This window comes from Chaetodon trifascialis, chromosome 22, assembly GCF_039877785.1.
Source record: "Chaetodon trifascialis isolate fChaTrf1 chromosome 22, fChaTrf1.hap1, whole genome shotgun sequence".
Classification (NCBI taxonomy): Eukaryota; Metazoa; Chordata; class Actinopteri; order Chaetodontiformes; family Chaetodontidae; genus Chaetodon; species Chaetodon trifascialis.
Genome location: NC_092077.1, coordinates 18,821,536 through 19,109,893, shown reverse-complemented (window position 1 = coordinate 19,109,893; position 288,358 = coordinate 18,821,536). Strand labels below are relative to the sequence as shown.

The following is a 288,358-nucleotide window of genomic DNA, read 5'->3' as shown; positions in this document are numbered from 1 at the left end:
TTGAAATGGTCCGCAGACACCACGGCGCGCTGTCTGTTTCATGCCGTCTCAATCTGCGCGCTTCCCAGATCACAGCCTTTAAAAGTCTAAACGCTACGCTGTCATACGTCCACGTAGAAACATGATTCAAACATTTTTCGGGTCTCAAAGACTTCAGAGTTCTCCGGTGAAATCTGTATTTTGATATCTAGTAGGGTTCTGACAATATCGCAATTTAAAAAGTCCCCTCATTTCCGTGTTCAGGCAGTGTTTCGCAGCTGCAGTTTGAATGGCTGTCTATGGGCCTGGTGGTCGGCACTCTCTGCAGACAGAGGCGATGTATTCCAAAACCGTAATTCGTATCACAATGACAACAACACTGTGTGACAGAAGACAAATTTCTCTACGTTTTTATGTAGAAATTGCGCATGAGGATTGACAAATGAGGGAAATACAAGAGATTGAAAGAGATTTTTTCAAGCCTGACAGCGTTAGAGCGTAGGTCACGTGATACGCTCTAGCTGGGCGCAATACACACCAATGGGACAGATCTGAAAGGCTCGGAAAACAGCAGTAAACTTAAATTATGATATCGCCGAAACTATGACACATACCAAAACGATGTGTACAACATGTAAAGTACAACTTCTTCTGACCCGTTTAAAAGTTGAATGAAATTTCTAGCTGAAAGTATGAGGGAGTAGTTAGAGTTCAAAGAGGGCTGGGTTTGAGCTTTTCCAAACGTGTGTTCCATAGACTTCAATGTTAAAAATATTGTGGAAAAAAATTAATAATTGGAAGAGTACAGGACATATCACAAAGTTGAATTGTAGAAAAATTCTGCTAGGTAAGATGAATAGTTTAGATTTTAACTGAAATTTCTGGCTGGAATTATGAAGGAGTTAAAAATCTGGAAATATTGCTGATTTTTTAACTTCCAGTCCAATGTTTTTTAATGGAGAAAAAAGAGGACATACTGTAGAATATTTCCAAGACTATGACAGATATCAAGACTCAAATTAATAGCATACTGAATCAAAGGAGGCTTCATTTTTTAAACTTTGTTTGAAATTTTTAGGTTCAGAATTGAAGGAGGAGTTAGGGGTCAAGAAACTGAGAGAATAATAATAATAAGAACTAGAAATGCATTTCCTGAAGAAAATGCGTGGGCAAGCTGGTAGATGCAGGAACTATAAGCCAAAAGCACAGCAACACACCGAATACAGAAGACGCCGTCAGTCACGTAGTCAAGCCACATACACATCCACACTTCACTTCCTTTACCCGGCATTACTTTCAAAATAAAGGTCCCTTCAGAATAAATGAAACATGTACGTGTGTTTTCCTCACGCATTTCCATTAATTTCACACGGCATTCTATGCCTCCCTTTGTTTCTGTCACACACACACACACACACACACACACACACACACACACACACACACACACACACACACACACACAGGTTTGCAAATCTGCGCGATTCCCAGATCACACCCTTTAAATGTGTAAACGCTACGCTGAAACTACGCTGGAACTGAAGCTATTTAAAAACTCACCTCTTCTCTGCGCTATAAAATAACAGCACCACAGTGTGACAGAAGACAAATTTCTCTACGTTTGTATTTTAACATTGTACATGAAGGTTGAACAATGAGGGAAATACAAGACGTTGAAAGACGTTTGACGAGCAGAGCTGAAGCTCGAGCACGGGTCACATGACACGCGCTGTCTGTTTGATGCCGTCCCACAGCGGACGCGATCTAAGTTGGTTTTCTATTAATACATAAGGAAATTGGAACTTCCTGAAGCACTGTCGTTACTTAATAATTCCAGCATTAATTTTGGTTGAGAAGGAGAGAGCAGACACACACACACACACACACACACACACACACACACACACACACACACACACACAGGTTTGCAAATCTGCGCGATTCCCAGATCACACCCCTTAAAAGTATAAACGCTACGCTGAAACTACGCTGGAACTGAAGCTATTTAAAAACTCACCTCTTCTCTGGGCTATAAAATAACAGCACCACAGTGTGACAGAAGACAGATTTCTCTACGTTTGTATTTTAACAGAAGGAAAGAGCGCGCACACACACACACACACACACACACACACACACACACACACACACATCACTCCTCATCATACTGTCTTCATTTCCACGGGGAAAATGATGTATGGCACGCTGGTATCGAACCCGTGTTTTTTGTTTCTTAGCGCTAATTCTTATCCGTTACGCCATGGAAAAACAACACGCAGCCACGGAGATCACAGCATGATAACAAAAACCTGACGTCGTTAGCTGGCGCGTAGAAACATGATTGAAACCACAGACTTCAGAGTTTTACTATACTTTTCCTATATCTCTGGTTAAAAACTCACCTCTTCTTTGGGCTTAGTCCTGTTTTGAAATAGTCCGCAGACACCACGGCGCGCTGTCTGTTTCATGCCGTCTCAATCTGCGCGCTTCCCAGATCACAGCCTTTAAAAGTCTAAACGCTACGCTGTCATACGTCCACGTAGAAACGTGATTGAAACATTTTTCGGGTCTCAAAGACTTCAGAGTTCTTCGGTGAAATCTGTATTTTGATATCTAGTAGGGTTCTGACAATATCGCAATTTAAAAAGTCCCCTCATTTCCGTGTTCAGGCAGTGTTTCGCAGCTGCAGTTTGAATGGCTGTCTATGGGCCTGGTGGTCGGCACTCTCTGCAGACAGAGGCGATGTATTCCAAAACCGTAATTCGTATCACAATGACAACAACACTGTGTGACAGAAGACAAATTTCTCTACGTTTTTATGTAGAAATTGCGCATGAGGGTTGACAAATGAGGGAAATACAAGAGGTTGAAAGAGATTTTTTCAAGCCTGACAGCGTTAGAGCGTAGGTCACGTGATACGCTCTAGCTGGGCGCAATACACACCAATGGGACAGATCTGAAAGGCTCGGAAAACAGCAGTAAACTTAAATTATGATATCGCCGAAACTATGACACATACCAAAACGATGTGTACAACATGTAAAGTACAACGTCTTCTGACCCGTTTAAAAGTTGAATGAAATTTCTAGCTGAAAGTATGAAGGAGTAGTTAGAGTTGAAAGAGGGCTGGGTTTGAGCTTTTCCAAACGTGTGTTCCATAGACTTCAATGTTAAAAATATTGTGGAAAAAAATTAATTATTGGAAGAGTACAGGACATATCACAAAGTTGAATTGTAGAAAAATTCTGCTAGGTAAGATGAATAGTTTAGATTTTAAATGAAATTTCTGGCTGGAATTATGAAGGAGTTAAAAATCTGGAAATATTGCTGATTTTTTAACTTCCAGTCCAATGTTTTTTAATGGAGAAAAAAGAGGACATACTGTAGAATATTTCCAAGACTATGACAGATATCAAGACTCAAATTAATAGCATACTGAATCAAAGGAGGCTTCATTTTTTAAACTTTGTTTGAAATTTTTAGGTTCAGAATTGAAGGAGGAGTTAGGGGTCAAGAAACTGAGAGAATAATAATAATAAGAACTAGAAATGCATTTCCTGAAGAAAATGCGTGGGCAAGCTGGTAGATGCAGGAACTATAAGCCAAAAGCACAGCAACACACCGAATACATACGACGCTGTCACTCAGGTAGTCAAGCCACATACACATCCACACTTCACTTCCTTTACCCGGCATTACTTTCAAAATAAAGGTCCCTTCAGAATAAAAGAAACATGTACGTGTGTTTTCCTCACGCATTTCCATTACTTATCACACTTCATTCTCTGTCTTCCTGTCTCTCTGTCACACACACACACACACACACACACACACACACACACACACACACACACACACACACACACACACACAGACACACACACACACACACACACACACACACACACACACACACACACAGGTTTGCAAATCTGCGCGATTCCCAGATCACACCCCTTAAAAGTATAAACGCTACGCTGAAACTACGCTGGAACTGAAGCTATTTAAAAACGCACCTCTTCTCTGGGCTATAAAATAACAGCACCACAGTGTGACAGAAGACAGATTTCTCTACGTTTGTATTTTAACATTGTACATGAAGGTTGAACAATGAGGGAAATACAAGACGTTAAAAGACGTTTGACGAGCGGAGCTGAAGCTCGAGCACGGGTCACATGACACGCGCTGTCTGTTTGATGCCGTCCCACAGCGGACGCGATCTAAGGTGGTTTTCTATTAATACATAAGGAAATTGGAATTTCCTGAAGCACTGTCGTTATTTAATAATTCCAGCATTAATTGTGGTTGAGAAGGAGAGAGCACACACACACACACACACACACACACACACACACACACACACACACACACACACACACACACACACACATCACTCCTCATCATACTGTCATCATGCTTAATTCACCCACACGGGGAAAATGAAAAAAGCAAAGTATTTCACGTCGGTTTCGAACCGGGGTTACTTGATTCACAGCGCTGCTCCTTATCCCCTAAGCCACAGACAAGTGAAACTCTCACGCCTCGATCACGTCTTTTATCCATATACGCCGCGCTGTCTTTTGACGATGTCCCACAGCGGACGTGTCATTTGTTTTTACAGCACTGTCGTTACTTAATAATTCCAACATGAATTTTGGTTGAGAGAGAGAAAGTGACAGAGCGTGGACACGTTAAGAGATCAGTGAAAGTCAAACCCAGCCGCCTCGATCACGTATTTTATCCGCGGAGAACACAGCATGATAGCAAGAACCTGACGTCGTTAGCTGGCGCGTAGAAACATGATTGAAACCACAGACTTCAGAGTTTTACTATACTTTTCCTATATCTCTGGTTAAAAACTCACCTTTTCTTTGGGCTTAGTCCTGTTTTGAAATAGTCCGCAGACACCACGGCGCGCTGTCTGTTTCATGCCGTCTCAATCTGCGCGCTTCCCAGATCACAGCCTTTAAAAGTCCAAACGCTACGCTGTCATACGTCCACGTAGAAACGTGATTGAAACATTTTTTGGGTCTCAAAGACTTCAGAGTTCTTCGGTGAAATCTGTATTATGATATCTAGTAGGGTTCTGACAATATCGCAATTTAAAAAGTCCCCTCATTTCCGTGTTCAGGCAGTGTTTCGCAGCTGCAGTTTGAATGGCTCTCTATGGGCCTGGTGGTCGGCACTCTCTGCAGACAGAGGCGATGTATTCCAAAACCGTAAGTCGTATCACAATGACAACAACACAGTGTGACAGAAGACAACTTTCTCTACGTTTTTATGTAGAAATTGCGCATGAGGGTTGACAAATGAGGGAAATACAAGAGGTTGAAAGAGATTTTTTCAAGCCAGACAGCGTTAGAGCGTAGGTCACGTGATACGCTCTAGCTGGGCGCAATACACACCAATGGGACAGATCTGAAAGGCTCGGAAAACAGCAGTAAACTTAAATTATGATATCGCCGAAACTATGACACATACCAAAACGATGTGTACAACATGTCAAGTACAACTTCTTCTGACCCGTTTAAAGGTTGAATGAAATTTCTAGCTGAAAGTATGAAGGAGTAGTTAGAGTTGAAAGAGGGCTGGGTTTGAGCTTTTCCAAACGTGTGTTCCATAGACTTCAATGTTAAAAATATTGTGGAAAAAAATTAATTATTGGAAGAGTACAGGACATATCACAAAGTTGAATTGTAGAAAAATTCTGCTACGTAAGATGAATAGTTTAGATTTTAACTGAAATTTCTGGCTGGAATTATGAAGGAGTTAAAAATCTGGAAATATTGCTGATTTTTTAACTTCCACTCCAATGTTTTTTAATGGAGAAAAAAGAGGACATACTGTAGAATATTTCCAAGACTATGACAGATATCAAGACTCAAATTAATAGCATACTGAATCAAAGGAGGCTTCATTTTTTAAACTTTGTTTGAAATTTTTAGGTTCAGAATTGAAGGAGGAGTTAGGGGTCAAGAAACTGAGAGAATAATAATAATAATAAGAATAATAAATAGTGGGAAGAACATAAGTGAGCAAGCGGCTTTGCCAGCTTGCCCACTAATTACAATGAATCAATACGATAACCATCCGCAGTCAATACCTCCGCAATGCCGGAAGCCAAAGAGTGTGTGCGTGTATATGTCTGTGTGTGTGTGTGTGTGTGTGTGTGTGTGTGTGTGTGTGTGTGTGTGTGCGCGCGCGCGCACACACACGTGTCAGAGGCGTGTCAAAGAGGATGATGAGACAGAGAAGGAGGATGAAGGAGACATCACATTTTCATCATGATTTATTGAATTAATCATTCAGCAGTAATACAAAAGTCTTTTTCAACAACACAAGCTTTTGAATGAAAGTTGCCGTGTCTAACATATGAGAGAACCTCTGAAGGTAATTGAAGCCTTTTCACCAGCACACCTGTGGGCATATTCGTAATCAAGAGGCTACCGCCCTCTAGTGATATTCTCGGGAAGCTGCAACAACACTGATTTTAACAATTAATTCAAGTGTGCTCACATTATTTACCAACAGCTCTCCTCCAGCCTCTTAAATCTAAAGGAGGTGGAAATATAAATATAATTCAACAGAAAATACCTTTGTTTTACCAAAACAATACATGATCTCACACATGTGCATGCATTTTAAATATAAATTCCTCAACATTTCCATGACTCCACATTGAATTGGAGCTGCTGACCAAACCATTTCAGCCAGTTTCCTTGCTTTCCCCTTAAGGATGCAGATCCTGGACATGCAAATAGCCTACACCAATGAGCTTTGATCACAGACTGTTTACATGAGGACGTTTTTTTTTGCTATTGATGGGATTAAATTGAAAATGGCAGAATTATTTTAAAAATAGTTTAATAGTAATTTCGTGTTATTGAGTCGTTCTTTAATGCATGACTGAATGACATTTTTTATCACTGGTGTCATATTTGAGCAACCTGAGAGGGTGACTGCAGTATATTTGACATAAGATCAGATATTCCTTTATTAGTCCCACAGTGGGGAAATTTCCGAGATTTTTTGGCCAATCAAACGAATAAATTAGGTAAATATTTCCCTGGACATTTTTTTCATTGTGGGCAGTTTGGATGGACTGAGTATTAAACTGGTTGATTCCTGTGTTTTTAGACTCATAACGGCTTATTCTGTGAATTTCTGCCTTAATGTCTTGTGAAACCAATAAAACTGTAATTTAACCTAAATTTTTGACATGATTTCCCTATGCATAAAAATCACGATTTCAGTTGCTTCTAAGAAAATGTAATTTCATCTGCTTTTATGTGTGTATTTTCGCCTGTTTGGAAGCTAATGGTTTCGTTTTAAAATTGTGAGATTTTATTTTGAAGACCACTACGTCCTACTTCCTTCCTGTGTTGTATTGCCGGGAAAAAACAAAGCCACTTGACAACGGAGTGAATGAGTTAGAGGTAAAATGCTAAAAGTTAAGGTAAAACAAAGGAACCCCCGAGGAGGCACAAGGTCGGTGTGTTGTGGTCATTACTTGGTTATTTGATGATTTGTGTCAGAAAAATATGTTAACTCTGTTACCCGCTTATTTGGTGAATTGACGGTGTTTTGCGTGGTATAATGCTGAGTTGTCTTAGAAAGTTACTTACTAAATCAAGGGGACGTTAAAGGCTTGTCGGGGCGGGAATTAAAGGAGCTAACTGAAACCACCTCTTCTCTTCACTTCTCTGAAACAACAGTCAAGGCTGCAAAGGAGGCTCAATGTAAACTAATGGAGGGAGAAAGAAAGCAGAAAGAAAACATGAGGATGATGGAGTCTGCGTGTTTGCAAGCAGAGAAATCAGGCAGGAAACAGACAGTCAGCCCTTACAGCAACTAGACAGTAGATACAACCATAGACATATATACATAGACGCCTCATTACGTGCTGGAGCGTAATCCAGCGTCGCCGCCATATTGGGTGGGTCTCCTCACTCTAGGCTAGCACCAGAGCCAACCGAACCGTGTTTGTGTACATGTGTTAATCGAGCTGATGATGAAGCATACAGAGATGCATGGAATAAGCTCAACCAACGCTATGGGCAGCCATTTGTGGTCCAAAGGGCCTTCGGGGACAAAATGGCCAAAGGTGCAGGCCAAAGATGCTGAAGGGTTAAGGGCCTCTCTGATTTCCTAAATGCCTGTCACCAAGCCATGCCTCGTGTGAAAGGTTTAGAAATATTGAATGATTGTGAGGCGAACCAAAAGCTGACACAGAAGGTTCCAGATTGGCCAGCAGCCCACTGGAACCATCAGGTCTAAATGGCCCTCATGGAAGCTAGAGACTTCCCCACTTTCGAGGATTTTGCCACATTTGTGTCAGTAGAAGCAGAGATAGCATGTAACCCAGTCACTTCCCTGCATGCCCTGCCCTCATCTCGCTCATCCTATGTCAAAAGAAACACAAATAAAACAAAGGGAAGTAAAGTGTCTTCAGCACTCAAACAAATGTAAACACTGAAAACTTAAGGTCAAACAATGGAAAAGAAAAGCCTCCCTGCATGTGGTGCACAGACGACAAGCATCAACTGTCCAAGTGCACAAATTTCAATGAAAAGTCCCTTGAAGAACTACGAACATTCATAAAAGACAATAAGCTGTGTTATGGATGCACACCTGGATGTATGAAATGATTCAATAACGTACTGAGTAAATCAGAGATGTTGGTGGTGATGTTGGTCTCACGCTCTTGTGTTTCAGATAATGACTGATACAGGACATACCTGATCGCCATGGTGAACGGTGTTGCCACGGCAGCTGGTTGTCAGCTGGTCGCCAGCTGTGACGTTGCCATGGTGTCGGAGAAGTCCACCTTCGCCACTCCGGGCGTCAACGTGGGTCTGTTCTGCTCGACGCCGGCGGTGGCCATCGGCAGAGCTGTGCCGAGGAAGGTAAGAGCTGAAGGCAAGAGAGACGCACTCGTCTGCTTCAGGTGTGTTTTTAACTGACGTTCAAGCCATATTTCATAAACCTGTGCTCTCCTTGTTTTTAACAGGTGGCCATGGAGATGCTGTTCACAGGAACTCCCATCTCATCCCATGATGCATTGCTGCACGGTCTGGTCAGTAAGGTGGTGCCAGAAGAGCGACTGGAGGAGGAGACATTAGCCATCGCCCGGCGGGTGTGTCAGGCCAGCCGACCTGTCGTAGCGCTCGGAAAGGCCGCTTTCCAAAGGTGAGAGTCCTCAGAGGTCAGACAGACCCCTCCTCACCTTTCCCTTGTGGTTATCAGTGCGGTTATCTGGAAGCTCAAGCAACCTAAAGCGCTGAGGAGTAAGCTGCAAATGTTAGCCTGTCTGGCTAGCTAGCTTACTACCTCCAGTGGTATGCGTTACATCTGAAGACAATGTGCATGTTATCGTCTTTCTGCATTATTTTGTGGCGTTACAGGTTACATTAGAAAACTACCTGTTCAGGACCGACACATCCGCTGTTTGTGGGTCTGTCTGTGACCGAGATGCAGCTATGTCAGAATTTTCCACAACAATCAGGATTCCTCATGTGAAAACCATTGAAACATTGTGATGAATACATGAATGTTTCACACGTTGTGTTCTCTGTTTCCTCTGAAGACAAATGGCTCAAGGTCGAGATGCAGCGTATGCCACCGCCTCCAAGGTGATGGTAGACAACCTGGCTCTGAGAGACAGACAGGAGGGGATCCAGGCTTTTATAGAGAAATGCAAGCCAGTGTGGAGCCATAAAGCAGAAAACGCCCATGACTGATGGCCTGCTGAAGAGGCTTTTATCACTAGATCACTGCAGTGATCTAGTGATAATCAGACTGGTACATATGGTTTTCATTGACTGGTGTGGAGTAATTGGCACCAGTCCCGAGCCAATGTATGAATTACACTACATTAAAATGTATATGTGTAATTTACAAGATGACAATGATTGAAGTTTGAATTGTTGACATCTTCCCTGAGGACTTCCTCCTTTCTGCTCAGATTAAAGACAAGCAGATTAACCTTTATGTGTCTTAAAAGCTGCAGTGTGGAGATGAGATGGAAACACACTGTGACCACCCAGAGGACGCAAGATGTTTAATGCCATAACAGACTCATAAAGCTAATGGAGAATAAATGCTTCGTTCGTTTGTTATAATGTGAAAAGCAATAAATGGGCGTACAAATCAGTGGGAGTTATTTATATTTATGTTAAATGTCCAGGGTTCTGGAAGTAGAAATCAACATTATTATCTGCATTGACAATGTTAAAGTTAAAGCATGGCTAGACAGGAGTCATCAGCACTAAGATTAACTACTGTGTTAGAAAATGTTAGGTTCTTTGATTAAATGAAGCATGTCTAGATAAAAAGGATGGAGAGATGTTCAGAGCAGTTGACTCTATTGCTGTGAGAGAGCGTTGAGGAGTTTTTAGTTCAGGCAGAGCTTTAAGTGCTAAAAGCTGACAAGAACAGTCAAACATACATGAGTCACCACTGAAATTGTTTTGAATTAATTTTATTGTAAGGTACAGTTATTATAATATGCATTACATTATATTGTGTGTATGTTGTTTATTATTATTATTATTATTATTTTTAATTTATGTTTTTAAAAACGCGTTTGCGTTTTTTTTGCGTTTGTGTATCGAGGAGTTATGTCACATCCGGCCGCCATCTTTGATTCATGGTAACTTGGAACGCGGGGTAGAGGTAACTTTAGGACGGAATAAGTTTTAGCTAACCCAGTCAGACAGTAACGTGAATGAGGCTCAGGAAGTACTTCCCAAACAACGTTAAGTATTGTTTCGCGGCCTTCTGGTTTTACGGAAAATAACCAGTGAGTTAAATTTAAGAAAGATTCAGAAGCTAGCGCGTAGTCGACCGTTTGTCCCGCTGAAGTTAGCTAACTTAGCGTTAGCCGTTAGCATGCTACGCAAGTTTCCGTCCTGCTGAACGACCGCAACAATTGACGCACTTTTCACCGCTTCTCCACCTGCCACACTGCGACCAGGAATCGTAGGTAAGCACCTGCTGCTTGTGCCTACATGTTTAATGTCTTGCCTCAGTTCCTCAGTGTTTTTCTCTCGTACAATATCAGTGGATTTGTACCGTTAGCTTGTTCGTCGTCTCTCAGCTGCTGGTGGATGATTGCTTTGGTTAGCAAGTTTGCCTCATAACACTGCTGGCTGTGTCTTTTGTTCTTTATTTAGCTTATGTGTTTTGGTGTTGAATGTTAAATAATGTCATGTAGCAGAGACACTCACCTCATAGTAATGAAAGCCCAGTGTCCATGTTAATGAATATGAATATAAATATGAATACTCATGTTTGTATTGGGTGAATTGGTTTAATTGCTCCTTGTGTTGTAGCAGCTGCTGTTTGTTTTGATGAATATTTAACCCCAGAGCTGAAATTGATAGTGTTAATTGATCAACAGGAAAGAAATTGTTGAACTGTGGTGGTCTGACGACTCCAATGCTTGATTGTATGGTGTTTGTCAGTACTTTCTGCCATTTATTTGATCTAAATGATAAACCAAATAAATTTTGGAAAGATAAATTGACAGAATTTGTAGTAATATTGTCCGTAGACCTTTGCTCACCATAGATGAGGATGGCATCACTAGTTTTTGAGGGAAATAGAAACCTGTTAGTTGTATAGATTTTGGGTGGCAGGGTTTGTTTCTACACTCCCCAAAATCATGAAAATTGCTTGGAGAAAAATTTCCTCAAGAAGAAATCTGTTGAACCATTTGCAATTATTAGCTTTAAATAATTAGTAATTTAAACAACAATTGTAATTGTCATTTATCATCATTTAGCTTGTGTGCAAATTTGCCGTTTCACATCATTATAAATTGAACGTTTTGGTGTTTTGAGCTGTTGGATCTACCAAATTGAAGACATGTCTTTGAGTATTTAATCAAGAAAATTTTGAGCACGTTACTCAGATGATTGTTAGTTAGCTCTACCTAACAGAACCAACATTGATGTATGAGGTTGTGCTTTTACTGACTGGCCACATGATGGTGTGATTGTATTGATCTGAGAGGTGGAAACCAGGAAGCTGTACAACACCATCAATTCTATTCTCAAAATAAAAGCCTATAAGAGATGGAAGGCTTTGTCAGTGTTAGCACTTGGTTTTGAGGGCACAGACTGTCTGCAGACAATATGAGTGTCATTGTTGCACAAGAAACAAATACTCTGAGCACAGATATGCCAGTACCTTCCAGATGTATAAGGATGGAAAAACGAGTTCAGAAGGTGTTCTGTTAAAAGTATTAGTATTAGGATCTCACGATTAACAGCAATGTTACTGTCTGTAACCTACAATCATTATGTTCAAGTAATTGAAATCTGTTTCTTTGGAGTAAGAAGAAGAAGAAACGTACTTTATTGATCACACATTACATGCACATGCCATGCTTCGTGAAATTATTTCTCCGCATTTGACCCATCCTTCGTCCTTCCTTCCGCGGCAGACTAGGAGCGGTGGGCTGGATATCCCAGGTGAACACGGGGAGAACATGCAAACTCCACACAGAAAGGCTCCCTTTTTCCTCGAGCAGGCACTGAAGGCATGGAGGAGGACACGCCACCAGCGCCCACAGCGGGATTCGAACCAGGACCTTCTAGGTGTAAGGCGACAGTGTTACCGGTGTACAGTCAACAGCTAACACTTACTTTCAATGTGCCCTGTTATTTTTTTCCATTAATGGATTAATTGTTTAGTAAAAAAACACATTTTTGGGAAAATTAATGGGGAAAAAAATATTTGATCATAGGAAATAGCTTATCTAAATATCACGTTGAAATCAAATATATCTGATAAAATACACCAACCTTTCTCGTCTGACAAGCCTTGTTTTCCTAGTAAAAAATATTAATTGGTTTAAGATACAGCTGTCAATCATTTGAACTCAATTAAAAACGCCACCTCTACTTTCAAAATAAATCCTTAAGTTGTTGGTTTGTATGTCCTGCAGGATTATTCCAAAGTTATGCCCCCCCACTAGGGGGCAGAGTTTCATTATTAATGGAAACAGACAAGCAACAGAAAGAATATGTATGCATGCCTATGATAGGATTTTGATTTACAACAAGCCAGAGACAGAGCCAAGGATTCATTTTCACCCCACCTCATTTTATTAAGCAAAGTATCAGAATGGTCTGCAATTAGTCGTTAAACAAAAAAACAAAGATAACTTAGGGAATGTAATGAACAGTACGGCAATACTGTTTGAGAGTAACTGCTTCAAAACCAGAGCATGAGGAATACTAATGGGGAATGTGACTGATTTAAATGTGTGTGTGTGTGTGTGTGTGTCAGATGACTCTGTATGCCCGTGGAAGTGCCAGCAGCTGAACAGTAGTTGATATGACAGTGTTGAGAATAATAAGACATAATCAAGTAAAGCAAACTTGTACTGAAACTAGTTCACATCCATCTCTGGCTGTATGTGCTCAATATGTGGTAACAACAGTACAGCAATTAAAAAAACATGTTACCTATGGTTACATAGCAAATCAGAGGGCTTAAAGCCATCAAACAAAAATACATATATATATATATATATATATATTAGCCCTCACAAATTAGCTGTCTTTTTTCGAGTTTCTAATCAGGTTGGAATTGAGTCAATAACTTCACTGGCCATATATGTAAATACCCAATGTACTGTACTTCATGTGTAAAAGAGAAATGGATTGCACATCAGTTATTCAGGAAGGACTATTATCACTGAAACTAGAAAATAAACAAGAAACCCTGCTCTCTCTACAGTGGAGGTGCTTCAAAATTGAAATGGAAATCAAAACATACAGTGATCCGTTCCTCACTGCTTTCTAATTCTGTCGATGGTATTATTTCGTCTGTTTGAAAAACATTCGCAAGCATATAGAGTAAATCCATCTCTAATGTAAATATCTGGAAGTAACATATAAAAAAATAAAAGATGAAAATAAATCAGTTTCGCTGTCTCAGGAGAATGTTCCCCTGCTACTGATAACAACTCAGCATATTAACAAAAAACACTGTACATATCAGACGCTAAAAGATATATACTGTCACCTCTCGTTAATGATTTACATCCAAAAATAAAATAAAATCTTCAGTCAGTTTTTTTTTCTCTTTTTAAAGTGATCAGTAAAAAATGTCAGAGGCTGGTGTGTCCTGCAGCATTACGCTGCAGTGCGACAGTCAGAAGGTCAGTACTTGAGACATAAAGAACAACCGAGCAGAAACAAAACCAGGTTCCTAACAAAGATCGGACTACTGCTCGTCTTTATCACAGTGCCATTGACTACACCTCAGTTTTTTACAGTGTTTCGCCATTTCTCTATCTGCTGATCACAGTAGCATGGACTCCTGCATGGCAAACGCCTCCTGTGCGTGCCTGTAGTGTGGTCCTCCAAACAGCTGGGGGAGCTGGTGCCTTATGACGGGCTGCTGCTCCTGGAACTGTGTCCTGTAGTGAAGCAGGCTGGCTGGGTCGTCTGGGAAAGTGAACTCTTGAACCGGAGACATTTGGGCTCGCTGGAAGCTGGGTGAGCGAGGCATCCCACCGGGGGATTTAGGGGGCAGCTCATCCTCCAGTGCCCACGGCAGCCCATCTACAGGCCGCCGAGGCCCGCCCTCTGGCAGGTAGTGTGGGCTCACCTCGCCTCTCTGATGCCCCTCAAACCTATAGTCCACTGGAGCATAGACCTGTGTGGTGGAGGTGAGCTGTTGCAGGTAGATGGGGGTGGAGCTCCCCTGGGTCTCCAGCTGTAGGGAGTGTTCTGGTGGAGCCCTGGCGTTACGGGGGTTGTGGGTGGAGCTAGGTGGAGGCTGCCTGTGGTAGGTGCTGAAGGAGTTGTTCATGAGAGCCTTCTCTGGGGATAGGCTGTTGGTCTGCCGCTGGGTGGTGGCATACGCTCGTTCCCCGTACACCACGCTGGAGGGTGGGGTAAAACGGGAGGGTGGAGCATAGAGTCTGTCCTCTCCTCTGTTGTCCAGGCTCACACTGTAGGCGGGATGAAGGATGGGAACCTCGGTTGTAGTTCTGCCTGGGGAGTGCTGCTGGGGAGGGGTGTGGTACTGGCTATGGCTGCCAGGGTAGCTGGCCTGGACCCCTGCTGGACTGTTGTGGGAAAATGGAGGTGGCAGAGGGTGTTTGACCATCCTGGGCCCTGATGCAACCGAGACGACGCTCCCTGTCAGGCTGGGTCCACGGTTGGGGCTGCCCTGATGGAGGGACGAAACGCTGAAGGGCGTCTCACTGCGAGGGGTCCTCATTCTGGACGGAGGTCTCTCAAGTTCCAGGATCTCGAAACTCTGCTCCGGCAGCCCCGGTACATTGTCATACTGAGAAGCGTTGGATCCCCGGTTAGAGCCGGGGATGAAGCCCTTGGAGCGGGGCCGGTGGTGGGGCAGAGCACTGTCTTCTGGGCTGGAAGGGGCTGGTGACGCCCCTCGGCTCATGTGGACCTCTCGGGCCGCTGCCGCTTTGGCTGCTTCCAGCTTCGTCTCGGAGGGTTTGAACCAGCGGGGAGTGATGTCTCTGTGAGAGCTGGAAGCCGCGTTGGAGTTGTGGTTGGCGGTGGCGTGGCTCTGAGGCTTCCTTCTATCCACTGTGCTGGGCTGTGGTGTCGGGGTCGGGGCTGAGGGTGGCGTTGCTCCCCTCTCTGGCGTGGTGGAGGTGGACTGCCTTTGCTGCTCATTGGGGATCTCCCCAGATCCCCTGGAGCGGGCATCTCTCCTGTCAGCCTTGTGGTGGCGGATCGGTTTGTCTAGTGAGTCCCGGCGTGCCCGGCTGGGGGGCCGACTGTCCCGCTGGCGGTCTGGTACAAGACTCGGATCCCTGGGAGGCTCGGCAGGCTCGGCGTGGCTTTGACCATTGGCCACATGGTTCACCCCTGCTACCACCAGCTCAGGAGGAAGCTGCCCGAGAGGCTTCTTGGGAAACTCTTCCTCTTTACCTGCAAGACCAGAAGAGAGGAAACGCATTAGAACACCAGCAGAACACACAACAGTACGGTGATGGTTTGACACACTGTGTGGCGCTGATTCACATCAGATGAGGAGTCACAACAAGGACATGGATTCATGCAACACCACTGCCATAGAGAGGTCAAAATAAAGGAGAATTACATTCATGACGACACATAATCACATCCCCACAGGCGAAGAGCAAAGGACGGAAAAAAGCATCAGAAGTACTGTTTGATATCAACTCCCAGCTTGCTGGAGGGGCTCAATTAGGAAGTGACACTCAATTGAGTGGTCTCTGAAATTATGAGTTTCACTTCATTTCATTAAACTGTACTTGGCTGCAGCAGTAGCCCCAGACTCGAAAGGTCATACGGAAATAGTTCATGATTAATGAACCTTGTTAAATGTACTGAGACTCGTAAGAACAAGCGTTAAAGCCACAGGAACTGTTCTTCATTTAGACTACTCACCACCAGTACATGTTGCAAGTATTCAACATTAATACCTAAACTTACTGCATTGTCAAAAAGAAATGAAAGGTACAGTGGACAGCAACGTACACAGTGTGCAGACAGTGATGGTGACGCTGGGTGTTGTTGAGGACTGGAAAGGGAAAGTGTGATCACCAGAGTCAGGAGACTGCAGCTGGAGGAAGATGAAGTGCTGAGGGAGTGATCCAGGAAGTGAATTTTTTTGGCTCTGAATGCACTAAAATGTCTGTCCGTAAAGAGTTTATCCACTGACCTTGGCCCTTTTCCTCCTGTGCGCGTGGGTTAAATCAGCAGAGGAAACTAACCTAAACTACCTCATCTTCCTCATCCAGTTCTTCATCAGTCTTTGTGTGAATTAGAGCAGTTTATGTGAAAAATCTTCAGTCAGTTGGCTAAAACGATTTCTTTTAATCTGAACGAGCAGTGTTGCTTCAAGCACTAAATGAATACAGTTTTTTGTCTTCTTTCAGACATCCTCCTTCACTGTCCACAGTCAGGTGAGTAGACCCAGTCTCAGTCCCTGAACGCACTTTAATAAATAGCACATACATAGTTTACTCTTCCTCTGAATCTTGCAAATGTTATTCTGAAAGCCTTTCATGAGTGAACCTCAGCAGCTCCCCCACTAAGATTTTAGTCCATTATCATTACTGAGATATGCAATATAGTCGACCTGCAGCTACAACCTGAATACATGCAGCGTGGCATTTAGCCGGTTAGGCCTCACAGTGTACAGATTTTTATAAAAAATAGAAATACAAACAATTTTCCTGTTCTGTTCAATAGAAAATGTAATTTCAATTTGAAGCTTAAACTATTTACATTTTTAATGAAAACCGGAAAAGGAAACGGCTGTATCCAGGAAGATTAGCCTTACGACCATCGGAACTTAAAATGCATTACATGTTGAATGTGTTTAAGATGCTGCTTAATGTTTTTTCATAATGTAATAACTAAAAAGGCAGAATTATTGCAATTTTCAATGACATGTAGGTTTAAAGACTGCAGCAGGACAAGAAATTCTGATCATTTCTAACTGAAGCAAATAGTGTGGGGTGTTTCTACTTTTCCCACAGTATTTATTGAACTTACTGATTTAAAGAAGACTTTCCTGTAGTGTAGTCGAAAATAATAATCTAATTGCCTTCATTTTAAATCTATTTTAAACTTTGCACAAATGATTTCAAATCATATTCTGGGTGATCCGTTCACACAGGCGTGTACGCATGTGTTCTGGCTGGTTTAGGTGAACATTGCTGAAGCAGACACATTTTATTTTGTCCTCCATCTTCCTTTAGTTCATCACTAAGCTGTCCAAGGCCGCCATATTGGCAGTCATTAGTACTGTTTATATTTGACACAGCTGGAACGAGGAAGTGATTTCAGTGTAGTGAGGGAGCGTTTCACACCACCGGGGGGTGCAGTCTGTAAAACAAAGACCTTGCCTCAAGGAGCTGCTTTTACACCGTGATAGTATAACTGAGGCTGTAAACGCCTTTCTGAGGTCTGAGGAGGATAAAACCGCAGTGATGTGTTGTTGGATTTTAAGGGTCATAATATTACAGATGTAATTCTTCCTTTTCTACAAAAGTCTTCAGGGGGTAGTGAGTTGAACAAGCCGCCATCGGTGTAAAACATGAGAAAAGGCTGGTTTGACAGGAGTCTTCCCCCAAAACAGTCTGTGTGCTCATAATACAGTGTTTTAGTTTCAAGCTTTAGACAGTGTGCAGCAGCTCAGTGCCATATCAGGCTAAACTCAGGGTCTGGATTCAGTTCTTCTGTCATGAACCCTGCAAAAACTGATTCCTTATTTGATGAACTGCTCAGTAAAGACAGGAGAGAAACAGTCCAGACCAGAGACTCATCCAGCTGGCGTTTGCACAGAGTCAAATGTACTGTGCGATGGCTAGCTCCAACTAGACCTAGTGAAGTTCAGAACTACAAAACCATAAAACCACTGTCATTTCTCACAGCTCAGCCAGCGCAGATAGAAAAATGCAGATTAAAGCATAACCCCCTGCACACAAGCAAACGTGGTCGCAGATGGTTGTTAGAGTAGACGTGAAACAAAAGCCTGCAGTGTTGGGAAAGTGGCTCATTATCTTGTCAGCGGGCAGGGAAACGAACAGACAGCTACTGTTATAGTTGTGTGGGCTCTGGAAGAAAGAAAGGAAAGTTCTGGTGCCTTCCTTCTTCAGCTACACTTTTAAATTCAGAAATACTTCCAAAAAAAGTGGGGACAAACTGACTAAATACAGCAGGAAAGCGACAGAGATAAACCTAAAAACATCGGTGAGGACACGTGTAGATCCATTCAGTAAAATTCTAATTATATTTCTGACACAGTAGTTTGTCCTCACAAATTTAAGTGCATTTTTTTAAGTGTATGAGCTGCAAGCTGAATCTGAGAAAGTCAGGTGAATTGAGGAGAGTAACCATTTTTCATAATAAGCTGCAGGATTAGTCAATCTACAGATCAGCTGTCAATTAAAACTGTGATAGACAGCTAACAAAACACTAGCCAGCAAACAGCAAAACTAAACAACGTGTTTGTTCCCTGTTGAAACAGTATCCTGCAGTGCCATTAGTTCCCCACCAGAGGGCACATTATGTCAGCTGGAGGACCTTAATGGGCAGAGGTGAAATTTTACAACTGCAACCACTCTGGAATCCAAACATGGGAATAAAAGGTAAAACAAAGATAGAAGAGGAGAGCCAGCCACTGCAGGACTCCACTGAAGCAATGCCTCTGAACTTAACCCAAAAATATCATGTGGGGGGCAAAAACTGCTGCAGGACTAGTTTGTGAAGGAAAAACCGCAGTGCTGCTGGACAGGCGGGAGACAGACAGGACGGACGGACTGAGGGACAGATGGACAGAGACATGGAGGGGGAAGACCAGTCAGGATAGCCCACCGGTTACTGTTGTAGGAGGGAATGTGGCCCCCACTCACGGCCACACTTTTGTTGTTGCTGGCTAACATCGTTTGAGAGGAGAAGGAGAGAAGGCAGATTAATGAGGAGACAGAGCAAGATTAGAAAGACATACTGCTAAACAGCTACGAGCTAAAGGACAGCAGGGAGACACGGCGTGCTGCGGGACCGCCATGACGTCTGCAGGGCCGCCTGCTTCACTCACAGCTTCATTAACAACCGGTGCTTTCTCCAAAATTTCAGGATTACTTCTTTTCTCGATTAACAGACTAATCACTTCTAAAACCTCATTAATTAGTTAAAATCACAGCTTCATTAAGTCAGTGGAGATGACTGTCAATAGCTTTTTTTTGTCTGAACAGTTGTCAAAACCCCAAAAGATTCAGTTTACAGTGATAGAGAAATTGATGGTGTATTATTCAAAGTAATTAGGGGTACTGAAAAGCTAATAATGACTCGTACTTGTGTGACTGTGGTAGAGCTTCCTCTCTGCTCTGCGTGTTCTTTAACTCGCCTCGTGCTTTAGGTCAGATTTGTTAGTAGCTCATAGCTGTATCTGTGTTGCAGCCTCGTCACCTCTGGACCAAAAACAGTGAAAACTGTCCCTTTTCGTGTCCCGGCTGGTTTTGTGTTGCAGTACCTGGTGCGGGCAGATCCAGCTTCGCCCTCCTGAGCTCCGCCATGGACGCCTGGAGCTGCTCGATCACAAAGTCGTCCTCGAAGAAGAAGTTTTTGGACAAAGTCTCCTGCAGAAACTCCACCAGTTCCTCCATGGACAACTTCATCAGGTGCTCTGTAAGTCACACACACACACACACACACACACACACACACACACACACACACACACACACACACACACACACACACACACACACACACACACACACACACACACATACATCAGAGCTCTTCAGTGTTCAGGAGGTGGATGCTGCTGGTGTTACTGTGTGGAGTTAACGGTCTTACTCTTGTGCAGTTTGAGGGTAGTGTAGGACATGGCGGGCAGCAATCTTTCACCCTCCAAGATGTAGATGTCCCAGATCCTGAGGGTGAGGGTGAAGGGGGTCTGGACACGAATAGAACAGAGGGTCAGGAGATCATCTCGCTGGGTTCCCTGTAGGCTTCTTGTAGACTGATGCTCTGCTTTCGGATTCGACTGGCTGAACACAGACTGTGCTAACTGTTGTTTTTCCAAAGCGAACGGGAGGACAGAGTACATTTGTTGTGGATTTGCTGTTAGTAGCCGTCAGTTCATTGTTAATTTGGGTCTTTTCATGGAAATTTATGACAATAAAAACACAGACTTCTGTTTTAAAAGTGTCAGTTATCACATGTCCTTCGGTGCAGTTGTTTTCTTGCTGATTGCAGCTGGACAGAACGCTTCTGTCCAAATAACTGACCAGAGAACAGGACTCCAGAGTGAGGACACATGAGGGAGGAAGCACTTGACACTGAGCATTAAATATGTCAGCCTGTGGGAAGCTCAGAGAAATGTTCCCATCGGCTTAAGAAAACAAACTGGTGCAGCAGCTCTGTGTTCTGTACTCACTCTGTCCAGGAAGCACTGGAAGAACCACTTCATGGTGTAGAGGCTGGTGAACACCTCCTGGCTGTCCTGCAGCAGCACAAACAAACCAACAGAAAGTCTTTTCAGTGCTCTCAGTGGAAGGTGGACGTGTGCCATGTAAGACTATGGCAACAGGTAAGGGACAAAAGCAGCAGCAGCTGTGGTGCTGATGATAAAAAGAGTGAAAATGTGAGGCTTGTTTGTCTTCTGTGACGTCACATTGTTGACGAAGTTATTACTCCCTGGTGTATTAAGTAATGCTGCTGAAAGTACAGGAAGTGTTTTGATGTGATAGCAGGATCTGGGTAGATGTCTTATTTGTGGTATTATGAGCAGCGGCTGCATTATTCAGCACGTGTTGCATTATTAACTGCTGCAGCAGCGTTGCGTGTCTCACCAGGTGCTGTTTCAGTTTGGGCATCGTCTTCTTCAGGATGCGGTCGTGGTGCTCCTGGAAGCGCATCAGCTTCGGGAAGCCGGGGACAAAAAACCCTACGAGCGAGGACAGAGGGGACGGTCAGGTGGACTGGTCTGACTCACATCTTAATACATTAGTACATGCTGTGTTAATGATAACAATGTTCATATCCTCCAGTTGAGCGTCTGGAGCCACCTGGTGTTAATCTCTTATGGTCTGTAAGGCTCATTCCTGAGTGCACTGATCTTATGGAGGTTTCAGTGTCAGACGCTGAAGACGTACGAGGTCATTGCTAATTTGTCCTCCTCACTGACGCCTTGTCATTGATCATTACATCATGTGCTTGATGAGACCAGCGAAGGTCCTGAGGCACAGGTCTCACAGGGTTTCAGTGTGACCGTCTCGTGTCGAAGGCTGCGCCGACAGATCTTCTCTGGTGTCTTAAACGCACCGCCGGTGTTCACTGGACGCAGCTCTGTCGGGTTTTGCTTGTGCCATGTTTTCAGTGTTTTTTTGTTGATGTATTTTGTGTTTTAAAAGCTTACTAAAAACAGCTTTTCAGCACTGTGTACTAAACTGTGCAGTAATGTGAATTCAACAACTGTCTGCTTTATGATATCACTTTCTCATTGATCCCCTTCGCTGCTGTAACGCTGCATGTTTCCCTGCTGTGGATTAATAAAGGATTATCTTCGGCTTTATGAAAACTATTGATGTCTCTCCGCCTCCTTTAGAGATAAAAAGTCTTTTTTTTGTTGTTACCGTGCATGGCGTGCTTGTGCCCGGACAGCAGTTTGACCAGAGCCCAGAAGGCGTCCTCTTCATTCATGTAGATGAGCAGCAGCGCTGTGATCTGACTCATGCCCTGGCAGTAACCCACCTCCTGCAAACACACAGTCAGGCTGATGATGAGGAGTTGATCACCTAAAGTAACAGCTACTGAAGATCTGCATAGGGCGGCACATGGACAGACGTGTCCTTCAAAGACAGTAACGTCCACAGCTCTCTGCAGTGTGAATGACTCACCGTGTTGTACATGGAGTAGGCTGTGAGGACGTGGAAGAGCGCCTGCTGCCTGCGAACACAAACACAAAACCACAGTTACCACAAAACCCTGAAAATAACCCCGAGAGTGGAGCCAGGAGCATCACTCAGATCTGTATTCTAACAGCTCAGGCGTCCACGTGGAAGCTGCTGGTGTCAGTGTTTGTACAGTAACTAAAGACAGAAAATTCAGAACATTTCAGAGCAGCAGAGTGAAAAAGCATCTTATGCTGGCGTTAAAACAGGTGGACTTCCTGTAGCGTGAGTCCCTTTGGCTTTAAAAGTCATCAGACTTTGTCAAATCGACGTAACAAAGCAGAAGTCCAAACTCAGAAAAGGGACCTGAGTCCTCTCACTTCCACATCAGTTTCCTCTTAACGAGCAGTTCTTTCTACAGGACAGCACAGGGCGGCGCTGGATCCTGGAAGTACGCACTTGACGTCGTAGCGGTGCATGAACATGATGTGGTCCCTGTAGGTCCGGTTCACATCCAGGTCGATCTGCCGGATGTCGGGGGAGAGTCCTCTGGCTCTGGCCTTTAGCTTCTGCAGACAAACGCAGAAAGAGTAAGAGGAGACATCAGGGACAGAGGAGACAAGTCCACATTTAAAGTGTCAGAAAAGTCCTGCGCCATGATCCATCCAACAAAAACGAGTCTAAAGCTGAGTCTCCAAACCAATGAAAGCTTGTTTCCCTCCTCTGCTGTTATGTGATTATTAGGAGTTTGTTCATCGACGTGAGCAGCAGGGGGCGCCAACTGCAGAAGAAGAGAGCGCAGCGTGAGCTGAAGGGCGGCGCTCGAAGCTCGAACGGAGAAAAAAAAAGTAAAACTACGATGGAAACGTGACATTTCAGCTTGTTTCATGTAGTAAAAACCTCCTGAAGCGAGCGGGAGACTTTCTGAATTTGTCCGTTTTCATCCAAATTTTCAAAATGTTGAACTATACACTGATGTTTCCGTCAGCGTTTGAGCGGAAATACAACAAAAATCTCACATGCAGCAAAACGTTTTTATGACCAAATACCATGAAAACCATCGGCTGAGAGGAACAATCATGTTGCTATTGTTCAAAACAAAGCACATCTTTCTTTCTGTATGTGCTCTGTCCTACTGTGAAAACTCTTTTTATCATCTATTTTTGCTTTTGTCTATGTGTATACTTACAGTTCTCAGTATATATATTTAATTTTTTAAAAGAAACTTATGCAGGTGGTGCTGTGTGTGTGCGTGTGTGTGTGTGTGTGTGTGTTTTCTTTTCTAATTTTATTCTTGTAAGGAGCACCTGTAACGAAAACAATTTCCCCTCGGGATCAATAAAGTAATTCTGATTCTGATGTGATTATTAGGAGTTTGTTCATCGACATGAGCAGCAGGGGGCGCCAACTGCAGAAGAAGAGAGCGCAGCGTGAGACGAAGAGCGGCGGTCGAAGCTCGAATGGTGGAAAAAAAAAAAGAAGTAAAACCACGATGGAAACGTGACATTTCAGCTTGTTTCATGTAGTAAAAACCTTCTGAAGCGAGCGGGAGACTTTCTGAATTTGTCCGTTTTCATCCAAATTTTCAAAATGTTGAACTATACACTGATGTTTCCGTCAGCGTTTGAGTGGAAATATAACAGAAATCTCTCACGCAGCAAAACGTTTTTATGACCAAATACCATGAAAACCATCGACTGAGAGGAACAAATAAACTACAGAAACTGATTTTTACCAACTTTGAGTTACTGCATCGTTAGTGTGTGAACGTCTGTTCAGCTCAGCCTGCAGAGCTGAAACTGAACTAAACCAAAACTTCACAGCAAGTTTTCTACCTGAAGTGTAATTCAGCAACAGTTTAGATGAAGTTTTAGGTTTCACAAAGAGTTTGTAGTTTGAGAAAGTTTGAGGATTTCTCTGCTGCTCGCCTTCTCCTGAACTTTACACGCTGCTGTATGTTTGTATGATGTTAGTTTGGGGTGAAAAGTTGAAAAAGTCTCCAAACGTATGAAAGCTTGTTTCCCTCCTCTGCTGTTATGTGATTATTAGGAGTTTGTTCATCGACGTGAGCAGCAGGGGGCGCCAACTGCAGAAGAAGAGAGCGCAGCGTGAGCCGAAGGGCGGCGCTCGAAGCTCGAACGGAGAAAAAAAAAGTAAAACTACGATGGAAACGTGACATTTCAGCTTGTTTCATGTAGTAAAAACCTTCTGAAGCGAGCGGGAGACTTTCTGAATTTGTCCATTTTCATCCAAATTTTCAAAATGTTGAACTATACACTGATGTTTCCGTCAGCGTTTGAGCGGAAATACAACAAAAATCTCACATGCAGCAAAACGTTTTTATGACCAAATACCATGAAAACCATTGACTGAGAGGAACAATCATGTTGCTATTGTTCAAAACAAAGCACATCTTTCTTTCTGTATGTGCTCTGTCCTACTGTGAAAACTCTTTTTATCATCTATTTTTGCTTTTGTCTATGTGTATACTTACAGTTCTCAGTATATATATTTAATTTTTTAAAAGAAACTTATGCAGGTGGCGCTGTGTGTGTGCGTGTGTGTGTGTGTTTTCTTTTCTAATTTTATTCTTGTAAGGAGCACCTGTAACGAAAACAATTTCCCCTCGGGATCAATAAAGTAATTCTGATTCTGATGTGATTATTAGGAGTTTGTTCATCGACATGAGCAGCAGGGGGCGCCAACTGCAGAAGAAGAGAGCGCAGCGTGAGACGAAGAGCGGCGGTCGAAGCTCGAATGGTGGAAAAAAAAAAAAAGAAGTAAAACCACGATGGAAACGTGACATTTCAGCTTGTTTCATGTAGTAAAAACCTTCTGAAGCGAGCGGGAGACTTTCTGAATTTGTCCGTTTTCATCCAAATTTTCAAAATGTTGAACTATACACTGATGTTTCCGTCAGCGTTTGAGCGGAAATATAACAGAAATCTCTCACGCAGCAAAATGTTTTTATGACCAAATACCATGAAAACCATCGACTGAGAGGAACAAATAAACTACAGAAACTGATTTTTACCAACTTTGAGTTACTGCATCGTTAGTGTGTGAACGACTGTTCAGCTCAGCCTGCAGAGCTGAAACTGAACTAAACCAAAACTTCACAGCAAGTTTTCTACCTGAAGTGTAATTCAGCAACAGTTTAGATGAAGTTTTAGGTTTCACAAAGAGTTTGTAGTTTGAGAAAGTTTGAGGATTTCTCTGCTGCTCGCCTTCTCCTGAACTTTACACGCTGCTGTATGTTTGTATGATGTTAGTTTGGGGTGAAAAGTTGAAAAAGTCTCCAAACGTATGAAAGCTTGTTTCCCTTCTCTGCTGTTATGTGATTATTAGGAGTTTGTTCATCGACGTGAGCAGCAGGGGGCGCCAACTGCAGAAGAAGAGAGCGCAGCGTGAGCCGAAGGGCGGCGCTCGAAGCTCGAACGGAGAAAAAAAAAGTAAAACTACGATGGAAACGTGACATTTCAGCTTGTTTCATGTAGTAAAAACCTTCTGAAGCGAGCGGGAGACTTTCTGAATTTGTCCGTTTTCATCCAAATTTTCAAAATGTTGAACTATACACTGATGTTTCCATCAGCGTTTGAGCGGAAATATAATAAAAATCTCACATGCAGCAAAACGTTTTTATGACCAAATACCATGAAAACCATTGACTGAGAGGAACAATCATGTTGCTATTGTTCAAAACAAAGCACATCTTTCTTTCTGTATGTGCTCTGTCCTACTGTGAAAACTCTTTTTATCATCTATTTTTGCTTTTGTCTATGTGTATACTTACAGTTCTCAGTATATATATTTAATTTTTTAAAAGAAACTTATGCAGGTGGCGCTGTGTGTGTGTGTGTGTGTGTGTGTGTGTGTGTGTGTGTGTGTGTGTTTTCTTTTCTAATTTTATTCTTGTAAGGAGCACCTGTAACGAAAACAATTTCCCCTCGGGATCAATAAAGTAATTCTGATTCTGATGTGATTATTAGGAGTTTGTTCATCGACATGAGCAGCAGGGGGCGCCAACTGCAGAAGAAGAGAGCGCAGCGTGAGACGAAGAGCGGCGGTCGAAGCTCGAATGGTGGAAAAAAAAAAGTAAAACCACGATGGAAACGTGACATTTCAGCTTGTTTCATGTAGTAAAAACCTTCTGAAGCGAGCGGGAGACTTTCTGAATTTGTCCGTTTTCATCCAAATTTTCAAAATGTTGAACTATACACTGATGTTTCCGTCAGCGTTTGAGCGGAAATAAAACAGAAATCTCTCACGCAACAAAACATTTCTACGAACAAATAGCATGAAAACCATCGACTGAGAGAACAAATAAACTACAGAAACTGATTTTTACCAACTTTGAGTTACTGCATCGTTAGTGTGTGAACGTCTGTTCAGCTCAGCCTGCAGAGCTGAAACTGAACTAAACCCAAAAAACACAACGGAAACGTGACATTTCTGCTTGTTTCATGTAGTAAAAACCTTCTGAAGCGAGTGGGAGACTTTCTGAATTTGTCCATTTTCATCCAAATTTTCAAAATGTTGAACTATACACTGATGTTTCGTATGAATTTCGGGTGAAAAGTTTAAAAAGAAAAAGTCGAATTTGGCCCTCAGAGTGGATGAAACGGATTCTTATAGGCCAGAAAACGTCTTTCGTGGCTCATATTTCCACTGTTTGCTGCACCCTCCACTCATACCTCCATGCAGCGACGTATTGATCTGAGAGCTGAACCTCTAATGAGATCCAAAGTTTGAGGGAACAGAAAAGGACTTCACGCTGCAGAAACTTTCCTGCAGTAACTCAGAGAAGTCAAATCAGGCCGAGGCGGCGGCTGGCGAGAGGGGCGTGAGCTGCGACGTCGTACCTCATAGAAGTCTTTCTTCTCCTCCTTTATTTTGGGAATGTCGAGCAGCAGACACCACACCTCCCCCCGGAGCTGCAGCGGGATTCCCTTATAGATCCTCCTGTTCAGCTGGAAGCAAACACACAACAGGAGGTCACTGTTAGAGGAGGCCTCAGAGAGGAGCAGACGAACATCACACCTGCGACAGGTGAGCCCGCTCCGACCCTGAAAACAAGCCCTGCGGAGCGCGAGCGTCCCGTGAAGCTGCTTCAGAGGCTCAATCAACAATTCACACATCATCAATCATTAAAGATGTACACATAAATACAGCTTCATCACTTATTAACACTTGTTTACATGATTCATACTGCAACTACTTTCTATCTAAACCGTCGTTTGTTTACATCATGTTTGGTTTGCTATTGTAAGAAATGAACTGATTTCATGAACGTATGAGACAACTTGACTTTCATATTAAATCAGTTTCCAGGTGTTTTACCTGCAGACTCATAAAAAGCTAATTGAGCATCGTTGACCGTCTCTGCCTTTGACTCGTGATCCACTGAATGTGTCTCCACTGATCCTGGTTGCAAATTATCGATATGAACTAACATCAATAAGTTGTGAAGATCCTCTTCAAACCAAACTACGGAGCGCTCTGAGGTCACAGTGAGCAAAAAGACATGATCGTCCTGTGAAGAAGTGAAGTCTGATGAGTTCAAAGGTCGTCGCTGCAGGCCGCAGTCGGAACCTGTGGCAGCTGCCAGGAGTGACTGCGAATAGAGGAACCGTCGACCGAGCCGCTCTCGTCCTGTCAGAGATACAAACGGCGTCGGCGTGAATGTACTCGCCGCTCTCCTCGAGCTAAAGCAAAGGGCTCTGGAAGGTGAACCGCGGCCATCTGGCTGGACGAGCGCCAGCAGAGAGACTGCCTCGCATGCAGAACAGTCCAAAGTAATTCAGCGTCCACAAAGAGACGGAGCATCAGCCCGACTGCAGCTGAGGAAGATTAAGGCCTGAAACTCAAACTGCTGGAGCAGCAAAGCCAATCGCAGCGGCCAATTCTGCGTCGGCAGCCATTAAAACCCGACCGGCCGGAACGGTTACACAGCAGATACGGGAGGTGTTGGACTGTAAACGGGGGGTGTTGGGGTGACTGACGGAGGATGCGAATGAAAAGGACAGTCCTGATCTGAGGGTTCTGTCCTCAAAACCTCCTGTGGCTGAAAGAAGCTGCTGGAGTTCAAAAAGAAGGATGAACCTCAGGAGAAAACTGATGAAACTACAGACGACAGCAAAACTACCTCCAACGTGTGTTGGTGTGTTAATGCACCCACCTCTGTGCGGTAACCGCCAAAAACACCAGAAGAAGAGCTTATGCACATTTGCAGGTTAGCTACAGCAGCTTAGCTAACATTAGCTAACAACTGTCTGTAACATAAAAAAAACCCCAACTTGAATTAACTTGATTTACGACCTGCGTCCTCACGGGCTGAAGCTCGAGCCGCTTCCTTGATGTTCAACAGTTCATTAAACAGCTGCATTAAATCCACAAACGAAGCTGGTTTGACCTGTCTTCCTCAGGTTTTGGACGGTTGGTGGGACAAATGAAGACGTCTCGCCGAGCTGAGAGCAGAGCGTGTGATGCTCATGATGGATGTGTGTGTGGTCGCCGTGGCGTTTCTCTATTGAAAGGCAGAGAGTTGTGTGTGTGTCATCTCAGAATTAATGACATTTGCGTGTGTGTGTGTGTGTGTGTGTGTGTGTGTGTGTGTGTGTGTGTGTGGTATCTAAAGCCTACACTCCATCAACCTCCACCGCCACACGTGGGACTCACTAGTTTCTAGTGCAACAGCCTTGTAATTAAGCTCTGATGAGCGAGTCAATGAGAGCATCTGTTAGACTAATCATCCTTTCAGTGTGAGTGTGTGTGTGTGTGTGTGTGTGTGTGTGTGTGTGTGTGCGTGCACTCGAACACGTGTGTCAACATTTCCATTCCTGTGAATGTGCAGTTCTGCTCTGTGTGTTTACAGCGTACAGAAACACAGCTCAGCGTTTTTAAAGCAAAGCTAAGCTTGACCTAAAGTCTGTAAGTAAGTAAATAAATAAATACAAATTCTTGTTGTTAAAGCTCAGAGTCTGGTGGAGGTCCAGGAGGGAGGGGCCTGTCGAGCCCACAGGTGAGTGAACTTTGCTAGCGTGGAAGCTAACTTCAGGTAAAGCTCTTTATTCACTAGCCTAGCCGCGATTAGTCTTGCACAGCCACTGTGCTGCAGCGTGGCTGCACCCTAATCACTCTGATAAGGCTTAAAGAAATAAATACAAGCCAATCACAGTCATCATGGGCGGGGCTAAGTGCAGGATGCAGCGACAGATTGGTGAAACATCTGCACGTTGACATTAAAACAGCTAAATCCCTGCAGCTGCTAACCATTAGCGAGCAGGTTAGGGTAACTTGGCATGCTGTTAGCGCTTTTCACAGACCGGCTGCAGGTCTGACCGTGTCAAGGTTTCAGATGCATTACGCAGCTTTATTATCACTGTTGTGCTAAACACCACAACCTCCAGCTGAATTCGTCATGTGCGGTGCGAGGAGGGAAAACAAAAGGCAGCTTTTGGTCTGCTCAGCTCTTGTTCTTGTCCTACTGCGGGCTAAATGTTCTCAGCAGCCAGCAAACAAAAGGAGAGACAGATCGAGTGCGACCGACCCGTTTCCTCTGACAAAGAGGAAAAGAAACATCCCTGAAGCCTTAAAGAAGAAAGAAGGTGGAGGAGGAGATGGAGCGATGTGACGGAGGGAAGGTCTAAGCGCTCCTCAGCGTCCTTGGCTGTGAACATTTCTTTGAAAACAAAGAGGAGGCGATGCCAAAGAATGAGTCTCTGTGCTCTCAGTGCCAGCCATGAGTGGATTTCACATTTCAAAGCACACACACACACACACACACACACACACACACACACACACACACACACACACACACACACACACACACACACACACACACACACACACACACACACACACACACCAAATCCCTGCAGAAACCAGACATACAAATGAAGGACGTGGTGAAGCGCTCCAGGCGACGCCACACAGCCTGGACCCTGATGGGGGCGGCCATAACTGATACCTGCCCCACGCTGATGGTGCATCTGGGAGGTGGAGGAGAGAGACTCTACGTCTGACGTAGACGACTGCAGCAGAGGACACACAGACTCTGATATGAACTCTAAGACTGTCAGCGCTGCGCGATTGATCCGATCACTTATTGATTTTCACTGGGTGGTTTTGTCTAATTTATAAAAGCTGCAAATAACTTAGTGGAAGAATTGAAATAAGACATTTTGAAATGTGATCCTGTAGCTTTGATTACGTGTGAAGTGATTGTTTTGGACTGTTTTGGATGTGTTTAGTGTCTGGAGGTCTGATTGATCACCAAACAAAGGTTTTTTGGAGCCTTTCAGCCTCGTTCAGCTCTTTGTTTTGGTCTTCTGGCTCATCAGCGTTGTGTTCAATATGTCAACGTAAAAACGTGAACTGTATGTTTGGCATTTAGATGCTGAATGTGGAATCTGTTTTGATTCTAAATAATTGTTTCAGTCATTTTTTTAAGCAGAAATATTAAACATTTTTTGGCTCCAGGTTCATAAATGTGAGAGTTTGATGCCTTCATGACAGAAAACTGACTGTTTTTGGATTCTGGACTGTTGATCGAACATTTGAAGACTTTGTTTTTGGTAAAATCTGACAATATTTTCACATTTTTCTATCATTAATCGAGAAAACAATGAGCAGATTAATCAATAATGGAAACGGTTGCAGCCTCGGCTCAACATGTGTCACCAGAGCCATTTGATTTTGCCGTTCCGCTGCCCCCTAGTGGCCAAAAACATCCAAACATAGCTTTAACAACAGTCTGCAGAGTATTCAGTGTTGGGCTGACCGTTGAGCCTCAGTATGTTGTGTCAAAGCGTAAAGATGGAGGAAACAGAAGCTCACCTTGTCGCTGTTCTTGTATTTGTCCCAGCTCTTCAGCATCTTCAGCCACTTGGTGGTCCTCTCCACCTCCGTGTGTTTTTGCTGGAAAAAACGACAAGCGACACGTGAGCGACTTCCTCCCTCTTCAGTTTCTCTGTTTGAGCGTTGGCGTCCGATGGGAATCTGTCAGAGCGGCTCGCCAGCGATCGCACGCCGCGTTCAAAGGCCTTTGAAGCCGGCGAGCTGCTCCACTTTCAGCCGTCTGCAGATGTCGATCAGCTTCTCCTCATTTGAGGCTGAACTCATGTTTCACAGCGAAGAAAAGCACGTTTGTCGCGTGAGAGCACAAATTCAGACACTTTGTGCTGCTTTGGGACCATAAATCAGATTTTAATTATTATTTCATAATGTCTCATTCAGGATCTTTTCCCAAAGTAAAGTCAAGTCTGAAAGCTCCCATTTCCCATGGCACACGAATGCAACATTTGATGTGCTACAACCTGTTTTCAGTCAGAAGGCAAAGAGTCCAGAGTTCGAGCTCACCTTCTCCTCCAGCGAGTCTGAGGATGGAAGCTCCGTCTTACTGAGGAGAGAAGAAGAAAGAAAAGGAACGAATGAGAGACAGACAGACGGACGAAGAGACCAACGGTCCAGCTCTGATCTCTTCACCTCTGGTTTATTTTTGTCCACATTCAGTGAGAGAGCCACAGTTTAGTCAACCCTGATGGAACCGCCGGGCGATATCCGGGTCAGCCTCCCCGACGGGAACGTCAAACATGTCAGCGGTCGCACAAACAGGAAGTGACAGATTAGATGTTCCTCAGTTTCTGCCCTTTATCTGTGCTTTTTCTGGTTTCATCTGCACCGAAATCCACCAGAAACACTGAAGGCCGGCCGCCTTTAACGAGCTTCAAGCACGTTTCTTCCCTCGTTCAAGAATGTGGCCTCTAAGATATCAAGATATTGATCCATCTTTGATTGATCAACATGTCTCACTACAAGAAAAAGCTACATTTTCTCATTTGCGGCAGCTGAATTAATGTTTTTTTTTTCTCTTTAATTAGCAGAAAAACTAAGTATTTCTTTCCAGGAAATAAAGGTTATGAAGGAATGAGAGACCCATGAACTCAAGTGTCAGTGAACGCATCCATCCCACAAAGTACGGTAATGAAAATGACCAATGAAGTCCTGTAAACCAGGTCTCTACAGGACCACATGAGACCACAGACCCCCTTTGTTCAGCTCCAGCCTGAAGCCTGTCTGCTCCAGTCTGCCCAGTCGCTGACCTCCACCTCAGGCTACGTCTGTCCCCGTCTTAAACAATCTCATAACCCAGATGTTTTTTTTTTCCCTCCCATCATCCTCCATCTCACGCTGCCTATGGTCTGGATCCTCCACCGCATCCTCACACTGATGCCCTGTGATTGTGGCTAACCGGGCGGCTTCCTGCCTCCGTGTGCCAGCCTATATATAACGCTGCAGCTCGGGGCTGTCGAAGAGGCTCGAGGCCGCAGACACGCTCTTCCCTCGCTGACACTCGTCTTCGCGGCCTCTCATTTTCTCGGTGCGGTGCTGCTGTTCAAACTGGGCTCTGGAGGTCATTCATTTAGTTATCAGGAGTAATTACAGACGAGTCCTTACTGAACGAAGCCGAAGCGGTCGACTGATTTGTACAGGTGGAAGTTGGTGTCCTCCCAGGGCTCCACGGTGGCCTCCTTACCCTGGAATCAGCGAGACAGATGGAAACAGCATGAACGACACTGAGGACTGAAACCTGTTTCAGATACAAACTGCAGCATATAAAGACCGACAGCAGCTTCTCACTGTCCTCACGTCTCTCGTTTTGGTCGGTTTCAGCTGGTTTTCAGAGTCCATGAAGGCCTCTCATGTGACCAAGTGATGCTACTCAGTAAGAGATGAACATAACAGTCAGCCTTTATTATGGTTTGACTCTCAAACTCAACATTTCTGTGAATCTCCATGAACAGATTTCTGTGATTGAATGGAGTTAAATTTTGAAAAAAAGAGCTAATAAAAAGCTAAATCATGTCAGATGACTGAAGACTGAAGAGCGGAATTAAAATGTTCAATTTTTATTATTTTAGATGGAAAATTAAATTGATTAAATGTTAAATGGACTTCAGTTTCAATAAGTGGGAACATTGTTTGAAACACTGGTGCAATATGCAAATATTTGGTGAAAGAACATATTTCATAGAAATTAAGTATTAAAAAAAAACATTTTTTGTACATTTTTGAACATTTTCTGACATTTTATAGACACAACGATGATCCAGTTAATCTGAAAAATAATCAGCAGAAGACACGACGCCGTGCATCATCATTAGCTGCAGCCCTGCAGCTCGTCTGATGCTGCTTATCAAATGAAATAAACTGAACGCTGAGCTCCAAATTACATGCCACCCACGTTCCTCAGTGCCAGAGAATCATGTTTTGATTGGCTGCTAGATTACGAGCCACGACTCCGGCGCCCTTGGGAAAGTGTGTTGGCGTGAGTGTGTGTTTACGAGACGCAGAGAAACTGTGTGTGTGTGTGTGAGAGAGCAGCGATTAACAGGTGTGAAATGAACAGCCAGACGCCCACCTGCGTCACCGTCTGACTCCAGGCCTCCGAAAAACCAGTTCTAGTTAATTCACCATCATGCACTAATGCAACAAAAAAGCCACAATGAGAGTGTGAGGGAGAATTATGCAGGAGAGCAGGGAGAGAATATCAAACAACCGGAGTGTGTGAGGAAAAGGGTCGTTTCCACAGCAGAGGACAAAAAGTTCCACATCTCACCTCATGTTCCCACAATGCTTTGGAGGACGGACACAGGAAGTTTAACGTGGCTAATATCAAGCCTATATTTGTTTACATTTTGGCAAAAAGTTTGCCGAATTAGCTGTTAGCACTTCCTGTTTGCAGGGCAAACACCTGCCGGCGGATCACTTCGATATGAAGAAAACTTAAAAATGTGACGATTCTCAGGCAAGTTGTGCACTGACAAAGAGCGTCTTTTTCTATGATTTGTAAGGACGTTTATTTAAGATGAAGGTCAGCCTTGGGAGGTTTAACTACAGATCATTTCGGTAAAATTAGCCACCAAACTACAATGCTGACATGCAGAATCCCTTTAGTCCAATGCGGGATGTTTAGACGCCTCCCCCTGCGCCCCCGCCTCACACTTTGAATGCTTTTGGGTGAACTGACCCTTTAAAAGCAAACTGGGTCTTATTATTTTTATTTGCACACAGAGTTTTACAACAAGTCCTACTTCATTTAGAAAGTAATTTATGCCTCACGGTGCTCAACAACTGCCGATTAAGAGCTCCGCCAGCTTTCATTTATTCTATTAATCAAATTATGAGCTGCTCGTTGAACAAACATGAAAATGTCAAACGATAATAAGAATCTCAGATAACAAAAGCAAAGAAACTGATCTGGAGTCACTGGAAAATATGTTAACAGATGATTTATATAAGAGTTTATATAGAAAAGACAACGGTCTTTTTGACCTGTGACCTCATTTTAAAGTCATTTTAAAGTCTCCACCTTTCTTCTGCCTTTAATACGAAGCTCTGCGATCGCTCCTCGGAGGTTAAACGTCTACTCAGGTGAATCATTTTCATTTCATTTCTGATATTAAATGCAGAACATCTGAGAAGCTTCAGTATTTAGATGAGTTTCCTCGCCTGATATTCATGATTCAGTATATTTAAATTTATAACATCGAGGCTGAATAATAAAAAAATCAAGTGCCATTGGTCATTGAAATTAAAAATCATTATTAAATCATTAAAAATGTATGATACCACTTCTTCAAAGGGTGAATGTTTCAGGTTAGCCTGTAATATGAGGGCAAAATACATTTATGATGACGGATTTTTTTAATTCTTAGAACTTTATTGATCACAAAGATGAAGTGTTCGCAGCAAAATCACAGATATTTGGAGGTAAAGCGAGAAAACAGCCGTGTTAGCAGCGCGCGCACAGTGACGATGCTAACATGCTGACGTTTAGCAGGAAACAGTTAGTGTGCTAGCAAGCTAACGTTCGCTAATTAGCACAAAACGCAAAGTGCAGCTGAGGCTGGTGGGAATGTCATTTGTTCTGCAGGTATTTGTCCAGCTGGTGATGCTGATGGCGCAAAAATTAAGTTCAGATTATTCAGTCTTTGTCGCCCTCGGAGCCGCGCTGCTAGCAGGCCTTAGGAAACTAATTAGCATAATTTAGCAAAGAACTAAATTTCAAATCGGATGTCTGTTCTGACGACAGAGCGACGGCGCGTGATAACCGACTCCATTAAACTCCTCCCATCCCTACAGCGACACTGATTTAGCTCTGATTGTACAACACACACACACACACACACACACACACACACACACACACACACACACACACACACACACACACACACACACACACACACACACACACTCTCTCCTCCATCATCTCTCTCCATGGTGTCTTCACTCCTAATGAGGCAGCTTGATTATGCAGCCTGCTGGACTAAATTAAAAAGACTAATTTACAAGCTGAGCGTGGTGGGCTGGTCTGGCTGATACCGCCGGGCGTCACTCAGGAAACATCCACATGCATGCTGCACGCACACGCACGCACGCACACACACATACATACACACACACACACACACACACACACACACACACACACAGTGGAGTGTATCACTGTGCACAAACAGACTCCTTCCTGTCCTCTTCAAACCACAGTCCTGCAGCTCGTCCACTGAACACGCACGCCGTGAAGCATCGAGGTGGCGTTTAAAGGCGCAATGCTTCATTTACATGTTAATTTCCACCGGCGCTTAACGAGCTTTGGCCGAGGACACTGCAGCTCTTGCGCGGTAATCACAGCCTTGCTCGCTTTGCAAAAACGTTTAAAACACAGAGCGGCAGATTGTGCCTGCAGCTCGCTGTTATTACTGCGCTTCACGGGCAATGAAGCAGTGATTTACAGGAGGCGTCCACCGCAGCGTTATGAAGTTAGTGGAGTCTCAGCATGAGGGAGCGGCTGGAATTTGGCTGTGGGTGACCACGAGAGAAAACTATTGTTGTTCAGTCGCAGCTTCACCCAAAACCGTTTCAGGACAGCGGAGGCTCGCTGCTGGACTTCTGACCGTACCTTGTCATATTTGGCGACGATCTCCGCCCGCTCCTGGTCGAGTTTCACCGCCGCATCCTGCTCGGTATCAGACGCTGGAAGCAGAGAGAGAAGAGATGAATGAGTTTCAGGGCAAACTGTGACAGCTGTGTCGCAGCGAGCTGCAGCAAACGGTGAACACGCTCTCTGTGTTTGTGGTGATGTTTTCAGGCTTTTACACAAAGATGTCAACACGGCGGCGTTCAGAGATTCAACAGCAAAAACATCAGCTTGTTGTTTTTCTGGTAAATTACAGGTGAGCTGCACATCGTGCTGAAGGTGTTTTCGGGTGTCAACCATCAGTGTTATTCATTTCAAACAGGAAACTAAACTCTTTCAAAATAGGAAAAATGTTCCAGGCTGACAGACGACAAATGAGGCTAAGGAGCAATTTATGCTAAAGTACAAGCTAAAGTATTAACACAGCAAATAAAGACACATGACTACAAGTAGAAATAAACACACTATTAGCATGTTCACCTTAGCATGCTAACTTAGCTATGCTAAGTTTAAGCATGTAGCATTTAGCATGTTAGCTGCTACCTTGTTCACTATATTTACTCGCCAAACTTTTAGTTTAAAGTTTGAAATGAACGCACAAGATACAACAAACTTCAACCAGGAAGTAAAGCATTTTTATTCTGCAGGAAACAGTGAATAACAAAGTTATGCTAACATCCTACCGCTTAGCTTGTTAGCATGCTGTGTTAGCGCTTATCTGCAGTCTTGCTCAGTCCTCCTGATCAGTCATTACTTTCAGATTGTAAATTCAACGTTGAACAAGTTCAGATTTTGAACAGTTGGTGGCGCTACATGAGAAGACTTATTTCCCCTCAGACTAAAGTATTTTGACAGACATTTTGACATTACCGCCCCTGTAGCTAACGTTAGCATGACCGCAAAACAAATAAATCCTCAACGGCTTCATCACAGGCTGCGCTAGCTTGACTTTAAAAGTAAGAACATGGGAAGATGCTGCAGCTCTTAACCTAAATGTTTAAGATTTCAGATAAGAAAAGAAACACTTTTTAAATCCCACCCTGGGGAAATTAAGTTGTTACAGACAGCAAATAATAAAAGAGACACAGAAAAGAACAAAAACAACAACAAAAGATAAAAATCAGCAGTAAAAATCTGTAATACTGCACAAGATTTTTGCACAGATGTGATGAATTGAGCGAACATCAACATAAATAACAGCAGTGCAAACAGAGAAACATCAACACAGGCGCCGCTAAACGAGTTCGACATCATTTAATGGAGCTGAAGTTTGGTAAAAATCATCCAAAAAGCTCCGTTAAAGGACTTCCTGTAAGTGTTCTGAAGCGTTAAAGGGGCTGTTACTCACACATGAGATTATCCTGTCAACACAGACCGGCTTTGTGTTACTCAGTGTGTCAGAGCCAAGAGCCGGCGTGGAGAGCACACACTCGTCTGAACACACACTCGTCTGAACACACACTCGTCTGAACACACACTCTTCAGACCGGTCAGAGAGAGCCGGCGGGACGCTTCGGCGCAGGACGGCCGGCGCGTCAGCCTGACCTCAGCCGGGCAGAATAATGTGCGTTTCTGTGTTTGTGTCCATATGAAGCTGCTTTAACTGACAGCTGAGCGGCGGCACAGAAAGCTTTCTGTTTGCTGAGCCAGCGCACCACACTGTGCGAGTATGCTGCTGCTACACACACCGCTAACACACACTCACAGTGAACACACACCTCTCACCTCCCTGTGCACCTCAGGATTGTAAATCAGCATTCCCCACAACTCAGCGTTCATTACACACTTCCTGATTCGGCCGACCAGCAGAGGCTCCAAACATCGGATGTGTGCTAACAAAGCTGGCACACACTCCCTTAAGTGGGGTCGTGTTGTGTTTATGTTGAATGTAGTGTGCGGCACGTAGTAATGGAGGCGGGCGATGAATCATACCTACGAGCTGAGACGAGACGTGCCAGTGAAAGCATCATATTAAACAAACAATACCCGTCTTCAGGGGATGCTGATGGGACTGTCATGTTAGATGATTTAACTCTGTCGATCGTATCTTAATTCTTATTGATGGAATTAGACTTTTGTTTCAGTCCTGCTCGCCTGCATGAAGGAACACAGGAAGTTCACGGAGCCTCTCTGCATGTTCAGTCTTCTACAACAGTAAATACATAATAACGTGTTTGTTTCCAGCTCGTGTTTCTCTCCATGTCAGACTTCACTGAAGCTTCGCTGCTGTTTTCCCAGACCTCAGGGATTACTTTGGTGAGAACAATATTACTATCACCACCGCAAAAACTCCAAAAATAAGTCCCAGGTCGTAATAAACCACAATTATCCTTTTGAGGGAACCATGCCAGCTGAAAACTGTGGTTATATGATTGAAAACAAGAGCCCACAGCTGTGCTAAAGGCCGGCGAGGCTGCACTTTGGCACAGCTGTGCTACGAGCTAAACGCTAATGTCTGCTAGCTAACATGCTCATTCTAGCAACAATAAGATGCTGATGCTCAGCAGGGATGACGTCTAATTCAGTCTGAAAATGGCTGAAGTTCATTGAATGCTTCGCAGAGAAACGCTCCTCCTCTACATCTGTGGAGCACCAAGAGTCATGATGAACGTATGCTGAACATCAGCCTCCCATTGATGCTAATATGAGCACGTTAGCTAGCACACATTAGCGTTCAGCTCGTGCAGCCTCGCGGACCTTTAGCACAGCTGTGGGCTCTTCTTTTGGCATGGCTCCCCACGACCTGGGACTTATTTTGAAGTTTTTGCATGAGAAAATCTTGTATTTCATCGTGTAAAATGACTTTCTAACAGAAAACACGTCTAAAGAAAACAGCTGATGCTTCTCAGCCGAAGACGCCTTCGACTCTGAACAGTGTAAAAGTCGAGATCTTTGGCCTCCCCGCTGTTGTGAAACTCCTTTCTCCCTGACAGTTTTTCAGCTCCTCACAGGAAGTATTTGGCTCCTCTCATTCTCCGGCTTCCTCTCCGGGTCTCCGGGCTTCGCTGGAATTCCAAAAGGCTCCCAACAAACACGCTCCTTATTAAGCCGGCTGGCGTTTTTATGACAGGATGGTGTGTGTCGGTGAAAGGCATGTCGCCGTGGGCTGCCGTGGGGGGGGGGGGGGGGGGGGCAAACAACAAGGCAAACTGTCGGGGGCAAATAAATAAATACAGTAAAGTCTTTCTGCTGGGAGTCCCACCCGGGGGGCCCTGTGGTTCCCATAGTGAGGGGAAATGGGATTCGGTCTTTTCTTCGCTCTGACGTCCAGCCCCTCACGGCCCCCTCAAGGCCCCCTCACGGCCATATTAGTATTCCTCAGCGTCCTGACTTAAACTAAATGCAATCAGACCCTTTTCACGCTTCAAAGATCACACTGGCATCCATGACGGAGATTGGGGGGGTGTTTTTATTTGTGGTGAGGAGTCCTCGTCGGACTCGTAGCAGGTCCGGGGAGTTTAGCAGAAGACCCCCGTGCGACAGGCTGTGCTCACAAAGAGGACTCACGACACGCAGAGACTCGACCAAAGCAGAAATATCACAACATCTAACAGTTAAGCAGGAACTCAGGATTACTCCTTTAAAAGACCCCCCCCCCATGATTAAAATGTCCCCGCTGGTCACCTACCGGACCAGCTGGACCCCGGCCCGTCCCCATCTCTGCCCTTCACTCCTCCTGCTCCTCGCACTGCATTCAGGGCACGTGGGAATTTACTGTCAGCGCTGAGGTCAAAAGGAGTCAGAAGTGTTGGTGTGTGACACCTCATCAGAAACCATCACGACACGTCAACAATTCAGGAAGTGAGGCGCAGACTTCCTCAGCGGCGTTCACCACTTCACAGGTGAACACATTTTCATTTTCATCCAGCGGCCTCGAAGCTGAGACGGACGAAGACGTGTGGAGAGCAGAGGACTGAGGAAGATGTGTCAGTCCAAAGCTTTTAAAGAGCTTTTCTTTTCTTTATTTCTCTTATTATCTGATATCAACTGCAGACCTCAACGAGGTGAAACGAATAAAAATACATTTATTTTGAAGGACACTGGGAGAAAAAAACCTGGCTGACGACTGATCCCATTTTAAAATGTCTAAATAATAGAAACAACATAATAATATACTTTAGATTTCATCCTGAAAACAGCAACTGAATGCTGAATCTCACTTTACATTTGGAGGTTTGTCATATGGGAAACGTTCCTCTGTGGCGTGGGAGGATTTTACAGCGTCAGACTAATGCTGCCTTCAGGTGCTGCTCAGACTTCTGACAGAACACGGCCGGTGAGTCGGGGGCAAAAATGACTGGATAAACAGCCACTAAATATAATGAAAATTAGGAGAGCTGAAATTGAAATTCAGAGTTTGTATAATGTTATACTGAAGAGAAGATGCTGCCGGCAATACTATCAGATCTATTGATCCTGGTCCTGTTCTATCAACGTGACCCTTGCAGATCTCTCTGACGCCCCCCAGGACACAATGAGACAATGTCATGTTAATCCCAAGACCCCCTGACATATAAATACTGCAGCCAACCGGAAACATGCAAACACAGCTGAGAGTACAGATGAAATACTACCTCTACAGTACTTCTTGTACTCCTTCCTTTCTCTGCTGCATCCTTGCTAAGCTAAGCTACGCTATGCTAACAGCGGCCTGCTGCCACCGACAAAACAAGCTTCATCGAGAGGACGAGCTGCAGAATTTGCAGCCGTTGTCGCGTTTCCATGATGATTTTCTCAGGGTTTCATACAAAGACAGGACTATTTACTTGAAGGAAACAATTTCAAAGCCTCCCACGGAGAGTAAAACCTTCTCATCTCTGCTTCATTCCTTCGCTGCGACATCACGCCTGGTCCTTGAATGTCAAACAGCTCAGCAGAGTCCTGAACGCTGTGGGGTGCAAAGGGCAATCAAACACCAGCTTTTCTCAGTCTGTCTTCCTCTTGCTCAGTTGGACTCTGCAGGTCAAAGCTTCTAAAGACTGGAAACGTGCGGCAGATGAGCCGCTTCACAGTCAAATCTAAATCTGCTGGCGACCACGACAACACGGGCCATGTGACAGGAAGCTTTGCGGGGTGTGTTTGTGTGTTTGTTCCTCATTATCATTGCTGTTAATGACTAGCGCTGACAATGAACCAGCTTAATAACAGCCTTTTCTCACTTCCTCTGCTCCCCTCCAGCCTCTTCTGGCTGCTGTAATGAGCCCTCTATGTTCTTTATGTTACCGAGTCGTCGCTCGTTATAGCTTCTCGCTCCCTCTTTGTGGATCCGCCGTCACCTCGCAGACGCACAGAAAGACGAATAATAACGATAATAACTGATGATAGTGGAGAGGCTGATTGGAGGCTTTGCTTGGTTCAGCTGTGGTGTTCAGGGCACACACACGTTCAGATATGTGATGATTCAATACGCTGGATGAAACTCTGCACGCACACACACACACACACACACACACACACACACACACACACACACACACACACACACACACACACACAAAGACCAGATGATGTCACCCACCTCACAACAAACACCTGATGAGGCAGACACTTCACAGCACTCTATTATATGTCATTACCGCGCTTCCAAAACAATCATCTGTCTGTGCCGTCTGTGCTTCCAGCCCAAACTCCAGCACATGAACGCGACGTGACACAAAGTGACACCCCGCCCTGATCTGAAATGTGCTTCATAGACAAATAATTAACCTCCACGGTGTCTGCACTCTGCACCCGCTCTGTTAATCCTGCATCCAAAATGTTTGTGCAGAACACAGCGGAACAAAGTTCACACCACTTGTTACCTTTGCGGTACCACCACTGCAAACTTTGAGCTAAATGCTAATGTTAGCATGCTAACACGTAGCGCACTCAGGCTAGACAGGTCACCATTCATTAAACGGCCAATGAAGCAACTGCAGACACTTCACAGTGCATCATTATGTGCGTGCTTGTGTTAGCATATATTATTAGCATTCTAATGTTATATTTGGCGGCAGGGTGTTAGCATGTGCTAGTTTACAGCGGAGCGTCTGCACTTGCCTCATCGCCTGTCTGCTGCTGAGTGACATCATGTGGTGTTTTTGTAACATTACATCACAGCGGCTAAAGTTTAGCATGTTAGCATTCGTGTAAAAAGAGCTACAGGCTGACAGAAACTCGTCATTTTAGAGGTAAATTTGTCCTGCTGGCGGCGCTAGCATGCATGTTTCCCCAAAATTCATCCCATAAATGAATATTTAAAATCATTCCTCTGTGCAGGTCGTCCAGTGTGCAGAAACTGGTGGGTATATCCATCTTCTCCACATAGGTATCATGCATATTAGGAGCTACGTACTGTTTATGCACTGGAGTTCTGGACACCTGACACCTTTACATCTGCAAAGACATGCATTAACGGAAATTCACCACATTCCTGGAGCATTTTGGTCGTTTTTGGAACGATTTCTATACGTTTTCCTCACTAGCTAGCCTGCATTAATCTCACAGGGCTCAGAGCACTGCAGCACAAACCATCACTTGAGCTTTCCTCTTAAATAAACCCATTTAAATCCAATTATAGAAATCCATTAAGACAAAAAAAAAAACCCTCACACTGTCTGTCGCCTGAGTCGTCAAACAGCAGCTCCAACCGGACAGAATCTGTCCATTTTCTACCTCTTTTCAAGCGGTCCAGTGGAACCTCCGAGCGAGTCAGAGCCTTCGTCCGCATCGGTCACAGTTCAGCCGGGTCCAGCACACCAGGAGAGCGCCTGAACTACCTCATCCCATCGCTGTCACCGCGCACTGCTTCACGCCGGCAGCCAGAGAGGAAATATGAGCGAGAGGCAAAGAGAAGTGAGATCAGAGACGCTTTGTTCACAATGCGGCCGCTTGTTTCTGAAGCTACAGACGGACAGAAATGTGACTTCAGGAGCGAGTCAGTCCCACTCGCAGCATTCTCCACCCAAACACAACAACAACACAACAAGCAGCTCTGTTCCACACGGCGGAGGGAGGAGAGAGGAAGGACAGAGGGAAGGACTGTTTACAGCCAACTTTTCAAAATGTCACACAGATAAAATGTGACCGACGGGACGAGTTTAAGTTTGCTCATTTCAAAACCAAGAAGGAAGGGGGCGGGCCGCTGGAGCATCGAGCTGCTCGTAAAACAGCGATGTGATTATTTATGTAACCAATTCAGCAATTAAAGCATTTCCCAACGGCCCATAAAACCCTCTTTGGAAAGGTCTTTCCAGTAAGAGTGGAAGTTTGGAAAGAGGATCTGACGAGGCCAGATGACGACAGCGTGATGATGAACGGCTTCCATTAAAACTTCATTATGAAATGGACGTGAAGGGTCTCATGATGTGGCGTATCAGAGACGAGAAGGAGGGTGGAGCGGCCGAAACCAGCGTCCTATCATCTCTACAGTATCTCCACCCTCCATCGCCACAGGAAATATCTGCGTTTGCGAGGGGAGGGTTGGCGGATGGGACTTAAGTGCTGTTATCACTTCTGAAGCTCCAGGGTCACAGCGGGGGGGGGGGCAGGGTTTCCCGCTCTCAGACGTCCACTTTCTGGAAGCCCTTTAAATCCACCTTTCTGCTGGTGCATCTCTGCCTTCAGAAGTGACCACGTTTCATCATGTCCAAATGTCTTCAGCCTCTGCTGACGAGCCTCCTTCACCGGTCGAAGAGACAAACGAGGCGTCAGCTAAAGCTAATTAATGTTAATTCATGAATAATTTGGCAGAAAGTCAAAATGAAACTCTTGGCTCGCGGACTACTTTTTGTTCTATTGGCAGCCACATCTGCAGCCAATGATCCTGTCAGCCGAGCTCACAACTGTGTAAAGCAGCTGTTTGCATACAGAAAAGGTTCACTGACAAACGCTGTTTGGAAGATCTCGCTTTAATACAGACGTCTGCAGTCCGCATGAGACCAGATGAGTTTACCTCATTATCTGCAAGCAGGACCTCTCTCTAAAAAACCTGATTTTATGGCCCAGACCTGGAAACGAGGTGGGAAAAGGAGCTGCAGATCACTTCAGCAGCAAATCCCTCCATCTCAGCCCGTCGCATCACCTTCAGGAGTCATCAGCTCCCATGCAAACTTTCCTGCCTATCAGATCAGTAATTCATGCCTATTAACTTCATAATTGTGAATCACGAGTCAGATACATGTTTAATCACGGCTTCATGTCTTCTGCTGCTCGTCTCACTTCAGGACTTCGTCACGCTTTCGTTTCCGCCTTCACACGCAACGAAATCTAGATGTCAACCGAACCAAGCCATTTAACTTCAGTGACTTAGAAATGCTGAAAGCTAAATTTCATTTGACAGCATGCTCGTGAAAAAGAAGATTCAGACCAAGACGATCACATTAATCTCTGCATCTCAACATCAGACCACCAGAATACACTCAACACAATAATGTTCCAATATTAAGACATCATATCATGAAAATGTGGTTCTCCTTCGTCTCATTAACTTTTAGCTTTATAACTTTTAGCATCAGCAACATTAGCATGCATATTAATCACACACTGGCTCTTTATTACTTATTATAAAGCACTTATTAATGCATTATCTTGCATGAGCATATTCTGCAACTACTCGGCCATTAACTAAGAGTTCTCCCTCAATAACCTCCTAATTTCTGCATATTGATATTAATAAAGAGCCAATATGCTGCTAATGTGCAGGCTAATAAGCAGCTGAACATTAGCATAGAATGGACCAACTGCAGCTTGAGTGTTTGGCTGTTTGTGGCCTTTCTTCATGTCCGTTTACAGTCAACTCTAAAGGTCATTAGGAAGTGAAAATGAGTGAAAGAGCCTCCCAGTGTCTGTGCTGCAGAAACAGACCAGGACAGGTTAACGTAATGTTAGAGCAGCGATGAGCAGAGCGCTGCAGCGCCGATACACATTCCCACAAGGCAAATATTCATCAATATCACAGTGTGCGTCAGAGGGTGAAAACAGCAGCCTGGGAGATAATTAGATGCAGTCAGATCGCTCAAAGTGGCTAAATGTGGGTACAGATCAGAGGAGCTAAATACAGGTACACCGAGTCCTCCCAGGAGAGGCATGATGGTCAGACCCCTCCTCCTCCTCGCTGCAGCTGATTTCAGATCTCTAACTGCTGTTTAGCTGATCCGCTTTCTTTGAACTTGCTATCAGCTGTTGACTCTTAACGTAGAGCACGCGGCGCTGCATTTCTGGGATGACAGGAAGTGTGTTATTATCTTCAGCAGATAGCTGGGAGATAGACGAAGCTGTGCAGCTCTGACACAAAGTGAGAAAAGTCGCCGATCTTCATCTGTTTACGGCTCTGAAGTCATTTCCTCGTTTCTCTGGCATGCAAACAACGCGCGCCCACATCTGCAGCGATCGCACTGTGATTAAACCCAGACTGACTTCTGTGCTGTAAGAATATTATTACCCTGTCAAAATGAAAGACTGAGCCTGATTTAGAGGCCATATCCCAACAAGTGGACTTAATTAACTGTCATCCTGTCACACTGAGCATGTGCAGATGACAAACGGCGGACGAGACGCCTCTGTGGTTGGATGGATTCAAATTTCAGGGCGAGACTTGAGACAACAGCTCCTGTAATGAACGACCGCCTGCGGGAGCAACGTGCAACATATTTCAGCTGTGAGTAAGCAGCCTGAAACACACATGCACAGACAACACACACACTCCAACGGGGTTTGATCAGCTGATCGTCCCAGCAACCAGCGATGCAGCAGAGGAACCGGTGCCAACATCATGACCGTCACCAGTTTGTCATTAACAAGACCGGACAAGTCGAGGCGGGTGGCAGCGGAAAAGCAGGTTTTTTAAGGCACATACGGATGTTTGAGACCCTTTTTAGTTCGTCTTTTTAAGGGAATCTGTTTGCTAAGATGTAAAAATCTGTTTATTTTGTGAACCGCAGACCAGAAGTAAGGAAACCGCCTGATGAATCTTATGAAGATTTGTTGGGATTCAGTGTGTTTCTGAGTCCTCTGCTGGGCAATAACTAATGACCATCATCTATCAGCTGCAGTGAACCCTGTCAGCGTGTTCAAGGGTGGGAAACATCACAAATCATCCTCACAATTTGATTCAAAAGGCTTATTTTGGGCAGTTTTTTCCAGCTCCTGTGCAGCGTGTGCCAAACCATTCATTAGTGCGTCTGCTCCACTGAATATGTGAAATGTATGCAATATAAAAAATAAGTAGCGGTTAAGCTAACAGGTCACGATGGAGGTCACTGCATCACAAAGGTTCAGAGCCATAAGTTTGATCCTTTTGTAGAAGCAGAGCTCGTCATTATTTATTCAGCAGTGGAGAAAAGTGATCAGAGTTGGTCGAAAGTTTTGTAAAAAGGCACATCTGTCAGTGGTGGAGGGTAAAGTTCGACTCGAGGGAAGCAACTTCTTATTAGCGACAGACAAGAACCTTTAATCTGAACGGATTCAGGATCACAGAAGCCTGTTTTCGAAATCATTAATCCAGAACTGATCAGTTCCGTTCTTGCCTGACAAATCCCACCATGCACACTGTTATTAGCAGGGTGATATTTAAACTACAGCAAACAACAGAGGCAAGTTCACTTCTCTGCATCCTCTGCAGACGCTGTGATGTTTGAGGGCTGCAGAGAGTCGGTGTAAGCAGCTCGCAGCGATCAATGCGTTCTGCTCAACCCGACACGAGCACTGGAAGATACCAAACAAGCCCAGATGCTGAAGTGAAGCTGAACCACTGCAGGAAAAGCAGCACTTTGAGATCAAACTGAAATGTTCTGCCGCGAAGGCCGACAGCAGCAGCATGATGAGCATCGCGGCTTCGCCCTTTAGGGAGGACAGACAGGCAATTAGCCCGGCCGCCACAGCGTGGAAGTCAGCGGGCGGCGTCAGCCTGACACCCGCTGGGCCCGGACTGTCTGCCGGTCCCTCCTCAACGAACCGGCATGCGGCCTTCCCTTCGACCTGCATCCACACAGGAACACGTACGAGCCTGCGCACCCACACGATGCCGACAGATGGTTCACAAGTTGGCACGCAGAATGCAAAAAGGTGTTCTTGTGCGGAGCTTCTGGCGCAGTACTACAGTTCTTAAATCTGTCGTTTTGCTGGAAATATTTTAACTTTATATCACGTTTCACGTCTGTCAGCTCATAATATTTTGTGAAATTATAATAAAACTTGCAGTAGCCTCTGACCAAATGCAGGCAGCATGTAATAATGTTCTGTAAATAATTCAACAACAGCATTCACACACAAAACAATGTGATAAGTGTGCCATTGCCACTGGAAGAATCCACTTCATGCCACCTCTGCTCGCACTGATAATTCAATTTTCCCCCTTCTGTTAAAACCCGGCGTATCGGGTCAGAGTGAGGGCGACGCCTCCGGCTGAGTCCATTAAAATGATCGCAGAGTCGTCTGGTATCAGTTCAGAGGTTAAGCTCTAACATTAAACTGCTCTGATCACGGCTCCTGGAGTAAGATGAAGACATATCTGAGCTCGTTCGCTGTCCACAGAATGAAAGGCCTGAACGAAACATCTGCCTCCATCCATCATTTACCAGCAATGATTCAGGGTAAAAGCCATTTCCACCCAAAATATTGTCTTCCCAATGGAATGCAAACTGCAGCGCATACTTGGATGGTTTAATTGGTCCTCCATGAGTGCACTAGTGGGGTTAGTTGATAAATTAAAGCTGTTATCAAAGCCAGATGGCGAGAGACAACAGGCGTTTTGTACCTGCATAAAAGCCTTTAAAAGTGAATCCTTTCTGGCGTTTAGAGGAGCCACATTCAGCTTTTTTTACACTGGCTCACATTAATGCTTCCACTTCAGAGGGCTGGGACCTGGCAGCAGGTTGCTTTATTACCGGGACACGACTGCCTTATGGAGCAAATCAGGACGAGACCACTGCAGCACAAACAGAGCTAAAGCCAACGTGAAACTTTATTCATGTTCAGTGAAGCCAATGCAGGTGAAAACCCAGAACGCACAGACACACACACCCTATGCAAATTTAAGCAGACACAGGCCCAGCAATGTGACAGAGAATGAAGGTGCTCAGGAAAAATTATCATAAATTATCATCAGTGTCCTATTTACAACACGTTTTAGGCGAAATCTGCAAGAAGCACCAATTCACCTGCCCATCAACCCCTCGTTAAATTCATGCAAATTGCCCCTCTGGAGGTACGGGGGCTCCGGTTTTATCTGAAAGGCACTGAAGCAAGAAGTCAACAAGCTGTGGCTTTCTTCCGCCTGCAGGGCCAAAAAGTCTGACAAGCTTGTGGCTACGACAATAAAAACAGCGGCGGTTTTGCGTAATAGACAAGGATCGAGGCCATCGCACACAGGCTGATCCAATCAGGAGGCAGGACGAGGGGTCAGGGGTCACAGAGTGCTCCATTACCTCAGGCACCATGCTTCATTATTCATTGCACACCAGAGAAAAGCAGCTCCAGGACACACACACACACACACACTTCCACCATCATGTCCCACAGCAACAGAGCTATTACAGCGGTGACTCGAGGGGGCCGTCCCTCCCGTTCAGAGAAACGCCACACAGGCACAGCGAGTTTAACCTCACCCACAATGACAATGACAACAAAATCATTAGCTTCATTCGTAAAAAGGAACATTTCAAAGCCAAATCTTCAAGTATCAAAAGTGTCTTTGAGTGCTGTCCAACAGCTGACGCCTGCCTGGAAAACACTGAGCAGTACGAACCCCCCTCAGCCCTCTGCTCTCTCCAGAGAGTTCTTCCTTCTTGTGCAATATGGATGTTCCAGCTTTGTAATTTGTTGATGTGTGAAGCAACAGCAGATCAAATATTCAGAGCGGTTACTGCTGCCACTAAAAACTCTTTGCCGTTTCACGGCTCCGACCACAACTTTGCCAGCGAGCATCAAAATGAGCTACAGGTTGTTTTGCTTTTGTGGGCAGATGATGTTGATTTTCAGTCGCCAGCAGACGTCATAATCACTGTTGATTAGAGCAAGATCTCCAAGCTCTAGATGGTCAACAGGAAGTCAGATTCAATGGACAACCTGACAAGTTCACCAGCGTCCTGCAGGAATTGGCCAGATGTGTGAAGGTGATGGAGGGTTAGACTAACGTGTTCGTCTATGGCTGCAGGTTTTTCAGCCCACGTTTGAGCCATTTGGAAAGGCTGGAAACACCTCTTCCTTCAGATGAGTCGACTAAATCTTTAGGGATCAGACCCCAGAGCAGAAGATCCTCAGATGCAGAACTCAGACCATCAGCGTCTCCACTGAAACCTACATTAAACTAATGAAGACGCTGTGGATTAACAGCTCCTGACAGCGAGGCGGGGTAGCTTTCATTCTTGGTTTAAGAGACTGACACTCATGAACAGCACAACAGCAGACTCTTCACTGTACCGGGGGAGGACTGGCCAATAACCAGTTTTAATAAAAGGGCCCTGATATTGGTTGAACCTCCTGCAAACATTCAAGGCTCATAAATCTGCTGCCCTGGCCTCACATTGAGCTTTTCCCCCACAGTTTTCCACAGTATGTATGTGGACAGCACTGACTTCTCGTGATGCTTTGAGTCAAATCTTTGTGCTTTATCTGTCTGACTTTACAGAGAAATACAACCAGTGAACAAATGTGACATGCTGCACATGCACACACCTCCAAACCTGGCCGCTGCCCTGCGTCTGGACGGCGACACCAGCTCCTTGACGATCTGTAGGACCTGCATGCTCACGGGGAGGCAGCCGGACGTGCCACAGGGCAGGGGCAGCCCACTCTCGCCCTCTCATCCCCCACGACCTCATCCCTCCCGGGCTCCTCCTCAGGACTCATGTCCTAATCCACATCACAACTCCAGGCTCCTGGGGATCTTGACTTCAGCATCCCAAAGGAGAAGGAGGAACCACGTTTCTGCTCTGAGACCTGGAGCTCGTTTCTGGGTGGTGCTGGCTGTTCCAAAAAAAGAAAACAGCCTTCTCTTTAAATCTTCTGCTCCTCTTTTATCTTTTTGATGTTCTCCCTCCAGATTTCAACACACACAAACTCGCTGCCACTCAAATGTCCTCGGGTACTCTTTGTCGGCGTTCCTCCATGAAACAGCTGCTCTCCACAAACGCACACTACCTGACTGAAGTGCTTCACCTGCTTCCCACGTCGCCTCTGGTCCACATCAGCCTGCAAATCTCAACTCAACAACTGGCAGCTGCTGAAAGTCGCGGAGGATGTTCGCCGTCTTCACCTCAGCTGGAGCGCTCTCACACACTCTTCATTCGGCGATCAGCGGCGCACAAGCAGAGCAGAGCGATCCTCTTATTTCTTCTTCTGTGGCTCCAGCAGACAAACCACCTGGCTGCAGTGGATCAATGCATGCACCGCTGACCGGTGACGATGCCTCTCAACTGTCCAACTCTCTCATCTCCTCCTCGGACTCCCGTTTCCTCTCCCATCGCCCTCTCCTCCCTCAGTCCTGTGAGCGCTGGCTGCTTTGCTCGCTGTCCTCCCTTCACATCCTTTAAATTCCTTTTAATGACCGCTTCCACTCACTCACCCACAGCATCTCCTTCCCTCCCTTCCTCTCTCTGAGTCCCTGCACTCCTCCCTCCTCCTCCTCATTGTGTCGCTTTCTGTCTGTCACCCACCGCCTTCTTCTCGTGTTCATTTACTGGGAGGCTGAGGACATGAGCGGAATGCAAAGGGGGTAATTCACGGCAGGAGATGCGTCCCGGTGATGATTTGTACCCGGCGACATCAGTAACGCTGCTCTCCTCAGGTTACGCCCTCTCACATCTTCAACTGTTTTTGTCACAACTGCCACTCCCTCAGCATGTCTGTTACTGTACTGATGTTCTTAATAGCTGCTACAACACAGAAAAAGCTCATTTACAGAGAAAATCCAGATGTAACATCACATTGTTGTTTTACAATACGCCAAAAGATGTTCACGCTACCAAAACAACCACCCATCAGGAACAATTATCCCGTTCTGTTCATAAATCATTTACTCTGACACTGGAGGCAGGCGCTGTCTCACTTCTTCTGGACCTCGTGGCCTTTTGTACTGTACATCACACTGTCAGAAATAATTGCCTTCTCGGTGTGCTTGGTATTCATGTTGCAGCTCGACACTGATTTAACTTTTACAGGTCTTTTCTGTCAATTTCTCCTCCTTTATGGCTCCTGTGGGGTTCCTCAGGGATCAATCCAAGGCCCTGCTATCTTTTCCCTGTTAACGATGCATGGTACTTTCACATTTTTTGCATATTTGATGTGTGTGCACCTGCAAGCATCTGCAATTACATAAATGTGGGCTGGATTCAGATCTGATTGTGCTTCTTGTGCTTTGAAACATTGCAGGTTGTGGCTGCAACTCCTTGTCGATCATTGACTTGCTGGTTTGTGGTGCCTGCAGACAGCTGATGCATTTTTAAAGGCGTAAAAAAACGAGAAAGCAAGCAGAAAAGAAAGTGAAAGTTTTATCAAAAAACACATCAAATGCAGCTTTTCCTGCTTTTCGTGACATCTCCACAACGCCCTCTACAGTGCTAAAGAGCAAAGGCGACTCCTGAAGATGCTGCATTATGTTTGAATGTTGGTTGCAGACAGCGCACACAGTCGCAGAGGAGATGGGGTGTTCTGCATGTGACCAGCGTGATCGATATCTGTGATGCTGGTTCTTGTAAAACAACCTTTAAATGTGCTTTTAAGAGATCCAACTTAAAAACTGACTTTCTGAAACCAAGTTAAATGACACTGGCAGTGCAGTGAAACCTCAACCTGTCCGCAATAAGCATCAACTTTCTAAAAATACCAAAAAGTCATTTTTCATGAGGCTAAATTTACAGCCGAGATATCGACAGAAGCAACAAACAGTGACTAACTAATGTGGTTGCAATGACCTCAAACATCATGAGATGTGACTCATCACCACAGGCCGAGGTCGTCTTCTTTCTCATGAACATACATGAGTGACCCTTCAAACAAATAAAAGCTTTACCAATACATGAATCTCCAGATACTGACACTCACTTCTGGAAAATCACTGAAGTGACTCTTTACAGACGACACAGGTTGAAACGACCTTCATTCAGCGGCAGATTTCTACTCGCTCGCTGTCAGAAATAAAGACTATCAGGGCTCCGTTATGGAAACTCTCCACCTCTCTCGTTAGCTGTGAGTTCATTTATCCTGCTTTCATCTGTTCCCTCGTTCGCCCTCCACCCCCGTCCGTCATTACTCCACCTCTAATCAGTCCACATACAGTCTCCCTCCCTGTTTCTCTCCAACTGCATCATCTCGCTGCACTCAGTCAATGCATGTATCTCTGATCTGATGTCGACCTTTCACTTTAAATGACATCCAGCTGGTGTTTGACGGTGCTTCGTGAAACAATATTCAGATTTAATGTAGAATTGATCAGCAGTTCACAGGGTTTCAATGGGAAACACGACTCCAATCAATACAAGCAATCATGAATATTAGAAAAATGGAGACTTTCATTGTTCTGAATGCTAATTCAAAGCTTTTCCATCCCAACATCTGCACATTTATCTGGTTAGAGGCTGAACTTTTACTTACTGCGTGCAATTCATTTGAACTGATCTGGAACAATATTCTGGAGTTATGTTAAATAAAGGAATAAAAATTGAAGAAAAAACAAACAAACCACTGTCTCTATCACCTCCTCCTCCTCCTCTTCTTCTTCTCTAGTTTCAAACCCAAACTGGATTCCCAGCAGCCCCTGCGGTCAGCGATGTTCTCCTATATCTGTACCGGAGCCCGTCAGAAGACGACCTGAAGACCAAGCGACCTTGAGCAGCGGCACTTCGCACACCTTCAGGGCACCCGAATGCATCGCGCCATTACTGCTCACTGCCATGTTGAACAGGAAGACGCACACACATCAACACAGAGACCGCACATACGGCGTGTGCTGGTAAACACACACACACACACACAGAGCACAGCATGCAGAGAGAGCAGCAGCGGTGTGTAACACCAGCAGCCAGGTTCATTTTTCACACTAATGGAGTCACTATAAAACACTGTTCATATAATCCGCCTGTGCCACACGATGCACATGTCCTTGTGATGAAATGCGTCTGCACGTTGGCGCGTCGATCCTCCGGCTCCGACTTAAGAGGTCCAATTACTGCATTGCTGGACTGACTCTGCGGCTGCTGTTGCTAAGCCTCAGACCCACTGTTGCTAGGCTGTGACCCCACTACATGAGGTGAGAATGTGGCCTTTTACGCACATAATGGTGGTCACCTTTCAGCGACTGCAGCCTTCAAACATCTGCTCCCAGCTGCAGCAGCAACACTCCGAAACAGACCAGTTGTGCCTGACATGCATCAACACAACCACATGTATTGTTTTCTATGTTGAGGTGCACACAGGCTGCAGCTGGCTGCACATTCCTGCAGGTGGATGCATGTTTCCCCATCGCCGCCGCTGCTGCTGCTGCTGCTGCTGCTGGCTGGCGGTGGCAGCACGTCTCAGCCCTTCACAACACAACAGCTGCCATCAGTTCAACCGGAGGTTCAGAGGCCTGAAGTGGTCAGTGAAGTGTGCAGTGTGTCACCAAAAAAAGCAAAGATTTGTGAAGAATCATGACAAAAATAAAGAACTTTCCACTAGACTTTGGCTGAGTGCTACCTGAATAATCATAGACAGTTTTTAATTATAATCACTTAAATGATCCTTTTCAAAGTTGTGGTCGTCATTCTACTCGTGTTTCACGGCCTCGTTAAGCTGCTGCAGAGTGTCCGAATGACACAGGTCATATAAAACCCTGCGGCGCCGCTTCTCAACGCCCTCCTACCACTTCCTCGCCTCACAAGCGCTCACAGGGAAGAACTTTCCCAGGGATCAATATGTAATCTCTGAAAACTTTGGTGGTTTCACATTCTGCATTTCAATAGGGCTTATCAAAAGAGTCCCACATGTGAGGGAGAGAGGAAGTAAGGTGAGGGGGGGAGCACCTACGCTGACATGGATTGAGCTGATATCAGTGTGGATGAGTTGTGGGGAAGCAGGAGGATATTGATGGAGCCCTCAGCCTCCTCCTGGAAGAGCTCTTTGGTCCCATCATACAAGCACCGGATCAATAGGCCCTCCACCTGTTTGCCCGAGAGACAGATACTGTAAGACGCATCGTCGCTTTAATCTACGGTTCAGGTAAGCGCTCGGCCTGGTGGCAGCCCGCTTCACTCAAAGTGGCGACCGGGACGCCGTCAATACCGTGATTGGCTCTTCGATCTTGCACAGGCTGAAGAAACACGGCGACGACTGCGGAGAGCTGGAATGATCTGAAACAGGTCGGTCGATATGGACGCCGATACAGGTGCTTCTGCAGAGCGGTTAATTAGAGCTGCAGCCTGTTCTCTCATTTAATTGCTTCCTTTATAAAACACTAAAACTCTCATGAGTAAAAACAGCAGATTTGATCCCTACAGGATGGCTAGGTCTCAGACTTCAGTCTTTGAGCTGCAGAAAGCCAGTTTTTATCATTTTTGTATATTTCTGCAGAGTAAGAAAGTCTGTGAAACAGCATTTAAAGCTGTTAGCAGCTCCTAATACGGGGAAATTTGGCACTTTTCAGATTCCAGATGTGAGATTTGAGGGTTTTTCTGGCGCTTTGAGAAGCACGAGGAATTTACAATAAAAGGAAATGTGCAAAAGGCAGAGTTTCGCTAGATTACATGGAAGAGACTCAAAAAGAAGAAGCTTTTACCGTAAGGCCTTATCGTCAGAGCTCAGAATTAGCCGAGAAGTGTCTTCAGTTATCACGTGAATGAATGAATCTCTGCCTGTCAGGAAACACAGTCTGAAGGTTTTTCTGCCTGACGCCACTTTTTTTGCTTCTGCTTTAATTCCCTCCACAGAAAATGACAGCAGCAGCTCCGCCGTCGTCTTTCAGGCAACTCGCCTCTGCGTGATGCTCTCCTCTTCCCACTCCAGCTCGCTGAAGGGGTTTGCTTCAGGCCGCCACACACAAATCATGCAGACGTAACGCACGCTCCTCCGCTGGCCTAATGGCAGCGTTCTGTCGGAGGGGTGATTGAATCAGGCCGGGTGCTGATTGCTCGGCACATTGATTAACGCTGCCTGCTGCGCTTCAGTGCGTCGCGGGGGTCCTGCCGCTGAATGCCAATGAGACAACACGCACGGGAACAACATGAACATGAACATCCACCCGCACTTCAGCATGTCAGCTCGTAATTTAGCCCCACGCTCAAACATAGCTCGGTGCAAACTGCAGGGAGAGAACATCAGTCGCTCATGAAGCTAAGTTTGCAGCTAACCTGTTACAGACTGTCATGATCCCCAGAGGATGAATCCCAATGACTGACTTTTCATCTGACCAGTCAACAATTTCACCTGCACGACTCTTAGACTTAATTTTATGACAGGTTTGCTTTAAAACTGATACACAAATTACCACCAGCCTCAGCTGTATTTTTAGATTAATGCTAATATAGCAGCGTTAGCAAGCTAGCACACAAAACTCCTGCAAACTACATGAAACATGCAAAAGTTACCATGCTAACATGCTAAATTTGAAAATGCTCATGTATAAAATGACATACTAGCACCCTCTAGTAGTTTCATACACATTGATACTGCATCTTTGAAAAATGCTATCATGCTATCAAACCATCTCCCACTTACACTTCCAACAGACATGCAGCAGCATTATCCCAGCGGAGACATGTTTCTGTCCACCCAGTGAAAGACGTCCAGCAGCAGAGGAGCTGAAGAGTCACATACTATTCTAAAATCCAGTGTTTTGCACACTGACAACAATAAAACAGCGAACATCTGTCGACAGCTGGCAGCCTCAGAAACCAAAGTGTCTGAGGTGAAACGTCACAGCAGTCCGACACAGCATGGAGACACTGAAGCACAGTCAGCAGTTTGAGAGCAGTTTAATGTGGATGGAGCCACCACGGGGACGGGGACGGGGACGGGGGGGGGGATTCCCCAGAACGCCCTCCCCTCTCCTTCCTCTCTCGGCCTGGTGCCGTGCCACGGCGAGCGAGGGAATGGGAACGGACGGGAAAGAAAACACAGTGGAACAACATCACCGCTCTGCCTCACACTTCCTGTTTGCCCTGCCCGTGTCATTTCCTGTTTGAAGTGTGCAGCTTTTTGAGTGTCCTTCATGGCTGCTTTCATGGCGTGTTGTGAAATTTTCCAGCACCACCTGTCCGGCTTTATTCACGTCACTGCCTCTAAGAGCTGTTCACTGAGATGTGCTACTAAAAAACTCCCCAAAACGACTCACTTAAAGCAAACATGCCTGATGAATTCATGAGTTTTCAGACGTTGTTACTACTCTTGTCCTCAAGCCTGGCTGATGATAAACATATTTATTAAAAAACAAACTCAAACCAAAGCTCACTGAACAGAAAACATTTTCCCTGTTGTCCGGCTTTGTGTGTTTTGTCTGCTTTGAGCCGCATTGGTTCAGTTTAATTTGCTGCATGTTTGCATGCGGTTTGGTTTGGGTTGCACTGGCCCATAAACTACAAACCAGGATTTGTAAAACACAAGTCAGACGCTCACATGCGGCACTTTCACGAGGTCAGCTGCAAACCGCTCTTTCATAACATTTGTACTTCATTTTGACCGGATACTCTCATTCAAACTTTACTGTTGCTCCTTCTGTCCATCCTGCAGGAGGTCCCCTTCCCCCTCCTGAGGCTTGGAGTTTTATTTGAAGAGTGTCAGGACGGAGGATGTCGTAAAAATACTAATGGAAAACTCGAGCATACATTAGCATAGATAACAGTGTGTTTACGAGGTAGAAATGGGAAAAACAGCGTGAACACAGAGCTGCATTAAATGATGCTGGAGTTAGCAGCGTGACAGCTGCTGGGATGAAGGACTTGTCGAAGCGTTCTTTCTCACACAATGGATGCAGCCGTCTGTTACTGAAGGAGCAGTCGAGCTGAATAAAGTCATCAATCCAAACAGCAGTTTGCCTTCATAACAACCGATGGCAATCAAGTGTGTCTTAAAATAGCCATAAAAACATGCTAAATTCCAATAGAGCCTGCCACTCGTCTTGTAAAGGAGGAAATAAGTAAGGTCAAGTCCGATCAATGGTATTTGTAAAAGCCCCAAACACAAATTTGTCTCAGAGGCCTTTACGGCTGAACGCCATACAGCCCCCTCAGGGCTGCAGATATATGGCAGAAAAGCAGCAGTAGGAGAATTACAGTGCCTCTTTTTCACCCATTTGTACACACCCACACACACCATGCACATCGCAGGCATGACCAGCACTAGCTCTATGGGGCTCAGTGTCTGGTCACAGCATATTAAGTTAATAAATAATTCATTTTCAAAGCAAAAATGCCAGAAACGTGCTGGTCCCATCTTCAAAAATGAGAATATTTGCTTCTTTTCTTACTCTTCACGGCAATGAAGTGAATATCTGGTTTACATAAAGTCCCTCCTACTGAGATCTGAAAGGCAAGATAAACAGAAAATAAATAAAAGGCTCCAAACACGGCCTTCACCAAGGGCCGATAAATCAAAGGCCAATAAAGCAGAACGACTGCGACTCCCTCAGCTAACCTCTCCCAGGCCTGCGTGACCGGCCTCACAGCAAACAGCCATGATGTTTACCACAGAGGTGGCACATTCAAGAGCCTCTATGGAGAGAGCGAGTGTGTGTGTGTGTGTGTGTGTGTGTGTGTGTGTGTGTGTGTGTGTGCGTGTGTGTGTGCGGTACTGTTTACAAGTCGACAGTAAAGTAAACAGCAGAGGAGCGGGGGTTTGACGCACGCAGAGGCAGACCGCCGAAGATCTATGACGACACAGCCCAGGTGACTGCGGCAAGAGTGTGGGAGTCAACAAATATTATCCACAATGCCCCCGTGCTCGCCCTCGCGGTCTCGCGCTCTCACACACATGCACACTCACGCGTTCATACATCACACAGTCGATCAGGTGTATCCCTCCTGACATTGGTCGATAGGGTGTGAGTCGTTTATCACGGGTTGACGGGCGGTGAGATGTTTGTCACCGGCTGTGTGTGTGTGTGTGTGTGTGTGTGTGTGTGTGTGTGTATGTGTGTGTGTGTGTGTGTGGTGTTTCTCTCCAGTCACTGGTTGACTGTAAGTGGACTCAGGAGGTTACGAATGTGGTTTCTTGAGGGCTGATAAGATATTCTGTTGGTCGTAATGACCTGATGAGGCTGAATCACGTTTTGGCAGGTTTGTGTGTTACGTGTGTGTGTTTCTAATCTTCATAAACGAGACCGCTCGAGCACGATGAACAATGGGAGAATAAAAGTTCAGGTACTCATGCTACATTTGGTTTGGACATACGGTGCTTGTTTCAGCTTAGTACGCACTATAAACCAAAGACCTGGTCTAACTACGCTCCATGTATGTCTTAGCATTTGTGCTACATGCTGGAGGTAAAATAACAGGTTTAAAAACTACCAAAACACACTTTAATAGCCTTTTCCAGTGAGAAACGATAGCTAGCTTACCCAGATAAGATCAGGAAGCTAGCAAGTTAGCATTGTTAAAAAATTAAAAGACAAAATATAAATGTTTTCCTTATTTAACTGAAAACACAGAACCACATCTCTTTTATAGTCTGTTAGCTTAACTATGCTAGCGCAGTTAGCCTAGCCCATGTAGAAGAGTTATACATCTACCACTCACAGCTAGTAAACTGAAAACACATCAGCTAATCTGGACATTTTCAATGCCAACAAATAGCAGAGCTAGCATGAAAACAATCAAATTATTTTGTAAAAAATGGTTTTCGCACGTCACAACTTCCAGCTCTAGCTAACATTACCCACAAGCCTCCGGTGAGAAAAGTTAGCTTGTATCAGTAGGAGCGCTAACACCAGTAAATCACCGTTAGCATGAATCGTGGCAAAAGCAACAGTTAGTGGATTAATCAGTGTTGTGCAGTATCTATCCAAAGAGCTCTTCTTTCTTCTTCCGGTGTTTGCAAACTGGAGTCTGCAGCAGCACAGAGCAGCTTCTGCTCTTTGGAAATCTTCATTTCTGGGAAAACACCATCTAACAGCATTTCTGAAGTGAAATCGTGCTCCACGGTCAAATCAGGCTCCGGCTCCTCAAACAAACTTATATGTGGTCTGCTGGCTGGCTGCTGTTGTCAAGAGCAAAGAAAAGCCACGCCGACCGTCTGATGAACCCCAAGGTCCACCCTGTGTAATGTAGCTGGGAAACTTGATGAAAGTGCAGCAGTGAAGTAACCAGGTGGCTTCGCAAACCTTTCTCAGCTGCAGCCAGAGGCGGCATGAGCAATGAAAACGGTGTGAAAACTCCTCCACGCTCCAATCACCCAGAGAAATCCATCCAGCCTATCAAAATCCATTATTAAAGGCCTGAAACTGCACGCTTTGCATAGAGGCGCTGGTCTGTTTGAAAGGACTATTCGAAGCTCACTGAAATCTATCATTGTTCTTAAGACGCCGTGAAGCAGACTCTTCACCTTCTTCATGAGACGCAGCTTCATGTTTAAACTGGATTTTTATCGAATCCATGTTCCAGGTACTTTTACAGGTCGTGGGCACAACAAGGAAACCAGAACAAGTGCTAGTCCGTTACATGTTGCTCTAGAAATGCTAGTCGGTAAAATTTATGACAGTTGAAACTGCTAACAGTCATCAACTTTCACATGGATCAATAACCTTCACTTCCATACTAATCCTGCTTTAATAATTCACTTTTCATACGTGACAGCATCTGAGAAAAAAACTGTGGTTATTGCGGCAGGAAAAAGAAATCAATCAAGGCGTCACTGGAGGGTTAATTTAGCTTTTTAAATGCTGGCATACCAGGTAGCAACGTTAGCTTTTGTATAGCTAGCTCCAGAGCGCTAAAAGAAGCCGTTTGCTTAATATCCACTTTGGCCATGAGGTTTTACCGCCACCTGCTGGACTGGAGGAGCAGAACGACAGACTGTGTGTAGCATACTGTATAAAGAAAAATATATGTTCAGACAACGTTTAACCTTAAATTAATACTATTAAAATTGCTGAATTGTGCTCAATTTTGCCTGATTTCTGAGAGTTTTCTCAATTTTAGACTTCTCAATTAGTGTAAGTTTAAACTTTTAAACATGAGGGAAATTAGTCATTAGGAACATCCCTAGTTCACACCCATTGGTGCAGGATGAGGTCATCGTTAAAGATTCACAGTTTTCCAGGAAAAGACAGTTTTCCAGGAAGTGACGGTGTCATTTCACTGTGTCTTTAACACTCAAAGATCCCAACAAGGATCTTATTGCCTTTCAAATATGAAGACAACAATTCTGTCGCAAACACCAACAAAACACCCCATCAGGGTCCTTCTGGTTTGAGGTTTTGACACAGAACCACCAAACTGTACCTGCACCTCGTCAGACCTGAAGGGACCAGATCGAGTTTTAAATGAAAACCTGACAAATAAGCAAGTTATGTCAAGTATGTTATGAGCGGGTGAGGATGTGTTCAGGTATGCGATCCACCTGTGTGTGTGTGTGTGTGTGCGCGTGTGTGTGTGCGTCTCAGTAACATTAGTCTTTAAACGTCTCACTGGTGGCTTCAGCGTGGGGAGGCTGATGCCCTGAGGACGAGGTCTGAGGATCCATTTCCTACTGCTGCCCTGTTTACTGGGAGATGTAATCATATTCTAGCAGGGCTTCCTTCCTGTAACCCCCCTCCATAACTCAACACACACACACACACACACACACACACACACACACACACACACACACACACACACACACACACACACACACACACACACACACACACACACACACACACACACACACACACACACACACACACACACACACACACAGAGCCTCTCTGTCACCACAGACATGACATCCGACCATCATTCAACTCTGCAAGGAAAGGACAGAAAATGCTGAGAGGGAGGGAGGAAGAGCTGCATTCCAGCACACGACTGGCATCCCATCACATCACACACACACTCGCTAACCTTCAAACGCCAGGGAACACACACTGACGAGGACTGAAATAAAACAGGGAGGCCGAGCAGGGTGGAAAAATAAAGGGACGGGAGGACGGAGGGGACTGTGAAGTGGAGAGAGAGATGATGGAGGCGAGCAGCAGAGGAATGAGCATCAACTGCCTTCAGGTGAAACAGTCCCAGTTTGATAAAACGTGTAAATCAAAGCGACAGAAGGAGAAGTTTTGTTTCTGTGAAAGTTCATTAATGGATGCACACACACACAGCATCGCATCCAGACAGAGAGAGCTGATTTCAGATCAGTTCTGGCACCGGTTAGTCATTCGACCTCGACCAATCCAAGAGCCAAACTGAGCCAAGTTTCTGCATCGCTCGACCCAAAGTTCAAAACAAGCTGGAAATCATCTGCAAACAAACTGTTTTTACTGACAGCAGCTTTCCGAAGTGTCTCCTTCATCCAATCATGTGTTCACAAAGCGGCGAATCTCCCTCCATCCTTGCATCACGCCAATAAAGCAGTGAGTGAAATAAACTGTGGGTTAAAATGGGGGAAAAAACACTTCCTGGGAGCGAACGTCACTTGCAGACTTGATGACCACTTTGCTGCAGCAGGGAAAACGCAGCGTCTCCGGTGTGAATGTCACAGCAGAGACAGCCTCCACCACCACAGCGCTGCCTCATTTCCTTCCTGTGGGAGAGCTCAGATGTGGATCTGACACAGTGGCATTAATGAAAACAGCATGTCATCTGCCGTAAAATCTGGACCAACTTTAATCCTTAACCTCTATTCAAGTTCACATTCACAGCGCGCTCGGGGTGACGAGTCCTTGAAGTGGAGGAAGCACGGCGGGCTAATAAACCTGCCCGACCTGTGGAACAACATCAAACCCAAGCGGCGCTCTCTCCTCAGGTGCTTTCTGAACAAACAAGCTTTCTAGAAATGAGCCTTGAGTCGTTCTGTGGGCAGACAGATTCAGAAATCTGCAGCCTGGGTGAAGCAAGAAGGCACATTTCACACCAGCAGGTGTGTCATCAGCGCTTCATGGCTTAAAGGTTTAACGGGAAAAACAACCACGGATGCTGCCTTCAAGTGCTGTCAGGAATGTGAGCAAACACAAAACAAAAACAGCAGCTGTGATCTTCAGAGGGACTCCATCGCAACACCTCTGCTGCTTTATGGATGCAGTTACGGCTTCCAGACTCAAACAGAAAAGGCGCCTGCAACAAAATGTTCAGCCCATCAAATACAAGCTACAGCCTGGCCGCTGGTTAGCTTAGCTTAGCTTAGCTTAGCACAGACAAACAAGGGGAAACAGCTTGTATCTCAATTATTACACACTGCTTCCAGTCTTGTGCTAAGCTAAGCTAACCGGCCTCATATTCAACAGACAGACATGAGAGTGATATCAAACTTCTTGTCTAGCGTTCCCAAAAAAAAGTAAAACCTTTGCTTTAATACTGCATGAAAAATGACGCGTTTATATGAATGATGTACTTTGCAGCTCTTGCACAGTGAGCCGTGTACACCTGAAGCTAACTGCTGCTGCTGGCTCTTGTACATAAATTACAGCATCTGTGTGTTGAAGTATTCTTCTATGTGAATCTACATGAAGTACTCCTTCACTGAAATAGGACGCACCGGGAGCAGCGCCTCCACCAAAGCAGTGCTTTAGCACGGTGCTATTTTCAGGCCGAACACCCGCTAAGAGCTATTTGGAACGGCAACGTCTTGGGCGGAGAACGACACGCAGCGCAGGGAGACATTAGCACCGCTAGCTGTCATCCACCCTCTGTGATTGTGGGAATCAGTAGCTTCCAGGCCGTGTTCACAAGGATCTGCGGCTTGGAAAATGTGGTCGAGTTAATAACCGTCTCCGAGGTGTCGTGTGTGCTCAGGCGAACGTCTCCAACAGAGCTGCTCTGTGGCTAACTATAGGAAGTGTGAGCAGCTTCCAGGTGTGAAAGCATGCGACTGTGAACCAGGAGGAACCTGCGTGCTAAGCCGACTTTTAATAGATATCACAGGTCCAGCAGGACGGTTAGCCGTGGCTAAGCTAACCGTGCTCGGGTCCAGCAGATGGAGGCCAGATGAGGCTTTGAAGAGGTAATTACCCTGCACCACACCCAGACACTGTGCCCAGCAGGCCGCCCAGTGACATCAGTCTTCTCTGACAGGGAGATGAGAGTGTGTGTGTGTGTGTGTGTGTGTGTGTGTGTGTGAAGGGCAGGTGAACAGATTGAAGCCAACCATCCATGCCTGCACCATCATGCTGCTTTAAAGCGCTCCTCCAAACCTGCTACTGGTGAGTTCAAAGGTCGTCTAGCATGTTGGCGTCACAACAACACGGATCAAGAACAAGGTCATTTGAGGGTTTGTTGTCTTATTCTAGAAACAGGCTGGCAGCGATATGGATAAGATGAAGAAAAGTTTTTTTTTCTAAAATGTCAAATGTAAACTGTTGCAGTCCAGGCCAAATGTTGAAATTTCTGACTGACACTGAAAGCATCATAATGACAAAAACAGTTTTAATTTCTACCAAAAAAAAAGTTTTGTGAAGCCATTTTAACGTGACTGTCCCTTTAAGGAAAGTCTTCTGCTTTTAATGAACTTCACTTATTGATCGGTGAGGTTTGCTCACGTGAGGCGTCCACAGGAAGAGACAGAATCTAAACAGGAAGTCAACTACATTCGAGCTTCTTCCTCTTCACGCCTGGATGACACGCTGAACCGTCTTTGCAGAACCATTATCCTCCGGTTTATAGAGCACCAATAAAACATCACACAGCACTCGTCTCTTCCTCGCTCGTCGTCAGTCTCCTCTTCCTCCGCTGTTATTGCTCAGCTGGTCTGCGGGGACGAGCCGGGAGCTGCCGCGCTGCAGCGTGTTATTAGCAGACATAATGACGGCGTTCTTCTTCTTCTAACTGATAATATGATTTGTCACATCAGGCCTGAAGGGATGTGGGCATGTTGTGATTGGACGGTCTCATAAAGTTTTGTCCCTGAGACGTCTGGATGGACGGTTTGTTTGTTTTCGGTGCCGAACAAGAAGATAAACATGAGGACGAATCAGGGTTTGTGCTCTTTGATGTTTGGCACATTTGAGGAAGTAAAAAGGCAAAAAAAGTTACTTTTTATACACAAACATGAAGTCACGCAGGCCGACAGGTAATTCATTTTTTTAAGACTATGGCAAGGAAGTGGGAAAAATACTCCAAAATAAAAGCACTGATCTGTAAATTCACCACATTTCAAACCAAACATGCACATGAGCCTCTCAGAGTCGACTTACGGGTCACCTCTGGTGTTCACGTCTTCTGTGACAGTTAGCATGATTAGCATGTGAAGATTTAGCAGTTAGCATTGAGTTCATGCTAAAATCACACGTTCACGCTTCGAGCCTGCACCGCAGACAAACCTCGCCGGAGCTTCAGGAGGTCTCAGCTGCTTCACACCCCCAGCAAGAGCAACAGAACGATGAGTCTAATTCTTTCCTCTGTGTCTCTCTCCACCCCGTTTTCTCTTCTTCCTCTAAAATTCGGACCATCCAGAGGAAGCCATCCATCCTCGTTAGCTGACCCCGCCCTGCCCCGGGCCGCCGGCTGTGTGTGTGTGTGTGTGTGTGTGTGTGTGTGTGTGTGTTGTCGGGGGGTAATTAAGGTAATTAGCTCAGGATATCAACATCGTCAACCATCTCCAGGCGAGAGAGCGAGTCCATCAAAGGTTGAGATAAATCATGAAAGCTTTTCTCCCTGACGAGGAGCGTTCAGGTCATGTCAGGACGCCGACCAGCACGCCGACCAGCACGCCGACCAGCACGCCGAGGTTTCATCTGATTATTTTCAGGCCATTTTGATCCATTTCAGCGGTTTCTGAGGAGATTAGGCTGCCAGAACAACTTTAGTTGCTGTTTTTGCTTCTTTTTCATTTTGTTTGACTTGTTCTGATTTATTTCATGTTGATGATATTTGATTTGGTTTGACTTTCAACACTCTCAGCTGCAGGTTTTGCAAAGAGCAGCACAGTCATCATTTTTCCAGCATTTTCACCATTTTTCTTTTTGCCACTCTTTCAAAACAACAATGTATCGATTTCATGTATCAAAAGCACCAAGGCCTTTGAAGCGCACGCACACACACACACACACACACACACACACACACACACACACACACACACACACACACACACACACACACACACACACACACACACACACACACACACACACACACACACATTGAAAGAAGCATATAAACCACCAACCTGCTGGTGGGCTTTTCCCGCTGTTACACGACTCATCAATCATGCTTCCCTCCATTTTCATCACTCACAATCAATCAGATCAACCACCTAACCCCCCCGACACACACACACACACACACACACACACACACACACACACACACACACACCTGGTTGTGTGTATGGCTGGTGGAGCGTGCAAAAGAAAAGGCAGTAATCGGGTTAAACCTCTCAGCGCTCCTCTTCAGCAGCGTCTGCTTAATCCAATCGCCTTCCAGTAAACGCCTCACATGCGCTGGGTTGCCCCGGTAACCCAGTCCCACCCCCCCCCACCCCCCGGTACACAGATCTACAGCCTCACAGCTCTGCGGCGCGGAGCGGAGCGGGTTAACTCGGCTGGCTCCCTTTCAGTCCTTATCTGTGAAGTGAGCTAAACAACAAGGAGGTCTGACAGGGTGGAGCGCCGAATGTGGAGGCCTGATATCAAACAGCAAAACCATCTTTCCGCTTCACGCAGCTGAACTATGTACCAACACTCAACACTGCCTGCTATCATTGAGACTAGCTGCTTTCCACCTGCACACATGGTGTCAGACTCGGACACTTCTGAAGACAGAGAGATTAAAGACGTCTCGTTCGGCTCATTAAGACGCATTTCTGACTCAGTTATCATTTGCTCTGCACAGAAGTCGGTTTAATAAATATTACAAATGAGCCAAATTGAGCTGAGGACTGTTCTCACGTCAGATCAGCTGATGAAAACCATTCGTCTCCACTTCCCCTCGCTGCACCCACAGCGCTCATTCATTAAGGCTCCGGCAGCGAAATGAGATTTTAAAATCCACTTTTCTTGATGCAGAAAACTCTCATATTACTGTTCAGCTCTCGCGCACCAGGTGCCAAACATCTGCCTTCATTCTGCTGCAGGCTGGTAAAAAACCACGAGGAGCTTTTCTGTGAACGCCACACAGCAGCAGAGTTATACGATGCGTTCAATGTCTCAAAACAGGCTTTACATCAACCCACACGGCTCAGCCACGACTCAACAAAGACTCAATGTTATCATTTATTTAGCAAAAATCTCTCTGCAAATGGAGGATTTCAAGCTAATTATAATGAATCTTTACATTAACGCTGATTTTATGAGTATTAAACATGTGACTTTGCATGTATTTACATATCAGGTCTTAGAAAAATGGACACAGGACGCAGGACACACCCCCTGATGGAGCAAATGATCAGCTGCTCTGCTGCAGAGTGAGTGTGTGTGTGTGTGTGTGTGTGTGTGTGTGTGTGTGTGTGTGTGTGTGTGTGTGTGACGTGTGCACATGTATGAGTGTTCGAGGCGTTTCAGAGAACACGCCGCAGCCTGGATGAGTCACGCCGAGCCGACATGTGAGGCCATGCCTTTACGCCGTAACGCACACGCAGCACACAGCGCTGATGGAGTGCACATCTCGCAACATTTGCCCTCCCATCATGCTTTGCAGTGTGATTGATGAGCGATGAAGTGGAGAGGGTTGCAGCACTTGCTCCGCCGTGTCATATGTTTGTGCCGTCAGGGAGGAGCAGGCTGAAAATACATGTGTGACTTCTGCAGGAGCATCCTCCTCTGAGATATCCCCGGATCGTAAACACTCATATTAGATGTTAGGGTCTAAGGAGGGGCTTTCCCTGTGTCTCAGCCAATCACAGTAAGCCATGGTGGCTGTCAGCGCCACCCACAATTCCACCTCTTTGCACAAACATCGATTTTCATGGTTCCAACAAGCAAAAAATCTGCAGTTTCATGGTTTAAAAAACAGAATTCAGACACTTCACAAAGGCTGCAGTGTGCTCGAGTGTGTTTGAGCTGTTTTAGGCCTCCTGATATGAAGAGAACAGGTACAGCACAGGTGTGTGGAACGAGAATGGCACCACAGAAACGCACAATGGACGCATCGCAACGACAAAGCCAGAAGAGACATGAAGAATCAGCTTACTCATGGTGGGAGTGCAGGGGCGGGGGGCAGGGTGAGGCCCAGGTAGGGCGGGGCTTTGGACAGGTGAGGTTATTCTCCGCTGGGTCTTTCCTCGAGGCACTCATGACCTGAGGAGGAAACACAGAGACACATGAAACCACCTCTGTACAAAAAAACTAAAACAAACAAACAAACGAACAAACAAACAAACAGCGTCTGTGGATCAGCGACTCATCAGTGACGTCATCGTCCTGCGCTTCAGCAACATTTATCACTGTTTTCTCACACTGAACAGATGAAACGATCAATTACACACACACACACACACACACACACACACACACACACACACACACACACACACACACACACACACACACACACACAGCTGACTGTGAGCTGCTCATTAACATCTTCACTGGGATATAAACGTCAGGTGAATAAAGAGCTTTTTGTCTTTTGTTGGTGTGTGCGTGTGTACATGTGCGTGCGTGCGTGCGTGCGTGCGTGCGTGCGTGCGTGCGTCCAAACGAGCCCAGCCATTGGACTAAATAAGCGTAATCTGATGACTGTATGCAGTAATAATGGGTAATTTGATCGCTCTGCAGATGCCTGCTGGATGGGGAGGGAGGAAGGGGTGGGCAGGAAGGTGGAGGGAGGAAATGATGCAGGTGATGTAGAAATTAAGTCCCCCCCCCGCGCCCCCAGATGCTGGAGGATCCAATATCCTCCCGGGCTGCGAGTAAAACCAGCAGCGGTCAGCAGAACGCGTCTGCAGCAGCACAGTGACGAATAAGCAGCAGAGCGGCGATCTGTGCAGAGAAGCATCCACAGAAAGGTGGAGAGAGAGCTGACGCTGCCCCACGGGCGCCGTCCTCTCCGCCGTTACCGTCCACGCTGAACTCTCGGTTTGTTTTAGGCTCTGTGAAAACTCCTCAGCGGAGTTAAGGTGCAGCTGCGGTTTGACTGCGGCTGCAAACATCGTCATCAATGCGTCTGCGTCAGCGTTTTTTAATCAATTACTTAATAAAATGACAGAAATCATTCCCCAGAACCCAAAGTAATGTCTTCAAATGTCCAAAACTCAGAGATCTTCAGTTTAACAATGAACCATGAAGGAGAAATCCTCACTTTGGAAAAGCAGGAAGTAGAAAATCTTCCTGCTTCATGAATAAATAAGACAGATTTCAGTGTAATTAGTAAAAACAGAAACAGCCAGCAAGCAGATCTGAGAGCAGAATGTGTGAAGGTTTGAGGACTTTATAACACTCGAGGGTGGCTGTGAAAAACCCTATTAGCTGCGAGGCTGTGACCTGGGATTAGACGCACCATATGTCCACCAGCCAGTTATTAAGCCTGAAACCAGCAGAGCTGCTGTGCGACAGCCAATCGACCACGAGCTCGTGAAACCTGTGTTTTTTGCTCCACTCTGGAGCCCCACAACAACGCCGTCGATGTGAAAGCCTAAAGCTGAGACAGAGGCCTGGTTGGCAGACGTTAGCGCCGGCGTGGAGTCGTGTTTCCGCCTCCTCTTCGCTCTGTCCCCAGCTGAACGCTAACTCTGTCGTCACCGCTTGGTGCTCATCAGGTGGTGTTCAGGCTCCATCAGAGCTGTAAAAGCACGTCTGGACTCTCCAAAGCCTTCAAGCCGCCTCAGCTGATCCAATATTTAACTCCAGATATTATGATCTTCATCCTCGGTGCAATAAAACTCAATATTTTAGAATATTTTGGCACCAAGGTGAGACTGTGAGACGATGAATAACAGTGAAGAAGAACTTGAGTTTTATGCCCTCGTCGACCATGCAGGTCACCAGCTGAGCTCACCTTGACCTTTGACCTTAGAGCACCAAAATGTAATCACTTCATCCTTGAGTCTGAGTGAACGTTTTTTGTGCCACATGTGAAGCAGCTCCCTCCAGGTGCTCCTGAGCTCCGGCCGCAGCCGTCATAAACACCGAAAGGTGAATAAGGCGAATCCGTGAAAAGGGCGAATTTCGCCAAACCGTAGCGCCGCTCGGGTGGCGAGCCTCTTCTGTTCTGAGCTGTAAACAGGCCAGCAGCTGAGAGGGAGCCACTGCGACGGCGTGTTAACGAGTAACCACGTAACCTCACGCCGGTCAGACCTCTCTGCGGCGCTTTAACTACCCACTGACACCAACGTTCAGCCAAAATCATCTGCATCGCCTTCACGAGCCCACGCTGGCCAAACGGCGGCGCGTTTGTTGGACGGGAGGTTAGTTACATCTGATGCAGGGTCAGGAGCCAATGCACGCACGCACACACACACAAACACAGGCCAGAGGGCGGCTCAGCATCTGGTGGTGTGTTGTGTTGCCGCTCTGAAGCCGGGCATTAAAAGAGAGAGCGGCGCTCTGAGCCAGCGGGGATCAGCGGCCAATAAAGACGGGCAGCGGCAGCACCTCGGTGCCAAGGCCTGGACGGCAGTGAGGGAATGTGGAGGCCCTGTGTGTGTGCGCGTGTGTGTGTGTGTGCATGCTGGGAGACTACATCTGGTATGTGGGTGGGCCGCCTGCCTCGTGACGCCGGGTGAATTCTGCTGCTCTGTGCTGAAATCCTGATCGGACGCCGGCTGACCTGCAGCTTCAGGGACCCTGCAGGTTTCACAAAGCACCATGAGAGACTTTTAAAGGCTGTTTAAAGGAGCAGTCTGACATTTTTTTTGGAAATGCACTCATTCACTTTCTTGCCAAGAGTCAGATAAGAGCATCAAGACCGCTTTGGTGTCTGTGCAGCAGCTGCAAAGCTCCACCCGAGCAAGTTAGCCTAGCTTAGTTTAGCTTGCACCTTCCAACAGTTCTAGAACCACAACCTGCTGCTGCAGTTGTTGTCAAACCGTCTTAAAGCCTGTTTCTGGACTGCAGGTGTGTTTATGTGTGACGGACGTTTAGTCTGAAGGTATAAAACGGAGAGAGAAGAGAAACCCATGAAGTCTCTGTTGCTACGTTACAGACGTTCAGTCAGACAAAACCTGCTTTTGAGTCGAGAAGCCACCTGATGCCGAGCAGCCTGGTAAACAGACAGGCCTTTCAACGCCACACACGCACGCACGCACGCACGCACGCACGCACGCACGCACGCACGCACGCACGCACGCACGCACGCACACACACACACACACACACACACACACACACACACACACACAGAGGCTCTAACACAGACAGAAAGAGAACAGAAGGAGGAGATGAACTAATTTGTGCTTGTTGACCCTGACGACGGCGGGGCTTTTCCATTTCCTCTCTGTGGCCGAGCCACACATCCTCCAGAGCCTCGATGGGCCCCGCGGACCAGTTTCTGGTTTCTGTCACCCAGCGTGGCCATTGTGCTAAGATCCGTACTTTAACACAGCGAAGGCAGCTGTGTGCACATGCAGCGCTGCGTTCACTGCAGGCTGGGAGAGCAGAGTCAGCAGAGGTTCACGCTGATTTAACAGGCCGTCTGTGGAGAAGCTGAGCCTGAAATAACTGGAAACACTCAATTTGACGCAGCTGATGGAGGATTAGCCCATCAGTTGATCAAATCAACACTTTTTGGTCATTTATTAGGAAACATGTCAAACATCGGCTTGTTAAATGTGAAGATTTGCTGCTTTTCCGTCTGCAGGTTGAGGCTTTTCAGATAAAATACAGGACTTAAACATAAAAACAAGCGTAGCTCAAGCTGGAAACACATGTAGGCCTTGTGAATGTGAGCTTGTGATGTCCAAATGTTGCATTACAGACTTAAACGGAGTCAAATCAGACTGTGTGGGGAAATCCATAGCTGTGGTTCAGAGCGATCAGCAGGGTGCAAAACAGTCGCTCTGAGGCTGAAATGCCACACAGGGCAGCAGCTCCGTCTAAAAGTCGGCGGGGGGCCGTGTGTATAAAGATCAAGCGTTGACAATGGCGGCGTGACGGCGAGTCAGACCTTTAAGTCCAACCTGCTGCAGCAGCAGCTCGTCCTGCCGCAGAGCCCACGAGCAAGACGATGATACTGAACTGCAGCTACGTCTGTCTGAGCTTTTACTTTGAAGGTCAGCTCGACAAACACACAAAAATCTACATTTTACCACCAGATTCTTGTACTGACTCTCCAGTGTTTGCATCGACAAAATCTGGACTAACTTTTGTTCACACAACCTGAACGCACATTGTACATATTGAGCTTTGCAGTTAATGAGGAAGAAACATGAAGACTAGCAGAGGCAGACTTCCTGCTGCATGTGTTCGGTGTCTGACGGTCTAACATGAAGTCTGCAGGGCGTCCAGACAAATCGAAAGTTTGTGAAATGGTCATTTATCGCTCTTAGATTGAAATGCATGTTTGCAGTTTATATTCAGACTTTTTTAGGTGCATCAGAGCTGGAAAGGCCTGATCGCAGAGACGCGACTGAGCAGCGCAGCAGTCACACAATGGTTGCACATGAAAGCTGATAAGGCGAATACTCTGACCCTGACACATCCTGACATGCTGCTGGTTTCATGGCAGCCTGTGCTGAACCCCACAGACGCAGCTCCGTCCAGGAAGAGGCAACCCGAGCTCTTTAAGATGACAACAATGATACGACGGCAGGGGCCCGCGGGAGAGGAAAACACACTTTTCTGATTAAACAGCTGATTATGGTCTCAGTTTGTGGTACTTTTGCTTGATGCTGGAGGTCAAATATGACCCTCCGCTTAATCAAACACCCCAGTACTGCAAACCTGACAAGGTTTCAGGTCTTAAAAACACCTCACAGGAAGCAGGGGACGTACTACCGCTGCATGCCTTGTGTTTCCAAACAGTAAAGCCCCTGACTGGTTAAGCCGCATTATCCTGAAGCGGGATAGGAAGGATTGAAAGACGCACCACTGTTAAGTCCGCAGCATTAAAATACATCATTGCCTGCCATGAATTTCACAATAAAATCAGCATTTGTTTTTGTTTCGGGGAGGATTATTCCCCTCCTGTGAAGTGCTGCTGACTTGGATGTGTTTCACAGAGCAATGAATTGGTGAAATAGATGTTTAGAAACATTCAGATGTGCTTAATTCTTCATTCAAGCCTTGAAATGCTCTAATTAAAGTGCACAAGCCTCATGATGAACACATGTAATGATGCTCTTTTATTCATTTTTACAACGTGTGGGTTTACTCGTGATATTTCATTATGTACACTGGTAAAATAACAAGGTTGTTCTGTATATTTTATAGCTTATATTCATGCAAAATGATATGGAACTGACACGTTTCATGCTCTTATTTTGAAAATGACTTCGCCTCATATCCGTTTTCAATCCAGTTCTATGTAACTTCACGCACCTTGCTACCAAGGTATCTATCCCTGCTCTCGCGAGGCAGGAAAAAACGCACCGCGCTAAACTTTCTCAAAGAAAAGCGCAGAAAAACCCGCATCCACGCGCCCACCTTCATGTCCGCGTGTTTTTCTTATTTTACAACGTCAACAACTGAGCTCCTCGAGTCATTTCAACGCTACAGACGCAGCAGCTGCAGCTCCGAGCTCATCAAAGTGAGTGACAGGCCCTCGCAGCCAATCAGGAGCCGCAGAGCTCGCGGCCGCAGCCAATCGGAGACCATGATTGGTGCACTGGCCTCATTGATTCCGTTGCGGGAGGCAGCCTTGGGGGTTTCGATCGCGTCAAGTTCTTAACAATCAGCCACAACACGACCGGAATTAAGGCGACTTGAAAATCAAAATAAAAGACTTCGTGGGTACTGAAGACTCACTTTGGCACACTAACAGAAGTTAATTTAAATGAAGTTATTAGTTCTCCTGTACACCTTAAGACATCGATGTTAGCATTTCAAAGAAAATGTTCACTAAGATCAAATTTTGATTCAGGTATTTTAGAATTACTCTATTTCTACATTTTAAACAAATGTTTAATTAAATTTACTTTCTTCTGGTTACTTTGGCAGTACATATTATGTTCTTTTAATGTGAAATTCACTGAAGTTACACCTCTTCTAAATGTTAACACTTGTGCTGCTGATAATAGGTCTGCTGGTAGCCTGACTAAAAATAATAATAACAATAAGAGGAGACAGCAAATAAAACTGTAAACAATGACAGTATACTTCCAGGGATGAATCTGTTTTCATTCCTTCATTAATATGGGGGTATTTTGTATGCTTTATGCCGACGATAACAAGCTAGATCCCGCGCCGAACCAGTTTGACAATATGCTTGTAAATAAGAGTTTTAATTTGTAGGACGATACCGGAAGTCATCTTGTTCCACTCTGCTAGCTCAACAGCGGTGGGCTTGGCTAGGTAGGCCTCGGTGAATACAAATAAGCACAAACTTTACAATGATAAAACACAATAAAGCCTCTTTCGTAAACGTAAAACAACACGAACGAATTCACACAGGCGCCCAACAAAGTCCCAAAAGCCGCGGCGCCATGTTCCGCTTCACTTTGAAAAGCTACCGTTAATGAGCTACCGTCATTCAGCCCCGCAGTAACGCCACCGTTTCCACTGACAGATGCATTTCAGGAGCTCGACAAGTTCCCAATCTGCCCCAACACGAGCGAACAACACCGGAGCGAACAAACTCACGGAGCCTCACCTTGCTCTCAACTCGACGGTCCTCCCGGATCACATCGCTGCAGGTATTTCCCTGGCCGAACTGGAGCGGAAAATGTCCATGGTCCCGTACCAGGAAGTCCAGAGCACTTCTGAAACTCCGTGCAGGATCCCAGCCAGGTAGCAATGCGCCGCCCGCCGGGCTGATCTGACCTCACCGGGTGGATGCTGCCGCCGCTGCCGCCGCTGCCGCTGACGCCGCTGCCGCTGCCGCAGCTGCCGCTCAGTCCGGCCTGCGACGTCCCTCTCACGCACGAAGTGACCGGAAAAATGTTTGTTTTTTGTCTTTTTATGTCCGTTTCGTTGAGCTTAGAGTTACAGAAATATAGATCCTGACTCCAACCACACTTCCACGGTTATAATCCCCATTAAACAAACAGCAAACACAGTTTTAGTTCTTTTAGGCATTTTTCCAACATGCATCACTTTCAGTAAATTAAATAATTCATGTGGAACAAACACATCGGCTCAGCTTCCAGCAGTCTGATAAAAGGCTCAAATAAGACTCATATCACTTCAATACTACTATAATACTATCAAATATCCAACAGAAGTTCATAAGAGCGTAAGCCTTGTGGATATATTCTCTAATGATGAATTACACACAAAATTAATCAAATAAATGCACGATTAAATAACTATATTAACAAATCTGGGCTAAAAAAGGTGGCTGAGCTGCAGATTCACCAAGATAACGACTGAAAACAAATGTAGAAATATATTTTAGGTTTTTTTCTGTCCCAAAATCACAAAACTCACGTGACTTTTCAGAGTGTCATGCAACGTCCGAGGCCTAAAACCTTCAATCTTCCAACAAAAAGCAAATAATAATGTCAGTTAACCTGCGGGAAATGTTAAATGTTCATATTTTCCTGCAAGAATAACAACTGAAAAAAATATTCCAGGATATAGTTTTGTTAGTTTTCATCATTTGAAAGGCTGTCACAGTTAAATCCAGCATGTGTGCCATCAAACTGCATGCGAGCTAAAGCTGAGAAGCACATTAAAACAAAAAAAACAGTTAAATAATCCAGTAAATGTGATAGAAAATCTAAGCTGCAGGCTGAAGTGGAAGTAAAGCTGAATTAGCCTGTCGGGCACGCTCAGGCTTGACCTGCCCTCCATCTATCTGATGTAAATCAAAGCTTCACATGACGTCAGCTGTCTGACGCGACGTTTCAGATGAACTCAGTAACTTCTTTTTACGGCCTCCACTTTCATGTCTGTGAACGCAGGGTGTGTTTGGAAAGTCTCGTGTTAGCCTCAGCGGTGAGCGCGTTATCACTACACGAGTTATTTTCTCATAAAACAACAGTTTATTTGCTGATTCAGCTGCCTTTTAATACATCTGCTCTCCAGTAGCATAAACATGTAATCTAATCTGTCATGTGACCGCAGCTTTCATTTGTAAATGACGTATTACATCACCGCAACATGTACGTGTGTTTGAGGCCGCCGGTGCTCCGAGTGTGTAAGTTCACACTGACCTCTGTAGGCAGAAAAGCTCCACGTCGAGAGTCTGCAGGGGGAGAGGACACATTCATGCAGAAATAATGGAAGAAGAAAAGGACGAGGACGAGCATGACGGGGCTGCAGGTTTCTGACTAAAAAAGGCCGGGAAAAGTCTGAAATGTGACTTCCTGTTACCTGCACACAACTAAGAAAGGAAAGGAAAGGAAAGGAAAGGAAAGGAAAGGAAAGGAAAGGAAAGGACGGGAACAAAGCAAGCAAAAGAAAGGAAAGGAAAGGACAGGACAGCGAAAGATAGGAAAGGACAGGAAACAAAGAAAAGAAAAGAAAAGAAAAGAAAAGAAAAGAAAAGAAAAGAAAAGAAAAGAAAAGAAAAGAAAAGAAAGGGAAAGCATAGGAAAGAAGAGGAAAGGAATGGACAGAACAGGAAAGGAAAGGAAAGGAAAGGAAAGGAAAGGAAAGGAAAGGAAAGGAAAGGAAAGGAAAGGAAAGGAACAAAGCAAACAAAAGGAAAGAAGAGGAAAGGAAAGGACAGGACAGGACAGGGAAAGATAGGAAAGGACAGGAAACAAAGAAAAGAAAAGAAAAGAAAAGAAAAGAAAAGAAAAGAAAAGAAAAGAAAAGAAAAGAAAAGAAAAGAAAAGAAAAGAAAGGGAAAGCATAGGAAAGAAGAGGAAAGGAATGGACAGAACAGGATATGAAAGGAAAGGAAAGGAAAAGATAGGAAAGGATAGAAAAGGACAGGAGACAAAGCAAAGAAGAGGAAAGGAAAGGAAAGGAAAGGAAAGGAAAGGAAAGGAAAGGAAAGGAAAGGAAAGGAAAGGAAAGGAAAGGAAAGGAAGAGCTGGGACGGTCTGGACATGTCTGTCTCTGGCAGATTTCTGCTGAAAAAGGTCTTTCAGGTCTTAAATCTGTCCAAGCGTCCTGCTGACGTCCTCCAGACTTCCTCTGCAGCTGAGTTCAGGCTCAGTCGGTGGTTTTGTGTCTCTCTTCTGTTTTGGCGGCTCCGGGGGCCCCCAGGAGCCCGAAGCACACAGACAGAGTGTATAATGAGGGCCGGGCCGGGGGCCGCTCTGTTTACATTAGAGAGCATACTGTTGATAGAGAGGAGGCCCCCCCCCCCCCCCCCCAGACCACGTTATTGACTGCACAGTGTGCCGACTGGAGCCGCACCTGATGCCTTGAGCGGTCATGTGGCTTGACCTCTGGGATCAAACAGCTTCCTCTACCTGCTCACCTGTTCGTGATGACATCGTTCAAAACGCCTCGAGGCCCGACGGACGACCTCGACTCCCTCCTCATGAAACATTCACAGAGCTGACTTTCTGAATATTTTAAACCCTGAATTGTTTGCATCCAGCACTGCCAGCTTGCAGTCTTCTTCCTCCCTTTAGCTGAGACACAACTGTGCATCTTTGCACATCACCACCACCTACTGTCGGTCAGCAGAACAGCAGCAGCAGCAGCAGCAGCAGCCGTGTGTGTGTGTGTGTGTGTGTGTGTGTGTGTGTGTGTGTGTGTGTGTGTGTGTGTGTGTGTGTGTGTGTGTGTGTGTGTGTGTGTGTGTGTGCTGCATGTGTGGATGATAGAAACTCATTAAACGCTGCTCCACAGCACAAACCTGCAGGAGGCTCCTTTAATGCAAGACTCTTTGGAAAAAACTTGAAGTGAGACGTTTTTGGTGACATTTTGCAGATTTTTTTAACTGTTAAATTCACTTTTTTTTACTTTCCCAACATGAAGGTGTGCAGTAAATGCTGCTGAAGAGACGTCTCCAAGGCCACAAATACAATTCAGGCGGGAAAATAATGATTCAATTCCATTTGTAGCCTTTGGAAAACGTATGTGTTATAGTTATTCATTTTGGTCATCAAATTTAATGTCCAGAGTCTGAAAATAGAGAAATCTGCCCAAACGTTTGTGTTTATCTACTGCATAGATTGTGCTTCTGTGTTTGCTGTAGAATAAGTTTCCCTCGGAGTAAAGTCCAGTGAAGGACGTGTTTGACGCTTCTGTTGGCTTTAAAAGGTGAACAAACTGTTTTCAGTCTGGTTTAAATTCCACCACTTTCAACGTTACGCGCAGGACACACATCTGTGTGTGTCTGTGGCCCTGAAAGCCCTCAAAGATTCAATCAGACGCGCAGAAATCAAGTGAACAAAGATGACAAACATCTCTAAAAAGGCTCATAAATTGAGTTAAGTTTGGTTTAGCAGCTGCGGCGTCGCTGAGCCGAGTATCGACTTTCTCCAACAATGCCAGTCTCAGTCCAAGTCAGCCATTGATTTATTCATTTGCAGCGTGCTGCATTCATTTATTGGACATGTCCGTCAGCTGTCAAGGACGCAGGATGTGAGGAAGAGCAAACAGTGGCGCGCACAAACAAGCGGTTCAGTGGATGTGAGGTCTGATGAATCAGTGTGTCGAGGGCTTCCAGCTCAGAGGGGAAGCAGCATCGCAGCCTGCAGCTGATCCGAGGACGGTGATGGAAGATGCTTTACAGGCCGGGATGTGGCAGCGCTGCAGACCTGCACCGCTTACCTTGTTAGCGTCAGGTGTTACGGCCTATTTGTTATCCTAATGCATCATGTGACCATGTTAAGGGGGCAATGAGAGGGACACGATTCTGGCTTCGCCCTGCTGCGAGTGTTGATTTCACGGCTTATTAAGCTGCTGATTGCGGCGCTGCTGTCTGCAACAAATTCGACATCGGTTCCACCTACGAGTGCTCACCGTGGAGAGGAAGGTGAGGGAAGTGTGTCATTTCCCAGAGGTCCCTGAAGGAGGCCGGGAGGTCAAACACGCTGGCCACTTCACAGACAGGCCTGTTCACACGTGATGCAGAAGGTAACCTACCTGTGCGTGCTGTCTGAACGTGCTGAAAACATGGCTGATGTCACGTGCTGCAGCGTTTCTAAAAGTGTTTCTATATCTGGCAGTTATGTACAAGTACACACAGATTTCATGTTATAGAGAAAAACAAATGAAGCACTGATTTAAATCTGGTGTGGAAGAAGTATTCAGAGCGTATACTTAAAAGTAAAACATCAATACCAGACTGTGAAAGTACTCTACTGTTTGATTTGAAGTAAAAGTACATACATATGCATATAAAGTACTCATAATGTTAAAAAATGACCCCCTGTGAGTGTTTTTTAAATATATATTGTATTATTGTGGTATTATTAGTAATACATTCTGTGCATTTAGCATTTCTGTAGCAGGTTGAGCTTATTTGTCAGATATATTTTTTAAAGTAAATAAACTTGGAAAACATGATGCATTGACATATTTTGTGTGTAAAATCTGCAAAGTAGCTGTCAGACAGATGAGTGAAAAATACAATATTTCCCTCTGAACTGTGCAGTAAAAGTATGAGGTAGCGTGAACATACTCGAGTAAAGTACTTGAGTAGATGCAGTCAGTTACATTCCACCTCTGGTTAGAGTCTAATCGTACATTTCAGATCTGTGGGTTGTTGTAATTCATGCCGTGTGTGTAAAAATGTTCGTGCTTGTGCAACATTTGCAGGATTTGAGCAGTAAGTCTGAAGTTCTTGACTCAGAGCACGAGCCGGACCGGATGCAGGCGAGCTGGCTGTCTGCACTGCAAACATACCTGCAGTGTTTGCAGTGCCTCACCTGACACTCACCTGTTTCCTCCTCTTTGTACACATACAGTGAAGTGGTGCCACAGGTGGTGCCACAGGTGGTGCCACAGGTGGTGCTGGGTAAATAAGTCAGTCATGCTGCAGGTGGTGTCACAGTAAATGTCCACTGCAGGCCAACATGCAGCCCAGAACTGAATGAAGTTAATACTGAACTGAAACTGTTTCCACCAGAACTCAAAAAACCTCATTTGGCTTCAACTCCTGCATCGAACATTCTGGGATTATTTCATAATATTTGCACAAAACTTGGTAGAAAAGCTGAAAATGGAGAGAGAAGGAAGCGAGCAGCGGTGGAAGAAGAGCTCGGGTCGTTTAATGAAGTCAAAGTAGTAAAACCACAGTACTGCAAGTAAAACTCCTGCATCCAAAATTTCATTAGAGTTAAAATCAAAAACACATTTAAAGCACTTGTGATGCAGAGAGTCCCGTTTTATTTAATGGGATTATAATCACTTCGACGCTGCAGCTGGTGAAAGCTGTGAAGCTTTAAGCTGTGAGAAAACATCAACTTTTATTTGCTGATGAAATCTTTCTGTGAAATGTAGTGAAGTAGAAATACAGTAAGACTAACTTAAACTACTTTAATAAATGAATAAGTAATCAGATGCAGTGAAGCCTCTGCGTCAGCGTCTGCTTTGTCAGCACCAGATGGCAGCATCGCCTCATCGAGCCGAGCGGCCCAACGCCTGAAGTCCTCCAGCGGCTGTTTTCTATGTTCCTCTGCCTCTTCAGCGCTCTGCCAACAAGCTTAAGCATTGCATAAGCAGAACGATTCGCTGAATATTCTGTCTAACAAAGGGGAATGAGTCACTTCAGCGCTTCAAAGGAACGCGTAAGAAATGGTGGGAAAATGTGAAAAAGACAAAAAAGACAAAACCTCTCCCAGGCCTCCCTTTGATCAACGCTGTAATTTAATTACCTGCATACCAAAGAGAGCCTTTATTTGGGATTTCAGCCTCTCGCTCGTCTTATTTGCTCCGGCGGATTCAAAGAGAAGTTTCAAAAGTGGAACAAAAAAAATGTTTTGCTGTCGCCTCCTTCAAAGTTGAAATAGATGTTAATGATAACGTGATCAGCTCGACGAGAACAAAACGGACGCGCGGGCAGTGAACGCAGCGCCGAAGGAGCTCGCATGTGACTTTTTATTTTAGAATAATGCTAATGCTAATGCTAATGCTAATAATGCTTCCTCCATTTAATTTTGGCTTTTTGTGTTAAACTCTCTGCATGGTGGAGTTATCGTGCTGTAATTCAGTTTTCTTTGCCTTTGTCTCAAAGACACAGAATCAAAACAAAGACGTCTTCTTCTCCATCTTCGACGTTGCTGAATAGTTTCTAATCACCTGAATGATTCATTCATGAGGCCATGCAGCCGGTGACACCATCAGGACCTGTCTATCCTGAGGTTAAACCGCTTTATGCCTCTTTATTTCAGCATTTCACCGGCGCTGCTGTGGATGTTCCTGCCGATCAGGTCGAGAATGTGAGAACACGCTGGCTGAAATGCGTCCTCGTGTGACGGACGCTCGTCCTGCTCGTGACCTTGGCGTCTTCTGTCGTTGTCGTGGCCTTGATGTGGTCATGAGCAGGTGAAATTGCGCTCCTGAACCATATTATCCTGTAAAAAAAAAAACCTTTGTATGAACTCTGGTGACCTTTGACCTCCTCTCTAACGCCATCGGGGACGTCTGGCTTCCTGCTCGGCGCTCTGGCGTAGCATCGCAGCTAAACTTCATTAGCTCTAATCAAACAGTTCACTTCCTTTCATCCTCTTTCCACCATCTACCACCAACTTCCTGCTCTCAGCTTCTCCCAGAGTTCCTCTCAGGAAGGAAGCTTCCAGCCTTCCGTCAGGAACGCGACGGATCGAAGGCCGACGCGTCCTCAGACCCCGCGGCGCGTCTTCTCTCTGCCTCTGAATAATAGACTGGCTGTGTGGCTACGAGCTGCTAACAAATAACCTGCTGATGAGCTGCGTGACGCGTTCATGTGTTTCAGCTGCATCCAAACCGCTGCACAATATGACCCGAGTTACTTCGAAAAGCGTCACCGACTACAACGTCTTTGTGTTCGGTGAACTGATCCGGTATCACTGCTGTCTGCTCACTAGAAACAGTCTCATTCTGATGGTGCGATTTATTCATGTGTTATTCAAGCACCGAGAGGCTTCATGTCGGGTGTTTTTTAAGGTTTTCAGCTCTGAGAAATCAGCAAAATGGGAAAAGTAGCAGCTCAGAGTTACTGGACACGGTTAATTTTCTGCGATTACACTAAGAAAAATGTCCGTCGTCGAGGCGATAGCGTCCATCAGGAGTGCAAATACCCGTCTGGAAAGCAGCATTGTGATGTCACTCGGCCTAAAAGCTGCTCCAAAGGCTTTTCAGCTCTGAGGGAACCAAACTTTGCTGAATCCTTGAAACATCCCGGATTTAAAAATGGTGAAATTGAAAGAACTGAAGTGTTGACGGAGGCGAAGTCGGCCTTCAAACAGCCACTCTTGTCAAATCTGTGTGTGTTTAGGAGATTGTGTCAGACTGTGTGGACCCTTACCTTGAATCTGGGAACATCCTGGGCGGCAGCTGATGGAGGGTCATCTTCAGAAACTCACCTTTTCCACAGGCGGACATTCATGCGCGTGTAAAATCAGCATTTATTGCTTGCAAACACACACGTCGTCGAACACATTCCCTTCCTGCTGCTTTTGCTTTTTAGAAGATGGAGTAAAACCCAAAGAGCAAAAATTAAAGAAGAAAAACACCTCGGAAAGAATAAAAGCCCGAGCTGCAGACAGGTTCTGGAATTAGAGGCCACACGCCGACAATAATGGAGGTGTAATATTATCTATCCATGGGCTGGATCCACAGGCTGAGGGCAGTTTATTGTATGCCTCGCCTGAACCTCACAATCAATATTTAATAACAGACTTCGCGGACTGGTGCAGTGATGAAAGCAAAAGATGCCATAATGTGCCAGAGAGCACATAATGCACAGCAACGTGGATATTTGTCGGGTGAAGTAATAAAGATTAAGAATTTAGAGCGTTGCAGGTTGCAGCTTTGGTTTAAAGTGAAGGAATCTGTGGACACATTCAGCCTCTGCTGTCCACGTTTTTAAGACTTCTTCTATCCCAGTGACTCTGAGGTAACCTTCAACGCGTGGCGCCGACGCCACAACCTCAGATCCTTCGCATCTGTGAATGAAAGGTGAACACTTTGACCTCTGACCTCTCTTTCCTCTCTACTGGGGATGCAGTTGTGACGGTGAGACAGTACGGGAGTGGATCGGACACAAAGTGGACATACAGAGGACAGGCCTCGCCCAGGACAGCGGACAGCTCGGGCCGATCCCCGATGAGGAGCTGTTCCCCGATCAGAGTCGGCCCTCTCATTCAAAGAATCAGCCAATTCCAGAGTGAAGCTTTTATCACAGCGGCGGCGAGACGTCGAATTGAAGCGTTTCTCAGCTGGATTTAAGCTTTTTTGATCAAACGGAAGGAAAAAAAGCAGAACTTTGTGGGTATAATTCGACATTTTGGGGAAATATGCTAATTCGCTTTCTTGCCAGGAGTTAGATGAGACCGTCCTCGTGTCTGTGCGGCAGTCAGTTAGATTAGCTTAGCTTAGCACAAAGAATGTGTGGTGTTATTTCCTCACTGAGTCTCTGCTGTTAAACTTTGAGCTGTGAATCTGCACATCTGAGGGAAGGCAGAGCTTCAGGTGGAGGACGCTAACGTAGCTTAGCGACGAATAGCTTCCATCTCACCTCCGCTGCTGCAGTGAGGTGTGTTTGCAGGAAGCTCGCTAGCTGGGAGAGCTAACTGGGCCGATTCAGAGAAAACAGTAAGAGAGTTATTGTGTTTGACTTTGGCTAGCATGCACCTAGCTGGCTAGCATGTTATTGGTGGTTAGCTCACCAGCTACAGTATGCTACCAACTAGCTGTACCAGCAGTCCCTCCATCACAAACCTTTACCGGCAACATATTTTACGAAAGCGTTCTACTTTTTTTGGCCTTAAAGGTCCAGTGTGAAGGATTTAGTGACATCTAGTGGCGAGGATGCAGAGTGCAACCAACTGAACCCCCCAGCATGTAGGAAAATGTAGAAAACAAGGTGCTTTCTAGAGTAAATATTTGGTTTGTCTGTTCCGGGCTACTGTAGAAACATGGCCCCTTACCTGTATAGATATAAAGAGCTCGTTCTGAGCTAATTTCAGGTGATTACACACTAATGAAACCATATTTATGATCATTATACCCCCCTGAATGTTAAAACTTTAAATCTCTGAATGCGAATAAGCGCATTTTCCAAAAATGTCGAACTATTCCTGTAAGATAAAAAAATAAAAATAGACCCAGCTGGTTCGTTTTCACTGGTTTAAATTCAATCTGGAGGATTTCTGGCAGTTTTTGGGTGACGGCTTATTTCTGGACTGTCACGCGGAGACTTGGGCTACACAGTAATATACATACAAACACTCTGATGTATATTTACTATGTTTAGTGAGAACAGCATAGTGAGTTGTCACTGGGGATGGAGTCAACTTTACTATGTGGTAAAAAAAAAGGTGAAGACGGGGAGGCGAAGAGAGGACGAGAGAGACCATGAAGGGAAGAGGAGAGGAGAGAATGGCAGGAGAGGTCGTGGAACAGTACAACATCAGACAGGCACTGGAACATAACAACACAGAGAGAGACAAGTATTAGGAAAAATGGTTTAATATAGGAGACAGAAGCAAAAACTGCATCACACAAGAACATACGTTTACAAAAATAATTCTGACTGCTTCAGCTACACAGTTAGTTCACAGAGAAGGACAGAGAAACCGGAAAAATCTAAACAGCTAAAAGCAAAAAAGTTCTAATTAGTTGATCTCTTTATTAAACTAATACATTAATCCACTGAAGGTGACTAAATATTTCTATTCCTTCTTTTTCTATAATTGTCTTATCGTGTAGACGGCACAATACAGAAGTCAAATGAAACTTACCGCTGTTGTATAGACAAACTCGCTAGAACTATTTAAAAAGCAGAAATGAAAGATCTGACACTCGCCTACCCTCTGTTTTTGGGAAAAACAAAACAAAACAACAGAACGAAAGTAAGAAAGAAAGGCAGAAAGAAAGAAAGAAAGAAAGAACAACACTCAAGGTGAGGAAAAAGAAGAAATAAAGCCAAAGATCTTCTAGAAAATCTTATATCAAAAGCCAACTTGCTCGATGCCAGCTAGAAATCATACTCGGGGACCAGTCAGGGTCAGGCCACACCACCAGGCCAGACAGCTTTTTTTCTAAGATTTTTTTGTTGTATCCTTTAATCTCCAGTATAAAAAATTCCACTGGTACAAAATGCATAAGTACAATCAGTTGTAGAAATAGGAAAGCCTGCATTTTTTGTACTTTTTAAACCCCATCCAGTGACAGATTTCGAAGTGTTGTCAAACAAACATACATCACGCTTACAGGATCCACTGAAATGCATTGACTTTGGCTTCTCTCAAGACAATAACTTTGAAACTACTGAAAACCTTTTTGAGCATCGAAAGAAAACAAACCCAGAAAACAAACGAAGAGAAAGAAAAGTCTGGATAAATCCTACAGACAACGAGCTCTTTTTACGGCACGGAAAGAGAACACACAAACATTTCTTCCTCAAAAAACTTGACATAAGCCAAAATGCAAAGAAACGACAAGTTTGATTTTTTTTTTCCTTTCAGATTTCATTGTTTGATAAATAGCACTTAAGATAATTAAGAAAGAAGGAGAACAGAGAAGTGAACAGTGACGAGATAGAAAGATTACAACGAGCATCGGCGATGACGGCCCCTGAGGCGAGCCGCTCCACGGGAACTCTGCGCCTGCGACCCTCTTGTGCTTCGACGCCGAAACGAGGACAAGAAGCTTGGCGGCGGACTCGGCGAGATTTGGCGATGCACGACGCGGCCCGCGGGACAGTCGCCGCGTCTTCAGTCACACCGAGAGTCGATGAGTGTGTGAGTTGTGCGACGGCGAGGTGGCGATGGCGTGAAACCTGCAGAAAACCGGGCCGTCGGCGCTGATTGGACCGGGACTCCCCTCGTCCAGCTTTCGTACAGGTAGTTATGGCTGTTTGTGGCACTGCTCATGAGTTTACTGCATTTAGGAAAAAGTCTGCTCGCCTCCCTCCATGAGATCAGATCAGGTTTGGTTTTAGGTTCGGTCTTCCGGGGTAATGAAAGCTGTATTGCCTTCATCTCGGCCGCGGCTGTTGTTTCGCCCGTGCGGACCTGCGGACGTGACCCTTCCTCTCAACCAACGAGCGCTTTATTTCCCCTGTCGCTAGTCCAATAAGACGTCTCTCCACACAGCCCTGTTTCTAATAACCCTGGTTAGCCTGGGAGACAACAACCGAGACGGAGGGCGGCGTCCTTCCTCCTCTCCTCCTCTCCTCTCCTGCGAGGACGAACGGCCACGTCGGCCTCTCTGCTCCGGCCCGGCGGACGAAAATGGCGGAAGAGCGGATCCCGGACTTGGACAGGTGGGAGGTTAACTGCACACGAACGTGACCCTGGACTTGGCACACATCACTGACTGACTGACAACATCTTCCACTCTTATAATACTGGTACGACGCTCCCTGGTTAAGGCGACTGGTGAGCTTCTGTAGAAAATAATGCTGCCTTTTTTTTGCAGAGCGTAAACTAGGCTTTCAGGGAGGGGTATCGGGGGCAGTTGAATAGACTGACAACACTGTGCCATGTAAACGGCTCGACTATGAGAATGTCAGGAACACACTTTGGCATCTAAACACGATTTTGGCCCGTTACACCACAAGACTCACACATGGAGAAGTCTTACAACCACTTGGAAAACAAAAGAAAAGTTCAGCGGCGGGTAGAAAAACCTGCTCCGGACCGTCACACCTCTCTCTTCTGACCGTCCGGCGGCGGCGGCGGCGGCGTGTGCTTTTTCCTCAAAAGATCGAGGCTCGTTTGTGAATGAGCGAGTGTTGCCCTGTGCTTACATCATGAAAGCAGCGCGCTCGTCTGAGGTGATACGCAAAAGTAATGATCCTCGCCGTCTGAGACAAACGGCGCCGTCTGCGACTCGAGAAGCCGACAAAGGGATAAGAGGATTTGGAGAAAATAAGGCTTCGCGTATGACTCTCACCTCCGTGTTTTTTCTGGGCGTGCGAGGAAAGCCATCAGAACAATACACGCTGAAGCCTGATGTGTGTGTGCGCGAGATACTAATAGAGAGAGAAGAGGAGTGCAAAGGTTGGTGGTAAGGCTTTGATGAAGAACACGGCTGTGCAATGGCTGAAAACATCGTGTTTTAACGCGCGTGTGCGTGTGTGCGTGCACGCTGGCCAGCCGGCGGCAGCGGTCGCCGTGGAGGCTTTCGCGCTCAGGGGCTCTCATGCACAACAAGAAAGTAAACTGTGAGGTCTGCACGAGAATGTGTGTGCGTGTGTGTGCGTGTGTGTGTGCGTGTATATAGATATATATATGACACATGGGCACTTATTTTTTTTTACATCTTTACAAAGAAAAAAAGCAAACATGACATTTTCAGGCAACAAGACCACAGAATAGCAAGTTAACAAACTCTTTTTTAAATCTATATTTTAAATATGAGGGATCCATACAAAACACTTATAATAAAATACCCATGTTATCAAATAATTTCACAAGAAATACACTGACGCGCTAGGCAGGAAGTACCTTCAGGATTTGGCACTAAACTCCACTGATCTTGTCTTTTTTTCTTTATAAGACATTTTGCCGAACAACAAAACACATCTAAATATTGTTTCCCACGAGAGAAATAAAATAATAATGACATTGATGCTTCACAAGCTGACATTATATATATATAGATATATTTATATTTATATATATTTTTAGGAATTTTATATAGCTAATTAACCAACGAGAAATTTAGCAAACAGGGACTCCTTAAAAAAAAGAAGAAAACAAAAGAGAAACCAACAAAGTAACTATTATAGTAATATGAAAGGCTTTGTCTATTGTTCAAGTAAACTGATTTTTTAGTCTTCTCTTGAAAAACATGAGAACATTTAAGACCGTTAGACTTGTGATGAAACCACAACTAAACTCACGAGAAGCACCGACGTTAACGCAGGTTACAGGTATCTTAGTATTTTTTTTTCCTCTATACATTTAAACAGTAGAAAATATAGGTCATTTCATCATGTGCATTTAAACCACGGATTGTCTATCTGTGAGTCAGTTCAGCAAAAGGTGACACAAGTAGGTAGCATTTCTCCCACCCAAACAGGGCAAATGTCTTTTTTATTTTTACCTTTAAACTACTCTAGAAAAAAGTGGTTCTATATATAGACTTTGAATGAGAAACAGAGCCACTTAAAATGGCCTTATCAAAAAACTTTACACTGCCTGAAAAATGTAAAAACCATTGGAGAGCTCTGAGAGAGTCTAATATTGATCAGACAGTTTTTACTCAAAACTGTTTGGAAGTAGTCTTATTTCTCAGAGAAACTGGCGCGGGCTGCTTCTGGCCCGCGGTCTGGTTTGCGACGGCGCCAGAAGCGAGATGACGCGCCAATTCCTGTGGTGAACTTTCAAGTTTACTTTAAATGAAGAAGAAAAGGAAAGAAAAGCGGACAGAAAGAAGAAGAAGAAGAAGAGGAAGGAACCAAAAAAATGCGAGAAAACATAGAGAATGGAAATCACTTTGCCACAGGTTGTTGTTTTTTCTCCAAAAAGGACATTTGTTTTCATTAAAAATCTCAGTCTTTTTTGTTTTTCATATGAATGCAGCTTTTATATCTTTTTCACATTGATTCATTTTCTCACCCGCCCCTCCCGTATCGCCTCGCTCCCTCCCTGAAACCCTCCTGGAAAACAGATCCAAATGAGGTCACATGCACAAAAAAACAAACAAACAAAAAAAAAAAACACAAAAAGAAAGAAAAAAAAAATCTTAAAAATCCAAAAAAGCTAAAAGTTCAAAGTTCAAAAGGTCAGTAGGCGGCGGAGGAGGAGGAGGAGGAAGAGGAGGAGGAGGAGAACCAGGTTATGATCAGGTGAGCTCGGAAAAGACATCAGAAAAAACAATGACGGGGGAGGAGGAGGAGGACGATGACACTTTTTTTGTTTTGGTGGGGATTTTTGTTTTCGTTTTGTTTATAAAGTTTTTTTGGGGGAGGGGGGGCGGGGGGGCGCCACGGAGACATGCTAGGCAAACGATGAGCTAACAGGCATGGAGATGGGTTGTTCTAAAAGGGGGAAAGAAAAAACAGGGGAGAGGAGAGAGTTACACACAGAGAGCCAGAGCACCACACCACTACAGCATTTCTGTAAAAATCAGGAGAAACAACAACAACAACAACAACAAACAACAACAACAACAAACAACAACAAACAGCAACAACAACAATGCAAACCGGCAGAACAGCAACACCACGCACTGAGTTCATTGGCAATTTTTTAGCTTTGATTTTGTCATTTTTTTTAAATGATATAATGTTATAGGTCTATACTAACAGGCAACACACACACACACACACACACACGCGCACACACACACACACACACACACACACACACACAAAAACAGAGAGCACCCAAAGCTTTATCCATCAGATCCCAGATGGATGCTGTCATTTGGGAGAAAATAGTCCTATTTTTTGGGAGGTGGGGGCGGGGGGTCTTTTCATTTCTTACTTTTTTTTTTTTTTTTTAAATTTTGAATCTTTGGAAGGGTGGGGGCGGGTGGGGGCGGCGGGGGCGGGGGGCCACGGACAAACGAAAAACACTCGAAATAAACGAAGCGAAAAACGCGAGGAAGAAGGTGGAAATCGGACAAGTGAGGAAGTCGTCCCACTACGGATGGATGGAGAGAGAGGGAGAGCGGCGGAAAGAGAGAGAGGTGGATGGACAGCACAGAGAAATGTGTGTGCGTGGATGAGTCGATGACACGGGGGGGTGGGGGGCGGAGGGGCTCGGGGGTCGATGGCGGCGGAGCGTGTAGTGATTGTGGTTTCTGCACTGAAAAAACATGAAAAACACCGGAGAACCCAATTCCACGAGACTTCTCCACGAGGGTCTACTTTAATGATGCTGTATACTTTATAGGAGTCCAATAACTTAACGATAGGCAATAAATAAAATCCTTTTTTTTCATCTGAGGCAGTAAAAATGTTGTATAAAAATAGAACTGCTTTTTTTACAAATAAAATTTACAGGCCTGTGGCTTTCTGTACTTTGAATTATTTTTTAAATCTTTCAACAAACATCAAGTATTTTCAGTTACCACCTTAACCCATAAACTCTTTTATTATTATAATTATTATTATAGCCTTCATCAAATTCTGGATGTTGTTTTGAAAATGTTCTGCATGCTGTAATATCCCTTTCACAACAAAGACCAATGTGATCTGACCCAGAAAAGTAGTAACTAATTATTTTTTTTTCATCTTCTGAGAAATAAAAAACTGTTTTTTATTTTCACATAAATAATAAGACATAGCTGGAGTGCGTGTGTTTTTTTTTTCTTCTTCTGTGGTGGTGGACTGTAACCGTACGGCAGGCTGACGTCGCCACTGACTATAATGTAAAGAGGCCACTAACGTTTTGCAGCCTTTGCTCCCGGGTTGCCAGCAGGCATAGAGGGGTTTTGGAGAAGCAGCGGCGGCCTGCAACCAACACCGCGGAGGTCAAAGGTCGAATGTGCATATCTGCGTGCGTGTCAAAAAAAAAATGAACCCTTCGCCAGGCCTCAGGTTCACGAGAGAGAGAGAGGAAAAAAAAAATTAAAAAAATCATCATGGCTCCTTTGTCTTTACCTCGGTTCTGACTGTAACTAGTCCTCAAAAATGTATAAATAATCACTGAGAAAGAAAAAAAGTCAAATAAACAAACGTCTGTTTTAAAAAAGCTACCCAGGATAGCTACTTCCTTCCATTGTAAAAAAAAAAAAAAAAAAAAAAAAAATTGCACAAAGTAATGGCGGTAATGGAAGCGTTCATGTGTGTCAAAAAAATTAAGTGTAATAAATAATAATACTTGAAAGCTAACATAAAAATCTTCAAAAAAAGCAAGAAAAACAAGAAAAAAACCAAAACAAGGCGTGTGTGTCTCCCTCAGGGTGGTTGTAGGTCGTCTCCCCCTCCCTCCCACATCCCTCCCCTCCCTCCCATCAACCCCCCCCCCCCCCACCCCCCCAGTCCCTGTGTAGAGGTCGTGGCTCGGTTTGCTGTTGTTTTTTTTTTTTTCATTTTCATTTTCTGTGGGGGGACTTACCCTAGCAGTGCTAACATGGGGAGCAGATAGACCCTAGTGCTAAGATCAGTACGGTTTGCTGTCGTTCTTGGAGCGCTTCAGCTGCACCTTCAGCCGCTTCATGCCGATCTGGAAGCCGTTCATGGCCTGGATGGCTGCCTGTGCCGACACTGGATTGTCGTAGCTGACGAAGCCTGGTGGAGGACAGGTGGAGAAGAACGTGACAACGCTGCTTTTTCCACGTGGCATCAAACGTGCAACAGGAAGCCTGATAAAACATTTAATTACTGTTGAACTAATTAACACTGGCTGGTCTAATTTTGGGGCTGCATGAGTGAAAGTAGGCTAGTGTCGGCTAGACCTAGCTTATGTTTGCAAGATAGCTAGCTACGTTAGCTTGCAAACTGAGCACATGTTGCACAGCACAGATGCTAATCACAGATATTTTACGGAACAGCTGGGTGGAAAAACATCTTAATAAAATCCAAAATTAGCAATATTACCATGATTTGATAAAAAAAGTGAACCATTACAAATACGTACACTATACGGATAGCTAATTTAGGCTACATTATGGGTAATTTTCTGGACTAATACATCAACGCTTCCAAGTTTGTGACATTTTGAGGTCATGAATCCAGCTAGCGTCCACCCTGAGTTAGCTTTTTCCGTAAGTTTGTGTAAGTTTTCTGCAAGACAGGAGCACAATAAATGTTGCTAGCCTGTTAGCTAAGATAGCCAACAAGCACATGTTAGCTAGCCATCATACCCAGGCTGTCTTCACTAGCCTGTGTCCGCTAATGGTGGATGATATATGGATGATATAATGAGACCATGGCTGAGATGAGTGGTTGCCTCTATCTCAGGATATCCCATAATCCTCATAGTTTCCTGTCTAACATGAATTTTCATTCCTTGTTTTGTGCCATAAAACAGCCCATTTCCCTCCAAATCTGACACAAGCTGAGAGCAATAAGATTCTGTTGGTTTATTTACAGGAGCTACTGTCTGAAACTGAAGGTGCACTAATAAACTGATGTTGAAGCGCGACACGAGGCACCCTCACCACATTTCTGTGTCTAGAGATCTGATTTATCTGGATTACACCTACATTAAATCACAGCCCTGGTTCACCATGAGAAACAATTAGACTTTAATGACTCCTGGAAGAGAACTGGCTGTTGCATCAACAAAATAACGAATAAAGCTTTCGGGAAAACAAATGCGATGCTTCCAATGAGTCTGCAGAAGAAGTGAAGTCCTGCAACAATTAAAACAATCCAGCAAAAGACAATAAAACCACAGAATCTGCTCAGATCAGACAGATTCTGACCAACAACTTGACAAACAAAGGATTTTGGAGCAGGCTGAGGTTATATTGTGTTTCATTTTCTCGCTGTCTCTCACAAAGTCATCTTTGTGCACACTTGGCTTCTTCTTGTAAAATCTGCAACCTCTAAAACTGACAGTAAACTGCTCGTCTCGCTTGTCTCACATCCGTCCTCACAATCCATTTTCTGACAGTATCACTGCCACCCGTCTGTCTGTCTGTCTTCCCTCCCGCATCCATGCTTGATTTATTTCTGTTTCCCTTAGCTGCTACGTGAGGAATGGAGACGCATTATATTTAGGTTCTGCTGTCAACGCAGACAAATGCTATGCAAATGAAAATCACCAGCACACTTAAATGCATTTCACCTTGAAGCGTTTTCACTCTGTTTTCCTGTCGGGGAGAATTTTAACACTGTCCCAGTTCAGGGGAGGGTCCCTTCATGTTTAATGCTCGTCTCATTTTAACTCTGATCTCTTTTGCCTGAGTTCGGGGGACATGGCTGGTGTTTCTTTGCAGCCCGCCATATTTCACAACTCATTTCTGTAGACTGTAGATGTGTAGACACAACAATTCTGATTGTCAGCTGATTTTACACAAATGAAAACATGATTCTGAATATTATCTTCCAGTTCTACCAGTAGATAAATCCCACAAACTGGAGCTTTAATGCAGGAAAATGTTGGGGGAGGGCTTTATTTGATGTGTCCTTTCATTTCCTAATCGTTTCCTGGAAAGAAGTGTGCACTTTGGTGCTCTTTGTGGAGAAAACAGAGACATTCATTTGAGTTTAGTTAGCTCTGTTGAGTTTGTACTTAGGAGTTATTGATTCCCAGAGTTTCCTTGAAACCTGCTAAAATATTTGAGCTGCAAAAACTTCCAGACTCACTTAAACTGGAGTCAATTTTAATGTACAACTGGAATATTTATTCTCCCTGTTTGGCCTCTGTGCTCTTCCTTGTGGACAAATTGTACAAGTTTGCAGCTGACGTACAGAAAGACTTTCCACAATACTGAATTAGCATTGATCTTAATTTTTCTTATAATTGGTGCCATTTCCAGGAACCTTCTTCAGCATTTTCCAGCTGAGAAGATGATCAGGAAACGCTGGAACGAGTGACACAAAGTGTTTCACACGTTGGAAAAAGCCGGTGAAGGATGTAAATGAAGCCTGCGAACGAGCTGCGTCCACCAGCTGAGTTAAACCTGAGCATTTCTGCCTTCCTGAGCTGACGAGTTGAGCCTGAGCTCGTTAACATTCTTGGCAGGACCATCTCTTGTTGTGTTCACGTCACATGAGCATCACCGTGTGAGAAAAGTTTTCCAGCTGTGATTAGCTGAAGTGAATGCAGACAGAAACGGATTATTAGACTCCTCATGTGACATGAACACAGCATCCAGTTCAGCCTTCGCGTCCTCTGAGGGACCGGACTCGGCGTCCTTCAGAGGACGCAGCCTGAACTGAACCACAGCGAGCAAAGACAGACGACAGATAACCGCAGGCGCACGCTGATGCCTGCGCTGCTGCCGTACCGAAGCACTTGCTAAGGTTTGTCTGTTTGTCGATGAAGACTTTGGCAGAGACCACGTTTCCGAAAGGCATGAACATCTGGAGTATGTCCTGGTCTCCAAACTCCTGGGGCAGGTGGTAGATGAACAGGTTGGCACCTTCGGGACCTGGCGGGACGAGACGCACAGCGGTTATAAGGTCAGAGTGGCTTTTCATTAAGCAAACCTGCAGGAGACGAGCGCTGCTTCGCGGCGAGCGGCGCCGCCGCGCTGTCGTCAGCACGACCTTGAGTTCGTTATTGCTTTTACACAATGCTCTGCAGTTGTATTGAACACTGAACAAAGATGAAAGCTTCTGGTTTTCATTCAATAATTATATTTTGGCTCTCAACTAACAATGGCAGTTCCCTGTTCTCTTGTTTTTGATTCGCTCGTTCTTTCAGCTACACGTCGGCGCTCTTAAGAGGGGTCGCGGGTCGGCCCCCCTCGTACCACACACAGGTCAGATCTCTCAGCGTCATTAAACATGCTCTCCACAGCTCAATGAAGCCGGGAGGGAGTCCAGTATTTGTCACGTCTTTGTCTCCCTGGAGGGTGCTGAACTCCTGGACGGATTGTCAAAGACAGAAAGCGTCTTTACAAATGGATCTTTGTCGAAGCAGAGACGAGAAGTGGGCAAACAAACGGCGAGCGGCTCTGCTTCTTTTACATTTCACCGCCTGGTTTGTATTCAGCGCTGACGCTGAAAGCTTTTGGGAGAACTTCAGCCATCAGGTTCGGTGCGAAGGTGGCACTTTGCAACGGCGCTGATACACAGACTGATCAATTTTACATTTTCTCTTCCACAATGCAATAAAATGAAGCGAACTATCATCAGCAGGAATATTGATGATGCTCACGGAGAGGGCTGATTAAACTCACATTCTGTGCTAAAATAAGACTGAAAGGATCTGAGAATTCCTTTATTTTTCCTTTGGTGGGCAAAAAATGGGCTTCGGCCCAAATGTGAGGTTATACTTATTTAAAATAAAATTCAGAAATCAATACAGCATGTGTATCAGATATGAGTTCTTATTTTCAGGAAGACAAATCAGTGAATTCATGTTTGTTTCTAATATTTTAAAAAAGGGGTTATTTCAACAGAAGCACCCTGTAGTTCGGCTTTTTCTTTCTACTCAATTAGCAGCTCGTTTATGTTTTTTTTCCCTGTTACTAAAAGCATTTTCTGAGCCGTTCTTGTCAGAAGAAACATTACTTTCCAATAAAATGTGCTTTTTTTGCAGCAGGAAACACAACTTTTGAGTGCGTGGCGTTTGGGGTCCTGCTCCATTAAAGCGAAGTGTTTGTTTACGCGTTAATTGTGCAGATAATCAGCAGCACACTCGACTTGAAGGGACTCGTTCACAACATTTTACGTTTCATTATGAGGATAACCATCCTGGATTTCCGACGGGAGCTCTCGTGGTGCGTGTTTGCTAAATCGTGGAGGAAACACTGAATATGTGAGGAACTCAAACCCTCTGAAACCTGCAGACAGACGGCTACTGACCCTCTTTCTGGCTGCCGGCAGCCCCCTGCTGCTGCAGCAGGGACTGGCTGTAGAGGGTGGGCAGCGCTGCGGCGGCATACTGCTGGATCCCTGAGTAAGCCTGCGTCAGCGCGTCCATGGTGCCCGCCGTCCCGTTGGTAAGCCCTGCGCCGCCCAGGCCTCCGTTTAGAGCCGCCATACCTGAGAGCATTTGAGCAACTTTACATAAAACCCAACAATAAAGAAAGAAGAGTGCACTTACTCATTAGCGCTCCCACTGAAGGTTGTGTTTTTACCACACATACACACACTGACACGCACACAGAAACCCACACGACTGTCACCAGACGACACACAAACACACACACACAGACTGTACTGTAAGTTACACACACGTCAACGTCACACACAGGAGACACACAGTGTCCACGAACAGTTAAGACGTCAGAGCACAGGACGCACAGATATTAGTTTAAACACAGGAAAGTGCAGTATGAGCGCAGCTGATGACAGCCAGAGCTGCACACGGTCCAGATCAGAAGCACGCAGCGACGCATGCACGCCCGCGAGGACACACAGAGACACTCAGAGGACACAGCCGAGTGGACACGACAGCGAGACCGATGGAGGACAGCGGGATGATCACATGACAACACATTTAATCCTCCAACAGAGGGACACCGCAGGTCCCCCCGCCGGCCTCTGTTTGGTCATCAGCTGCCCTTTTGGAGCTTTTGTGCTCTGTTACCATTTGCATTTTGGGTAGTGTAGTTTTGGAGCACACTAAAAGGGGCTAATTTAAGATACAGCATGTTCATTAGTGAGCTGTAGAGGTGCTCTTTCTCTCTTTTTCCAGTTTTTATGCTAAGCTAAGCTAACTCCTGGCTTTAGCTCCTTGCTTGATGCACAGTCTGACTCTTGACAAGGAAGCAAACACACTGCTAACGTCTGAGGGACGTCACGCATGCAGCACGTTTTTGCTTCGTTCTCCACGCGGCTGCCAACCCCACCGGCTGCGTTCAGAAGCAGAGCGTTTGGCCGGCCTTCATTTGGTAACTTGCTAAGATTTTGCTGATTTGGTCATGTTTTTTATATTTGTGCCTCTAGCATGGCTAAGTAGGCTTTTATGTACTAAAATAGTTTCCTTTTTTAATCTATTTTGATTGTGTTTGTTGTGGATGTACGATCGGGAGTCTGCAAAGGAAGTTTATTTTGAAAATTCATTGGATTCTGTACTGTTCCTGTATCTGACTTCCTGTCTTGATGGATCTGCGGTTCTGTGGACTCTTTGTCTATCTGAAGCTTGTTTTATTCAGGACAGGACGTGCAGGCAGGTGGATCTTCTAACGCTGAATTAATCATTGAAATGATCTGCATTAGTACCGAGATGTGAAATCTCATAAAGGTCCGTCTTCACCTGCAGAGACGTATCTCGCCATCAGTTCAGACATGAGCGAGGTGTGACGTGCTTTTCCGGCCTGTGACGTCTCACTTGTGGGGGGGCGGACACGTGCAGCGAGGAGGGACTGTGGTTTAAAAAGTGAAGGAACGCAGCAGTAACACTCATTAGCTGCTTGTAACGGCTTAATATCGTGGCGGAGGGCAACTTGTCTGAGGGGGTCTGACATTGGCTCGGCGTCCTGTCGCCTCGCCGTCAGACACAGTGAAATAAATTATCACCGCGGAGCTCCGGATTATAGGTCACTCATTTATTCAGGAATAATTGCACCGGTGACCTTTGCAATTCAATTAAGGCCTAGATGTGTTTAAATGAGGGCGGCTGCCGGTGGGTGGAGGGATGGGGGGGGGGGGGCGGGACAAAACGGGATGCAAAACCAAAGCGGTCCGGACGGTTTGCGAGGCGTGTGTGTGTGTGCGTGTGTGTCCTGTGTTCCTGTACCTGTGTGAGTCGACTCGTATATGATTTACACGGCGGATACAGCTTCTCCAGCCGAGGAGCCGTAAAGGTCAGAGGAGAATAATGTGGTGGACGAGGCCAGAAGAACAGATCTCTGCTGTAATAACAGCGCTGATTAAGACCCCAGCCCCGTCTCCCCGGGGGTCAAAGGCAGGACACGGCTCTGCAGAGACCTGCATGTCCTCCACACAGTCCACATGAGGACGGACACACGTGTCTCTTACACGTAAACCCTGATGACATGCAGTAACTTATTGAGACACTAAATCAGCTGCTAATAAATAAAGTTTTTGGTATGAAAGGTCAAATTTATGGTTTTTACTGGGCGTGAAATTTCTTTTTTGAAAATGAAATTATCCACTGTTGTATTTGGGTTTGTTTTAGCAGAAAAATGGCCAAATTTGGACTTTTCATAGATGAAAATGGATGAATTTTGTATTTTCTGCATAAAAATGGAAGAAAAAAAGCCAAAAGTTGTATGTAAGGTATGAGAATCCACAGAATTTGTGGTTTATGACACAGAATGAATCACAATTAGTATTTTTGGCACATAAAGTAATAGGTTTGTTTTTACTGGGCAGGAAAATGGATTTTGTCTTTTTTGTTTGTTTGTTTGTTGGTTTTGGGCAGGAATTCTGTCAAATTTTGGATTTTTGTGGCCTGTAACTGATCAAATTCTGCAGTTTTAACGTGGAATTCTACCGTTATGACTTATTTTTACAGGAAATTGTCAAACTTGATAATTCTGGCGTCCTAAGTGAACAAAACTGGTTTGAGTTTTCCCTTTTTACAGCCCTGTGAGGTTCAAACTGCCTGTTGAGATGACACAAAACACAACAGCGACAGACAGAAGGACACGATGTGAACGACAGACGAGGACGAGAGACGCGTGAGGCGACAGCAGCACGCCAGCTCTGCCCGGACGGCGCCGCAGCACTCCTACAGCAAGCATAACCCAGGACACAACCAGGAAGCGGATGGAGGGATGGAGGGATGGAGGGATGGATGGAGGGATGAAAGGTCTGTGGCCGGATGAGTTGATGAGAGTCATTGAGAGAGTGAAGACATTTTATTTTCAAAATGAGATGCAGAGAGACGACAGCAGGAACCAAACTCAGATTTCGGTTTCAGTTCATCTTAAAAAAATCAACTTTTTTCAAATATTTTTCTTCTTTTTTCAGATTTTTGTAAAATATGGACTTTCATGTCTAAAATAAAGTGATCATATGAGGGTCCACTTTCATCCTACAAGTTAAAACTGTGCAGTTAAAGTGACTCTGTACTGATGTTAGAGTCGGACGACTGCATGGGTTTCTGATAAGCTCAGCCTTTGTTTAATGATATTAAATGCACTGAAGTACGTTAGCAAGTTTATTTTTTCCATTTTAAAACAAATTCCGCAGGTTTTTCTTTCACAAACTCAGCTTTTCAGCTACAAATCTGTCTTCTTTCCTTTAAATATGTCCAAATTAATCTAAGAACTTGCCAGTTTTATTAAAAAATCTTATGCAAAAACCCACACCAGTCAAACTCTAACGATGCCGCGACGCTGCGTCTCTCTGCATTGACTCACAGGCTGTGGCAGCCAAGTTGCCGCTGGGTGTGGATGGTCGGTCGTGGGGGTGGAGGTGGAGGTGGAGGTGGAGTGGCTGATGACAGGGTGAATACTCACTGTTGATGCTACCTGCTAGTGCATTTATGTTGTTCAGGCCCACAGTCGCGCCTGCCAGGCCCTGCAGGGTGCCCAGAGAGGTCAGAGAGTTCATGGCACCGGCGTTGGAGCTGGCTGTGGTGCCCGCTGCTGGGGGGGAGAGAAGAAGGGGGAGGGGGGGAGGGAGGAAGGGGAGGAGGGGGGGAGAGAGAGAACAAGATGACGAGAGTGATAAGAGAGAGGAGGGATAAGGACGGAGTGAAGAGGGAAAGTAGAGACAAAGAAACAGACTTGTTATAAAAACAAACTTCAAGGTTCCTCGTTTTGAAGGCTTTCTTATTAAAAACATGTTAAAAACTTCTTCATACAGCTTGGACTTTACACAATACGTGGACAATTTCACATGAATAACCTGTGTGAACTGAAACCACTGCAGAGGAGACCGGCTGCCGCCTGTGTTCAAAGCTTGGAGGGTTAAAGTCAGCAGATTTTAATGGAAGCTGGTGGAAATTAGACTTTTGGTTTCGGTGGAGACGGCACCACCACATAAAGTCCTCTTTCCTGACGGCAACATGCACGAAATATTCCAGGTTTTGCTTTGCTTTACATGCAGCCGTGCACGCTCTGATTAGAGTCTCCTTCTTTGTATTCAAACACCTGTTGATATCCACGTCTGATGGAGCTTAACAGCAGGTGTGTTTCTCCTTCCTTTTCCTTCGTGCATCCGTCTCTGCAGCTGCCCTGCAAACTGTGAACAGGCACGTGTACAGACGCATGTTCTGAACGTGCAGAACACATTAAGGATAATTAGGGAAATATTAGTGTGCATGTAAACGCAGTCACTAGAGCAAATTTCACTCGTAGCTCGAAAGTGAATTTGTCAATATTGCCGGATGCTTTTCAGCCCAAACTGATTTTCCACCATTTTCAATTAAATTCCTCCTTTTCAGCAAATTACATCCAATCTTGACCAAATTTGGAATGAATCAGGTTCAGTTATTCCACAAAGATAACCTCTGAAATCTTTTTGGAGTAACTGAAAGTGTATTCGTGACACTGCAGCTACATTTAGAGGAGCGGACGTGTGATGTCGTTTCCTTGTCAGCTCGTGCTACAGCAGCACGATAAATGAGAGTAAAACATATCATATTATGAACTCAAATGCGACCATGCAGAAGTGGGAAGATTTCTAAGGTCAGATTTGCAGAAACTGGTCATTGTCCTCAGAGAGAGAACAGAGCTGAAGCTTTTTGATGATAAAGACTAACACTGGGAGGCCAAAGGAGAAATGACTTGACACTATTCAGAGAGCTGAAGTAGAGCCAGTGTGAACAGAGAAAACTCGAAACATCTTCCTGACAAGAAGCACTGGAGTTCGAGGGAAAAGATATCTGGAGGCAACCGATTTTCTCCACAGTGGTCTCATTTTTCTGAGCTCGCAGATCTTTAATTAATGTGAGAAGCTGCGTATAAGAGCCGTACGTCACGATCACATGGAGATGAAAACACACGGACGGAGAGGAAGAGGAGAGCTGCTCGCTTTGTTCCTTTCAGGAAATGTTCGCAAAAGCAGGTGAACTGAGGAGCTGCTGCATTCAAAGACCATCCAAAAAAAGCAGACGTGTACAGAAAGGCGAGAGCACAATCAGAGGAGACTTTTTAAGCTCACAAACAATCCGTCTCAGACGTTCGCTCATATTTCCAGTGACTCCTCCTCGAGCACAGCCGCCTTTCAAATCGTCAGCCGTGTTCGTCAAAACACACACAACCTCAACACGGTGGACGCAAACGCACACACAGGTACACCTGGACGCACGCCGATGAAGAAATGTGTGCCACACATGAGCTGCTGTGTCAGTAGTGGTGGGTGGGATGGTGCACAAAGCTCACAACCGTGTTCTGTTTCCAGACAGAAAAACAAAGATTTGATCTATTAATTTACCCTTGATCTCATCAAAGCGATGCCAACAAAGCAGGATTGCAGCTGAATGTATGAAGAAACGGTGCGATAAAAGGGAGCATTATGTCGGCACTTGGTGCAAAACAAAAACGCCGGCCTGTCTCCATGCAGACTGTCTATATTTATCAAACTGCCGTGACATTTTCAGTCCCATTGACACATGCAGTATGGCGCCACTCATTCACACCGAGTAGCTCAACCTGAGTGTGTACTATTCAAGGTTGGACTGACATTCAGAGTCAGAGAGAGAGAGAGAGAGAGAGGCTGGAATAAGAGAAGAGAAGGTGAAAAGTATGGAGAGAATGAGGGAGGAGAGGAAGAGAGACGAGACACGAGCGGCCATTCAGTGCGAAACGGCTCGGTGGAGGCAGGAAGTGGGATGGAAGCGGCGCAAGTGTTAACGTGACGGAGGAAGAAGAGGAGGAGAGGGGTGGGCGGGTGGGGGGGCTTTTCATATTCATGCTCTGTTGGGAGTGCGCTCCAAAAGAGACAGCAAAACCACGGCCGCTGGAGCGAGGCCGAGCCGACATGAAAGGGGAGAATGATGGAGCAGAAACAGGGAGCTTGTCAAAAGGAGGGCAGCAGCGAAAGATGAGGGCAACGAGAAGGAACACAAGGAGAGGAGGAGAGGGTGAGCTGAGGGGGAAGAGAAGGAAGGGGAGCATCTGAAGGTGGCCATTTTTAACCTGAGCCGAGTTCAGACATCAACCTGTAGCTTTTACCCCCCCACCCCACCCCCCCCAGCCATGAACAGAGACAAAACACACACAAACAAAACCCGTCCGCCGGGAAACAACACATCTACTGTCCTGAACTTCCTGCGTGAAGCTCTGCGGCACAAACAAAGAAACCACCACGGAGAAAACACACAATCTGCACCCGACGCACACACTGAAGCACAAAACACACATACATGCACACGCGCACACGTATACAGTGCGTGTATCACGGGATGGTCACATGGTGAGGAGGTGAGGCGTTCACAGACAGGAGGACGCAGGGTGGCAGCATCAACAACACAGCATGGAGTCTCTGCTAAGATGGAGGTCTGGAGGGCGGAGACGGTGGATACACACACCATGGCAACGTGCCGGAGAGACGGCCAACGACACGGACGGAGATCTGGACAATGGAGATGTGTCGGCAACGATGATTGGCTGATGGTTTCAGTGATGGCTGTGAAGTGCCGGGATCATGGGGCGACAACAGTGGTAATGGTAACGGTGCAGAGCGGAGGACGTAGGCAGGCGTTGGGCCCCCCCCCGGCGTCGGACCCCCCCGACCTGAGTGGCTGCGGTGTTACCTGGGCTGGCCAACGCTCCCAGGGAGGCGGCGTTGGAGGACAGGGGGTTTGCGGTGGAGGGACTGGCAGAGTTTTGGGCCGCCGCTGCCGCCGCCGCTAAAGTGGCCAGGTTCTGCAACTGCAGAGCACTCATACCTGGAGAGAGGAGCCAGAGAGGGTGGTGTCAAACCTGGGGAGCGAGGCTGAGGCGTGGCTGGGTCGCCCGGCCGGACCAGAGGACAGTACTGAACACGAGTGAGCCGCCCGGGGTCCGGAGGTGAAGAGCGTGGATGTTCTGCACCCTCACGCTTTGAGCTCCAGACGGCTTGAACGTAGCTTGAAGAGTCCGTTGGCGTGTGAAGGCAAACACTACAGCAGCTGATTCCGCTAATGAGTCCCACATGTGCTCAAATCAGTAAAAGCAGCTGCTGTGGTGTTTAGGTTTGGTGCATTTCTCTGAGGCAGGAATAATCTCAATGAGTCAGTTAAACCTATGTTTTTCTGTCTAAACGGGACGGAGGAAAGCTCAGCGGAGAAGGCTCCGAACACTCCGGCAGGACCTTTCTGTTCCAGTTATCTCGGCTCTTTTTGCCAATTATTTCGCTTTGCTCAGCTACGCTGTGCTTTGTAGAAACTAAAGTCTAAGTGGTCTTTAAAAATCACGATCAGAGCCTGACTGATATGTGACTTTCGAGGCCGATGTTGAAATCGAAGAGGATTAAAAAAAGTGCCTTTTTGACATCCGTTGAAAAGGACGAAAAATTAGCCTTTTAGGCTAAATCTGGCTAATTTATGGCTATTTCTTTTCTGATCATCAATGAACACGCGATAGATCAATAGATACTTTTTACATAACCAATCTTCTTTCATCTCCTTTTACCCTTTTTTTTTGTAATGTTGGGATGTTTCACTGTTTAAGCTTTTCTACAAAAAACCTGGAAAAGATGTCGGTAAAATCCGAACATCTGTAACATAACCAACACGTCCTGATTGCCAATAACTGATTGCCAATAACTCCCAAAACGGCATACATGACCGTTGGAGAGTACTTGCGACAGGTGTCCTGGACCTCCGTCGTCACACAGCTGACGTACGTGACGTAACGTTAAGCTAAAATAAAAGACGTCCATCCGTTTGCTTCCTCTATGCTTTCTTGCTCTTTATACTACATCACCTGACCTGTTGTGATTACTGCGACCACTAGAGGTCGCCATGTAACAATTAACGTAAATATGGGTTGCAATAGCCTGCAGGCGAATATTACACAAACAGAACAAATGGGCTGTTTATGGAGCCATAAGTTGCTAACATTAATATCTGTAATGAGCAGACGTCGCCTCCGGTCGCTATCAGTCAGACTCTAATCACAACAGCACATGATGGAGCCTCTTAGCTGTTCACTGAATATGAGACTCTGTCCCGTCCAGCGGTCATACTGTCGTTCAGGACACCTGCGGTCCGAGCTCGCCTCACCGTTAATCTGCTCGCTGGCGTTAGCATACAGGCCTAAGCATAACTAATGACTACATGCCAACACCCGAATGATGGTGCAGCGAAGGCTATAAAACACCTTCTGTGAGTACAGCTCCACCTTTCACCTCACTCCATGTGTGTGTGTGTGTGTGTGTGTGTGTGTGTGTGTGAGTGTGTGTGTGTGGACATGACGAGGCGTCAGAGCAAAACCTCACAAAGCAAACAGTCATCAAAGGTGTTCTTACCAACGGAGGAGCTTCCTGGGACTCATGAGCATGTTAGAGTTCAGGTTAAAGGGTGGACACTGTCAATGCGAGGTGTATGCGTCGTATATACAGTCTGATGTATATACAGCACCATGGAAATACACACACCCTCACACACACACACACACACACTCAGATAGACACACACGAACAAGACACTATGAGGAAGATCCATCTCGTTTGTGGCGAATGGTTTGAGGTTGTAACATCCAAACAGAGATATTCTTCACCCAGACAACAAAACTGAACGCAGCCAATGACAACAGATGGCTGGATTCATCACTGGGATTCACAGTTCTGATTGGTTAATTAAATATAGAAGGAAAAAAAAGCCACTGCCAGTTTCTAAACGCTGTCGTGACGAGCCGCCGCAGCGGGAAAACAGAGTTGAATGACCGTTCGACTCATCTGGGCTCACTTACGAGCGCACCGAGGCCAAAACCGATCTGGTTTCCTGTGACACATCCACAGCTGAAGCGGATTTTGATTCCTGCGCACGGCGGGAATAAAACAGCCGCCGCCGTCATTCTTTCCATCACGTTTCCGTGAATGCTCGCTCGGCTCTCGTGTGGCGGAAAACGCACCTCGTGAGGAAGACGCGAGGCCGCTCCGCCGCCGCCGCTTCGCTCGGGCTCAACGCCACAGAGCGGCGAAGGCTGCTTATTAGAGTTCAATGGTGGCACTTTATTAGAATATAAAGGAGATTTTTATTTTATTCTCCCTCGGTGGGTTTGGAAAAGGGCTGAGAGGATGAGTTTGACCTCAGACGCTCAGGCTGACCCACGAAACCACCTCAGTGTGTTTGCCATGTAAATAAACACTGTAGTCATCGCAGATTTCCTGTGTTGTATCCACTTCCTTCACTTTACCTTGACTGCACTCTTCTCTCCTTTTTCCTTTCTTTACCTCTTTTTTTATCTCTTCCTTCCTGCTTCATTCGCTTTCCTTTCATCTCCTTCATGGGCTTTTCCCTTTTCTTTGCTCCATTCTCTTTTCCCAATTTCCTACTCCCTGATTCTTCACTTTCTTCTTCCTTTCCCACATTTCCTCTCCTTTCCATTGTTACTATTCTCCCTTTTATTTCCCTTTTCCTTCCATTGCTTTCCTTTCTTCCCTTGCTCTACCTTTTCTTTTGCCTTTCTTATTTCCACTTCCTTGTATTTATTCTGGTTTCTCTTCCTTGCTTCCTATCACTTATTTACCACTTGTAATTTTCAGTCTTTATTTCCTTTCCTTTCATCTTCCATTTCCTCATTTCCTTTTCTTTGCCTTCCTGCCTTCTTTCTCTTTCTTCACTTCCTCCTTTCCATTTTCCCATACCTTAACTGCCTTTTCCCTCTTCTTTTTCCATCCCCCCTCCACATTTCCCCCATGCCCTTTTACCCCCTCGCCTTTCCTTCCCTTTTCATTTCCCTTTTTCCTCCCTTATGTCTTCCTCCCACCTTTTCCTTACCTCCATCTCTCTTTCTTTTTCCAGTCCCTTTCTTTTCTTCAAAGACCACTCCACAGCAGCTCTCTCTCTCTCTCTCTACCACTTCCTTTCCCTCAAAGCAGCTCTACACCAATTCTTCCTTGCATCTGTCAAAGGTTATCTCTCTCATTGAACATACATTTTTAAGACAGTTAAGAGGAGCGAAGGAGGAGGCGGGAGATAAAAATAACTGGGTTAGAGGGGAATAAAGCAGAGCTCTGAGAGAAAGAGGAAGACGGCAAAGAGAGAGAGACAGTATGAGACAAATACAATCTACTTCCCACATCAGAGTCGGAGTATCCGGGCTGTGCAGATGGTACATGAGTGTGTGAGCGACTGTGAGTACATATGTGTGTGAGGATGCGTGTGTGTGTGTGTGTGTGTGTGTGTGTGTGTGTGTGTGTGTGTGTGTGTGTGTGTGTGTGCTCCATCCAGCCTGTATGGCAGAGCCGGGCTGCACCAGGCTGGCGTTGGCTGCGTCTAATTGAATGCTCATTGGTGTAATTGAAGCCTCTCAGCTCTGCAGCTCCTCGTGTTAAAGACTGGGACCAGATGTCATTCAGCTGTGTCACATCTCCTGCCAATCACTAATGCTCGCTCGCTCTCCCTCTCTCTCTCCAACACAGATGGAGGACCAACAGATCTCCAGATTCAGACACCGTTACTCACCCTTGGTTCCAAATCCCAGAGCCTATTTATCCGTGCGAGTGCGTGTTTGTGAGGAAATGTGTGTTTGAGCTCGACAGCAGAGCGAGCAGAAATTCAAATCAGCCACAGGGAAACTGCAAAGCATTGAAACTCGAGGGAACGCGACGGAAAGCCGCAGGATACAAGACGAGGCTCGCCACTTTAAAAACTCCCATCACACCCGGAGCCGCCGTTGTTTCTTTATCCCGCTTTCCCCGCGTCAGCTGACTAAACAGAGAACAATTAAGAGCTGACACCTCACTGAGAAACTCACAGAAGGATAGAAGAGGAAGAAGAGACGGAGGGCAGAACAGAGAGTGTGAAGGCTGGAGGGAGGCGTAAAGGTGAGATTGAACGGGGCGGGAGGTGCGAGAGCGTCCACAAAAAGAGGCTTAAAATAAAAAGAGGAGGAGGAGGAGAGGACTTTAATGGAAAGAGAGGAGCTGGAGATGATGAGGAGCGAGTATCCACGGGTCCCTCAAAGTCTTAAATAACCTAAATTTAAGTCCCTAAAAATTATATTTCTTTAAGACAGAGATTTTATCTTGTTCAACATTTAATAGGAGGCTTCTTGGTTCGCTCAAGGCTTAGATTAATACAGAACTGGGTTAATACAATATGCATTTTTTATTGCATCAGCCTCACTTCAGAGAATCGGACTGTCCCCTGCCACTTTATTTCCTATTTCCTTGTGTCCTTTTTCCTTATTCAACCCACTTAGAGTTTGGAAACTTCCACTGGCTGCCTTCACTGCAACACAGGCTGATTTTATTAGCTGTGTTTCTTCACTTTCTGCTGCAAATTGGCCTTAAACTCGAGTCTCATTGCTATAAAGGGCTTAAATTAGCCTTGAACCTGCAGATACTCTTAAAAGGAAATATGGAGGTGCAGATGACAGATCACAGAGGCCCTCCACAGGAAGAGAGCAGTAGATGGCGCCAGCCTGCAGAGCAAGATATCCACCAAAGGAGCCCACTTTAAACAATTTTCTCCACTCCCTTTTCTTTTTCTTCCCTCCTTTCTGTGATTCATCCATCCCTGCAAAGCCACGGTGCTACTGTTACACGCCCAGGGCACAACTCTTGTCTGGCCTCATTAAAAGATCAAGACAATTCTTAGCAACAGTTAATAAATCTTCAGGGCAAAGATCTCTCTTTACTCCGCCACGCGAGTTCATCTGTTATGCTCTTTGGTCCTCTTTTAGAAGTCTGTGAAAAAAATAACAGAGAGGCGCAACAAAGAGTGCGTAGCTGTCGTACATGGTGGTTTCAGGGGAGTTTATCAACTGATTTTTGACTCACCGGCCATCTGCTGGATCCCGCTGAAGGCTCCGAGGTTACCGGAGGAGGTTGCCTGCTGAAGCAACTGATGGCAAGAGAGACAGAAAGAGGAGGCGAGACGAGGCAGAGAGAGGAGGAGAGGGAGAAACACAGTGAGCGGCGTGGAAACCGAAAGCTTAACACACGTCTCTACAACGCTACGCTGAGGAGCTAAACTCATAATGAGCGGGTTAGCAATGCGGTTTTTGCCTCAGTGCTCGATGAGTAAATGAGCTGCTAATATAGTTTGATCTCTCCTCTAAGCAAACACTGTTTGTATTCCAGCACGATTCTTCCAGACAAGTTGAGCATGAAAGCTCTAATCTAGCCGACTAATTAGATTCCTAAACAAAAGTGGAATACTGATGCTGTCAAAAACTCATCCTTCAAAGACTCGAATTAACAGCAAATTAACATCTTGTTTCTATTGTGTGTGTGATTATTTTTCTTCCAGAATAGAGCTTAATCTTTTCAAAAGACTGAGAGAGAGACTGAAAGAGCAGAAAAATCTGGGATCCGAAGTCACAAAACACTTTTTATCTCCCCCCCCCCCCCAAAAAATAGATCAATATCCAGTGGGGGGGGGGGGGGGGGGTCTGAGCTCTGCGGCCCGTCTTTGAGGAGACAGGTGCTAACTGCACTTAGGATCAAACAAACTGAGAATCGGATCCCAGACTTTTCAGATGTGGATTTTAAGGGGAGTTCAGGTTGTTAATTTAGAAACTGGAGAGCGAGGAGTCAAAGGTTAGTGGCCAGACTTCACAGGAGGCCCCCCGAGCATGAGGAGCGCAGGGACGAAGGGAGAAAATGAGGTTTCTGAATCCTGCTTAAAACAAAAAAACGGCGAAGGAATCAACCGACGAGGGTCTCAGACGCTGTGCAGCCGAGCCTCTGCTGCAGGAGTCCTCAAATTGGGGCTCAGAGGACTCCCGGGGGGGTTCCACGCCGTCCCCAGCGGCTGTTTTTGCTTAATCCCACCAAAAGTCATAAGAATGTGGCACAATTAGCGAAAACATCGGAACGACTGCTGCTTCCATCCTCACTGTGCTGCTTTTAGCTTCACGATAACACACGTTTCCTGTTTATCTAACGCATTTTTAAACGATTGACTTCGTAAATCCACTAAATTTGCAGACACAGTCGTAGACGAGTCCTAGAAATGATGCTTATACACAACGTGATGGTTTGCAAAGTATATATTTGGATATTTGGAAATGTGCACTCTTTTTTCAGTCCGTAAAGTGCTTCGCTCTGAAAGGGAAGGACAGCAGAGATGTTTGCATCCCTCACGCTGTCAGATTTTAGGCCACAAAATCACTTTGGCCAAGTTACGGAAAGATTGTGGGTTTGGTTAAATACTGAAAAAGCAAACACTCGTCCGAGTGTTTGAGACTTTGGGGTTCATGAAAAAAACATTTACTCTCTGTGGTGATAAAAGAATGGAATCCAGATGACACGATATTTATCCAAAGAGGGATTCACTGCTGCAAATTAGTGGTTCAACCCCGACAAAAAAGCCTGGACGCTGTGTGTTTAATGTCAGAGCTCGTCAGCTTCATTGCTTTCTGTAAATATCTGCTTATTCTGAATCTGATGCAGCAACACGTTTCGTACGTAAAGCTGAATTCAATATAGCTATTTTAAGGCTGATTATTACTTTGACTCCTTGAACGCGTCTTTGTTTTGAGGATTTGATGCTTTAGTTGAGAGAATTTTCCTCGTAAATCAGAGTGAAACAGGAAGCGAGCCTGTGCGTTTTCCTGCTGTAGAATTTTGGAGATTCGGAACAGATTCAACATCATCCAGAGACCTCATTTCCTCACGACGCTACAATCCCAGAAGGAGGAAGGAGGAGAGGAGCAGCGAAAGGAGGAGTTACAGAGCAAAAGGGAAGGATGGAGGAGGAGACAGGAGGCCAGCGAGAGTATTTTGGGATTTTTCAAGTTGGGTGTTTTCGACTGGGGCACTGACTGCGGCGGCGTTGGCCATGGGGCTGCAGTAAGGGGTGGAGGAGGTGATGGTGGAGGTGGGCGACGCGGCGGCTCTCCTTACAGCCAGATACTGCGGGGTGAGGCCGCCCAGGCCCGTCAGGCTCCCCCAGGTGGTCGCACTGTTGAGCTGCTGCATCTGCTGCGCCAGCTGCTGCTGCAGACGCCGCTGCTCCTTGTCCTTCTGCGTGTCGGCGAACTTCACCACGATGGGAGACGAGCAGCCCTGCGGGGGAGGAAGAGGAGCAGAGGAGGGAGATGGAAAGGAGGAAGAGATGAAAGGAGAGGAGAGAAGAAGAAAGGAGGATGAGGAGAAGATGGGAAGAAAACAGAAATGGAGAATTCAGGAAAAAGGTGTGAAGAGGAAAAAGAAGATGAGAGGATATCAAAAGAGGAAGATGAAGAACAGGAAAGTTGAGCAGGAGGAAAAGAGAGGAGAGAAGAAGTGAAGATAAGAGGAGAAATGGGAGAAGGAGGTGAAGAGGAGACAAAGATAACAAAAGGAATCAGGCCTGTGTGAAACACATGATCGCAGGTAGAAAACACACTTTAACATAAACATGATAAACACGCTGAACACAGTGTAATAAAGGCAAGAAAATTAAGGTTTTATGAGGGAGGGGAAAAGGACACACACACACACACACACACACACACACACACACACACACACACACACACACACACCTGGAAGGACTCACACAACACCAGTGAACACACAGTCCTGTATTAACAAACTTTACATCAGCACAGAGAGCAAAGAAAAAAACCTATTCTCAATTAAAAACGCCTTATAAAATTATCCTTCACACACACACACACACACTCAGTGACACACACACATGCACACACACACAGTCGCACAGGAAACTTGACTCTAAAGCCAGTGGGCTTTCTTCTTCCCCCCATAAGGGCTCAGTTATCTCTGAGTCCAGAACGGTTTCACCAGAAACAGATTTCCCGAGTTCTCCAACTATTTCATCATCTCACATGAAGAGAGACTTGATGTGTGTGTTAGTGTGTGTGTGTGTGTGTGTGTGTGTGTGTGTGTGTGTGTGTAGCGGAGAGAGAGAGAGAGAGAGAGAAAGAGAGGTTGATTGGGACGACCAGAAAGAGAGGTTGAGAGGGCAAGAGGGAGATTTAGAGATGTGGACAATCAGAAGAAGTGTGTCTAATTGTCTTCCTCAGAGCGGCAGCGTGTGTGTGTGTGTGTGTGTGTGTGTGTGAGATGAATGACACACACACTCATGAGAACATTAAAAAAAAACACAACGCTCCTGATGAAGGTTGCAGCGACGGCTGAAACACAGCGAAGCTGAAGCGAGTCATAATCTATCACACCACACCACTGCTCGCACAGCGCAATCAAAGCCTGACTGGGGGCAAATCCGCTGGAAACAAAGGCAATCTGCCACGGGAGGATAAAAACCTTTTGATTGAAACATTTAGTTTGAGGCACGATCCGCGCTCGGCGGGGGAGCGGAGGGATCGGGCTACTTTGCAGACGGCGCGGCGCGCAGTCAGAGCTGAGACGCATGTCGGCGTGTGGGTGAACGGAGGCGCCACGGCGAAGGCGAAGGCGAAGGCGACGGCGACGGCGACGGCGCAGGTGTGACAAAAGTAAAACGAAGCGTTTCCTTCTGCACGTACAACTCAATCAGTGCAGTTATGTAAGTTTCAAACGGCTTCTCAGAAACTCTGTTATCACGTTAGCACACTTCCCAGCATGCACTGCACTTGAATTCAAGCCTTCTTTCTTCTAGTTTGAAGGACTTTTATGGTGGAGGTTCGTTTGTGTGCCTTTCCTGTATGTAAGGCTGCAGCTAATCATCATTTTCATTACATTTTTGATCAGTTAAAGGCTCAAAAACTGCGGAAAATGTTGTCAAATTTCTTGTTTTCTGCTCGCAAGTCTAAACCACGCTAATTTAAAGTCACATAAATCAGAGAAAAGCAGCATTGTGACGTTTGAGAAGCTTGATGAAGGAGCTTTTTAAGCGTGCTGGAGTCCAAAATCCCATTTGTCCACCAGCCTGTTGTCCCGCTCTGACAGCCTTCATCGTCATGGTCACGCTGTGAAACATTCGCAGTGTGGTTCAGTTTATCAAAAGGTTAAATAAGCATAGTTACGTACGTACAGTTACACACACAGGGCCTTCAGAGCGTTGGGTGTTTCTTTTTAAGCTAACGGGCTTTTGGTCCATTTTTGGACATTTTTCGGACAATCAGAGGACAAAACGTGGCACCAAATAATCTTCAAAGATTCGATTTGAGATTAGAAAAGTCTTTTTCATTAAAACAAATGAAGCACGGCATCATGGGAAGCGTAGTGCTAAAAGTCACTGTTTTCAGACACAGGAGGCGATAAAATCCGTGCCGTTCATTTGTTTGACTTCAGCCTACCTGCACGTTGCAGTGTGTAGCGCTGCAGCGTGGACTCGCTGCGCTCAGACATCAGCAGGCTGAATTGTGTGAAGCTTCTTTTCCTCATGAAGCGTCCTTGAACGTTGCTGCTCGCGGTCCAAACAGCATCTCTGAGTTTATCAAGGCAACTTGAAAATAATAATATGCGGCACAGCTGGAGAGATAGTCAATATGTCTGCACATAAAGCGGGAAAACTGAGCCGCCTTTGACATCAGAGCCAATCTGACTTCACTTAATGTCTCATTTTAAGGCGGTCTATCAAATCAAACACCTTTTTTTTACAGCACACCTGTCTATGTGTGTGTTTCCACGCGTGTGACCAGACTTTATCAGCCGAATGAACGTGTCTCCTGTCTGACGGCGGCTCGGCCGTATTTACTCCGTCTCTCTGCCGTCATTTTCCCTCTTTATTCTGACCGCCGACAGATAAAGGAGAGGAGACGACGGGAGAATTGCATTCGGAGGGAGAGTGTCAGTCTGGGGCCGCGGCGCCGCAGTCGATTCCCCCTGAGACGGGAGCTCCCCATCCCTCTCTGCTAAATATCTCATTACTCCAGCTGACACCCAGCGAGCGCCGGGAAATGCGGTCCAGAATGAGAGTCCTGCCCTGGGACAGGGGCCGAGGGCCAGGGGCCTCGACGCTCGCCGCCGCTGGTTCTCCCTGAAAGCTGGGCTGCGCTTAAAGCTCCCTCTGATTGGTCGGCTGCGAACACGTGGAGGCGGCTAATGCCATCTGTTCGCTCAAAGAAACAAACCATCATTGATTTTACCGTAGGGGGATGTTTAATAATTCATCATAGATTAGTGACAGCTTGAACTTTCATATATCAAACGCTGTGTGACTGCAGTGCAAATCAGCCACGAGCGAGACGAAACAACGCCGCTGCCCAGTGAAAAGCACGTATTTCCAAATTAGGTCACATCGTAAAGTTATAATGCTAAAGAATTTCATCCAATTAAACTGCATCCATCCATTAAAGCATCAACTTCCTGTGACAACCTCTCTACACGGTAGCTTTCCTTGTTAGTGGCGGGGTCCGCCATCCCTTTGCTGGATTAAAGCGCCTTCATAAACAGATTTTAACTGAACCTCACAGAGATCGGCCGTACTGCCGTGTGTTGCTGGATTAAATTGCAGCTAACGCTAACGCAACACTTTGCTTTTGACAGTTTTAAAGAACGCAGGGAGTATTTTTACTGAGTATAACTCAGTATAACAGGCGAGGGAGGAAGAATCAGAAGAAATCCATTCGATCAGCTCGCTTTTCTAAACTTATCCACAGCCACAGTCAAGGAAGCGTCCCGGCATGTTATTACCACACTTGAAGCCCTTTTTTTTTTTTTTTCCATTTCCATATTTGACCATCTAATGGTTATAGGTATTTGCTGCTGATGGCTGTCAGTGAAAACGCTGCCGCTGGGCGCAATTACACCTCATGTTGTGTTCAACTAAATCTGCAAACCATCTGATTTGTTGTGAATTGGCCACTTTTGAACACAAGCAGCAGGGGGCGGCGTGATGACTTTACTTCTCTATGGGCGCCAAAATATTTCATGGGACCCTTGGAGACTGTTAAAGCCTGAAAGTGCGGCGCATTTATTAATATCAGACGGCTAACGCTATGGAGAATGAGAATGCTAATTTGGAGGCGTGAAAGAGGAGCCGCCGCTTTGTCTTAAATGGTCTCTGATTTGAAATATTTGGACAATAACGGGTCATTAACTCAACGCTGGAGGTTCAGCATCGATTTGTTTTTCCGTCTATTTCAGGAGGCAGATTTTCAGCTGAAGACAGTCTCCCATGTTGCACAGCTTTCACATCTTAAGAAAATAAAGTGCCTGAAGTCTCGCAGGAACCTTTCTCACGAGGAGACGTTTCTGCAGGGAAAACACTCCTTTCTGTTATTTTTGTCTGTTTCTCACAATGTTTGACAAATCTGCCGCGCTTGGATGTTTATCCTCGCGACACACATCCTGAACTTTGGCTCATCGAAGGCGCCGGATGCAATGTTTTCATCACCTGGCAGGTATTGATTATCCCTTCCTTTAAAATCCTCCAATCGCAGACTGTAAGGACACGTGATTGGCAGGTGGGCTCTATGTAGGCTGAAGGCGTGACAGTCGAGACGTGACGCTGCAGACGAGGCAATAAGCACCTGGTGTAATTATGGTACTCAAATTGATAATTATGTAATTACAGCACATGGATCGTGGAGAACATACAGGCTGAGGTTTGACCTCGTCTCACCGTCCACAAACCAAGAAGTCCAACTTTTGTCTGTGACAGAAGTTACTTGTGATCGACTTAACCAGGAGTTCGCTCGAGCTCCCTGAAGCCGACGCTCTGAGACAACCGTGAAGACGGCTTTACACATCACTTCCCATCTCAAAATGCCGGGACACACGCACGCAAACTGAACTCATAAGCTCCGGTCCGTTTACCTTGAAAATCAATCTCTCGTAGCTTTCAGGAGAGTTTATGCGCTCTGAAGCTTCTCCATTTCATTTATTTACCCGTCACATAGCCTTTAAATGTCAAACCATATGATCTCCAGCTGCTAATAGAGAGGCGGCTCGGTTAATTACTGGAGTTTGTGCGCTGAGGCTGACTTCTTTGAGCACGTTGCTTTAATGTGGAGTCCCAAAAACACGGTCCATGCAAACACCTTGCCCCCCAGGGGTTCACAAAGTGGATCCAAACCCGCCATGTTTACATCTGAACCCTCCTCGTTACCCATAACTCAACTTTTCCCAACACATATTGATTTAGTTTCAACACAGTTTGAGGTCTTCTCAGCTGATTTCTGCTTTGTCTCATTTTAAAAGTTCTATCCAAATTGTGAAGCGCTTTGCTGCTGTGCTTTAAATGTACTCAATAAATTAATTACCTCGCCTCAAAGTTGAAAAGAAAGAACAGACCGAGCACGACTCAGACGATCTGATGTGACAGAAAAACTCATGTTCCTTCGACAAGTTCTTTCATTTAAGTCAAAATGATTAATACGGATGGAGGATGGAGCGAGGTTCACCACTTTGTGAACACATGATTGGATGAAGGAGATTACTGCATTTACACAGTGTTCAACAGTACAACAACCCTGAAACTGTCAACTCTTCTAGAGAGCGTTGATTCAACCTTAAGCTCATTTTGGAGGTGGTAGCTTGTGCGGCTGAAACCTTTTACACAAGCTAAAGCTTAAAAATGACCATAAAGTTGAAACAACGCCTCCTAAAACCAAAAAGTGAACTCTATAACTTCAGTGAAAGACTGTAAAAGTGGCAGCTGAGGGTATAAACCAGTGTTTTGTTCGTTGCTGGTGAGAAACTGGCTCCTGGTGTTTAATAATCGTCCGCCCTCATGTGGCGCCTCGTGCACCATCGGCCTCTGATTAATCTGATCTAATATTTTCTTTCCACTGTCGGCCTCTCTGCATCTGTCTCCCCTCTTTGCCACGGCTGACAGATGTGTTTGTCCGCTCTTTAAACACTCGCCGCTCTCGCGTTCCCTCACGCTCTACTTAAGCTCTCGTCTGCGTGCGCCTGAACGCTTGTGCATTCGCGACGGGGCCGCGTGCAGCGGCGAGGGCGGGATAAAGCGCAAGCGGGCCTCCAGTGTCACGTGGGACAAAGAGAAAGGCGGGAACCGGAATCGGAGTTGATGGTGTGATGCAAAAGGGGGGAGCTGAGCGCCAAATGAGCGTTTCTAAAGGCGAGTAATGTAAAGCACAAATCGACACAAATGCAGCACAGTGACGCGAGCCCGCTCCTCTGCTCGTGTGTCTTTGGAGGTTCGACGGTGAATTACCTGCCTCGCTCATATCCACTTTCATTACGGCCTGACATTCAGCGAGCACGCGTGTTTGCGTGTGACGTGTGTGTGTGTGTGTGCGTGCGAGCGTGTACCTGAATGTCACGGCGTAATGAGAATGGATATGACAGTGACAGGGCCATCAACGGACGGACGGCCTGGGCTGCCTCCCTCTTTCCTGCTGACATGTGGGGTGCGTACGTGCCACACACACACACACGCACACACACACACACACGCGCACACACACACACACACACACATAATCTTGCTCTATCTAAGACAGTGGGGTGCAATAGAGCCAAGACAATAACCAAACTCTATTTACCAGACCTCATTCCCTCATACGGACCCGAAGTAATTACTTTTAAATTGCAAAACTGAGGAACATTAACAAACGGTTGCGGCAATTTAGGTCCGCCTGGGGCTAGACAGCTTGTTTTCAAATGGAAATGAAGGTATTTTGCCATTGTCCACTGCAATATCGTTGTGTTATGGTTTAAGGCTTTTTTCTGCGCGCCTGATAAAAGCAAGGGACACTGGCAGTGTTTACCAGGCCCATTGTGGCAGACGAATGCTCAGAGCGAGGATAATTCTAGCTTAATGCTAATGCTGTCGGAGGAGAGTGTCACTCCCTCTGCTCAGAAGACAGACATGCTGCTGCTGCTGCTGCTGCTGCTCGCCAACATAAATCAACACAGACACTTCACTGATATTCGCAGTGGGACAACACAAACAGAAAATCCACACGCACACACAGACGGAGGGAGGAGCATGCGTTTTCCCCATGTCAGGGTCACAGCACATCAATGGCAGCCATGATTATCATGATCAGCTCTAATGAGGGGGCTACGGGGGTGAACGCCACTCGTCTTTTTTTCTTTAACACAGCCTGTTATTACCACTTTTTGTCTCTCTCTCTCTGACTCGCACATGTACACGCACTCACGCCGGTCTTATACCATGTAATTCTCTCCCAATCACAGCCCTGTCATCCTGCCCCGCCACCGGCCTGACAGTGTCGACAAGGGCGCCCAAAAAACACAAAGGAGCCGTGCCCATTACGGCGCCGCCGGGGTCGCCGTGCAGCTGATGAGGTCTGTGACACCACCTACCCGCCGCCGCTGCTGTGTCAGAGGTGCTGCTTTTTTTTGTCACACTTTTGAGACTTTGCCAAAGTTTGTCCTCGTTGGGAGGACGGCGAGCGAGCGAGAGAGAGGCCGTCTCAGAAAGCCGTTAACGGCGCTGGCTTCTCTTTAGTATTTGATCTGTTAGCCGTTAGCTTGTCAGATTAATGCTACGCTCGCCGGGCTTTGCCTCTTGCGGCACAAGATGCTAATTTCTCTCTTTACTGTACTACAGCAGAGGGATGCACCCCCCCAGAGCCCCTTTATGTCTTACCAGGACTTTGTTGAGTTGACACTTAATGTTATATGTTTTTACTTAATGTTGTAATTCTACCGCTGCTTCCTCTTTCTCTCTGTCCTTCGTTCTCATTATCAAGGGTTAGGGTTAGATTTCAAACCCCTTTGAGTTAAATTTGCACCAATTTTAAGCAGTTAAAAAGTGACAAGACTGACATGCCTGAGGAAGGTTGAGGTTTTATTATGTTTATGTATTAAATATGTTGTGTTGTGCTAAACTAAACTGCTCTTAACGGAAAGCAAGATGCTAATTTAATCCGTCTATTTAAGTGAGACTTTACATTCGGGTGACAGCGCTCACATCCTGCTGGAAGTGTGACGAAAACGCTGCCTCGCTCAACCCAGAGAGTGGTAAGAGTGACTTCTGCAGAGGTGACTCAGATGTTCAAACATATGAAACTGGGAGACATTAACAGAGACAGAAAGAGGAAGAGAGAGATGCAGAAAGGGCAAGAGTACAGTACCTCCATAGTCTGAGACTGGTGCATGGCTTTGATTGCATTCTGTGCCATAGCTCTGGTGGAAAACGTGACAAACGCACATCCTGTAGGGAGGGGAGAGGAGGAGAGGAGGGAGGGATGGTGGGACAGTGGAAGGGAGGAGGGGGAGGGCAGAAGGGCAGGAGGAGGAGGAGGAGGAGGGAAGACAAGAAAGAACAAAAACAAGACAAAAGGGTTGGACACGTCGTTGTTATAAAAAAACCCAAACAGAGATTGATACAGAGAACAGCTCACAGGCGGACAACAGTTCTCAGTCGCTGTGGAAACAACAGCCGAAAACGAGCACAGTGTCATGACAAGAACAACCCGCCCCGCCCCGCCCCGCCCCACCCGACCCCGTCCCGCCACCCCGCAGGACATCTGAGACAACCACAGTCGCCGTCGGGGCTCAGGATTGGCTGCTGTCTTCCTGCCTCCCTCCTCCTCCTCCTCCTCCTCTTCCTCGTCTCTTTCTGTCACTGTCTCTTATTTTTCCCTCTCGCTCCTACACACTGACCGAATTAGTCACACCTGAATTCAACCGCTCTCCTCTCTCACAATCCAACAATGTAAATCAGTCCAAATTTGCATGAAAGCGATTTGAATTCATTTGGGCCTGTATTGTGCGTCTGATTGGGCGCCCTCTTTCTCTCTTTGTCAAACTGGGAAGAGATGTGGCGGCGGCGGCGGTGGGGCGGGGTGAGCCGGGACGAAATATCCGCCGGGGCTCGAGAAGACGGGAATCAGATAGAAAATCACATTAATTCAATCCACAGAGAGACGAGGAGGAGATGAGAGGAGGTGTGGTCGACCCCCCTCTGTGACTGACGCTGATTTTAGCCAATCAAGATCATCGCAGCCAGGGGCGGATTTAGGGGAGTTTGTTATTGGTTGTTTGCAGGTAGGGGGTGATGCAAGGTTGTGTTTGTCTGGCTGCTTAGGGAGTGATTAGAGGAGATAATGTGAGAAGTGCTTCAACAACCCCCTGGACTAATAATATGCTAACAAACTCACCAAGCCATGTTAGCGCAGCCAGGCCTGAACTGATTACACACATGCTCTCACACACACACACGCACACACACACACGGTCAGGTTCGGCTGGCTGACTCGCGGCTTGGCAATAGGGGGAAACACTAATAGCCTGGGTCATCAGATAGACTCTGCCTGGCTGCGTGGATGGGATGAAGGGGCAGAGGGGGGGAAGGAAATGGTGAGGATGGAGAATGCCACAGAGAGAGAGGAAGGACAGATGCTTTGAGGAATAGATGCGATCATTGTCCTCTTCCACCTCTATCAAAAGCCCGCTGCTGCTGTGATAGAACGAGGCCGAGAGTGACGGATGGTCAGTTTTCCTCCTGCTTTCATCCGCCGCACACATTTCAGAGCGAGGCTTTCCCTCAGAACACAGAGCGTGTCCTTGTGGAGGCCACGAGTAATACTACAATCACGTCTTTTGGCCGCTTTTATAGATAACCTCGCCGCGCGCATCGAACAAAGTTTAATGTGCCAGGCGCTCTGCAGTAGACTGCTAATAGTGCTAAAACACTTAAAACCACCCTACAGATGGTGGAAGGAGCACATCAGTGTGTCAGCACTGCAAAGCCTCTTGGGAAGGAGGCTGAGGTGAATGGTTGGGTGAACAAAGCGCCGACTTTGGTTCCCGCCTCTGTCCAAAAGTGGACGATGGATTCTTCTAACCATCACCACAATGTGAATCTAATTTTGTGTTTATTCAACGCTGGATTCTGTGGATCATGACCACCTCTCTCTGACTGTAATAAAGTAGATTTATTTGCCTAAACGTATCCAGAATCAAGCCAGAAAAGCTGTTACGAACTACAGTTATTTGTAATGGTTTGGGACGACAGATCAGGAAACGCTCAATGGTTCATTCTGAAAGCTGCTCAAACTGGGAAGGTGTGGAAAAAACACCCCAAAACCTCACAATATGTCTCAGTTTCCAATTTTATTGCAGCAAAAAAGACTTGTCGCACATTAGTCTTAGAGATAAACTTGGAAACTGAGGTGAGAGTATTGAGAGTTTCAAGGTTTTGTCGGCTAAATCAGCTCCCAACAAGCATTTACTAGCTGGCGATGCAGAGTTAAAGCTATCCTGTGGTGTTTCTGACCACTCGTACCACAATGGAGCAGTTTTATTGTGAGTTTTGTTTGTCCAGCCAACGGTTTAACTCTAGTCCACTGATGAAACAATGCAGGTTTCAGATTTTAAAGAAAAACCTGCTTTGCAAATGGTTCATGAGGAAGGAAATGCAACAGGCACCTTTAAGTACAAAAAGGTTAAAGACGCAGGAAGAAGCATCTGATTTTTTACTTTGCCATCGCAGGTTTTTAACAGGTATTCAGGCCAATGTCTGCGGTAACTGCTTTCAGCTGCACGGACCTCCTGTATGAAAGAGATTTGACCTCCTTTTTCAGTTTTTACATCTTTCCCAACTTTCATATAACTCTGGCTTACCATTACAGAGGCAAGGCGGTAATAAAAGAGACTCAAAGTTATCAGATTCTGCGGTCTGACCTAGCAAACATCCTGATGTGTCCTCCACAGCTGCTGTGCTAGCTGCTCGTACTGTAGATAGGACATTGGAAAAAGGGGTCATTTTTTTCGACTGATTCAGGGGACTATCTATTTTAGACGGGCCACAATCTGTCATTTAACTTCTCAGTTTGTAGGGAGGTTGCCCCATCCACTGCAGAGGAGCGCTGCCCCAGAACTGGATCAGTTCTGGAGGGGGCTTCCATTTGGGTTAGCCCTCCAGACTGGCTTATAAAGCCGGTCATTACAGCGTCATTGGTTGTCATCTGATGGAAACTCCTGGGTTGGTCTCCAGTTGGCAGAACCCCCCCACACACACACAAAACCTTGATTCTGCAACACTGATTCATGGGTGTCAGAGCTGTTGATGAAAAAAACTTGAAGCCACGCTTTCTGGCCGGTTGCGTGTCTTATTTTTCACGGCGGAGAGATGGGACGTGGCTTGAGCGCTAAAAATACCTCACGGGCCGCATTCTGTCGTCAGAGGAGAACCAAACAGTCCTTTAATGAAAGTAGGGTAGCTCCCAAGGCCCAGCCATCCACTGGTGGTGTGATCCATATTTTATTAATAGCGGGATAGCAGAGCGCTCTTCTGATTGATACCGTGGTTTAATAGGAGCTCAGCAGTGCAGCTAGGTGGGACCAAGGACCTCTGGGACTCGCCGGCACACTGAAATCCTTAAAGACCTATTTATTTCCAACCTGGTTAGGCTTCTCTATTTACCAGCCTGACCCGAGCTGGACTACCAGCCTTTCCTCTTTGACTTGCGTCAGCTGCTAAGTGGTTTATATCAGTTCCACGGAAACGAGAATCTGGCCATCGCATTTGAAATATTCATGAGGACAAAAGAGAGGAGCTGAAAAGGGATGGAAGAAGGAATTGGTGAAGGGAGGGAAGGAGGCCGACGTGGGATGTCTGGGAAAAAGAGGACAAATTGATGCAAGAGAGGATTCTAGGACAGCCAGGGTGAGTAGACGGGGAGGGTGGTGCTGTTTGAAGAAGCAAAGGAGCATGGGAGTTTGAGTAGTTTAGTTTGAGGCAAAGATTGCTGCTAGATAGAGACAACCTTGAGGAGAGAGAGAGAGAAGACACATTGAGAAAATAAGACTTGAGTCAACGATAAAACATCCATAACGCCCGACAAGCACAGAAAAAAATGACCAACAGATCTACATTGAACCTGCGTGACGATGACAATGACAGCTCGAGCGACAGGAGGAGGAGGAGGAGGAGGAGGAGGAGGAGGAGGAGGAGGAATAGGAGGACAGAGGGTGTCAAAAGCCCCTCCATCTCCTCAGCACATAGAAACCACAAAGGGGAGAGGGAGGGGGGAGGTAAGGAGTATTGGGGGGATAGCAGAAATGAGGGGGGTGGGCAGGTGTGTCAGAGGGGAGGAATAGTTGATGATGGAAGGGGTCCCTGCGTTACTACAGGAGCTATTCATGGAGGTACAAAAGCTGGGACAGGATTGATGGTTTTGACCTGATGATCCTCTGAAATGATGATTTGGAGCGCTTGTTTTGCTTTGTTTAGAGTACATTACGTGGCCTCAATGTACGGCAAGTTCACCAAAAACACGCCATGAATTCATCAGGTGGGCCGTTCGCCTTCGCCTGGTGTAGACGCAGCACAGACTCGTCTATAAATCAAGAGGTTCTGCCTCATTTGGAGTCATGATTAACTGACTCTGGATCAGCTTCCTGCCAAGTCTCAGAGCTCTTCTTTGAGAAGTTGACGGAGAGGAAGGATCGCTATGCATTTCCTGTGTTTTCAGGGCTGGAATTCAAGCCACGATACTGCCGATTGATTTGTGTCTGTAACAACAGCACCGTCTGGTCCGGTTCAGATTCCTTCCGCTTATTTCTGAACAGAAGATTTCTTATGTAAATAAAAAATGTCGCCAATTTTTAGACAAGGTCTCGCATCGGCTGCATTTAACACCTTCTGTTAAACGAATAAAAGGTGAGGTAACCGTAGCAAACCCCGTGCGTCAAGCAGATTTTCAAATCATGGACGCTTTGTGTTTGTCTTTTCCAGACCGAGGAAGGAGACGGCTGCTATAAGTCGGCTTTGAAATTGTGAAATATAACCAACCTATTATATCCCCTAAATGCAACAAGCAGCAGCAGCAGCAGCAGCAGCAGCAGCAGCACATCAGCTGATCTGGACAGCTGGTTTCAAAATGCCCTCAGCCTCACGGTGGAAGTATCAAAGAGCTTAGGACTGGCTTACGGCGAGGCTAAACTGGAACGGCAGGGAAGGTGGAGGATATCAATGGAGGTTAGGAGGTCAGAGGAGGGGGTGGGGAGGGGGTGATCTGAGGCTGAGGCTGAGAGAGCAAGAGGGGGAGAAAAAAGAGAAAGAGAGGCAAAAGAGATATATAGAGCGAAAAGGAGAAGCATGTATTCACAGTGGCCTCAAGATGTCGCTCCAGTTCATTTGTATTCACGTCTCAACGAAACCTTGAAGGAAGTCTTAACCATTTTCAAGAAGCAGCTGGTTGAAAACAGGATCTGATATAATGTCTGGAGCAGAATGAAACACAAAAGCTCAGTTTCACTGTTCAGGTCAACCCAGAGCCTCCGATTCACCGAGAAACCTTTCAAAGCCTCAAATACGAGGCAGCACAAGGATGTTTGCTTTGAAAGGATTGTTTGGACCCTCAGTCTCTGCTACAGGCAACACTGGGTCACAGCACCCGGTCATTCTGCAGGGATTCTGAGCTACAATATGCAGGAAAGAAGAGCACAAATGGCATCGTTTAATGCCCTGACACTAAATAAACTGATGAACCCCGGACAGAAGAGTCACCAGCTTTAAACCTTTCTCTGCAATTTCTCTATTCTGTGGCAAACAGGAAAGACATCGCCATATGTAGGGCACAGGGGACTGAAATGAGTATCTACCGCAACAATTGTACATTTGATCATGTGGACCACATCGCAGTAGCAGCTAAAGGTCTTCACGGGTCGACCTGAACCCAACGACCCAAGACCTGACCAAGGACAGCAATCAGGTCGAGCCAGTTTCTACCGCCGTCTGTTTAACGTTTACTCAGAAATAGTGTGTGTGTTGTAACTTTTGGGTTCAGCCATGAATTTTTGGACAAGTGAGGAGCTACCATGCAACATTTTTTGGGCTTTCTCCTGAAGAATATGATGACTTCTACGACTTTTCACTGGAAAGTGTAGACACGGGGAAGCAAAAGAGGCCTGATGTTCAGTTTCATTTCACACTCTTTCTACTAGCTGGGAAGGACGAAGACAGAGCTGCTGTCCCATGAGCATGAATGGTTTGAGGTCTTCATACATCTTTATACATACGACAAGCTATGATTGGTCAGGGTCCAACACGAAGTCCGAAATGCATGATTTAATGACTCTATAGTCCTAATCTGCTGACCATCAAGAGGAAAAATATTGCCTTGTCTGATTGCAACTTCTAAAGATAATTTCAGGTAAATAGTGTGTTTTTTGAAAAGAAGCAGGACAATTTAAACCCACTGTCTCCTGAAGTTTAAGTCCTGCTGCAGGAAGACACTAATCACCACAGTTTACAGTAAACAGCGTCTCCCTGTGACATTGACAGCTCAGGGAAAACTTCCAGTAAGAGGCAGCGAACAGAAAAACATGCAAATGAGCTGCTGATTATGCAAAATACTTTGATGTAAGTAAAACAGGCAATAAATGGTTAAATTAGAGGTTTTAAAGTCATTTTTTAAACCGTTTTTAAAGTAATGACAGTAAACAGAGAAAGTCAGAGTTTTTGGGGGATAGATTTATGCTAAAACTATTATTTTAATGCAAAAAGTTCTTAATATTCTCAGACACAGACCAGCTTCAACCAGCCGACTCTTACACGCAGCGACTCGGAAAGACTTCCTGCAGGATTTGAGTCCAGACACGACGAACAACAGCCGCTGGAGGCCGCTCTGGAGATAATATTCACGTGTTGAGCGTTTGGTGTGGGTGGAAGTGAGTCGGAGAGACACACACCTCTGCTCAGTCCATCGGGCCCTCTGAGGATCCGGCACTCCTCGATCTGTCCGAACGCAGAGAACATGACCCGGATGTCGTTCTCGTTGCACTTCTTCGACACCATGCCGATGAACAGCTTCCTGTCTTCCACCGCTGCACAGCCAAGAGGAAGGACAGGACATGAGTAAAACAGAATGAGATCATAAATGAGATTCATAAGTGATGCATTCAGTTGCTTTCATGCTGAGAAGAATCACTATTTATCCTTTTATACGTCGGTTTCTTCTCTGCTTATTAAAAAAAGAAGATATAATGTGTTAATCATCTTGAGCCTCAGAGGTGCTGATAGGTGGATTTTAATACCTCTGCAGAGAGCCATGCTAGCTGTTTCCCTCTGTTTCCAGCCTTTGTGCTAAGCTACGCTAGTATCAGTAGTATCATCTTGTATCTTGAGGATACGTGCAGTCGTCAATGCACCGAGCACATCAAGCGAGACGGGAAGTCAGACACAGGAACAGTGTAGAGAATCTGGTAAATTTTCAAAATAAAACACCTGGTGCAGACTCCTGATCATATATCAACAATAAAGGCAATTAAAGAAGACAAAAAAGGAAACCATTACGCTACGAGGCTACTTATCCATGGCAGAAGGACAAATATTCAGGAAAAATGGCCAAATCAGCAAAATCTGAGCACATTAACAAAATAAGGCCGGCAAAACACTTTATTTCTGAAACTCTCAGCAAGAAAGCCAATAGAGGGATTTACTAAAACAGTGAATTATTCCTTTAACTGCACTGTTTCTGAAACATATCAAAATGACAAAAAACTGCAAAAACAGTGATGGAGAAACAAAGATTGGTCAGAACAAAGAGAATGAATGAGAAAGAAAAAAAGAGATGAAACAAAAACAGGAAAATTCAGAAATGTGGAAAAATAGAACGAGACAGAACAAAACACCGATCAAAAGAAACAGACAAAGAAAAAGAAGAGAAGGAAAAAAGAGAGTGGGAGAGAGATGAACACAGACAGAGTTCATGTATTTCATCATGCCATCTGCGAGGCTCTGATCAATGTCTCATTATCACTTCAACACCGACTGCTCGCTGAGACGCTCCGGCTTGTCCTCTCTCACCCTCTTCCTCCCTCCACCTCTCCTCCTCTTCCTCCTCTATCCCCCGTCTTCCTCCCTCATGGATTCCTCTCCCGCTCCCGCGCTGACACAATCCCTCCTCCTGCGGTGCAAAGTCGAGGAACGCGAGCAGGTCGGCGCTGAGGAAGTCGGGCCGAGTTTCGGAGCGAGCGAGGTCGGAGCGTGACTTCGCCATCGCTTGCAGAAACAATGTGTGTGTGTTTATGTGTTCCCACCACATTCAATGTAATGCTAATCCAATTCATTTTTAATGAGGAAACTGTCAGCTCTTACCGCGAGGCGAAAGAGATAAGCGGTCTGTTGCACTCTGGGAAATCAATAGCGCACTTGTTTATTTTGCTGTTTGAATTGTTTGTGTGTTTAAAAAACAAACCGTCGGGATACGCTGCCAAGATAAGTGTTGTTTCAAAAAGCTTTAACTCCTTTGTACACAGCGTGCGAGTGTGTGTGTGTGTGTGTGTGTGTGCGCATCACTCCAGAGGAAGATTACCACAAGTCTAACAGCAATGTAATTAATTTACTCTGCGTCGATAGGAAAGAAAGAGAGCAGATATCGTCACAATTGACTGTTTCTGTTTTTCGGACGAGGCGTGCAGGCAGGCGGGCGGGTGATAAGGCTCGTAAAGCCGGCTCTGGGATGATCTGGAGTCAGCTGCATTCTGGGATAAATTGGCAGGACTGGCTTCACGCTGAGCTTCAACAGCAGACGCCAGGAAAGTTTAGAGGAGAGAAAAAAGATTTACCTTTCGTGTTATCCCTCTGCGCTACTGTACACCTCTCCATCTCTGTCTCCTCTTCCTCCGCTGACTAAACTAATAAACCTCTGAGCAGCCATTCGTCACTGTTACAGCGACTCTAACACCGGGTTTATTAAAGGTCATTACCTTTAAGTGGATGGATATGCTACGTATGGTCCGCTCTATATTTCACCATTCTGGCTGTGAGCAGCGGCTGCTTTATTAAGTTCCACCATCGTTACCCCGACGGTGATGTCTTATAAAGTCGTATTTTGCCGTATTTCAGTGGAGCAGATGATGGCTTTTAGAAGGATTTCTCCGCTGCCGTGCTGGGTACTGTCGTTTTATTGTATTCCCCTGCAGTGGACAGTGATAGAGCAGAAGACGTATGATGCTACTCCATCGTGCAGCCGTCAGGAAAAATGATGCCTTTGAAACTTTGTGATATTCAAATCTACCTGCGACTGGATTTTAATGGTCAGCTCATCCAATCACGGTTTCATATTCTGCTCAATTACTCATCTTTCGAGGTCAGCTCACCCAAATTGCAAAAACACACATTTTCTCACTTAGCCATGCAAATAATTTCAGTTTTATTTAGCAGAATTTCCAGATATCTGCCGCTGGAAAGCCCACAGATGCAACAATTTGAAACAGGAAACTGTTTTCCCTCTGAGGTCAAACCTGTCGGCAGAGAGGTCTCCGGATGAGAAGCACGAGTTTGGCTCGTTTTTTTGTTGTTGTTGGGCATCGCAAACAAAATTCAATTTATCCCCAGAACATTTGAGTGCCTGCAGAAGCACCTTGTGTGAATTACCAAGTGGGCCCAGGAGGTCAGCGGGCCCCCGAGCGAGAGCCTCATTTCAGAGCGAGAGGGCAAGAAGTCCTGCTGAGAAACCGAAGCAGCAGCAGCCTGAACGTTCACCTTCAGCTCGTCCCAGTACGATTAAAACAAAGCAACATTTTGGTTTAGTGTCGAGCATGCGACCTGCTGGAAGACATAACGAAACTGTGGTCACATGACCAACAAGATAAAACCTGAACAAGAAACCTAAACTCTGCTGAGGCGAACGGGAAATGACATCATGGAATTTTTGCATTCTGGTGAACCGACCCTCAAAACCGAGAAACTGAGCAGAACCTTAAAACAGACACCGACAGACTAAACTTCAACAACATTGTCTTTGAATTTTAAAATCTGCACCAACTGATTATCGCTGAACACTACGAAGCTGACAAATTACAGCGAACGTTACTGCGGCGTCAAAATGAAACCAATTAAAACTGATTGCAGCGAGAGAGCGACAAAACTCAAGCCTTGTAAAACTGTCTTCAAAGACGCCATGAAATGAAAACACTTGTCATCCTGTGTCCCGCATTAGCCGCTGTTGTCTCCTTCCACTTCCTGGGAAACATCAAAACATTTCAAATGACTCATCCTGCTCTTGAGGGTGCATGCACACATCCATTCAGTCAAACACCTAAAACTACACTTGACTTCTTTAGCTCGTGAGCTGCAGCGCTGCAAGTAGCTGCGGGGTCAAAGGTCAGTGTTTATAATCACTTCTCCCTCTCGTGACAGGTGAGGGAGGCGCGGGCGGAGACGCTCCTCCAGAGACTCCGCGATTGAAAGGTCACGCTCACTTCAAAGCGAGCAAACGAAATCAAAATCCCTCCTGGAATTACGCTCCGAGGCGAAAGACGCTTTGAGTGGCGTTCGCTAAAAATGACACCGCCCGGCTGAGCCGACCGGCTCGGGGCTGGGCGCCTCCGCCGGGGCGGGGCGGGGAAGCCGCGAAGTCTTCGGAGCTGGATGTCTTTTCGTGGGATTTGTCGACAGAACAGCGGCGGGCTCATCCTTTACAGGCACCCTGACACTTCCTCTGCCCACAGCCCCCTCGTTAGAGTGAGAAGGAATGGAGAATGAGGCTCAGTATAGGAAATCAATTTACAACTGGATCTGCAATATGTAGTTCGGAAACGGAGTGTGTGAGGCGCTTTAAAGCCAGAGTGTGTGTGTGCAGCGAGAGGAGGGTGTAGGCAGCATGTTTGTATGAGCGAGCAGCCACAGGGGAGAGGCGGGTTCACCGAGAGGCCAAAACGATTCAACTTCCACTGACCTCCTTCTGAGGCACCTTAATAATTCATCACACAAGTAGAAAAATGTATTTATATATATTAGCACCCCCCCCACCCCACCCCCCCGCCTCTCTCTGGGTCTCTCTCAGTCTTTTACCCCTCGTCCCGTCTGCAGCCGGCAAACACACCAGCCAGACAGCTATTACCAAGCAAATTCAAAAAGGCTATTGATGCGTGTGTGTGATATTGATGCGTCTGTCAGTGTGTGTGCGTGTGTGTGCATGTGTGTGTGCGTGTGTGTGGCCACTCACCGTTAGATTTCTCACTGTCTGCAGGTTTCATTTGAATAGGGTGGTGCATCTGTGGAGACAGAAAAGAAGGAGGAAATGTGTTAAATGCTGCACATACACACACGCAGGAGACCGCCAGACGTCTTCATGTCGGCCTGAATCCAGATTTGGTGTAAACACGCGTTCGTTTGGAGGCGTGTGCGTCTCTCTTAGATGTATAAATGCAGTTTGGTTTCGCTGTGCGACACAAATCTGGCTCAGCCCTAAAACAGCAGAAGAAGAAGAACAAGAGGACAAGACAAGAATGAGAACAAGATGAAGAAGAAGAAGAAGAAAAACCATCGGCAGACTAAAGTTTCCGAACACCTCGTCCCAAAACCAGTTTAGCTAGTTAGCTAAGAGCTAGCCAGCAGCTAAACAAAAGACAACACAGCTGTGACGACACCGACGGTCGTGACAGGAAGTTCAGCGTGCAGACAAGCAATTTCAGTTCCCAGAGACAGGAAGTGTTTCCGCCCAATCACAGACTGCTGATTGACGTCGTTACGTTCGGCCATTTTGTTAATCGTTAGGTTAAACTGAGTTCTTTGTCAGGTGCGGCTCACACCTGGCTGAGATCTGATCACGGTCTGGACGATCTGCAGCGTGCATGTTTAGACTGGTCAGCTCTCAGAGACGAGACATGGAGGTGCAGATTGCACGTTCACACCAGGTGTGAACGGGGTCTAATACCTGCTTTTACATTCGTCATCTCAGACACTGGAAATCTGTCTGATGCTCCCGAGAGGCAGTTCAACAGAGCTGAATGATGGATGTGTTTTTAAGGTGGTGGGTCTTCTTTGATGGAAAACAAGAAAACACTTCACAGCTGAGAAGAGGTCCCCCCCCCCCCTCAATCTCTCCTCCTCTGTCCCTTTTTTATTCCCTCCATCTCTCTTTCCTTTATGGGAGATTATGTGGCTGTTTGATCTGCAGAGAGACGAATGACAGTGATTCTCCAAATCTAGCCCGGTATCAATCACACTCAGAGTCAAATACCAGCCGTGAGTGTGTGTGTGTGTGTGTGTGTGCGTGCATAAGAGTGTGTGTGTCTGTGCGAGAGTGTGTGTGCCCTGTCTTACCCATAACGCCCCTTGGCTCAGTCACGCTGTGACAGAAGGCTTTGATCTCGCAATTCTATCACACACCTTTATCCCAACTCTCTCCCTCTTGCTCTCTTCCTTATCATCCTCACACTCTGCTTTTTTTTTCCCTCTCTCAGACCTGTTCTCACACACACACACACACACACACACACACACACACACACACACACACACACACACACACACACACCTCATCTGTCCGTTGATTAGTACCCAAACCAACCTGATGGGGGCAGTCACTGGTGGAGGGAACGGAAAAATGGAGTGGAGTGCAAGCTTTGCAACCAGCCAATCAGGGTTATTTTTGAAAGTCATGTGATTTTTCTGATGCCAGAGATGTCTACAAAGAAATAAAGACAACAAGCCAGTAAAAGAAAAACACATTTTAAAGGAATTCAGGGACTTTTTGACACTTCTGATAGAAAAAAACAGCTTTAAGTGAAATGTAATGACGCTTTGATTTGCAGTTTGCAGGGTGCAGGTTGCATCAGCTGTAAACGTCTGCAGAGTCAAAGAAGGAGAAGAAGAAAGAAAAACAGAGATCAGAACTGCAGGGAAAGAAAAAAGAAGGAAAGAAGCAGCAAAAGCGTGATTACTGCGCGAAGAATTTTCATGCGGAGGTGAGAGAAAAACCTCCGATACGAAGCAGAACGTGAAAGAAAAGAGAAAGTTCGAATGAAATTCAAATGAAATTCAGTGATGGCTGAATGCTTTAACTTGTACTTCGCAGCGCGTCGGCCACAAATGTCTGCATGAAGGACGAGAGAGAAAAGAGGCAAAAATAAGAAAGAATTAGGAAGCATGAAAACCAGAAAATCTAAAGAGCAGGAACAAAGAAGAATGAGAGTGAGAGAAAGACTGAGACAGACAGAAGGAGGGAAGAGGGTCACGGACGCTGGACAGACAGGAATAGTCGATAACCCCTGAGGCTGCAGTCTCAGTACAGTATCACTAACACAAGGACAGACGCAGGGACATGGATGAGGTGTGTGTGTGTGTGTGTGTGTGCGCGCGCGCGTGTGTGCGCGTGTGTGCTGAAGCCACATCAAAACAAAGGAAGTCATGTCAAAGCAAACCTGGAAGCCACATCAAGTCAGTTCTCGTTAATCCATTTCAAAGTCTGTCCTCTAAAGGCAAAAAAACAAAACCAGAAAAACAAAAGCGCTGACAGCCACCGCGCGCCGCCGTCATTCACTCCTGAAAAGCACAGCCAAAAGCTGCTGCGCACACACACACACACGCCCACAAGTGTGTACAAACACACACACAGGTACAAAAACTGTCTGGCTTTCAGGCGTCTCGTCCTCAAGTCTATCTACCCAGAATGCCCGGCGGGCGGCGGTGCTGCTGGCATGTTTGATCTTGGCGAGCCCCCGCTGAGAACCACAATGCAAGACTCTCCTCCGCTATCCCACAATTCCACAGCGCCGTTTCTTCTCGCCTGGCAGGCCCGCAGCCGCGGCCTGCCATTCATTATGCGCTCAGCAGGCGCCCGGCAAAACTACTAAGTCCTGACTGCGCTCAGGCTCATAAAAAGCACAGAGAACCCAAAACTTCAGCACGCACAGCCATGTGTGCAGCCGGCGTGATGCTGTGCTGGCATTTAGCTTCACAAGCGTAGCTGTCTAGTCGGTAGGCTGCTTAATCTACTTCCTGTTTACCTGCTACGTCCCACATGAGTCCTCATCCTTCCTCCGGTCCCGAAAACCTCTTTTCTCGTCTCTTCCTCGGCGCTCTGACGAGAGCCTGCTTTCTTTGATGAATCTTTAATTGAAATGGTCCTCGTAAGCCACTCGAAACCACTGCATAATAATTAATCAGAGCACGATTTACAAAACACGGGGTGAAAAAAGATGAGCTGAACGCTTTGCAGGGCAGCTGTACAGTTAATGACACAAAGTTAAATTGAATGTAATTTCCTGATGTTTGATTATTATGTCGTGAAAGTTTGTCTGAGCTTTAAGGGTCTTATTATCTGCGCGCAATGCATCCGCGGCGCACTTGAAGTAAAGTGTCACCATTTGTTTTTAATCATTTTCAGAGCACTTGAATTGCCTTATTACAAACCGCATAGTTCAGTTCTGATTGACTGAGTCACACTGGGCGACGCCGTAAAACACATGATAAATGCACACCTTTGAAAATCGATTAACATTTAATTTACATATTAATGTGCAAACTGAAAGTCACCACTCACACTGCTAATAATGACTCGCTAAGCCACCATGTTGTCCCACCGTTTAAGAATTACATTGCTGAGAATAACAACTCCGTCTTGCTGCTCGACAATAACCGCAAAGCATTGTGTTCGATTTATTAGCTGCTATGAAGTCGTTTGTCTGGGTTGTGGAGCAGCAGGTACGTGGACCGCAGAACCAGCGGTGACTGTGTTCATTCATGTCTAAACTAAATTTAACATGACCCCGTTCATCCTACAGGCCTGGAAATCATTTTTGATCTCACTTTATTGTTCTTTAGACATTTGAGGATTGTACTTTAATACGTTAATCAACTTTCAGTGAAGAAGCTAAAAACATCACATGTATTCACAGAGAGCTCGTCAACCTTGTGGAAAGTGTAGCTGTTAACAATCAATGCTAACAAACAATCATTATTATTTCTTCTTTAAGCCTCCATCTTTGCACAGTAGCACCTGTGTAAAGTCCACGTAGATGAATATGTAGTGTAGCAGACAGAAAACCCAAGAATCCCCCCTTTTAGGTAAATTCACTGAGGTAAAGCTGCTAGCTAGCAGAACGGAGGTTATATCTGGGAGACCTCTGGTCTTTTGACCTGCATTAATTTACTGTTTTGGCTAATTGAGGGCAGAGAAAGTTTACAAGAAGCTAAAAAACACGTAAGCCTGATGTAATATTCCCTTCTTAACATGTGATATGGCTAACGTGTTAGCAAACAGCTCCACTTTCTTCACCTGCTAGCTGCTAACGTCTGTCCACTGGCAGCTAGCGGGCGAGGCTAACACAGCTTGCTAGCTAAACAAGGCTGATAACAGACTGAATCATAACGTAAAACTGCTTTAAAACCAAAACAATGAGCGAGAGCTGGCTAACAGAGTCCGTGTGGGTTTGTCACTCCGTTTCACACGTCGTTTGATTGGCTATTAATTTAAAAATATTCGGGAACTGAGCCTTAACTTGTCTGTGAGCTTGATGAGTCGCAGCTGTGGCTGTTCAAGGTTATTCGAGCAGATATTTAAAATGTTGAGTGAAAGCAGAAGGTCCACATTACAGCAGAGGGATCAGAGGACGGCCAGGATGCATTTTACGACCTTCCAGTTATGGGACGGTCCGTAATCGCGCCCCCCCCCCCCCCCCCCCCCGGCTGAGGCGAGGTGTCTATGTGTTGGGCTAGCTGACGCCCGCTAACCCCCCGTGTTCATTTGAGCCTTTTTACCTTTATGTTCTCATCATGTCCAGAGATTCCCGTCAACCCCCTCGGCTGGCCGTTAAATAGTCCCTCCTGGTGCATCGAGTGCAGGAAACCTTACACTTCCTAAATGTTATCTGCTGCTCCCGGGTCAGCGCTCTCCCCTGCCGCCTCCTCTCACCCGGAGACATCTTCCAGGAATGCCCCGGTGCTTAAAAGGTCAGAGGTCGGCTTGTCCTGGAGCCAGAGGACTAACTTGAGGCCCACGCTGGGAATAGGATGAGTGTGTGTGTCCTGTAAGTAGTGTGTCGCTGTGTGTGTGTGTGTGTGAGTGTGTGCTCCTTGCCAGCAGTTGGCACCTTCAAAGCAACAGCCAAGTTCACATGACCGGAGTGTGTGTGCCAACAACAGGGGAGTGTGCATACTGTATGGTACCAAACACCCCCCCCCCCCCCCCCCCACCATCTCTGTCTGTGTCTCACACACACACACACACACACACACACACACACACACACACACACACAGCCACACACTCTCCATACACACACTCCTTATACAACACACACACCCTCCTCTCTGAAGGTGTGACGGTGAGCTGCTGGGTCAAAGTCAGACAGATGGCCCTCACAGTCGGGATTCAATATCAGTGACCGAGACCATACGACCGACCACACACACTCATAAACACACACACACACACACACCTGTAAGTGTGTAACATGAACACACAAACCGCAAAGGTGCCCCTGCACACGCGCGACCTCCAGACGGCGATCATCACCGAGAACACAACACGCACTTCACCGACATTTGTTTGGTTCCACTCCCTTAAAAACTAAGAATAAATAACTAAAAATAAACAGAAAACAAACAAATCAAGACACAGAATAATAAATTACTGCCGATGAAACCTGAGCGTGAGGCTGCAGGCTTAAAAATACACATGTAAATGAAAGAAAGCAGGCGTGTGAACGCGTCTCAGTACAAGCAGAAATGCAGCAGTAATTTCCAAAAGAGAAGAAATTACTGATCAATTCTGTGTGTTTACCCACATTTCTTAGATATTATTAAAACCTGAGAAAGCAACAAAAGAGAGACGCAGCATCCTTCAGTTTCCAGCACTTTGCATGATATTTAGCTGTTATTTGCACCTTGTTGCTACTCCATTTACAGCCTTAATCTGTGCTTTTAATGTGATTTTCTCTCCTTTAAAGACACGTTTCCATCCCCGTCTAACGATCAATCAAGTGAAAAAGACTTAAATGAGATTTATTGGCCGAGTCAGGTGTAGTTTCCTCCTCCTCTCCGTCAGTTTGGCTGAAGTTAGCGAAGTCACACACCTAAAACCTGTTGCATTATGGGTCAAAACCACACAAACGCCCCTGACACCAGGAACTTTCCCTCTTTCTTGCGCTTCATGAAAATCCCGCTTTGAGGCGCCCAGATGTTACAGTCTTAGACATAATCCAAAAACACACAAATCAGAAGTAAACTCCAGGTGTGTTTCCCCTCGAACACACACTGCACACACACACACGCTCGACACATCCCAAACACACCCTCCGCTGACAAACACCTTGACGCAGATTAAGTGTGACTTCAATTCTCACTCTCCTTTCAGCAAACAAACAACCATAAATCAACTTGTCCTTTACAATATCCCTCGTCTTAGCGGCACTTAGCGCACAGTTAGCCTACATTATCCCCACTTCATTTAGCTCGGTAAACAATTAACCCTGCGCGCGTGTGTGAGCCGAATGACTGAGGGATTTGGCATTAGCTATGCTGCGTCGCGTCCGCACACTAACTACTCTAAGTGTTTAACATAGTTGGCCTGCGTTTGCAGACACCCTCCTCCCTCCTCCCTCCTCCGCCCGCCCTTTTCTCTCTCCGCCCCCTCCCCCGAAAAATCAATATGCTTAAACACCGCAGCGAGAAAAGAGGGGTTAGAGAAGTTAATTTGAAACAAGCGATTAATATTTCTTTCGTTAAATAAGAGCACACACACACGTGTGTGTGCGTGCACTCTGAGGGTTGGCGCATCCATGAGGTTTGCCTTCCTTCAGCCCTGTTTGCAGTAGCATTTGGGCTTCACTGCAGCAATTACAGCCTTTAATTGAATTGATTTTGATAATGAGCCTCTGTAATGACACCGCTGTGGGAATGGTTGTGTGTACATGTGTGTGCGCTGTTTGCACCCGATGAGCTACTGTTGTTTTTCCATCCATCCATCCATCCATTATCTTCCGCTTATCCGGGGCCGGGTTGCGGGGGGAGCAGTCTGAGCAGGGACGCCCAGACTTCCCTCTCCCCGGACACTTCCTCCAACTCTTCCGGGGGGATCCCGAGGCGTTCCCAGGCCAGCCGAGTGACGTAGTCACCCCAGCGTGTCCTGGGTCTTCCCCGGGGCCTCCTCCCGGTGGGACATGCCTGGAACACCTCCCTAGGGAGGCGTCCAGGGGGCATCCGATAGAGATGCCCGAGCCACCTCAGCTGACTCCTCTCGATGCGGAGGAGCAGCGACTCTACTCTGAGCTCCTCCCGGGTGACAGAGCTCCTCACCCTATCTCTAAGGGAGCGCTCCGCCACCCTGCGGAGGAAACTCATTTCAGCCGCTTGTATCCGGGACCTCGTTCTTTCGGTCATGACCCAAAGTTCATGACCATAGGTGAGGGTAGGAACGTAGATTGACCGGTAAATCGAGAGCTTCGCCTTTCGGCTCAGCTCCTTCTTTACCACGACAGACCGATACAGCGACCGCATTACTGCAGCCGCTGCACCGATCCGCCTGTCAATCTCACGTTCCATCCTTCCCTCACTCGTGAACAGGATCCCAAGATACTTAAACTCCTCCACTTGAGGCAGGAACTCTCCTCCAACCTGAAGGGAGCAAGCCACCTTTTTCCGGTCGAGAACCATGGCCTCGGACTTGGAGGTGCTAACTCTCATCCCAGCTGCTTCACACTCGGCTGCGAACCGCCCCAGCGCATGCTGAAGGTCCTGGCTCGAGGAAGCCAACAAGACAACATCATCCGCGAAAAGCAGAGACGAAATCTGCCGGCCCCCGAACCGAACCCCCTCCGGCCCCTGGCTGCGCCTAGAAATCCTGTCCATAAAAATGATGAACAGAACCGGTGACATAGGGCAGCCCTGCCGGAGTCCAACATGCACTGGGAACAGGTCCGACTTACTGCCGGCAATGCGGACCAAGCTCCTGCTCCGGTTGTACAGGGACTGTACAGCCCTCAACAGAGGGCCTCCAACCCCATACTCCCGGAGCACCTCCCACAGAATGACGCGAGGGACACGGTCGAATGCCTTCTCCAAGTCCACGAAGCACATGTGGACTGTTTGGGCAAACTCCCATGAACCCTCAAGCACCCTGCGGAGGGTATAGAGCTGGTCCAGTGTTCCACGGCCAGGACGAAAACCGCATTGTTCCTCTTGAATCCGGGGTTCGACTATCGGCCGGATTCTCCTCTCCAGTACCCTGGAATAGACTTTACCAGGGAGGCTGAGGAGTGTGATCCCCCGATAGTTGGAACACACCCTCCGGTCCCCCTTTTTAAAAAGAGGGACCACCACCCCAGTCTGCCAGTCCAGAGGCACTGTCCCCGTCTGCCACGCGATGCTGCAGAGGCGTGTCAACCAAGACAGTCCTACAACATCCAGAGACCTGAGGTACTCAGGGCGGATCTCATCCACCCCCGGCGCTTTGCCACCGAGGAGCTTGCGAACTGCCTCAGTGACTTCAGCCCCGGTGATGAATGAATCGACCTCCAAGTCCCCAGTCTCTGCTTCCTCTACGGAAGACATGACAGAGGGATTGAGGAGATCCTCGAAGTATTCCTTCCACCGCCCGACAATATCCCCAGTCGAGGTCAACAGCTCCCCACCTCCACTGTAAACAGTGTTGACAGAAAGCTGCTTCCCCCTCCTGAGGCGCCGAACGGTTTGCCAGAATTTCCTCGAGGCCAACCGGTAGTCCTCCTCCATGGCCTCCCCGAACTCCTCCCAGACCCGAGTTTTTGCTTCTACAACCGCCCGAGCTGCCGCACGCTTGGTCTGCCGGTACCCATCAGCTGCCTCAGGAGTCCTATGAGCCAACCAGGCCCGATAGGACTCCTTCTTCAGCTTGACGGCATCCCTTACTTCCGGTGTCCACCACCGGGTTCGGGGGTTGCCGCCACGACAGGCACCGCCGACTTTACGGCCACAGCTATGGACGGCTGCATCAACAATGGAAGTGGAGAACATGGTCCATTCGGACTCAATGTCTCCAACCTCCCTCGGGATCTGGTTGAAGCTCTCCCGGAGGTGGGAGTTGAAAACTTCCCTGACAGCGGGTTCCGCCAGACGTTCCCAACAGACCCTCACGGTACGTTTGGGTCTGCCAAGTCTGTCCCGCTTCTTCCCCTGCCAGCGAATCCAACTCACCACCAGGTGGTGATCAGTTGACAGCTCAGCCCCTCTCTTTACCCGAGTGTCCAAGACATACCGCCGAAGGTCAGATGATACGACTACAAAGTCGATCATTGACCTCCGGCCTAGGGTGTCCTGGTGCCACGTGCACTGATGGACACCCTTATGCTCGAACATGGTGTTCGTTATGGACAAACTGTGACTAGCACAGAAATCCAATAACAGAACACCACTCGGGTTCAGATCGGGGAGGCCGTTCCTCCCAATCACTCCCCTCCAGGTGTCACTGTCGCTGCCCACGTGAGCATTGAAGTCTCCCAGCAGAACAATGGAGTCCCCGGTTGGAGCACTTTCCAGTACCCCTCCCAGGGACTCCAAGAAGGCCGGGTACTCTACGCTACTGTTCGGCCCGTAGGCCGAAACAATAGTGAGAGACCTATCCCCAACCCGAAGGCGCAGGGAAGCGACCCTCTCGCTCAGCGGGGAGAACTCCAACACATGGCGGCTGAGCTGGGGGGCTATAAGCAAGCCCACACCAGCTCGCCGCCTCTCACCGCGGGCAACTCCAGAGTAGAAGAGAGTCCAGCCTCTCTCAAGGAGTTGGGTTCCCGAGCCCAGACTGTGCGTGGAGGTGAGCCCGACTATCTCTAGCCGGTACCGCTCAACCTCCCGCACTAGCTCAGGCTCTTTCCCCCACAGTGAGGTGACATTCCATGTCCCCATAGCCAGAGTCGTTGTCCAGGATTTGGGTCGTCGGGGCCCCCGCCCACGACTGCTACCCATTCCACATAGCACCGGCCCCTTCTGATCCTTCCTGCGGGTGGTGGGCCTACGGGAAGGCGGGCCCACGTCGCTCCTTCGGGCTGTGCCCGGCCGGGTCCCGTGGGCAAAGACCCGGCCACCAGGCGCTCGCCTGCGAGCCCCAACCCCAGGCCTGGCTCCAGGGCGGGGCCCCGGTGACGCCAATCCGGGCGACGTACGCTTCCTTGCTTTAATTTCTTTCATAAGGGGCTTCTTGAACTGCTCTTAGTCTGACCCGTCACCTAGAACCTGTTTGCCTTGGGAGACCCTACCAGGGGCATTAAGCCCCGGACAACATAGCCTCTAGGATCATTCGGGTACTCAAACTCCTCCACCACGATAAGGTGGCAGTTCAAGGAGGAGGTGGCAGTTCAAGGAGGATGAGCTACTGTTGTTTTTCTGGACTTAAATGATCTGCGAGGAGCCGGGCAGGGCTTAAAGATGAGGACACACACGCGCGCGCATGCACGCACACACACATTTAGCTGCCGCTGCTCTAATAGCCGTCCGCTGGTCAGCCGTCTCCGCTCAGCCTTTTTATAAACCACTTGTCCGAGGTCTAACCTTTCAGCTTGTTGCATAATATCCTCCAGGCTATAACACATGAATGTTTGATGACACACGGCTTAGTACATGATAAATTTAATATCCTACACTGATGTATTTCCGCTGTTTCGCGCTTAGCACCACCTACAGCTGCACCCCGAGTCCTCGGGCTGTTACGGCGGTGGGTTGGCGGAAACTTAGAGAGTAAATCAGGTGGTCTATCAGTCGGTGGGAGATAGCTCATCTCTTTTTCCTGTCAGTCTGCTTCTAAAGTGCTGCGTGGAGAGCTATTGTGATCGAGCAGCGATATGTGTAATAGGCTCATACCTGAACAAACACACATCGACTGACAGCGTCTCTCCCCGCGCCGCACGATCAAGTGTGAAAACACACACTTCTGCACACTTGAGGGTATGCTCGAGTGTCTGCGAGCTGCTAAAAGGGGCTAATTCTGGCCTTTTATGCTGGCACCATTTCTTCAGCGGATTCCTTTTGATCACGTTTTGGAGTTATTGTCGAATTGATCGACGGCTCAGCTTCCATCTCGGGTGTCTCCTCGGCTGGAGACGCAGAAAACTTTCACATCTTTGGAGAAAAATGGCCAACTTGCCACAAAATATTGGTCTGTGCATGCAACACAGTGGATTTAGAGACATTAACAGTGAGCTGGCAGCTTGTTTGGGATTTAAGGACATTATTTGGCAGCACAGCAAACCAGGAAGTGAATCTTGCGCACAGTGTGCAGCCGTGAAAACATTTCAGATATATTCTGTAAAGCTGAGGCTTGTTTACAATCTGCACGTCCATTTGGACTCTCACCAGTGAAGCTGGAGTGAAAAATGCTGCAGTGACCAAGAGGCAGGATGACCGAATCTAAACAGCATTACTTTAAGCACACGTCAAAGCGAAGGCTAAGCTTTTAAAATCATTTGTTTAATGCTTGATAAAAAATTCATTGATGCTTTATAGATAAGAAAAAGATGCAGCTGGGTTGTGCATCCTCCTGTAGCATCATGCTAGTCTGTAAAGCATTAGCGAGTTGTTTATTGATGGTTGAATAATGTGAATAAAGCCCAAAGCTACTGTTTATTTAGCTTTTATACAGCATGCCTTCCAGGAAAGTGGCAGCCAGCAAGGATAAGCCAGGTAACAAAACATGTATTACTGCACTAAAATCAGGAATAAGACATTAATAAGAAAAAGCTCCACTGACTTAAAGTCTCCTCTTGGATGATATTGTTCCATAAAGCATTAATAGGTCGTTTAATCTTTGCAATAAAGACACAGTTCGTACCTTAATGCTTATAAAAACCTGTGCATCGGAGCCACGTCCGACGCACATTTGATAACAGCTCATCACACACACTTTACGTTCAAACACGACGTCAGTCAAGTGAAAATCTACGCGGGCGCTGCGGTGAAACACTGAGGCCCGCAGCGCCGAAGCAGCCCCCGTCTCACGGTCCATCGTCTCTCGAGCGAGTGCGCGAGTTCCCTTCAAAGGCTGCAGCAGTCACCGTCTTCAGACCACGGGGGCTTTTGCATGAAAGGATCTGATTTCTCACATCACTGAAAATGATAATACACATTATCACTTACAGTCTGTGCTTCTATCTGCAGCTCAGCGCACCAACTTGAAATAATAAATGGCCGATTAAATGACTTATGTCTTTGGGTTGTAAATTGCTGCTTTTAAACCTTAACCTTGCTGGAGATCACACTTACTTTGATGAGGGCCTTTGATGTGCCTTTGGTTGCACGAACACACACAACCTTGCGCCTGTATTCTGGCAGCGGAGCGTCACTAATTATCTTGCCAGCAGAAAGGTAAGGGAGGTGGGGACCTGAGTGTGTGTGTGTGTGTGTGTGTGTGTGTGTGTGTGTGTGTGTGTGTGGTCTCGGTGCGACAGTAGCTTTTAATGAGCCCCACGCTTCTTATCAAGCTTGGCGCTCGACAAACGCTCTGATCCGCCCACATGGAGGACGGGGCTCGACTGATCACGTCTGAAGCCCCCTCCTCCTCCTCCTCCCGTCGTTGCCGCTGCCACCACCACCACCACCACCGCCCAACCCAACCCAACCTCCCCCGCCCCACCCAACGCCCCGATCGCCCTCCCTCTCTCTCCTCCCCTCCCCTCAGCCTCGGTGTCAGAATGAAATATCCTTGAGAGAAACTGTGAATCAAAGGGCTTTTCATCCTTTTTCACAAAGAAAAAGAGAGATGGAGAGGGAGAAAGATGGAAAGAGAGATTCAGCTGGACAAAAGAGAACGGCGGGTGGAGGGAGGGAGGGAGGGAGGGAGGGAGGGAGGGATGGAGAGAGGGCGAGAGGTAGAGAGAGAGCGACGAAAGACAGCGAGGATAAAGGACTGAACTTCTCCAAGCTGGAGGGCACTCCAGAGGACACGTCCTAGATTAGCTCTCACCCCTCCCTTCATCCTTCCATCTCTCCATCCCCTCCGCCCTCCTTCCTCCACCCAGCTTCAGACAGAGAACAGCGGCCCCGGGGCTCTCTTGGCGGGTGTCAGGGGTGGTGGGTGGGGGGGGGGAAGGAGGGGAGACACCGGGCATTTAGACATCTGTCAGCCACTAATGAAAGAGTTCAATTTAGTGGAAAATCTCAAACAACCTTGTCTGAGAGGCAGGCTGACAGGCTTTAACTCGCCGCGTGTTGTTGTTGCTGCTGCGTGTGTGTCTCAGCGTGTGTGTGTGTGTCTCAGCGTGTGTGCTGTGTTGGCGTGGAAGGTGGGTGTGTCTTCCAGCGGATCGGGGGGGGGGGAGAGAATAAATAAATAAATGAACAAATAATATGAGAGAGAGAAAAAATGTAATTTAATAAACTCAGACTGTGCTGAGGCATATGCACATGAAAGTGTGTGTGTGTGCGTGTGTGTGTGTGCGTGTGTGTGTGTGAGATGAAGAGTCATGCAGGGGTGTGGATCAGGCCGTGCAGCAGGGGTTGGGTCTTATGGCTTTAAATCGCTCCAGGGGTACAGGGCATGTTTTCTGACGATAGATGGGTTATGGGGGGGTTGTGTGTGTGTGTGTGTGTGTGTGTGTGTGTGTGTGTGTGTTTACACCTCGCTAGTGCTACCAGACACACACTCTCGTGCACACTCAGACAGACACACACTTTGTCTCCACCCCCCAGAGCTTCATTAGCAGGTCATTAGAAAGGACTTCAGTGAAAGCAGATTTCACTCTGAAGACTCGTGTGTGTCGCGCACATCACTCATTATTTTTGGATTTTACCACAAAGAAATCTGGCAAATTACTTTCGTCTCACCTCCGACAGATCCGCTGATTTACTGAGGTGGCACAGTCTAATTGAAGATGCTCGCCTGAAACCGGCCGAGTGCGCTGCTACGCGTCGTAACTTCAGCACGTTAACGTTAAGTACGCCTGCGGCTTATTTCTCAAACCATCCCGCATTCACTCCTAATTTCTTTGCTGTCATTGGTCAGCTGGTTACACCTATCCAACAGCACCTTCACTGTCAGCCTATTACCTCGCTGCTGTCTTTTTAAATACGATTCTCTCTGCTTTACTTCTTTCATGCTGCCACCCAGATCTTCATCATTTCATCAGCCACCATCACCTCCTGCACCTTTCTTGCTTTTTATACTACATCGCCTTTGCTTGGCCAGTAGAGGTCGCCAACCTGCATGCGCAGTGTTGAGGTCGGGTGGAGCTGAAGTGAATACGCTGCAGCGTTCGCTGGGATTCAAGCTGGCTGCAGCAGCTTGTTTACTTCTCGAGAGTCCTCCAGCTCCTCTGACTCATCACTGTGACCCTGTTTGCTGGGAACCACAGTGATCATTGTCCTCTTACAGCTGGAGACTCAGCAGCTTGTGGGTGTGTTGGGGCCAGTCTACTTCTTGGAAAGAAAAGAAATGCAGGCATTTTTGATCCAAATCTGTACCAACTGAAAACACGGAGCCTCATCCAGCTCCTGCTCTGACCCGCGTGTGCTCTGGAAACATGACTTCATCGCTGAAATATGGCAGACAGCTCCGGAGCTGACAACAATATACACTTTCTGCATGCATTTAAATCACATATGCATACATTTGGTAAACATGCGCTGTCAAATCTTCAGCAGAGGCAGCTGAGGAGCGATGGGAGGCAACGTGGAGGGAAACAACAAGAGCTGCTGCTTTCTGCATGAAGCTCAACCCTTTGCCGCCGCCGCCTCTCTGAGCGCAGCGAAGGGAGAGATTCATCACATTAACCACAGACCCCTCCGCTCAACGCCCTCCTAAAAAACAAATGGCAGCCGTTCAACTGCTCCAGCTCTAAACCAACATGGCTGCCGGCCGGCGCTGCCCATACCGGTGCCCTTTTCTCCGGCCTGGCCTCGGTCCAGCTTTCCACTCTGATTGCATCTCTCCCTGTTAGGGCCTTGGGTTTGGAAGGAGAGCGAGCGAGGGAGGGGAAGAGTGCCAATACAAACATTGTTCTACTGGCTTTTTACAAGCCAGGAGAGCGGGGAAGTTAATAAGCAGGTATTGGTTTTTAACTGCGGCCCGTTTATTGCTTTGCCCTCGAGCGTGCTGGAGTGCTGCACTCCACCTTTTTACTGTCCATCTGCCCATCACTCGCCTAACCTCTCGTTCAATTTCTCCCTCTCCGTGTCAGCTCTCCTTTTGTCTCGCCTCGTTCCGCAATTAATTCGCCATCCGTTTTTTTTCCTCGCCACCCCCCCCACACACACACCTTTTTCTGCCCTTTTTTTTATTTTAAGATGAGGTGGAGTCGGTTTAAAATCCCTGTAAAAAAACTATAAATGAACGCTGCACAAACCACTTAATGATCTGTCATTATGCCACTATTGATTCAGTGTTTTTCAAGTGTGTGTGAGTGTGTGTGCAGGATTTATTGTGCCTGTATATTAGGTTTAAACCATATCTGTGTGTCAATACTGGACTTTTATTAAAAATCGGATGTCAGCCAGTCAGTGCTGTCCAGCTATGACATGATGAATATGATGCAGGTTTAATTTCGTACATATTATGCCTCTGATCAATGTCGTCCGGGTTTCAGTGGATGGCTTTAATTTTCCCTGCTTTTCTGCACGACCACGGACAAAAGTGAGTTTACTGACGGCTAAAATCCTGAGAGAACGGTTCGCCTAAGACTCACAGACTGAAGGGGTTCAAACCACCAACCTTCTGATTAGCGTACGACCTGCTCAACCTCTGAGTCTGGGATTGACATCATGACCAGCCAATGTAAATATAACTGTGTTTGCTTACAGGAAAACCTGCTTTAAGGCGGGTTAGCATGATGTGAATGGATATAACTGAAGGTTACGGCACGCATAAAGTTCTTTCTTCTGTCGCCTTGCACTCCTGGAACCTAATTTGTGCCCCTGTGAGCAACCACAGTCCAAATTTGCTGTTGTGTCTTGAAACATAACGCGCAGACAGAGATGCTGCAGGAGGAGGGATGACCAGACACAGGCAGGGAGGGGGCTTCGGTGTAGAAGAAGGCGATTTCATGTTCCTATAATCCTGAGACTGCTGCAGTATGTGTCCTCCCCAGGGCTGTTTCACACCTCCAACAAGGGATAAGTGACTAACTCTCACAGCGTAGGAACACAGAGCAAATTTAACATACTTATTCCACGAGCAATTAACACGGTGACTCTGTGCAAGACAACAAGCTTGACTCCGAATCTGGAACCCGAGCGCAAATCCTGGGTAGCTCTTGTGGGATTCGCGGTATCCACCCTGTCCTGCCCAGGGGGGGAGTGGGACGGGGGGACGGGGGGCTACGTGCTGATCCAACTGACAGAAGCAAGTGAATGATGAGATTCCAGTTAGCTTGTGCAGCCAAGAAGAGAGACGGGGAAGCAGCCAATCGCCCCAGCAGAAGGGATCAGGGGCCTCTAAATATCCACCCAGGGCTGAAAGAGTGAGAGCGCGAGCGAGCTCCGGCCCACTTCCTCTATCGCTCTCCTGGGCCGCAGGAGGGAACAATAATGGAGAATGGAGCAGACAGCACGAAAGAAAGGCAATGCCACAGCATCAACACGCTCCTTTATAGTCAAGCTCATTCACGAGTGTCCAGATGTGCAGCAGCTAGATGCAAGCGAGCACGCAAACACCCGTCTTCTAAAGTGCTTTTGACTTCTAGTGGTGCTGCACAGCGATATCTTGATGATTGTGTTACACAGTAAGTGCGTGCACCAGGAGGGCCGTGCACGCTACGAGCACGGCGGTGCTCATTTCTGCAGTGACGCAAATGTGTGGTGATGGTGGGACGTGAAAGGCGGCGGAGGAGATTTGGTGTGAAATGCAGTGAGGCCGAAATGTAGTTTTAGCTACAGTTTACTTGAATGACTAAAAATATGATTCCACTGATAATCAATAAGCACATTGATCCCGGCGCTGTTTTGCTACTCGGGCTAATTTACCTTGAGGCTTCATTCCTTTGGCTAAACACGTAGCAGCTAACAAGGCCCGCACATCAAAATGACCTGATCAGAGTCTGACTACATCTGTCACATCAAAGGAACTGCTTAACACCAACCGCTTTCATGCAACTCCACCCACACATCGCCAATTGGTGGAGGTAAAAGGTGGAGATGTGCTACAAAAGGAGGAGAAGAGGCAGATTTAAGAATCTGATGAAAATCAGCGTGTTTGTTCGGCCTTAAGGACACACAGTGCGTTCTGCCAGAGAGACAGCGAGCCAGCATGCACAATACCAGGACCCTGAAACTGAAGCAGCTAAATGGAACGCGGCCATCACTCATTTAATAGAGTCCTTTAGAATGTACACAAACTGTCCTCCACGGCGCACCTTTAACACAGACTCTCAAACTAACACTGACAGTCGGCCGCTCACCTGCTCACACGGTCACTCGCACGCTTGCAAACGCACCCTGGCAGCCGTGCAACACACCGCCGTTCGTACCTGCGTGTTCACACCGGCACACACGCACGCACACACAGGTTGGGGCGGGGCCGCCTCAGGGCGCTGCTGTAAGTGTGTGATTAGAGGAGAAAGTAGGCAGAGGAGAATCGAGGACACACACTCACCCCTGTTAAGGTCTTTATGTTATGCAGTGCATTCTGGGCTTCAAGGGCAGCTTTCCTTGTGTAAAACGTGACAAAACAGCAGCCTGGGGAGGGAGAGAGAGAGAGAGAGAGAGAGAGAGAGAGGGAGAGAGAGAGAGGATGAGCATAAGGAGCAACAAAGAGCATTTTCTCTATTCATCTGCCTGGCATCACCTGTCGACACTGGCAGACGCCGAGTGAATGCTAAGGACGCAACACCCGAGCGGAGGGGAAGAGGACGCTTTTGGATTCGTTTCAACGCTGATGACTTGAGCCCCGAGGAAGTGAGCGACACACATGCACGCATGCACGCACGCACGCACGCACGCACAAAGACAGACAAAGAGGAGGTGGAGAAAAGGGTTCGCCTCTCCATTAATCCTCGAGTAAACTGTGAGCAGTTACTCACTCGCTCATTTGTTCACCGCTCACGCTCCCTCACTCATTCATCTGCACACTTGCTTCCCACTGATTTTGTGATTTGCAGGTCAAAAGAAGTCGAGCCTAAGACTTGACAATATCCTCTAAATGCAGCCTCAAAAGTATTTCAGTGTGTAGAGCTGCAGGTATCTATGCTGAAATAGTCTTTCAAAAGCTTTAAACGCATGAAAACTACTCAGATTACCCCAGAATTGCGCCCACATGTTCAATATTTCAGTGATTTACTGTAAATAGGTCAGGTGTTGTGCTGATGTTGCTGCTTCCTAAACACAAAACGAGTGACATGAGCACAACAATGCTGAATAACAACGAGAAAACGAATTTCAGGCTACAGGAAAAGATGCTTTTTATTGAATTTAAGGTCAGGTTTAATCTCGCCTGCAAACCTGCAAATGGCCGAGTCAAAGCCCGCAAAGCTGCCTCCCTCGCATGCAGCGCTGCGTCTGCACTCATGTGCAGTCAGACCACAGCGAAGGAAGCGAAGAGGAAGATTTTGCCTCTTCATTAATCTGCGTGTAATCCCTGCAGAGCGGGACTGAAACACTGCAGTCGTGGGCCATTCGTCAGCACGCAAACCTGCACAGTCAGGCAAAAAGCAGCAGGCGGACGTTCAGGGCAGACAGAGGTGCGACTTTCCTCATACAAACAGCAGCTGTTATTTATTTCATTCCTGTCAAACATCAGAAAAGTCACAGTGTGGACTCTTGTCTGTATTTATGTCCTCATGAGACTTAATTATCTGACAGCCAAGGGGGAAATTTTAAAAACTGACGAGGGAGGACGGACGAAGGCTCTTTGAGCCAACTGTGAAATATGGAGGATTCTGCAATGAGTCAGTCAACTGGAAGAACAAACAGGAAGCCCTGAGATTCACCATGCGTCATCACAAACAATGAAGACGTGCGCTTTAAGTGACGGCGCGACCTGGAGCGCAGCGTCGCTGCTCGGTCGCACCCACAAGTTGGCAGCAATGACAAGTGTGAGTATTCAAACAATAGGGCCCAGTATGTTAGCTGGTAGCATTTTAGCAGTTTTGATAAAGATTACTTAAATTTGGCTGTTAACTGTACTGTTTGCAGCAAGCAGGAAATGCATCCAGTTGAAATCAACGTGCAAAACAGGGAGATAAAATAGTCCGTGTCAAAGTACTGTTGGGCTCTAGCACGCATAGAAGTACACCTCAGAGTGTATGGTCGCATTTACTGAAGTGTACTTTAACGCACAGCCAGGTGCATCTAACCAGCGAGAGTTAGCTTAACAATTAGCCACTAGCTACCGCAGCAACTCCTGCTTTTAGCACGTACTTGCTTGCAGTTAAATAAACTTTCCACGCTGACTGGGAGCGCAGGTTGTTTCAGGTGATATGATTTTAATGAACGTCCGCCAGTTCATGAGAAACCAGGACTTCCTGTGGTCGTAGTGCAAACAGCCCACTTTGGTGCGGAGGTATAAACGCACCGACTGCTCGCAGGTTGAGGTGAAATCATGCAAATCAAGAGGAAGCGTGCATCACAGGCTTCGTCTGAGCTCAGCGTTGGGTCTAACTGACACAATCGGTCGTTGGTTGAGAAGGTTAATGCACGTTTTCTGCAGGTCTGCGCAGGTTTGAGCTCCAGCGTCTTCCTCCCAGTCTCTGCAGACTCATGTTTGGACCTTCTGCCTCCAGCTTGGCCCATCTGTTGATTTCCTCGTGTATTTATTTGTCCACAGATGAGCGGAGTGCGCCATTGTTTACACCTGCTTTGTTGTCCTCTCCATTGTGTTTACGGCATAAATCGGCTCGGCGTGAAAGCGGCGGGCTGGTGGTGGTTTTGTTGGCCGTATCGCAGGCATCGGCCCTCATGACACTTGCCCCGCAGTGCATCTTAGTGAAATCCAACGGTGAGCATCTGGAGCAGATTTAGCCTCCGAATCCCAGAGTCCCTTTGATGGGGCTCGGAGCATAATGGATCTGAATTCCTGCGGCGTCCTCTGGGTGCCGCGGCTGTTGAATAGTTGGCCCTTAGCCTGGCGTCGGCGACGTGATTGGTGTTGTGATTCAAACGCTGCACTTCCTGTGTATTAGCGGTGATAACTCCCAGCTTAGTGTTTTCTTCCACGACCCCCAGCGTGAAAGGCGGCTCGGGGTGTCACTTCACTAAACCCTAAGCCCCCCACTTCTACTATCAGTATTAATTTACCACCGAGAGTTTCACACCAGCTTCTACTAGTTAAAGGCGCGGAGATAAGAGGGGAAATTAGTCACGACTGACAGACCATCACAGGGAGAAAATTCACACAATTTATTCCATGTAGGTCACCAAACTGATGCGGCTTCTCACAGAAAACTCAGGGGTGAAGTGACGGCTTCCACGCGCTGTCGATCTGTGCCCCCCCCCCACATTATCAGGGTAAAAACTGGACGGATGAAGTCGAGGAAGAGGTGCAGACGTCCTTAAATTAAGCCAAAGGAGACACGACAACACAAGTGGGAGTAAAACTCAACAAACACAAGCAGTAAAGTGAATTTAAGAATAAATTGGGACGAATGAATTAATGAATGAATCTTAAAATGAAAATAGTTTCCAATGAAGACAATAATAATAATAAGTTTTGAACGTCTTCAGTGTCATTTTTACTGATCAATGGGATGATTATATTGCATTGCATGTATTGTTTATTGTGTATTTTATATTTTTGCACACTTGACCTATTGTTCAGTCTTTATTTTTTGTCTTTTTTGAGCTGAACGTCTTTGACTGCAATGTTTAAACCAGAGTCAAACTCCTTCTATGTGCACACATAAATAATAATAAAGCTGATTCTGGCTCTGATGCAACCTTTTAACACATCTTTAAATTCAGTGTCATTTTGACTCCAGCCGTCATGTGAATGAAGCAGAGCAGGAAGTCTAAAGTTTCCCTCTGTAATGCTTTGCAGAACAAAAGCATAAGAAGCAACAAAGGTAGAAAAAGTCCACACAGATGTTTGTCATGTTAAGTTCATGACCCACACACGCTGCTCATCCTGACTTCAATCAATGGCTTGTGGGGCAAATAAACAAAACACCACGTGCACATAACAGCAGCGGTGAGTTCACACGGCTTTTTGAGGGCGAATCCGACAGGAAAAGGTGCTGAACTTCCCCTGCTGACGCTCAGATGTTGTAAAAAGTTTACCAGAGTGTCTCTGCGAGGGAGCGTTAATATGCTGCTGTTCAATATTCTGTTAAACACACTGACATGGGAGCCTGTGTCGCGTCATCCCATTACATGTCGTATAAATCTGGGGAACACGGGACCCCGGGAACAAAGGAATGACTCCAGCTGATAGAGATAAAACATGCTGCCGGCCGCCTCCCGCCGCCTGCGCCCCATTTAAAGCAGGTTTCCCTCGCTGGCACGGCTGAATGCAGCTCAGCTCATAAAAACCATAAACGTCTGAGCTGTTCTGCTCCAGCAGGTGAAACCAAACTGAGAGGACAGCGATCAGCCCTGCACAGTCCAGAGAAGAGGACTCATCAAGATTCATCAGCGACAACACCTGCGCAGGTGTGCCGTGTGTGTGTGTGATGTATTTTAGTACAGTCAAAAAGGTGAAGTTATGAATACTTTCTAATACTGTGATCAACTAAGAAATGAACCAAATACTGCTTTTCCTTCTACAGTCTCAGTATGTATTAGTACCCTTATAAACGCAGTAAAAAAAGACGCACCGGCCCTTTAAGGGAACCGTCTGACCACATGTAAAGCTGCAAAACTGACTCGTAAGCACATCTTAGCCGACATCATGATTTCCATGTGAGGCACGTTAGCGTTGGAGTCTGTTCATTATCCTTCCTGCACGCTCGGTGCGGGGTGAATGCCATGTGTGTACAAGTGGGAGCTTTTTAGCGCTGCCTCAGTATTGTACATTATAATTCCATTATAATTCCAATTGCACCTGTGCTCAAGCTCGGGCCCCTTGTGTGCGATTAGCAATTCCAATAGCACTGTTTGAGGGTTAGCTGCTAGCCGCGCTGTGAATTATGATTCCGGTGGCTTTTTTTTTTTTTTTTTTTTGCATATCTGTATATGGGAGGGTTAGCTTTTGGTGTTAGCATTAGCGATTCTGACAGTGTATAATGTGCAGGGGAGGGTTGGCTGTTAGCGCTGCGTTAGCCGCTGTGTGTTGTGATTCCCATGGTGTAGCCGGGCCTGGGAGCCATGCGGTGTGTGACGGATCGTCCCAGGTGGTGGGCTGTCAAGACGAGGATCAAAGAGCAGTGGAGTGGACCTCACACACACACACACACACACACACACACACACACACACACACACACACACACACACAGAGACACATTCCCTGCAGTGTTCCAGTTCCACCTGTTTAAGAGTCAGCACACTCGCAGCTCACACACAAAGCTCCAGAAAGCCAATAAGAGCGCGCATATTATTTTAAGCGTGTGTCAGCCTGTGCGCTTTATTTACAGAGAACATACCTGTATGGCAACCTTGAAAAAGTGCTGCAGACTAGCATTAATAAGCTCTTTCCATCAATTTGTGTATACAGTCTCTTTTCTCGCAGCACAAACATTTACCTGAAGGCCGAGAGGGCTCCGAGCAGGGACACGCGCTCTGCTTGTGCTGTTGAAGAGGGACACTTGAAAACACACACAAGAGATGCACACACACCGACTCGCAGAGGAGGGAAGAAAATCTATTAGACGCAGATGTGTGTGCGCGCGCGTGAAGGAGTGTAAGAGTGAGACGGACGGCGAGGACGTGGGAAAGAGTGTTTTTAAGACAGGAGAAGAAGAGGGGAGAGGAAGAGCTGCTGTGAGTGGAATAGAGAGCAGAGGAGGGAGATGCCTGTTCATAAATGCTTCATGGCTGCTGAAGGGGGCCTTTGACTGAGTGAAGACCCACGGCTCCCCGCCTCTGTCAACACATCTCCCCCCTCCGACAACAGGTCGACCCCGGCTCCGCGGCGCTGCGGAGGAGCCGAGCAGGGCGTGTTGAGGAGCTGCGTTCGGCCTCGTGCTGCTATTTCAGGTCGATATCGCCTTTTTATTTAAACCCGCCGCCGGTCGGGCCGTGTTGTTCACGTCTGATCGTGGTAATCACACCAGCCAGCGTGCGAGGCACCTCGGAGGTAACGGCCTGCACTGCAATTTCACTTCCTTTGTGCTTTTAATTAACGAATGTGTTTCTTTATTGTAATTTCGAAATGGAACATCCAGGCCGCCCCCGCCACAGAACAGGTGAGTGGGTCATCGTAGCTTAAGCAGCGGCTAATCTACTTAGCAGACTTTCATTAGCCTGCCGTTCAGTGCAGAGTGTCCCGTGTTCCTCAGATGTTCTCTCACTGGCAGCCTTCTTCTTCTTCTGTTGGACGACTTTTTAATCAAACGGTAGAACTTAAATATCAGCTGACACCCGGAGCCCACAGGTGTTCGCTGAGCTTCAAACCAAATGAGCGCCTGACAGGCAGATATCTGTATCGGCTGCTTTGGAAACTGCTCAGTCTGCTTTCTTGCAGCGATGCAGCTTCATCTCAGCTCTAGCTGCAGCCCCCTACGCCATCACTAATTCGCCAAAAAAAACAAAAAACTGTTCTGGTTGCAATGAGTGGGCATGGCTGCAACACCAGCGGGAAAATAAACCAGTAAATTATCTGTGAGAAATCCTGGACCATTAGCAGTCTGTGGGCACCGCGGTAAGCCAGAAACTGATTCTCTTGACATCCACGAGTCCTGTTTCAAAGAGTCATGAGGGTATTCTGGTGGTTGGAGGGAAAGTTTGTCCAAATTTTAAATGGATCTGTTTGTGCAGCTGATATCACGACGGCTCTTTACCGTTTTTAACCTTTGTTCTCCAGGTTTTTTCCTCATGAATGCACACGCTGAATGCTGCTTTCATACAAAATCAAGTGCAAACTGTTTCAGGTTCTCAACCCCTGAAAATGAAGGAACATACGCTGCATGTGCTGCCCTTCATCAGAGCTTGCTTCTTGAATGTCTACAATATTGCGAGCAGCGAGCGGTAAATTGATTTATTTGAGGTCTGAGGAGGTACGATTATGCTTTATGTCATATTTTTCCAGATTCATCCTGTGGGTCCAAACCTCCGGGTCGGGAGCTGCTGCTGCTCTATTCAGCGCTCAAACGTCTGGGGTTGAATCAGCACAGGAGGGGTGGGGGAAAAAAGGCAGGTGGAGGTGGAGGAGAGTGAAAGGAGTGATGCCCCGCAGTCCAGCAGAATGGTGGCATGGTTTATTAAAAGAGGAAAAAAGATTCGGGCGGGGGGGGGGGGGGGGGGGGTGTATCAGAGAGCTTCACCCTGAGCCCTTCCACCCGAGGCTGGCTGCAGCTCTCACTGCGAGTCCCTCTTTCTCCCTCCATCACTTCCTTTTGACCCCTGGGGTTCCACTCAACCGCTGACCCACATTAACCACACTCTACTGCAATTACAGCTCGCTCAGGCCTCTGGGTGGCACGGATACACGCTCCCCCCTCCTCGGCTTTTCCTCCCCCTCCAACTGCTCCCTCCTTCTGCCCGCGCCGCCGCAAAACTGCCCCTTAATGTGTATAATTTATGCGTGTCAAAGAGCCGCTGAGTGACAGCAGGGATGACAGAGAACACGTTCTGAATTTGACAGCGCAATAAAGAGCAGATTGTCAGATGGAAAAATAGGGAGAGGATGAGTGCACGGCTTCAAACAATGCCGCGTTTCTGACGGGCATTTGGCTGATGTTCTAATCCTGTCAACGTAGGAACTGGTCCAGCTCGCGGCACTCCACAAATCTATACAATCCACTGGTTACTTTGGTGGAAAAGCACCAATGTCACCCCCCCAACTCCCGTCCAAATCCTCCCTCACTGCAAAGACAACAAGAGCACTTTCCGGAAATCAAAGCCGCTTTCTGGCCGACCCCGAGACGCTCGGAGAGAGGGAGAAAATTCCAACTTCCAACCGAGCAACCGTGTGTGTCGCTGAGGCGTGCGAGAGTCTAAACATAAAGAGGAGAAAAGACAGAGACGAGCTGAGAATCCACACGGCAGCTCCCATTAAAATCCACCTGCAGCTGCTCTCTAATTGGGCCTCGGTAGCCGGCTAAAAAATCTAACGTCTAGTTAAGGCGATATAATTGGCCGCTCTGCTTTAGGAAAGAATGAAATAAATCAGCTCTCCGTCTCAGGTCGGCCCCGTCTCAACTGAATCCATTAGAGCAGATAATTGTCTTGGACGGCGAAAACGTTCGCTCTGCATTGCCACAGCTGAGCGGGAGGATGCAGTTGGATGGCGCTTTTAGGAGCCGCCGCCCGCCATTGGCCGGGCGTGGGTCCCCTGACGCGGCATCAGAGCAGCCCAGGCCGGGAGATTTTCATCCGAGCGGTGATGGAAAATCAGACGCTGTGATCTGCCTGCATGTGTTTATCTCCCGGCTTCAAATCATATCTAAATCTTCAGTGGATTTTTAGCTTTTTCCCGCCATAAGACGACATTTTGGGCTTAGAACCGACGGGTGATGAACATCTATTTCAGGCATCCAGGTCAAACACTCATGAAGAGGTAAAATCAGCTCTCGGGGGGCAGTATTGATTGTACTTTCTGTCTTCAAGGCGGCTCGAACGACGAACTGCTGCGACATCTTTGGCGCTAAACACTCGTGGTTCTTCCCCAGAGATCAGCTGTCAATCAAGCCGTGTGGGTGGCAGCGCGTCGCCTCGTTTCTCAGATCCGAAGGTTTGATTTTTCTACAGGTGGCCCTTTTGTCTCCGTCTGGGCTGTAGGTTGAATCACTTTTGTGCTGCAGTAATCAGCCGCAGAGAGCAGAAAATGGAAAGTGTCATAGAGTATTGGTTTCGCCGAGGGCGAGGAGAAAATCTGACTGTGATTTTTTCCAACCAATATCGCAATTATTTTCTTTTAGATTAATCACAAATTCGTCGCGTCTGTACATGATCAGAATCAGATGCAGTAATCTTTGTTGTTCCCAGGGCTCGGCCAGTCAGACAACCAAAGGAAACTTGGCGAGTCCTCTCATATCTGTCAGCGTTTACATTAAAGGTACTCAGCGGATTTCAAATACGATCAAAGCATTCAAAAGTGACATCATATTTACTGGAAGCAGCTTCATATTCGGCTGGTTATGCTTATGACAACACTTCAATACTTCACTAATAATTGGACGGTTTAAAAATGTGTTAATCCACTTTCAGGTGCAGAGTTTGAAGCACACTTCCTGATCTGACCCTCGTTCTCTCCACGTTTCCATCATTTTTGCTGAACGGCTGCTGCTGACTGGAGAACAGCCTCGCTTCAGAGCTGCCAGTCTTCTTTGTGCTAAGCTAACGGCAGCCAGCTGCAGCTGCACATTTCAATCCTCCACAGAAAGAGAATCAACAATTACCACCTGCTAGCTCCCTGCTAGCTACCTGCTAGCTCCCTGCTAGCTACCTGCTAGCTACCTGCTAGCTACAGCACCTGTGTGAAGCTGACGGGAGCAGATCGGCTAAACTGTTCGTGAGGAAAAAGACTTCATTACTCCTGGCTGGCTCTCAAAATCCAAAGCATACAGAGCGGAGAACGGTCGGCCGCAGGTGCCGCTCGTTTCAGCTGCTTCCTGCAGGGCGCCGGCGGTAAACGGGCGGTTAAACGTGGGTTGCACTTGCAAACTGCAGCCTCGCTGTGTTTGCAGTGAATGAATCTTGTGAGACTTTTCTTTGTCTGAGCTGATACTCGTCTGTCGGCCTTCAGTCGCTTCCTCTCACACATTTATTCTGCTGTTTCTCCGCTGTGGGACCAGATGAACGGTAAGAGGAGGCGATGTGCGGACTACCCAATTCATCTATTTTTAAAGCGTGCACGCTGAAAATGAAGCGTTTGCACATCAAAACACAGAGATATTAAGGGACAGTGTGTATTTTCAGAGCCGCTGACCTTTGTTGAATAAAACTGCTCAATATTTGCTCATCCTTTCATCGCCAAACACCTTCATGCAGAGAGCATCTGAACCAAACATCAGCCGACGAGCTGAGCGGAATCAAAATGAACCCGCTGCATCTGAGCAAAGCTGGCGGCAACAGCTCAAACCTTCAAATCATGATTTCAACAGAAAGACGCAGAACGCGCCGATTGCCGGTTGGACGGACGGCATCGCTCCATCAGACGCTAATCTCACGTCTCGGCCTTTTAAAAACCCTCCGTACATTTAATCACTCCTTCCCATTCAGGCCAAATGGCACCCGGTTCGCTTCTCGTGTGATTTATGGCGTTATTTTGTCACATTCGGAGTGATTTCCGAGCCACGTTGTGCGCCGGGACTCTTGTGTGCGATGCAGTCTGCTAATGAAGACATCCAACTTACTGTGTGCGTGCGTGTCTGTGAGTTTAAGTGTGCGTGTCTCAGCAGCTCATGTGGGCAGGCTGTATCATTAAGATAAATGACATCGTGCGTCCCCTGCCAAAACACACACGCACGCACACACACACACGCTGCAACAAACCCGTCATGGCGCTTAAGGTTGTGTTTTAGCAAAAGGGCCGTTTTCTGTTTACCCCTCTGGCTCTCTTTGTCTCATTCTCTCTTTATCTCTCCCTCCATCTCTATCTCTCTTTCAGCACAAAATGCCAAATTGCTCCATTTCTCACTGCCCCCCCGTCCCCCCCCCGCCCATCCACTCATCTGGTTATTAACTCCAAACACATTAAACCAACAGTAGTGCCATGATATTCCCCAGACTGTCCTAGTCAGAGCAGAGCGCACGCAAACACACACAGCCTGAATGCGTACACCTGGGTCAAACTGCAAAATGGATTCCTGTGACGCAGGAAAGCGACACAATTTAATGCTTCAGGCCCAAAAGAAGCAATCTGGTAACTTATTAAAAGAACCCAGCGTTGGCTCCTAACTCACCTAAACAGGCTTAAAAAGATCAATTAGAGTATTTGCAATATGGATTTTTGGAGGCTGATAAATCTGGAATGATGATCGTCTCTCGTTCCAAAAATATTCTGAAAGTGACTCGTGTTTGCTCGAGGAATTTTGTTCCCGTCAGGCTGAAGAAGCCTCTCGAACAGCACTCAGGACCGTCATGTGACGGCACATGATGGCAATAATAAAACAGGGGATTACGCTGATCCACAGATATCCACTTTTTGGTTGGACGTGCAGAACTGCGTTCCAGCCGTGGCTCTGAGCGAGCATTAAGTCCGGGGTTTTATCTTCCACGTCCTGTAATTAATCATTAATTTATTCATAGCGGCCCCACTGCGATGTCTGACTGCCAGTTTAAAACAACATTTTACAACAAACCAGAACCAAACGAAGAGAAAACAGATTTCAGATGCCTTCAGAACCGACTGTAACAGCTGATGTAAAGACAAGCGCCACACACTCGAAACCTGGACTCCAGTAAGTCACAAAAATAAGGACTCGAGGCTGGATTTAGATTTCGGCTTGATTTCAGTTCACGCTGTGAGAGAAGAGCCTGAAAGAGGCTTGACTGCAATGAAATATGGACCCACTGTGACGCCACCTTCTGCTTTGCGTGGACTGTTTGGCGTCATGGCTGTCGCCATCTTGGAGCCAGGAAGCCTCGTCCACTGTCTATGGCTGCAACCCGTGCCAGACTGTCGGGCTGTACGACGAATGAAAGTTGATGTTAGCAGAAACGTGTCACCAACCATGCAGCTCAACGGCTCGACGTAGCGTAGCATCAGATTCTGGTCTCTGGCTGCAGAAAACTCGAATTCGTTTGTTAGTGGACATGTTTTTCCACCATGTTTGTTTTCACCTCAGACAAACTGAAATCAAAAAGCTTTGAGGGACATTTAGCTGAAAGCTGGTTCCCTGAAGATTTGACATGACGTGAAATCAAGAGAAACTGCATCTTTTTCCACTCAAGTAAAGAAAATCTGCACTAACAAACCAACAAACTCAGTGTTTCATCCTCCATAAATGCATGAGCTGAACATTTCATTTAGAAGTTCTCGTTCACTTGACAAACGTCTGCTGTCAATTAACACTCGCGCTGTTTTCGTCTTTTCGCTCTTAACGTTCCTTTTCGGATTTGCAGCTGCTGAAGCGTCAGCTAATGAGGATCCAAACAAAACCGAAAGCAGGAACCGGAGAAGTTGTCGAAGCTGTAAAGGCTCGGAGCTGCAGCCCTGGAACTTTTCCTGCGCCTCAGTGGGACTAACAAACTCATTTAAATCCAAACTGCTATTTCACCAAAAAGGAGAAAGTGCCTTTGGGTCGCCGCTGGGGCGTCGGAGTGGGCTCATTCGCCCCAAATGGCTGAGATCTTTTTCAAACAACACCGTCGCTAATTTAACATAAACACACCGAGGGAAGAGAGGGGCCACCGTTTCCCTGACACCGGTGAAATTACCGACGGCTCCGGTGCAGCGGCGGAGCGGCCAGAGGGCCTCCGCGGCTCCTCCGAGCTGAGCGGGTGCAGATGAGGCCGGGCGGCTCGCTTAACTACGAGAAAACAACAACAGTGCTCAAAGCCTGCGGATAACAAGGCCAGTAAGCGCCCAATCAAACGCTACATTTCCTCTTAAAACACTCCACCTTGCAGAACCGAAGGAGAGACCGAGAAATGAGGCGCAAACACACAGAGGTTGTGATTCAGAGAAGAAAAATAAAAGGCATGGTCTGCTTTTTTTTTATCCCATTTGGAAGTGCTGGTGAGTGATACTCTTGACTCATCAACCATAAAAACAACTCATTTCAAGGGTAGTGAAGATGAAGCAGGAGATTTGAGGGAGCTGAAGGACGGGAGGAGGAACTCTGGCCCTTCTTTTCCTCCTCGGCAGAGAGGGAGAGGAGTCTGGTGGGGGGAGAGGGAGTCATCTCAAGGCTAAGAACACACCAACACAAAGCGCATGACAAGTGTGTTGGTGTGCAAAATGAGTTGATTTGGGTCTTGGCAGAACGCTGTCTGCAGGCTTTCATAAGCTCAGATGACTCAGAGCGAGAGGAGGCCAGAGAGGGAGAAAGCAGAAGCAGACTGAGACGGAGTCTGTGGGTGCAGAAAGGTGGAGGACGCTGCACCTTTTAGCCTCCGAAAGCTAAACCTGATCTAAGACGTGATCTCAGCAGCACGTCATGATTTAGAAAGTGTGACATCTGCCTCCAGGACGGTCTGCAGGAAGCTGTTCTGCTCATCTTTTCTGCTAAAAAGGACATAAACGGGCGCCTGGTGACCGTCCACTATGTGTGCATTGCTCCACAAGGCTGCTCCATCACACACGAGCAAACCTGGTTCTCACGCCAGAACATTACGAACTGTCAAGGTCTTGAAACTTGTGCAAATCCTTTAAAATGGGTGCAAACCAGCTGACGTGCAGTCACTTCTGAAATGCCCTCACAGCAACAACGTCTTCGCTGTATTTTCAGTTTTCTTTTTCCAGGCAGCTCTTTGTCATTTTCAGGAAACTTGGTTGAGGTTGTGGAAAGACGGCAGCCTTGTTTAAATTCCGCAAGCGTCAACATCGATTTGTCTGATGGAATGCAATGGAATAATTTGTGAGTATTTCACCAAAACCTCAATCCAAACAAAGCAAAATGAAGCCCGGTCTACGGTGTCAAAGTCCCGAGCGCTGAGCGGCCAACCCTTCATCCAGACCTCCTCCTCATGACGCATGTGCAGCATGAGTCCGTCAGGCTTCCTGGACGGGGAAACAGCCTCGTGATCCAGGCAGTAATTAGCCATCGTCCGAGCGTTCAGCATTAGGATTTGAAAGCAGGACGTGAAGCTTCACTATGTGCTTCACCGCCACATTAAAAGCATCAGCAGGTGCTTCCAGACACGCGTGACGAAGATCAGCCGCTGATTCATGTTTTGTTCTGTGTGAAACTTCTCGGTCTCCCCTCCCGATGTCCTCCTCTGTCTCTTTACTTTCCTCCCACTCTCCATGTCTCATCAGGAGTGTCATCAGCCCCCACTCCGGCTGAAGCCTGTTAATATGGCAGCGCTATTGTCTGCCCGTTCGTTGCTGCTGTCTCTATTGTTTGCTCTCACACTTGACAAATTCATCAAAGGAAAAAGAAAAGGAATGGGAGAAAATAGCTGCAAATCATGCAGCTTCGCACAATTGACTGCGTAAGTCTGGCTGGGAGAGCCTTTGTCTTCCAGTGGTGCACGAAATGTGTGTTTGCTCGTGTAATTTTGCACATATATCATTTATTCTGCCATGAAGTACGCAGGACGGCGCACTGACGGGTGTGTGCGTCCACGCAGACTGTGTTTCTGTGTGTGTATCTATACATACACACATGCATATGTTTGTACATGTGTGTATGTTTGTGTGTCTGTGTCCATTCAAATCCTTATTGAAGCTACAGTCACAACAACTAAGATCTTCACAGTTTTAGATGGAAAAAAGGGAGAAAAGAAAGAAGACACTGAAGGGGAGAAAATAAGGAGAGAAGGAGGCAAAGAATTGAAAAAGAAAGGAATAAGAGCAGAGAGAAGGAAGGACAGGAAGTGAAGGACTGGGGAAGGGAAGAAGGAAAGAGGGAAGACAGAAAGAAATAAAAGTAGAATAAAAGCAGGATGAAGTACGAAAAGAATTAAAGAACCGAGAGGAGAAAGAAAAATGGAGGCAAAAAGGAAAGAATGAAAACAGGAAACAAAGGAAAAAGAAAGAAAATTGGGAAGCAAAGAAGGAAGTAAAGGACAGGAAGAGGAAAACAGGCATCACTTCCTGTGTCGTCGGTACCTTTGCTCTGTGGAGGGTTCTGGCTGCGGTCTCGCAGTATGTTGATCTGGTAAACGGCTCCGTACGGCTCGAACAGCTCCTTCAGCTCCTTCTCCGACCAGGAGCGCGGGATCTGGCCCACGAACATCTTGATGGCGTCCGGGTCGGGCTGGTCCGAATGCTCCAGCGCCCCGTTCATCTTCCCGGCCGTGCCGTTACTGCGGACGAGACGGAGGGACGTTAAGAGCTTCGAAAGACGCCGATAGAGTTCCAGCGTCCAACAAAGGTCGAACAGAAGAACCAGAAATTAACATGAAATTCACCTCAGCAATATAAACTCTGCAGAGGAGAAGCAGATTTTTCATTTTTCAGCTTAGCGCTGATGAATTTTCAAACAAATCTGACTGAGCTCTTTCCCAAATCACCAAAATTGGAGATACGTGGTTTTCACTGGATAGTCACAATTAGAGTGCAGGAAATGAATAAAAAACAGGTCAGCACCTCTGCCAAAATAAAAGAAAGCAATATTCACACGACGGACAGAAACATGAAAACACAGTTACAGTCAGACAATCACAGCGAATTTAACCAAATTAGAAAAAACATTCCTTCAAGTCGGGACCTGGAAAACTGATGCGGTTCAAAAAAAGCACAGAAACTCTGCCAGACTTTCATTTTCAACACAGCGGCCTCTAAAACAGCCTTCAGACCATCAAAGGGATGCGCAGACTCTAATAAAATTCTCCCGGATGCCTCGGCGGCTCTTTACAGCCGAGCTCTCAGACAGGAAGCTGCCGGTTTTCACGCACGCTGACCGACGCGTCGCAGGCTGACGTATGGCGCTGAGCCTAAATGTGGATGTTGGAGCGTTTTCACAGCACAGCAACAGCAGCAGGTGAAGCACATCTGCACGCCTCTGCGGCGTCTCCTGTGACACGAGCTCCGCTGCGGTACGAACCGCGGCGCCGACTCGCCGTCCACCTCCGCCGCGCTGCACGTGTGACTGTTTGTGCACGTCTGCATGCATGAATGAGTGCCGGATAAGCAGCGTGTGAATGCGACGGATTAGCCTGCACAACCAGCACGCTGAAACCTCCAGGCCCTCTAGCGGGACACAGATGCTGACACGCCGATTGGTCTGCTTGTATTTCCACATCTGGAATGCACATGAAACGGAGGTGAAGCGCTTTCACCCCTTCCACCGCCGAGCTACAACATTTATCTTCACAGAACACACTCTTCTGTCCACGTGTTTGGAATGCTAACTCCAGCTACGCCGTCTCTCTTCTTTTTATTTTTTTTTGACAAATAAAGGCGAGAAAAGGCTTTCAGCGGCGAGGCCCTACGGAGAGGAGAGCAGCCGGCACGCACGAGGCAACGTGTGGCTGTTTCTGAGGACAATCACGCAAATGGCTCTAAACACACAAACACACGCACGTCACCGCCATCAAGGCCTGTGGTCTATTTAAGATGGCTGAAAACCAATTTAATGAAACCAAAGTCAATGGCTGTGCTGTTTTATTGCTCTACTTTCCCTTTTGTTATTCCCGGCAGGAGAGAGAAAGAGCATTATCTTAAGAGGCAAAAACAAAACAAAGCCAAATCCTGAGCTTGGTTAGCTGACAACACTAATACCACCCTATAAAGCTCAGCAAGGGAGGAAGAGAGCGGGGGGGGGGGGATATGGAGAAAGACTGCGAGGGAGGGAAAAAACATCCAGACCTTTGAACGCGGGCCATCCATCTTTTGCAGAAAGAGCCAAGGCGCTCAGCAGAAACGCCCAATTCTTTAAAGGACTTAAAGGACATGTCAAATAAAACGCCAGAGCCGGAGAAGGAGTCAACGAGCCAAACCGGTGCTAACGGTCCTCGGGGCAGCAACCGCTCCTCGCTAAGCTGTCCGATAAATCGCGGGGGCCTGGGTGCCGAGGGAGCCCCCGAGGGTGGCTGCTGATGGGGGGAGGAAGGGAGGGAAGGGCGGCGGCGGCGGCGAGGAGTTACTGCCCCTATCACTGGCCGATGTTTAGGCATCAAACGGCGGCATCGGACGAGCCTCGGCGGTCGCTGGGTTCAGACTGAAGCATCCCTTCGCCCTCCGACACGCACGCACGCAGCTGACGTGTGTGTGAGAAGGCAAAAGGGCAGAAAGAGAAAGAATGGCCGGAGACAATCCCTCATTGTTGGCTGTTTATGTGAGGCCTGCGGGGACCGAACGAGTCCACGGGGGGGGCGACACAATGGCCGGTGTCAGAGGAGCGCCTCCCCTCTCCGGGACACTGTCCGCCCTGTGCTCCCTCCGCCATTCACTCCTCCCGCTAAGACAATGAATAGCTTGACACTTGCAGCCATAAGGCGTACGAGCGCTTACAGAGCGGTCTTGTGTAGACTGCATGCTCGCTCTTCTCCCGAGGTGCGACTCTCCTCGCTACAAAGGAATGAGCGCCTCCTCCGTCGCCCCTGTGGCCAAGACTGACAAGGTGTTATTGCAGGCAGACGGAGGTTTAGCGTGCGTGTGTGTAGATGTTTGTGCGAGTGTGTGGAGCTCAGCAGGAAAGTGTCCTGGGGCTCAGATTAAGTCGTTGAGTGGATCCACTCTTGCCATGGCCTCTCCATCTCCCTCCCTCTTTCCCTCTTCTTCCTCTTCTTTTCTCCCTCTCCCTCTCAATTTGAGCCAATTGTTTGCCTTAATGGCTTAACTATTGCTTCCATCACTCCAGCCTCCCTGCAGCACAGGGCCGTGACTGAGGGCTGATCTACGCTGAGCGTGTGTGTGCGAGCGAGTGTGTGTGTGTTCAGCCAGACTGCAAAAAAGTGTCTGGATAGGCCTTTGAAGCAGCTGCCGAGGGTTGTTATTCCCTCACCTCACACTCACATTAGACAGCAGGCTCAAACTCCAGCTGCACGATATTGACCATAAAACCTTACGATGATAATTTATTTATTCATTCATCATCTTCATTTTACATTTGCGCCTCCTCAGACCTCCCCTGCACTAAAGGAACTGTTCAGCATCTTGGCAAAAACACTAATTGGCTTTCTTTCCCACAGCAAGATGAGGGGATCAATATTGCATCAATCTCTTGTCTGTCAGGATGTGGTTAGCCTAGCTTAGCATAAAGACGGCAGGCCTGGGGAAACGTAGGGAGGAGGAGGCTGGACGACGAACAGAAGAAAACATGTGTGGCCATGTTGACGGAGGCGTGATGAGAAACCATGGGGAGTCACTTTTGAGGGGGGGCAGTGGCGTGTTTGGTGTCCTCATCCAGCTGTTAGCTGGTGTTGCAGCTGACAGCGAAGCCTGGGGCGCTCTGTCCTGGAGCTGTGAAGCAATGGAGGGGAGTCGCGGTGAGAAGGACCTGGGTCTTGGCTGGTGAGAGCGCCCCCTACGGGCCACGAGGATTCGCAGGGCATTGTTGCCTCCTGCAGCTTTAAAGCAGGAATAATTGTGTTTTTTGGCCATTAGGGGGCAGCAGGAAAAGACTGACACTTGGTGCTGCCTGGATATGAGACTGATGAGAGAGACGGACTGAAACCTCAGCGCTGTGGGAGGTGAAGACCAAAACAACGAGCTGAAAATGGTAAAAGCACAGCAGAGGCGAGCAGAGCTGCAGAGTCTGGTGATAATCCTTTGAGGGTTCATCACGACGAGCAACACTTTTCACATTCATGCGGTCATGTGACTTATTGAAAACTGATCAGTGCATTTACAGCTGCAATAATAAAAACCAGCCGCATACGGTGGCTGTTACAGGTACAAGGAATATGGAAAATAAATGCCGCCTACACAGATGAAGAGCACCCAGTGACGATGATGAGCTGCCTGGAACGCATTAACGGCCTGCTATCCTCTCTGTTTGCCTTGTTCACAGCTGGACGCCAACAGGCAGCCGGAAAGGTATGTGCCGCAGAGAGACGGGGAGGCCGAGCGAGGCAGGTGAGAGTGGGCATAAAAGAGAGGGAGACGGATGCAGATGAGCCGGGTCCAGGAGTAAGCACAGCTCAGAGCTCAGCGTGGGCTCTCTGAGAAACCAGGCACACACGCAAACACACATATCACACACACACACACACGGGCTGCAGTTCAGGCTGGCTGCGTTGATCCCCCTGCTGCTTTTCCCTTCTGTTTCTGCTCTAAAACACACATCCTCTCTGACTCCCTTAACCCCTCAATCGCAGCATACACACACGCCACGAAACAGCACTCGCACACACTTCAGCGGGTTTGTGGAAGGGCCGAGCTGCCGCGCACTTCCTGTCGTTGGCAGCGTGTTTGCAGGGTGTGTTACGGTCCCACAGGGGAACTAATCTTGTTGACAAGCAGAGTGAGAAACATCAGCCCCCCCCCTCGAGGGAGCGGGGCGACCAAGGTCAGCTAAAAACACACACACACACACACACAGGTACTGCCATGTTAACACACACACAGCCGGACAGTCACACATCTTCACACGACAAGACAAATTCTCACACACACGCTGAATGTAGAAGAAGCAGCTGGACACAAACACGAAGCGCTGAGTGATGATTCAATGTGATCAATCACAGAGGAAATATTGATGATCGCTCCCAACACGAAGGCTGGAAGATGCATCTAAGATCATTAAAATTACGTCAATTACTCAAACTTCTGGTTCTTGCTCATGAAATACTGGAGAGTTTCACCTCTTCAGCCACTAAAACTCATGAAAATCTACCAACGTGAAATCCTGGAAAGAGGATTTAAGGATCAAACTAGTTGGAAACAACACTGAAAGACAAACACTTAGACGTGACACACCCATCGTCTTCTCGTCTTCGTGCCTTTATGTCTGGAAAAATGAAAGATGGATGTTCAGGAGCTGCAGCAAAGCGTGATGTACTCTTCATCAGAGGCATCTTCAGGCGCTTCATGTCATACCCCGGCTGACGCTGGACACTGAGAAGAGCAACTGTCCTGAGTGACAAACAGTCTTTTCTGTCAAACTTTGGGTTTATTCGCAGTATTTAACTTTCTGTTCTGGGCTCTTCTCACTGGCTTAAAGTGGGCGAGCACCAATCAGGACGCAGAAACATTTGAATCAGCTCACAGTCGGTGGGTTGTTTGGACACTGTGGAAAAAATGTGATGAAGCCAAACCCACGCAGTCCTGCTCGGGATTTGGATGTTAAACTCTTAATGAATAACACCTAAATATCTATATCTTACTTCAATACATACCTCGAAGGGACGAGACGGACACACCTGAACAACAACACCTGAGCGCACACACGCGCAGAAGCCACCAGCAGAGACGTCTAGAAACACACAATCCATTTCATAGTCCTGAACACTTTCTGCTGCTGAATCAAACTGTAAACAAGATTAGCAAGTTCGCCACAGCACGCCGTAAGAGGCGTGCTTTCCCCCTGAATCCCGCTCTGTAACTGATTTTGTCATCGGCGGCGCGAGGCGGATTAGTGACTCAGACTAAATGAGTGGCGCGCTGTATCGACTGATTTATTTGGAACGCTTTTACTTTTCCTGTAAGTGAGTTACAGCGAGGTAAACTGGCTCCCGGGGGCCCTGTTCGAGCCAAACGAGGGAGTGTGATATTGCCTGTGATTCACTTGAACTTTACAATAAGCGATATTCCGCCCACCTTGGGTGGCGCGCTGGGACGCCAGCCACCGGTACACACTTCTGCAGCACGTTTCATATGTTCGTTATCAACATCTCCACGCTGCAGGAGGAGGGAGGCCAGCTTTGATGGAGCGAGCATCTGTGAACGGCTGCGACGGGCCGGGTCCGCGCGAGGCCGAGCGGCCGCCTTTGCGTGTGTGCGCGTCCGTGGTTGCCTTGGAGACGTGGCGGCGCACACGACGCGGGGAGACGATCAGATAAATGTCACAGCAGCTAATGAAGCTGCACCGGTGCCCCGACGCTCAGCTAGCTCTGCACTAACGAGCTACCACACGCCGCCGCCCGCTAATGAGAGGAGACACACACACCTACACACACACACGCATATATATACGCACAGCATGGAGGAAACACACTGATGCATGACACACACAAGCGGAATAGGTCTCATTTTGCTCGTTTCTCATGTCTCAGATTTTCCTGCGTGCATGAAACGGTGAAGCCTCCACAGGAATAAAGGCGCCCGTTAAGATGCGTCGGATCTGTGACATGTATACGCTTGAAATCTACTGAAAATAAGGACGGTGTAAAACCTTGACTGGCAGGAGAAACGTCTGCTTTTTGCTTTTTGTAAGACGCTGTTTAAAAAATGAGATAAAGGAAAGAAAATTCTTCCTCCTTTCATGCTGACCAGTATCAATAAAAGGACCTAAATATGCTCTTTTGTGTATGACTGTCATATTTGTGCGCATCTCAGTGTGGGCACGGTTGAAAAAGCTCAGTAAAACCACAGAAGTGAAGCTTTAAAATGGCACAAATGTCTGTTCACAAGGTCAAGAATGAACCTTCACATTCATGTATATGAACAGATTTCACTTAGGCTAAAAACAACTGAAGAAACAAACAAAAAAATGCATAAAATTAGCATTTTAAGGGCAAAGTTTAAAGCACAACGAGCTCTGTGGCTGCTACGTTTCTTATTGAGGCGTTCACTGACCGTCACATTTACTTCCATTCATTTCAAAGTGTGATTTCAGCCAATTAAACATCAGCTGCAGCTATTCCACATGATTTCAGCAGGTAACTTGAGCTCAAACCAGACTCTGAGTCCTTTCAGTTTTTGCTGTATTAATTCCTCTCAGAGATAATCAGCAGCTCGCTTGTCGCCCCCTCCGTCTTCTCATCACTTGCTTTCACTGTAAGACGAGTGCGAGCGGTTGCACGGTGAATGGTGTCAGCGTGCGCTCGCCGCAGCAGGAAACACGGCAGCATTCAGGTATAATCAGGTGAGAATCACCTTAAACGGATCTGCTCTCTGTTTTTCACTGACGAGTTTTACATATGAATGACTGTAAACGCATCACAGCTGAGAGCTGAGAAGGACTCCACACTTGTATTGAAAATTGGTATTTGAATAACTCCATTGCAGCTCACAAGCTGAAGGTTTCTCTTGGCTTGATTTAAAACAGGCTTTTTGGTAGGTGAGGTCCTTTCAAAGGCAGCGCAGGTCTTACTCCTCACCTCGCTCCCTCGTGTCATCGGTTTCAGTCGCGAGAAGAAACCGAGCGTTAGTCATGGCGCCGGCGCCGCCTCCGCCCGAACACGCGGCGTTTCACGTTCTCCCGAGAGCCTTGAACAACAACAAGGTGAAGAACACCATCACAGGTGGAGGAGGAGATCCACTTAGAGCAGAGCTGAACTCTGACCTGCACATGAATGCGATCTTCATCTGTACTCTGCATCACAACCCCAAAGAGCGCTCAGAGTCCAGAACATGTTAAAGGATCAGACCAGCGTTCGAGGACGTTCTCGCTCCTCAACAACAAAAACACCAATAATTCACCTTTTTAATGAATGCTGGATGTTTTATCGACCGCTTCCAAGCAGCCACTTCTGGAAGGTGTGAATATCAGCCATGAACACATGCTGATGTTCACTGTATAATTCAGGATTCATCTGTCAGCTGATTGGTTCATCTGGAGCTGAAACATCCAGATTTCAGCTCTGAGACTGTGAGGATTTGTGCTTTTCTTTGTCTTATGTGACAGTAATATAATCAGAAGAATACTGATCATGAGGTCGACTGTTAGTTACAAGCCTTAAGTAGTCGATCGTCATCTTCAGGGACAGATAACAATGATCAATTAAACGTTACGTTACGAGCAAAAATCCGAGCCGTGAGCCTCTCAAATGTGATTTACTGCTGCAGCTCTACTGTATATGACAGTGAACTTTTGAACTTGAAGGTGTCATATTGAGGTCTGGAAGCTGTGATGGACGTTACAAAATCAATGGAAATCAATGGCTGCTAGCGGAGAGAAACATCCAACAGCTCTGTGATGAAAATGTGTGTTTGGGCTAAAACACTTTTGAAAGCAGAAAACGAGCCTGTTTTCACACACTTTACAACACTGTTACTGCAGGTTAAACCAGACCTGGACAATGTAATGTGTTTTTCTCCCACCTTTGACAAATGAATGCACGTCTACATTTGATCCGGTCACCGCAAATCGATGGCTTCGCATCCGCTGGGAGGAGGAATGCGGACAACAAACTGGCTTTTTACAACGAGAGGATAAGGAGATTTTCTCGTTGGAAAATCGAAAAGCTGGCTTAATGGCGGCGCTGTGACAAAGGTCGTGAGGTCAGGAGGATCAATAGCGTTCGTCCTCCTGGGGGTGCGAACGAGCAAACATCTGGTGGACAAAGCTTTCAAGGAGAGCTAATGTACAAAACGTACAGATGGAGGTGATCACATAGAGCTGGAGATGAAGAGAAAATTCCCACATGAGGAAGAGACTCTTCACACATCGTGCTCTCCGTGTTTTTCTATTCCAAAGCCTGAAAAACTGCATTTTGCAAAACCTGCCTTCGTTTGTCCCACTTCCTCCTACTTTGACGGAGCAGTTCCTGGAATTATGTCCCTGAAATGACGCTTTCCAGCTCGCGTCAGCCTGACCTGAGTGTGTGTGTGTGTGTGTGTGTGTGTGTGTGTGTGTGTGTGTGTGTGTGTGTGAGTGCACGTGATAGAGGGAAGGAAGGGGAGAGGAATTAGAGCATCTTAAAGCCTCAACACCAGATTGGTCAAATCCAGGCAGCAGCAGCAGCGAAATTCCACCCTAATCTTCAGCACACTTCCTCTCTTCTTCACCCCCCGCCTCCTCCCTGTATCTTGTTGCTATGGAAACAGCATGTCAGAGGGGCAGGGGGTGAGGGTAGCCGGGGGTCCTGGGCGTTGGGTGGGCGGGCGTCTCTTTGGATGACAGCGCCACAGCGCGCACACACCCTCGCCCTCGCCTCTTTGTTCGATTCGCGCTGTGTTTTTTTTATTTCCTCTCTTCTTCAGAGCCTCTTATCTCCTGCTGGAGGAAGCCGTCAGCTCCCCGTCTCTCCTCCTTCATCGCCTCCCGCTTCCCTCGCTCAATCTCTCACGTTTGCGGGCTTAATGAGAAACAGCTTGTTTGTGGTGTGAGTGCGTGCGTGGCCGTGCGTCCGCGTGCGATGGCGTGATGAAATGGCAGCGGCTCTGATTGTCTGGCATCGCGCTGCGGCTGCATTCTGCCAAAAGTCATCATCTGACTCGCCGACGGGGATGATGGCCCATTTGACTAATGCTTCTCCACAAAACAGGCCAACAATGCTGATCTAACTAACAGAAGAAAGACCGGACGGGGGGTGGAAGGGGAGGGGGATCATATCAGATTGGTACCGCTTCAATTCAAGCGACCCAGATTTGGGACGGCGGTCAAAAGAAGCCACCGGGGCCTTCAGAGCATCCTGTCACTGTGTGTCTTACAGTAAACCCTCCATATTGTGCACCTGTACAACATGTAACACCTCCACCGCTGTGCCCTGCTTGAACAATAAATCCCCCCAGTGTGTTCACGCACATCGGTCGTGACACCTCTAAAGGGGACGAGTGAGCAGAAAACCACAGGGTAGAGACAGAAAATGGCGTAATAAGAGCAGCCGAGAGAGACAAAGAGACCCAGAGCGAGGGGGAGAGAAAAGGCAGCCGGTTGCCAGCGACAAAACACCACTGATTTAACAACACGAGTGCATTTGTTGTACTGGCTTCAGCACAATTATGTCCCATTGTGAGTAAACCTCTGCGCCATTTGCGGCACAAAGGTTACAAAAGCCTGGCTACCACCTATGCTAGCATCTGGCAAAGCTGCTGCTTTCATACACGACGGCAATAAAGGCTGGAAACCGCACGTGCGTTGCCAGAAGCGTCCATGCGCCAGTTCTCCGAGGGCGCTCGGTGCGCTCCTGCGGCGAGGACGGGCGGACAGCGCTGATACTTTACTAAACGGCCATTACTGCTCTGCACACGCCTGACCTCTGAGGGGAGGGAGTGGAGGGGACGCTGGGAGCAAAAGAAGCTGAACACGGTGGAGACGAGACACAGGGAAAGCCACTTATTGGCCAGCGTTTTCTCTGTCTGTGTGTCGCGGGACAAGAGAAAAGACGCTGCGAGGACACTTCTGTAAGCTACAGTAATTTCCCTCGTACATCATTTCATGGTGGCTGCAACCGAGCGTGTTTGTCCTGAGGTTCCCTGCAGAAACAAGATGCCCCAGAACAACTCGAGCGTTTTGTCCACATGGACGACACAAAAACTGCAGCGAGCGACTCGGCACTGTCCAGCGTGTCCCTGACTCGCTTTGCCGAGTCAGTTAATGTCAAGCTTCAAGCGTCCCCAAACAAGTCAAGTGTCAAGTCAATCTCTTAAAGGACAAATTTAAGGAAATGACAAAGTCAAGATTCAAGTCCCATGTCTGCTTGAACTCAGTGTCGAGTCTCTAGTCTGTCAAGGCAAGTCCAGGTTAAGCCTCAAGTCAAATCTAATGTCAAGTCAAGTCTCAGGTTCAAGAGGGCAAGTCAAGTTTGGTCAGAACAAGTCCAAGTTCTCTCAAAGCAAGTCTGAAGCTGGCTGAGAAATGTCCAAAACAGGTCTCGAGTCTTTTCAAAACAAGTCTCAAGTCCAGTTTCAGGTCGGTGGAGACAGGTTCTGGTCCAGTCTTAAATTCAAGTCTTTGTAAAGTAAATCACAGACTCAAGTTTCCCTTTGTAGAACTGATTTGAGAGAATTTCATTAACTCGCTTTGTATTCCACAACACAAACAGGTTGAGGTTAATTTGTTAATTACACATTCATTAATAACGCTCCCACCTTCAGCACTCCTGACTTTCATGTTGCCTCTTTTCCTTTTTAACTTCCCTTCCTCCCTTCTTCCTCTCCCTCTCTGCTTGTCTGATTCCTTCAGCGTGCCGTCAGCACGGCGGAGAAAACCCTTCGCACGCCGCAGCCCTGTGTTTCCAATAGCTTTACCCCATAAAATCACAACAATTTGCGCTCTGAGCCAACTTTGCGGCGGAGCTGGGACACATCAGCGAGAGCTGCAGGACATCTACTGCGGACCTGCTTCCTGGATGGAAAAGCGCCTCTAGAAGAGGGGCTGCTAATGCCCACTACAGCTTAATTATGCCTATAATGTTGTACAGGGGGAGGGGAGGGGGTGGAGGGGGGGGGGCGGGGCAGAGAGGAGTGGGCGATAGCATTATAGCATTAAGGGATATTAGGGCGGGTGGGGTGTTCATTTTCATTAGGTTTTATGGGTTGGAAAAACATTGTCATGCATACCAATTAGCAGTGGAACAGATGGCTCAATATGGTTGTATGTTGCGTGTCTGTCTTTTACACACACACACACACACACACACACACACACACACACACACACACACACACACACACACACACACACACACACACACACACACACACGAGTGGTTGAAGAGTGTGTGTGCTGAAGGAAGCATGAGACTGACAGTAACAATCCAGATGACAGCATCAGGTCGGTCAACAGGAGGAGTTCAGGACGGCAGCTGTTTCCTTTCCTTTCCTTTCCTTTCCTTTCCTTTCCTTTCCTTTCCTTTCCTTTCCTTTCCTTTCCATTCCTTTCCTTTCCTTTCCTTTCCTTTCCTTTCCTTCTTATTTTCCTCTTATTTCCTTCTCTTTTCCTCCATCCCAGGTCAGGACCTCCAGTGCAGCTTCAAACCTGGATCAGTCTGTTGAACAGTCTCTCTGAGGAGGCAGCCATATGCTGACATATGCTGATGGAGTGGAGAGAGGGAGCGGGACCGCCTGATTATGCGTGTGTGTGTGTGTGTGTGTGTGTGTGTGCGCGCGCATACAGCCCAGTTTCTCTCACAGATCCCAGACGCAAACACTGTCAAATCAACACAAAGGTTTGACCGATGCTGGGCTTTGAGGGCGTCTCAGACTGAGTCCAGCTGATATTCAGTATCTTAAAATCTAATTTTCCGACTCAGCGTTTCTCTCAGACCTGTATTCATGTCAGAGTTGAAAAGCCTCTGAGAAAGCAGTTAGGCCGTCAAGAGACACTCACACTGAAGGAATAATAACACCATTTTCCACATAATAATGATCCTAATCATAATTATGAAACACTTTTAGTGCACATTTGTGAAGAATTCAACCGAAATGTTTTATTCCATCAATTCAGCAGGCTTCCGTTACACAACCGCAGGCGCACTGATCAATTCTATAACGGTTATGTAATAAAAAAACCTGTATAATATCCATCACATCCGAGGACGAGTTAATGACAACTCAATATCCAGTCTGCAAAGGCCACGAGAGGGCAGAAAAACATCAGAGCGAGCAGAAAGCATCGCCATTTCCTCGGCTCATAAAGCCGTTTTCTGACGGTGCCATTCATTTAGAGTCCACCTGATGAACAGGAAATCAATATCAACTCTCCTTTTAGCTCCGTTTTGGCTCCCACCAGCTCCTGAGAGGCCCTAAACGCTCCGCTCTGGCAGCAGGGGTTGATAACGGTGGTGAGAACGAGCCATTCCACCTTAAATGAGGCTACAAAGCTCCATGAAACTTCAGAGTGGGATAATAAGCTTTCACAAATTTTAATGCTCAATGCTAATATCCAAAATATTGATGAAAGGGTTTAAAGGGACGGTTCACGGCAAGTTCAAGATTCTCATATTCGCTGCAGCCGTGCAGCTTAAGCGCGCATTGAAAACACTTCCTGATGCAGAGACGGTCCCCCTGAGGCCTGTGGACGGTCAGGGACGCTGCCTCTGAAAAGATGCTGCTTTTCAGCGCTTTGAGCGCAACACACACAGCTCCTTTCTTTGTGTTACGGCGGCAGACGGATATCTAACAAGCTGACGGACGAACCCGCAGCCATCTGCATGGCTGGATATCAGGAGGCAGTTTTGTACATTGAGCGAATTGTCCGTTAAGCGTTCACCCGCTGGACGCCGGCACATCAAAGCCCCCTCTGTGCGACATCTCGTCCACAGTCGTCTCACTTCTCGGCGGCTTTAGAGCTCAGCTTTACATCTGCTGAGGGCGGGTACAGGTGCGCCTCCCCACTTCAGAGACTTTATACTAGCAAACACTTTAGCTGCGGCGTTAGCCACGGCTCAGTGGGTCTGAATGGGGACGCGCTAACAGGCTAGCGCTGCAGTCCCAGAGCCCATTGATCTGTGCTGCTCACTAATAACAGACAGCAGAGACTCCCTGGCTCTCTGGGGCCATTAGGATGCATGAGTGGGAACCGTGCTAAATGGGACAATACACAGAGGTGTGTACAAGGGTAAATACACTCCAGTTTATATGGAGAGGCAGATACACTGCGGGTAAGCTCGGCTAACACGTAATTCCTTTGGCTAACCTTGGAATTGCATTACTCTGTGTGTTTGTCTTTGCATGCGTGTGCGTGTTGTGATATAGGGATTAAGCGCAGTGTTACAGCATGACTGAGGCTGCTATATTTAGGGTCATGCTGTTACATTTCCAAGCCATTATCTAGACCTGTGGGGACAAGCAGGGATTTCAGCACGGCAGAAAACGCACACGTGGACACGCACGCACGCACGCACGCGCACACACAAACACTGGCAGTGGGTTTGCGGCGCACACGCAGACCTACATTCAATCTCCTGAACAGCGAGAGGAGAGAAATGGAGAGGCCTGTCTGCTCTCCATCCCTCTAAATGTTTAATGAACCATCTCTCTCTGTCTCCCTCCCTCCCGCCACTGTCTCTCTAGCTCTCTCGCCCTCTCTCACCCTGCTGCTCAGCCCCCCCCACAACCCCCCCACCCGTCATCTACTTTTTCTCACTTCATCCTTGTTTGTCCGTCTCTCTCTTCCTGCAGGCTAACAGACACCACATATTGGTTCGGGATGAGGTTTGAATGCTGACGAGGAGGAGGAGGAGGAGGAAGGCTCATCTGCATCCTCCTCCCTTCGTAGCTCAGCCTCCCTCTGGCCTCGACAAATACATCATTTGTTCTCACTCAACTTTTCACTGAACGTTTGAAATTTTGCAATCTGTGCGGCCCAGCAGCCCTCCGCTCCGACGGGACGGTCGACGGCGGCTCGCGCTCTGAGAGGAAGCTAGCATGCTAACCGCGTGAGGAAAGCGTGCGGCGGCGCCGTTCCAGCTCTTAAGTGCCTGTAATGTAACTGGCAAATATTTTTGGCACGAGGGGAAGATGTGAAAATGCTGCGGTGCTGTGTGTGAACTCCACAGTCGCAGCTGCTGTTGTTTAGAAAACACGATTTGGCTGCGCAGGATGAACGCTGCTGTTTTATTAGGCCTAATCTACTGCACTCTTCTTTATCTCTTAATTCTGAGGAAGCCGCCTTTATCTTTCTACCTGTTCTGAATAAGCTGCTTTTACCTGTTAAACAGCTCCGGCAGATCTGTTTTTGTCTGTTAATCTACTCTGAACACATCGTTTACAGGTTCAACTTTTAATCCTCATCTGCTGCAGCTGGAATATGTCACAGGCATCGCTCAAATTAAGATCCAGGCTGAGCTGCAGACTTCAGTCACATCAACGGCGACCCGAGTCGACTTGAGCTCGGCTGCTCTGAGGTCGACTCCCTGAAAGACTCGAGACTTGAATGCATGAATATGCAAGTTTTGAATGGTGACTCCCAGAAGGCTGAAACATAAATACAGATAAGACAGCAGAGGGAGGCCTTGAACTGCAGCACAGCGCGCATCTTTAACACTGAGGCCACGGCACTGAAAGCACTGATGACAGCGAGCTTCATGGGAACGATCAGACGCTGCATCATCTCAATGGCCAGCATTCAGAGAACAGCTGATGCCACTGATTAGCATTATGCTAATGAAGACTTGTGACCTGACCTGAACTTGAGACTTGACCTGGACTTGTTTGGATGAAGACTCAAAACTTTTTTTTTACGAGACTTGTTTTGACCAGATTTGAGATTTGGTTTGACGACACTTGAGAGGTGACTTGGACTTGTCATGACTGACTTCAGACTTGTCTACAGGAAGTTGAGACTCGACTCAGACTTGTTTTGACGTGACTTGAGGTTTGATTTGGACTCATTTTGATGTGACTTGACTCTAAACATGTTTTTCACCTTTCACAAATTGACTTGAGACTTGACTCAATACGTCTCCACTGACTCGAACTTGTCTCGACTGACTTGAGAACTGTCCTGAGAGACTCTCGACGGAGATAAAGGCCGATTGGGAGCAAACACACAGTGACTCTCTCTGAATTTGTTTTGCCTGAACAACATCTGAAACGCGTAAAAGCTCTCGCTCCGCTGTGAAAATAAACACATAAGACACCAGACGGATGACGCCGCACAAGTGTCGCAAGTGTGTATTTCGGCGCTCGTGCGCGCGAGCGTGGGTGTAAGCAAGCGAGCGTACTTCTACTCCCACCCCCAGGACTTCAAATTATCCCGAGGCTCCTCCAAAACACACTTCAGAATTTTTGTCTGCTTTCCAAACTCATTACTTTAGTAGGGCAAATCAAACAGGGCGCATTAAACGGAACTGAAACGTGAAGAGAGCGGAGTGCAGGGGAAAGAAGAGCGTGTGCACGAGTGTGTGTGCCAGACAGAAAGCCAGTGCGCCTGTGTGTTAATTAGAAGGATCCCGCTCTAATTAATGGCCTATGAATAGCCATGCTGGGTGAGGAGTCAAGGTTAGACACCTGTGCAGCCACACGGACGCCAAAGCCAACTTCTTCTCAGGGTCTATCAAATTACACACAATGTAAATACAATATTGGCAGCCTCATCCGCTGCTGAGCCAAGAGACGAAGCGAAGCGTGTGTGTGTGTGTGTGTGTGTGTGTGTGTGTGTGTGTGTGTGTGTGTGTGTTAAAGAGACAGTGTGTGTATCCAACATGGATGATGTCAGAGCAATTAGAGAACACATGAATCATCACTGGGGAGGTAATGACCTCGGAGCACGGCGGAGGAGAGTCAATTACTCCATCATAACAGAACTTGGCAGTATTACACATTATTTATTACTCGTTTCAGAAGTGATATTATGACTTTGCCGTGCTCCGTCGTGACGTTAATTGGCCATAATCCTAATTTTGTTGCACCCTTTCAAATGTGCAAATTGAATCCTTGCTTAAGCCAGAAGCACATAAGAAGACTTTTTATTCAATAACTGACTTCCACAGGTTACGTTCAGGTTTCTGCTGTTAACCGGATCAAATGACAGGATCCCACTTCGACCTGGTTCTGCCTCGAACAGCAGCGGGGCTTCAGAAGTCATAAACAAGCTAACGTGTACCACATGTCTGTTTTTCCAGTCGAGTGCAGAGGCCTTAAGGGCTTGACGAGGAGCCATCGCGACCACATCGGGGTTACAACCAAACTTCTGTTTTATTTTGACAGAACTGTGAAATTGCAGGACGTAAAACAACATTATGTCCCATCTGCTTCCCTGCTCGTACGTCCTCTGACAGAACAGCGCAGACGTTTCCTACGTATCATATCAACACTTCAAAGTGACGTAGTCTAGATTACGGCTGCATGCACACCGGCTGAGATTGCATTGTGACTGACGTTTGGTCAACCCGCCTTTCCTTCATTTGCCTTGTGAAGAAACAAATGCGTTAAACTGCGACCATGCTGTGATTAGCCTGATTGGTAACGCTGATTTTAAAGAAGCAATGAAAGCACAGTCACTGTTTTTGAAGTCTGGCCGCCGTCAGACACGGGAAGCGCTGCTCGTAGTCAAAACAGGAGACATCTTGTGGTTGCGCTGGATTTAGCTCTTTTGAGGCTAATGAAGGGAGACAAACTGGAACTTCGGCTTCTGCTGCTATGGATTGGCGCCTTTGTGACTACAGAAAGTTGGAAAACCGAATGTTTACTGTTGATGTTTGAGGCTGCTGAAACATTTATGCGCGCAAAACCTTAACTGGAAAACACGGAATCTGAAATGTGACCAGATGCTGCAGAAGCATGCAAACTGCAAATTCAATCGAACCTTTGATGGCACTGAACAAAGCCGTCTCTGCTCTTTACATCAAATCTAACTGCCTTCTCCTTTTCAACCCCTCTGAAAAGTTGGATCGGGTGCTTTCTGTCTGCAGTTTGATACCACTTTTTGCAGCGCCTCTGGGTCTCCATTGGAATCTGTTACAACTGCTGTGAATCCAATCTGATGACAGCTGCCTTCCCCCATGAAAGGAACAAGCTGCAGACTTCTCAGAGCGACGCGAGGTGAGGATCCGATCCTCAAACGAGAAGCTGAGTTCCTTTAAGAAGGTAAAGATGTCTTTTTCTGACACCGCCTTTAAAGCCACAGTCTGTCTTAACGCAAAGTCGCTCATTCCGGGCGATGAGGTCTTCAGGTGGAGGGCCGGGGGCAGACGGAGGGTGGAGGTAAACGGCGGAGTCCCGCGCATCCGCTTTCTGTGCAAGAATTCCAGCTTCGGCTTCCCTTTTCAGTGTGTGTCTGAACAAATAGAGCATTCCCCCTCCAACAGATCAATACCCCAGATCCATTGTGGTTTGTTAAGAGTAATAGGCATGGATTCGAAGAGAGGGGAGGGAGGCTAACGGCCGCTGATTTAGCCAGGCTACACCGGACCCATTTACTTCTCAGCTCTGGCTAACAGGGTTTGTCCTGCCTCCAAAACACTCTGTACTGCCATCACAGCGCTGTATACGGCAGAAGAAAAATTACCCCCATTATGTAATCTCTATAATGATTCCTATTGAGGAAGCAGAGGCTACAACGGTGGTACAGTAAATTACACTAAACACCATTACTCTTGACAGCTCCTTTTGAGTGTGTGCGTGCACGTGCGTGTGCGGCGACTGAATGATCGAGCGTGTGCGCGAGTGTGTGAGCGCCGCCCGCACGGTGAAATTAAACTGGGGCTCAGGTGAGAAACAGAGCAATGCCGAGAGAGGAGGAAGAGGAGAAAGAGGAAGTGGCGGCGAGGAGTTAAACACCCCAAGGACTTTGCAGGCGATGTAGAATAAGCCCGTCTGTCTGGGTGACGGAGGGGGGAGGAAGAAGGGAAGGGGAGAAAGAGGGAGATGGGAAAAGAGAAGGGGAACAGAGGGAGCTGACAGGGAGATTGAGAGACGGGGAGATTGATGGCATGTAATGATGAAACGGATGGAGGACGAGACAAGAGAGACGTGCACGTCAGAGGCCATTACTCATCTGCAGCACACACACACACACACACACACACAAACACAGGGAGCGCCACCCAAGGGTGCAGCAGGAAGCGTCTACCACCCGCCTCTCACCTGCTTTTCTTCTCCTCTCTGTCGCCCCAGCCTCCGCCTGCGCCTCCATCTTTCACTTCCCTCCCACACTCGACCGTCTCTCTCCCTCTCCGGAGATCCGCATCACTCATATCAAATCGCACTCGCCAGGACGAAACCTGTTTGGACCAGTTACGTTTGAAGTGGAGCGGCGACACACGAGAAATTAGAGGTTGATGATGATTGGATGCAGCGATGTTAATCTGATGAAGCTGAAAGCTTTTTATGGTTGAAAGTAGCGTACTTAATGCAGTTTGGACTATCGCGACCATCGGCCCGTTCCCTCCTCTCTCACCTGTGTGGGTGCGACGCGGCTCGTCAGGTGTTGTGGGAGGCAGATAAAGGACGTGCTGCAGGAAGTCAGTTAACAGGCTGCAGCCTAACAGTGTCGAAGGCCGTGCGGAGGAAACAAAACTCCTGCCGACGCCAGCACGACGTCCTGCTGCCGTCCGGCCGACTCAGTCCACAGAAGCGTGTGCGCTAAAGGTGTTATATATACGTTTAATTACAGACTGAAGGCCGGCAGACGCACGCAGGTTTGGCTGTTCAAACCTGCTCGGGTTGTCCTTCAGTCATGTTCAGTTTATGAAGAATATTATTTGGCTGAAAACAACGTCTGTGCACAAATTATTATCTTGACTTTAAAAGATTTAAAAAACATAAACTTTGGAGACCTCAAAGGCTCCACGAGTACTTTTATTTATGATCCTTAAATTCTATTTTCACAAGAAGAATCTTGAATGTCAGACTTTTACTTGTATATCTGCTTCTGTAACTAGATGCGCTTCAATACATGCGTCTCCAATCGGCCCTAAGTATCAGTCCAGGAGCCCAGTCGTCGAGGTTTTCAGTTGAAGCATCAGCCTTTTCTCTGCTGCATAATTGTGCGCAGAACAACACCAGATTACAGCCGGGAAAAGTGGCGGAAAATCTGTGTATCTGAAGATGCCAAGAGAGGCATTAAAACTTGAGTCTTACAGGCAAAGAAACTGGCGTGTAGGCTGTTAAAGCAGTTGAGTCTAAAGCAGCTGATGCTCAGCGTGGCGTGCTGAGCTTTAGTGTACTCGATTGGAGGCTGTGAATGTCTTATGATTCAAGATATGGTGTATTAATGAAAACGTTAATATTGAGTATTGAAGAGCGGCTATGAATAACAAAACGCAGGAGCAACTTAAGCAGCTTCCGGTGCTTAAGGACGTCTTCTGCAGCTTCCTGTTCAAGTTTGGACTCCGTATGCTAAAATATGAATGAAGTCCCACCACTTGACCCCCTGACTCGCCACTGTCGTGAATGATGTGATTGAACCAGAGAAAAGTCCCCGTCTACATCTGGGTTGTACGTGCGTGTTTTACAGTTTTGGCCTGTTTCATACAGCAACATTTTCCATAATGAGCACCCAGGGGACGTTTTGCAGCGCACTCTCTTCTCAAAAAGGTCTGCACAGACTTCTGGGATACCTCTGATTCCCCCCAGAGGCCTGAAACAGACTAAACAGCCATTTCCATAACAGCATACCCACAAACAAGTGCCGTTGCTTCTGTCCCACGGGCTCTTCATTCACAAGAAGGACGGGAATGTGTGTTCAAACCGAGCCCGAAAAACTAAAGACCAGTCCAGTACGTCGAGGCCTCCCATTAGAGAGATCTGAGGCCACCAGACTCCACATGATCAAATTTTACCCCAGGGAGGATGTTTTTTTATAGATTTATGTCAAAATAATGCAGAAACTAACAGTTTTCACATGAAAAAGGCAGATTTAGCTGCACAGTTATTAAAAGCTTCAGTAAGAATGTCAAGTTCAGGTGTCCACATACTTTTGATTATCGCTCCCATCAAACAACTGGTTTGACACACTTCAGGTGCGTCTTAGTGATGTTAGACCAGTGCACAGTGGGAGTGGACGCGGCGCTGCTGGGTAACCGCTTCCTCTCTGCTGGCGTGGACTTGTGTAGGCCGTTTAAAACCAGCCCGCTCTCCGCTAAGCTGCATTCACTAAACATCTGCTTAACATCCCGCACACACGCCGCTTAATACAATGAGCCGATATGCTGAGCGGCGGAGTGTGTGCCGTCCTCTCTCCCCGTGGAGGCTTCAAATGCATCACGCCTAATCAGAGAGGGAGGCTCAGCTCATACCGCCGGCTAGTGCTGCATGCTAATCCTCTGCAGATGAAGACGCTAAGCTAAGTGCAGGCTGACAGCCATGCAGTGGGAACGGCGAAGGAGGCTAATGCTAACTGCAGTGTCACCGCCCCCCCCCCCCCCCATTTTCACACACACTCCTCAAAGCTCAATGCTTTTGGGTATTTGTTGCCAAAGAGTGTTTCATGACTTAGTGTGTGAGAGAGCAAGTGTGCTGAAAGACTAGCCAACGACAGCTGCATTAGAAGCCGTCAACATCAGTCCGGCCAGCTGAGATTTGATTCGGTGAGCATCTGTGTGTGTGTCTGCCTGCGTGTGTGCGCCTGCGGGTGTGTGCGTGTGTGTTCATGGAGGAATTTGACAATAATACTAACAAGCGCCCCCAGGGCCAGGATGTGGAATGCAAGACAACCTCTCAGCATAAAGTTAACTCAGAGACACACACAGACTTCAGTGAGCTGTTGTTGTTTACCAGAGGAGGTGAGACGGAGCCGCGGACTTCTCATTAAAACAAAAACCTCGCCAACTTCTCTCATTAGTGTGTGTCTCCGCGGCGCGTGCGTTTGCGCCGAGGAATGATTTGCGAGCGGTTTCTGGCCCCGGCTCGGTTTAAACACGCTCGCAAGTGCGTAAACACAACCGTCCATCCATCAGTGTGTAAGTGTGTCAGAACATCTGGCAAAAGATTGTGAGAGGAAACCACCCGCCTCAGAGGGATCATAGCGGTGAGGCGCACACTGGCGGAAACACACTAACTGGCTGTAGTTGTGTGAAAGCACCCCAGAGAAACACAAAGGGCTATAATGTCTGCCGGTCAGAAAAGCACTTACAAAGAGCTGCCTGCCAATCTCAGCCAACCACAGCCGCTATAATGCCCACCGCTGTGCCCACTCACCGTCAATCACATTTCACCACCACGCCCACCGTCTGACAACCTGCAAAACGTCTTGCAGCGCCCAGCCAGCACTCCTAATTACAACCGCCGCTGCCAACTGCACAACGGCAACCCTCCACCGGCCGAAACCACAAGTCGACGCAACGTAAAGGCTGCCGGGGGGCTCGGCGGCGAAGCAGAAACCCCTCCTCGCCTCACGTTAGCTCCCTGCTTCCCCTCTGACACGTTACATCCCATTAACAAGGTGTCACCGCTAATATTTAGGACGTTAATTTGTGCCGCTCCTGAAGCCGCTTTGATCCAAACAGAGTGTGACAACTTTAATGGCTAAACAAAACAGAGGACAAACAAACCTAAAGACCTGCTGCTAAATCATGGCGGGGTGGTCTGCGGGGAGACGGCTTTTGAAGTGGAGGAAAACAACCAAAGGAAGCTTTTCATGTGGCCGCGCCATCATTACGCCGGGCGAGGTGAGGCAGAGGCCTAATTAGGGCCGGGATTGATCGAGGCGGTGTGTTCTTCTACGCTCAGGCGTATATGGGGAATAAAAGGCGAGAAAATGAGGGGAAAAGGCTGTTTTAGAGGTGGGATTTGAGTTTTGGGATGAAATATAAGCTCACTGGGGGGTAAACTTAGAGAATGTGATTTATAAAACGTCCTAAAAGTGTCTTAAAAAGAAGCATGAGCGTGTCCTGAGAAACCTGGATTCAAAAACATGTATAATTAGTGTTCTTTAAGGCACCGCAGATTGAGCAGGCTGCTGAAACTAAAACATGCTACCTGACATTTATTGACATCACCCTTTCAGGATTTCTGGGTAGCGAGGTTCAAACGGCTTCCTGCGGTTCGCGTCGGCTGGCATTTGTAGCTGCCAGCGCTCCAGCGTGCGGCTTCGGGATTACAATTAGCATTAGCTTCGGGGTTACAGGAATCAATTAACTTGTCAATGAAGCTCTGACGAGACGGATAGGTTGGGGTTAAGTTGGGGTATTTAAAGAAAGCGGGATGTTCATGCGCCGTCTGTTGTTAAGAAAATGGCATGTCCCCTCTCTTTCGCAGGAAGGCATCCTCTCTTCCTCCCTCCCGCCATCTCTCTCTCCTTAACCTTCCATCTTTTAAACCAGGTTATTCTTGAGAAGCGGGGCTCCTGTCAGCTCCCACCAGCTCTTGCCTCTAAATGACAGAGGTAACCCTCTTATATGAGCAGCCGCTGCTAAAAGCATGTCATTTTCTGTCGCTAATGTCAAGTGGGACCAGATCTGAGCGGGCAGGGGGAGTTAATAACGCCGCGTCCTCTCCTCTCGCAGATCCCTTGGGTGCTCCCACTTACATGAACTCAAACTTCCTGCGTGACCTCCGCCGGCGTGAATAGCGAGTGGTCACCTGGGGTGACCTGTTCTCCGGCTTTGTCTGAATCTGGCAACCTCCTAAAAAGCCCTGGCTGGTGACGAAGGGCGAGGACGGAGGTGGAGGGACTGACATTTTTCCTTTGCTACGTTTCCTCCGACCAAACTCTTAAATCATCCCCTCTGTCATCCTTTGTTTTTTCCACATTTGATCCATATCGTCCTTACATAAATCCACCGCTGTGTGTCATTATCATAAAGATTTATGAGCCGCACGCAGCTGCTTATTTCACAAAGCCAAACCTCACACACTGAGTGACGTCTCCTATCGATCTGTACGTTAGCCGGCTGTTGAGCAGCCTGGAGAGCAGCAGTGGCAGTTTGATTGGGCTATTCAGAAAGGTTTCAGCGCAATCACGGCTAATCTCTGAGCGTGCTCACTCTGCGAGCTGATTAGCAGCAAGGTGAAGCAAACGTATTGGTTGAAAAAGGTAAAAACACACAACTTGTGCATTTTGTGGGCGTCCTTGATTAGCTAGCAGGCAGAAGGTAGCGCCACTAACAACAGTTCAAATAAATCAGATTAAAGAGCTCCGACCTCAGAAAGTCCGCTGATGCTCAACAGCGTAGCATCCTGCGGCTAATATCTCAAGCTAACCTGCATCACTTCATGCTGCCAGAGTGACGATATGATAATTCATTCTGTAAAACAAGCGAATGAACAGCCAACATTTCTGACATTTCACAGCGACAATGCTACCGCTAACAGCTACAAAACATCGACCCGGCCGCGTGCGGTTTCAAGGGCTTCATAAAGCCGAAGCAATGCCATGAATGTAGTCTCGGTCTATAGTCTGTCGGCCACATTCTGCACACATTTCTCCTTTTGAAGCTCAGGGTCACTGAAGCCGTTTCACTATGGAAGCAACACAGTTTATTGCATTTGGATTGCAGTCAAACACACGTGCTGCTCGCTTGTTACGGATCATAAAGGATTATTGATGAGTCCAGTGTGACAAAAAACAGGTCACAGGTCACTTCATTCATGCATTCTTCTGTCATTTTAAAGCTTTAAACTGCAAACCTTTTCCTCACTTTCAGGCAGCTTTTCCTTGAATGCATGAAAAGTTGTTGGCTCTCTCTTGTTGATGTGACGTTATTGTTCCACGCCGTGTGTGTATTCACACTACAGCCATCTTTGACCAACAAATGTGACGGCGTGCTAAGCTGCAGCCAGCCTGATTTACAGCCGCTGTCAGATTTCTACATTTTTCCTGACAATTCACGGACGGCAGCAAACCGAGGGAGGACGGAGGATGAACTCTGAGCTTTGAGCTGCTGCCAAGTTTGTGCTCAAACCTCCCAACAGCTTCCATTTGTAAAGTTTTGTCATAATGACAAAGTGTTCAGCGATCCTGCATCCAATCTCTCCTCCGGGTGGGAGCTTCAGCTATATATTATGCACATTGTTTTCATATTTTTTCAGTTTATTGTCAGTTTTCTGTTTATGCTTCCTGACTTGAAGCACTTGCTTTTCATCTTAATTTCTCTGCTTGCTATCTTTGCCGTCATGCACCGAAACACTGCGAATTCCACCTACTGGACGATAAACAGACTCATTTTCTTTAACTTCTCTGGATTTCCTGTGACCTCAAATCCCCTTTTTACCTCTTAGGAGTAAAGACAGGTAGAATTTGTGATGATACGTGTCAGATCGAGGCTCCGTCCTCTCTGCTGATGAGAGAAATAACCCCGGCTTCCCACAGTGCATTGCTGCGCTGCCTCTGAAAGAGGCCGGGGCTGTTTCATCCATAACCAACAGAGCCATCAGCGGGAGAAACAGCATCTCTCTGTATTCCGCTCATGCCCCCTCCTCTCCACTGCAGAGGCTAGAGGTCCACACACACTGTGGCTCCACTCATTACCTTGCTGCTTGGATGCCAGACCCCCATTCACCCCGCGCACACACACACACACGCACCCCCTGATTAATCATCTCTTTTTAACCCCTCCCTCTCGGCTCACACCCACCCCCTCGCAAGATACGACTCGCTGGGCGAATGAAACGTGATCCTGGTTCTGATTGGTGCCTTCCCGGCTCCCTTGACCCCGCCTGGCTGGTCGACGGCCGAGCCGCGCTGGTGCGGGCTGCAGACGGCTCTATTAGCAACATTTATTTGTGGAAACCTGATCAAAACGAGATTAGAGTCAGCTAACAGGACATTGTGGGGTTTCCTCAGTGAGTAAACAGCAAATATGTGGTCGATTAAGCTCATGAGAGCTGAATGATAAGAAAACGGCCGGCGTGAAAATAATTTCTATAATTTGAGCAGCTCAAAACGAGTATTAGACCCCCTGCTCTTAAGCACAGCAGCAGAATAGACACCTAACCACTAGATTTCCTCAATTTTATCCCTTTCGAGGAAGGCTGCAGGCTTTCATTACTTCACAAAACAAACCGACGCGCGGAAAAACAGGATAAACCACAGGAACAGATCTGCATCCTGCTGATCTCCAGTCCGTCTTAAAGCTGGCAGGAGAGAGCCTGCATGTAAACAAGGTCAGAGGTCAAACAAGGCAAGGTGAACATCCACTTCTCACAGTGCCTGAACACAATCCCTCCAATCAGTCAACTGCCTCCCTAAGCTGCAAATCCGAGCGTCGAGATTTGAATTAATGTGAAATGTGATGTGACACCTTGCGCCGGTATTAAATTAGCGACAGAACACCTGAGCTCAAAGAAGTTTTGCTGCAGGTATCCCGTCCAAATGAGTTTTATTTGAATGTATGACTTCCAGCTGTGAGCGAGGAAACGTCCTCATATCCTGGTAAAACCGTCCCGGCTGCTGTCGCGGCGTCCTGGGACTCGTTCCATTATTCACTGTCTGCAGAGCAGCTCAGGATTCGTCTGCAGATAAAATCACCTCTGCTCGGCTGTTTGTGGAGGAACTTTGTCAAACACACATATTAAATGTGACTGCAGAGAGAAGTCAGGCTGCAGAGCCTTCGCGGGGTCGCCGGCGACCTCCCGCTTCCTAATAAAGACCAAACAAATCTTTAAATCTGAGCTGCTTAACAAACACTCTGCAGGCTCATTCTTTCCAAACTGAAAATAAATCAACAATTTGGATGATTAATGAACCTCCTGAAGTCCGTCAGCGGTCACGGCTGCTTAAACGTGCTGTTAAATGGACTGCTGGTTAAACTCTGCATTTTCCTCCTTTTTAAATCGTCATAGGTTAAAAGATTAATCAAAACATAAATGAAAAATCAAATATTGATGCCAAGGCTGTTAATGATCTCATTAGGTGGACCAGATATCAGCCAGACGTGACCCATCTGCATTCAATACAACTTTTTAAAACAGCAGCAACACCCCCAACGCCACCACCCTGACCAATCACAGCAGCCGGTGCTGCTTTTTTTAGCCTCCTCTTCATTTTCTAACTTCTTTTCAGCGCCGGACGGCCAGCGTTGCCTCAGATGACATCACTCTGGAGCCACAAAAGGCTTCGCGTGGCTTTTCTCCACACATGCAGTTTGACTCCCCACGGCCTGTAAACACACTTTGATGTGTAAAACCGGCGCAGTTCTCCTTTGACAATAGCCGAGTTAGCGGCGGCTGAGAGCCTTGTTTTCTCTGACCTCCACAGGTTCGACTTCTAACCCTGCTGCAGCTGCTGCAGGTGCACACACCTGCCACGCCCAGCCACGGCAGACCCGAGCCTTTAATATGATGTGTCACAGCCTCGTGTTATCTCACACATCAAAAGGTCTCAACCACGTATGACCTGAGGGGGGGGGTGCTGCAGGTGCTGCACTCGTCCTGAGGCCAGATTCAGGGATCAGGATCAGCATCCTGGTCTCCTGCTCCTCTCCCTCTCACCGAGGCTAGCCCGGGTTAAACACACATAACCTCACACTGCTCCGACGGGAGGGGGGGGTAGAGGCATACGGTAATACCACCTCACAAGCACACACACTCGCTCGAATGCGCACACACTCGCTGGAACAATGATTGCTGTAATAGGCCGATAGAGGAGAGAGAAAAGACAACAGAGAGCGAATGAAGGGATTGAGAGGAGGAAGAGTTGATGGATGGCTCTGCTTTCCAGGTCACTTAGGGGGCTCCTCCTCCCATGTCAGACATTCTCCCCAGGGTCACCATAACTGAGCACACACACACACACGTGCACACACACACGCATAAAAACACAAAGGCCTATCGCCAAGTACAAGAACAGAGGCAGGTCGCACCACAATGGGCGACATCGATTTCACAATATAAACTAATGAAGCAGACCAAACTCAATACAAAGAACGCACACAAACATGTACACAGGGGAAGCGCGTGCACACACATACACACACACACACATACACACACACACTTACACACCTTGTAAACACATACCAACACTGTCCATTTGTTTCTTTTCACACACATACTGTAATTGCTGATGTGGAGATAAGTGTGTACATCACTGAAACACAAACCAATTATTCTCACATTGCAGCTCGCAAACGCGGCTGCATGTACATGCTAACACGCACGCACACACATGCACGCACGCACGCACACTTGGAGGCCTTGTCTGAGAGAGTGTGTGTTCCCTTGAGGCAGTGTCTCTCCTCCTCCTCTCTCTATTTCCTTGGTGACAGCTGTCATCCTGTCAGGCCTATGGCAGCCCATTCTGCTCACTGACACACACGCACACACACGCACACACAGCACACACACTGCACACACACTGCACACACACACACGAAATCTCAAACCTAACAGCGCCTGCAGATCCAGCTCTGGATCTCCCAAACCACTAGTCAGCTCAACCCGACCACCGCCGCGAACGCAGAAACGCTGAACTCTCAGCGCTAACTAGCAAAAGCTCCCCCGAAGACATCTGACAGGCGCACAAACAACATTCTGTGAAATTCACTTGTTTCCTGTCACGCACACACAGTCGCACACATAAACGTCGTCCGTTTCGTCTCTCAGTGTCCAGCACAGACGTGATTATCTCACCGTAGCTTAGCACAAACACTGGAAGCGGGTGGAAACTGCTAGCCTTCCTCCAACAACCCCAGCGCTACATTAGCAGCTTTTCTTTAGCATGACGTGCAGATATGCTACATTATTAGCCTTCCTTTGCTTTAAGCTGCGTTCTGTCCCTTTAAGCATCTGTTTTAGCTCTGCTTTGGCCTCCTCCGCCTCCTGAGGGAAATATCTGGCTCTTTAGCTGCTAAATGTTCACCAGCTGCTCTCTGACTGCGTCCGTCTGCTGTTAGCTGCTGAGCAGGTAGCATTTAGTGGCTTTTTTTACAGCCTTTTCTCTGAAAACAGCTGCCTGTTGAAATCCAGAATTGGGCTGATCACAGCGGTGAAAGTGAACCGAACATTAACCCCTTTTTAGATAAAAATACTGATCAGCGCAGCTTTAAAGGCAGCCCGCTCAGTCTTTATGTGTTTGGGGACATAAAAACCAGGATGGACTGATTCGCGGCTGGTATTTCATTGGTTTTCAAATCTCTTCTCATGTGACGATTAAATCTGATTTCATGCCAGTCATGCCTTGTCATCACCGTCTCCGCTTTCAGCTTTAATGCTGCACGCAGGCCTTCGCGCTGCAACCCGACCAGAATAACCCCCCATCTCAGACGCCGTTAACTTGGCATTTTCTCAGATATCGTTGGCAAAAACATGAAACTAACACACTGGCCGTTGGCAGCTTCAGTCCAAAATTATCTGCGCTGGCCTTTAACGGCACATATTGGTGCAATCCTAGTCTGTAATTCTACACCAGGCCGACACAAACCTGCTGCTCGGACACATTCCAGTCATGTACACATCCACTGCAGCATGCCAAACACATCACTCTGACTGCCCACAGTACACTGACCCAGTGCTGTATTACTGCATTTAAATGGGACTTTACAGCTGAATTTACTGTTTTGGATCCATGTCGCTCTCGTTTCATGAGCCGTCAGCGGCGCGTGGCATCAAGTTGTGTCAATAAAACAGCTGATGCAGCGGCTGACTGAGCTGACAGACAGACAGAAATATCAAAAAGTGATTTACAGTCAATGATCAGAGGAAAACGCCGATTCTCGCTCCTGAAAGACGAGACTTTGCAGCTTCGTACTGTCTTATTTAATTAAAACTCTGCATGAACATTTTTACAGGAATCACTGTTCATTCTGCTTTCTAATAATCCACAGCTGATGTGAGAGGAACTGCGTTTTCTGAGGCACAGAGTGAGAGCGAGCAGACTGTGGATCAGCCTCAGTCATTGTATGTATTTGCATATTTATTCAATTTGCCACCAAGAAAAGAAAACAAGAAATGAGTCACGGCGTCGGCAGCTCTGTGTGCTGTACCTGCCTACCAATCTTTACGTATAAGGTACAGTATATGCCTTTAAACAGAGGCACACACACATAATAAACAAACACAGATGCCCATATAAGCAAACACACACTCACACACACACTCAGCCAGAGACTGTTTGGCAAATGGCACCCGGTCGGAAAATGTAATTGCTTGAACTTTAGAGAAGCGACTGCAGCTTCTGAAATACCCAAGGGAGCCATCAGACCAGTGTTTTACAGCACGCACACACATACAGTACACACACGCACACACACACAAAACCACGAACTTCCCTGTCAGCAAGTGCAGTACTTTAAGTAGTAATAACTGCTCTAGCTGTTAGGGTGAAGAGAGGGAGGAAGGAGGGAGGAGAGAGTCTGGAGAGGAAGCTAACACGAGAGGAAAGAAGAACAAGCAGCGCTTTAATCTCCATCAGGCTGAATTTTATTCTTCCCGGGCCGGGCGGCGCAGCTTTGAGGAGGCGGGTTGTGAATGTCGATAAGTCAGCGGTTAAAGGAGCGCTCTGGCTAAAAATCCGTCGTTTGGGCGCCGTGTGGTGGCGGCATGTCTGCGGGAGCGTCGCACCGAGTCCGGTTCAGACGACGGGAGGAGGCTGTGCTTCAACGTCTCCTGCGTGACCGCGAGTGGAGGGTCTAAAAAAAGTGTTGCATGATGGGAAATGTAGGCTCAAGTGCTTTTTTGCTAGCTGTGTCTTCGCTTTAAGGAAGTGGAACACTGAACCAACACTGAAAGCAACTGTTCTGCTAATAAATACCCAAATTTACAACATCTGTCTCTGCAGAGCAACGGTGAGAGTTTCTGTGTATGTTTTGATGTATGTTGACATGCTTTCTGTCCATGGCTGCAAACTACAACCCCGACAGCCTCAGAAAGGCTTTCCTTTAAATGTCGCAACATAGGAACTACGGCCATGAAATGCTGCTTCGGCATCCGCTTCAATCCAAATTTATCATCCTCAAAAGCCCACAGCAGTCGACCGCTAATAACTGACCGTATCACACATCTGGATTAAAACACACTAATCTGGAAATCCCATCAGAACATGCGGCAACACACACGCCCGGACAGATTAATCCCTCGTCTTCTCCGCTGGTGTTTCCAGCAACACGCCGGCCGCCTGAACCACGGGGACACTATTGTGTTTCCATGCTTGTAAGTGTTTAAGTGTGTGTGTGTGTTTGTGTGTGTGTGTGTGTGTGTGTGTGTGTGTGTGTGTGTGTGTGTGAGCCTCGGGCTGTCCCCTCAGCACTGCGTCTGTATCGACCTGCAGTGGAAAACAGGCCTGTACTTGGCCATGTAGGCCAGGGAGTCGATAGGGACATCAGAATGAGGGCAGCCGTCCAAAACGGCATCACAATGTGCCCAGAGGCCGTGCACGCACACACACACGCACACACACACGCAGTACATATACAAAGGCTTGGCCATTTTTCAAATAGCCTTGGATTTATGGTTTATAAATCCCCCAGATGGTGATTCATGTGTAATCTGTCTGTAATGGTTACTTGATAAACTCAGTCTCGAACCTTCTGGGCTCCCGTCGCTGGATCGTTACCATTTAAAAATACATTGCACATGTGAGTGTGTCTAATTGCTGGGACATCCGTTGAGACATTTCCACATAAATAAACGGACGCTGTGTCACTCTCTATCACTGACTGCTGCAACTGACCGGCTGTTCGGTCCTCAGCAGGTTCAGGTTTCAGGTGTGTTTTTGTTCTTCAGGAAACAACAAAACGTCAAATGTTTGAGACTGAAGCTGCACACTCACACGTCTTTCATCATCGCTGGCATGAAAACAGGTTTCGTTTATGTCACTAAAAACCAAAGCTGGACCTGCAGAGGACCAGAGTGAGCTGATTAAACACTGAATATATTGACTTTGTGCTGTTTTCAGTGAGTTTAAGCTGAAAATGACCACACTCTGCTTTGTTTATGTTTTGCACAGCGTCCCACCTCTTTGGAATCAGGCTTGTACAAACTGTACAGAAGCCCAGGAGCTCATTTTTGCCCCGGAGCACACTGAGGGTAACTGACGCCGTACCAGGAGTATTTGTGGTGTGTTTTCTCATTTTCTACATTCTTCTTGCAGACTCCTGCACATCTTGCTCCACAACATCAGCTGTGAGCCAAAGCTCCTTCTAGCTTTTCAACAGACGTGGGTTTTACACCACCAAGCATGAGCAGCAGTGACCTCACCTCAACTCTGAGCCAAAGAAAAGAGCGCCGCCTGGTCAGGGCAGCACGAGGAAGACCTCACGGTACTTTCCACAGCGAAAACAGGCCGACGAAACCTCGTCCAGGGTCCAGGCACATCGAGGAGTTTAATCATTTCAAAATGGAGGCAGTGCAGCATGATGAAAGCATTATGTTTAACGTGAGCTGCAGCTGAGGTGAAGACGTCAGAGGGGATGTAAATGCTGCTTTATTGACTTCCTTTCTAGAGCATTAATACAACCTTCAACACGAGACGTTCCCCTTTCATAAAAGATTTAAAAAGCAGAATAATTGTCCTCCCCAAATTATCCAGGCTAATATGTGTAAATGATGAGAGCGATCACAATATTTGGGAAATTACCTGTTATTACCACCTCAGCTGCGGTGGGTTATCCACAGCTCCACGCTGCAGCCCGGGTGGTCCAGCAGGGGAATCTAACCCTCCACCCTGGCAGCGTTTAGCTCAATCATTCAGCTCCAGGACCACAGTGCTGCTGCCTCCATATCAGCAATCCCACTGACAGATTACTCCATCAAAGCGCAGCAATAATATGTGAAAACAAAAATGATGTCTCTGGGTTTAGTTGAAAAATAGGTCTGGCGCTCTTATCGGGCAGCAGCTTTGATAACTGGGAGCAAGTCGCTGGATAAGTTGGGCTTAAATCATTGTGTCTGGCAGAGAAAAATACAAGTTTTTTGTTCTGAAATGAGATATTTGAGATGTTTTTTGCTGCGGTTGTGTGAAAACTGTAAACCTTCAAAGCGTCGACAGACAAATAAAAGTATTTCTGGTGAGAGGACGACGCGTTTTCGCTCTCCTTCTGAAGGCCTCGTTAAGCTAAAGAGTCGCTCGAAATACCTCATCACCTAAGTCGCACTTTTTCCAGCCAAATACAAATATTTCAGCCTTGTAATCATCTATATTTGACTACCTGAATAAAACATTTGAAGTGGCGACGCTTCAGAGCCTCGCCGCCTCCACACGTCGGCTGAACTGAGCTAGCGGAGGTCCTAACTGGGCGACGTCTCGGTGCCGCCGCGGTCTGCCCAACCTTTGAACCGCACATCAGATGACTGTTTTCAATTATACAAATTAGGCTGACTTAACGGGGCCTTGATCACACACACATCCGAACACGCAGAGAGATCACACAGGCTACGCATCCCGAGTGGGAAATGGTCTGGGACATTGTAAAATAGATCTGTGCTGAGGGAAATGAGCCAAACAGCCGAGATCGCCGCTCTGCTCCTTTAAGGATCTTTCCCGCTTGCGTTAATGTCTTTCCAGTGGTGCCTTCAGATTTCCCCTCTGCCAACGCCATCAAACCCTGTGATCAGCTCGGAGGGGTGACGCCACGTTAGCTCCATCCTCGCGTCCTGGGGGGGGGGGGGTGAGTGGCCGTCCTCCTCTCCCCTGCCTCATGGTGAAGCCATGTTTGGCCGACATGCGTGCAGCCACGCTCGCTCACGCACACATCCATCTGAAGGAGGGAAGCTCGAGCCCTAAAATGCACCAGATGTTTGCGTTTCATCTACAGGAACGGCTTCGCCCTCGTTTTTTTTTTTTTTTTTCATCCTCTTGTTTCCGCCGCCGCTGAAAAGGGCTTAGGCCAACGGGAATCAATGGCTCAAAAGACACCTCGCGTTTCGGCTTCTCAGTGGCAAATTACAGTGCCTCCGTCTGAGCGGCGGCGTTTGAAGGAGGAGAATCATTCTGTTTTCTCACTTCTTTGAAAAGAGACTCGGCTGTTCAGGGGAGCGAGAGGCCGATGTCGGTCGCAGCGGGGCATTACCGTCACGTGACGCTCCGACCTCTGTCGAACGCCGCGCTGTGCTAAACGGCTGACATGCACACCTGTGCCAATTCACCGGGGGCACCGAGCTGCACAGACGCTCAAACACACACACACACACACACACACGGTGTGAGAAAGCGTTCGCGCTGGAACCCACACAAACACCCTCACAAAGAGAAATCACTTCAATTGCTGAACTCAATCCTCCAGCGCAGTTTAGCCACGCTACTTCTCTGAATACATGAGAGTGAGAAAGAAAAGGTAAATAGAGGAGACAGTATTGGCTCCTGCATGCTCCACTGATCTATTATGGCTGCCTGTTTGCTCAAACCTTTATCTAAACATGGGAAATGCACTACAAATCTCCCTGAGGTGAATACAAGCGAGGGGAGTGGCTAATGTTCCTATAAACACACTTTTTAAATGCCCCGCACTCCTCCACAGCATCCCCGGGCAGCAGGGATGCTCTAATTACACACAGTATCTCCTCCGCCTGTCATGTGACACACACCAGGCGTGTAGGTACACACACACGTCCTTATGATACCAGCTCAGCATGTTCTATGACAGCAAGCACGCAGGCCCTGACGGTGTCTTCTCACACTGTGGACAAAAATATCACCAGTAACAAGCTAACAGAGGCTTTTTCTTATCGGAGAGGTATCGTTCACGCCTGTTATGATGGCATTTCCTTAAAATTTTAAAAACTGTAAAGCATCATACGTCTTCAACACACAAAGGAACAGAATTCTGGGACAAACAGACAATTTTATTGAGTCTGTCAGGTGATAATTTAAGTGCAAATTGGTAATTAATGCACTGGAATTACTATTTAATTGGAATTTAAAGCATGTCAAGACTTTGGCTCACCTGCACGAATCAACTCTGGGACAAACGCCCACATCCACAGACGATAATCTGAGGACCTGAACTCAACTTCTTCTTCTTCTGCTGCTGCTGCTACTCCAGCCGGTTCAGGTGGAGAACGTTAAACCACCAGAGCTCAACAAAAGCTGCTAAATTCCTCTTCAAGGCCACCGACTGTCGGAAACTCACAGCACCTGCGCCCCCTAGTGTCAAGAAAGACAACACTGACCGCTTTGCATGCCCACTCCCAAACCCCCCACCTATCACCTGCCAGGCTCTGCACAACCTTTTGAATATCACACACATTTTTTTGCCATGAAATTGGCCAATTTGAAAGACGTTGAATATCAGCACAAAATATCAGCAGTCAGCAGCTTCAATCTGAAATACTTGGCATCAGTTTCTGCCTTTAAAAGTCCACCGAAGCCTACGGCAGCAGAAGGTAAATGGGTGGGGGGTGGGGGGGATGAGGCCAATTGGATTTCAGCAGGATGTAGGAGTGGAAGCACGGACTGAAGGATGGAAGAAATTCTGCGGCATAAAGCGGAGGATAAATTAAAAAGTGGAAATGTGGGCTGAATGGATGGATTGGGTGAAGGGCAGATAAATGATGGTTTAAATGGATGATTGGTGGCATGGGCTGTGAGAGCGAGTGTGTGTGTGTGTGTGTGTGTGTGTGTGTGTGTGTGTGTGTGTGTGTGTGTGCGTGCGTGCGCTCTCCAGAGGTGCAGATTAGATCACTGTTATGACTGCACAAGCCCTCAGGACACCGCAGATAAACATCAACAGATAACCTACACATTTATTCCCACCTCTGCACCATCCTCACTTCCTGCTTCTATTTCCTCCCTCTCTCCTCTCCTCTGGTGCAGACTTCCTCTACCTCCATCCATTCACCAAATCCTCCCCTTTCTTTTAATCCATCCCTCTTTCTTTTCCTGCCCTCTCTAACTACATCAAAGAGTCCCGGGGCGGTGCACTAGATCACGTTTCTCAATAAACCCGTCAAGCTCTCCTCTGCAGCCCCCCCCCCCCCCCCGCCCTATCTCCCCTTAGCTTTCCGAAACACAATAACAGCAACTCTGGACGCCCCTCCCAACAATACCGCCATCGATCACTTCGGTATCTGGAACACACACATCTATCACTAGCGAGGAGTGCACCACAGGCTCTCGCCCACTGAAGCCTGCTGCTCTGCTCCCTATAGCTCTGCAAATGTTTCCGTGTCACGACCCTCAATCGACAAACAGCGTGCACCAAATATTCCAATCTGATCATGTTTGGCCAGGAAAAATCACGAGGGGAGCGCTGTTGTTTTTCCTGTCTTCACCCGTCCATGAGGATATAATGCACATTACCATCTGACACTGGCCTAAAACTGGGCAGAGTGGTGTTTACAGGAGACGCCTAAAAAACATCCAAATCTGGAGCCACAGACGAATCGGCTCATATTTGGCCTGAACAGAAGCACGTATGCTGACACAGAATCAGTCCTGGGCTACAGGATCGTAGCCTAGATGCTAATAATTTACTGTCCCACTGTCCAAAGATGAAAGCCTTCACTGTTGGTGAAGTGTACAGTCTCTGGGTTGCAATGTGAAAAAATAAAAAAATGTAGTATATTTCAAGTGGGCAACTGCAAAGTCATCATGTTTTAGCAGTAAGTTAAACATCTGAAGTAGTACCTGAGTTCTGTCCCGGCTTCTCGTGATGTCTCATCATGTAAATGTTGATATTTTCCTCATAGGACACGCAGACTTTGGGTGCATCTTACATAAGATTACATTTGATTTAGCTTGGCAGCTGGCGCGGCTTCGCATTCGATGATGCGTTAGCACGCAACACAAGAGCTGGCGGGGATATCTGCCTTTGTGCCGAGGCGACTTGACCAAAGAGCTAATGTCCCAAAAATGCATTTTGCTTAAAAACTCCCGGGATGTGAGAAAAGGGGAAAGGTAACGGCTTCGTCTCGTGAGGGGAGAGAAAAAATACCTGTAACAGAGAGACTGTGCAGAGTCGGCCTCCACGGGGAAGAAAGAGGCAGGTCGGGCAGAGACGAGCAGGAGCTGTCTGACATCCTGTTTGTGCCCCCCGCCCTCCCCTTTGCATTACAATTCATTCTCTGTGCGAGTCAAGGTTAGACCTGACAGCTCTGCAGCTGTGTGTGGAAACGCGTGTTTTTGCGTATGTGTGCTCACACGTACGTTTCGCGGCGCTGTATAAGACAGATGGCGTGGATGGAAATGAAGAGAGTCAGACTGAGAAGAGGAGGCGAGACGGAGAGATTTATGGGGAGGAAGTACAGTGTGTGCTCTGTCGACGGGGCTGGGCGGCACCCTGAGGTTTGGTGGAAGGCTCGGATTAATCCCTCATGCATGGTTGGAGGAGGTTTGATTCCTGGTTAGATTCCAGTATAAGGTCAGGCCAGAAGGCTTTTGGGGGCTAATGGAATGCCGTAATAATTATTTTACCTCTTTTACTTTAATATTTCATCACCAAGAAGAGGGAGTCATTCATATTTGTGCCAGAATTTATTTATTTTTTTGTCAAACTGCAAAGCGGCTGAGAGAGAATCTACACTTTATGACCCTAAAACCACTGAATCCAAGACAAACTGCACGTCCTTACATCCTTTTTTAGCGGTATAGCTCGGTTAAAATTTGATTTGCAAAAAGGAGGCCAATGCGGATGCGGTTTATTGGCCGATTCTATCAGCGAGAAATACACTCTGTCCACTTATGCTTGGTTATACTCAACTTTAAAGGTTAGCCATGGAAGAAATGGCACATTAATGGACAGCTTGACCCCATCAAAAATCTTTTTCTCTCCCATAAACTATCATGGAGATGACCAAGCGCCATCCAGGCCCAAGAGCCTGCAGGTTTCCACTTCAAACACCTCCTACACTGCCAGCATTGGAAGACATTAAAGAGATGATCACCTGCCTGAAAATTACAGTTTTGCTTGCACAGTGATGTGATTCACCGGGCTGCCTTGTGGATGACGATCATGGATGTGGACGAACAAACACAGAAACGAGCGCCACCGAGCTGAACCTGAGCTGTGAATCCAAGAGAAAGGACTTTACAGAATGAGTCACGCTGCCTGTTTGAAGAGCGAGAGATGCCACGAAAAACCAGCCAATTAGCACCAAAGACAGAGTCGAACAATAAGGACGAGGAGGATTATCTCTTTAAAAAGCCAGAGCAGCTGCTGAAGTGCCTGGAATGAAAACCGCGGTTTGATTTGTAGCTCGAGAGCTGCTCTGCACGCTGATGGCAGGTGGCACTGCCCTTTCACTGACCTTTCACCACCATCTGATCGGAGCCTTGAAGTTTCTGTGCTGTCTAATGTCACCGGGCCGCCTCTCATGCGGTCCAACAGTTGCACTCATGCAAGCTAACCAGCCCAGCAACCCCGTTTAGGAGCCCAGTGTGTGCGTTTTGCATAAGAGGAAAGTTTGAAGGTCAGAGGTGATTAGTAGAGTTTAATATCAGGAATAAGGATGCCAGCGTTTCAGGAAGGAGCCAGGATGTGTGTACACACTGAAGAACACTGCATGTACTGAAACAAGCAACCTTCACAAGTAAACGCAGCAGCCTGACCCTGAAAAGCCGATATTACAGCCCCACAGCTCCATCAGCTTTCTGCTGCTCCACTTACGTTTCGAGCTGAAATGGCACAATTTCTTTTAAATAAGAAAAAGCGGAGTCTAAAATCTGTAAAAAGAATCTGTGCAGGTGTCCCAGGGTTAGTGTCCCACATGCAGGCCTCCACCCTCACAGTGACGGTGCAGAGCGAAGAGCGACCCATGAAGACAATTTTTTCTCAGTTTATCTCCACATCAAACTATGTGCATCAAGCTCGTGTCAAGTTGGAGAAACCGCAAACAAAAGGCGTGATTGGTGGTTTGTTGTCTGATGCGGCCCCCCCAGTTCAGATGTTGCAAGGGTGCGATGGGAGTGTTTTCAGACACTTTGATGACCCAACAGGCACATCATTTTTAGCATTTATTCCCTTAATGTAGCAACGAAACAGCCAATAAAAATGCTCCTGAACCGCCAAAACAATGCGTGAAAATGGCTCCATGCGATGCAACAATAACCTAAAGCCATGGCTGTGAAGGTGTCCATATACCAGCAAACAATGCCTCTCAAAGACACTTTAAAGAGGAACTGTTGAGTTAATTACCACCTAATCTAACGCATATCAAAGAAAAACATCAAAGGAAGACAATAATAACTGAGAATGAATTGTCCATCCTGCTGTTTAAAATCAAACTTTATTTATAGCCAGAAATCACTGGAGAAGCACAATATATTTCTGGGAAGTAATAATTTAAAATCACAGTAAAACCCTCAACCCTGGCGACTAGTGAATAATACCACCAACTAATGCAGGTAAGTCTATCCCTCTCTGTAATTCTGATGGCTCTTTTAGCTGAACAAGAGCCTCAGTCCACGAATGTTGCTCCTAATCCAAATTCCTCTCCTTCTCCACAATAATGAGCTCCTCTCAGACTCAAGAGTTGACAGAGGTAAAGCATTTAGCACGCTTGAATGGAGAAAGAGGGAGAGAGTGGGAGTGCAGAGAGAAAGAGAGGAAGATACAGGCCAAAGAGGGATAAAGCGAGGGATGGGGGAAGAAGGGGTAGAAAAAATCTACTGAGACATGCATGAGGTAAGCTCTCCCTCTGGCAAGGCAGAGTAATGCCGCGGCACAGTACAAATGCAATGGCTGACTGTTGAGAATGAGAGGAAAGAAAGGAAGCAGAGGAAGGAGGGAAAGAGACAGAGGGAGGAAGGGGAGGTGCAGAGGAGAGATATACATAAACCAAGAGGGGAAGAGAGATCATCATTGTGTTCTCTTAGTCTCTGAGGATTCAGTTATTTTTCTGCCCATCACTACAGCCCAGGGACATGATGTGAATAACGGTGGGCCTGTGTTTGTGTTTGCCCGAGTGTGTGTGTGTGTCTGTGTGTGTGTGTGTGCACGTCACGTGATGTGTATTCTGCGTATTTATGTGGGTGGCGATGTGTGTATGCAGCACTGAAAGTATGTGCATGCTTCATTCGTTTCAAGGCCAAGTGATGAAATACTCCCCTCAGAAAACAGAAGACTGGCGCGCACACACAACGCTGTCTTACTCACACATACAATTGCACACAAAATACTCTCTTTGCACAGCTCAGTTCATGAGGTAACGTGTGTGAAAGCGTGCGTGCGTCTTTGTGTGCTGTTTGAACGTGTACTTGACTTGAATAAGCAAACCAAAGAGCTGGAGACAAATGTAAAAAACGCACTGTGGAAACAGGAATCGAGGGAGATGGACGGAGAAGCTAACGCTAAGCTAACCGTTCCTGAGGAGCCAAATCAATTAATCAGTAAAACATTAAGAAAATGGAAAGTAGCAAAGAGTAGAGACAAGGGAGGGATGTGAAAAGTTCTGCAGACCTTGAACGCACCGCTGACAGAAAAGAGTAATGAGACAATCGTGAGATCATCAGCGTGTGGAGGCTGCACACGCTCAAAAACACATGTAGAATAAGCAAAACACATGTTCAGGCGCAAATTCAGTGCAATAAACACACCGGCGTGTTTAACAGGCGTCATCAAATCAACACAAAAGCAGCACTTTCTGCACCGTCACTGTCACATCTGCCGGTGTGTCACAGTCTGCAGATCAGATTCATGCATGGCTGCGCTTGTTAGCTAGCCTCTGGTCAGCTAGCATCTGCTGTAAAACTCAGTTTACTCAAAGCTGGTTTTAATTCCCACTTCCTGAAAAGCTTAAACACATTCCTGAGGTTTTATGTCCTTATTATAAGCCAAACGTGTATCCACCTCTGTGCTGAGGAGTGAAATTTTATGAAAAATGAATGAATTAATTATTTTGTTAGCATCCACCTGCTGCAGCTCTTACAGGGTATCTTGTTGCAATTTTCTGTAAATATTCTGAGTTAAATGGATTTCTGCTGCTGAGCAAGTAGATGTTCACCTGGTCATTTAAACCAAGAAACAGCACAAAACATTTTGTTAGCATTTAGCAAGATATGCCACTAGAAACACTGCGAGGCTACATGGGACCTGCAGTGAATGCTAACAAACTCATGACTGTTACTTATTTCAGCAGCAGGTTAGCTTTTTAGCTGAGGCTGACAACCTGTTTAGCTAGCCAGATGCTAGCTGAACAGAGGCTAGCTTGACGAGAAAGTGATGACAGCTCCAGAGGTTAGCTTAGCATGCTAGGTAAAGTTCTTATTACTGCAGTAGCAAACTAGCTAGCTTGCTAGCTTCAGCTAACAGTCAACAGCTAACACTATAGCTTTCTCTAATTTGGATGGTGCTTTGTGACTCTTTGCTGTCAAATTTCAATAAAGTTTATAGTCATTTTGAATGAGGTGATTTTCAGTGTGACAGCCGTGTGTTGTTGCCGTGCAGAGCACACACACACGCACAGACACAGGAAGTAAAACTGAAGGCCCACACACACACCTGCACCTCTCCATGCAGTCATGACATACATAGATGCCTGTTGATCCCGTCGTGCATCCATCCACACACACCTGCTCATGCGCAACCACGCCCCCGCCGCACACACACATCCACGGCGAGACCTCAGACACACGGTCGCGATACATCACCACCTACACACGGCGGTGTCAGCCACAGACAACTGCTCCTGAGCCCCAGCAGAGCGAAGACATTCATCATTATGACAACACACATACACACACGCAGACGTCGAGAGAAAACGACATGAAACAACGCTGCAGCCGGCGATGCGTGAAGACGACTCCATCACATCATACATCACGCGTACTGTACGTGTTTCCCGCCTAAATAACAACATTACGAACAAAAACAGTCGTAACAGAAATGACGGAGGCCCTCTTCTTCTTCTTCTTCTTCTGCTTCTGCTGATGCATTTCACCTCATTCCTCTATGTGTGTGTGTGTGTGTGTGTGTGTGTGATGCTCACAATAGAGGATGAAGAGGCCTCTGTCTGCTGCTTGGGAGGAAGATAAAACCACCACGACCACTACCGATTCTTTTTTCCTGGCACTTTCTCTTAATCTCCACATCAGATAAGACACAATTCAAATCCGACCAGCTGTCCAGGGAGTCATACGCTGTCAAACCATCACTCCCCCTCCCTCTTTCCCTCTTCCACCCCCCCCCGTAAAGCTCCTCTCCCAGTCTGCCCATGTCAATTTTCACCCTCCTCTCATCTCTGCTTCCTCCTCACTTCACATATTCATTCATCTCATATATTGGTCAGATCATCTGTATCGGCTATGAATCAGCCAGAAACTGTTATCTGCCTTTTAAATAATGATTAAGATGCAGTTTTGTTTGATTACTTGTTGATCAGTGTATAATTGATTGAATGAAGCTCTTAACCTGGACTGACCTGCATCACAACCACGAGGATACTGGTGTTTATTGTGGCTTTTATGGAAAATAGAGCTTTGGACTGAGGACCGCCTGAGACGTCAGAATCAGGGGGAAAATTCCTGGAAGCGTTCACGTATTTGCCACCTCTCTTTTTGGAAGTGGGCTTTTTGTGAAGCCAGGGCTCGTTATGAAAAACATCATTTTAGACACACATTAAGCGGTAAAAATCTGCAAATCCTCTTCCAACCTGACCGTGTCTCTTCGCTGAAATCCTGCAGGGGACGCCTGATTTTGCAACTCTTGCGATCACCAGATTACAACTTTCTCCAAAGTGGCATTTGTAAAGCTTCCAGAAGTGACTCATTTTCGTGAATCTTTCGGTGGATTTTCAGAAGATTTGATGAGTGCAACACGCGGTTCGTGCTTAAAAAATTAAAATTGAAGTAGATTTAAAACTCGGCGGTGGTGGTAGACGAGCCTCCTCTTGCGCCTCCGCCCAAACCTCCAGGTCCGGCCATCCCACCCTCTCAAGCTAAACACACATATACGTTTCCCATGAGAACCCATATGCTGTTTGTCACAGGACCCTTTCAGCTGTTGCTCTCATGATTTGTGTTCTTTCAGGCTTGCAGGGGTTCAGTAAAGAGAGCCAGCATTCAGTTTTACATCTGAACGCAGCAGTGGGCGGTCTGCAGGTGGTGGGCTGTGTGCACAACTGGTGAGAAAGTGGCGTTTTTGTGTCTTCTTCTGCAGACATGTCTTTGTTAAAGTTAGCAAACTGCTGAGCTTAATACTTGAATTTGGGCTACACATTCAGTCATTGGACAGACCCTGAAGACGCGTATGATTTGGTACCAGATGGGGATTCAACATGGAGTCGGAGGAGGTGAGGGGGTCACATATTTCCCAGAGAGCGACCCCAGTCTAGGCTTCGGGGGTTGAAGCTGCAGAGGAAAGCAAAGGGCAGAGGTCCTGCTCCATTTTTCCTGATCCTCTCACTTTACCCCCTCTTCATGTTTCCAGGCCTGATAGGACTGGATGGAGAGAGATTACACTGTTAGTTCCACTTAGTTCTCAAATGATCTCAGCTAATATTTGTCAAGTCTGATGTTGTCAGGGGCTGTCAGTGTCAAACGGGGGAGTCGCTACAGGAAGCGGCGAGGCCTGGAAAGGGAAGGCAGCTAATTCCGGACCTAAACAGACTCGTCAGGGATCGGGAAGGGAGAGAATTTCAATAACGTATGGCAGGGAAGGGAGCGAATGCAAATTTTCACATCACGACTGGAAAATAGTGCCGTTAAACACGTCGACTGAGTCAAAAGATCACCCAGAGTGCCTCTCGCGAGCTAAATAGCCCGGCTCAAGAGGCGTGTTCGCGTAAATACAAAGTGTCATCTCCATAAGCTCTATCTGGTTCAACCTGTCCGCCTCCTCACCGGCTGGGTAAGAGGGCACAGATAGGCCTGTCTAATGCCGGTGACACACATAATTCATAAATCCCTCACTGCGGGGCAGATACACCCGCAACCGGTGATGCAAGACACATCAGAGGGAGAAAGAGAAGTGCGGCTGGAAGTATGATGGCTTCCTCGTCCACCCCCGCCGGCCGTACACGGGGCCCACGCCGTCAGAGGCGATGACACTGATTAATGAGAAGGCCGTCTCATCACGGGAGCATCTGGGTAATAGACTACATGGAGAGTCAATGCAGGGAGGCTCTGCGGGGTGAAGTGCGCGCCCCGGTCTTACATCATGGTGGTGGAAACGAGAATGTGAGTGATTCTGGTTTTCCAACATGAAGCGCTTGTTATTTTTGATCTCCTGCGGTATAATTCTGTAATATGGCCATGATGATGAAGAGCAGCGGCTCCCACCCTGCTTTTGTTTGCCTCCTTATGAAGAGGACAGTCCACAGGCTGCGGACGCAGAGCATCTCTGCGCTTCTTCACAGCGAGTTTATGGTGATACTGTAAGGAAGACGTGATATTCCCATAATAATCTCACAGTGACTCAGAGTACGTCTGCGCCTTGTTTATAATAATGATTCATACTGCATCTGTAACACTCAGTCTATAAGCACAGCTGCTGTACTGTCCTGTATTATCATGATCTTTATATGATATTCTTATAGTGAATTGTAGTTAGCTTGAAGTACAAAACTGTGGTTTTACTGTCCCTAAATGGTCTATATGGGATTTTTATAGGCTAGCTAACGATGACACGGCTCTTCCTATGATATTCATGAAAAGAAAACAGTTTGTCTAAAATATTTAAATAATACTCTCGTGGCGACTAACAATATATGTAGTCTTCAAGTGTCTTTATCCACACGTCTGTGGTTTAAATGCAGTATTTCTTTAGCATTTCGTGGTGAGTTCGCAGTGAAAACACAGTATTTTATGGCCTGTGGAAACGCGTCCATCTCCAGCTGCTGCTTCATTTTAGAAGTTTTGGGGTATTTGTACAGTATCCTTAAATGTCCTGCATAATGAGTCTGCTGAATGTGTTTTTCATAATGCCTCCCACACACACACACACACACACACACACACACACACACACACACACACACACACACACACACACACACACACACACACACCATATTCACACTTCAATACGTTTGCTCTATTCTTTCTCCTCGTGAGTCACCAGAAGTTAAGCGCATCATGCGAACACACGCTGAAAGAAAGAGCAGACCTTCATCATGAGATGAAAGGAGGAACTGTGCATCGTCTGCAGGGAAAAGAAGAGCATGATCCATCAGCAACTCGGCGCTGTGAGCTGAGGGGACGTAAGTGGGACATGCACTGTGGAAAAAAAAAAAAAAACGCATGACCGTGATGTCGGGATGAAAACCTCCCTTTGTCCCCGCGCGAGACTTTTAACTGAATCACGGCAAATCCAATTGAGACACACGGGATAGCAGTCACCCATGCATTCCTGCGTGCTCTCAAAACAGCCTCTGTGCTGCTTCTCCTCCGCTATTCACTGTGTTTTTTCTGCAAACGCTTCCCGATGGCTGAGTGAAATCAGTCTCATGTGACTCCCGTCGTCCAGCCTCGCGCTTTCCCACCCAGCGGAGAGGACGGAGAGACCGACTCCGCGGTCTTTATGCGTCTCGGCGCGGTGCGCTCCCACCGCCGGCTGCACGGTCCCGAGCCCGGCGTCTCCAGCCCGGCAAGACCCGGAGAAATCAGGGCGGCTGCCGCAAATCAAAGCAACTTCCCCTCCTCTGCTCCGCGGAGCGAGGTGGGAAGCCGATGCTCGAAATGCGCTCGGAGTCTAAAACCTCGCAACAATTTGACGACATGCAGCAGATGATACAGCTTCATAAAGACAAGGTTTATTCACGGCGGTAGCATTAAGTCCCCATAATGGCGTTCATTCATCACCATCCTGTCTGTAGCTGATAACAGCCCCGGGCGCTCCTGCGATCCCCGCACAATTTATCGACGGATATTAACAACAACAAGCCATAACTAACACAATAACACACACATACAGTCATGCCGGCTGCAGCGTTAATTGTGACCCCGATTCCAGTCACATATCCAGCAGCGGAGCAACATTTCCACATCGGACAGCTGCTTTTTTCAGGAGGAGTAAAGAAAAAAATCAAAGCGAGAAAGAGGAAGAGATGCGAATAACTCACATTCTGTCTCCGGGAACAAGCAGGCGGCTCTCCACCATCATATCGGGCAGAAAATCCAGATTGTAGGATGAAGTCATGTTGCCTGCCTGCCTGCCCTGTGTATATGTGCGTACAGTAGCGTGTGTGAGTGTGTGTGTGTGTATGTGTGTGTGTGTGTGTGTGTGTGTGTGTGTGTGTGCGCCTCCGCCGCTGTGCGCCCTGCCTGATAAATAAAGGCGCGTCGCTCTCGCCCAAACTGCGCCTGGCCGCGGAGACGGAGAGGGACAGGTGCAAGAGCCGAGGCCTCCCCAAAGGCGGTTGTAGCCAGCCGCACACACTCTGTCCGCATCCAGCAGTTGTCACATTCTCCTCTCCCACTCCCCCATTCGCTTCTTTCTCCTGCTTTTCTTCCGCCGGTCCTGTCTGGAAATCCGCTCTGCAACGGCGCAACTGACGGACTGTTGGAGAACCAGGTGCCGAGTCTGGGAGGCGTGGCGCATAACGCTGCAGCTGATCTTTAACTATTAGGTCTCCTCAGCCACAGACGTCTTTAACCGGTGCATGTCTTTAACCATTAGGCGTCATTACGGCCAGATGTGCTCCATCTCCACGCATTAGGACGCATTAGCATTTAAAGCAGGAGGCGGCTTAAATCATTTAGATGTTCTTCACCACAACAGATTCTTATTCAACACGCATCCTTTAACCACTGGATATAATTAGCCATAGGTTTCTAAATGTCAAGATAGATTAACTACTAAGCATCCTTTTTTTGTTTTTTTCATCAGACAAACATCTTCTGGGAAATATTTAATTTTGAGGACACGGGTACCTTTGTCATTAACCTTTAATACTAATTTGCGCATCACAAACAGGATGCTTGAGAGATTTCCCTTAAAGTTGCTAAAACTATAATGAGAGGCAGCGACGACGTGCAGGATCTTATTGTCTCGTAAGTGCAGCTGCTGACATGATGCTCCTGAATAGAGGCCTGTCATTCATTTCAATGTGGCCACTGTGTTGATGCGCTGCTGAGCGCTGGTTCCTGGTCTTTGTAACATGTCTGCTGAGCTGTAAAACACAAACCGCCATGCAGTTTTTGGACGTCTGATAAACCTTCAGACTCATGCATCATTATTCCAACCTGCTTTCCTGGATCATATTTCATTATCTCACAGATACCACCCACACCGACGCACCCCCTTGAGTTTTTTTAATGCTTTTTGGCCTGAACGCTCAGTAAATGCATGGCACACATCATGATTCAGAGCATACGAGCTGCAGCCTGTTGGAGGAGAACATCACACACGCTTCAGTGTGGTGACTTAATGAAAGCATGGCCGGTTAGGTGATTTACAACCAAATGAGTTGGCCAAATTTGGAGAGGTGCAATTACATGTGGGGGTAGCGCGGTAATAATGAACCGGCCCATAATTTGCTGCAAACTTGCTGACTCTATTTTACGGCGCGTTAATTGTGTGGATCCCGTATGCCTCCCCGTGGAACCGGAGTGGGCTTGAACGCACCCCTGTGCAGCACGTCTACCAGGTTGCCCCACTTCCTCCCTCCTCGGAGAAAAGAGGGGAGGCACTCCAGTAAAATAATGAGCCTCTCTTAGAGTGAGAGAGGCGGCTCTCTGGGGGAAGAATATGAGTATCTGGGTCAATGGGAAAAAAAATGTGCTCAGTGTGCACACATACAGCAGGGCAAGTGTATGGCGTGGGTGGGACTTGGCCCGCGGCTCTGCTCCTGGGTCAGCTTGCATGTTTACTTGCAAGGACCGGGGTCAGAGCACGGATGGGAAGGCTGATCCTGCATCAGCGCCTCAGGGCTCGAAGGGTCCCAGGAGTGGGGACGATGCTGCTCGTCTCACCGCGCTCGACCCCTCACAGAACGAGGGTTTGCGCAGGACATTATTTAACCAACTGCTGCATCATAACGGGCCGCGTCCCCGTCGCAGGGTTTCCTGTTTCCAGGCCTGAACTGATGCTCGTGGCTGTTGTTTCAGATGCTGCCTCATAACTCAAATCCAGCATGTTTATGAAGTGACAGCAGCGTCACACAAGGTGACACTAAAAGAAGACATCAGAATAATCTGAGCGCCTGCGATTCCCCTGCTTCCTTCCAGCGGATTTTGGATGCGCCGCCTCGTCTTATCTCCTTCTTCCTTGTCTAAATAGCACATCAGATGTTGCAGCCATGTTAGAATCCACCCAAATTAAAATGCACTCTTATGGAATCTCATGCAAATGGTTTTATTTGAACGTGCAGCTTTTGAGAAACCAGTCGAAGATTTCTGCCTCCGCCACCGCACAATGGAGGTGAACTGTGGCGCTCAAAGCATTGAAAAACTACCTTTCAGCAGCCATTTGCCTTTCCGGAAACCGTGTCGCTGTTACCTTGGAAAATCCACAGAGCTCTGTGTTAATAGCTTTCACTGAAGCTGCTTTCTGATGAAGAAATAGTTCCTATGAAGAAGGTCGACAGTGTGTTCTTGTTCTTGAAATGTGGAGGACTGAAGCAGAAGCTGTCGACATGCCTCCACTGAGCTGCAGTTTTACAATCTGGACCGTTAGAGACTGATATCAGGACACGTCAGGACAACCTCCAAACTGCAATTTAAGCATTCAAACACGAAGATGAACGCGGTCAATTCAACCACATCACGCCTCCTAATGATAATCATTGAATAACGCCGGGGATGATGGGAGGATTGGCGGGGGACTGCGTGTGTGTGCGCGGCGCTGTGTTTGCCAAAGGCTTACGAACACCTGTCTCGCCTCGTGCGGGCGCGTCAGCCGCCGCGCCGGAAAGGCGAGCGGCCCGGGACGCACGTTCTCCTGTACGTCTGCTAAACAATCACGCAATCACATTTCCTCATTTGCCTCAAATTCCAAACAAATCCTTCCCTCCTGCTCGCCAAACAAAACGCATCCATCCATTAATAAAACATGAACAATCCTCAACGTCGCCGCGTGAGACCGACAGCTTACAAGAGGAAAGCTGCCTTGTTTTAATACGCAATTTGTGTTGCAGCTGTTGAGCACTGTGTTTAATATATGTGTTTGCTAGCATGTGTGCACGTCCAGGAGAAGGGCATCATTTGATTCACTCTTATAAAACTCCAGATTACTGAATGGAGAAATTGAGTATTTCAGCTGGAAACGATGACTTTTACTGGCCTCCTTCAACCCACAGAAGACATGCTTCACATTTCTTCCGTAACAGCGTGACCCTGAACAGCCGTTAACAGGCAGGTCTACGGAGGACAAACCCTCACATCGTGCCCTCCGCGCGACAATGGAGCATACATTGATAATGAAGGCCCAGGCTCGAGCCCTGGACCTTGGGATGCTTACTGACACTGAACTGGAACTGAATGGCCCGCTGCATGAATGAGAACGGGAACATGTTGGTCTCTGAGAGAGAACCACGGCGACAGAACGAGCCTGATGTTCCTTTCAGCGCCGTCAGTGGATTCACGCTCAGGTGAAGCTTAGAGCTGCACGAGCGTGGAAAGACAAAGCTAGTCCATGAAGACAGGATGCTGACTGGTACATAGAGTTAAACATTTAGTTTAGAAAATATCAGAAACGAGCGAAAATGTCTCATTTTGTCCGACCAACAGCCCAAATATATTCAATTCAAAATGATATAAAGCAGAGAGAAGCAGCAAATAACAGACTTGAGAGTCTGAGACAACAAAATGTCAATATCTTAAATCGTTTATCAGCAAGATGTTGATTCATTTTTGTCAATCACTTCGCTATCTAATCACTTTTTCACTGGTCAATGTGATAAATGACAGGATGCATTTCATTAAAGAATCAGATTATCTGCTCCCGGATGTGTTTCCGTTGATCTTTGCTGAATCTCATCTTGATAATTTGTTAGTTAGAGTTAAAAACAGGCTGCCATCACAGTCACGACAGTTAAACTATGAAAAGGTGGAAAGCGGCTCTAATAATTAAGCCCGGCTGCAGACTTTGGTTAAACTCTCAGTCTAAAATGAAAAAGATGAAACCCTGTGTTTGGGTGCAGAAGTCTGGCAGGTGGTGGAACATAACGACACATCTGCTCAGCCCCCTCAAAACTTCAAATCTTGCTTCAATGCCAACTTTCCCAGACGAGATTTCACCAAACTCCCAGACATCACCTGCTCCTCGCTGGCGTCTTCTTTTAGACGCGAGCAGGCCGCCGTATTTTACGGTACAGTACCGTAAAGCAGCTTTTCATCGCCTGGACGAGCCGCGTGCTTGAGCCTGCATCGCGCTCAGGGTCAGCGGTCAGACCCAGTGAACGCATCAGACACTGTGTTGCACCGTATTTTCTCCCTGCTCTTGCTGTTGTTCTGCTCTTTTCCCACCCTCACCCATCACCTCTCCTATTGCTCCATCTCTTCGCCCGGGGGCCCCGTGTTCTCCCAGATCCCGCTCGTGGCAAGGTCTGCCTCTGCCCTCGCTTGCTCTCCTACTTTTGTCTTTCTCGCCTCTTCACTCTGTCTAGTTATTTCTGTCTTCTCTCCGCCTTCATCTCTCTCACCTCGGGCTGGAGGGGGGCTCAGCTGCCCGAACAATACAAATCGATCACTTAGAAAGGAGGAGAGGGGAGGGCGGAGGAGGAGGAGGAGACAGGGTGGAGGGAGGAAACAGAAAGAGACAAAGACGCGGGGCCAGAAGTAGGTGGTCTTACAGAGCGAATTAAAACAAAGAATCCTAAAGCAGCCGCGATGCTGCCGATCAGACTCTGTACACCCTCATCCAGGCCTCTCTGTGCTTCCTCCTTCCTTCGCATCTCACCCACAGGAGAGGATTGTGGGTAGCTGATGGCGCCGGCTTTTCACACGTGAATATTTAATGAAGGGCTCATGAATAATTCAGAAAAGCAAGCAGCTGCGTTTGAGCCTAAGTGGACACGTGAGGAGCCTGAAACCAGACGGACCCCGACCACTATCCTTCATCCTCGCAGCTCAAAAACTCCAGAAAAAACGCATCCTGGTCAGCGCGTGTTCAACCCGACACGTGTGTGCGTGTTTGCAGACGAGGCTGTCACTGAATGAAAGGCCGACGGAGGCGTCGCAATCGGCTCTCCTTACTTTCTTATTCTGTCCGGCACTGACGCTCAGACTGAAAACCAAACCAAAATAGAGCCGGAGTGGACGGATACTCACCCACATCTCTCTCTAACACTCCCTCCATCACTCTCGCTGCCGCTCAATCTGCCCTCCTCTCTCCTCCACTTTCATGCTTTCATCCATCTCATTCCCTCTCACTCCACCTCTTTGTCACCGGTCCCTGCTGGACTCCCGGCTCCACCTGTGGGGCTGAAGCCTGGAAATGTTCGCTGACCTGCTTCGCACGCAACACGCAGATAGATGAGAAGCTTCTTTATTAGCAGTGAAATTTCTCCCCTGCTTTTAACCTGAGGAGCAGCATCGGGGTGCAGCTCCAGCTCTACACCAGCGCCTCCGTCATACATGCATGCAAAGGAGCAGAGAGAGCGTGCCGCTCTGCAGAGGAAGGCCTGACCTCAGCCGAGGCTTCAGCCTGGGATCTTTCAACCACCGCACTGCGAGCGGTGTCTGAGCGGCGTAGCTTCAGTTAAAGCCCATGCAAAGTCCTCGCAACCTTTCCTGCTTCTCAATGAACTGAAAGGTTCCTTCAGCCCTTTGTTGTCTGTACTTCACCACCATCGAAAGTCCTGTGAAGATTAGGCCAACTGCTCCACTGATGCATGTTGATATGCTGAAGCACAGTGGACGAAAACAAGCTGCTTCAGCTCCCCCGTAAGATCAGTTTTGACACTGAAGTGTGAGATCTGAAGCTTAAAGGTGCAACTTTTCTCAATGGATTATTTATTGACAATGGACGTAAATCCCAGACGAGCGTCTGAGCTCACGTGATCACAGACGGAGGACGTCCCGCTGATGTCGGCGTCGTCTGTTTGACGTCTGTGATCTGACTGAGTTATGACTCTGAGAAACAGGGTGCGATTTTTGACTGATTGGATGGATTAAAAAAAGCCCATCCTGTCCATGGGGCCCTAACACACATGTACATGACGACGTGCACACACCTACACACACACACACACACACACACACACACACACACAGCGTTACAGGACATTCTGATCAAGTCCAACAGTGTCGAGCAAATACCTCCTGACCTGCTCACTGACCCTCACACACTAATGCCTGCACCGGTGGTCTCAACATGACTTAAAGTGCAGGTCTCTCTCTCTCTCTCACTCACACACACACACACACACACACACACACACACACACACACACACACACACACACACACACACTTGATGTCATCTGCCCCTGAAGAGGCCTCCCGGCTATACTGTGCTGCTGTCTGCTAGTTTTAATGGTCTCTGCCAGACTGGACTGGACAACGCTCGGCCGCACTGGAGTAGAAACATACCGCTGCTGTCCAGGGAAAACCTCGTATCTCCAAGCTCTCAACAAGACGACTTGCACCTTCTTCTTTTTGGGTCATCCTGCGGGATTGTTAAGGATCTAATCAAGCAGAGTTGGGGCAGTGTTTTACTGTGGGAGTCGAGTTTAAGCCAGTCGTCACTTCCTGTTTCACTCTTGTTTTACAGTCTCAACTCTTTTGGAGTCGGGGTCATAGTCAAAGGAGACTCTTCTTTTCAGTCTCCATGCTGTTAGCAGGTCAAGTCAGGGTGCCGCTGAGCTTCCTTAACACGGAGCTGACGACCAGCTCTCGACCACTTTGGGCGAGTTTTAAATGTGAGAGGCGAAGGCAGCGTTTCATTACTCTTTAGAGGGTTTAATTAGCCGGAGTAGTAGAAGAGCAAAAATCCTTAATGGAGCATATTCGTCTTCAATTTATCTAAGAACTGACAACCCGCCATATTTGGAGATACAGGGTTTTAACTCTGGCGCAGGCTGAGAGGAGCACGCTTGTTCAGCGCAGTTCAGAGCGACAATGGTGCACGACAGTAATGCAGTTCTACTGAATTGCACAGTAAACCCCTAAAGCCGCTCTAAGTTGTGCACTCTGCAGTGATTTCTCCTCTCGATGCAAATGGAGGATGGAGGGATATTCTCCGGCCACTCAAAACACTGTACGCTCCACCTGCAGTGCACCGGAGCGCGCTCCAACTGTAATTGGCCATCGCATCGGTGACAGAGAGAGGCCCTCCATTCATCAACCCCCCTTCTCCATTCGTCTCTCTGCACCTTCGTCGCCAGCTCCCACCGATCTCTCCCTCGCTTTCCAATTTCTCCCCCTGCCTTCGCCCCACCCAGCCCATCCTCCCCTCCTTCCTCCACCTCTGTCCTCCTCCTCCTCCCTCTCTGCTCCTTTTCCTCATTAAAGTGGGACCCAGGCAGTAGCGGTCACTGCCTCTCATTTATTTTCATTTGAAACTGGTGCAGCTCCACTGATCCTCTGGGGCTGCAGGAGAGAGAGCAGGATGGTGTCATTCTGATAACAACTGACACACACACACACACACACACACGCACACACGCACGCGCGCACACACACACACACACACACACACACTATGCGCACACACGCGTTCAGAAAAACGGAGGATCACACATCGCCCGCACAGATACGCACACAATGGAAAGTAACCATTTGCAAATACACTCATGCATGCACACACACACACATACACACGCACACACACACAAAGGGAAGTGTGTATGCATCCGCCCGCAAATAGATGCACTTTCACACCCATTTCAATTCATTTCACGCACATATTCACACATTTCATGTACCTGCAAGCTCCCATGCTCTGTTCCCTCCCTCCTCTTTCACATATGCACCCTCTCCCTTCAAACCCCCCCACAACACCCCCCCCCCCCCCCCCACCTCCTCCCCTTGATTGTGTGAAGGTGATGATAGCAGGGTGCGAATCAGGGGCTGATAAACCTGCGCCCATTGTCACCTGGATGATTGGGAGTATTGATCTGCGCTGGGCATGTGGCGCACGTGTGGCGAGTATTTGCTGGAGCCCCCCCCGCATGCCCCCACGTCCTGTACGTGTGTGTCCATGCATTGTGTTAAAGCCGTGTTGAGAGCGGCCCTGCCTGACACTCTTTGATTGAAAAGGTGCTCTGCAGATTAAATCGTTGTAGCAGAGACGAGGTGCACTCCCTTCGCTGAGGCTGCGACGGCTGGTTTAGCAGCTTCAAGAAGGCTGGGGGAGGACTGGGTGAGTTGGGGGGAGGGGGGGAGGGCATTTTAATGCCCATTTGCCTGACCCATCTAATGGCAGAGAGAGGCAGTGACCGCTCACATTTGTAATAGGAGACTAATATCGTCCACGCCATTAGATAGGCACAATGCGTGGGGCGAGTGGGAGGGGACGCTTGGTTTAACGGCCAGCACGCCCAGAGGACAGGAAGGAAGAGGGAAGTGGAGGGGTGGAGCAAAAGGCTAATATCAACTCTCACAGGAAAAAAGTGATGATATGTCCACACATGCAGCAGAACGTGACGGTGTCTTTCCGTCAGACCGTCCTTTCCTGATGAAGACAGCGTCCAGGCTCAGGCGGAGACACCGGACTGTTTGTCTCAGACTCCCTGCAGAGCGACAAACATGACACGACTGCTTGCATCCACGTCTCATGAGCGGTTTGAGCAGCAGTTAACATCATCAACAGTGAACGAATTAAAAGAAACTTATCACATCTAATATTTGGTGTGAAATCCTCCTCAGACAGTGTCATCAGCAGAGACTTGGTGCGGTCCCAGGTGACGCTCTGCCAGGCCTGGACAGCTGCCATCCTCACTTCTCGGAAGTGGATTGAAGGTGGCTGATTGGACTTGAGCCACTTGGCCCTTAAGACCACCTCGCCGCCTTGACTGCCGCTGCATCGTCCTAAAACGTGACCCAGGCTGGATGTGAACACCCTCAAAGCTGAAAGTCAGCACTTTAAGCAGATCGTGCTCCATCGTTCTGGCTGCACACTGCGTATTTACCTCTGCACTACAAAGGCTTCTCCCTCTGACGTACGCCGCCACATCAACCCGACCGCAGTCACTCTACCGCCCCGCACACGGGCTAAACCTCTGGAAAATTTCCCCCGTGTTTCCCGCTCGGAGCAAGCGCTTGATGCAGAAACCGTTCAAAGTCATATTTTTCATCGGGAAATTGCAAATGAAGTGCACGCCTCAAAAGCAGTTTCATTTGTCACCCAATGAAGCATTCACGGACTCAGTCAGTAAATTACGGTGCAATAAATTACTACCTGCAAACATCAATGAAATATGTTCACTCATTGCAAAACAAGTCAACCTCAGCATGACTGTTTTTCATGATCAGGTGCGCGGCAAACGCTTGTCTCAATCTTTTATGCAACAGAAAGGGAGTTCAGACAAAGTGCGACTGGTGGGGAATCAGTGACGGCACCTCCAGGTAAAACTGTGATTTTCAGGAAGATGGAGCACAGTAAGGATGGAGAGGAGAAGCTGGTTACCTCCATTGTTTACCTGTCTACTGTCACTGCTCCTCTTCGCCCTCACTTCCTCCTCCTCCTCCTCCAGTTTCACACACAGAACAAGACATTCCTCCACCTCCCCCCCGCTCATCCATCATCCCTCTGTTTGTGTACAAAACACAGAAGAAATGAGACAGACCTGAATAAATGGAAATGAAGAATAACAAAGACACAAAGTCAGGCCCTGTTTGTGCTTCTGGAAATGTCAGATCCTGCTGCGGTCCACTGGGCACCTCTGGTCTTAATAAGGAGGCCCTTGCATGAATCTCTCTTAAATAATCAATGCCATAAATCAAAAACCTCAAGAATTTCTTTTTTAAGGTCTTTGCCACCTTTGGTTGTGAATGCTGATAGAAACACGGATCAATGTCCTTCAATCTTGACAAAATAAGGAAAATCTTTGTTTACAAATCAATGAGTGTGACTGAAAAATGCTTAACGACCCTTGAAATAATGGAAAATCAGGTTTGGAAACGCCTGAAATCCCCTCACACCAGCAGAGCTCGGCTCCGTCTCACATAGATGAACCAGCATCTTTAAATTCAGCAGATAACAGTCTGCTTGTCACTTAAGGAAAGGTTGAAAAATGGTTGTTTTCAAGGATTTAAAAAAGATCTGAATTTTATTAGCAGAAGCTTCAGAATCAGCACCAGCACAACGAGACACTACAACTCCTGACACCAAGGAGAGGGGAAAGAATATAAACGATGCATATTCATGCGCGTGTGGGCGGAATAATACAAAAATGCAAATCAGCTGCAGGGCAAACACAACAACTGTATGATAAATACTGTATATAAATAAAAAAAAAAACTGGATGATGTCAAAGGTGAACGACACTGAACTGCTGGAGATTTCATTTAAAAGCAGAGAGCTGCTGATGTCTGCTTTTACGCAGCCTCACATTTCGGCTTTAACTGCTCGTCCTGGACGTGACGCCGCTAACACGGCGGCAGGAGGTTTGAATAGAGAGACAGAAAAAACAAAAGAAGTACAAGCGTTGGATGTCACGCTCGACTGGGCGAACAGTTGCAGGAAGAAATCTCCCGCCATCAAAGAACAACACTGAGACAGAGCGGCAGGTAGGAGGCGTCACAGTAAACCCTGCGAGGAGCAGGCGTGCAGATGTCACATCCTCTCAGATGAAGGAGCGAACCAGCACCTGCACTTTGTTTAACCCCCCCGTCCACATGAAAACACCCCCAGCCCTCGCTGATGTGAGACCGAGCATGCCACGATGCCACGCCTTAGCTGGAGGTGTCCCAGGAGGGGTGGAGGGACGCAGCATCGGGGTCAGAGCGTGTGTGTGTGTGCAGGTGTGTGTGTGTGTGTGTGTGTGTGCACCTCAGCAGCAGCTCGTCGCTCATCGTGGATCCTGTGCCGGCGGCCGCGGGAGGGGGGCAGCACGCGGCATCGACACACACTCTCCCCACGAAGCCCAGCTCGGACGAGAGCTCCAACATTACGAACGGATGCACCTTCTCTGGCTGCGCTCGCTCTCTTCCTCCTCTCCTTCAATCCTCTTCCTCGCTTCCCTGTTTTCACCGCTCGCCGTTCAACAAGCTGCCGCTCTTTGCTTCTCCGTCTCTCGCCTTGTTCCTCTCAGCCTCTGCCGTTGTTCCCCTTTCTCTCACGCGGAAACAAGCCTCCCCCCTCCTCCTCTACCCCCTCCACTCTCTCTCTCTCTGGTCGAGCAGCAGAGCAGTGGAGACCCCGCTGGCTCGCCTAGCTGAAGTAATCCCTTGTGACAGCTCAGCTCATGTTGTTATGTTGTGGGCCTATTTGAGTCTAATACAACAGCTCTGGAACAGCCGAGCCCCAGTCCAGCTCTGGACTGCCCGCGAGGCCGCTGGGCCCGGCCCAGTCCGGCCCACCGCCATGCCAGCAATGCCCACCACTCACATTTACTGCACATCATCGCCGTGTTTCTGGCACGGCGCAGGCTTCAAATGTACAGCCAGAGACGGAGTGGGAAATAAACCAAACTTAATGCAGCTTTTTATGAAGTTTTAATGAGGTAAATAAATCTTGTGCATCATAGTAAAGCTGCACTGAAACGATGGAAGGAGCCCAAGTTCAACATCAAGTCAAACGTTCTCTGAATTTTCAGATTTTTTATAAATAACCTCAAAAGATATGAGCACATCGCAAAGTCACGATTACGTCCGGTCCCTGGCTTCACTCCCAGCTAAATGTGACCTTCTGTTTGCAGCTACATCAATGGTTGCACACCTCAGAACGAGCCGTCGCCAGCTCAGGTGTCCCGTTCTCACCTGAGCTTTCCGAGCAAACGGTCGGGCCGTGACTCCAAACGAAAAGGTTTTCATGGGAAAATAGACTCAACCAATGCTTTCTGGAGATTCTGGGCCTCTAAAAATCAGCTCCTGAAACAGGAAACGTCCATAAATCCTGATATGAATCCCAGAGTTTCCATAAATATATATAGTTTTTGGTTAAAATCCAATGAAATCAGAAGACGCTAACGAGAAATAGTGTTCTGATCTTCCCCTTTGTATACACCGAAGCATTGCAGACGGCTTGGCCAAGGCTACTGCATTCTCCAGAGAAAAGGCCGCCACAGAAGGAAAACGCATAAATGAATGCTTTCCGGAAAACAGGCAGTTTATAAAGTTTACAAAGGCGAGAAAACAACGACTGTAACATCTATTCACTTCCCCCAGCTGATAAAAGTCGACTAAATTCAAAATGTATTAACACTGACAAGAATAAAAAGTGAAAAATGAAACTTTGAGTGTTGTGAAGAGTAAATAGATATTCTATTAACGCTCTGTATTGTGATGAATGCCAACAGCTGACTTTGTGATTGACTCCTACTCTTTATTTAAAGCTCCGTCGCAGCTGTGCAGCCTCGATGAAACAACATTAGCGAGCCTCCTCCTCCTCAGACGCCCCGTCCTGTCTGGACTTAAGCCTCCTGCAGGTACGGACGGCGTCTTCGGGCCGGGCCAGCCTCGTCTCCGGAGAGCCGGCCCGGTCCAGCAGATCGTGCCCGGGAAGAGGCAGCCCAGACAGGCATGTCTCAGTGAGGAGCCCTCCCGAAGGAGGCGCTGCCAGATCCTGCTCCATATACCTGGCACATCACAGCGTCTCCTCCCCATAGGAGGCTGGGGCTGAAGACACAGGCAGGGAGCTGCTGATTAAAAATTCATCTCTCTGTTTATTATGATTTATGCATGTTTCACTGAGCCAGGAACGAAAAAGAGAGAGGAGAACAGCTTCATTAGTGCATATTGTGTGTACGTGTGTGGGTCCTATGCCTATGCCTGTTTGTGTACTCTGTGTGTGTACTCTGTGTGTGTGTGTGTGTACTCTGTGTGTGTGTGTGTGTGTGTGTGTGTGTGTGTGTGTGTGTGTGTGTGTGGCTAGCTGGCAGGTGGGGGATAGTTAAAATTATGGATTGTACGTGAGGTTCATTAGAATGTTTGGCATACAGGGCAAAATCGTCTGTCTTCACAAAACACCTGCATTTCACTGAAAAACAACAGCAGTTGAAATCCTAAATTATCCGCCGCGCACGGGCCACCGCCATTAAAATGCAGCAGACACTTTTGCTAACTTCTAACTTAATTACCCATTTCCGCCTCTGTTGTTTACCATTCAAATCGGATCGGCCTCTCATTGCACTTTGTCTCAGCCAGAACCGGTGGCGGGCGCGCAGCGGTGACAAATATTGACGCGTGGCGAGCGTGTCAACAGGAAAGCGGCGAGCGAGAGCGGCGAACGGGCCGCAGAAGGCGGAAGCGCTCTTCCGCGGTTCAAGCAGATGCTGCGGCCACTGATCGCACGTCGTTGTCTGTTTATTACAGTGAAAGCAGGACGTAAAGAGCATAATGACACGGAGCGTAGGCTGATGAATGGAGCCACGCTTTCAAATTAACATACACAATTTAGCTCTACAAATGTTTGGATTTTGGAGGGTTGACAGTGATGACTGATGATTTATCATTTACACAGACAATAGCTCATATTTCTGCAAACATTCGGCTATTAAAGCAGCGCGAGGCTGCGTTTCTGCATTAAAAACACCTGTTTTATCAGCTTCAGGTTCATTATGGGGCGTTAAACTCTGCTTTTTTGTGTCAGTTTGTTCTACATCAGCAGGAAGTCAAGACCTAAACCTAAAATCACAACGTCTGCACTCCGCTTTTCCACCTCCGTCGCCAACACGCCACCAAAATAAAGCTCACTGAGACACATTTCTGGTCACGGAAGCAGTTTGCTTTGCTTTCGGCACCACGTCGAGTTGGTTAGCTTTCGGATAAGATCACGGTTTGGGTTAAAATAAGTCCTAATACTCAGTTATGTGAGTTTAATATGTTACCTCTATGACGTTAACCCGGTCTCCTGGGTTAAAGTCCTGTGTTTGACCCATCCATCCTTTGCACTCGCACTTTTCCATCCTTTAAACTACATTTTGTCATTAGCGCCCCCTGCTGGTACCGCACCTTCACTCATACGTGTCATTTTCCCGCATGGGCGAGGCAAAGCGTGACACTCGCACACGACCGTCAGGTGGATTGGCGGCTCTGTTCCACACTTTGGCGTGACACTGGACTGACTTAGCAGGACTCATCATTGTTCAGGTCAACACACATTTATTTCTGTGTACAGCATGCAGCAAAGCAGCCTCGCCTTTTGTGTTCTCTGCAAGCCCAAAACCCCTCAGCGAACCGACATCAGGAGCCTCTGTCCTATTTCCCAGCGTGGAAAGGTTAATAGTCTTCCGAGTAATCCCACAACATCACATGAAAAGCATCAATTCGATCACCTCCACCCCTCAGATTGGCTTAAACCATCCATTGTACCTTGATTACTTCCTCCGTCCGGGCGGCACGTCCGGCGTGTCGTATGACGCGATGCTAAGTGACACAGCCTGTGTGTTTTGCCCTTTAGACTTTCTGCCTCTCCCTGTTCTTTGGAATCACATGTCAGACGGGGAAGTGAAGGAGAGCGAGTTGCGTGCGGTTTCCTCGCATCATCATCCGTGACAAGACGCTGACCGAAGAACTGCTGACACGCGAGGCAGCGACACGGACAGCTGCTCAGTTTCGACTCCATGGGACAAACACATCATACTAAATAGTTTGAGCTAAACATCTAAAAGATTTCAGCCTGAAAGTTTTCCATAAAGTCGACACACATTATTTTCTGCAGCTGAATAAAAGCATATATAAAAACACTCAAACTTGTTTCATGATCGCTTGCAGTCGCCTTTAAAACTGGTGTTTCTACGCATTTAATTCGTCTTCTGAAGGTCCATCTCCGTCCGCCTGCCGCTCTAAACCTGCTCTCTGCACGTGCATCCATGTTGAAGGGCTACTGCTGGAGAACAGAGGACATATGGCGGCGTCTGCTCAGGGGTGCAGCGAGGGGCGACTGGTGGCATCCAGGAGCTCCAGGTTTGCAAATTCAGCCCCATCGTTTCTACATTTTCTACGTTGGGGGCCCCTCGCCTCCACGCCGAGCCGTGACATCATGCCTTTTGAAGACGAGCATCTTGTTTTTGTCATTCGCGCAAACTCCGGCGCTGACATGGCCGTAACTTGAGGCCAGGGCTCAAACCGAGCAGCCTCCGTCTCTTTTAAATTGTGTTTACGATTTAATGACCTATTTGTGTTTGTTGTTTCCGGCGAGCGCCTGCCTCGCTCGCTCTCTCTCCTCTCCCCGTCTCTCTGTCTCTGGATCTCTCGCTCCCTAACGCGCTCTGACAGCGAAAGGTCAATGCCCATTGGCTACGTGGGGGGCACTGAGTGATGTAAGGGGGGTTGTCATGGTAACGCGCGGGGCTCGGCGAGGGCGCGGGATGCTTTTTGTGCCAAACGCCGAGGCCAGGACCCGGGCGGGATCAAAAGACTGGAGAGCTCGGCTCGCTGGGCGGAAGCTCAGCGGACTGAACGCCTGAACGCAACTTTAATTGACTGGCGACTTACCGGCCTGGCGAACTGGGGGGGGGCGGGACTCAGCCGGCCGGTCGGCCAGTGAAGTAGATCTGCATGTACGAGACAGACAGCGGGGCCTAAAGACAGCCGGTTGCGAGCAGCTCTGTTATGTCTGTGAGCCTGCATTCTGCTGAGCTTGGCTTCACATTAATAAAAGAGGGATTACCAAAGTCTGCAGGCTCCTCTTTGGCCCCTCTCCAGCCGAGAGCCGAGCGAGGGTTCGCTCCCTCCACCCCTCCGCCTCCCTCCTGCCATCCTCCGCTCCCTTTTCTTACCCTCCTCAGCATGCCGCTCACGTTCATCCCATTCAAAAAAAAAAAAAAAACACTCTCATCTGCCTTTCCTCCTGTCGGTCTCTGTTCCATTTCTCTCCACTCTCCCTCTAAGTACAGGAGGGGAAAAAATGTACCAAAACACAGATAAATTATTTAGATTTTTTTCCCCAAAGAGAGAAGAAAAAAAAAAGCTTGACTCTGCAGTTTGAAAGAAAGGGGGAGAGGAGGGAAGGGAGGGAGGGAGGGGGTGAGAAATAAAAATTGCATTAGATACAAGATTCTGCAATCAGCCCGCGATATGAAGAATTAATCTTATCTTTCGCTGGCACACACGGCCAAGTAGGAGAGCGCCTCCAAAGACTTCAAGATGACAACGGGACGAATCCGCCTTTCCATTACGCCGCCATTCAGCCATTGTGGAGGCCGACACCTCGCGATAAGCGGACGCATTGTTGCCATTGACAATGTCATTACGGGACAGTAAACAAGCGAGGAGGGTCGGGATGAACCGGGCGGGGCCGGAAGGTCACCGAGACAATCCGGACTGAGAGGACGCGAGACCCCGTGGGAGAGATAAGAGTCCTCTTCTTCTTCTTTTTCTCCCTCTTCATCTATCTCTTTTTTCGCTCCCCCTCCAAAGCCAAGGACGGGCATATGCTTAGAACAAAGCCCCGGCGCTGCCGCGTAATCAACTCCTCTGTACTCCACCAGCAGCAACACAATCTTCCCTGGAGGTCATCCACAGGAAGAGGCTTAGGAGGCGGTCGGCTGCCGGATCATCGGCTATTAAGATGGGAAAATAGGATGACATTCGCCCGGCCTCCCGCCCCGGTTTTCCTCTCCCAGACGTTACTTATATGTACAAACATGAACGGAGTAACTGTCACAACCAACAGACCAAAGGCACTGCTGCTGCTTATTAGTCATTAGAGTGCATGTTTTTTTGGCAGAGGTGTCACGTCTCAAGTCCTTGAGGGCGAATCACAACTCCTCATAAGCCAGTCACCACCTTCACTAGTTGAATATTTGGCTTTTGGTTTAAAAGACTGATCGACTGTCAAATACAACAAACAAAGCTCCTCCTCATGCTCTCAGGATGTCGCCATCTTGTTTTATGGTCTGTGTTGTAATATGAAAAGAAGCGTGTTTGTATCTGCAGCTGGACTGAAGTCTGATCAGTGAACGGTGCTGATTTAACACCTCAGCTCAGAGAATCTGCTGACTACCAAACTGATCTGAAACCAGTTCTTCTCCTCAATTTGAAAGCTACATACCATAGTCATTCTGTAAGGTAACAGGAGGCCAGAGATTCCTGTGACTGAAGGCATTTCTGATGGAGAAGGGACGCACACACACACACACACACACACACACACACACACACACACACACACACACACACACACACACACACACACACACACACACACACACACACACACACACACAGATCGGATCAGTGCGTCTGAGGACTCTGACATTTGCAGGTGCACTCACCTTTGCTGGACATTTCCAGGAAAATAAGAGCCTGGATATTCTTTCAAGTAATCACCAACAATTAAAAATGTTAATCTGACACAGTACAATGTCTCCATGACAGGTGCTAAGGACCAAAAACTCGAAGATTCAGGTATGTTTGTTACACAGAGGTCGTCCATGGAAGCTATTTAAAAAAGGGCAGGCACTTTCAAAAATACCTGGCAGGTGATTGGATGAACCGCCTGTCTGTCACCAGCTAACTTCAACCAATCACATCAATGAAGCTGAGTAGGAGAAAGCAACTCTTAGTTGCTGCTCTTTGCTCTTCTTTCAATGACGAAAACCTCCCAGTTCACAGAGACCTGATGCTACATTAGCATCTAAGCTAACCCTTTTAGAGGCCGCCATTGTTGTTTTGTTTGTGAGCACATCTAAACCACGCTCTGAACGACTGCTCTGCTCGTGATCTCACAGATCCACACAGGTAACCTTAAAGCCACGCCAACGAAAGGACAATTAATTCAAGGTTTCTGCTCGATAAACAAAAAACTCCTCATCCACTCTTCCCTGACGCCCAGGAGAACAGACGCATTTCTAAACCAAACAAGCGGCATCGCATCCATCATCAGATGTATCTGCCTCAACCTGACAACACTCACTCAAACACTCACAGCGGGCTGGTTGAGCACGGAGGTGGCAGGAGTGGTCCTGTTCCATTTGCAGACATTAGCACGGGGAGATTAATTTGTCCCCTTCCATTAGGTGGGAAAGCAGCCGTCATGGCTGCTCAATTATCTCTTAACAAAAAGAAAAATACACAAACAAACAGGAGCCATCCAAATAATAAGCACTGAGTGTGTGCGTGTGTGTGCGCTGCTTCATATGGATGCATATGTGTGCAGGTAACGTTGGCGTATGAGAGCTGGGAGAGGAGTGTGTGTGGGGTCAGGTGCTTCCACGCCGGCTGATGGCTCATTAACGGCAAAATCTGCATTTTCTACGCGCAATATTCTGCCATTCAGCACGCAAACGAAGCAACGGAGATGACGTGAGAGGAGAAAGAGGAGTAGAAAGGAAGAAGGAGGGATGAAGGGAGGAGGGATAGAAGTTGTTATTGTTGTTGTTGTGTTTAGACTCGCCGTCTTCCTGCCGCTCTCCTCTTTTGTGAAGATTTCGACTTCATTAGAATTATAATGAACATCAGCGAGGCTCGCCGAAGTATTTTTGGCTCCTTGAAAATAAATGAATACACAAGTAAATCAATTCAAATCTACCCATTATGCCTGTTTTCTGGGTCGTATGAAACACGCATAGCGGGCCACGCTATAGGCGCACGCCGCCGTACCGTACGTCGCAGGCAGTCGTGATAATCAGCTAAAATTAGAGGATCATTTGTCATCGTTCCAAACGTCGTTACATATCGCAAAATCAATTTCACATCCGCCACGACATCGACGGCTCGTGATGGCGTATTGATGGACTGAGAGACACATCAGCGCATTATGGCGGTAATGTTAAACACCACGGCGGCGTGGAATGTGTGTGTGTGTGTGTGTGTGTGTGTGTGTGTGTGTGTGTGTGTGTGTGTGTGTGTGCGTGCGCTTGGCTGTCGTGCTCCGCCGGTGTGATGATGTTGCCGTGTACTGAGACTCGCTAATTGGCTCACCTGTCTCTCAGCCATCTGGAGCCTCTCAGAAAAAAAAGAGGGATAAAAAAAAACAAAAAAAACGTCACACTGAGTTCCCCCAACATCTCACACACACACACACACACACACACACACACACACACACACACACACACACACACGCAGGGGTGCCTGAACACAAGAAAAGACAAATATGGAAACGTGCATGTAAATGAAACTGAGAAGCAAATCTAAAGACATTTCTTCCGCATCACGCTCGTATTATCGACGGCTTCCTGCTCGCAGAAATGATTTAATAAACAAAAACAAGCAGTGTTTCCTTCTTCAGTGAACGCTAAACGCACAACAGCTCAGAATTAACGCGATGATGATTAATCACGGCGACGGCGAGCTTTCTTGAAGCCGGAGCGAGGACAGAATCAGGATGAACGCGCGGTAAAAACAAACGACGTGTTGGAAATAAATATTGTTATTGTTTGAGGAAAAGCACTGGAATGTGAAGAAGACACACCCACGACAGCCCCCCCCCCACCTCAGAGAGCATCAGCTGGAAGAGAAAACACTCCACTATCCCAGAAAACCCTGGGGCACGCCGCTCTGACTGTGTGTGTGTGTGTGTGTGTGTGTGTGTGTGTGACAATGGTGGTTTGGATGAGTCTGCTCTCATACCAGCAGTGTTTCAGAAGGAGGGAAGATGCGATGATGTGTGTGTGTGTGTGTGTGTGTGTGTGTGTGTGTGTGTGTGTGTGTGTGTGTGTGTGCGTGTTGTTTCACGGTCTACGTCAACAGAACAAAGTCAGGATGTGTGGCTGATAACCATGGTAACCTCTGTCACTGCTGCCATCTTAGGAGCCTGAGATGAGACAATATGATCACAAGATCTCAAACACACACAAAATGATATTAATGTTCGAATAAATCATGATAAAAACGAGTGGAAGAAAGAATAAATAATGCCATTATAATAATGTGAATATGACAAATATCAAATTGTATTAAAGGCAATTTTTTAAATGATGCATAAATTATTAAAACATGATATATTAGACTTAAATAATAAAAATATATAAATAATATAATTATATTTAATATTCTACAGAAATACTTAACATAACAGATTAAATATGGATAATAATAATAATCATCATGTTATTATTATTATTATTATTATCATTTGTATTGATCGTAATGGTGGAATTATTTCTATGGAACAATAATAAATAAAGTGTATAAAAATAATGAATAAAGTCATTCCAACAATTCTCAAATACGAAAATAAAAAAATAAACTGGGAAATGAAATAAACGACCAGCGTAAACAAAACAACAAAACATTTAAAGTTACAGAAACAAAGAAGAAGATTATCACGGTCATGAATATTAGAGCTACAACAGCAGTAATAAAGGCTGTGTGTGCATGTGTGTGTGTGTGCGTGTGTGTGTGTGTGTGTGTGTGTGTGTGTGTGTGTGTGTGTGTGTGTGTGTGTGTGTAATAGTTTTTATTCTCCCGGTACCCAATGTGTTCCAGGTCAATGGTCTGAATCACACACAAAGAAGTAAGCCCCTCCCGAGCCACTGTATGTTCACCTGCCACCCAGTGTGTGTGTGTGTGTGTGTGTGTGTGTGTGTGTGTGTGTGTGTGTGTGTGTGTGTGTGTGAACCTGTGTCGCTCAGAGAGAAAGAAAACGTTCCTGAGAGAGAAAAGACAGATTGTGAAGAAGCGAAGGAAGAAAAGACGTCTAAACGTCCGTCCAGCCCTCCGCAGACAAACTCTCCCCCCTCCCTCCCCGCCGCCTCCCCTCCTCCCCCCTCGGCCCCTCCCCGTCATTAGAAGCTCTTCATAATTCATGCATTTGGATGAAAAATGGATGAACGGCGAGCATGACACCGGCGCAGCCTCCCACATTAAAAACCCAACGAGGATTTCAATCCCACTTCTCCTGCAGCGACATGTGACGATGACGTCGGTGCGGCGGTTCGAATCCCAGCTCTGACATAGTGAACAAAACTCATGTGACTGATCAGCTGTTTCTGCTATAAAACATGAAGAAGAAGAAGAAGAAGCTGTTTCTGCTGTTGTCATCCTCCCGCTCTTCTTCTTCATCATCTTCCTCTCCGGACAGCATCAAACAATGTTTTCAACATTCTTCTTCTTCTACTCTGTCTATTCCCGCCACGCGTGACACAGCTCATACCGCCACCTTCTGACGAAACTACAGTGGTGTCGCCCAGTTTACTCGCTCCAACCAGCTGATGGAAACGCGTCCAATCTGCATTTCCTCAATTTTTTCTTTCTTGTAACTTTTCAAAATTTCGCTTAAAATTCGCTCAACAGTCGATGGAAATGTGGCTGCTGACTTCAGGTCAACAATAAACTTCCACCCTCTTAGTTCTGCCGCCAAAAAAAAGTGAACTGACGGCACATTTTTTGGGCAGTTGTGCTGACTGGGAGCGTTTTCGAAAGCCCGACTTCAGGCCGCGGCGCTCGCCGGACATTTTCCCACTGGGGGATAAATTAGAGCTCAGGAAGGAGCCTTTAACACTGATAACTGTCACTGCTGAGAGGAGCGAATCCTCCAGCCGGAGTGCTCTGACTGCAGCCGCTCGCCTCATAAATATTCAGAGGTGGGAATACGGGCGGAGGCGGGGCCAGAAGCGGCGCCGAGCAGCCGTCGCAGCGAGGGACCGCTGTTGTCATGTGGCAACCGGGGAGGCAATAACGGACGCAGCGTACCGGGACGCCACATTGTATGAATCCCTGTAATTACAGTCTCTGCTGTCTGGCTCCGTAAACAGGAAGTGTGTGTGCATTTGTGCGTCTCACACACACCTGTAGCCCTCGTGCCAGGCAGGAGCTGGAGGCCTTCAGAGAGCTGTTGTATCTGTTCCACTCGTGAGCCGATGCTATTCATACACTAATCAACGCTTGTTTACGCCGATTTGTGCGCCGCTCTTCACGTGAGGGCGGGACGTGCGCGCCCGTGCACGAGCGTGGCGCCCTGCCCGTCTCAGGAGGTCATGTCAGAGCCAATAGCGGGTTTGCGGCTCGTAATGACCGATGCTGAAAGGCATCTGTGGAGCCACGCTCGCTAATTATCAGCTGTGTGCCTTCAAAGAACATTATCAGCACAAAGACCTGCAATTATACCCACACGCACAAACACACACACACACACACACACACACACACACACACACACACACACACACTTCACACCCTTTATCACCCCTGTTTCCAGCATCAGCTCTTCCTCCTCCCAAACCATCTTGACTGTTGTTGTCCTCTTTTTTCGCCTCTGTGTTTTCCTCCTGCTCCCTACGACTCCCATGACCCTCCTTCCCTCCACCCCTGCTCCATCTTCCCAGCCTGTTTTCATTTCCTGTTGTCCGTTTATCCGTCCCCATCCTCGCAATTCCTAACCTCATCCTCTCTTTCAGCTCCCTTGCTTCCACTTTTCCTATCTCTGCCTCCCCCTTCCTCCTCCCCCTCCTCCTCCTCTTCCTCCTCCCTGCCCAAAACAGACGCTTAAATAACGAGCCGGGTGTCAGTCAAACCGCCAGAGAGCTTCATTAGAGGAGGAGAGCGCACAGGATCAAATTACACGCCCAGTTCTCTTTTGTGTGATTGTGCGCGTGTGTGTGTTTGAGTGTGTGTTTGCAGGGGATTGTGGGGGGTCGGCGGCGGCAGCGGCGGCGATGGTGGTGAAGGCAGAGAGGAAGTAAACACACGTTCTGGAATGACGCAGCTGCGTGGAGGATTAGTGTGTAACACGCGTCGTTTTTCTGTGTGTGTGTGTGTGTGTGTGTGTGTGAGCTCATGCGCCAGTCGCAGCCTCGCCTGTTTTCTCCAATCAGAGAGAAAAACAAAAGCAAACTATTTTGCCTAATTATTCACAGCCACAGTCTTCGTCTCGTTGTCTTCCTCCCGTGCTTCGCTTCGGCTCCGCTGTGCAGGAGCTTGTTTTGGATCGGAGCTGATTTACCTGCTGGGCGCCCATGAATACCATCAGGAGCAGCTTTACACTGAGACTATATGGAGAATTTATTACCAAACATCAGTCTCATCCACTTCTGCTATGAGGAAATGATGCAGACTTCTGCAGGATTGGACAGTTTGTCCTCTTTCTTCCTGCGCTGCCTTATTCAAAGGTAAAAACAATAATCAATAACAGATAAAAGGTCGATTTCTAGAGTTTCTTGAAGGACCACATCAGCGGCCGCACTTGATTCAGCCCATTAAAATCGCATATTCTTTACATTACCGCCGCATATTCTCGTATTTAAGAGTTTTTAAATGGGCTTCATGCCATTAGCCATTAGACGCACTTCATTTCATTACAGAGTCTCAAAGCCGGCTCGACCTCGCAGATCCACGTTTCGTCACCTTTGTGTCGTCAAGAGAAGCTTTTAAGAGGCCGCGTTCACAACTTCCCCCACGCAACATCTCTCGTTGTTTGTCAGCTGAGCTCGGGCCAAGACGGAAGAGTCCAGACTCGGCGCCGATGCATTATTCGGTGCGACATCTGAGGCATCGAGACGCCGCTGTTGTTTATTTGTCCTCTGGAAAAGGACTCGGTTCAAAAAACGCACAAATGAAAGAGAATGCGCTCATGTCAGCGAGTATTTAAAGGGTCCGTTCACCCAGATTACAACCTCAACAACAACAAACAGAAAGTTATGACAGTAAACGACCACACATCTGCTGATGCATTATGGACCCTCTAATGTTTATTCAGACCTTCAGAATCGTCGACACTTCTATAATAATTAACGAGTGCTGCATTATAATCCAGATCGTAAAGCTTTATAATGCGAAACGGATCGAACGGGTGATGAAGTGTCCCTTCTCTTTTTCGCTCTGCACCGTGGGGGAGGGGGCGCTGATGAGGGCAGGATATTCGTCCTTTTCCTGTTAATTCTGCCTCAGATGAGAAATAGGTAGTGCTATTTTAAGACGGGCCCTTATTTAAACCTTCTCCTCCCCTTGATCTGTCGCTCTGTCGCCGAAGGGTTTAGTTTAATGACCCTCCTCGGCCGCAGATCTCACATCTCTCCTTTCCAATTTCCCTTTTCCTCCGTCCCTCCAGTTCCTTCTCTGTCTGCCCGCCGCCTCATCTCATCTTCGCCCTGTCCTTCCACGCTGCCCCCTGAACGCCGGCGCCAACACCACTCCAGTGCTGAGGGGAAAACGCCTGTTGATGTAGTCAGTGTTTGGCCCGAAGCCTGGAGATATACTGCATGCCTCATTGAGGATGAGGCCGAAGGGAAGAGAAGGAGCGAGGGGTGAGAGGGAGAGAGAGAAAGAATAAAAGATGGAGAACGGTACCTTTGTATCGGCCCGGAGAGGTCACTGGCGTCCTGCCTGCAAGACAAGAAAGAGGGTAGACTTGTGAAACGCTGGAAAATAATCTTTAAAAAGTGAATAAAAACTACAAAAATCTAAAAGAATATAACCAAAGAGACAAAAAGTGACAAAACATTCAGTCATATGAAGTGCTGACGAAGCGAAGCGTCTCATTCACTTCAATCACTCTCTCATTGTACGCTGATGACACTCCGCTTGTCACAAAAGAAGACATATGAACATCCTGTATATATTACATCACATGCATTAGATGAAGGCGTTTTCCAACGTTTCCTGACCGCAACCCCCCCCGCCCCCAGCCCCAGTTGCCTGTTTCCAGGCTGAACGTATGCAGAGCAGCTCTGCAGCTTTAGCATTAGCTACTCTTTAACAGTGGAAGGAAAACAGTTGGGCGCTGATGAAGGCTGTGTTTCTGGAAATATGATACAAATCACATGAGATACTGGCAAAACAACACACACACACACACACACACACACACACACACACACACACACACTGAGCCATCTAAATAGTAAATTGGTCTTGTCTGTCCTTGGGAGCAGTAGAGAAACTTGTTCGTTCCACTGGGTTTTCTCCATAATTCCCTGCTGTTTCCTCTTTCTCTCTCCTTCCCTTTTTGTTTTATCCCTTCCTCCAATCCTCTGTTCCTCTTCCACTGCATGTAAATAAATTGGTCCCCAGGCCCCACCACTAGACACTGTGTCTGTGTGTGTGTGTGTGTGTGAGAGAGAGCCAGCGTTACACTCACACAACCCCCCAGAGCTCATGGCTGCACCAAATTAGCCTGGGTCTTATGTCACAGAGGTAAATAAAATAATAATGCATTAACATTGCTGTCATTAATAACCAGTGTGTGTGTGTGTGTCTGTTTATGTGTGTGTGTGTGTGTGTGTGTGTGTGTGAGAGAGAGAGAATGTGTGTGTGTGTGTGTGTGTGTGTGTGTGTGTGTGTGTGTGTGTGTGTGTGAGAGAGAGAGAATGTGTGTGTGTGTGTGTGTGTGTGTGTGTGTGTGTGTGTGTGTGTGTGTGTGTGTGTGTGTGTGCATCATGATGAAATGCTGAGAAAAAACTCCTTGCTCCTCCTCAACACGGTGGCCAATCACTGCTATCGTCACTCTTTGCATTTCAAAGACACACTTTTGTCTGTTTCATCTCCGACCACAGAACACTCATCCTGTTATCCTGCTACACACGTGCGCACACACACACACGCACACACACCAGCCACCTCCGCTTCAGTCCATTTTCCCAATGCCATGAATTATGAAAAAGGGTAAATGGAACATCAAACACACACTGCTCGCACTCAAGTTTACACACACACGCACAGATGACACACATACAGGACGACACATAAAACTCACCGCACACGCCATCTCTCATATTTTTGAGTCCACATACTTCTACACGAGCAAAATGTTGGCGCTCCACGCATCCTATTACCAAACAGCTGGATGTTAAACGTCGGCTGCAGCAGAAACAGTCACGAAGACGCTAATAAAACTTCATTAGAGTAACTTTGCGAGCATGTGACGCTAAAAACAACGGCTGAGAGCTCCTCTGGCTGAGTGGATATATCATCGAGGATGATGATATTTAACATCTGAGACAGGCTGGAAGTTTGAATCTGAAAGTTATGTGTCTGAAGCTGAAAAAAACATAGTTAAAAAAGTCATTTCTTCTTACTTTCAGCTAAAAACTCATCTGTTTTCTAACTGTTTGGAAAAAATAACTTGCAAGAGGAAGTGGAATTGCACCGACAGCGTGTGGACGCTCCACTTCCGTATTCAAGATTTGTTTGTAAAAAATAATCTCTGTATCTGGAGATATGAGCGCTCGTTTGTTTTTGCTTCGCTGTTCCCAGAGATGAGCTGTCAATCAAACGGTGCAGCCTCTGATGTGACCGTGGGAACTTTGGGAACCTGCTATCTGTGCTAATGCTAACAGCCCCCCTTCTTCTTCTGCGTCTTCTGCTGAAGCTCGACTGGATTAAACTCTCCTTCTTTAGTTCCAAACATGCAAACCCACTGGATTACTTCTATCTGAAGTGTTTTTATTTGTTTTTAAATGTTAGCCAATTGCTCATAGAAATGTTTAGAAGCAATAATTTAGCTCTGCCTTTCCCCAACACCCTTTAAACTCCAGCAGGATTCCCTCAAAAAAAGTGTTTTTTGAAAATATGTTGTTTTGAAAGGACATTTGTTTGTGTGGAGACTCAAAATTGCTGAGAGAGCTTTATTTCTTTAAGGTCTGGACATCATCTTCCCCTTTCGACATGTTCCTCTGAACAGAATCAGCTGCTCTGCTGCAGAGCCACTTAAAGAATAAACACGTCTTTACGAGGAACTGATTCTGTTTAAAGCAGAAGAGGTCTGATTTCAGAGCATCAGTTGCTCCTTGTTGGTCCGCTTAAGCCGAGCCGACAAGATTTGGGTCAGAATTGATCAACGCGATGGAAGCAGATGGGACAGCAGCGTCCAGGTGGAAGCCGGCCAGACTTATGCTTCACGACGGACAGCTTTTTGGCGGCGCGTACGAACCCGGGCACAAACTCCTGCAGGTCTCCCGCCGCTGCCGGCCTGGCGGAGACGCAAAACGAAGCTGAAACGTGAGGGAGTCCTCGGGCGACGGCGCCAGAGCCGCCACGAAGCAGGTGGCGGGACCCTGCGAGTACCGCCGGCGTTTCTGGACACACACACACACGCACACCGAGCATCAGCACTACATGAAGGAGACACAACGAGCCAGCTGTCACGGCACTTCTGAACACCATCGATGACAAGAGCGCTCCCACGTCGGAGCTTTTAAAGTGATTTCCCCCCTCTGCCTCTTTTTAATAAACACGCACACAAACGGATATTGGAAGTGACACGGATGCTTCTGTTATGGTGTGAAACACGCGGTACGTGTTGATGCTCTTATGGGACTGATGTTAACCCATTATTAATGGCACCAGAAACCAGGTTACTGAGAGAAATCAGGTTACGGAGGGAAATCAGAGAACGAGTTCACATGCGCTGCAGTAACCTGGTTACCGGCAAACCTGCAGCACGATGTGTCTGAACTTTACTGCTCAGCCGCAGAAGACGACGTCTTCAGAAGCCATTATTCTTCTTTTTGGTGTTATTTTCTGTTTGGGTTTTGGGTGAAAGATGAAGATGAAAAGGATTCAGTTTGTGGTGCGCACAGCATGAAAATGATGATGGCTTTTCCTTTTTCTGAAGTTTTTGGGGTTTTTTTGTAAAAACCTGCAGAAACCAGCACGTCGGGACGGCATAAAACCAGTACTAACCTGGATACTTAGTTCATGTGAAGGCATCATATCAAAGCTCAGACTCAGATATGCTCAGTTGCTTGTTAATTTGCTAAAACTAAGACAAAAATCACAAATTCAATGAGGTTATGATGCTGATTTACCTTTATGGTTATTTCAGAGGCTGCTGTCAGTGGTGCTGTTGAATTGTACTGCATTATACTGGTGTGTTCCTATTATTTTGTCCACCCCATGCATAACAGAGACGGTGCACTGCTCTGTATAATGCATTATACAGAGCATGAAAGTAGGACTTATTGCAGGACTGCTGCATTATTGTGTCTGACTACCAGCTCCAAACCAAAGATGTGACTTTATAGTCATATAACACAAAGAAAGCAGCAAATTCAAACAGATTAAACGACTAACACGCAAACCAAATTGTTGTGGAACGCCGTTTTTTTTTTGTGAACACCAGGAGAGACGCTCTCACTGAGTCTTTCTGCCTCTTCCGAAATGTTTTTCTCCCCTTCGTCATCCTCGTCTCTGCAGCCCATCTGTGTCATTCTAACACTCTCTGTTTTTAACACTTCTCTCCTTCTCACCTGCCATCCTGCGTTTCACATGCACACAACACGCTTGGCGTACCGCACCCACAATCCCCAACCAATCAACACATCCGACACGGAGGACACCATCTTTAAACACCGATAAATACATTCACGCACTCGACTTTCACACCTCCCGAGAATTCCCACTTCTTTCTTCATCTTAATCTTATCTCCATCGCAGGTGGGTGTATGTGTGTGTGTGTGCTAGTATTTGTGTGTGTGTGAGACAGCCAGTGTCATTCTGCCAAACTGTGCCAGGTCTTAAGATGATGTCAGATGTGGGCTGCTGGCCCGCCTCCAGATGGATCTAAACTCTCCCATTGGAGGATGAGTCTCGTAGATGGTGGCGCCAATGTGCCGAGGGGGGATGAGGATTGGATGAAACCGAGACCTGAGCGACACCAACGAGCTGCCATTTCATTAATCATCCTCTGACGGAGGCTGCATTCATGGTGCACCGGGAAAGACACAACTCGAGTGACTCAACGCTTCATAAAAGCACTGACTCACATGTATTCATGTGTGAAACTGCTAAGATCAAAGGCTTTTTTATGGCGACAAGATTTTAAAGGTTTCAGGGGGGAAAATGCTCATAGAAACTTTGCAAAGCAGCACACACACTCAGCACGTTCCAGGAAAACAAACACACAAAGGCTACACGGACTTCTTGCTATCGTCCTCCTGGAAGCCCAGAAGCATTGCACCATATGTTGGCAGAACTACTGCGGATGTCCACTGGAAGCTGCAGATGACGTGAATTCAAACTGATCACAGCCTCCATTCACCACCAACGAGGAAACCAGAAGCTTTCTAAAGCCACCTGTCAAAAATAAAGATGCTGAGTGATGACGTTTCAATGCAAATACCTAAGATCTGGTAACAGGATGCATGGAACCATCTGGGACCCAGTGATTGGATGAACCGTCTGTCTATCATTGTCTATCACCAGCTAACTTCAGTCAATCAGATCATCAAAGCATGTGACGGAGCAGGAGAGCAAAACTCTTGATGAAGCCAGCTGGGAGAAAAGCGAAGACACTCTACGCTAACAAGCAGCATCCACGCTAACCTCTTTAGGAGCCGCCATCATGCCTGCCAGCAGTTCCTCTCAGGATGCTGATTGGCTCAGCCACAAGCACACAAGCTGAAGCCTGGCGAGATGCATTCTCAGCTCGCTGACGTCCTGAATCCAGCTTCTTCGCAGGATAAGGTTTGGCACAGCTATCAAATGCATCCTTAGTTTGGGGAATTTTAAACATGGATGAGAGCAAACATAGAAAGGTTTCATGGTTTTTATCAGAGAAGAGCTGATCAATACTTTATGCCACTCGATGCTATGGACACACTTCGCTCGGTACTCATGAAGTATTGAGGCTCAGCACACGGCCCCTCACCCCGCACCGGGTGATGTATCACTCTAACACATTTTGTTTGTATTGATCGACAAGTCTGAGCTCTTAACTCATGGCGGGAAAAGCAGAAACGCATGTGTGGACGCCGTGACAGCAAAACGCCTCATGATCATTATTGTTTTTAAATGTCGTTTATTTCGTGTACTTCCTTAAAATCTTAGAGGTTGGTGAGATGCAGGTGCAGGTGCAGCCAATGGGGATCTACACGCACAGACTCAGACCTGCTAGCTTCCCCACATGCTAACGCATGCTAATGCATGCTAACTGCAGCCTCATAATGAAAAATAAAACATCACGATTGTTGATTTCAGTGTGGAAAAACAGTATTTTACAGTCGATTCAATCAGCAATTCAAATGGAACTGCTCCACAGTTTGATGCTGGGAAACGGCCATTACACTGCAACACGCAGCAGTAAAACCGTGCATGTGTGCGCTATAAAAAGGGTCTGAGACAAATGCCCCAACAGGCTTCATTCACTGTGTGTGTGCGTGTGTGTGTTTGTACGTGCACACGAGCGGGTGCACGCGTGTTAGCAGGGTGCATGCGTTCATGCATGCATGTGTGACATATTGAGGACATTTAAATGCAGCGAGAGAAACGACCTGAGCGCTAAAGGGTCGACAAAAGGGAGAAGTGGTGGGAGTGTGTTCGGCCTCATTTACCGTGTGATGTTCAAAGGGTATGCGGGCTGGCTGCAGCACACTTACACACTTTCACACACACACATGCATATCGCGTGTGTGTGTACGTGCGCGTGTGCTGCTGTGTGACCACCGCAAATTGTACAACAACCTAAACTCAGTGGAGGAGAGACTCCTGAATCATCCATCACGCCTCTGGGAGAGGAGAGAAGACCTCCCCTCTTTTTGTCTCTTCCTCCTCCTCCTCCTCTTCCTCCTCCCCTGCCTCCCCTTCTCTTTCCCATTTAATAACAGCGCAACAGATCAGCTCCATTAGCCCAGACCTCCTCACACATGCAAATGAGGCCGGCGTTATGGAGGCACGCGTCACGCATTGCTGATGCCGCCCGCCCCGACCCGTCACCGCTCGCAACACAATAAACTCTGCATGTGCGTGTGTCAGCCAGAGAGGGGTGCGCATGTGTGTGTTACAACAGTGCTTAAATTGAGATGCATTAAGGTTGTGATTGGGCCACACACGCAGGCGTCGTACGCGTCGCAGAGAGCGAGGCCATTACCGGCTGGCCGGATGATAAGATGGTGCAAAGTGAACATGGACGGAGGTTGGAGGAGACGGGATAGAGGGGAAAATTAGATGTGCGCTGGATGAAGGATATTCAACAGAACGGCTGATTGTGAGCGTTTATGGTCTGAAAAGTCATTTTATTATTTAAATTACAGCAAACATGAATCTGAATTAACGTTTTACATAATAAGAAACATAAATCTGCTTCTGCCTCAAAGTGTTTCATAACGTACAACAACTGCTCAGAAGGACCCTCCTCAACAAAAGTCCTGGCTGCTGCAAAGACATACTGAAAGTTTACCGTCAGTGACGATCACAGAGGAAGCTGCAACATGCTGCAAATGACGCAGAGAGGAGGCTGAGGTGGACGGCTGGTTACTTGAGCAGACCTTCTCCACAGAAGTAACAGACGACAAATTATCTTCATCACTGGGGAGCATTTCCTTCAGCAATCACATGATTGTGTCTCAAACCACGTACGCGATGATACCCTCCTTGGACTGAATGTCATGCTAATACCACAGAAAACCAGGCAGCCTTCAAATCATCATCCAGCAGTGAGACGGTGTGTTGCTTAACATGCTTCGTGAGTCATATTTAGAACAGGGGTTACACTCTGAAGCTACCAGCGATGACATGCGACTATAAACTGCAGGATCAAAGTCAAATTGCATTGCGAGGACCAGCCGACAAGTTTAGCCGCACCTCCATCAAAAATCCCACGAGGCTGCTCTTGTTCTTGAAAATACCTGCAGGGGCAACAGCTGTGAGTGGATGCATCAATGGAGGGGTGCACAGGTGGATGCACGGTGGGGGGACTTGAGTCTGGATCAGGTGGAAACAAATGGATTGAAATCGTATGAATGGAAAGAATCTGAGAGCTGCAGATGTTCTCCTTTGACAGCAGGCCGGTGGTGCTCATACGTCTTTGCAAAGGTGTCGACAGAGAGACTAATAGGGAACCTCAATCACATCCTGCTAGCTTGTTAGCCTTGACGGATGTGCAACATAATTGAGCTGAAATGATGGTTTGTCATAATTGGGAATAATTAAGGCCCTTTTGTGGCAATGCTGTTCCATCTGAAGCTTTCATTAGCAGGTTCAATAGCAGGACCTTGCTTTATGTCCACTTGGGAAGCGGAAATCAGTCATGTCCTCATCCATCCTGCTGCTGCTGCTCTTTCAAAACTACAGATTTGATGAATAAACTTCTCCTCCATAAACAATCATTCCCAGCAGCCGGGCGGCGGTTACTTACAGCAAAGGCACCGCTGACAAGGTGCCTCATAAAAGGCCACCATATCAGATCTATGGCTGTCCATGTGAATGTGGGACAATAAAAGGAGCCGGGGAATAAATCAATATCATGAATGCCAGTTCATCAGATTGGGGGGTAGCTCAGACGGTGAAATCTCAGCCACTAATCTCTTTAATAGTCTGATATTACATTTTAATCCCAGTCTGATTCCTTCACTCTTTCGCTCAGGCTGTCCACCAATGCCTGTCAAGGACTGAGGGGAGGAGGACAGCAAATAGAGACAGAGAGGTATCAAAATAGAGTGGAAAGCAGGTGGATTAAAGAGAGGGAAGGAGCAGGAGCCAGTGGAGGGGTGGCAGTGGAGGAAGAGGAATGGTGGGTTTATGGAGCGCTGTGGCACGCTGCCATCTCAAGTCTGAATTTACAGTGCGGGGTGATGGACTGTGAGAGACGGAGAGGCAATAAAGTGATGTCTATGAGAACTGAGGACAAATTGATATGATCATAACATGTCACATTAAAGACAGGCCTGCCATCCATCAACATGATAAAAGGCCTCCTTCATTTTACCACTAACACCACCGCCATTGATCTCAATGCTTCACTTAGCCAACCGCTAACCATTTATGATAACTATCATTATCCAGTTGTGGAGATGCTGACGATCTATCAGCGCCATCGCGGCTGAAGAGTCCACAACGAAAAGATAACCCCGGCTAATTCTCTGCACCGACGAGGCCGGATCCATGGAGGGAAATTAGGTAGAAAAGAGAATTATCTCCCTCGGCTTTTCACATTATGTCATAAAATAATGCGACGGCAATGAGGCGACAAAGTGGGAGGAGGCGGCGTGTAAAGACTCACGGTTGTTAAGAATGATTTGAAGAGAAACGTCAACCAGAGGAGGAAAACACACGTCACCAGAAAGCCAAAAAAATCCTCCTCACTGAGAGTTTGTTGTTAGCAGCAGGATGGAGAGCTAATGCCATGAGGGAGAGCAGAGGAAAAGCAGCATCGACGACAGCACCGAACATGCTTTAAAATCACCCCTGAGCAAATCACTAAATCAATATCAATTAGGCTGTGAAAGAGCCCAAATGGACAACTGGCTTTGTTTTAACTAATGAAGTCTGTGGAGAATCCAATCAGTCCTGCCCCCCCCCCCCACCCCACAAGACTTCTCACTACCACCCCCACTCCTCATTACCACCATGACAATGTGGAAAAATGCTCAGACAGATACACAAACTCAGAGGCAGCGACGGCTCCAGATCTGAAACGATGATTTGCATCAGCGTTAGCGATTTCTTGTAAATCTCGCGTTGGCCTCAACGATCATGACCTTTAACGTGATGAATAACGTGCAGCTCGACTGAATATTGATCCAAAATAACCAGGTTTCAACACAACAAGGCGTCGACATCCATCTCCAAACACAAATTATGGTTAATAGTGCTGAAAAGTATTATAATGCTGAAAATTGATTAATCAAGCAGTTGATGTTATTATAGCGGTACAAAAAACAAAAGTTTGGATTACGTGCCAGACTATTTCCTGTCGGGGTGCGGTGACTTTCTGGAATCTCAGGGTGACAACAAGACCCAAGAAATAGTGCCATGTCTAACCTTTAGTTCCACTTCAGTTCATAAAGATCCATCGTGTTTCTTCATGAGCTTCACAGGAGGATTTTTTTTACTCTTAGAAACAGCCAGGCTAGCTGTTTCCCCCCGTTTCCAGTCTTTGTGCTAAGCTAAGCTAAACAGCAGCTGGCTGGAGCTTCATATCTACCACTAAAATGCAGCTGTGATGGCAAAAAGGCATCGCTCCCAACATGCTGAACTCTTCCAAATTTTCACCAGTTGCAGTGAGGATGTGTTCTGTCATTGCAGACTGAACCATTTGAAGGCATCACCAGATGTGATAAGTCATAGTTCTGTCTATCATTTCTATTGGTTAATTGAGATGTTTGGGCACGACAACATCAGGACCAAGAAGCACGAGCCGTCTGATGATCAGCCACATGGTCTAAAACCACTTTGGAGGTTAAAAAGAAAGACAGAGCAGAACTACGGGAAGCGAAGCTGAATCAGCATCGATCTGGAGCGCTGTGATGGACGCTGGCTAATCTGGAGCTCCGCTGTTTAATCCTCTGATGGCTCCTCATGATGATGATGAGAAGAAGAAGAAAGTTTGTGTGTGGCGCCGCTGCGATGATTTGGAGTTTTCACTAACACACTCCCACACACACCCCCTCTGTGGCAGGCAGCATGCGGCGAGGCCGCTCAGGGTCGCCGTATCATTTTAAACATCCATCAGCAGTGATATCATATTAGCTCCTCATCTGCATACGGCGCCGACAGAATGACAAACGAGAGAGAGAGAGGGAGAGAGAGGGAGCGCTGCCTCCTCCTCCCCCTCCCTGCCTCTCCTCCACGGCTGCCTCTCACCCCTCCGCTCCCCCCTTTGCTCCCTCTATCTCCTTATCCCTCCCTTCTGACCTCCTAAATTGGATCACCGCTGCCGGCAGCGTGTGTGTGAAGGCGTGTGCGCGCGTCGTTGGGGTGTAATCACATCTTTTAAATGGAAAAAGGGATGAATCTCAGGAGGAACAATGACCACTGGACCCGTATCTGACTCCCCGCTCCCCCGATTGGCACTCTTTGTATCTCTGTATACTCCATCACACTCACTTTCAGTCAGCAATCAAACTTTCTCCCTCCTACCTTTTTTTTCCCTCTCTAGCTTCTCTCTCCTCAAACTTTTTAAGCCCTGTGCTGCTGCAGTTTTATACTTTCAGGCACATTTTTACAGAGCTGTACTCGTGTACAACACTGAGACTATTCGCCAGCAGACTGAGGAAGATCGTCATGTAGTATTTTTGTATGAAGAGATACTAACTGAATTACTCTCTTTACATGTGACATCGACACTAAATCTCATGGAAACTGATGATTTTATTCTTAAAACCTACAAACTGCACAGGAAGCCGTAAATCAGCGATGTCAAAGCAGGTGTTTTCCATCAGCTGTCACCAGCTGTGACATCATTATAGGGGCGTGGCTACGAGGACAACATTTCAAAGCAGCTGCAATTTTCTGCCAGTGAAATCGACACTCACTTCCTGGAAAGCAGCGAAGGTGATGTCATCAGAGTCTAACCAATAAAACGATCACACCCTTCACTTTACTGTTTCTGCTCTAAAACTGACAAAACTGATTTGAATGCATATTTCCTGATGCTGCAAAGACTAAAAATGCCTCCAGTTGCAGCTTGTGGTCATTTGTTTTCCCAAAATGCAGCTTTTCCGGCGCCAATACAGCTAATGTTAGTGTTTTATGGTTTTGTTGTTAATGTACGCGTGAAGCAAAGACTCCCTGGGAAGCATTACTGACGCTGAGTAAATTATCCTCATGAAATGAAGTAAATTGAAACAGAAAGGCCGTTCGCTAATCACGCTGCCAGACACATACGTCCTCTGGCGATAAAGAGAGAGATGAAGACGTCGTGTCTGAAAAACTCTTCAAAACTCAGCCTGTCCTGATTTCACCTCGATTCTGTTTGACTTAACTTTATTTATTTGACAAGAACTTTTATTTGTTAACTGCTTTATTGTCTTTGAGTCATCCAGACATGTTTGCTTTAATCAACGTTGCCTTTTAATTAATCGTCTTGTGTGAGGCGCCGTGTAGCTTGGCTCTGAAGAGCTGCTTTAAAAGACTGTATATGTTTTATTGTCATTATTATGGTGAAAGCAGTCGTAGCGTCGTATAAGATAAAACCGCTTAACGTCCTCATGAACCTTGTTTAAACTCCCAAACCGCCGAGCTTTGAAATCCGCTTCAACCGCTCGGTCCCGAACTCTAAGTTCTCTCTCCTCTCCCGTTTCTGATTCTCAGGCGACCTCTCTCGCCCGCCGCTTCCCTCCATGTTGAGCAGAGAGCAAAGAAGGCCGAGCGGGAGGGTGTCACTCCTGCCCCCCACCCCCCAAGACATGGACGCAACAACACTTGAGAGTGTACGGGAGATATCATAGAGAAGTAGAACAGTACAGCGAGACAATGGCTCCGGATGCTGCAACACAAAGATGGGGGGGGGGGATGAATGCAGTAGTATCCTCAGATCTGAAGGCAAATCCCCCTTGGTGGTAGTTCTGCTCGAGCGGCTGGCACTGACACATGAATATTTCATACTGTTGATGTTTAAATCCCATCATTTGTGATGTGGCGTGCGAGCGTGCGTGGAGACTCATTGAAAGGAGGAAGACGGAGGACGTGTGTGTGTGTGTGTGTGTGTGTGTGTGTGTGTGTTGTGTGTGAGAGAGAGAAAGAGGGTGTGTTGATCTATAATGCATAGTTTCAGTAGGTTCACTTGTGATATGGTCTATTGCATCTGTATTTCAGTATCGTGAAAGAAGTGGACGTGCCAGCGCGTGCACGGGCGCCTTGAAGCGCAGATTTCCCCGCGTTAGCTCATCCATATGCAGCTCAGGCCGCGACACATGAAAACACAGCGAGCGACATGAATACAAGTCGGTACGACTCGCAGAAGAGGCGCCGCGGCTCCAGGTCGCACGTTCTCCTCTGCCAAGTCGGACGCCGCGAAGCCAATTAGTCAATCAGAAACTGGCTCACAGACCAGTTTCCAGAGCATGAAAGGGGAACATCAAGGCCTCGTTTCAGGCGGGCGGGAGGGGGTCCGGCGCGCCACGACACCAGGGGCCGAACGCCACCCGCGGTTGACCCGCTGCGTCCGGCTCACCAGGCTCCAGCTGGCCCTCATCTGCGGCCATTTGGCTGAGTCAGCAGGTTGAATCAGCGGCCAGTGGACGACCCGTCATGGTGATGTTTAATGACATCACAGTAAGGAGGCAAACGGGTCACTTCCTGTCGTCTTTAACGGCTGTTTCCACTCCTTCTTGTGCGAGCTGGCTTCAGTGCGAGCGCAAACTATGACTTTGAAAATAGTCTGTTTGTTGTCGCAATCTCTTCTGGCCGCTTAAGATAAGATAAGATACGACTTAACTGACCACACGCTGGGGGAACTCACTTCTTACAACAGCAAGAATAAAAAGGAGAAGCAGGAAAAAGAGCAAAGAGACGATAAAAAGACACAAAATGAATTTAAGGCTTTATATTGTGAAGAATGGCTCGATGTCAGCGGATTTTGGTTTGAACACGAGCAAAATATGAATAATAAAATACGTCTTTAGGTTATTGCACACTGAATATATATCTACATAGATAGATATTCAGAGGTCAGAGCTGCTGTTACCAGCTGCCACTCTTGCGTTTGAGTCTTTATTTCGGTGTGTTTAGGGCCTTAATTTCTACACAGGACGTCACAACTCTGTGATTTGTCTTTTGTCGAAACGCAGATTCGCGGAGGTCACTTCCTCTTGTGGTTTGTGTGTCATGACTGAGGCAAAACCAATCTTTTTTTTTAAAGTGGAGACACAGAAACAAGGAAAGTTTTTGGTCGTCCGAATGAGACAACAAATATCTAATTAAGAGTTTACTTCTAAAACACACGCACAGCTAAATGTCAGCGTGTTTCAGCGTGTTGTTGGGTTTGCTTTCATACGCGTTGTTTATTTTATTGCTCTTGTTTCAGCGGCATCACTTCTGATGTACCCAGCAGTTAGCGAATCCATTTGATTTCATTTGTAGATTATGGGTTTATTAATAGATCAATTTATCTTTGCTCTGGCGTTCATTTCTGGGCTTCAGTCTGCATTACAGAGCCACTCAAGGCAGACCAGCGCGCCTCTCCTCCAGCTCATCCCTCATTACTACAGGTCTCCTTCAGTCTCTGCTGCTCCGTCTTGTTTTCCAGGTAAGCGTCACGATCAAACCCAGACTCTCCGACTTGGAAATACACAATTTCCCGGCTAATAGAGTGTACTCAGAAATGACTAATCGAATCGGAGCTACCAGGAAAATTAATTTACCATTATGTTCTTCCAAAATTGTAACAGGGAGGGCCGGCAACCTTGTGTTGTACCGCCGCAGGGGAAAGTAAACAATTAGAGACTCGGTGACTAATGAATTCTGTGATTAACGAGTGTGTCGGAGGTAAATCTCAACAAGACTGACACACACGTGCGAGCACGTATATACAAACAGCAACACACTCGGAGTGAGGCGCTCCTTATCTATACACAGCATTCATGGTTGAAGTGAAATATTCCGCGCCTCTTCCAAATTCTTTTTCCCCCCACCGCCAACATTCGCACCCTGCATGGTTAAGTGAAATAGCTGGCATATCCACTCACAGATTGAGAGCGATAGCACGTGTAAGCTCTCGCAGAGTGTGTGTGTGTTTACATGCAGAAGCAAGCAGGAGAGTGAGAAGAAGGCTAGCTCGGAGTGTGTGTGTGGTGAGAGGAGCGAGATAAGCCCAATCTGGTTTGTATTACAGTCGCAGATAAAGAAAGAGAGTGGTGAGGGGGAGATAGAGGAGCGCTGCGGAGGGATGGCACCTCCGAGGCAACACACTTAAATCAGCACCGCCGTGCGACCGTGTGTATGTGTGTGGGTGGGGGGGGGGGGTCCAGAATGTGTCCAGAAAACAAAAGTTGGAGCTGCTGAGGATGAAGCGTCCGTTCTATGCACTCCGCTTCTATCAGCAAGGCTCTATTATATAAAAAAACCCAATGGGCCGAGTCCCATCTGGGAGGCGGGTAATGCCAAATATAGAGGGAACATTAGGATTAGATGAGCGTGTGTGTGTGTGTGTGTGTGTGTGTGTGTGTGTGTGTTGACGTGAATGTGCATCAAATCCCCAAAGCGACGGCCACGGGCTTAATTGAAGGGTGTAGTGGCACAGTGATAGATGGAAAGAGACAGAGGAGACAAGTTGTGTGTCGCTGTGTGTGTGTGTGTGTGTGTGTGTGAGAGTCCCACAGTGGTGTAATGACTCCCCAAGGGAGCAGGACCCAGGGCTGAGACTCCCCTCTGACTCCCCCCTGCCAACTGAGAGGAGGTGTGGAGGAGGAGAGATGGCGGTGAAGGAGAAGACGGCGGTGGCGACAGCTGTCGGCTCCTCGGGACAGTAATTGGTTGGCTGAGAGAATGAGCGTACACACATCCGTGAACACACACACACACACACTCGCATGCATGCACCTAAGGCAGCACACACGCCAGACCCACCACCCAAAATCAAAGGTGGCACTCCGAGATGGCCATTAGCCGGATCCCGCCTGGCACGAGCACTCTGCCACCCAACCGCTGCACCCACAGGGGCCTCCCGGCCGCAAAGCGCAGGGGGGTGAGGATGAGGAGGAAGGGGTGAGGAGGGTGAGGTGGGCTCATTCGGCGTGACACCTCCAGTCACATCTCAGTAAACAAGCCATGGAGCCCCCATGCCCGAACCCCAGAGCTGGAGTGACAGCTCCAAATCACACATGACAGCTTGACTGACAGGCCGGTACGGGCAGAGGGAGGGATGGAAATACGAAAAATAATAAGCTGTAATATTATCCGGGGGGGGGGGGCTGGCAGGAGGGGCTGCAGGAGAATCACACTACATGTTGGAGCCGTGACTCCCTGCTTCAGGTTTAATTCAGCTTTTCTTGGATGGACGGCGGGGGGTGGGGGGCAGGAGAGTCTCTGACTGTCTTCGCTGTGGACGGCGTGTGATTGATTTCAGCTTTCAAGTTTCAGAAACAAACAAAAAACCTTGGAATTCATTTTTGTTTATTCTGAAAATCAGAAATGAAAGCGCTCTCGTCGCCGAAGCGTTCCTTTTGTTTTTTTGATGAGGGAGTCTGACGAGAATCAGGAGCTCGTTTATGTTAACAAGAAAACTTTTCTGTGTCTGCTGCCATTTCGGGGGCGCGGGGACGTAAAATATGGGTAAAAAAAAGAGATTTTTTAGTGAAAATTGGATCCAACAAAGACAAAAATGCCAAAAACAACTTCACCAAGGAGCGATGGGAACATAAACAGACCACAATCAGCTTTTATATTTCAATATCGTCCGTTTTTCCAGGCGATGCATCGACATGCCGGCCTGATATTAAGAGTCCAAACTCGATTATCAAAGACATATTCACACGATAACAAACATCCTGCACGTCTGAGGCCACGATTCAAAATCTCATATTTATATTCTTCCCGTTCAGCTCTTCATAACCTGTCAGCGTGGTTCTTCCATGCATTGACATCTATTTTCAAACATTTTCTTTATATCACGCGCACATGAAAGCATCTCATGCATACTAACGGCTTCTCCGCTCCCATCAAATCCATCGTGGGCCTTTCAGTCAGATGGTCATCAGACATCTGCACTTAAAGATGGCATCTTTAATTGCCGTCCGCTGATGCGACTGCATGCATTTTTCTTTTCACTTCGCAGCAAATCCCTGCTCTTAAAGAGCTTTAAAGTTTGAGAGAACGTTGTTTCTGCGCTGCTGAACTGATTATTGTCCTCTGCTGGAAGCGTTTTCCTGACCAGCCTTTAAAATAACACCGCCGTGTTTTAATATTAACCATAAAGCACTGAGCACTGATGGACTGACATCAGTCAAAGCCCAGATAATAAAGAAACTGTGGAGGGCGGGCGAGGGGAAAGGAGGGCGAGGAGGACGAGGCAAAAAGTGGAGGAAGAGGGGTGAAAAACGTGAGGAGAGGAGAGGAGAATGGGGGGGAAAAATTCAATATATTTTTAATCTAGCGGATGTAATCAGATTATGCGTCTGCCAGGAGCGACGTATTTCATAAGGAATAACCAGTTTCGGGGAGGGGAGGGGAAGCGGAGCGGCGAGGAGGAGCGGTGGAGACGTGCACTTTGGCTGGCCGATCTACATCGACACTGACAGATTCTAATAAATGCGCTGGGAGGCGCCCGGAGAAACACAATGCCGTGTAATCATTTTATCATGACAAACCGGAATTCCAATGCTGTCCCATGTGAGCCCAGCCGGGGGAAAATTGAATTAACTGTGAATTGCTCATGCTTGGGGAATGGGGAAGAGGAAAAAGGGGGACAGGGGTGGGGGTGTGGGGAGGTAGACAGGGAGTAAGTGGAGGGAGGGAGAGAAGAGGAGGATTTGGCCTGCTTCAGTTTTGGCAGTCTGTCTGGACTCTCGGGGCTCAGGCGGTTTCATAGAGGAGCTCCGGTTTCAGCAGCTTCAAGCTAACGATGCTAACGCAGGACTTAGCAGAGCAGGAAAGACATCACACACCCCTTAAATGAGACGGCCTCCAGTATCCGAGGGAGGGGACTGTTAAAACAATCACACGCATCTGCCAACGCGCTCACGCTAACGTGCAGGTGCTCGTGACGAGCGGCGTTTTTTCCCCCGAACGACAAGAATAAGCAGGATTTGGGAAGATTGGCGCTTTGGCAACCACAAAAGCCAAAGTTATCCTTGCGGCTATGGGAAATCATTGCCTTCAGCTGCCACTCAAATGACTTTCTGTAGCACTAGCAGGATGCCATTTTCAGCTGGTTCATCTTAAGAAAGAGCAGTTTCATTAAGCATCAAGCAGTCCTGTAATTACTGAAGAAGCTGCTTTAAAAAAGTGACTTTCTATAAATCTCCTACATAGCTGGAGGGCGACCATGAGAGTATCAGCCCTGCTGTGAAACTGGAGAATATCTCTGCACAGGACACAGAGAGGAGACTCCTTCTTCAGCCGTGCTTCCATTGTCTTATGTCCAGCTGCAATTCAATGCATCCATCTCTGAAAGCTGAATGCAAATCAGGGTTAGCTCCGCAGGGCGCTGGTCTGCACCTGAAGCTGACAATAACTGCTAGCTAAGCTAACACAAACACACGGACGAGCTGCAGAGATCATCTGAGGAGGTTTAAGTAATCAGATTTCAGGCCATCTCTGACAGAAGCAGCTTCTTGCTAACATGAAGTGGATGAGCATCGATGGGAGCTAAAAGCTAATGTTTTAAACGTCCCTCGCTGCAGAAAAAAACAACTTTAACGTTCACCTTCAGGCTGATTTCCTTCACAAAACCCCACATTTGGCTGCTCGTCCTTGAAGAATTCCAATCATTATCATTTCATTTAGCTTCAGAGCCGCTAATGGTTCTTGATCTCACTTTTAAAACGGCGCCAGAAGGATCCCATCATCAAAGACAGCTTCTGCTTCAGCATTAGAGCCCAACCTGATGTCCACAGTCTTTAAAGACATATTAACTAACAAGTCAATCCTTCCAACCTTATTATGTACTGTACACATGAGCACGTGCAGTACGTGTGTGTGTGTATTATGGTACACGGGGTGAAGAAGCAGCCTCTAATCCGTCAGACTCCCACACAATCCCTCTTTCCCCCTTTCCTTCTGCTGTCACTCCTTAATCATTAATATTACAGCTTTGACCCGGGCCAATGAGGATGAGGCAGGGATTTGCATAATTAGCCCCACTCGGAGGACAAGTCCCACTCCAGACCCCATGAGAGTGTCTCTAGTGGGCTTGCTTAATTTCACATGTAGGAGACTGCGTACAGTTAGATAACCACAGCCGAGAGGAGGGGAAGTGCCAAACAAATGACGAGCAAACAAAAGAGCGCATGTTGTTGATCTTAAGATAAAGGAATGTGTCCCCGGGACAGAAAGATAAGACGAAGACGAGAGGTGGCTTTGACTGCGGCGCTCCTTCAGTCAGAGCGTCGAGATAACTTTTCAAACTTTCAGACATGAGGAGGTGAATTTCCTTGCCGTGTGAAAGCAGATAAATCTACTTCTTGTTCTTAAGTGACAGCAAATGTGTTTCATATTTCAAGCTGGAAATATTTATGTGTGTTCATGCTCACACAGTCAAAGTGAAAGCCTGAAACTGATCATGCACTGAAGAATTCAGGTGCTTTACTGAAGCGAAACGTAGGAAAAGCACAATTTAAATACGCTCAATTACAAGAAAAGTAACTTGACTTGAATATAAGTACACATGTACATACTGTAGCTGGCACAGCTGGAGCTATTTTTAACTGCCTTGATATACTGTTGAGTAAGTGAAACTATAAAAAGCATCATGTTTTATAAGCTCATCATCATGTTTTGGATGGAAAATCTTAATCTGTGAAGTAACTACAGCTGGCAAACAGAGAGAAAATACAATATGTCAGTGTGAGTGCCAAACTTAGTGCTGTAGATGTGTTCTTCGGTGCAGTAAAAGAGTGATGTACTGAGCTGCTTTTCATAATGAGACTCGCTGACATGAATGCAGAATTTATTCTAATAGTCATAATATAACGTGGATCACTGTGCTGAGCGTTACGGTGAAGTGAAAACACAGGATGTGTGAAAAACCTGATTTCATGCATCAAACTGCGCACAGAGCTGAGGTTTACTGTACATGCACATAACAGCGAATTAAAGTGCTGCACGAAATGGACTGAACATCCAAATCTCCCGTCCCGTCGCTGGAAAGTTTGACAAACCGCAACAAGGGCTGACACTTCTGGTGGAGTTGGGTTGGACCGTCACGTCACCGAAAGGAACAACAGTTATTTGACAAATGCTGCTGACATTTACTGCAAAACTTCTTTATTGACCAAAACCCTCTCTGCCTGCAGCAAATCTTAAAACTCTTTTTTTTTTTTACAGTACTAAGTTTTATAAAATATTTCAGACTCTCTGCTCAGGCATTAAAGTTCAATACGTAAGACGTTAAAGGGACGCAGCTAAAGGCACGAGGTTAAAATCCTTATTTGTCTGTTGAAGATCCACTCAGGACTCCTGGATTGATTACAGCTGCACAACCAGCAGGGCAATGAAAGTCCAGGTGCTTAAAGCAAGCAGAGCTGCTGACGAGTGACGGGATGAAAGGACGGATGGATGTAACGGAGGGTAGATGTGCAGAGGAATAGCATTAAAAGAGGCAGCGCTGCAAGAGCACGTCCAGACAGAGTGGTCTGAAACCCAGGGGATGTCAGCCTTTATCTCACACACACACACACACACACACACACACACACACACACACACACACACACACACACACACACACACACACACACACTCCAGCTGAAGCACCTCTCGTCCGCTCCACGATCCTCCACACCATTAGCTCTTGTAAAGATTTCTTTATTGGTATATGTCACGCTCTGAGTTTTCCTAGAAAACAGCAGTGCCTGGTTATGAAGTAATAGCCTTAATCAGAGACTGGCTCTGTGCCCGAACCTGCAGCTTAATCACCGCTGTTTGGTTTTCTCCATGGACACGGAGAAGACGTCCCAAAGCTCCCCCACTTTATGAGGACATGCCCCAAAAGTTGGAAAAAAAGAGGCCCGGCGTTGTTTGAGAAGCATGAAGCGGTTATGTAAGCTGAAAACAGACGAGGCAGGAGTCTGTTGATACATGAGAATCACATTAGGCCGATCACATCTTGTTTCGCTTCGTCCTCGTGCAGCTGGTGTGCGACGGGAGAGAGAGACGAGCTGGGAGAGCAGAGCTGAGTGACAGAAGGAGGCGAGCGAAAAGAAAAGTAAAAGACGGGTGAAGCGAGGTTATTTCCACAGTCGAGGACAGATCAACCAAGTTACTCCTACGACGGAGGCTGAAGTCCTCACACGAGACACACCAGCAAACAGAGCGTCTGTTGTAAAGGGACATATCTGTGGCGAGGCATGAAAGGAATTTACAATGCTGGGAACGTCTGCACAGGCTGTTTCTGTGTGCCTGTGCAGCATTAAGCTAATGCTGCTATGCTAACAACATACGTAACTGAACAGAGTATCGTGGGTGCTCCGCTCTAACAGGGTTCAAAAGACTGAGAGTCAGAGAGCTGCAATTGACCCGTGATAACCCCAGCACTTCACGGTCTCTCTCCTTGTCTTCAAAATACACTTGATTAAGCTCCGAGGACCAAAACACTGTACAGTTACATGAAACTTTTGCACTTACAAGCATGACCTCTGCATGTGAGAGTCTTTCACAAGGTCGTCTGCAAACGTCAGAGTATTGATTTATAGGCGCTCTTAGAGCAGGAATGGTATGTTTCACAGTAAACTGTAGATTTATGGAGCTGCCACATACCACTGGATGGATGTGAACATTTGAGACTTAACACCTGCCAACGCAGGCCTGCTCGAAGAAACAGAGGCCGTGCACAGCGCTGGCATACACAGTGCTTTAGTCATAACATTGTTTCCAACATGGCAGCAGGCCACATACTGGAAAACCTCGCAGATGGCCGGAAACGGAGCTGCCGAGCGTCCCCGGGAATTACTTCTACATGGGACGGTTCTGCGACGCGTGATTTACATGCAATGCCAACATTCGGGGGCGACGCAGGAAGCATGTGACCTTTATGTAACGACGCAGGGCGTGAGATTGGCTGCTGGAGAGACAGCCGTGTAACGCGTCTCGATTTCATGGCAGAAATCAGTGTTTGCATCCCGTCACAGAGCGCTAATCAATTGACTTTTTTTCCTCTAACCTTAACCGTGTCTTAACCACAGCTCGACAATGGCAACCACTGACTTGCATTATGCACAGGAGTTCTGCTCCGTAATAATCACATCAAGCTGCAAAGGAAGCTGTTGAATTAACCTAAAGTTCACCCTGAATTCAACAGCAAAATGATTTAAATTGATTAATGTTGCATCTTGTTTCTACGTCATACAGCAACACAACCACATTTGCAGACTGGTGATTGGATGGATCTCACACAAACGCTCTTCTTCACAACCTTTTTGAGGAGTCAGGTATTATTTTCTGAAGCAGCTGCTCATCTTTTGTGCTCCACCTGCCGGTTAGTTCGCAGCACTGTCTATATAAACAATTCAGAGGAAGTACTTCAGTGTTTCCAGGGCCTTCAGGGTTACGTCTGTATCCCCGGACGCCCAGGATGCTTGCTCCCATTTACTCTATTGCCCGGTCTGTAAATCTCTCTGTAACACCTCCATCCCAGCAGCTGCAGACTCAGGCTGAAGGACTGCCGTGGATCAAATGTGGAAGTGGAGCGTGAACGGTGTCGAGCTGCAGCTAGAGTCCGCTCGAGTCACTTTGGGCCGATCAACCTGCGAAAGAGTGTGAAATAGCGACGCTGGGATCTCATCCATCAAATCCTGGTGGAAGGCCCCGGAGGGCCCCGCGTGGAGGACGGTAACCACATCGGCTATCACAGTAAGACAATGGAAGAAGTGGGCCTCCATCTTCACAAAGATACAATCAAATTAAAGATGTCCGCTGCGGATCACTTCACCGGCTGCCGACACGGTTTGACAGATCACTTCGGAGTCTGCTGCAATCAGCATGAATCTATTTGTGAGATTAATGGCGACGAGCTTGACAACAAGGCCTGCAATTGGTCCGCGGCTGCTTTTCTCTGTTTAATATGGCGGCATTGAGCTCATAGTGTTAGCCTCCTCCACAGCCCTCTCCATCCCGAAGAGCTTTAATCTCCCACTGGGCCTCTGGGCGACCCATCCAACGCACATTTGCATACATCTGCATATTTCCCATTAGGCTCCACTTGTTGCCTTTTCATGGAAAACTCGGATATGGTGATGATCACCCTTGACGGTAATGGTCCTATCTCTCTCTGCCTCTTTCTTTCTTCCTTTTCTCCCCAACTTTTATCCCCCCACCACCTCTTGATCCCTTGTTTCCACTCTGCCATCTCTCTCTCCCTGCTACAGCTGTGATCACAGTGCAGTATGGAAGTCTGATCCGGAGACAAAGGGAGAAGCTCCCAGTTAGATCAGCGGCGCTAGCTATAGCAAACCATCTGGGGCCACTGACAGCCCCCGGCCTGAGAGAACACAATAACAAGACAGAATAAATGAATTCAGCGCACAATGACCAGGACTGAACCAGGCTAATTAGATTAATATGTGATCAACTATTCAATTAGGCTCATTCAGCTGCAGAGCTCGAGAGGTATGGATACATGCAAATGAGATGCGTGAACATAAACTGGGGGGAAAAAATGTCGTCATGAGAGATGGAATGAAGCCTGGTAACAACTGAGCACACTGTTTGCACACATACATGGGAGTGGATTAGTGTTTCACCGTGCAGTCATGAGTGTTGGCTGTCAGGTCACGAGCGCCAACGCACTGAACGGCAGCACATGACTTTAGAGGCCAGCTGTTGAGGAGCAGCCTACCGTGGTGTAGTTAAATCAGCGTTGTGGTGGGTTAAAATCTCCGAGGTGAGCCGATGCCAGTGTTTATTTATCTAAGAGCCAATGTTTGATTTTGCCCCGGAGTCGCTGGATCGCTCATTAAATTCAGATTTATGCCCGACAGGTGGACAGAGTGTGTGAATATGTGTCGCTGTCGAGCTTTCAGAAGGACTGAGGACGTCTCAAGGGTGTTTTTCTGTCTGCTGTGCCGGAGAGGGCCGCAGCTTCAATAACACTTAAAGGGTCGGTTCACCCAAATTACAAGGACAAAAGGACTCTTCTCTATTAGCGGCGGAGCCACGCAGACCGCTCTGGTCTTTGTCTCAACCGTTTACAGAACTGCTTTCTGCTGAAGGAACGGTTCCTCGCGAGGCCCGTGGACCATCCGGAGCTACCTTTCTAACAAGTCAAACTGCATCAAATGTAATTTTTATGAATGAAATTCACTTGCGTTGTACTTGGTTGTTTCTGGGTAAACTCAACCACAACTACTGGCACGGTTAGCTCTGAGCAGGGGTAAGTGGGAAAATATGTCTGATTAGTCAAAGCATGCGTAAAAAACGAATGCATGAGTGAATATTTTCAAAGCTAGAGTCGATGGAATCATATTTAGCACCACCTATTGGACAACAGTTAGTCAAGACGGTGCTCTCTTAATGACATATGATAGAAAAGCCTTTATTAGCCTCCTGTTATGAGGGCGTTCAGTAAAGAAGGTGGCGTTCACCCAAAAGCTCCCCTTTTCCCAGAGGCTTAATTTTCTGCAGGGTCCTAATCAAGCGCCCGTCTCCGCTCATGAATGCAGAGGGAAACCTTGAGCATTTAAATGTGCATTTAATTGCGTCGGTTCTGGAAGCGTCGTTAAGTAAGAGCTGGGAAATACATTTCTTAATGCGACTTAGTGATGCCCGGCAAATCAAAGACCATCAAGCGAATTAATGAGGGTGAGCGGTGAGCACATTAAGAGTAGAGACGGAGCGCCTCCATAAACAAATACATATCTCTCAACTAGACGGCAGGGACAGAGGGATAATGTGGAAGACGTAATAAATATACCTCTCTGTCAATAGCCAAGGTGCGCTATCTATTCCAGCACAATGTGGCCCACTTTAACAGAGTAAACACACACACGCCTTTTCTTCCACTATGTTGTTAAAAGACGGGCCGATGCTTCTTCGGCGGCGTTCCTTTGCTCCGGTGAATAGAGCCGAGAAAGCTTCTAAAAGAGAGGAGAGGAGCGGCAGGAGGTGGCGGCGGGAGGAGGGGGCACAGATGAAAAAGTGGAGAAGAAGAAATGTGAAACCTTCCTGGTTATTAAAAGCTGTCTTGCGAGGGTAGCGCTCCTGTTGTTAAGTACTCTTTCAATTATTAACGTCGCCGACGCTTTCATCCGTTGGCGCGTGGATGCCAATACAGCTTCCACTTCCCTTTTCTACTTGGTAACAGGCAAACACACACACACACTCACACACACACACATCAGGCATTCAGCAGTAATTGTTGCAGAGCTGCTGAGAGGACAGGTCAGCAGTGAGAATGATTGCATAAAACTGGATGCTTTGAGACCGCCTGAGTGCTCTTCAGTGCGAACAGATGATCGGAGACAAAGAAAATAACTTCATCATTAAGGCATCGTTAAATTCAAAAACCCGCCGAGACGTCTCTCAGCCTCGGCGGGCCGGCCTCTGGGGGGAGCTGCAGGTATGCGCTGATGGCCGACGCCGTTCACGTCAGGCCAATTTGGGGCATTTTTCTCAACTGTCAAGTGCCCGTCAAGCCTCGGCAATAAAGGAGAGGAGATAAGGGAGAGATTTGAGATAGTTGGGATTGAGCTGTGGGCAATAAGAGAGGAGCAGGAGGCTTTTAGGGTGTTATCCTGCGTCTCTGTTCGCAGCTCCAAATGTTCCTGTGCCTCTGATGAGACGGGCTCATATGACAGATTACCAGCGCAAATGCTGCTCGAGGAAAAGCTGGCAGGGGGAGCGATCCAAACACATCACCGTCAGATATATAAGAGTGTGTGTGTGCAGACCGAGAGAGACGGATGGTATCCGGTAGAATGGCGGGATCATATTCATGCCTGATGTAGTCACTGGATGAATGTAATAAGACGTCTTCTGGCATGAAAAGGAAGGACATCACTCACATATTCATGCATGTCTTGGCTGTGGGTCTCTGAGAAGCTCCAGGATCTCAGAGGGTCCACACAGGAACTAAGATCCTGCTTTAAAAAATGAGGGAATCTGAGCGTCTGATGCCACGACAAGTTCAAAACTAAGGCTTTTAACTGCTTCTTTTATCAGCCATGAATTAGAAAAACATTTTGGTTGCCAGGTTGCGATGAAGTCCTTCAGGCTGGTCTTCATCCTCCGCTACCATAACCTGGACCGCCATCTGCCTCGACGGGTTCACCCAGCCGGTCCAGGCAGATGGTCGTCCACCTACGGCCTGCTTCTGGTCGAGGTTTCTGCCTTTTGAAAAGAAGTTTTTCCCACCGCTGCTGCCAAGTGCTCGCTCACGGTGAGCTCTAGGTCTCTGTAAATTACAGAGTACCATCCAGATCAGCTCTATATGAGAAGTCATGAGATACCTTGTTGTAATTCTGATGTGTGTTTCATTGTGCTGACATTACTCTAATTACTCTTACACCATTTTAGACTATAATTCAATTCTAAATCTTTATTTTCTCTCAATGAAACATCAAGTTTAATTTTCTTGGCTCCGTTAAACCTGCTTAAATCACCTCAATTCAGGATTATTTACGTAACAAGCACATCCTTAAACAGGATGTCACCAGTCACTGCCTTTGAAACGAGGAAACTTGACTTTAGAAACAGTCTGAGTTGTTGGAAACTGGCTGAAATGTTTCGCAGCACTAACAGATTGACTCATACTGCAGACAGAAATGACTCGACAAGATGGAGGTGGAGTGTTTTTCATATGGATGTTTGGCGCTTGCACCTCGCTGTGCGCCTATTTTGGGCTCTTTGAGAACACTTGTTTTAAAGTGATGTCCAGTCATTCTTCCCATTGAAAGTTAGCTGAGGAGGGAGTGTTGGACTGAGTGGGAGTGCTGCTTATCGACCATGGCCGGGCACGTTTCCACTCTGGAGATGGTGCGCGAGGCGCTGGGGCGTGCTGACGACCGTCCCGCGGGACTCCTGTCCAATTACAGCTCAAAATGAGCCAGGAGAGCGCCGAGATTGGGCTGGGCGCACCAAGGTGAAGACAGAAGGAGGGAGGGGGCTGAGAGATGGAAAGTAAGGGGGCCAAGGATATGAGTAGCACTTGAAATTAATGGGGCAGGGTGGAGCAGGAGTCCCAGGGGCGAGCAGAGGGCCCGCTGATGACATTAACTCCGCCCTCAAGCAGCCATTAGGGGGCGGGAGGTTTCAGTAATCTCAGGACACGGAGCAGAGAAGGAGCACAAGGTTCCCAACGCCGCCGACAGGCTAAGCTGGAGCCATGAGCGACCTGGAACATCAACCGCGGAGACGCACGGCGAGTTAACTGTGCGTGACGCTATTAGAGGCAGCCAGACGCCCCTGATGCTCAACACAACTCAAGAAACCTTTAAAGCCTGATTGCATAACTAAGATGACAATTTCAGGTTTCATTCTGACCCACGTCACGTAAAAACTGACAAATCCAAAGATTTCAGCGAAGATTTTAATAAACGCCGGCGTTCGGAGGGCTTTCATTCTAAATGTCATATTTGGACGACTCTGCTCCGAGAGCTATTAAGCAGGAATGTGCTCATCTATAAAAGAGCTCTTCTCTGTGTGATTGCCATTTAATAGCCAGCCATACGTTCACGCTCCAGTCTCACTTTAATGTTGCAGTGCACCGGGGACCGTCGGGCGAGCGAGGAGAGAAAACCCAAGGCCTCAAAACATCTCGTCCAAATTACCGTCATCTTCCAAAGCACGGCGTCGGGGGGATGAGATGAAATGTTGTCATAATGTTGCTGCGGCGGAGCTCATTGCCTCCACATTCGGCGTGTACGACCACGAGATGTGACACAGACTGGATGATAACAGCGAACGCACGCTGGCATTACGGTCATAAATCTATTCTGATTGCACGTTAAATGCTGATTTAATTAATACCAGACTGGCTGCGTGTTGGAAAACCCTGATTCGATTCTACATTTTCAGATCAGACGACACACGAGTACACTTGTTACATCACTTCCACTGATTTTAATGGAGAGTTTTAGCCCGCCGCGAAGGCTTAAATTGCTTTTCAGAGGCTTCCACACATGAAAAACATGCATTTTGTGAATTTTACAGCATGAAAATAGCCAAATTTAATTTTAAAGATAGTGAAAAGTAGTGTAAGATATCAGCCTGTATCAGCTGGACTCCACACAGACGAGTGCACTCGTGTTCTGGACGACGGACGGAGATAAAATAACACGTTTAAAGTTTTTGCCGGGAGTCAGCGATGCTTTTAATACATTACATCAATGGCACATTAAGACAGTGTAACCACGGCAACAGACACCAGGATTACGCCAAAGAGAGGCGCACAAAAGATCAGAAGATGCTTTGTTTAAAACAGAGGCGACGCAGGAAAGAAAGGAAAGAGCCGGAGACAGAAGGATGCAAAGTTCCAAGAAAGGAAGCTAGAAATGTATTCTGCAAGAGCAGGATTTGAAGCTCCCGCTGAGTGTGTGAGTGTGTGTGTGAGTGTGTGAGTGTGTGTAGTCGTAGAAATCACAGTGTGGGGACACAAGCACAATGTCCTTTTTTAGGGACAGTAGGTCCCCACAAGGTTAAGACTTGATTTTTGCGAAGGAATACTGTTCAGGTTGTGGTCAGACACGTGGAGGTGTGTGTGTGTGCTTGTGTTTCTACAAGGTTAGGCTTAGGCTGAGGTTTAAGGTTAAACTTGAGGTTAGGGTTAGACCACAGGAAGTGGATTTAAGTCTGTTATGGTCCACAAGCAATGAAAACAAATGTGTGTGTGTCTGTAAATGTGCTTGATGTGTGTGTGTACTGAATACACTAAACTGCAGTAAAAACTGAGGTTTCTGGACTTCATATGTGCACACACACACACACACACACACACACACACACACACACACACACACACACACAGTATGGGATGTCTTTCATTAGTCATGTGAACATTAAGCAACAGTCCACAGCCCTGAAACACTTCGACAACTCAGCTTTAAACTCAGTAAAATCTCAACTGAGGTAAAAAAAAAAAAAAAAAAATTCAATTACAGCAATGTGGCTTTAAAGCACATTAACAGTCAGTGAGACCAGCTGAAGTCACATGGCCAAAAGCTAGCCAATCAGAGCACAGATCCAACAGGAGAGCATCACAGTGCAACATGTTGTAATATGAATACTGCTTCGCCGCTTCCTTTTCTGGCTAAAAATGTCTTTTGATGATTGCAAGTTTCTCGAAACGCAGAGTTTTGAAAGCCTGAAATCTCCAGCGTTGATCATCGTGTGCTCTTTGGCAGCAGGAGTTTGGTGAAATGATGTCACAGCTACACCAAAGACGGTCGAGGATCCAGATATTGTATAATCTGTTTTAAATCCGCATGACCTGGTTTATAAATGACCGACTTAATCGATTGCCAATGGCTCCCAATTCAAGATACATCTCTGTTACCAGGACGACCTTTACGACCACTGCAGAGTACCAGAGAGAGGCGCACCAGACCTTTGCCATCGTGTGCGTAATGTCATGAGCGGGTTGGTTCGATTCAGGAAAAGACGACGGTTTGGGTTAAAATAAGTGCATTACTGTTACGTACATGATGGAACTTGAACACATTACGTAAGCTAAAATGAGTCAACGCTCGGGACGTGAACAGTGTTTGATGCATCCATCCAGCCCACCTTCCTCCATGTGCAGACTTTCTTGCTCTTTATATTACATCATTTCCTCCTCTGCGCCTGCCATAACTACTACGGCCACTAGGGGTCTCCACCTACTCGCACAGGCGGCTTACGCAGCTATTGTTCTGGCGAGGACAGGCCGGATAAACCTGTAATTAGAACCTGATCCATTCTGGGTGATACATCTGGGCCGTACCTGACTTGAATCTAATTTGAATCCGACCCAGTGGGGGTCCTGGGACCCATAAAAACCTCTAATTCTGCCACTGAGCGTACATGAATCAGCACTGAAAACAAAGCAGGCGGTCTAGATGCACAGAATCAGTGTCGCACCAGATCCACTTGAATTCATCATAAAGACAAAATGGTGATTTTTATGCCTGTAAGTTTGCAGCCCGTGCCTGAACGTCTAAAGCCTTAAAATGCAGATTTCAAAAGGTTTACAGCCTGAAGGGCTCATGTTCAGGACTGGGGGTTTTCCTCTCTTTCACACGGACATGACGCCTCAGAATCTGGAGCGAATCAGCTCCGGCTGTTACATCATCCGGTCTTCTCTCGATCTGGTCTCCACCCTGCAGCTCTCCTCCCTCTTCAGCACAATGTCAGTGTGTGTGCACCGAGCATGTGAGAGGTCTGCATGTCCAAATTTATTATTCCCGCTCTGGTTTAACTGCACGCCGTGTTTGGCTTCAACCCTCCAGGCCGTGACCTTTGACCCAGCCCTCCTCACTAAATCTAAACCTGGGTTTAACTGATATTTGGAGCTCAGACTGTACTGCTGAGTTGATCCATCATCTATCTAAACGTGGCAGTTATTAGCCTGCGCAAACCGACACTGTCTGTATCCCGTCGCCTGTGATCACGACTGTGCAGCCAATCAGCTTCACTTCCTGTATTTAAGAAATTAAAAAAAAAAAACAGCTCTTCGCCTCCTTTTCTCATGAGCTTGCTCTGTTTTTTCTCCTCCTCCTTTTCTTCCCCTCCCTCTTGCAACACTCCAGGGTCACCATCTGCATGGCAACACTCACAGCGTGACACTTCCATAACCCGGGAGGAGGAAGAGAGCGACAGAGCGCAGACCTCGCTCGCTCTCTCTATTCACAGGCCACCCATAATTCATTAGCTCTCCTTCTCATCCTCTCTGGATTTCTCTCTCTCTGCGGTGTGACCGACGCCGGCTCTCAAAGCTCGTTGGGATACTTTCTGGAACGAAGGTGCTGACGGTCGAGATTTCGTATCGCCATTCAGCGTGTTTTAAATTTGGCAATTTTCATGCCAAACCTCATTCAGAAAAAGCCATATTTTAGACCGTGGAACAATGAAATTTCCCATTGAAAGCAAAGGCGGTTTTAGCCCTGATGCATACTTGTACAGTACAACCTCATCACGATGACGGCACAGAATCAGACTTTTTAATACGAAGCCAATATCTGCCTCATTGATTGGCTTAAGTGCAATTATCATCAGCTTCTCAGTGTGTTTTTTCAACATAAAAGCATCAATAAATGGAGAACGTATCCATCTTCATGAACAATAACGGTTTCCTCTGCAGATCTGGCCTCTGGTAGTGCACAGCTTCAGTCTGACCTATTGAATTGATCCTTGCACAACCGCTCACTGTGATTGGTCAGCTTTTCATTTGGCCTCTGGTCATGCATTGTGAGCGATTTTTTTTTTCTTTTTGGCTTGACTTTGAGCATCCATCAGTCACACACACACACAAAGAGATTTAATTCCATTTTTTTTTCTTATTTTCACTGGGCAGAGTGCCAATGTTTTTCTTTCTTTGCTGACTCTCACCCCCTCATCCCTCCTCCTCTTTTCCTCCCTCCTCCTCTTCTTCCTCACTCCCCCTTTACTCCGCTAAGCTTTCCGTTTCGGTTGCAAGTGAAAGCTGTTTATTTATTCAGACAAGATCTATTTTTCCCTCTCACCCCCAACCCTTCTCTCTTTCTCTCCCTCATCATCCCCCCCCCCCCGGTTACATGCTCGTAGAGGATCACTGTGAGCAGAAAAAGGGTGGGAGAAACCTGCTGGGTTGGAGGAGAGTGGAGGAAATCCGCCACGGATAATGACTGCGAGGTGAAGGAGGAACCATAAGAGGAGAAGGGATGTAAAGAGAGAAGGTGGAGGAGAGTGTCTGCTCTATACTTCCTGTGTCTCTTAAGCCAAACGGCACAAAGGCACGCACACACACACACACACACGCACACACACACACAGGTATAAAGCTTCTTTAAGGGCTCGGCCGTCTTGAGAATAAGACTATAACAAAGTACAGCACTAAAATACAGCCAAAGGGAATGATTAGTGTGTGTGTGTGTGTGTGTGTGTGTGTGTGTGTGTGTGTGTGTGTGTGTGTGTGTGGGGAGCAGAGAGTGAGAGGTTTGGTGAAAGAGAGAGCACGAGCGAGAGAGATAGAGATAGAGTGCTGTGCTCCAGGTGGTGCATTATTAAACAGATTTGTCACTTTGGGCCAATGGTGTTTTGTGTGTGTGTGTGTGTGTGTGTGTGTGTGTGTGTGTGTGTGTGTGTGTGTGTGTGTTCGTGCAGAGGGTAATGCATAGGTTGCACTGAGCAGTTTAAGTTGTGAAGAGCAGAAAAAAGCAAACCGGCCTCTCAGAGGGACGAAGAGAAATAAATAATAAGAGAGAGAGTGAACAGACCAAAAAAAAAAAAAAAAGACAACGAGCAAACAATGAGGAAAAGTCAGACGAAAGGACAAGGTTGGAGAGACAATAACACATGCAGAGACAATGAAGACAAAGACATAAAAGGACAAAGAGAAACAACACCAGAAGACAAAGCAAGAAGACGACAACATAAAGGAAAAAAAGGCAAGAAAAACAAGCGGAGAGAAAGTTGGCGAATGATTTACACATGCAATCACGTCACACTTATATACTGTCTGCGCACACACACACACGCGCAGGCTGTCATGTGAGGTGTGTGTGCTACACTTGTGTCTTAAATCCCTGCGGCTGCTGTTGACTAAGCTGATCTCTCTACGGGGGAAAGAGAACAAAAAAAGCAGCGAGTGCATCTGCCACGACAGGCAACAACACTTGTTTTAGTCAAAAATAACATTAAAGAGACAGACGATGTCCTGTGTGTGTGTGTGTGTGTGTGTGTGTGTGTGTGTGTGTGTGAGATCTGTACGCCTGCAGAAGGTAATCTCACTTTTGGAGCTGAGAGTGATGCAGCAGTGCGACTGAAATATTCTTGCAAAGGCAGAACAACACTCAGGTTTTGTCTCGGAGGGCAGGACGAGACACACAAACGACACTTTGACATGCTGACACACATTCGCTCTGTTTCCCCCGAAACTGCCGCCGCTTGGCAAGCTGGAAAACATCACCTGACCACAAACCTCTGCTCTTAAACCAAAGATAAGAAACGTTTCCACGGCTGCATGTGTGGAATCGGATGAATTCAGAAATACCACGACACGCAAACGCCACATTACAGTAACCCAAGCATCAAACGCACTCGACGCACAGCTGGACTCCTGTCAGTCTGCAGGGGTCAGTCTGAGCCCGCCCACCTCGCCACAAATAAAGAGCACCTGAGCGAACGACAGAGAGACTGCAGACCTCTTTTGAACCTTCAGGGGAAAAACACAGCATGTATCTGCTGAGCGTCACCTTCAACCTGAACTCATCGTGACCTTAAACGCATCACCGTGTGGCTTTTCAGAGGGGAACCCCGAGCTGTCACATTAACGAATATGTTCCTGGATTATTACGTTAACGTGTGACAAGAAGACTCATTAGCGACAACTGAGGTTTCATTTCTGCTTCATTTTTGACAGATGGATGAATAAAGTTGCTGGTTCCAAACAAAATGTGAGGATTTTCCTGCTTTTCTTTGTTTTAAATGATAGTAAAATAAACATTTTCGTGCTTGCACGGACAGAACAGCCTTAACGGTGACATTTCATAGAGTGATCGCACATGTTGCATGTAAATCTGCAGAGTCAGGTCACGACAGCTGCTGAAGATGGAGTAAAAGTAAAATATTTGAGTCTGAAAGGAAGTGCAGTAGAAGTACAAGGTCCTCAAAAAGTGAAGCACTTGAGTAAACGACCCTGAAATGAAGCCAGAGGTGGCACTGACTGAAACACCACCTGCACGAGTCTGCTCTTTCCTCCTCCTCTCGCCTCGACTGTCTCCTCTTTCCTGCTCCTCTGCAGCTCTCCCAGTCGCCCTTCCCTCCCTGTCATCTTCCCTCCATCTCCTTTGTGTTTTGTGACGCACTTTCGCCTCAGCTATGCAATTATCCCTTGCTGATTTCAGGGGGTTCTGAGGAATTCAGCCCTCCCTCTCTTTCTCCTTCTGCCCGCCCCGTCCGCCTCCGTCACTCGGATGCTGAATGCCGTATTGTTCTTGGCCGCGACAAAGCTTTGACTGACGGATGTGGGAAGCAGAGAGTGAAATTTTATTCCCTCCCGCTGCCATCGCTTTCATTTGAAAACTTGTCACCCAGCTTTTTCCTGTACCGCGTCGTTTAAAGTGATGTGGGGTTAAAAAACGGAGTGAATCATTGGCGGAAACGCCATGAAAATGTCCAGATCATAGCGGTGATTTAAACATCGCTTACGATCAGTTTGACGTCACCCCAAAAGGCTGGGGTACATTCAGTGTGAGCTCAGAAGCAGCCCACTCCTGAGTCCAATTCTTCAAATCAAATCAGCCCCAACATCAACCTCTAACGCGCCGCCACTGCGTCCAAACCTCCAAAGGTGCTTCCTCCTGGAAACGGCCTCTTAGGACGTCACTCGACTGCAACAGCGTCATCGTTCACACGAGTGAGGGCATCATCTCTCTGAAAAAGGTCTAAAAAACCCAGATGAGCCTCGTTTCTCTGCTGAAAACAAAGCGATGGAAAGATGGAGAGGAAGCAAAGGGAGGAGGTTTTCCAAAGTCACAAAGTTCAAATTCAACCTGACGGCAAACGGGCTGTTTTTAACAGCGCCCTGCGACTGTGAAACACACTTTTCTGAGCCTTTTCCAACACGATAAGAAAGAAATTGTGGGGAAAATACTTAAGGATGAAAATGCTCAAATTTAAAGATTAAACACTATCGGCGGCTTCACGCTGAAAATATCAGTAACCGCCTTTAAGAAATGTTTTCACTCCAGCCCTTCAGTTAAAAGCAGTATAATCCTGAATGCTGAAAAGGTCTGGCTTATAGATAAAGCACCACACACACACACACACACACTCACACACACACACGCGCACACACACACATCGGAGGGGATTTAAAGATTCAAACAGTGGTCTCGGTAATTAGGCAGATGGATTTGTGCCTCTCCTCTCGGTCCGGCGGGATATAAAGCGACACATAATGCAGGCGGATGAACTCTTTAAGTGGATTAATTAAAACCAACACTGCGGGGTCAAAGGTCAAGCCCCCTCACGCTGTCAGCCTCCCCTCGTCCCGCCGCCTCGCTCGGCGTGCGCCGGAGCTGCGGGACGGCGCACCTGCACAAACGAGAGGATTTCGACGATTGGACGGCGCAAACGGACCCTGAGGAGGGAAAGAGGAGCGGCGGAGGAGCAGCAGAGGAGCGGCGGAGGAGCAGCGGCGTTAAAACGAGCTCATGATTCTCCATTAAAACCTTCAGTTTGAGCAAATTTCACTTTAAAAACACACTTTTATCTTTCCTGTTTCGGAATATCCAGCAATTAACCAGCCAGTGAAAGACTAAAAACCTGAGCTCTAATTGAATACAGAACACACCTCGTCTGTGCCGTGTGTGTGTGTGTGTGTGTGTGTGTGTGTGTGTGTGTGTGTGTGTGTGTGTGTGTGAGTGTGTGAGTGGTAGCTGGATGTAATCAGATGGAATTAATATGCATGCTGCTTCTCATTATGGAATAACTGAACTGCACTTCAGATATGTGGCGTGCACCGCGAGAGGCACGGCCGGATCTTCACATCCATCCACTGCCCCCCCTCCGGAACACGAGTGTGTGTTTACACGCGTGTGTGTTCAGACTGACATCAGAGGGAGTGAAGGCAGACGACACGCCCGCCGCTGATCAGGTAACGCCGGCTTTAAAACATGCGTGCGCACACTTGCGTTAACTCCTTATTGCATTTAAAGTAAATCAGATTCCACAGAGCTGCATTAATCAGCTAATTGTGCTAATGTGCATATCATGTCGCCTAATTGTGTTCCAGCAGCGAGGTCTCATCTTTCATCTGCGCTGATGCAACGTCCTTGTTTTAAATCTTAATGGTGCAGCACCTTTTGTGCTGTTTGTCATCTTCCCTCAGCAGAAATCGATCACTGAGCGCCGAGTCTGCCGCCGGCGCTCCACCACAATGCGACAAATCCCGGCCTCGGCCCAGTGTTAAAATTCAGAAAATGATCTCCGGCTAAATCGAGTGTTTGTGCTTCTTGTCGCTGCCTTTTGTTCCGCTGCTTCTGCTCCACAGCGGCACACACACTTCCTTGTTAACGTTGTGCTCGTGATGGTGTGTGTGTGTGTGTGTGTGTCTGAGCGTGACGGAGGTGAGTCTCATTAGGGGGAGAACGACGTGGTGAACGCCGCCGAGGTGCTTCATCATCATGAATGATTGAGAAGTGCGCTCGTGGGCGTGAGTGCTCATTTGTATTTGTGTGTGTGTGTGTGTGTGTGTGTGTGTGTGTGTGTGTGTGGCTGAGCGAGTTGGTGAAAGTGTGTGTGTGTGACCCCGAGAGAGTGTGAGTGACGGGCCGGCGGTAAGCTGGTCTTTATTAAGATGTGCCGTCTTTGGAGAGGGACAGCTGCTCCTGCCTCTAATCTGGAAGACAAAGGTTTAATAAAGAGGAGACAGAGGGAAGGTAAATAATCTCCTCTTCCTCTCCTTCATCCTTCCTTTTCTCTCCTCCTCTCCTCTGCTCTCAAGAGGCGACAACAAAATTTAAACTCTCCGGATTCCCTGCGAAAAAAGTTTGCCCCTTTCAAAACTCACACCCTCACGTCTGACCTTTGACCTTTCCACTTTAACGCTAACACGGCTGCAGCAGGCCCGGCGTGTCGATTATCAGCTCGCTATCTGCGCTAAAACGAGCTAAAAGTGACGCTTTTAATGCTACCAGGAGATCTGTCCCCGTTAAGCAAACAGACCGAGAGGAGCGGAGTGTGTGTCCACGGAGGAAGTCTCTGCTGTGGCTATTTGAGAGTGTGTGTGTGTGCGTGTGTGTGTCAGGTCAGCTGCATGCCCCATTTCTGGGTCTGGATGGTCATCGCCGGCTGTTTGGGATGACATCATTTAGCCCCCTCCTCCGTCCATCAGCAGTTTACTGAAATGTGGCTGCTCTACATTACTCCACTCATTTTCTATTTTGGATTTGTGGATAATGATGGTGGGATGGAGGGCAGAGGGGGGTGGGGGTGGGGGGGTAAAATGATAAAAGAGGGGAGAGGCAGCATTAAAAGAATAATTTGAGGGTCTTGAGGGTTCTGTCTCCTCTCTCCGTTTCTAAAATAGAATTTGCGATAGTCCCCGCCGCTGCCGCCGAGTCTGTCGAGGGAATAATGACTTATTTATCAAATGGCTGAAATATTCAGGGACAAGGCCTTTTAAAATCCAGCTTTTAAATTCATAGGCTTTTCTGCTGAGATGCTTAATGACAGTGAATGTATTCATAGTGATTTGCAGGTCCGAGATAGAGTCTCGTGTCCTGCCTATGAGCCTAATGGCTGTTTGACAAAAAGGAAGCTGCTCGCTCAAGACAAGGTGAGCGAGGGAAGCTTCACCTTTGACCTCACGGGAGGCTCCCGGAATCAGATCGGTGCCGGAGCTGCCTCCTCCTGCCAGCCAGTAAATGGCTGGTTGCTGAAGCGGCGCTGAAAACATGTTTTGCAGCTTGGGAGATAAAATTTAATGTTGTCTAAAAGCGCTCTGGTGCAGGCAATCAGCCATGAGTAAATGTTTCAAGATAAATTCCTGGAGGGGTACACTTTTTTCTGGCAGCGCACGCGGCTCTTCAGCGTTTGGAGGGACCAGATCAGCATGGGTGGAACTAGGGGAGGGGGCGGGGGGGTGTTGAGGTGGGGGGGAGGCGGGGGGTGATGGTGATAAATGAGTGTTATTCTTACTGCTACGCTGGAAAGAGACGAAGTTTGGAGATGCTGGTGATGATGGAGCGCCGCGCGGGGCAGCGTCGGGGGTTAATGAGATGTACGCAGACACAGAGCAGCTTGCATGCGTCAGACTCATGACAGAGCAGCGGAGAAGAGGGAGAGAAAGTAGAAAGAGCGCTGTACTCGGGGCACATTAGAGCCAAACGGCGCAATCCGCGCGTAATTACGCAGCGCAGCGCCGGAACCAGAGCCCAGAAGGCGGCGACCTGCTGCCTGCGCCGCGTCCCACCCTTATTTTCTCCAAAACAGCAGCGCACTTCTGTCCCTATCCGCTCCCCGCTATCAACCCGTTCACAGCGGCGCGACTGAGGAGAAACTGACCGGGCGCTTACCTTAACACGTTCCAGCTTTTCAGAGGGTCCAGGTCTGAAATTATAGAAACCATGGTCGACTGGCTGGGCAGCACCGGGAGAGGGAGGGGGTGCGGCGGAAAAAGATCGAAAGAAAAAGCGGCGCAAAGGCTGTAAACTCCGTCTGCGAATGGCAGCGATCGCTCGGATGCAACCCGTCCTGGTTGTTCAGTGGGTGATGAGCGCTGTCACAGCTCTCTCTCTCCCTCTGCGCGTCTCTCTCTCTCTCTCTCTCTCTCTCTCTCTCTCTCTCTCTCTCTCTCACACTCTCCCTCCCTCCGCCCCCTCCCGTACAAAGCCTGCGCTCTGCAGTCGCGTCTCACAGCTTCCTCCGGTCCCTCTTTGACAGCAAGGCTGCTGCTGGAAATGCAGAGATGTACAGTAGAGGAGGGTAAACCCCACCTAGGAAACTCATTTACCCACCTTTTTTTAAATGCACCTGGGGGAATAGTTTACACACCTTTTCAGGGCTGGCACACTGCAAAAAGAATCCACCTCAGCGTCTTATTTTGCTCCATTTTCAGGCTGCTTTCTCCTCTGAGGATGTGTATTTTTGTCAGTGGATGTGTTTCATACGCAGTTTTACTAGAATATTTTAAGAAGCAGATCACTGAGGGGAAATGACACTGAATGTAAGGTTTCTGTTTGCACTGAGACTAAAAGAGCAAAAAGTTAAGAATTAAAGATGTCAGATTTGAACTTTTTCACATCTGCACTCTGTAAAGAAACAATAAAACAAATCTTAAAGCAAAAATGAAAGCAGGTTTTGTCCTTTAAGAATGAAGCATGATTAATTATCTCATGTTTATTATCAGATCAGACTGCCTGACGAAGCCGCTGCAGCTTTCCAGAGGCACGTCAAAGCCTCACAGCGGACGCCTCGGTCAGAACGAGCTGTTCGCTGAAGTGCTTGCATCTCTGAACCCTGCAGAGCTTCTCGCTCCGACTGCAAACCCCTGTCAGCGCTCACTTCCTGTCTGACACCACCACATCCTGTTGATAACTGTTTTTTCTTTCTTTCTCTTCTCCCCTCCCCTCGACATGGCAGCAGATGCGTCATCCCTGGCGAGGGATGACAAGGCAACGGCCAAGTCCCACCTATTCTGAGCTTCTATCTATTTGTTCATTGGGAAAAAACAGATGAGCCCCGATAAAAAAAACAAAACAAAAACCTAGAGTCAGAACTGTGTCTGTTTCAGATAATTGTCTGAGACAACAGAGCAGGCTGGGACTCAGAGTCTCTGCCAAAGCCTTTGGAGTTACACCACAAGTGGTCTGTTATTTTCAGGGTTACGATATTAGTCATTGCACATGCACTCGCTGATAATGGTCCGTTTGGCAGGAAGCTGCTGCGGTTTCATTTAAGACATTTGGCTTGGAACAATGCCCTTTGAATATATGACATAACTCAGTCTTGTTACGGCTTGATCATTGTGCGTTTTCATCGCCGGCGGCTGGTTTTAGCGTTTAAGCAACGTGCAGTTAGAGGACCGTGAGATCCACCCGCAGGAGACGCAACATCTCCAGGTTTTCAAGGCTTCCTTCAATAACGAGCTTTGAGGTAATTTCCAGCTGACGTCCTGCAGAGCGGAAACGCTCGTTCACGCGGCGAAAGATTCGAGTCGAGCGCCGCACGCGTAAGACAACGGTAATGCAAAGCTACAGCTCGGCGCTCACAGCATCAGCAGCCATACCGCACCGGCTTTAAATAGACTCAATTGGACATCTGCTTCGGTGAGGAGGAGGAGGAGGGGGAGGGGGATGGAGAGAGTTGACAGCCTCTCTCCTCTTCCTCTGTCTCTATTTCTGTCTCTCGTGCTCGTAGAGACGCGAACACTCACGCAAAGGCACGCACGCACATCGGCGAGATCAAACGTTTCGCTCTGCACAGCTCTAATTCTGCATGATAATCGCGCTGGCAGGCCGGCCGTCTCCGAGAAGGTGTCGCTGCATCTGTGGTTAGTAATGCACATACAGCGTACACCTGCCTGAGAGGAGAGGAAGGTGAGACCGCCGACTGGAAGCTTTTAATTATCATCTTCACAACTGCTTCATCTTTACAGGAACTGCAGCGACCGTCGAGCAACGCGTCTTCGTTTGCTCTTTGCCAGATTTTCTTTTGTAAAACTTCCATCGTTCCTGCTATCGCAGCCTGTTTCCGTTTATTTCTGAATCGACCATGAAGGCGAACGTTAACGAGCGTTAATTCTCATTCCAAATCGAGTGTTTTGAAAACCTGATGAAACATTCGTTCAGTTCATGAGTGTGGCATGAAACCAAACCTGCTTCACTGAAACACACAATGAGCTGAACAGCTGCAGCACAAACATGAACATTTGGGCCATTTTGAGAAAAAATGTGTATAAGCTTCACTCAGATACAAAGAAAAATGCTGATTCCTGTCTGGATTCTTCTAAAGAAAGTGTTTGATCACAAAGAGTTCGTGGACATAGGTTTTTTTGTTCAAGAATGGCAAAAGTCGTAAAAGTGGAGGAGTGTTAAAGATAAAATGTCTGAGATGAGCTGGATTGGATTTGTTGGTTTTCGTGCAGTTTAGGGACAGACTGTGTTCGTCTTAAATGCTTCCTCTGAATGAAACCACGACCGTGATCTTTGCTAAAGCCTGACAGAGTGCAGCCGGAGCTGAAGTAGATCCATAAAAAGTTTTATGATGCTGTAAGGACGCTGTGATGCAAGATCAGTTCGTTTAGTGGAAACCAAACATTTCGCTTCACTACGATCAGTACTGCAGGTTAATCCTTGGAGACGGAGTTTGACTGATCGATAACAAAGAGTTTATCGATGAAACACAAAGATCTAACGTGCTCCGACGGAAGGTTTGTGAAACATCTCATGTGCAGCAAACCTCATCCCGAGTTCTCGATGTTCGACGTGCTGCCGTCTCTCTGAGCTTTGGGTTCACATCAGACTTCCTGTTACACTCAAAACTGTCCCCAGTACAACGACAGCAGGTAGGAACTAAAATGACCCTGAGGTCACAGAGCATCTACGACAACATGTATTCATACTGAAAGTAACGGTGATGCTGGAGTTTAACATTTAAGTGATACTATCGGTTTGTGTGTGGTATGATGACTTAAAACGTAGAATTATCCAAACTAAAAGCACGTAACGTAACGCTTTGTGTTAATGACACAGCGAGAACGTGTAAACTGGAGGTAAGCTGAATTCAATTCAATTCAATTCAATTTTATTTGTATAGCGCCAAATCACAACAGAAGTTGTCTCAGGACACTTTCCATATAGAGCTGGTACAGACCAAGCTCTTTTATCTACAAAGAAACCAACAATTGTGATAAACACAGTTACTAAATGACAGAAGGGTTCGCTCCTGTTCACCTGAGAGGCAGAAAAAAGGGCCAAACAGATGCGACACGGTGAGGCAGGAAAGTGGGACAAAGGTGCAGCAGCGTCACACAAACCGGGATTCACGCTCACGCGGCTCCGCGAACTGCAAGCGATTCCCATCAGCCACCTCAGCGAACACACACCCTGCACCGTCAACGGCCGTTTGATCGCTCATCCCGTTATTCAGCGAAGGATTAAACACCAGCGGAGTGTCACCGGCACGTACGCACCAGCACACGCTTATTTCCACCTTTTCTTTAAATGATTAAACCTTTATTTAACTCGGAGAGCGCCGCTAAGATTACAACATCTCCTCTCTGAGCGGGCGAGGCCACGACAGCGGCGGCGCTAAGAAGAACATAAACACACTGCATCAACTAGTGATACAATATTCATCACGGCTCATGATGAATTCATGTATTCATCATAAAGCACATGCACACGGACGGAGCCAAAACAATATCAGCATGATAAACACCTTGTCCCCCCCCCCAGCTTCTTTATTCAACAAAATCAGGCAGATCTGAGGACGAGCCTTGAGGTTTATGTCATCATGCATATGTGATGTGCATTTCAGATCTAAACAAAGTCAGAACGTGTGTCTTAAAACCACCCACTGAATACAGATTCCCATTTTACCTCAATCCATTTAAAAAGGGGGCTGGAGGTGAGAAGAAAAGGAAAAACACGCAGAGGAGAGGATGTGGATGAAATAAGTATGGGGGGATTATTTCATAAACGACAGAATTTTCTTTTCTGTGTAAGTCATTTGATCCTGTCAAATATGCCTAAAGCCATACGCCCACGTGCTCATTGTCTGAAAAATGCTCAGTTTATGAGACCCCCACCACCACCACCACCACCTTCAGCGGTTGGCTGCTCGGCTTCAGCGTTCAGTAAAAACCAAGAGAAGGCAAATGAGATTTAAATCGCGGGACGCAAAGTGGCACACGCGCCCCGGAGAGCCCGTTTGTTTGTTTGTCCCACGCCGCAATCAGCACGCTAAATTGCAGAAGGCCTTTGTTTGTTGTGTTTACCTCCAGGACGGCCGACATAGATGCAGAATAAACAGAGCGGCTCCCGCTCCCATCTGGACCCTGCGCATCTCTAACAGCATCGCAGCTCATCTCAGTTCACACCAGGAACACTGGCGCGCTCTCACAGGAAGTTTCCACATTTCTGGCTTTTATTTTGAAAAATAAATGACGTTTCATGTGTTTGTTTTTGATTTTACAGCCACCATTCATACAGTTTAAAGCTGCTATCTTAAATGTTCCTTAGAGCAACTACAAGGAACTTTATTTTCTGTTGATTTTGGCGGCCCCTGTGGACAGAAGCGGAAGTGTTTCCCAGAATGCATTTCCTATCTAAGATCAATAACTGTAATATGACGTTAGCGTTGTTGAGAAAGATAAAACTATCAACATTCCTGACTAATGTTACGTCTTCATAAGAAAGCAGCACGCTTTAGCTTAGCAGCAAGGCCTAAAATGCTAAGCTCTAATGCTAGGCTAGTAGTACGACAGCTAAAGCGTCGGCTAGCTTTGCTGTGGCCACTTAACAGTTAGTTACAACTTATTAACTCTTTCTAAAGGACGCATCATTAGAGGTGAGAATCAAATTCAAGAAAACTTTCGCACTTTTCTTTTAAATTTCTACTTTTCAAGAAATGTATGATGATAAATATTTATAACTTTTAGAATATTTTTCCAATTTTCTCTTCACTTTCCGTTCCAGTCCTGGTTCCAACCGGACCTGGATCATTGCAAACTGCAGCGATCGCTGTCTTTGTCTTTCTAAGCCTCATGCATGTCACATTGTCCGTGTGTGTGTGTGTGTGTGTGTGTGTGTGTGTGTGTGTGTGTGTGTGTGTGTGTGTGTTGCATACGAGTGTGTTTCCCATTGACTTGCATCTAAAGACGCCGCTTTGAAAAATCTACCCAGAATTCCTGAATTTGTCAAATTATAATGATTTCCAACCAAACCTGGCAACACTGTCTGTGTCTCTGTATCTCTCTTTTTTTTTTTTTTTTGGGGGGGGGGGTGACAAATGATATACTCAGAGCGAGTGGAAAGGAAATGAAGAGAGGAAGAGAAAGCGCTTGGCAGAGCAGCGTCCAGGCGAATCGGGCGAGAGAAAATGTGGAGAATGAGCGATTGAACCGGTGTGGGAGAGCGAGTGGGTGAGGGAGCGAGCGAGAGAGAGAGAGGAAGAGGAAGAAGAGGAGGTGGTGGAGGTGGAGGATATATTTAGAGCTGCTCCTAATCAACTTCTCCGTCAGTTTGTGTCTGTGGGGGCGAGAAGGAGAGCGAGCGATGGAGCCACGCAAGTTCAACACTGAAAAATCAATATGCAGCCCACTCGCTCGCTGAAAGCAGAGGAAGAGAGAGTGAAAGAGAGAACAGGAAGAGGACGGGATGAGGCAGAGACGGACGGGAGGACGGCAGAGACGGACGAGAGGACGGCAGAGGACGAGCAGAGTTTCGTCACCGTGGCTACAAGTGTCACGTTAGACAGGGAGAAGCTTTAAAGAGTTACTGGTTACTGGGATGATTCCTGCTGTCCGTGATGGTTGTGATCACTTCCTGGCCCCGGCGGCGTCAGTTAGCCAAATCACATGAATACGTTGAGAAGCTACAGCAGCGTCACAGCTACATTTACTGCAGAAACAAACATGTTTACAGCCTACAAAGTTTTTCTCTAGAGCTAATTTCCCTGTTCGTGACGACTGTGCAGGAGGTGAATCTGAAAGTTAGGCATTATTACGGCTGCTCTGAGTGACAGCTAGCCACAAGGTTTCAGGAACCAGGCTTCATTTGGCCTGTACCCATCTCCACCCACGCTCCACCTCTCTGCCCATTTCTGGATTAGCCGGGAGTTATCAGCTGCCAAGATGGCGATGGTCGGAGTCCCTGAGCTTCACAATGCTTCCTCCTTTTCCACCAGCAAGGACGTTTATCCCGTCCTGCACTTTTTACTGATAAACAAGACACCAAGCGTCCTCTGGGATGTCTCTCTGGGACATGAGCTGGTTCGATGTAATAACTTAAAATTAACAGACAGTTTGGAGGCTACGCGCTGTTGTTCTTATTCTTTAGCATGAACGGCTAACAAGCAGGTAAATTACAGCTACCAGCATACATTTATTCACAATGTGCCCCTGACGGCTCTGACATCAACTACATACAACATATACATTAAACATATACACTGACACCCCCCCATCTGACACCCCCACCCCCCCATCAGAGGCTTGAAGGCTAAAGCAGCATTTTCAATAGATCCTCAATGCTTTTGTTTCCCTTCTTTTAACAACAGAAAATAGCAATAAAACTATTTAAAATCACTTTTTTGTGACTTCTGACTGCAGAAAGAGACAGATTTAAATTACGGCTCATTTAAGGGGTTCATCAACTTTTTCACAGCACATAAATCCTTGTTTATGTGTGTGTGTGTGTGTGTGTGTGTGTGTGTGTGTGGATATTGATAGGTCTGACTTAAGGTCAATACTGTGTGGGCTATAATGAAGCCGAGATGCAGGAATGATCGCAATGAGAGCATTTAATAGAGGAGGAGGAGGAGGAGGAGGGTTAGAGCTCATATACAGTAGCCTCTTTTTGGAACAACCCCCCCCAGCCCAACATCTCTCATTAGCTGGTGATCGATCCCCTCCCTCTGTAGCCCGCAGAGAGAGAAAACGCAATTAGAGCATTGACCAAACGATTGTGTGAACCGGTGCTCGATAGGTGATCATCACCTGAGAGGGGAGGGAGGTTATGAAGCGGAGAGCAGGGGCCAAAGGGTGAGTGGGTGAGTTTGGGGTGAGGCAACGCCGAGGACAAACTGAGAGTAAACTGAGATGAGATGGTGGGAGTGGAAGGAGAGAAGGGAAAAACAACGGTAAATAAGAGAAGGCGTGAAGGCCATTTCACGAAAAAGTAGTGGAGAGTTTTGGTTGAAGGGAAGGAGGCGGTTTAAATCTGATGTGTTCAGTGAATCAGTGAAAACATACAGTACATCAAAAACACATACACACGTTAATCAAGATGAATATATTCCAATAGAAACTATAAATGGTCACATTTTTACTATATGGAAATATGGAAGGCCGTCAATGCCGAAACTGTGGAACTGAGTTTCATTATTTGTTGTCACACAACAGACAGACCTTAAAAAAGGGTTTAAATTGCAGTAATATGTCTTACATTTGGAACTTGTCTTGGCGAGCATCTATTTTTCAACTATTTCAATTATTTTTATTGTCTTTATCAAAATAAACAAAAAAAAATGTATATTTGAAAATGAGAGTTAAGACAAAGCAACTTTAAAGGCAACAAATGTAACATAATGTCTGGAAGCAACGTACATAACTAACAATGTTTTTTAGAATTTAAAAAGTAGTGTTGATGTCTAAACCCAACCAAAGCCTGACGGATGATGTTAACAAAGTGTTGCTAACTTACACATTGGAAAATGATGCTACCCAATACCTTAAAAAGTGACGCTAAGGCGTGCTGACCAAGTATCCAGATGTGACGAGCTGGGGATGAGAATGTGTTGTTTGGTCAAGATTGAAATATTTCAATAACTGTTGGATGGATTGCCAAGAAATTAGGAACACAAATTAAGGATTAATTAAAATAAACCTAAACTGTTTTATGAGCAGCATCATCAGGTTAAAATGTAAATTTATTCAGTACTTTGGTTTATGATCAAACACCTGCAAAACTAATGCCGTTCACATGCGCCTCAGCTGTACTTTGCGTTAATTAACAAATGTTAGCATGCTAACAGGCTAACAGGTCAACAATGCAAACATACCAGCTAACAGCTGCATGTTAACACGGTCCTCATATGTGCATCTTGATGTTAGCATTTAGCTAATCCACCCCTTTAAGCACAGCCTGACAGAGCTGCTAGCATGGCTGTAAACATCAATTCATTACTCTGCACTTAATGTTGATGAGCGGCAGAAATTAGCGTGAACAGTTGACACCGTGGTTGACACCGGCGACCTCTGGCTCTCTAATGGCATTGTTATTGCCTCAGTTGCACAACACCAAGACCACATTTCCCGTAATGCCTTTATTCTCCGCCACCCTGTTGGCTTTGGTTTAGTACAAATTCAGTCTTACATTTCTGCATTTAATACCTTAAATTCCCCTTAATTTAGCAGAACAGAGGAAAAGCCACTTAAATAAACCTTACTAATAAACAGCTTACATCTGTGGAGCATTTAAGCAACATTCATGGCTTCGCTGTGGTCTTTTGAGGATTTAATTTGTTGTTTTACCCCTTATTGTAGCTCGTTTCATGCCAATTTAATTTTTATGTACACTTATGGGATGTTAAGGGGTTTTTTAGGGATGTTTGTCTGCTTTTTGATTTGCCATGTGTTAATTTATCTAACACAAGCCTTAATCTCTGATGCGAGGCACAAACTTAAAGCTCCAGCTCTGTTCATGACTGCTTGTTATCTACACCTAAATGTCCTTTAAAAGGTCAGACGATGTGCCTGTGGCAGTTTTTCTCCACTTATTTTTACATGTATGAGCGACGAGCAATTTATAGAATTACGAGAACAAGCTGTTATTGAAAGCTGTGACTTCAGCAGCTTCACTGAAGACACGCAGAAGGTGATGTTCCTGTAAGTCTGTCACTTCCTCCGCCAGCTGTCATCAGCAAGATATTCTGAAAGTTTCTGCGGAAACTATATTTAATTATTCTACCAGACCGTGATCACGATCTGCACTGAAAGCGTTGCATTACGTCGAGGATCACCGTGTTTTTCTCTATTAAGTGTTTGTTTTGCTGCATTTGTTGGGGGTTATGAAAGCGGTGGGCGCTCTTTAACAGGAAGTGCCCTCACTTTCACTTCCTCTTTGGTGCTCCACCGGAGAGAGGTGGCCTCATTGCTTCCTGCATAAATCTGGTGTATTTATTCTCTCTCTGCCGCTCCTTCTCTCTCATTTCCTCCTCTGTATTTCATTGTCTCTCACTCCCACTCTCTCTAACCCCTCTCTATCCCAGCGTCTCTGTTTCATGCAGTTCACCCAATTTCCTCTCCATCTCTTTTCTCTGTGTGAATAGCTTAAAAAGCAGCATGCACCGCACTGATTCACTCATATCATGAATAAAATAACGCTACCAGTCGCACAGGGTCTACACCAGGCTTTGACATGAGTTTTTCAAGGCCGATACCAATATCAGTACATTTAGAATACAGCTGACAGCAGCAGGACATGTTGAGCCAATACTGTGTATTTTCTAACAAAAAGCTAATTTAGATGAAACACAAAGGACACTGATTCTGTTTCCAAATGCAAACGACATTGTAGTAGATCTGTGAGGCAGTAGAGTGGTGCTTTGAGCTACATGCTAATGCAAACACACCTACAGTGACATGCTGGTATAATGTTTACCAATGCTAATTAGCATTAAACGCAAAATACAGCCGAGGCTGAGTTGAAATGTTTTTTGCAGGTTTTTGGTCATAACCTGGACAAATTAGACTTCTGACCAGATGCCAGAGGAAACATCAAGGGATCATGAAATGAGCGTGTGCACAGGTTTTCATGACAGTCCATCCAATAGAAGCCGAGATATTCCAGTCTGGACAAAAGTGGTAGACTGATGGACCCTCGATTTATCAAATCCTGGATAAATTTACTATAATAACACCACAAAGACTACGAACACACAGTGTATGTGGCAGGGTTTAGTGAGTGGGTGATACTCTAAAATACCACTTGTAATGTGTGTTTTGTGACATGCATTTCTAATTATACATGTATGTCATCACATGGAATCAAAATGTATTTGAATTGATTCTGGTAGAGGACTTCTAACCATCATCCAATTCCATATAACATATATAAATCTTAGAATTGCCTGTCGGGGACGGACCACAACGTCTGGACCGTTTCTCTTGTTAATAAAAGGCTAATGTCAGTCCCATATATTTTAGTCAAATCCCATTCTTATCCTGCCAAGGAGACGGCGCATACAGCAGTTATGAAAGGGAATAAAACAATAAATATCACAGCTAAATACCGTACAAATCCCAATATGTCAGTGGCTGCGAAAGTATTTTTTCTCCCTATGGCCTCCCCATTGATCCGCCAACATAAATCAGTCCAAGGAATCCTCTCACTGACCAATGCCTGATGGGAAATCTCTCTTTGTCTCAGGTGCTGTGGTCATTTGTGCTGAAAGGTCAGAGGTCAGTTAGAGCAGGAGCCAATTAAAGCCCTGCAGATTTGACGCAAGGAAGAAACAATCTCCAACCCCATCTGTGGACCTGCGCCTCGGGGGCCCGGTCACCAATAACTGCCTACCTCTGTGCACTGTATGTGCGTGCCTACCTGCACCTGTCTGCCTTTTTGTATATTTTTATACATCTCCTTTTGAATTCTGGTCCAAGAATCTCCCCCCTATGCTTGTGGAGGAGGACGGGTGTCCCTGTGACTCTGTTGTTTGGGGCACTAGCTGCTGGTAGGGTCCCTCCAAGGAAGATTGGTCCAGGGAAGACGCCAGACAAAGCATGATTCAGAGACCCCACATGACTGAGAGGAAACCAAAGGCCCCCTCCTGGACCCAGATCTGGCAGTCGTTGGGGTCTAGTTCTAGGGATGTGGAACCCGTCTGACGGGAAGGAACCAGAGCTTGTATGGAAGGTGAGAGGGTGAAAGATTAGCTTGATTTTGCTTTTGATAGCCTGACGTCCAACTACAAACTGGTTAGTTCTTAATAAGAAAACTGCCATTGAGTCCTGATGTCTTCACAGCACTAGTAGCTTCTCGGCATAGTTGTCTAACATGTGCTGTAGCTGTGATGTAGTTTCACTTGTGGTCAGAGCTAGCTTGTCTGGCTTAGCTAGCGTGCCTTTTAGCTCATCGTTCTTTCCCTCAGAGTGTTTTTGTTAATGTGTTTGGTCGCAGTAGCTCTCACACCAAGCTCGAGGTCCAGAGGTAGGTCTTTGAACGCCTCGTCCTCGACCACGCTGATTGCAGCCTATTGATCTCAATCATTTGGCGCACCAGCAGGGTGGTGGCCTTGGACGGATTGTGCATCACACTTAACCCGCCCAGGTTGCAGAAACATGATTTTAGCTGCGAGCCATTATTTTTATTATTTCCCACGTTGTATATTAATACTGAAGACATCAAAACTCTGGTGGGATTCTGTGGTAAACTAAATAAGCTTTAAATTTCAGATCTTCAGAGCAGCCACCTTTTCTGCTGATGACAACTTTGCAGCCTATTGGCATTTGCTTCATGAGGCAGTCACCTGGAATAACTGCAGGAAGCAGAGAATGGATGGATGGATCTCTCCACACTGGCTACCACCACACATACCCTTCAAAAATATCTGTTTATGTGCCTGTCTGTACATGTGAGTATATCTTATTACTTTTATACACTCCACACGCTCACACACACTCCCCAGTCAGAGGTGTCAGTCCGCAGACGTGGTTCTCAGCTTGCTGCCGGCGCAGAGGTCACTGCAAGCCAGCACACTCCATTTCCCAAGCTGCCGTGGGGCTGGCCGAGGGCAGGGCGGCACATTGTTCGCCGGCTTGATGAAACATGTCTACCTCGGTGTGAGTGCCTTATGGGAGGGGTGGAGGGTCAGACGCGAGTGTGTGTGTGTGTATTATGTTCTTTCTAGTTCAAGATGGCACACTGACAAGTCAAAGGCTCATACATCATTCTGTGGCAGAGTGATATTTATGGGTGTCTGATGCAACTGTGCAGCCTGTGCGAGTGTCAGAGAGGAGCAGGAGTGACGATGAGTGCAAGAAATACAGAGCAAGCAGGAGTTCCATCTCCAGCAAAGGCACGTCTTACTGAAGTTTACTCCAGTCAGAAAAGGAAACGGATGTCGTGTCAGCGTGCTAACATGCTCACTGTGACCTCAGGAATTACAGCTTCATCAGAGGAGAACTAACCCTCAGATTCCACTGAGCGCGTCTCCAGGACATCGCGTCTTTATTCTGTCCCCCACACAGCTGCAAACACGACCGGGTGCGTTCCAGAGGCAGAGCGTTTGGCCTCCGTGATTCTGTTAGCCTGCTCTTATTTTGCTGATTTGGTCGTTTTTCCTTGATATCTGTGCGCTGATCACAGTGCATTTACTGTTGGTACACGATTGTGTTTTATTTTGAAAATTTACCGGATCCACTACACCATTCCACGTTCCAACTTCCTGTCTCGCTTGAGCTGCGACTTGGGTCGAGGTGTTGGTGTCTTTAATCTGCTGATCAGGTCTTAAATGATTCTGTTGTAATAAACAAACTGGTGTATGATAGATGGACTTCATGGATTTCCGTGTTTTGTGTGGTTTTTGATGTCTTCCTTGCAGGTGAATTAAATACCTGGTCACTCTGCACCTGATCTCTGCCTCAAGGCTCCTGCTTTTAAAGTCCAGCTGCTGCATGGTAGGACTGAGCCTGTTCATATGCAAATAAATAGAGTAAATAAAAGCAAGTCCTGTTTGTTTTAATCGACATGCTTTGTGCTGTAAGCCACATTTCAAGTTAAATCAAAGCCACAAAAAGCACTAAACAACTTCAGCTATATGTTCCCTCTGCAGCCGTACTATATCAGCCGCTACAGCATGCAATCACATTTATTTCCATTTTTCCATTTTGTTTCAGTGATCTACCAGAAAAACTCACCAAACCTGACAAAAATAAGCCTCCAGCAAGCTTGTAGTGGAGTAGGAGGTTGTAGACTGGAGCTAAAAACAAACTCCTAACTAAGCTAACGGCATTAATAAGAGCCAGGGATGTCATCATCTCTGGATGTGTGCTTTACAGACTATGACTTCTTGCTTCTATCCAGTGGGCGGGAGGGAAAACAGCCTGCCAAGATATTGTTTCATAACATTCGGCACCACTCTTGACAACCGTGAGCTGGTTTTACTGGCCGGAGAAAATCGTTGTTTCCCTGTCAGTCCCACGGCAACGCCATCCCACACACGCTCACCTCTGTGCAACCCGCTGCAGGGCCGAGCGAGGGAAGAGGAGGAAGGATGGACGGACGAGGGAAGGAGGGAGGGAAGGCTCTGAAAAACAAGTCTGACTGCAAGGAGGAAAGCCTTTGAGTATTGTGTCATCGCTGCCAAAGTACAGCCGACTCCAACTTCGGTCATCCAAATGTGTTAGCAATAAAGTTTTGAGAAAACACGCTCGCACATGCACACGCACGCAGATGGCGTAACCGAAAGAACACGATCATCTGGTTTTCATTGTTGAGGAATCTTCTGAGCTGCTTCCAAGCCTGCACCCCTCCTCCTCCTCCTCCTCCTCCTCCTCTTCACCCTTCCTCCCCTCCAAACTGTAAACACACACTCAGCATCGGGAAGCAGACGGATGGAGGACATTCAAACTAACTTTCTGCTAAAACTTAACAAAAATGTTCACATCTGTTTGTGAGCAGCAGCATCGGGAGCGTTACTCTAATTCCACTACTTATACCAGTAACTCGAAAAGGAACTAATTACTTTCTCACTTTTAATAAAGCAACAATTAACTGAACAAACGTCTATTCTAATGGAAAATACTTCAACACATTCACAGCCACGTCGCTGATGCTTAAACTATTCACATAAAACACCAAGTTCTGCACAGACACATTACAAACAAATACTAAGAAAAAGTTCACAAAACAACAAACTCCGCCCAGCAGTAGGCGTGCATGATGGGAAAATGTTTTGCCATTCCAACAAACATGGAGGAGAGCGAACGTGACAAAGGACTGAGCGACTCAGGAGGAAACAGGAGGAGGCTCGTACTGAAAAGAGAGGCCATGTGGACGCGGTTTGGAAGGAAAAGTCTCGCAGGGATCAGAAACGTCGACTTTGACAATGAGACTGAAGCGCCATCAGCCTGTTTGACCACCAACGCATGAGAGTCAACAGAGCCCTGAAAACTAAGGCCAGACTTAATGTCTGCAGCTATAGCTGGAAACACTAACTAAACTAAAAGTAAATAAACAAACAAGTTACTTACCGCAGCGATGCTTTGGGTTTTGGTGGAAATATTAAGTAATGTAGTTACTTTTAAAATACTCAGAACTGTAACTGTATTTTTCAGTAACTGGCACAAACCTGATCAGCAGCATAAAAACATTAAGGTTTTGTAACACGCAGTAATGTTTCTGAGGACACACATGGACGCTTTGAGTTTGTATCTGAGCGTTTAGAAATCTCCTCCCGTGAAGCACACCAATTAATGATGCTTAATAACAGTATTTGTACGAATAAATCTCCAAACATCAACTCAAACTAAATCTGATTTGCTGAAAATAGAAGACCAACATCAAGAATTCTACAGTGTGTAATGAAGGAAGTATTAACCTTTAATAAAAATCCTTTATTGGTAGGTTTAAATGTATTTATACATGTGTTGAAACCGATTTCAGTGATTCCAATATTCAATATTCTATGAAGAAAACATTAGTTTGTACAGCAGTAAATGATGTGTAGCTGTTGATCTTCTGACTAAACATTAATTTGATGTACTGTATATTATTGTACTATTAGTCAATCATGTAAGACGTGTGATTAAACAAACTGCATGGGTTTAAGATAAGATAAGACTAAATTCTCTTCATTTAATCCTCTATATTATAACCTCAAAACAACATTAAATATCAGCTTCATAACAAACCATGACGCAGCTGTATGAAGATGAAAGAACCTTTAAGTGTTATTTAATGTACAGCATTTGTCAACTCTGCTATGAGTGTCTGTAACAGTAAATATGTTTTATTATTGCATCAGATTATCTGTTTGTGCAGCAGCATCAGGAGTTATAGCTGTCGACAAACTCATTTACAAACACTTATATCTGAGAACAAGTGTGGAATAAACACTTATTAAATGTGCATATGCTGCTGATAAATTCTTAATGGCGGCGGGTGGCAGCTACAGGCCGCGGTGAACGCCAAGGGAGAGGGGGGATGAGAGGGAGGAGGGGGAGGCGTGGTGGGGAGTCCAAGCCCGAGCTGTCAGGACCCTCCGGGTCAGAGACAAAAACACCAACTCAGCGTTCACGTCCAGCGAGCGCTGCATAATTGCATCATCAAACCGTCAATATGGCCTCCAATGACAGACTGCATCAACAGCATCTTCTTCTTCACTTGTCACACATGTTGTTGTGTGCGGTAACAAGTCAAACAAGGTGACATATGAGCGCATCAGCGGGTCTCCAGCACGTTTCTGTCCGGCTGCATTTCTGAAATTTCACAAAGTCCGTCCGATGTTGGGGACGCCTGCGCGGCCGGAGCGTCTGGAGGAAGTTTTCCTTAAGCCGTAACATGTGTTTACCGAGCGTTTAAACGAATCGAGCAAAGCTTCCCCCTCCAGCCTGGACTAAATCTGACGTCACATGAAAGCAGAGCCGGAGAGACCCTCAGATGCTTCAGACGTGCGCTGAGCTGCAGTGATCCATTCAAACCTTTTGAAGTTTATATCCTCCAAACATTTCAGCTGCCTTCAACAGCGTTTCCAGCACAGTGCAGCTGCCTTTGGAATCGACAGGAAAGACAGACGGAGAGATATCAGGAGAGAGGGGGGAAAACCAGAGACAAGAAAGGGGAAAGAAATCCCCCAGAACGTGTTGCTTCGTGTTCGGGCCTGTCTCCGTCTCGCTGAGCGAGGTCATGAGGAGGAGGTGAAGAGTACATCCGTCTCCTCCTTCAAAGACAGACGCTCCTCTGTCTTTCCATCCCTCGCTCTGTTTTTAAAGCCTGGCGGTATCACATGATAAAAGTGCTGCTTTTAAGAGCTTTCAGAAGTCTAGAAAGAAGGACGGCGTCTCTTCTGCTCTTGTTCTTCCTCAGCACTTTGCGTCCTCTCCCTCGCCTCCGCCCGTGCTCCGGCAGTCATACGGTTGGTATTCTTTATGCATGCGCATGCTTTCATGCCCCATATTGGATTTGCTGATAAAAATAGAGGGAAAAATGAAAAGAATATTGCGAGCTAACAATTTTGACGTGGATATTCAAATGCGCTCCTGTGAAGTGTTGTGGAGAGAAATGAGGGCTGCTCTGAGGTCAGCTCCAATACCGCGGGCCCAGATCAACATAAAAGGGGAACCGGCTCCCCACGCCTGATCCAGAGTCAGTTCATCAAATATTAATGCTGCGTGTGGTATTCCTGGGAGCGTAGCCCGACCCGAATACAATTACAAGCAATAAACAGCAGTTCTGCTTTAATCACAAGAGCAACGTTTACATGATTAATGCAATATACTCCAATCTCATATCGCTGTTATGAGCTCAAGCTGAGAGCATAGTGCCAACGTTGTGATTATGCACATGATTATGTTGATTTTTTTTATATTACCTCTTTTCATTTGTCTTTATCACGGACTCCAGGATCTTCAGTGTGGGTGACGCGGTGTGGGTCTGCAGACGAAGCTCGCTGAGAGCGCTGAAACGCGGCCAGCGAGGAGATGAATTCAGGGCGGGTTTGAAGCCATCCCAATTCTGCCTGTCGCTCGTCCTCCAGCGTCCCTGCACAAAAGACAGAAAAATGTGTCGCTCATTTAACATATTCTCAATTTTCTGCTTTCTGAAATGCCCCCGTCCTAAAGTCTCTTTCCCATTTCTCTTATCTTCATACAGTCTCTCCGTTCAGCTGTAATATCCTAAAAACGGATCAAGGCAAAGGTCAAGAAGAGGTGAGGAGCGGAGCGTTAAGACGGGATCAACACTTTTTATTAGAGCTCGCCACCGTTGGGGGAAACTATGACATTCACTGGCAGCTGGGCTGAGATCACTGCAGAGCGTTCCAGAGCTGCATGAAGAAGTGAGAGAGGCAGCGGCGGTGCAATCGAAAGAGTTTGTGTAATGAATAAAACCCACTCCTCATTAGGCGAACCCACTCCTGATTAGGTGGAATCAGTAAGCTAAGGACAGCATCAGCCTGATTGGAGGTGGCGGTTTGAGGAGCGAGCGGCAGTAAAGAGGCTCTCAGCGCTGATGGCCGGCCTGACTGCCGCTTGACTTGCTGTGGCAGACCTCTGCATGGCCGTCCCACCCCCAAACACCACACACACACAGATCACAGGCACTGCCCACGCTTTGAGAAGCCCCACACCCAAACACACGTCGAACGCACAGTTAAAAGAAGTCCTGTCCTCACATGGAAAGGGACACCGTTGGTCATTTGTTGAAATGTAGGACTGAACCCAAAGTCATGTTTCCACTGAGCTTCTGACTGAAGCTCTGAGTGTCTGTCATCATACTTTCTGATGCCATCACCCGAAAAGAAATCCTCAGTTTGAATAAAATGATCCATCCGATTAAAAGAGGTTTCATTAAGTCGACTTTCTTTAATGAATACAACTCGTCAGTTTCGTCAACGTGAACACACGTAGGCAGCGGGCTAATCCAATAAAGGCATAAAATAATGATGAAATAATAATAACGGCACGCTGAGGCTCCGTGCTGCCAGACCGGCCTGTGAATACAGGTGCATCCAGTTTGTTGACCGCGCTGAAAATGTTTTTGACAGGCTAAACACCAGCAAGCATGGACAGAGGCAGAATACTGCGCCAGATAAAAACGTTTGGAGATGATGACATCTGTCTTTTTGGATAAATTTGGACTCTTGGACGCTCTAGAGTCATCGCAAATTGGATCACACGAGTCGGGAACAGCATCCATTAGCATAATGCTAATAATATTAGCGTAGCTTCATCGTGATCTGCACCTGTGCAGAAACACCAGGTTTAAGAAAGCGTTGAGAGTGGAGCTTTGAACTCTTCGCTCGAGTCCTGTGTCGATGTTTAATCTGAGCACTTCTTGGCATACACTCGTCCACGACGGCTCGTTGCAGGCCTCGGAAACAACAGCTGATAAAACAATCTCATCTCAAGCTCAATTTATTTGCTTATTCCTCTGGAGCCGTCATCCGTATCACAGGGTTGTGGAATGCACTGACACATAACGTACGGTTGCTTGTTGCCCTCGCTGACTCTTAAAACCTCCCATATCATCACCAGCACCAGCGCATTCCAGTTCTGGTGACACATGATGAGGATTATCAGGCAGATTTATGGCTTCTCTTTATTACCATCATGATTTTCAGGAGGAAAGTGCTGATTGGAGGCTTACAAAACTGGAAAGCGAAGCTGTGTTCCATCTGAAGAGCCAAACATTCAGTTTGAAATATATCCACCCCCTCCATCAAACCCAGTCCCAAATCTGAATATATTTCTGTTTCTTCCACCTTTTCGCTTCACGTCTTTGTGCAACTGTTGGTCTTTCTTCCTCTCAGAGAGGGAAATACTTGGTTTGGCCAATGGAAAAACATCGATTCGGTTTGACGCCCTCTAACATGATGCATCATACATCTGCTTCCATTTCCTCGGGTCACTTTGTTGCCTCAGTTTGAAATGAAAGTCGTGTTATCGGTCCAAATGTTTACAGGGGAGGTACTGATGTTTGCTGCTGTTTAAAAGCCCGAGCTGTTGACTGAAGAGGAGAACGAAAGCGGCTTGCTGTTACTTTTAAATGTACGACCGTGCCAAAGCGGAATTAGGCTTGATGGAGAGGGGAATGATCCCAATAGCTTGTTAGAGCGCCACCAGGTTTTAAGTGTCGTGTTAATTGTCCAGCCAGTGAAACGTGGATGGGCTTTAATCGCGTGGTCGATAAACAGCAGGTGTTTCGGGTGAGGCTGGATTTCAGGGGCGCCAGCCATGTGAAATGTAGTGTTTTGTCCGGCGTTGTAAAATCCCTCAGCTCTGGATGAAGGACGCACAATGTCCAATATGTAGTTTCTAAAACTTTTAATTGAGTCCTGGCTTTAGCTTCTGCATCAGTGTAGTTGATTTTTGGGAAAATATGTGGTCATTTGCTAAATCAAACTAAAATTTCACTCTGCTTCAGTGTTTTAAATATACTTGTGTACAGACTTTTTTGACAATCTCCTCAAGTGATGGTTCCTGACCTCCTGATTATTCATATGAAGGAGACGATAGTGTCCAGCGATGTCACTAATATGACATATCAAGGTCTCAGGCTTGTGGATTTGTTAAGACTAAGAGTACCATGGATGTCTGGCATGCTTTAACATCAAACTTTACGGCCCTGGAAATGCAGCATGTCTTCTTAACATGACAGCTCGGCCAAAAATCCAGGAAAATAAGCAAAGTATTGCAAGCTGTTGAAACACAGTGGTTTGCTTGGATGTTTGTGAGATACGTGAACAGACTGGGCGAGGATAGAGGTGTTGACGCTGACATCGAGGATGAGTCGTGTTTTGACGTCGGGAGCGCACACCCGTGAGCGCGACGTGCGCTGCAGCTCATTTCTTCTTTAATTTGCTCAGATTTTTTAAGTCTTCTCGCGTGTCCCCGGGCTAAGACACCTGAGCGGCTCCTCTTCCTCCCTGCCGCCTGCCGTTTTATCCTTTCATCCTCTCCTGTCCGTTTTCATCTTCTGCTGGAAAGGGAAACCATGTTCCAGCTAAACTGCCAAACATCCCCTTTGAAATATATCCACCCCTCCATCGAATCCATCCCAAATCCACAAATATCTTTATTCCTCTGCCCCCCCCCACCTTTCCCATCCTGCCCTTGTGTGGATGTTGATCGACTCTTGGCTGATTTTTCTCAGAGTTGTGGACGTGGAGATTTGTGAACGCTGGCTTGTTGCCCGATCATGAATCTCTACTCTCTGGGTTTGGCTCTCCATTCGACCCCCCCTCCCCGCCCACGGCAGATAAAAACTCTGGCCTGTAAACTGGCCCGCTGCTGGAAAACTCTTTTTTTACAGCCACTTCTAATCTTCGCGCTGTACATGGGCCCCTCTGAAGCTGAAGGATGACTTGCTGTCATGATAAACAACGGGATAATGAAGTGCAGTGGAAAAGCTGGATAGCAGGTGCAGCGGGAGCGTCGCTGAGCGGACGTCAAACGCTGGGCGCCTTCCCAGCCGAGCCTTAAGGGGACTGAAAAACGTGACAATGACGACTGAGCTTGAATCACTCTTTATGATAAACTGCTAAGTGCTCATTTCAGAAGTGGCAGTTTGGGCAAACCGACGCTCTCCGTTTAACATTTTGTTCCAGCAGAATTTTTGCTGCGACACAAATGTGGCAGGAAAATTTCATGTCTTTAATACTTTCCCTGCGGTTGTGACCGTGCCCTCTTATTCAGCCCTCATTAGATTTGAAGTAGAGGGAAAAAATAGACAAAATAGACGTATGTGACTATCTGCCAGGCCACCGCTCCCCCTCTGCATCCCAAAGACAAGCAATCAAGTGGGTAAACACACACACATGTACACACAACGGCTACAAGTGGCCGTGGATGTTTGTCCTTCTCCTCCATCGCTCCCTCCATCTCTCCCTCCATCCAGGCTAATCTCCCATTAAAATGGCACTGACTCTGCGGCTGTGTTTACCCCGGCGGATATGAAGTGCGTATTCCTGTTTTGTTTTTTTCTAACCAATGCCTTGTTGTTTGAAGTGCTAATTCTGTTGTTCTGCCTTTATCTTGTGATCAGAGGGCCTTCTAGCCTCTCACTTCACACCTCTGGGGGGGACAGGAACAGTCCCAGGTGAAAGCTTTTCACTGGATTGTCCTGGTTTTTCAGCTGCTTTAAAATAACATAAAACCACTGTTCCATTATGCACAGAAACAGCAGATTGAATGCTTTTTCAAACTTTTCACACACCAGTGCTCCAGTTATTGTTGCACAATGGGTTGCAAGATTCATATTTGCACTGAACAGAAGAAGCACTTTATTTGCCAGGTTCATTTTGCACATATACAGTCCAGAATTTGCCCTCCGCATTTAAATAATTAGAAGCAGTGGGCTGCTATTGTCTGGCACCTCAGGACCAAATCCAAATCTGAGCCCAGTGGCAGTACAAAGAGGGGGGAAGTTATGGGTGTCACTAATAGCAAATTCCCATCAAGCTGGATACCTTCATGACAGCAGCAGGTCCCAACCTAAGGTTCAGGGTCCCAAACCAGTCTGAGGGGTCACTGGATGATAAAATGGATAAGAGAAGACTCAAATGTTTTTTTTTTCCAACTCCACCTTTTCAGGTCTGTAAAAATTCTCCAAATAAAAAGTCACTCTTTGGCTGAACTGCTCTTCACAGGCATTACTTTAAAGGTCCACAAGCCAAAAAGGTTGGAAACTGCTGATCTGCAACGATGTCAGAGATTGTGATGTTTGACAGGACAGGAAAGTCTCTCCATGTTCAAGGTGTTCAGTTTGTCCAAAGCGCAGCATCTGTCACCTACAGGACATCTGACCTGACCAGAACTCAATACCCTGCACCATAAAAGCACTGAAAAATGCACAAATTTAGACTATTTTACATGAAATAGAGATGTTAGTCACCGCTGCCCTCCGTGACGTCGGCACATCCTGCAACCGTTTCATGGAGAAAGGCTTCGAAGCACAAGAGAACAAGTTTTAATTTGCATTAACAACAGCTTAACAATGGACTTTACTATAGTACTACGAACACGACAAAAGACAGCAATGAGAAAACAAGACTCCCGCCTGTCAGGATAAATTAAACAAAGGACTGAAACAAAACTCTGGACGTCCAAACGACTCGATGAGGGTGGGAATCACCGCAGACCATCACATGTTAGCGCATTACCCCACGAGCTCCAGTGGAAATGGAAATTAGGAAAGAAGGCCACGGCTACAGCCAACCCACGCCAACGGAAAAATGACATTACATGCACGTCTTTGCTCGTGGGGGAAACAAGAGAACCTTTTGAAAAATATCTCAGACAAAGCGGGTCCATCTCCCATTCGCTGGTGTAAAATTGGCAGCATTTGTTGACTTTTATGCTCTTTTATGCTCCCTGAAACTCCTCTGAAGCCCTTTTGGAGACAGGAAGCCTTCATGCATTGATCCTCGGTGGAAAAGGATTTAAGTGTGCTCACGGATCGTCGCCGTCAATCCAGCGCACATCCCTTCAGCGGCCAATAACGTCTGGAGAAAAGGTAGCATTCTGCGCATGTATCTTCACAATGTTTATGTCAGCTTTTATGGAGTGTGATAATCCATTCAGCGCAGAATCGGATCCATTGGAACAATGCCTCAAAAGTGTGTGTGTGTGTTTGTGTGTCTATGAATGTAACTCAGCTGGAAGATCTCAGTCAGGGCTGAGCTGAGCAGGTGACCCAGAAAAAGAGCAAACAGAGATGGAGGGAGGAAGTGAGGAAAAAAGAGAAAGTCTGATATTTATAGATATGAGGATAATGATGGTACCCAACAGAGAGTGTGAGCAGAGACGTGTGGGTAAAGTGTGTGTTTGTGTGTGTATGCGGCGTTGGTGGGAATACATTCCAGCACTAAAACCTGCCTGTTTGCAGATAA

General features: G+C 47.0%; 3 protein-coding genes across 55 annotated transcripts; 1 reads left to right on the top strand and 2 right to left on the bottom strand.

The window, feature by feature from the left end:
* The first annotated feature begins 8,731 nt into the window (after window positions 1–8,731).
* On the top strand, window positions 8,732–9,739 carry LOC139350758 (enoyl-CoA hydratase domain-containing protein 3, mitochondrial-like). The gene is made up of 3 exons (XM_070992343.1): window positions 8,732–8,885; window positions 8,990–9,168; window positions 9,566–9,739. The coding sequence occupies exons 1-3, from the start codon at window positions 8,787–8,789 to the stop codon at window positions 9,717–9,719; spliced, it is 432 nt and encodes a 143-aa protein (XP_070848444.1). The 5' UTR covers window positions 8,732–8,786; the 3' UTR covers window positions 9,720–9,739.
* A 4,342-nt stretch (window positions 9,740–14,081) lies between these two features.
* On the bottom strand, window positions 14,082–74,265 carry usp6nl (USP6 N-terminal like). Of its 4 annotated transcripts, XM_070992286.1 has the most exons (15): window positions 74,099–74,265; window positions 67,544–67,650; window positions 36,321–36,394; window positions 32,813–32,892; window positions 31,715–31,754; window positions 31,193–31,273; window positions 27,214–27,321; window positions 22,811–22,920; window positions 22,358–22,406; window positions 22,094–22,214; window positions 21,311–21,405; window positions 20,896–20,961; window positions 20,313–20,412; window positions 19,984–20,136; window positions 14,082–15,905 (listed from the first exon to the last, which is right to left on the bottom strand). In XM_070992286.1, the coding sequence occupies exons 2-15, from the start codon at window positions 67,545–67,547 to the stop codon at window positions 14,296–14,298; spliced, it is 2,691 nt and encodes an 896-aa protein (XP_070848387.1). In that variant the 5' UTR covers window positions 67,548–67,650; window positions 74,099–74,265; the 3' UTR covers window positions 14,082–14,295. The 4 variants fall into 4 exon arrangements, with proteins under 4 accessions (XP_070848387.1, XP_070848386.1, XP_070848384.1 ...); XM_070992285.1 differs by lacking the exons at window positions 67,544–67,650; window positions 74,099–74,265 and adding an exon at window positions 56,004–56,067; XM_070992283.1 differs by lacking the exons at window positions 67,544–67,650; window positions 74,099–74,265 and adding an exon at window positions 49,992–50,175.
* Window positions 74,266–83,952: 9,687 nt separating this feature from the next.
* On the bottom strand, window positions 83,953–265,964 carry LOC139350434 (CUGBP Elav-like family member 2). 50 transcript variants are annotated; one of them, XM_070991826.1, is made up of 15 exons: window positions 265,600–265,964; window positions 228,389–228,424; window positions 159,316–159,512; window positions 145,159–145,241; window positions 127,831–127,879; window positions 123,569–123,703; window positions 117,001–117,080; window positions 108,944–109,105; window positions 106,874–106,937; window positions 101,697–101,831; window positions 98,455–98,583; window positions 94,886–95,065; window positions 93,361–93,504; window positions 90,519–90,691; window positions 83,953–88,492 (listed from the first exon to the last, which is right to left on the bottom strand). In XM_070991826.1, the coding sequence occupies exons 1-14, from the start codon at window positions 265,650–265,652 to the stop codon at window positions 90,564–90,566; spliced, it is 1,575 nt and encodes a 524-aa protein (XP_070847927.1). In that variant the 5' UTR covers window positions 265,653–265,964; the 3' UTR covers window positions 83,953–88,492; window positions 90,519–90,563. The 50 variants fall into 50 exon arrangements, with proteins under 50 accessions (XP_070847927.1, XP_070847925.1, XP_070847911.1 ...); XM_070991824.1 differs by having other exon boundaries at window positions 94,886–95,083; window positions 98,467–98,583; XM_070991810.1 differs by having other exon boundaries at window positions 83,953–90,691; window positions 94,886–95,083; window positions 108,863–109,105.
* Window positions 265,965–288,358: the final 22,394 nt, after the last annotated feature.

Coding starts and splice junctions, on each gene's coding strand:
- LOC139350758 (XM_070992343.1), top strand. CDS start 8,787: ATGGTGTCGGAGAAGTCCACCTTCGCCACTCCGGGCGTCAACGTGGGT. Junction 8,886..8,989: donor GCAGAGCTGTGCCGAGGAAG/GTAAGAGCTGAA, acceptor TGTTTTTAACAG/GTGGCCATGGAGATGCTGTT. Junction 9,169..9,565: donor GGAAAGGCCGCTTTCCAAAG/GTGAGAGTCCTC, acceptor TTTCCTCTGAAG/ACAAATGGCTCAAGGTCGAG.
- usp6nl (XM_070992283.1), bottom strand. CDS start 50,061: ATGCAGGTCCTACAGATCGTCAAGGAGCTGGTGTCGCCGTCCAGACGC. Junction 22,921..27,213: donor AGAAGAAAGACTTCTATGAG/GTACGACGTCGC, acceptor GTTTGTCTGCAG/AAGCTAAAGGCCAGAGCCAG. Junction 20,962..21,310: donor CCAAACTGAAACAGCACCTG/GTGAGACACGCA, acceptor GTGCTGCTGCAG/GACAGCCAGGAGGTGTTCAC.
- LOC139350434 (XM_070991805.1), bottom strand. CDS start 215,164: ATGTTGGAGCTCTCGTCCGAGCTGGGCTTCGTGGGGAGAGTGTGTGTC. Junction 159,513..215,045: donor AGCGACGAGCTGCTGCTGAG/GTGCACACACAC, acceptor TCTCGTCCGCAG/TAACGGCACGGCCGGGAAGA. Junction 109,106..117,000: donor ACCAGTCTCAGACTATGGAG/GTACTGTACTCT, acceptor CCTCCCCCGCAG/GGCTGCTCGTCTCCCATCGT.